Here is a 233,174-nt window from a genome sequence, read left to right as displayed (position 1 = left end):
TTGTAACAATTTAACCATATTAATGTAAGATCTTAATAATAGGGAAAACTACAAGCAGGTTATATGGAAACTCTCTCTACAATATTCTCAGTTTTTGTGCAAATGTAAAACTTCTAAAAAATATTTTTTAAAAGTACATTAAAAGAAATTTTCCGCCAGGCGCGGTGGCTCAAGCCTGTAATCCCAGCACTTTGGGAGGCCGAGGCGGGTGGATCACGAGGTCGAGAGATCGAGACCATCCTGGTCAACATGGTGAAACCCTGTCTCTACTAAAAATACAAAAAATTAGCTGCGCATGGTGGCATGTGCCTGTAATCCCAGCTACTCGGGAGGCTGAGGCAGGAGAAGTGCTTGAACCCAGGAGGCGGAGGTTGCAGTGAGCAAAGATCGTGCCATTGCACTCCAGCCTGGGTAACAAGAGCGAAACTCCGTCTCAAAAAAAAAAAAAAAAAAAAAAAAGAAGTTTTCCTCCTTCAACAAAATTCTGAGCTAGATGCTCTGCAACACCCTTCTGCTGTGCAACAACCAGATTCTGAAAAACAAAACAAAACAAAACAAAAACTTATCTATGCATTACTGAACTTGAAGGAAGTAGGAGAAATTTCCACGTGTCCTGCTGACATCTCATCCTCCAGATCTCTGCCCCACAAATAAATGAAACCTTGTGATAGTAAGCAATTAAGAAGAAAAAGGCCAGACATAGTGGCTCACACCTGTAATCTCGGAACTTTGGGAGGCTGAGGCAGGCAGTTCACAAGGTCAGGAGTTCAAGAACAGCCTAGCCAATATAGTAAAACCCCATCTCTACTAAAAATACAAAAATTAGCCAAGCATGGTGGTGGGTGCCTGTAGTCCCAGCTACTTGGGAGGCTGAGGCAGGAGAATCACTTGAACCCAGGAGTTAGAGGTAGCAGTGAGCCGAGACCATGCCACTGCACTTTAGCCTAGGCAACAGAGTGAGACTCTGTCTCAAAAAAAAAAAAAAAAAAAAAAAAAAAAGAAGAAGAAGAAATTTTTTTTTTTTTGAGACAAAGAATAAAAAGGTTAAGATGAGAAAATGCCCAGGGAATTGCATTCAGAAAATAAGGCTTATATCAACAGCAATATGGAAGAGCTAAATTTGAGACCTCTGTGTTAAGCTAAAAACTGAAAGAAGCTAAAAGTAGACTGGTAGCACCCCAACAGTCCTACCAGATTCCAACACAGATCTTCTTCAAGAGCAATTTCCTAGTTGAGCCCACTAGATTCCCAGGTTAAGATTAAGAAAATGTGAGTTCACCATCAAAAAATCACCAGATATAAAGGAAGCAACTCATCGTGAGTGTAAAATTAGAAGATACAACAAATATTTAGACCTCCAAGAAATTCAGATATTAAAATTTTATCAGCTGCAAAATATAGAAAATCTATTTAGAAAGAAATAGACATAGGGACAGAATCACAACAATGAGCCACCAACAAGTGACCTTCAGGAATGACCAGGCAAATGTGACAAATAATCAAATGAAGCTGTTAGATATTAAACACATGTTTGTTGAAATGAAAATATTCAATGAATAGGTCAAATGGCAGATTAGAAACAGATAATTAGTAAACTATGACGTATCTGAGAAAATTATTCAGAATGAACAGACAATGGTTAAACAGTACAGATGTTAGACTGAAAAGATCTGACATATCAAAAAACAGATTTCGAGAAGGATAGATTTGAAAAACTGAGAAGCAATATTTAAAAAGTTAATTCCTTAGAATTTGCCAGAATTTAGAAAAGATACAAATGTATAAGTTCAAGACGCACAGTGCATCACAAAGAGGATAAGTTTTTAAATATATTCCTAGAGCTGTCATATATGGCAAAACACCAAAGATAAAAGAGATCTTTAAAGCAGGCAAGAGAAAAAAAAAGACAGATAACCTACAAAGAAGCCATTAATGTAGGTGTTTTAATAGCTACAATGAAAGCCAATAAGACAGTGAATAATTGACAGAATTTGATGATAATAAACCCCATTATAATGAAAATTTGAATCCAGCATGCTTGGTTATTAATGACCAATTATACACTAATGATTGGCAGCCTTCTGTCTAGTTCTATTCTCAAACCGGGTGGGATAAACTTCTATCTTCTGAACGGATAGGGAAGAGGACATAGTAAGATTTGGAAGGAAAAGTAAGTACTCTCTCTCAGGAAACAGGGAGCCAGAGGATGACTCTTTTATTTCCAGTAGGATTCTTGCCCAATCTCTTTTGGTTAGACCTACTAAATGGGCCCCAGCTAAATATGAGATCACTACAATTGCTGCCACTGTTCTGTAAGTCCTAGCCAGTGAGACAGAATCCAGAACTGGCACTGTTTGACAATTATTTTGGAGCAGAAAGCCACCACCACAATCATGTGATGCCAAATCACAAGCAGGATGAACAAATATTTTAATTATACAGACAGACCACTGGAACTTCTAGTCAATCAGCTAGACAGGCCCAGGTAACTCTTGTCTTTGATTATTACAATCAGCACACTCTTCTTTTTACCAAGTTAAAAATATTCATCCTCAGTAATCTTATTACGAGGGGATTTTATTGTATCTTAAAAGTGATCAAATGAGGCCAGGCGCGGTGGCTCAAGCCTGTAATCCCAGCACTTTGGGAGGCCGAGGCAGGTGGATCACGAGGTCAAGAGATCGAGACCATCCTGGTCAACATGGTGAAACCCCGTCTCTACTAAAAACACAAAAAATTAGCTGGGCGTGGTGGTGCGTGCTTGTAATCTCAGCTACTCAGGAGGCTGAGGCAGGAGAATTGCCTGAACCCAGGAGGCGGAGGTTGCGGTGAGCCAAGATCGCGCCATTGCACTCCAGCCTGGGTAACAAGAGCGAAACTCCGTCTCAAAAAAAAAAAAAATGTGATCAAATGAAATAATTTCAGTTTAGAACTGTGCACTCAATCACCAATACTGTATTGCAAGATGAGGATGAAATAAAGATATCTTTAGAAAAATAAAACTTAAGAAATTTGGCACACACATAGGCCCACCAAAGACACTTCTAAAGGACATGCTTCAGGAAGAAAAAAAAATACTAGTGAATTATTTTGAAACACCAAAAGAATGGTGAGCAAACAAGATGATAAACATGCATGTAGGTCTAAATAAGTAATTTATCTGTGGGTTCACAGCCAAATACTACCAGACATGCAAAGAGAAGCTGGTACCATTCCTTCTGAAACTATTCCAAACAATCCAAAAAGAGGGAATCCTTCCCAAATCATTTTATGAGACCAACCTCATCCTGATACCAAAATCCGGCAGAGACTCAACAAGAAAAGAAAACTTCGAGCCAATATCCATGATGAACATAGATGCAAAAATATTCAATAAAATACTGGCAAACCGATTGCAACAGCACATCAAAAAGCTTATCCACCATGATCAAGTGGGCTTCATCCCAGGGATGCAAGGCTGGTTCACCATATGCAAATCTATAAACGTAATTCACCGCATCAACAAAACCAAAGACAAAAACCACATGATTATCTCAATTGATGCAGAGAAGGCCTTTCAGTGGTACCAACCTGAACCAGACGAAGCACAGGTATGGGCCACCTGGACCCTCCTGTGGAAGCGTCAGCCACCATGGTCCAGAGGAGCCCAGTGGGAAAAGTGGGACCAGAAAGATACCCTGCAGTAGACCAAGCAGAGCCACGGTAGGCATCACTCATTTTAAAGATTCCCCAGCTGTATTCAATGTGCATCTCAGGTGAGATCCATTACTCTGGGGCCAAAGGATAAGAGCCACAGAGGAATTGAGAATGCCAGTAAATCAGCCAGAGCCTCTCTCAAGAGCACCTTCCCCCCAACCCAGGTGGCCCCTCTCTAGACAGCTCCCCATCGCTTCTCTTCCTTACTCATATCTTCCTCCCGTCTGTCTTTTCCTCTCTCCCCAACCTTGCCTCCTTTTTCCACTTACTTTGCCAAAGCTTCCCGCCTAGAGCTGGTAGTTAGACTTTTAAAAAATGGCCTTTATTACATATTTATACAGATGATCTCCAACTCAACGATGGTTCGACTTAAAATTTTTTGACTTTCCGTTGGGTTTATTAGGATGTAACCCCATCGTAAGTCAAGAAGCATCTGTACTTTTTTTTCAGAACCAAGACCTAAATCTTTCTAAAGTAACTGGCTTTCTAACATAGTGAGTCCTTCACTGCTTAGTATTTCCTGTGCCTCAGCTTTCCTAACAGGAAAAACATCAGTCCCCAGCCCTCATCTCTAGTGGCAAACAGCCTCCCTGGCTCCCAGGACAGCCCCATACAGACTCCTGTATCCTGCATGGAGAAAATTCCAGGACTCCCTGCCATGTTTGTTGGGTGTCCCTGTGGATTTTTACAGAACAGAGGTGCTAGGGAAAAAGATTTCTGCAGGGTTATGCAGAGTGCCCTGCTTTTCTCCCCTGCAAGAATGGTTCCATCTGAAATGAAGGAAATTTCATTTAAACCCTCAGCTGATTACCACCACCAACTGAGCAATCTTAGCTGCATGGCCTGGGGTCAGAGAAGGTGGGGGTTACCCATGCCCACCAGCCACCTCCCAGTATCTGAGGCCCCTCTCCCAGTGCTGAATCATCCAAGGAATGGAAGGATACTTGCTTTACAGTTTTTATTTTCTGCAGGAGATTCTTGTGAATGCCCAGAGATGCACTGAAGCAGCCAGCGGGCCTGATACTACAACCAGCCTCTGTCCTCATCCTCAGTTGCAGCTGTGGTCCCAGGGCTGCTGGGTCACACAACCCCAACAGACAAATTCACATCTTCGGTTCATGTAAACAGCCTCACCTGATGTTGTGCAGTGTACAACCCGTGCAGCCGTATATGTCAGGCATGCGGCCCCCTTTTTCTTCCCTTGCTTCATGAGGAGCTCTGACAAGTTGATGAACGATGTCCCCGCTCCTGTGTTTCTCCCCAGCTTCAAGGGAAATCAAGCTTGTTCTTCTGGACAAATCCCTCCAACTCTGTCACCTTGAGGACCTTGAAGCTTATTTCTAGCCATCTTAGACAAGTGTTGGGAATAAGTTAAAGACTCAGATCCCTCCTCACTGAGGAGTAGGCATCAAACTGGCCGGGTTATCTTTGTTCCCTCCCCTGGCTCCTCATTCTGCGAGGCTCCCAGATTCAGTCCTGATGGTGCCTCCCCATCCCCAGCTGAGGTCCTCCCTGCACCTCTGGCCAATATCTGGGCCACAGCCTAGCCCAGCCTCCGGCTCCCTGCCGTCTCATCTTGTCCCGGTGTCCTCCCAAGCCTGATCTGAGCACAAATGCCATTGCCCTACACTTGTGTGTGAGAGAAGGTCCCCAACCATTCTGCACAAGCCCACGTTTGCCTCCTTTGCAAGCCTTGCTGCCCTGCGGGGACAGACAGTGGCCTCTACATTCCTGGGGTTGGGGATCACATAGCTGAAGCAGAGACCTTGTTGTAAGCAACTTGTCATGTGTGTGTGCCTTTTTCTTGGAAGAGGATCTGTGGTTTACATCAGCTTTTCAAAATGTCCAAAAGGGTTAAGAATCATGAAAGCACTGCACACTTTTTTGTGGTTGCTGAGTGATGATTCATCTGTTAGAATGCAGGTTCCTGCTGGGTGTGGTGGTTCATGCCTGTAATTCCAGCACTTTGGGAGGCCGAGGCGGGCAGATCAGAGGTTAGGAGTTCAAGTCCAGCCTGGCAAACATGGTGAAACCCCGTCTCTACTAAAAATACAGAAAATTAGCCAGACATGGTGATGTGTGCCTGGAATCCCTGTTAATTGGGAGGCTGAGGCAGGAGAATCGCTTGAACCCAGGGGGTGGAGGTGATTGAGCCATTGCACTCTAGCCTGGGTGACAGAGCAAGACTCCATCTTAAAAAAAAAAAAAAAAAAAAAGAATGTAAGTTCCCATTCATTTATCAAATATTTACTGAGCAGCTACCATGTATCAGCTGCTGCTTTGGGCACTGAGGATACAGCAATGAACAAAACAGATGAAAATCCTCATCATCAGTAGATTGACTTTCTAGGAGCCAGAGACAGCCTGAAACTCTATGAGGCACTGAAGAAACACAGCAGATTCTAAGTTATGAAGGCTGTGCAGTTCTAAGCTGTGAACCCTATGAACGTTCTACTAACAAGTTATTGATGATGGCAGTGCCCACAGCAGTGTTGATGATGATGGCCGCAGCAGGAGCCAGATCAACTCCCAGATAAACCCCTCACTGCTGAGCCCAGAGGAGGGGCCGTGGCCTGTGACAGGCAGCCGTAGTGAGGAGGCGGCAGGGAGGACTGAGATGCCCCCACCCCATGCCAGCCCAAAGCACTGCTCCCCCCGTCCTCACAGCTCATGCCAGCTGGATGCCTGTGAGTCCCAGGCCAGGCCAGGCCAAGACAGCGGCTGGGCTCTGGTCACCCTTCCCCCACCCAGAAGCCAGAACTAGCATCTTCTTCCCAGACTCAGGACAGTTGAGGCTTCCCAGCACTGCTGTCCCTGACTGAAGGGGGACTGTGGCTCTGGTCCCTGACAGCATGTTTGTGTGAGAGTGCAGAGAAGGTGGCACAGTGGGCAGAAGGAAAAATCTCTCAAGTGCTGCTGCAGGGTCCCAGGTGGCTTAGCACTGGGGCATATGCTGCAGAGGCCACGGCCAGATGGAGAGGGCCTGGCAGGAAAGGGATCTCCTCTTCACAGATCTTAGTGCTGCCCACAAGGGAGGTTCTAGATATTTGGAGAGTCCCTGGCAGGTCGGGGGAATGGGAAAGAGGGAGAGCAACAAACAAGACTTGCCCAGGCCAGTGATACATCTGGGAAAGAGGCAGGAGCCCAGGCGAGGCTCCCTGTGCCCCGCCCATGCCTTGCCACCAACCCACCCCCCTGGAACTAGCACACCCCCTGCCCCATATACAGATACACATCCACTCTCCCCTGATGAACAGATGCCCCTTCTGGACACACACATTTAGCTCCTGGGAATGGTGAGACTATATCTGCATAACGTGGCCACCACGCACATGACCAGAGACTGTGGCACACACTCAAGGGTTGAAGCATGGGTGATTAGCAGGGGGACATGTGCACATCTCCCACCTGGAGCACCCCACAGGCTTTAGGATGCTGGGAAGCAAAGGGTGATCTGGGAGGAGGCATGAGGAGGCCAGAAAGCAGGAGGAGGGTTAGGACAATGGAGTCACCCACCCAGCCCCTCGTTGTTCTTGATTCTTGAGAGCAGGGCATCCAGGAGCTTGAGGTGGGGTTGGGGCTTGGGCCATTCTGCAGGAAGTATGGGCGCATTCGTCTCTGTGTAAGGACGACAGCTGGCACCTCAGCACCCTCAGCCCCTGTTCTGTGTGGCTCTGAGGACCTGGGCCCTCTGAGGTCCTTCTGTGCCTGGGGTGGGCCCTGCGGTGTACCTGATTCTCTCCATACCCGGCTGTGAAATGAGTGTTGCTGTCTTCTGTCCTTGATTCCCCAAGATCCCCCGGAGAGATCTACTGCCCCATCTTCTCCAAGAAACACACAAGGAGACCACTGCTGCAAGTCCAAGCTGCAATTCTGCAAGAGCTTTCCAGGGCCTGGGGCCCCTTGAGGCAGGTGCTAGAGAGAAGGGCAGCAGACCCCGCACAGAGTTCCCATTGCTCCTCCCTCTACACACCCTGGCCTTGAGCAGGTGTCTCCTCTGGGTCACAGTCCTCCGTCTCCTGCCTTGGTCAGCCCCCAACCCTCTCCCGAGCCTTCTGCCGGTCCAGAGCCAGTTGGAGGGCGCACCTCAAGGTCTCCATGTTATTTAGAACATTGTACCGGCTCAGGGCCACCAGCCGATCAAAGTCCTGGGGCTCATAGGTGAAGTTCATCATGCCATAGGGGGTATCTGGCCTGTTGATGATAAAGTCCCCAAAGGCCTTCTCCTCAGCTGTTTGTCGCTCCACACCTGTGGATGGGGGAGACGGAGGAGAGGCCAGGCTGGAGCCCTCCATGGAACTGGCTGGTACAGCTGTCCTTGTGCAGGACACCTGGCTGGCTCCATGAGGGCCCTGCTTGAGCCTCATCTCAGCTCTCAGACCCACCAGGAGAGGCTGGCCCCATGTAAACGCTGAGACCCAGGCAGCAGAGGGATGTAGGGGCCAGCTCGCCCACCAGGAGGCATACTTAGGGACATTCTCCAGGGAACCCACGCTCAGAACAGTATCCCATCACCCACCCAGGGCTCTGTGGGTCATTCTCTGGCCTGGAGCTTCCCTTACCTGGGGCCAGGTGTGTGCGGAAGGTGCTGTTAACAAGGGGGAAGTGCAGCACGATGGGCGAGCGGGGGTCCTCGGCCTTGGTAAACAGGTAGCACTCACGGGCCTCCTCCATGTCCTCAGGGCCCACCTCGATGGTAGGGAAAGGGATTCCTCTGTCCAGGCAGTACTTCTCCGTCATCTTCAAGACCTGGGCAGGAGCAAGCCTCTGACCCCCACTCTCCTCCACCCTGTCCACCCCTTACTGCCCCAGACTCACACACACCCTTTTCTGTTTCTGACTAGCTGAGTGACTTCAGCCAGGTGACAGCTCCTTTCTGAGCTGGTTTCTCATGTGCAAAATAAAATATTTTAAACTCCCCTATCCAGTGGGTTTATTGTGAAGATTAACAACAGTCAGTAATGATCGACAATCATCTACTGCCTCAGTATCATTCCTCCTAAAACTACCATGGTCTTCCCTTCTGTCACCCCTCTCTGCTCCCTATTAGGGACTGATGTCAGTTTCACAAGATTGACACGCCACAGTTACAGAAGGTCCACGTCAGAAGAGGCTTTGCCAACCCCCAATCAATCCCAGGCTCTCACTGGACCCAGGACAAGTAGAAGACCAAAAAAGGGCTGCTCCAGCAGCACCGCCAGAACCCACAAGGGAATGAGGCCTCTGCCCACCACCCCACAGGGTTTGAGGGAGTTGCTGCAGGGCTCCAGCATCAGAGGGGACGCTGATGGCTCTGTTGTTACCATGGTAACAAAGGGGCCACAGACCCAGGTCAAACTGGAGCGGGGAGTTCTGTCATGAACAGGCAGAGTCTAGAACTGGGGGTCTTCTATAGATGAGGCTAGAAGATTCCTGGGGACCCTCTTTGGCCTCCTCTTCCCACTCCCACCATAATCTCAACAACTCTCCTCCTCCCATTGGAAGAACTGTGACACCAACAGCATTCACAAGGCACCCCCTCACACATGGCGTATAGAACCCAGGCTGTCCGCACACCCAGCCAGCCCCCCTCACTAGAGCCTTCTTCCCCTCCTCTCCTCCCTCACCCTCTGTTCACTCACTGCAGGTGCTCCCCACACCCCTGCCTCCCCAGCTCACCTCAAAAGGGGCTTCCAAGGAATAGTCGAAGGACAGGATGAGGTCCACCGCTCTCTGAGGCAGCAGAGCCAGTGGGAACGGGGAGTTGATGGCAAAGCCTCCGTCCACCAGGTACAGACAGTCCTGCATGGGAGTGAGCTGGTTGGGGAAGGCATCCGGGTGTGTGTCTGCAAGGAACGCATGTGTACGCATGGGGATGAATGCAGTTGCTCTTGTGAGCAACCCCTCTGTATTCGCATTCACATTCGGCTTCTCTCCGTAGAGTTCTCTCTGACAGTCATGGAGTCTCCCACCCGAAGCCCTAGGCCCTGCCTTCCCAATTCCAGCAGTAATGAGTCACTCTGCAGCAGCCCACAGGCAGCAGGAGACCACACCTCAACTCCCAGACCAAAGCCATCACTGGCCCCAGTGAGCCAGAGGCACAGGCAGGAGGGGGAGCCCCCCATCTCTCACCCAGGGCAGCACCCACCTTTCCAGGTCACGAACTCCCTGCCAGCCACATAGTCCTTGTGCAAGCAAAGGCCCCGGGTGAAGTTAAAGTTCTGGGCGGAAGTGAGGCGGGAGGTGAATATGTCCAGCACAGCCTGGGAGAAGGGCCCCTGGGGAGTGAGAAGCCTAGTTCGAAGCCTCGAGGGGTCGTGCAGCTGAAGCTTCTGGCAGTCGTCTAGACAGGGTGGGACAGCGAAACAGAGGGCGAAGTGGCGTCCTCCTTTGCCTGGTGGTCCTTATTTGAGCCCTCCCCACATCCTCCTCCTCCGTCTTCCTCCCAGGCCTCTGACCAATCCCTCATCGAACCACTTTGAAACGACTTTTTCTTTTGTATCCTCTATGTTTTGCAAACTGCCTATAACATTGTATTTATTAAATAATAATGTATCTTCCACCCTTTCAAAAATAAAGTTTGCATCTACAGCTTCCAATCAGGGCTTTGTCCATTAAACACTGACTGAGCAGTTACTATGCCTGGCACTGCACTAGTCATGCGGGCTGCAAAGGTGAATGGGGCCTGCCCTGCTCTTCCCAGGTGCACCGCCTACTTGTGGCGGAAAGGCACATAAAGAGGCAATAAATTATGACAATGCCCCAGGGTAAGGATGACAATAGGGATGTGTACATGTTCCTAGGGGACCACAGTGGTAAGACTCTCAGGCAGCCTGGAGGGTGGAGTGGAAGAGACATGTCTGACAAAATGACATCTGAGCTGATCTTAAAGAACAGAGCAAAAGCAATCTGCGGGAGAAAGTCGGGAAGGATGCCCTGAACAGTGCAGCTCCCACAGGCCATTTAAGGACCAGGCTGAAGAGGAGCTACTGACGATCGGTAGACAGAGTATCCACCAAATACCCAGTAGTCCTGCGCTGAATGGACCCAACTGGATCCCAGAACAAAGAACTCACAGGTGTGGCTTGATCATACCTCTGGGCATCTAGAGACCCTAAGCTAGATGTCATTTCCTCAGGACCTCCCTGAGTCCAGCAGGATAGCCAAGTCCTTCTCTGTCCCCTCCCTCATTCTTCATGTCTCCGCCAAGGCCCTATTGCTGGAATGTGGTGTGGGAGTGGTTCAGGGTCGCTACCCTCACCTGTGATATTCACACTGCCTCTGTACCACTCCAGGAAGCCGAGGCCTGAGCCGGCAGTCTTTAGGAAGATCTCATCCAGGCTGGCAGCAAAGGCACTGCCCCACACACCTAAGGAGACAGTCAGGGCCCCACCCCATGTCAGGACCTGGCCCTGGCACCTGCCTGTCCCTAGCCCTCCAGCCTCAACTTACCTTGCAGGTAGCAGATTCGGGGCTCGGGCTGGAGCTGCAGCAATCGTCCCATGAAGAACTCTGAGCCGAAGAGCTCGGTGGGAACATACGCCCCATACTTGGGGAAGCCGACCTCATAGGGGGTGAACTCACACCACTCTAGGGGCCCAAGTGAAGGGTAAGTCACCAGAGGCTGCCCCCATGGTGCTTGTAACCAAGCAGGAATCTTAGCCCTACCAGTGACAGGAAGCAGCAGCCCCATGTGCTCCAAGGTGTCCGTGTGCAACCACCTCCTATGGGTACCCTGACTGCCCTGGCTTCTCACACCCTCCCACCCACCACCTCCTTCCTTTGTGTTCACCCCCAGGCACCTGCAAAGTCTTCCCCACTGATGTTGGTTCGGACGTTGACACCGGCGTAAATGGGGTAAGGGTTCTGACCCTGGTGGACCGCCTCTTGTTGGTCAGACAGCTTGGCAGGGTTCTCCTGGGCAGGAAAGAAGGGAGGCAGCTTAGCCTTTTGGGAATTCCATTTCCCATCCCCGTGGCCTGGGGCTGGTACCCTGCAGGGTGTGGCATGCCAGCAAGAGACTTCGGGGTGGCCAAGGCCAGTGCTGTAAGGACAGCTCTCTGAGGGACGGGCTTCAAGCCGTGGCTGAGGGGAGCCCACTGTGGGTCTGTACGATACCAGGGACTATGGGAACACCCTCCCTCCTTCTTCACTGTTCAAAACAGTACATCAGAACACCAGGAGACAGGGTGACATTGTTAAGGGAATCTTTGAAAAGTCAGTTCAATTTCTTTAAAAAATAAATTACTGGAAAATGTAGATTATTTACTTAGAAATGAGAAATCACTTGTGATATCCACCCACAACTGATCACCACACATGGGTGCAAGGTTCTTTGAACTGGCTGCACCATAGGCCATACCACAAGTCCAGCCATGATGACCCCTGTGACCTACAAGTACACCTTTGGATTGCCTCCTGGAGCCAGAAAGTCTGACGTAGGAAGAATGGCTGCTCCTGCGAAGCCTAATTAACCGGCCTGGCAACATTGTGCCATTGTTCCTGCCTCAAATGTTCCCGCCTTAGCTGATAACCCAACCTTGTCACTCTGGACCTTATGACCACCCCCGCAACCGCCATCCCAGCAATACCCCCCGGCTTGCAAAAACTGCCCTGAAATTTAACTGTTATAACTTTCCACTGCCTACCCCAAACCCATAAAACCAACTCCTATCCCACCGCCCTCCACTGACTCTTTTCAGGCTCAGCCCACTTTCACTTGGGTGAACAAACAGCCTTGTTGCTCACACAAAGCCTGTTTAAGTGGTCTCTTCATTCAGAGCAGCAGTAGTGGGGAGCAGCTTTGAATCTTGTAGACTGTAACTGCAGCCAGGCTGAGTGAGTCATGGCCGGATTGGCCAAAAAAGGAGTAGGCATGGTGCTAGGTCTCACTTCCAGGTGTGGGCTGGAATTACTTTCAAAACATCCTGAGACCAACTAAAATCAGTATCTCTGGAAGGGGGGCCTAGGCATGGGAGTGTTTGAAAAGCTATGCCAGTGATTCTAATGTGCAGTCAGAGTTCAGCACTGCAGGTTGGGCTCTCCCCCAGCAGGGGTTAGGAGCTAGTGAGGTGAAGTGGTACCAGCCCACCCTGGAGTTTCACTCCTGGTCCCAGGGGAGCTGAGACCTCAGGAACAGCTTTGCAAATCAGATCTTAGCCGAGGGGTGAGGCAGAAGCAAGGGGCAGGTGGAAGGAGAGGGGAGGAGCCTGTGTATTTCCTTCCGGCTCTTCTCTCACCTCCTGGTACAGGAAATACTCCACGAGAAGGCCCCAGAGGTCGATGAGGGACACACTGTGGCCACTGCGCTCCCGGACTCCAAGTTCCTGAGTGTAGTACTGTAGCTGCTCCGTGGACAAAGCTCCTATCTTACTGCTGCAGACACGAACCTGGGCACGCTCAATGGGGCCCTGCAAGGCCACCTGGGACCAGACTGGGTCCCTGTAGAGTGTGGAGATGCACCTAGGGATGGGGGGTGTGCCTGAGTCAGGGGCAGGGGAGCGCAGCCACAGGAGGGAGGGGTGCGGAGTCTGTGAGTGGCCCCCCACCGCCATCACTTGCACCTGCTGCCCTGCAAGCAACCCCACTCAGAGGGGCCCTTGGGACTCAGCCTCTTCCTGCCCCTCCTTACCCCCATGACCCCAGCCCCTCAGGGACTCCTTTCGATCACCAGGTCACACCCCCACCCTTTGGGGAAGTCTCCTTTACCCTGTGCCCTGCCCCCATTCGCTTACCAGGTGGATCCAGAGACCCCACTCAGGTAGGTCACAGTGTCAAGGAGGCCGAGCTCCTGCAACCCTGCCAGGCTGCCATACAGAGAAGACATGGCTCGGGTTCCACCCCCGGAACCCAACACAGCCACTACAGGCACCTGGGTACAATAACAACCATGATAATGACTCCTGCTACCACTGTCAGTTACATGTTATTGCCTATACATGTCAGACATTATTCTAAGAGCCTTACATGTATTATCTCATTGAATCCTAACAGCAACCCATTGAGAACTCCATTTTCCAGATGAGGAAACCGAGGCATGAAAAGGTTAAGTAATGTGCCCAAGATCATACAGTTATTAAGTGATGAGCTCTCACACCTAAGCAGTATGGCTCCAGGGATAGCCCCTAAGCATTCTACCTGGAAGGTATAGGCTGGGAAGCTACATTTGATTCCCCAAAAAACAGCTAAAGCAGGTTCCTCTCAACTGTGGCACTCTTGATATTCTTGACCAGGTAGCTCTTTGCTGTGGGGACTGTCCTGTGTGTTGCAGGATGTTTAGCAGCATTTCTGGTTGCTTCTATCTGGTAGAAGGCAGCAGCCTCCCTCCACCTCTCCTCTCCCAGCAGCAACAGTGAAATAGATCTCTAGGCATGGACAAATGTCCCCAGAGGGTAGGAACTAAATTGCTCCCCATTGAGCTTCACTGAGCTAAACTGACAAAGGCCAGCAAGCAGCCTGGACCTGCCCCCCAGACACCAAAGTTGCCAGAGGTTTTAAGGTCTCCTCAGGATCGGAGGTGTCTGGGGGGTCAGAGTCAAAGCTTTTGCCTGCTCAGCTTTTCCACAAAGATTTGGCTCATTCGACCCTGGATTTTTGGCCCTTTTCTGTTCTCTTTTCTTCTCCTGTCTTGAAAAAATGCTCGCTGGCCACTGCTCACTGAAGGAGCTGTCGCTTCAGAGTGCTGGATGAGGCAGAGCAGACGCCTGGCACGGAGCTGGCATATGTACTGACCGAATGAACGATCTCCGCTCATCAGCACTGGGCCACAGTGACAGTGTCTCCTGAGGACACAGGCAGCCAGGAGGAAGACAGCAGCCTATTCCTGATCCCCTTTAAGTCCCTCTCTCAGCACTCCTTTCTTTCTGCCTCCCAGACACAGGCTGGTTGTCGCTATACCCAGAGGATCCCAGGGACCACTCCCCCCACCTCCACATCCCTTTTACCACATTACAGAACCAACTGTGTCCCCCTCCAAATTCCTGTGTTGAAGTCCTAACCTCCAATGTGACAGCATTTGCATACAGGGCCTACAAGGAGGTAATAAAGGTGAAGTGGGCCAGGCTTGGTGGTTCACTCCTTGAATCCCAGCACTTTGGGAGGCCAAGGCAGGCTGATCACAAGGTAAGGAGTTTGAGACCAGTCTAACCAACATGATGAAACCCCATCTTTACTAAAAATACAAAAATTAGCTGGGCATGGTGGCACATGCCTGTAATCCCAGCTACACAGGAGGCTGAGGCAGGAGAATCGCTTGAACCCCGGAGGTAGAGGGGGCAGTGAGCCAACATCATGCCAGTGCACTCCAGCCTGGGCAACAGAGCCAGACTCTATCTCAAAAAAAAAAAAAAAAAAGGTGAAGCGAGTCAGGGTAGGGCCTTCAACTTACAGGACTGGGGTCTTTAGAAGAGGAGGAGGAGCCACTAAGGGGCATGCTCTGCACACATGCACAGAGGAACGGCCCCACCAGGAAGAGGAGAGGGGCCCCAGCAGAAACCAACCCTGATGATGGCACCTGCATCTTGGACTTCCAGCCTCCAAAACGGAGCGAAAAGTCATTTTGTCATTTAAGCTACCTGGTGGGGTTTGGTTACAGCAGCCCACACAGCCCACACAGACCAAGACATCTAGCCCTGGCAGGGCTGATTGGCCCTAATCCCATATGGGGTCCTGGCTCTGTGGATGGCATCAGCTCAGGTGAACAGGCGAACCTCCTCTGCCCACAACCTTCCTCCGGGCTTCCCGTCCCCTCTTAGCTATGATGGTCCTCTCAGTGGAAGAGGCTCAATTTGGTCCTAGTGACTCTGTGGACCAGCTCCTCCTCCATTCTGTACCTGGCCACTGTCCGGCGCTTCACTCAATCGCAGCACCTGCTGCAGGGCCTTGGACACGACCTGCTTCCTCCTGTCCAGAAACTCCTGCTCCCCATCACAGAGGTCAAAGCCAAGGCGTAGGTCCAGGTCCGCCGAGCTGCACAAGTGGGCCAGGGGCGGGGTTCTGGGTGACTGTCCAGTGGACAAAAGCCTTGGGCCCAGCCCAGGTCTTTCACACAGCAGCAGCTCCAAGGGGGAGGGAAAGGTGTCATCCCCACCCCACGGCCTGAGCTTTGTGGGCAAGAGAGCTGAGCACTCTGGGGTATGTCCCCGCACTTCCAGCCCAGCCCTGAGAGGCCTTCTGCCTGGAGTCCCACTCACCTCATTTCCACCTTCACACTCAGAGCCACTTCCTGACCCTGAAAGACACAGGGGCCCCACCCCTGAGCTCTCTGAGCAGGAATCTCCCAGGGAAATGGCTCCCCTACCTGCAGCCCCCACAGCCCTGCTATCTCTGGCCTGATGTAGATATTGTGACTGAGCTCTGGGCTGGCCTCATCCAGTCACCGTCTTGGCTCCCTCATCCAGACCTCTTTTGGTGGTCACAAGAGCAGGCAGGGGTCCCTCTGGCACCCAGACAGAGCCTTACCTCCCCCAGGGCCACAGAACGCTGTTCCTCCCAGCCTAGGGGCAGAGAGGAGAGCAGGATGCCTCCCTCACCCAGCTTGCTGGTCTGAGTCTCCAGCTCCGCGCTGGGGCCACTCTGTGGAGAAGAAAACACCCAAGGAGCTCCCCAGCGAGGAAGAGAAGGTGCTTCCAATATGGCCTTGGAGCTACGGTCCTGCCCTTTGCCAGCGGCACACTCACCTGCACAGCTGCGAGCTGCTCTGTCAGCTCCACGTGCAGCCTGGAGCTCAGCACTGGGTTCACGTGGAAGGTGAAGGTGGGTGGGAGGCCTGGCTCTGCAGGAGGCTGCAGAGGCAAGAGCTGTGGCTTCTCATAGGCCCCAGGCACTGCCAGCTGAAGCTGCCTAGAGCCTGAGAGCAGAGAGCCCAGGTGAGCGCACAGGTGAGGGGTGGGTCTGTATCTGTGCGGCTTATGTTGGCAGTACCCCAGCAGCATCTCCTCCCTTCCCTTCCCCTAGGAAATGCCAACACCTATTGCCCTGCTCTCTCCAGCACTCTGCTCATAGAGGAAGCCTCCAGAAGGACTCTTGGGTCCTCTAGCCTGCCCTGGTCAGAGTTGGGACTTGGGGAAGGATGGGAAGCACACAAAGGCCTGGAGGGGAAGGCAGGGAGTGGGGAGGAAGAAGGGCTCTGCCCATAGCCTGTGGGGCTGACAATTTTGAGATGATTCTATATTTATTATAAGAATAAGCAGCTAGGCCGGGTGTGGTGGCTCAAGCCTGTTATCCCAGCACTTTGGGAGGCCGAGGCGGGTGGATCATGAGGTCAAGAGATCGAGACCATCCTGGTCAACACGGTGAAACCCCGTCTCTACTAAAAATACAAAAAATTAGCTGGGCATGGTGGTGCGTGCCTGTAATCCCAGCTACTCAGGAGGCTGAGGCAGGAGAATTGCCTGAACCCAGGAGGCGGAGGTTGCGGTGAGCCAAGATCGCGCCATTGCACTCCAGCCTGGGTAATAAGAGTGAAACTCCGTCCCCCCCCCTCCCCCGCCAAAAAAAAAAAAAGAATAAGCAGCTTTCAGGCAGTGGTTTCCTCTTCTCTTGCCCCACTTCAGGCTCTTTGCTCATTGGGCTGGGGGAGGTTTGTGGTCCAAGAGAAAACCAACGGGCTGCAAGTTGTTCTGGCCTTTGTTTCCAAAAGTGTCAGACATTGGGAGAGGAAGAAGGTTTGCAGAGGTGGGAAGAGGAAGAATGGGATGCGTGGGTACAGAGAGATGCACGTCCTGGAGAAGCAGCGGAGGCCGGCCCAGGCTGGAAGATGACACCCAGGCTGGGAGGCACGAGGGGGTGGGCTGGTGGGTTCCGGAGCTCCCTGCCCGGCTTCTCAGCAGCTTCCTGGGGAGGCGGCCAGACCCCAGAGAGAAATGGCTGCACAGGACATCCAGGCAGAGGGGGCCATAGACAGCCTCCCAGGAGTCCCAGCCCCTAACACAACATGGGAGTGACAAAGCCCCAAAGGATTCAAGGACAGCGGACACTGAGGGGTCAGAGGCCTGGAGGGGTCCCCGCCTTACAGCCCTCCTTGCACTAAATGAGGCCAGGAGACTCGACATGACCCAAGCATGGGAGGGAATTCAAGAAAATAAGGAAAGTGATATCTTATTCATGCCAAGGCCTATGGACTGAGATGGAGACGTGCTATTCATAAGAAGAAACCGTCTAATCCATGGTTGAGAGAACCGGCGTGTCGCAGACCTACTACTTCCTGGCTGTGTGCCCGTGAGCAAGTGTCTTCTTTGGGCCTTAGTCTCACGAATTAGACGATAATGATTGTGCCTGCTTTACGGGGTTGTTAGGAGGATTATGAGATAAGACGAATTAAGATGCTTAGCCCAGGGCCTGCTTCAGTGTGAGTGCTCCGTGTTCCCCGGGCAGGACTCATCCTGCAGGCTCAGACTGTCAGCACTGGAAGGGGCCTTTGCTGTCACACAGCCACCACTGCAATCTCACATTCCAACTCCCCGGCCTGGGTGGCTGCCCTCTGTGGCACTGGGTTTGACAACCCCAGTTCTTCATTTCCCCGGTATTTTCACTCTGCCATCTGACTTCAGCTCCTCCCACTAAAGAGGCCAACTACAGGCCAGGCGCGGTGGCTCACGCCTGTAATCCCAGCACTTTGGGAGGCTGAGGCAGGCAGATCATGAGGTGCGGAGTTCGAGATTAGCCTGACCAAATGGTGAAACCCCGTCTCTACTAAAAATACAAAAATTAGCCGGATGTGGTATCGCGTGCCTATAATCCCAGCTACTCAGGAGGCTGAGGCAGGAGAATCTCAAAAAAAAAAAAAAAAAAAGAGGCCAACTATGTTCCCTGCCCTCCAGCTTTGAGTGTAACCCTGTTTTGGCCAATAACATGTTAAGCAGTGGCCAGGATGTGACCAGGCTCAACAAGCATTTGCTAAGTTGGGCTTGCTCTCTTGGGTCTCTGCAGATGCCTTGAGAACATGCCTAGGCTAATGGGCTTGTCACAGGAGGCAGAGGAGGGACATCTGGCGCAGGGCTCCCTCCCCCCGCACTGTCCCCCACCACCACTGACCACCAGGTGTGTGAGCCGAATAAATGCTGCTTGTCTGCCACTGAGATCATGTGGGTGTTCCTTGTACAGCAATAGTTGGGTGGATACAACCTCTTTGCTCAAACACTTCCAGGGGCAGGTCATTCACTGCCTCCAGGGGCAATCCATCCCATGGTTTGGCTTTGAGCAGTGAAAACTTTAAGAACTTCCTGCCCTGGACCCACCTCCTTGACATCAGTAGTCCCAACTCCAGGAGAGAAGGCAAGACCCAACGCTGCGCAGCACTCACCGAACTCTTGACGTGGGGCTGTCCCATCTTGCTGGAGTGTGCCCTGGATTCTCAGACAGGGGTGAGCCTGAGGAAAGCAGAGCTCTGTGGGAGCCAGACCACCATGGGCCGTAGCCAGGATGGAGAGAGGGAGGAGGGCTTGGGCCAGGGTCTGGGGAACAGCCCTCCCAGGACCTGGGCCTCAAGGGTAGGAGTCTTCTGCAGCATCCCAAGGTCGTACCCAACCCCTCTCCCCAGACTCAGAGGAAGTAGGCACTTGTGGGAAAGGGGGAGGAGGTGAGGAGCCGTGAGAGTGGCTGCTCCGGTGATCTAAGCAGCCGGATGCCCAGTGAGTAATCTGCCACGTGCGAGGTGGGAGGCTGGGGTTCTGGGCTGTCCACCAAGTGCCGGGGAGCTTCTTGTCCTTCCCCTCTGGAAGTGCTTCCCGAGTATGTCTCCCCTCTGAGAAGGGCTTCAGAGGCAAGTGGGCCTGATGGGCTCCTACATGGGCTCCTCACTGTCCCCCAGTCCGGGATAGCACCAAGCTCGCCTTCCCCACTCACCACCAGAACCCCGTTGGTGATGACTTCAGACGCAGGTACCTGGCTGCAAAGGATGAGAAATATGTGGGACATCTGGCCCCATCGTGATGGCTGCTACAATCATAATGTGACTGAAGCAGCAGGCAGTCTGGGGAGCATGGCAGCATTTGGGGTGGGGTGAGGCTGTCATCCAACATGCAGTGGGTGTCAAGACCAGGCTGTCTCCTCCAGGCCAGGCCTGCAAGGCTAGTACAGGACATGGTGACTGGCCCCTAGGAGCTGCCGCGACTCAAATCTTGGAGTCTCTGAGGGAGTGGGATCTGCCAGAACTCACCTCTTCTCCAGAACGAATTCCACCTGCAGCTCTTGTAAATCCTACATGGAGGGGGAGGGAGCACCAATTGTTTAAAGGCTCCAAAAGCCCCCACAGCTGTTCTTGCCTGCCAGCCCTGCTCAGCTCCAGGGACCAGAAGGGGAAACTGACATTGTGGCTTGTCATGGACACAGAAGGGGCAGTGGTATCTCCATGGAAGGCTCATTCATTCCAAAATATGTGTCAGGCGCTGTTCTAGACACTGAGGATTCAGCTGTGAGACAGGCCACACACTGCCCGGAAGGAGCTCGGGGTTTGGTTCTACGCAAGGAGGATGTGTGAAAGCTTTATTGGGTTGGGGCTGTGGGATGGAGGAAGGTCTGTCTTGAAGGCTTGGCCTGTGCTGGCTGGAGCCCCCTCTTCGGTAGCCTGTGCTGGGCCTCCCTTCCTTCAGCTGGGCTCACCTCGTGGTCGAGTGGGAAGGTGTGTCTGTGGGGTTGACCACATTTGAGGCTCCTCAGGTCAAACAGGAGCTGGGAGAGCCGGTCACTGCCCACGATGTCCTTGTCATAAAGGGTGAACTCCAGGACATTCTGGGGACAGAGCAGGCAGGAGGTCAGAGCCTGCAGCAGGACAGGAGGGCAGCCACCTGAGGAGTCCCCTCCTTCAGCAGCCTGGCCCCTGGCCCTCACCTTCACAGCGCCATGGATCTGGTAATGGAAGGTCTCATTCCACTCGGGGTCACTGCAGTTGGCCACTATCCTAGTCTGGGCAGGGCTGGGGGATGCCGTGGGCAGCCACAGTTGCACGTAGCAGTCAGCTTTGGACACTGCAGGTAGGACAGGGGAGGGGTTTTGCTGGGGGAGGCTGGGGCAGAAGGGAAAGGAGCTAAGTGGGGAAGGGAAGCTGCCCATGTGGCATGGAGGGGTGAGAAGGGGGAAGGAGAGCTTTGATGTCTTTCGTTCCATCTTGATTCCACACACCTCCCATTCACCTAAACAGAAATCCTGCAGCAGCCAGTTGGAAAGATCCCTTGGCAGCACAGACCATTCATTCCACATACCGCCTGACTCAGGCAGTCAAATCCCCTCCCAGTGCGGGCACTGGCATGGAAAGCTCCCTGAGAGCACACACTGACTTGGAGCCACAGCAGGCCTCATGCTCTCACCCAGGGTGGGACTCACAGGCACGGGGAAGAGGTCAAGTGGGTACAGCTCTCCCCTCCAGCCCTGCCTGCCGTCACCTCCGTGGTCAGCACAGTCCCTCCACCTACTCCACACACGTTCTTGCACTCACACAGGCACACATGTATACACACACACTCTCTCACACTGGGACTCACACACATGTATACACACATTCACACACACAGGCACTCATGTATACATGCCCTCACACTCTTGCACACATATACATGCAACATGCACACACACGTACACTCATTCACACACCCACTCACGTTCACACCCTCGCACTCACATATACACTCACACTTGCACTCACTCGTACATGTGTATACACACACTGACACACTTGCATTGCATGCACATTTGCACTCATACATGCACACACTTGCACACATGTATACACACATTTGTGCTCCCACATACTCACGTATACATCTCACAATGTATACACATGCACTCACGCTTGAACACACACATACTTGCACTTACATGTGCACACATGGATACACACAAGTATACTCACGTGTATACACATACGCACACATGTATACACACATGCACTCTCACTTATAATCACACACATACACACACACACACACACACACACACTCTTTGCTGGCCTGAGCCAAGCTCTGAGGAGGCCACAGGGAAAGGACAGGGAGAAGGGTGGTGACAGGGTCACTCACGCAGGTCTGTGCCCCGGATGTTTGTGGCCCTCAGCACCTTCACCTGGAGGTCATAGTATGGGTGGGTTTCCCGCTGCAACAACAGAACTCCGGGGACTCAGTTGCTGGTGTGAGCCTGGTCGCTCACCCCATTGTTCCCCTCGGCCCATCATGGAGCAGCCTGGCACAGGGTCACTGATGTCTCTGTGCCGCGGAGCAGGGAGACCTTGGCAATGCCCAGGCACTGGGAGTTCAGCACCTTGGTGACGCATCTGGATCCTGGAACCCATCAGGGCTGGGTTCAAATCTATATCCAGCATGGACTCACTCAACTAATGGTGGCTGTCACACACCACACACCTGCAGCTCCCCACAGACCCCCGCACCACCACTCGAGCTTGGGAGCGGCTGGGATTGCTGCACTAATGTGCTCGAGGAGCAATTTTAAATCAATATTAAATTTAAAATCAGTATTAAAAGAGAAAATGGTGACACCCTCTCCCTGAATTTCTCCCTGACACGGGTTCAAAGACCACCTAGGAGGCAGGTGAGCAAGCAGGTGAGTGGATGCCAAGAGTCACCAGCCCGGCCTGTACCGGTCTGATGCGTCACCGAGGAGATTGCAGCTGAGCTCAGGAGAGATAACATCAGCATGCCACCTGCTGGGAGGGAAGCTCTCTCTTCACAACCTGGTCAGTCCAGGGCGGGGGTGGGAGGGGTGGGGTGGAGGGGGCCCTCTACAGTCTCGAGCTTCCTTGGCAAAAGCCAACCCACCAGAGACAAGTGTCAAGTGAACTAGCCCTCCATTTCCTAATTGGAGGGAGCTATTTTCCTTTTTTTTTTTCTTACAGCCACATTTAAGCTAAGAGGAAGCTATTTTCAAAAGCCACGGTGGTCTAATTTAAGCTCTGCCAGGTAATCTAGAATAAACAGGTCCCACCCCAACTCAAAACCCAGGGCTGGGGCTGGCCTGTCTCCACAGGGCACAGCAGCAGCTCCCAGCACTGCCCCAGTCCAGGTTTCCCAGGTCTTCCCAGGTACATTACCCAACAGTGCCTCCAAGGAGGGCCCCTCTTCTCGGTCTTCCGAAGCAGCACTGCCCCCAGGAGGGGCAACATCTTGCCTGCCAGCCACCTTGGCCAGAGTGCGCAGAGCATGGCTGGGCAGCCCAGGCCCCAGCATGGAGCCCTATCTGTGCTCCTCTGACTACACAAACTGCTGGCTCAGGTGTGACAGGTAGAGCTGAGCAGAGAGGGTGGAGCCACCTGCTCTGCAGAGGACTCAGGCTGTATGCCCTGCTGGAGGTGGGGTTTGACATGCTCCAGGAAGTGACTGGAACCTAATTTTCCCAGGCAGGAGGCAGCTCAGTCCCTCTCCAAAAGGCTCTCGGAGTCTCTGGTCAGCACTCTTGTTCACGAACCCCATTTATCACTGGGCTGTTTGTGAAAAATAGACACCGGAGCCATTTCCAACAAGAACTCCAGGTGAGGCTGGCACAGCCGGCCCAGAGATCAGCTGGCAAGTGCAAATCAGGGACTAGTCTCCTCCAGCTGTGGAAAAGGCCCCAAACTAGCTACCATTCAAGTCCCACCTTCCCGTGGATCTTGAGCAGAAGCCTAGAAATCTCTGGTTCAGTGTTTCATCGGGGCTCAAAGATGTTTCTAATCTCTGACAACCCTCATTAATTCTCCAAACATCAAGAGCCTGGTGGGTACCAGATCTGTGCTAGATCCAGGAATGCAAACGTGAGGCAGGCCCATCCACATCCTGGAGAAATTTAGTCTCGTGACTCCCTGTGGCTTCTGCCCAGGCCCGCTTCCTAGGTCAGTGAACGGGGTCCAGGTATAGACCGGCATAGGGGTCGGGAGTATAAGTAAAGACAGGCAAAAAAACAAGTCTGCCTGTCCTTCAGCGACTAGAGATACAGGCTTCATCGTGATCTTTGGCCATCGGAGGCCTTAGGCTGCAGATGGATATGATGTCGGCTCTTCTGTGCATCACAACCATCATGTGGCCAAGACAGGCACAGTCTGCAGGAATAGTGAGGATCTCTGGGGCCATGAACTGTGGGAGGTGAGAAAATTTCTGTCCCTCAACTAAAATTCAGTCACCTCCACTCTTCCCAAGGCTGAGTTGCAGGCTAAAAGATGCAACACCCAAAAAAGATATGACTCAACTCCAAAATGAACCAAATGGCCAAGGTCAGACCAGAAACTCCCCCCGAAAAGGGATGTGTGACGGCCGGTGACCAGGCCACAAAGAAGGGCCTGTGTGCTTAATTTGGATTGTGAAGCCAAGACCTGGCTAGGGTCTAAGAAATGAGAATCCGGCACCCCTGGTGATCCTTGTGAATGTGTGCAGGGGACCCGTGGATCCATACGAGAGAGGGCAGAGCTAGCCTAGGACAGAAACAGGCTGGGGCCCTGGCTCCCAACTAATGTGCTTTCTGGGCTGTCCCACCCTCTTCTGGAAGTCATCGGCCCAACTGCACAATAAAGTCATTGTCCCTAGTGCCAGATGTGACAGAGACAAGGACTACATTTTCTCTTCGGACCTGACCAAAAGGAACCAACACTTCTCCACTTCCCAAACACCCCTGCGTCCCTCCATCCCAATTCCTTCCAGTCATCATGGTCTGTAGGAAAAGGCCCTAGGCCCCACCACGTGACAGGGGAAGACCCTTGGATCTCCCGGAGCTCCAGTGTGTCCGGTAGAATTCTGCAATGACGGCAATGTTCTGTATCTGTGCTGTCAACTCATCAGCCATGACCACACTGGCTGTACCAGGTGGCATGGGGTGACGTTTGTAATGAAAGTGTTATATTCATTTTTTCTCAGTCACTAACTGGCTTATTCTTCTAGGTTCTTTGCTAAATTACTATCTTTTAATTATTATTTTCATCAAACTCCACAGGAGGGGAAAAAAAGAGACCGAGACAGGCTTGGTTTCTTGCTTTATTAGGTTTATTATGAGGAGCAGTGATGAGATCTTTATCAGTCCTCACTACAAAGCATTCATCTCCAGCCTTCTCCAGAACTCTGTGGAGGGCAGAGAGTTGAGGGAAGGAAGAATAGAGTTTGGGAGTATGGGGTCATGTATGTATGCCAGGAAAGAAAACACACATTCTTTATTCTATTGCTTCAAACACAGTTGGTGAGAATGGAAGATATAAGCAGAGCTGGCCAGGAAGGCAGGAATCATGGGGCAGGGCAAGTTCCTGCTCTCCATGGAGGCGGCCCAATGCTTCCTTGCTGCTCCTGGAGGAAGCAGAGTCCGAGCTGGCCCGGAAGAGGCCCCGGGCAGCACTGCTTCTGTGTGGGTATGGCCAGTTGGGAAGTGGCACCACACACTGCTGGCAGGACCACTGTCCCTGTGTGTCCTCAGCCTGCAGTGCCTGAAACTCCAGCCCCCACACATCCGTCAGGATCCCCGACATTGTTCCCCAGGTTTGGCGGTGAGTTATTTTTAAACAGCATGCTGCTGTTCCTGCCCCCACATCCTCTGCTATGCCTGTAACCTCTCAAGAACACTTGGCATCACACCATTGTCAGTTCTCGCTCCACTCATCCTCTGCACGTTGCTGGGACCCACCTTCCTGCACTATCCCAGCACAATCCTCCTACCACACTGCTGCCAAACAAAGCTGGGGCGCGACGGCCAGGACAGGCTGTGAGGCAAGTGAACGGAAACTGGCTGGAAAAAGAGAAAGGGCCCAGAGCACAAAGTCGCCACTTACAAAGACTAAGCCAGCCCGCCTGAGTGTCTGGTGAGCAAAGCTGGAGTAGGGACCACTGCGGGAACATGGGTCGAGGGATCACACATACCCCAGACAGGGCAGGCCCATCCTCAGGAGCTGCCATCACACTCAGCCTAGCCTGAGGAGAGGGATGCAGGGCCTTTCCTAGGCAGAGAATGGCCAAAGAGGATCTATTTACAACATACTCGACAATCAAATCTCACTGTATTCCAAGGAACTGAGACTTCCCCTAGCTTCTCATCTTACCTTGCTTAAATATCATTATTCCCAGAGTCGGGGAAGTGGGAGAGAAAGCCTGCGTAGGGCAGTGAGGGGAGTGATACATGGTGAGAAAGAAAAGTAGACTGAAAACTAACAGGGCATGGCTACCCTGGGGACATAATGCACTACACACAACGTGAGCCGTCGGGTCCATGTGGCCAGAAGTGTCAGCACTGTTCTCTCATGGAACTCTCCAGTGAGCCACGCTGAGGGGTCCTTGTGAAATCGTGCACTTATCTCAATAGAAAAGCCCTTGAAGAACAACACCATGGTTACGAACATTTTTGACAAGCTTCCTTTTGCAGGTGACTGGTATGCAAAGGCAAGACGGTGCACCTCCTCCTGTCCAAGCAGATACCGAATTCTCTGGAATTGCCCACAGCATAAAGGTATAAGGTATAACTAATCTCTTTTCCCATTAAAAAGCTGGCAATGCCAGACCATGAGTCTAATGAATTCAGAGTTGTTCCAGGGCACAAGACAGCCAGTAGTGTCCAAATCGGGAGCCCTGTGGTGGTGGCAGCCAGGATTCCTAAGGCCAGGCGCTCCTTCACCTCTCTGGGAGAGCCAAGCTGTCCATCTGCTGGATCCCCAGGATGCTGGGCTCAAGTGTCAGCTGGGTTTACCTCTTTGGAACAGAAGTAGTGCACGACCACTCCATTAGGGTATCTTGCAAATGCACTGCAGTGAAGAAAATGGCTTAGGAGTGAGGACTGCCTCTAAGTGACCACTTCTCTGGCAGTGGCACCTCTTAAAGACGAGGCACATTGCTGGAGGCCATCCCAGAAGCAGCCCACCCAGACCTCAAAGAACAGCCTGCCCTGAGTGGCTCTGGATTTCTGCAGCCATCATCTCTGTCAAATAACCCAACAGAGGATGAGGTGCACACAGTTAGAGTGCATGGGTTTTTTTATTATGCAAAACACATGGCATAATAAAGATAGGCAGTGCACCAGCCCAAAGCTCAGCAATGGTTCACTGAGAGCCAACAATGTTTATCGGAACAGGTTTCAGGCTAATTCTAAAAAGGACAGCGAGTTGTCTTTCTAAAGAAAAAGATTTTTCCAGCTACAAAAGAAAAGGGACAAATGATTCTCCTTTGAAGAAAAGGGGACTAATGAGAGTATATGTCTTAACACAGTATGAGGCTGGCTCAGGATCCTACTCAAGTCACAATGCAGTAGCTTGAAAGATCTTTTTCTTCCTTCACTGGCTCTTCTTTAAAATATAAGAACTGGCCGGGCGCGGTGGCTCAAGCCTGTAATCCCAGCACTTTGGGAGGCCGAGGCGGGTGGATCACGAGGTTAAGAGGTCGAGACCATCCTGGTCAACACGGTGAAACCCCGTCTCTACTAAAAATATAAAAAATTAGCTGGGCATGGTGGCACGTGCCTGTAATCCCAGCTACTCGGAAGGCTGAGGCAGGAGAATTGCCTGAACCCAGGAGGCGGAGGTTGCGGTGAGCCAAGATCGCGCCATTGCACTCCAGCCTGGGTAACAAGAGCAAAACTCCGTCGCCAAAAAAAAAAAAAAAAAAAAAAAAAATATATATATATATATATATATATATATATATATATATATATATAAGAACTTTCTGCTGACCTACGTCTCTCGGGCACCCACTGTATCAGTTTCTGGCTTCCAGAGGGGAAGAGCTTTTTGGACAAGAATCCAACAGCTCCATACCATACATTGCAGGACTTTACATTCTCAAAGCCCACCCCAATAGATGGCACAGGCTGCTCTCTGAAGGCTCAAGAACTAAAAGCTGTCAGGACAGCCAACGGCATGTTCTCCTCCCTGGTTAAAGGGCAGAAATCCAACCTGAGCATTGTCCACCCACCGGGGAACCCTCCACAGAGCCCAGTTGCTGCACAGCTGTGGAGGAGGCTCACCTGTTCCCAATTTTCTTCTTACACACCATGCACACCTTCTCCTCTGTGATGATGCACTTCACCTGCTGGTGTAAAATCCGCTCCTCCTGGACCTGGAAGAACAGGGGAACTGAGGAACAAGTTCCATGGTGTGGCACCCAGAAAGAGGAGGCAGAGGCCAGCACTGTTTCCTCTTACAGTCTTCACAGATTCTTCTGCTTAGAACAGTGGCAATTCAATGTCAAGCTGGCTACGGGATCAACTTGAGCTGCACTATACAGGCTCTGCCTTGGTCGGAAGGGAACATGTGGACACTGTCACATACTAAAAATTAAAAGCCCACCCTAGAGTTTGGAAGCCCATACCCTCAGGAACTCTGCATGGAGAAGGTTCTTGAGCACTTGATTGAACCGTTTCTTTTGTGCATTTTCTTCCAAGACCTTTTCCAGGAAGATGCGTATGTCATTGATCTGAGTGTTTGCTGGCAGAAGGTTGAGGGCCTAGGGACAGGAACGGAGATAGAGACTTCGTGAGGTGGAAGAGGAGTGAGAATGAAGAAATGTCTGCAGCCATGGAGCTCTTGGACCCTAGTCCCTTTCCGCATTTCCTCTTCTTATTTGGTGCTCCCTGTAAACACCCTTCACTTCCCTGGGAACAACTCCTGACCTTGGTGGTGTCCAGTTTGCTATGATGTAGCTCGAGGACCTGCAGGGCAGCCTGGAGGTTGGCCTTTGGCTCCAGCAGTTCCAGCTTGATTGGCCCCAGGCAGTGAATGCTGGGGGGCGACAGGTACATCCGAAGCAGGGACAGATATACCTTCTCAGAGAGACATGAGCCACATCAGGCTGGCAGCAGCCCTCCCAGAACCCCCAGCCCTGAGCACTCCTAAAGATTCGAGGGGCTCGCCTATCCCTGAGCATTTAAAACTTGTTGTTTTCACCTTTTAAAATTGGTAAGGTCAAACAGGCAACTGAAGATGTTAATTAAGGATTGCTTTTACCCTGAGAGAAAAAAACAAATGCCTTGTATTTGTTTACCATTATACCATTTACAAAATGCTATCACTATAAAATACTTCAAAAAGATTCCTCATTTCCTTTGGCTTTAAAAGCTGAGATCCCACGCCGGGCGCGGTGGCTCAAGCCTGTAATCCCAGCACTTTGGGAGGCCGAGGCGGGTGGATCACGAGGTCAAGAGATCGAGACCATCCCGGTCAACATAGTGAAACCCCGTCTCTACTAAAAATACAAAAAAAAATTAGCTGGGCATAGTGGCACGTGCCTGTAATCCCAGCTACTCAGGAGGCTGAGGCAGGAGAATTGCCTGAACCCAGGAGGCGGAGGTTGCGATGAGCCGAGATCGCGCCATTGCACTCCAGCCTGGGTAACAAGAGCAAAAACTCTGTCTCAAAAAAAAAAAAAAAAAAGCTGAGATCCTGTCCACATTTTTGCAGGTGAGGATAACCTCAGGTGAGATGCTGCATTTCCTACTGGCGCCAGTACCACAGGGTTTCTCAACCTCAATGCACATTCGGGGCTGGATGATTCTTGGTTTAGGGGCGGTCCTGTGCATTGATTAACAGCATCTTTGGCCTCTACCCCTGAATTCTGCCAGCACCCCTGCCCTCAGTCCCAACAATCAAAAACGTCTCTAGACATTGACAGGTAAATGTGTATTCGAGATATAGTAAGCACATCAGAACCACGACAGGTTCCTGCTCAACAGGTAGACCTTATCATTTATTATACAAATCAAGATTCCCGAGAGTAGAGACAGGAGAGCCATTCATAATGACGGACGGGCCGGGCATGGTGGCTCACGCCTATAATCCCAGCACTTTGGGAGGCGAAGGCGGGTAGATCACAAGGTCAAGAGATCGAGACCATCCTGGTCAACAGGGTGAAACCCTGTCTCTACTAAAAATACAAAAATCAGTTGGGCATGGTGGCATGCGCCTGCAGTCCCAGCTACTCAGGAGGCTGAGGCAGGAGAATTGCTTGAACCCAGGAGGCTGAGGTTGCAGTGAGCCGAGATCGCGCCATTGCACTCCAGCCTTTGTAACAAGAGTGAAACTCCATCTCAAACAAACAAACAAAAAACACAGGGATGACAACAAATGTGTGCCGGAACCACCCCAAGCACACCAGGATGAATGGTCCCCTGCTCTCCCTCAACACACACATGCAGGATCAATCAGCGCCCTGGCCCATGCCCTATCTTATTCTGCCACTCATATCAGTGCCCCCTCTGGTCAAACTCATGAGGTGAGGTATGCACACACATTTCCTGGGTCAGGGCCACTACTCACATCTTTGTTGCCATCTTTGTTTTGGTCATAGTGTTTGTGGCAGTACCTGGAAGGGAGAAAGTGATGAGCAGGTGGTGAGGGGCACATCTAGATGAGAGGCTGTCTGTGCATGCAGCCTGCTTGAGCAGCCTAACCACAGCCAAAACTGGGGGCTGGGACAGAGGAGATTCTTGCTCCTGCAGCAGAGGATAGGGAGATGGCCTTCTTAGCTCTCATCTCTCTGCAGGGCCTGCTTTTAGACTGGTTAGGAGGTGGGATGGCAGGGCAAACTTACTCCTCAGCCATCCTTGTATCCTTCAAGATGTGGACATAAATGAAAAGAGCTTGTTCATGTTTCCCCATGCGCCCCAACAGGAGAGCTCGTTCTTCTAAGAGGCCTAGGAAGAAAAGGAACATGAGGACCCACTGCCGCCATCACGCAAGCATACGGTGAGGGCTATGCTGTCAGAGGAATGGACACAGGGCAATATAAAAGGGATGAAGACAGGATTCTTATTGCTTGGGTTTTTCTTCAAGGAGAAAATGACTGAAGTTTAAAAAAGGGGTAGAGAGTACTTTATCCCATCTTTTTGGCGATCACATATGAACTGGGTAAGAATATTTATTCAGCAGCCAAGTACTTAACCACCTACAACATGCCAGGTAGTTCAGGTAAGATGAGCAAACGCTTGCTCTCAGCTCTCACAGAGCTTATACATCGGACAAATTATGCCAGATTACAAAACCGCTGAATGACGAACTTGGCCAAAAACATGTTCTGAAGCAAAAAAACAGGTTGCAACCTGGCTATCAATTAGCATGTGATTCATATCCAGGAAAGAGACTTTTCTTAGTCATGGTACAAAAGTGAGTCTTCAGAGAGGAAGAAACAGGAGCACTGGCCTAAACACCTGGTTTTTCCAGGCCCGACTTTTGCAGAGAGTTGAGGAATCATTAAAGGGGTGGATCAGTCTTTGTATAACCTTCAGCTAAAGTGGTTTCTGGCCCTAAGCCGGACACTCACCATCAAAGGGAAAATCACAGATGAGCCGGCCTGGATCATAGTAGCTGGAAATCTCCAAGAACATGAGGAGCTTTTGCCGGTATTCTCCCAGCTCACCCTCTTCCTCTCCAGCTGGGACTGGGGTTTTGCCTTTAAGGGAAACCAAGCTCAATATGAAAGGACGCTGCCAGGTGGCAATGTGGGGTCACCAAGAAAAATGAAGGGAATGGGGTTCAAGGATGTCACCACATGGCCAGAAAGGGCCTCCAGAGTGGCCTCCATACTAACTTCTTTTCATTCATAGTCTCTATGTGGCCCTAAAACATCAGCTTAAAGTTAAAAAAATAAGCTGAATAGAGATATACTCTGTGGGCAAACCTGTTTCTTATCAGTACAACTGTCACTTTGCACACAGATCTGTTCCTTCCACCCTCCCCCAGAGATGACTCTGAGACACTCAGAGATGCCAGGACCCAGACAAAAGCTCCTGAGTCTCGTGCAAGGCCTGTGTCACTTAGCTCCCCTGGCTCCTCTTCATAACTTCTGCTCTCCTGGGCAGAGAACAGGGTGGCCTGCTTACCCCTAACACATGTGGCACCTGGGTCTGTGCTCTCCTCTAAGGCCTGGGGCTGCTGGCTTCCTAAGAGAACTGGTACCTGCAGGGAAGGACAGGAGATACTCCTTCATCAGACCTTGCACCTTCTCACAGTACAGCTGGATCAGGCAGTTGTGGAACCGAGAGCCTGTCTCCTCCCAAACGTGGATGATGTGTTCCTGAGGCAAGATGTACGTTTTTGTCACTGGCATTCTCCAGGCTGTGACCTGGTCTCCCAGTCTCCCTCACATTTTTAAGGCCTAACAGGTCCTTTCTAGATTATCCCCTAATCAGGCTTCAAAGATTACAAAGAGGCAGCTAGTCTAAAACCACCGGGAAGTTTCACAATGCTACACAGTAATGTCAGGAACTGTCTTCTCAATTTCTAGTCTAAACTCCCTTGTATTAATTTCATCCCATAATCCTCCAAACTCTCACATCGACCCATGTAATTATGGTTAAATGTCTGCATCCTGGTACTTAAGCCTATTTGACTATCCTGTGGTCACTGTTGAGTTTGGTTGTACAAATGTGGCTTTGGAATTTTTTTCTCTAAAACATCATCTAGGTAAAAAAATCTCTGTATTTTACCTAGATTTGGTAGGTAGCATCAAAAGTAACATTTCCAGCTTGGTCTACTGGGATCATTTTCTTCAGAGGAAGCTGAAATAACTCTGATCTCTCCAATCCCTAACTGACATAAATCCCAAATCTGAACAGCCCAATAACTGAACCATGCAGTTCTGGATCCTAGATTTAAGGCTTTTTAGTGCAGACCAAAAAATACCTTACCAGATAAGGAATAGCCAGACCCTTAAAATTCTCTATTAAGAAGCCGAGGACTCGATCACGTGGCAGAGACTCCACCTCCGGGAGATCTTCAGTAAATATCTGTCAGAATGAACCTGAGTTCTAGCAGCAGAACCATCTGACTGCAGTCCCACCAAATACACGGGCATGTGAGCACAGGGATCAAACAGACTTTAGGAGGGGAAGGGGCACGAGAAGACATTTGCAGGTAGTCAGCATGTCAGATGAGGCGCAGGCCACCTCATGTCTGTGCAAGGCTCTTTCTACCAACTACAGCACTGCCTCATGCTTCCTAGTGCACCCTTTCAAACACCAAAGAGGACAAATGCATGAATCCACCCTCCTCTCCATCCACTGCTGTCCCGGGTGCAATCAGGACCAAGTGTGGTACCAGATCAATCCAAGAGACTCCCGTGGCTCACCTTCAGGCCATCTTCTGGGAAATCTCTCAGCACCCACACTGAGTAGGAGAAAATCAAATGCAGGTTTTCTGTGCCTAGAGGGAAAAGCAGAACTTGTCAGCAGTTGAGGCCCACCCTGCCAGTGGCACTGGGAAGGCAGGTAGGCAGGCTGCCCCAGAATTCATTTTCCTGAAAAGATAGCTCAAGCATGAGCCACTCAGGGCTGCTGGCCCTACCGGGTTGGCTGCATAGCAGGGGGCTCTCATAGGTCAACCACCGAAGGATTTTTATGCCATCCAGAGGAATGAAATTGAGTGAACACAAGGACGGGAGGGAGGGGAACAACCAACCAGAATCAGAAATAGAGGAAGACCAGATCATTTGAACAGGAGCCCTTTCCCATGCCTTTCAAAAGGTGGATTTACCCAGATGCTGCAGATACTGCACTGTCCTCTCGTGGCCTTTCAGAGGGGAGTTGGCTTTCTTGGACTGGTCCACAAGCACCTGCAGAGCTGGCCACCAAATCCAAGAACAAGGTCATGAACCTTTTCCTCACAGGATATTTGTCATATCCCAGCCGATTTCCCCTGCCATGTGTAACAGCCCCTCCCAGACCCAAGGAACCACCTCCATCCCACCTTTCTCGTGGAGCCCCTTCTTCTCATACAGAATGATCAGCTCACTGTACTTATGAGCCTTCTTCAGCACGTGCTCGCTCTCCTCGATGTGGCAGTGATTGTTCTCCAGGCGTAGCAAGGGGGCCACCAGGGCCACATTCGTCTGCAGAAAGAGTAGGACTTCAGTGGAAACTGCTTCCTAGGAAGCCCCATCCTTCCCTAGCGTAGGCCTGCTCCACCCTGAAAGGCCAGGATGTAGCACAAGCAAGAGAAAGCAGATAGCCCTCTTTCAGGACAGCAGGTGGTGGCTTTTAGCGCATTTATGACCCTTTGCACAATGTGTTTTAATGTTCTGTGGGGGAGAAGAGGGACAGAACTTCTTGAAGGAAATACTGTCCCAGCTGACTTTGTAGCACTAACTGCAATCTGACCAGGGAAGATGAACACACTGTACAATTTTGCATCAATATCTTGCCTAATTCCAAGAGACTCATAGGCATCAGGAGAAGTCTATATGGTTTCCAGAATCAATGACTTCACTCTTACTAGTGCCAGATCCCCCAGGGTCTAGCACTCCCTTTGACTTTCCCAGACTGTCAGGGTAGCTGGGAATTGTGGCACCCAACTGCTCAGGTAACTCACATGGAGATAGCACTTGAGCAGGGTGGTGTCGATGATTTGTAGCAGCTTCTTCTTGGATTTGATGGTGGGAGTGCCTTCCATGAGTGGGGAGGTGCTTGACTGGTGATCGGAGTCATTCAGCTTCTTTACCAGTTGACTTCGTTTCTACAAAGGTCAGGGGTTAAGGCCAGGACTAAGTCTTCTTTTGTCACCTGGGCTACTGGGTAATTCTGAATACCTCCAAATCAGCTCATGCCTATTGGCCTGATCTCGATTCGATTGTTAGCACTGCCAAACTGCCACAGAGACAACAATAATGATTTATTGAATATTTACTACAGACTAGGAACCATGCCAAGCACTTCATATATACCATCTTAAACCTAGAACAAATGCAGATAATATTATCCTTATTTTATAGGTGAGGAACCCAAGGCACAGATGTCAGCTGCTATATAAGGGGCAGGGCAGGATTGAAACTGGGGTCTGACTCCAAATCCCATGTTTTTTCATTTTTTAGGAAGTCAATCTTGGCCAGGCACAGTGGCTCACACCTGCAATCCCAGCACTTTGGGAGGCTGAGGCAGGCAGATCATGAGGTCAGGAGTTTGATACCAGCCCGACCAACATGATGAAACCCTGTCACTACTAAAAATGCAAAAATTAGCTTGGCATGGTGGCATGCACCTGTAATTCCAGCTACTCAGGAGGCTGAGGCAGGAGAATCACTTGAACCCAGGAGGCGGAGGTTGCAGTCAGCCGAGATCACGCTGCTCTAGCCTGGGCGACAGAGTGAGACTTCATCTCAAAAAAAAAATTACCTTATTGAGATGTAACTTACGAGAAAATATAACCTTTTAAATTGTACCATCAGATGCATTTTGACAGATGTGCACATGCATGTAACCACCACCTCAGTGAAGGAAGGTAACATTTCTTTCACTCCAGAAAGTTCCTTGTGCTGCTCCCAAACAATCCCATCCACCCATCTGCTTTTAATTCTTGGAAATGAGTTTCTGTCTATCCTAGAACTTCATCCAGTATGTATTCTCTTGAGTGTGGCAAAGCCCATGGTCTTGCTATGCCATCTCTCTGGCACAAGACTAGTGTCAGTTACTTCATGCATTCCCAGTGTCAGTGAAGAAGGCCAGGAAAGAGTGTGTGCTCACCTTCCTACAGCAAAGACATTGGCAGTGGAAGGCCTTCCATAATGCTGCAGGCTTTGGGAGATACTATTCCCAGGAATCGTTGTGCAGGGTATAGGCAATGGCAAGTTTGTGTGCTCCTTGCAGGCTGCCAGCCCTAGGAGGGTACTCCTGGAGCCCAATGTCAAGGAAGGACCAAGGCCACCCGTGCCTGATCAGACCTGCAGGCATTCACTGACCCAGAGGCAGAAAGTAGAAAGCGGCATGACAATTTTTCCAGCAATACTTTTTTTTTCAGACAGAGTCTTACTCTGTCACCAAGGCTGGAGTGCAGTGGCACAATCTCAGGTCACTGCAACCTCCATCTTCTAGGTTCAAGTGATTCTCCTGCCTCTGAGTAGCTGGGATTACAGGCGCAGGCTACCAGGCCCAGCCAATTTTTGTATTTTTAGTAGAGTCAGAGTTTTGCCATGTTGGCCAGGATGGTCTCGAACTCCTGACCTCAGGTGACTTCCTATCTTGGCCTCCCAAAGTGCTGGGATTACAGACATGAGTCACCGCACCCAGCCCACAGCAATATTTCTCAGTGCCTATGCTGGAGCACTCTGGAGACCCCGTAGAAAGGTGTGCAGAACACTTCAGAGGAAAAAATATCAGTAAGCCCTCTGATTCTGAATGGGTACACAGGAAGTAAACAATAGCCTTCTATGACAGAAATCTGGGGCTAAGAGGCTTTAATGGAGATGTTGGTTTTAGTGCTGACTTTAAAAAATTTAACTTACCTGTCTATAACCGTAAATCATAAAAAAATTTAAATCTAAATACCTCCCTAAAAAACATGTTATAGAAGAGTATGTATTGACAGGCTAGGCGCTGTGGCTCATGCCTGTAATCCCAGCACTTTGGGAGGCTGAGGCGGGTGGATCACGAGGTCAAGAGGTCGAGACCATCCTGGTCAACACGGTGAAACCCCGTCTCTACTAAAAATACAAGAAGAGTATGTATAGACAAGGAAGAACTTTCTCAGTATATGGCTAAATTTTTTTAAAGTAAGCTATAAAGCAATATCTAATTTGATATCCATTTGCAATAAATAAACCAAGAAGTAAATACACAAAAGCTAATTGATAGATATAAAAGTCTAGAAGGACAACGCTAAAATGTTAGTTTCTTATGTTCTGGTGGTAGAGTTATAGGAAATTTGTATTTCTGCTTTGTCCTTTTTTTGTGTGTTTTCCAAGTGGTTCCATATATAGGAGGCATTTTCCCTAAAACCATGTCTGTTACAGAAAGTTTGTTTTAAAAAAACTTGTACTCCTCTATCAATTAAAATTTACTTTTTAGTTCCTATAACAGATTAGTGTGAATTTACTATGAATTGGGTGTGTTTATTATCAAGATTTGGCAGAAAAACCTCACCTCAATGGTACTGTTAAGTTAGAAGTGGCAGAAGGAAACCTTACCCCAGGTAGACTTCCTAGAGCATTCATTTATGGAATATCTTGGCATTAGCTGCCATTGAGAAACAAGTAGTGACACTCCCAGGCAAACGCTTTCACACATTCTGTATTATACCTACCTGTGTCAGGTAGTCAATTAGAGCTAAGTGTGCCTTCTCCAGTTCAGCCCCCGAGAGCACAGGCAATGGGTTGGGATACTGCAACTGCTTCCTGTAGTCTGTGGGCAGCAGGTCAGGGTACAGGCCCATCACATGGGTGGGATCTATATGGAAGATAAACATGATTCTCTTGGAAAGGAGCCCAACAATTTACGGATAAAATAAAACAAGACTATTACTATAGCAAAATAAGTTCCAGACTGATTAAAAAAAAAAAGACTCAGTTCATAAACATTCAATGAACTGTAGACTTATGATTTGAGCACTTTTTATACATGTTAAAATTCACTAAAACAGCACAAAAATGGCATGACTCTATATTCAAATACAAAGACAAACAGAATTAGAATTGAATATTTATCAAGTCTCTAAAAGTAGAGAACAAAAAAATTTTTTTTTTGTTTTGAGACAGAGTCTTCGTCTGTTGCCCAAGCTGGAGTGTAGTGGCATGATCTCAGCTCACTGCAACCTTTGCCTCCTGGGTTCAGGCAATTCTCCTGCCTCAGTTTCCCAAGCACTGGGACTACAGGTGACCGCCACCATGCCTGGCTAATTTTTTGTATTTTTAATAGAGATGGGTTTTCACCATGTTAGCCAGGATGGTCTCAATCTCCTGACCTCGTGATTTGACTGCCTCTGCCTCCCAGAGTGCTAGGATTACAGGTGTGAGCCACCATGCCTGGCCGAGAATAAAACATTTCTAAGGGAAAATGCTAACATTGAAGTGGAAGAGATCAAGAAACTTAATACAAAATTTATATTTTAAAAATTACTAAAAAAAAAAAAAAAAACCCAGACAACAGTCTAGAGAATATATTTGTAGTATATACAGCAAGAGGCTAATTTGCTGATTACAAGACTGGACAGCATGGAGAGACCCATGTCTATAAAAATTTTTTTAAGTTAGCTGGGCATGGTAGCACGTGCCTTTAACCAGCCACTTGGGAGGCTGAGGGGGGAAGATTGCTTGAGCCCAGGAGGTCAAGAAGGCAGTGAGCTGTGATCGTGCCACTGTACTCCAGCTGGGCAAGAGTGAGACCCTGTCTCAAAATAATTTTTTTTTTTTTTGAGACAGAGTCTCACTCTGTCGCCAGGTGCTAGGCTGGAGTGCAGTGGCACAATCTCGGCTCACTGCAACCTCTGCCTCCCGGGTTCAAGCAGTTCTCCTGCCTCAGCCTCCCGAGTAGCTGGGACTACAGGCGCACGCCACCACACCCAGCTAATTTTTGTATTTTTAGTAGAGACGGTGTTTTACCATGTTGGCCAGGATGGTCTCGATATCTTGACCTCGTGATCTGCCTGCCTCGGCCTCCCAAAGTGCTGGGATTACAGGCTTGAGCCACCGCGCCCGGCCAAAATAATTTTTAAAAACAGGGTAATATGTTGATTAGATAAAACAAATGCACACAAATAGATAATAAAATGTAAGACTTCATTTGATAAATGATCAAAAGACAAGACCAACTGACAAGAGAATACAAAAAAGTGGGAAAATGTTCTGCTACATTAAGAATCAAAATGGTACACATTAAAAATGTCAGAGGTGACATTTTCCTTCTATCTTAGAATTTATTGTATTCTCACTGATGCATACAGAATTTTTTTTTTTTTTTTTTTTTGAGACAGTTTTGCTCTGTCTCCTAGGCTGGATATGGAGTGCAGTGGCACGATCTTGGCTTCTTGTAGTCTTGATCTCCTGGCTCAAGCAGTCCTCCTGCCTCAGCCTCCCAAGTAGCTGGGACTACAGGCATGCACCACCCTGCCAGCTAATTATTTTTAAATTTTTTGTAAAGACAAGGTTTCACTATGTTGCCCTAGGCTTGTCGCAAACTTCTGGACTCAAGCAGTCCTTTCTCTTTGGTCTCCCCAAAATACTGGGATTATAGGCATGAGCCACCTTACCTGCCCACTCCCAGATCGTAACAGCAAAAAGCTCTAAGTAGCCAACATATCCTCACTACCACTGAAGATTGGTTAACTGATTATATAATTTATAATACATCAGTACTGTGGAACACTATTGTTTATGTTCAATTGTCACTTAGCATCCATTTCTACTCCTTTCTATTTTCTTTTCTGCCCACAGGGACTATGAAACTAAAAACTACTTTTCTCAAACTCCCTAGCAGTCAGGTTTCTAAGTGAAAATCTGGTTCCACTCAGAAACAGGATATGAGATTTGGAAACTGATAGTGAGATGGAAGCCTCCCTCTTTCAACTCATGAGTGTGTGTAGCCAGACTCAGCATTTCCAGTGTCTGGTTATCAGCTCTGCCGTTCTACAGAGGCACCTGCCCGGATACAGCAGCCTGCACCCAGTCACCAGCTCTGTGGGAACTGAGGTTGCTGCAGGGCATAGGCAGCGGAAGTAGCAGCAACTTGCTGACCGCTGGATCACAGGGACATGCCAAGAAAATCAATACCCAGTAGCAGACCCGTCTTCTGCTCCTTCAACTCATCTAACAATCTGTGCGTCTATGTATGGTAAAATATACACGTCACAATATTTATCCTTTTAACCATTTGTAAGCATATGATTCAGTGGCATTAAATACATTCACACTATTGTGCAACCATCACTACCATCCATCTCCAGAACTTTTCTATCATCTCAAACTGAAACTCTGTATCCAATATTAAACAATTACTTCTTATTCTCCCTCCATTCCAGCCTCTGGAACCTCTGCTTTACTTGTGGTCTCCATGAATCTGCCTACTTTAGGTGCTTCATATAAGGAAGGGCAAGTTCTCTCTTCCAGACTATGTGGAATCTTGGTGGGAGGATAGCTCTAGGGACCTACCTTCGCGTTCAGAAGCAGAGGGGGACCAAACCTCTTTCTCCACCCCTGGTAGAGTCTAGGAGTCAGACCATGACCTAATCCTGGCTAAGCAGATTCCCCTGATCTGGAGGAAATCATGCAAAGATGACAAGCAGTGTGGTACACACCAACATATAGCATATATCCCATCCTATGTGCTTCTCTTAGGTAATATGACACACCTCCATCAAGAGGTGAAGTCTGAAGAGAAGATCCAAGATGGCCAATTAGACACAACTCTAGCATACAACACCCAGCGAGAGAGACACAGAACTCCAGAGATCTCCTAGCTCCAACTGAAGTACCAGGTGCATTTCAACGGGTCTGGTCCCATGGTGAGCAAAGCCCACTCAGGGCAGACCAAGGCGGGGAGGGTTGCTGCTTCACCCAGAAAGTGCATCTGACCGGCGAGTCGGAGGCCCCCACTCTGACACTCTGGTTCACATACAGTGCTTCCCCCAAAGCCTCAGCAATACACAGAACAGGGGATCTTTGCCAGTCAAGCACCAGGAATTATATGCGTGGAGTTGAATAAGAGCCTGAAGACTGAGCTATCGTCCCCTCCCCCTGCCCAAAGGGAGAGGGAGCTGTAAGCCAGGTAGATCCACAAAGATGGGAAAAAACCAGAGCAAAAAAGATGAAACCATCGAAGACCAGAACACCTCTTCTCCTTCAAGGGATCACAACTCCTGAACAATACAGGATCACAACTTGACCAAGGAATGCAACGAATTGACAGAAAGAGGCTTCAGAAGGTGGATAATAACAAACTTTTCTGAGCTAAAAGAACACGTTCTAACTCAATGCAAAGAAACTAAAACCTTGAAAAAAGGTTAGACAAAATGGTAACTACAATAACCAGCTTAGAGAAGAACATAAACGACTTGATGGAGTTGAAAAACATTGCATGAGAACTATGTGAAGTAAACACAAGTTTTGATAGCCAAATCAATCAAGCAGAAGAAAGGATATCAGAGATTGAAGATCAACTCAATGAAATAAAAAGAGAAGGCAAGATAAGAGAAAAAAGAGTGAAAAGAAATGAACAGAGCTTCCAAGAAATATGGGATTATGTGAAAAGACCTAATTTACACTTGATCAGTGTATCTGAATATGATGGAAAGAATGAATCCAAGCTGGAAAACACACTCCAGGATATTATCCCGGAGAACTTCCCAAGCCTAGCAAGGCAGTCCAAATTTCAAATTCAAGAAATACAGAGAACTCCACAAAAATATTCCTCAAGAAGAACAATCCCAAGGCACATAATGGTCAGATTCACCAGGGTTGAAATGAAGGAAAAACTGCTAAGGGCAGCCAGAGAGAAAGGTCAGGTCACCCACAGAGGGAAGCCAATGAGACTTACAGCAGATCTCTTGGCAGAAACCCTACAAGCCAGAAGAGAGTGGGGGCCAATATTCAACATCCTTAAAGAACTTTCAACCCAGAAAAATCCAGCCAAACTAAGCTTTGTAAGTGAAGGAGAAATAAAATCCTTTACAGACAAGCAATTATTGAGAGATTTTGTCACCACCAGACCTGCCTAAAAGAGCTCCTGAAAGAAACACTAAGCATGGAAATGAACAACTACCAGTCACTGCAAAAGCAAACCAGTTGGCAAAGACTAAAAATGCAATGAAGAAAACGAGTCAACTAATGGGAAAGAAAACCAACCAGTAACAAAATGCAGGATCAAATTCACATATAACAATATTAACATTGAATGTAAATGGCCTAAACACCCCAATCAAAAGACACAGAATGGCAAACTGAATAAAAAGTCAGAACCCATTGGTGTGCTGTATTCAGGAAACCCACCTCACATACAAAGACACACACGACTCAAAATAAAGGGACGGAAGATTTACCAAGCAAATGGAGAGAGAGAGAGAGAGGAAAAAAAAGGAGGGGTAGCAATTCTAGTTAGTCTCTGATAAAATGGACTTCAAACCAACAAAAATCAAAAGAGACAAAGGACACTATATAATGGTAAAAGGATCAATCCAACAGGAAGAGCTAACTATCCTAAATATATACACCCCAACACAGGAGCACCCAGATAAAGCAAGTTCTTAACGACCTAAAATGAGATTTAGACTCCCACACAATAAGAGTGGGAGGCTTCAACACTCCACTGTCAATATTAGACAGATCAAGATGAACGAGACAGAAAATTAACAAGGATATCCAGGACTTGAATGCAGAGATGGACCACCAAGTGGACCTAATAGACATATACAGAACGCTCCACCCCAAATCCACAGAATATACATTTTTCTCAGCACCACACTGCACTTACTCTAAAATTGACCACATAATTAGAAGCAAATCACTCCTCAGCAAATGCAAAAGAACAGAAATCCTAACAGTCTATCAGACCACAGAGCAATCAGACTAGAACTCAGGATCAAGAAACACACTCAAATCCGCACAACCACTTGGAAACTGAACAACTTGCTTCTGAGTGTCAACCAGATAAACAATGAAATGAAGGCAGAAATAAAGATGTTCTACGAAACCAACCAGAATGAAGACATAATTTACCAGAATCTCTGGGACACCTTTAAAACAGTGTCGATAGGGAAATTTATAGCAATAAATGCCCACCAGAGGAGAGAGGAAAGATTGAAGATCGACACTCTTCTTCAAAATTGAAAGAGCTAGAGGAGCAAGATCAAAAAAACCCTCAAAAGCTAGCAGAAGACAAGAAATAATTAAGATCAGAGCAGAACTGAAAGAGACAGAGACACAAAAAACCCTTCAAAAAATCAGTAAGTTCAGAAGCCGGTTTCTTAAAAAGATCAATAAAATAGACAAACTGCTAGCCAGATTAATAAAAAAGGGAGAAGAATCAAATAGATGCAATAAAAAACGATAAAGGGGATATCACCACCGATCCCAAAGAAATACAAACTACCATCAGAGATTGCTACAAACAGCTCTACTCACATAAACCAGCAAACCAGGAAGAAATGGATAAATTCCTAGACACTTGTACTCTACCAAGACTAAACCAAGAGGAAGTTGAAACCCTGATCAGACCAATAATGAGGGCTGAAGTAAAGGCGGCAATCAATAGCCTACCAACCAAAAAAAGTCCAGGTCCAGACGGGTTCACAGCCGAATTCTACCGGACGTACAAAGAGGAGCTGGTTCCATTCCTTCTGAAACTGTATCAAACAATACAGAAGGAGGAAATCCTCCCTAACTCATTTTATGAGACCAACGTCATCCTGATACCAAAACCAGGCACAGACTCAAATAAAAAAGAAAACTTCAGGCCACTATCCATGATGAACGATGCAAAAATCTTCAATAAAATACTGGCAAACAGATTGCAATAGGACATCAAGAAGCTTATCCATCAAAACCAAGTACGCTTCATCCCAGGGATGCAAGGCTGGTTCAACATACACAAATCCATAAATGTACTCCATCACATAAACAGAACTAAAGACAAAAACCACATGATTATCTCAAGAGATGCAGCAAAGGCCTTTGACAAAATTCAACAGCGCTTCATGCTAAAAACTCTCAATAAACTAGGTATTGACGGAACGTATCATAAAATGATAAAAGCTATGTATGACAAATCTACAGCCAATATCATAATGAATGGGCAAAAGCTAGAAGCATTCGCTTTGAAATCAGGTACTAGACAAGGATACCCTCTCTCACCACTCCTATTCAACATAGTATTGGAAGTTCTAGCCAAAGCGATCAGGCAAAAAAAAGAAATAAAGGGTATTCAAATAGGAAAGGAGGAAGTCAAACTGTCTCTATGTGCAGATGACATGATTGTATATCTAGAAGACCCCATTGTCTCAGCCCAAAATCTTCTCAAACTGATAAGCAACTTCAGCAAAGTCTCAGGACACAAAATCAATGTGCAGAAATCACAAGCATTCCTATACACCAATAACAGACAAACAGAGAGCCAAATCAAAAGGGAACTGCCATTCATAATTGCTACAAAGAGAATAAAATACCTCGGAATACAACTAACAAAGGATGTAAAGGACCTCTTCAAGAAGAACTACAAACCACTGCTCAATGAAATAAGAGAGGACACAAACAGATGGAGAAACATTCCATGCTTGTGGTTAGGAAGAATCAGTATCGTGAAAATGGTCATACTGCCCAAAGTAATCTATAGATTCAATGCTACCCCCATCAAGCTACCAATGACCTTCTTCACAGAACTGGAAAAAAAGTTTTAAACTTCATATGGAATCACAAAAGACACCACATAGCCAAGACAATCCTAAGCAAAAAGAACAAAGCAGGAGGCATCACACTGTCAGACTTCAAACTATACTACAAGGTTACAGTAATCAAAACACCATGATACTGGTACCAAAAAAGAGACATAGGCCAATGGAACAGAAGAGAGACCCCAGAAGAAACACCACACATCTACAACCATCTGATCTTTGACAAACCCAGCAAAAACAAGCAATGGGGAAATGACTCCATGTTTAATAAATGGTGTTGGGAAAACTGGCTAGCAATGTACAGAAAGCAGAAACTGGACACCTACCTGTCACCTTACACTAAAATTAACTCCAGATAGATCACATATTTAAACATAAAACCTAACACCATAAAAACACTAGAAGAAAATGTATGAAAAACCATCCAGGACACAGGCATAGGCAAGGACTTCATGACTCAAACACCAAAAGTAATGGCAATAAAAGCCAAGATGGACAAATGGGATCTAATTAAACTCCAGAGCTTCTGTACAGCAAAAGAAACCATGATCAGACAGAATCAGCAAGCAACAGAATGGGAAAAAAGTTTTGCAATCTACCCATCAGACAAAGGGCTAATATCCAGAATCTACAAAGAACTAAAACAGATATACAAGAAAAAAAACAACCCCATTCAAAAGTAGGCAAAGGATATGAACAGATACTTTTCAAAAAAAGACATATACAAGGCCGACAAACATGAAAAAATGTGCATCATCACTGGTCATTAGAGAAATGCAGATCAAAACCACACTGAGATATCATCTCACGCCAGTTAGAATGGCAATCATTAAAAAATCTGGAGACAACAGATGCTGGAGAGGATGTGGAGAAATAGGAACACTCTTACACAGTTGGTGGGAGTATAAATTAGTTCAACCAATGTGGAAGACAGTGTAGTGACTCCTCAAGGATCTAGAAATAGAAATTTCATTTGACCCAGCAATCCCATTACTGGGTATATACTCAAAGAACTATAAATCATTCTACTATAAAGACACATGCACATGTATGTTCATTGCAGCCCTGTGTACAATAGGAAAGACCTGGAACCAACCCAAATGCCCATCAACAATAGACTGGACAAAGAAAATGTGGTACATATATATCATGGAATACTATGCAGCCATAAAAAACGATGAGTTCGTGTCCTTTGTAGGGACTTGGATGAATCTGGAAGCCATCATTCTCGGCAAACTGACATAAGAACAGAAGGCCAAACACCGTATGTTCTCACTCATAGGTGGGTATTGAACAACGAGAACATGTGGACTCGAGGTGAGGAGCATCACATACTAGGGGCAGTTGGGGAAGGTAGGGGAGAGAGAGTCGGGGGTGGTGAGGGAGGGAAAGGTGGGGAGGGATAACATGGGGAGAAATGCCAGATATAGAATCCTAAAAGTAAAATAAATAAATTAAAAAAAAAAAAAGCCGGGTGTGGTGGTACGCACCTGTAATCCCAGCTACTTGGGAGGCTGAGGCAGGAGAATCTTGTGAACCCAAGAGGTGGAGGTTGCAGTGAGCCAAGATTGTACCACTGCACTCCAGCCTGGGTGACAGAGCAAGAGTCCGGAAGAAAAAAGAAGAAAAAAAAAAAAAAAAGAGGTGAAGTCTGAACTTCCTTGCCTTGAACCTGTCAGGACCCTTGTAAACCAACAGAATATAGCAGGAGTGAGACACAAAAAGCACTGAGGCTTCTGCCTAGGTCTCTTGGACACTTTCTAGAAAGAGCCAACTGTTATGCATGAAGACACTCAAGCAGCTCTGGAGACCCACTTGGACAAGAACTAAGGCCCCCAGCTCCAGCCAGTACCACCTTGTCAGCCATATGAGTGAGCCAGATTGGAAGTGGATCTTCTAGCCTGGTCCAGACTTCAAATGACAGTAGCCCAGTTGACATAAAACTGCAACTGCCTGAGAGACCTGAAGCAAGGACAGTACAGCTGACCCCTTCCCAAATTCCTGACCAACAAATACTAACAGAGACAGGTGATTACTGTGATTTTAAGCCATACAGTTTTGGGGAGATTTGTTAGATAGCATTAGATAGCAAATACACTAGTAGGGGGCAATTTTTATTAAGGATACAATAACAGGGGAAGTGGCAGAGGCAATGGCTAAGGAGGTGGCTATGCCAATGCAGGATGGCCCAGCCTGTCCTGGCTATAAACTGATCACTGTCTGGCTTCCTCTTTCCAGCTGGGAGGGCCTCCAGAGCTCCCTTCATTTCCATCTGTTCCCCAGCTTAACCTCCCATCAACTGCATGGGTTCTTCTAACTGTCATTACCCTAATATTCCATACACCCTGTTTAATTTATCCAGATTCTACTTAAAGAATCCAGAGTTGGTATCCATTGCTCACAACCAAGAATCTTAACTGATACAGGGAGTTACCACAGTTCATTACTGGCCAACGTTGAGGAATGGTGGAAAAAAGGCAAAGCAATGAAGAGGAGATACTAGTATGATAATAGGGTCAAACCAAGTACATATAGATTAGCAAAAATGGAATATACAGAAATGAAATTCAATACTAACAACATCAAATACAGGACACTTGTTAAGTGCCACACGCTGTTTGCAGCACTTCCTAGAATCCTTACAGCAACACTCTAAGGTAAGCAGTAATATGATCATTCTTTTTTTGCAGAGGAGAAAGCAGAAACACAGAGAGTAATTCTGCCAGACCTCAGGCAGACTCCAGGGTACCTGCTCCTTGCCACTACACTCCTGTCTAGAGGTTTCAGGACACTAAGAAAAGGAAGGGCTTCATGGCACTGCCCTGTGTTGGCTCTCAAAAATAATCAACAGTTTAATCCAAAGACTTTGGTCTAGAACAGTGTTCAATAAACACTAGCTGATCAAATACCCATTTGTTGAACTGAATGACTTTCTGTTTCCTTCCTCTAATGGTAAGGGCCTATCATACTGGAAAACTGGGAGTCCACATTTATTGAGAAGACCAAATTAACAGGATTGGGAGTACATACATGTAACCACTGTGGCCACCCCACAGGATCTTGCTAGGTATGAGGATCAATTTAGCTGAGCCCAAACTTTCTCCATTCTCAGAAGTCTGGGATCATTTCTCTCCATACTTTTCAGGTTCCCCTCTTCCATTAGTTCTTTTTTTTTTCTGTTTGAAAGGTCTCTTCATTCAAAGCGCGCATTTTTACAGCAGAGTCCAGTTAAACTTCCTAACTGAGTGGGTAGGGCCGTGGTGCTCCCGGGCTGAAGTTTACCCCCATCGTCATCTAGTAACCTTAATTCAGGACACCTTCATTCATCTAATGCCCAAGTAGTTAACGCACACGTGCATCCTTGCCCACCGTTGCTGCCTTGTAGTCAGGAACTGATGCACATTTCACTGGAGATTTTGTGGAAGCTCTTTTACCAACCATAGAATCTGGACTGTGTACGAGGTGTCTATGTTGTGCCCAGCTACAAATAAAATGAATTAGATTTCACAACTGCCCTATAATTTTTTTTTTTTTTTTTTTTGAGACGGGGTTTCGCTCTTGTTACCCAGGCTGGAGTGCAATGGCGCTATCTCGGCTCACCGCAACCTCCGCCTCCTGGGTTCAGGCAATTCTCCTGTCTCAGCCTCCTGAGTAGCTGGGATTACAGGCATGCACCACCATGCCCAGCTAACTTTTTGTATTTTTAGTAGAGACGGGGTTTCACCTTGTTGACCAGGATGGTCTCGATCTCTCGACCTCATGATCCACCCGCCTCGGCCTCCCAAAGTGCTGGGATTACAGGCTTGAGCCACCTCGCCCGGCCCTGCCCTATAATTTTGAGCTGTTTAGGCATGACAGATTGACCTGCCCATAGCTTTAGTCCCATGCTTGTCACATAGTACTCCTGTATGGTGATTATTTGTAAACAGGTCTATTACCCTTTAGCCAGGAGTTAACTCATGCAGTTCCACACCGAATCTGTTTCAAGTACACAGTGGCCCTGCAGACGCCATTCCACGCAACCTTCAACTAACTCTGCATGTCGGATGGCAGACACGACAGCTTGGGACTTACGACATTGGCACAGCACGCACCATGCACTCGGAGGGCTGGGCTGGGGAACGTATGGGAGCACAGAAGGGCACTCACTACGCAGCAGAGTCTGCGTATCTCCGTCAGCCACCACTCCCCTAACACGCCATTCCAGCCTTGGTATTACGGGATGAGGCCTGTCGTGGCAAACGCCTGGAAAACTTCCCAGCCTGGCAGCCAGGTTATTTATTGTAGCTTGTGGTCAAAAGGGCTGCCGGCGGGGGTGCCAGGTGGCCCCAGTTATGCGCAAGCACGTGCTCTGGTGCTGCAGATTGACCCATTAGTTCTTTATACTAAGGCCTCACCACTTGTTACCTGTGCCAAGTTTAGCAAAGACCTGCATGGACTCATCAAAACGCTTCTGGCAGAAGAGGTTGAAGGCATACAAGTTCTTGATGTGATGAATTTGCTGCTGCTTTTCACTGTCGGAATCATCTTTCATTTCCTATTAACACAGTAGAATAGGTAAGAGGTCCCACATTCAACAATATTTGTTCAGTATGTTCTTGATATTAGAGAAGTAGCTAGGAGCTACAGACACCAAAGTGTACAGGACAGCCACATGGTATTCACCTTGCAGACTGCCTTTACAGCCTACCTGTAAGACTGCTAAGTAACTAAGCAATTAAAACACAACAGGGTTTCTATGAGATGCCTAACCGGTAATCCTGAAAATTGTCATGGTCATTAAAAACAAGAAAAGATAAAATGTCACAGACAAGAGGCCACTAAGAACACATGACAATGAAATGCAACCTGATTTCTGGATTTGATTCTGGAACAGAAAAAAGGACAATAATAGAAAAACTGTCCAAATCTAAATAAAGTCTAGAATTTAAAAACAAAAATCATGTGGGAGGGGTTCCCAATCCAGTCTGAGTCGGGGAGTCCAGGATGGATTCCAAGAGGGACCTAAACTGAGACATAAAGGATGAGCTGGATCGGGCACAGTGGCTCACGCCTGTAATCCCAGCACTTTGGGAGACCGATGCGAGCAGATCACATGAGTTCAGGAGATCGAGACCAGCTTGGCCAACATTGTGAAACCCCGTCTCTACTAAAAATACAAAAATTAGCGAGGCGTGCTGGCACAAGCCTGTATGTAATCCCAGCTACTTTAGAGGCCAAGGAAGGAGAATCTCTGGAACCTGGGAGGCGGAGGTTGCAGTGAGCCGAGATCACGCCACTCAATTCCAGCACGGGTGATAAAGACCGAAACTCCGTTTCAAAAAACAAAAAAGGATGAGTTGGAGTTAGCTAAGCGCGGCTGGGCGGGTGACAGGGAGGGGAAGAGGAGCATGTAGTCCCCAGCAAGGGAGACAGCACATGTGCAAAGCCCTAAGACGGCAGAGAGAGCACAGTGTACTCGAGGAATGAAAGACATCTGGCACAGCTGGCACAGTTGGGAAAGGTCTATTCTCAGTAAAAGCTAAATAAATGGAGCTGCTATCAGCTTTGTTTCTTCCTCATAACCTATTTTCCCCTTATACCTCTTTACCCAATCTTTACAAAATCTAGATTTTCTTTCAAAATGTCTCTCGATTTCCTTCCTCCTTTTCTTTTCCTATTGCCGCCACCCTAGTCCAAGCCATCAACATGTGTGGCTGTCCCTGGTCTCAGCTCTCCTGCTTGGTGCTTCAAAGGCTTCCAAAACCAGCCTCCTCATCTAGCTGAGTCCCAAACACTTAGGCCACACCTTCTCCAATTAGGACAGGCTCCAAATGTGATAGACATCGGCCACATTTTTCACTTCCTTCACTTCCTCTCCATCTGTAATGCTCCATTTCCTGCTCTTGATCCTAATCTACCATATTCTTAAAGGGTCAACTCAAGTGTCCAACCTTAGGCTGCCTTTTCCAGCCCACAGTGAACTATCCCTCTCTGACACTTGACTCCAGGACTTAGCAATGCTGAAGTTTAGTATGTAATTTCCCTCTGAAAGTTCCATGTATGTTTGCTTTTCTATTTAAATAAAAGGTTACGGCCGGGTGTGGTGGTTCACACCTGTAATCCCAGCACTTTGGGAGGCTGAGGCAGGCGGATGACCTGAGGTGAGGAGTTCAAGACCAGCCTGGCCAACATAGTTAACCCAGTCTCTACTAAAAATAAAAAATTAGCTGAGTGTGATGGCATGCACCTGCAGTCCCAGCTACTCAGGAGGCTGAGGCAGGAAGATCACTCGAACCCGGGAGGCGGAGGTTGCAGTGAGCCAAGATCATGCCACTGCACTCCAGCCTGGGTGACAGAGTGAGACTCTGTCTCAAAAAAAAAAAAAAAAAGAGATAGCTTCCTCCCGGACTAAGATGATGTCAATCAACCTTTTTTGGTCATAAAAAGGGCAGAGCACAAAATAAGTATGAGCCTAGAAAAGAGAAGAAAAAATGGGAACCCACTTCCATTTTCTTTACCTGAGATTAAACAACCTGCACTAGGAAGATCATTGAAAAGAGAGACCTTCCTGCTAAGAGAAATAGACTAAGGAGTTTCATACCACATAACCTTTTTATAAAGTTCAAAAACTAAATATATTACTTCTTTTTTTTTTTTTTTTTTTGAGACAGAGTCTCACTCTGTCGCCAGGCGCTAGGCTGGAGTGCAGTGGCATAATCTCGGCTCACTGCAATCTCTGCCTCCCGAGTTCAAGCAATTCTCCTGCCTCAGCCTCCCGAGTAGCTGGGACTACAGGCGCATGCCACCACGCCCAGCCAATTTTTGTATTTTTAGTAGAGACGGGGTTTCACCATGTTGGCCAGAATGGTCTCGATATCTTGACCTCGTAATCCGCCCGCCTCAGCCTCCCAAAGTGCTGGGATTACAGGCTTGAGCCACCGCGCCCGGCCTGCATTACTTCTATATATTAAATACATGTAAAAAATTAAACATATATGTTTAATCATTAAATATCTGTATTTTTCTTTTTCCCCCTTGATCCTAGGACTTTATTACATATTTCAAATATATATTAAACAAATATTTATATATTAAATATATATTTTAAATATACATGTAAGAGTAAGGCCATGATAAATACAAAATTTAGGATAATGATTACATCTGGAGGAGAGGCAGAGAGATGAGATTGGAAGGATTATAACAAGTTATAAAAGATATGGCTGTTGGGTAGGATGGTAAGTACATGGGTATTCATTGTATTATTTTTTAAAATGAAAATAAAATAATAACAGGACAATGCATGACTACAAAAAAAAAAAAAAACACAATACGATGCTGAAATTCAGTGCTCCAAGAAAGCAATCATCTTTATGAAATATTAACTATGTCTATTAAAACTGGATTTTTAAGTCCAGAACATATACATCCAAAGTAAATGTTCTTCATGAGTAGCCACCATAGGTAACTAGAAGTATCTGCATTCTAAAAAACTGCTTTCCTTTCAGAAATAGTTTACAAGACACTCTAGAAATTCAGTTTCATTACTATTATCTTCATAAAAATCTCTACTTTAAAGCATCACTATCTGAGGCTGGGCATAGTGGCTCCCATCTATAATCCCAGCACTTTGGGAGGCTGAGACAGGAGGATCACTTGAGCTTAGGAGTTCAAGACTAGCCTGGGAAATGAAGTGAGACTCAATTTCTACAAAAAATAAAAAAATCAGCTGGGTGTGGTGGTATATGCTTGTGGTCCCAACAACACAGGAGGCTGAGATGCTGATCACTTGAGACCAGGAGGTTGAGGCTGCAGTGAGCCAAGACTGCATCACTGCACTCCAGTCTGGGTGACAGAGACCCTGTCTCAAAAAAAATACAAAAAACGAAAAAAAAAAAAACCCTCAAAAAACACAAAAAGTCATAAAGTAGGAATATCTGGCTTAACAACTAGGTTAGGCTCAGAATGACTTTTGGTTGTTTCCTAAAAGCAAATCCATCCCCTACAGGTGACAATAATCATCACTGAGGATGTTTAAAAGAACAAGACACAGACTCTGACGTCAATCTTCAAAATGAGAGCATCTTTGGAACATAGGGTGGTCACTGTTTTTGCTGTGAACAAGATCCCTTGCATACATTAGAGCAGGTGTCCCCAAACTTTTTATACAGGGGGCCAGTTCACTGGCCCTCAGACCGTTGGAGGGCCACCACATACTGTGCTCCTCTCACTGACCACCAATGAAAGAGGTGCCCCTTCCTGAAGTGCAGCGGGGGGCTGGATAAACGGCCTCAGGGGGCCGCATGCGGGCCGTTGTCTGGGGACGCCTGCATTAGAGTAAGCATCATAGATATAAGACTGCGGCCTGGCTGAATACAATAACTGGAATTAGTTTCAGAATATCAAAAGAAAGCCTACTTATCCAAACATAGGAGTCTACTCTTGAAAGGAATTTTGAGGGATTCTCTAGTTGTTGCATTAAACTTGACTGTAACAGCACATTTATGATGGTTACTTTACTTTAATGTCTGCATTACGTTTAATTTTTCAAGACCATACAATATATATTAAATTACTTTATTCTCCTATTCTTTTTTTTTTTTTTTTTTAAAAGGAGTCTTGCTATGTCATCCAGGCTGGAGTACAGTGGCATGATCTTGGCTCAATGCAACCTCCACCTCCCAGGTTCAAGCAATTCTCCTGTCTCAGCTTCCCAAGTAGCTAGGATTACAAGTGCCTGCCACTACACCCAGCTAATTTTTGTAGTTTTAATAGAGACAGCGTTTTGCCATGTTGGCCAAGCTGGTTTTGAACTCCTGACCTCAGGTGATCCGCCTGCGTTGGCCTCCCAAAGTGCTGGGATTACAGGCATAAGGCACTACTCCTGGCCTCTCACATTAATTCTATGCGGTACTATTACTATAATTGATATTCATTCTACATTTGACAGATAAAGTGAAAAAGTAAAATCATGTAGAGTTACATAGCTATTTCACGGTGGAATCAGACCCAGTATCCAAGGCCCCTAGCTTTCAGCTATGTCCTTATTCTACTAATCCAAAATAAATATGAACACTGAAACCCAAATCACCTACTTTCAATAACGATAAGGAAGGCAGACTAGTCAGGAACAAGACTTACTGCGAGCTGCAGAGCCAATTCAAATTGCTTGTCCTGGAGAAGCTGTTGGATTTGGGTTGCCATAGGGACAGGGATGAGTCTCCAAACAAAATGATTGCTGGCCACATAGATAATGTTTGATCTGGAGGTAAGAGTAAAATTATTAGCAAAAGATCATAGGCTTTGTGATGACACAGGTGACTTTACAACTTTGGGAAAATATGCAGCCACGGTAAAGAAAGAAATTCTTTACCCTCCTGAGGTAATGAAACGAGGCCTTTGCAATTCAATGCTTTGGACCAGAAGCCTTGGTTCAAATGTTCGGATCTCCACATATCGAGGCAACACTGCGATGATGTAGGGAGGCTGGTGCTCTGTGAAGGAGAACATATAAAACAGTTGTTCTGGTCTAAGGCTTTGGGTTTATGGAGTGTTTCAGCTGCTTATTCTAAGATGTATTTAAATGGATCAACAAAAAGTCCACTAGTCAAATATCAAGCTGGGATCTTACACTGTGATTCAGAAAGGAAAAAAATTGGTCTGTAATCCCAGCAACCTGGGAGGTTGAGGTGGGAAGATCGCGTAAACCTGGAGTTTGAGACCAGCCTAGGCAACTTAGTGAGACATTGCCTCAACAAAAACATTTTTAAAAAATTAGGTGTGGTGGCACACACCTGTAGTCCCAGCTGCTCAGAGGCTGAGGCGGGAAGATCCTTTGAGCCCAGGAGTTTGAGGCTGCAATGAGCCACAAATGCACCACTGCACTCCAGCATGGGTGACAGAGTGAGATCCTGATTCTAAAAAAAGAAAAAAAAATGTTTTGCTTGAGTTATGATAAGAGAATCTCTTGCACAAAAGAGATGCATCAGCTTTGCTGACAGTCGCCTGATCCCACTCCTGCCTTATTGCCCAAATAACTGGATAAAAGTTTTACTTGCTCTTTTTTCATCAGTCACAAAGCCACGCCAGACAAAAGCCAGTTGCAGCTGCCCCTACAGTGTATCAGTGGGAGAAACAGGTAACAGAGCCTCTTCTTTCATTCTCTTAGAAAGGGGGGGAAAAAGGTAAATTTCACTTTCTCTAAAATTACTCTAAGGGAAGAGTTCCACATTTCTAGCCAATGTTGGTTCTGCTAGAAATTTTCATGGAGAATAGGTGTGATGCTCCACCTGATGGCTGCAATGGTTTGATTGTTTTTATTCCCTTTCAAACTCATATGTTGGATACTTAATGATCCCCAGTGCAAAAGTGTTGGAAGGTGGGGCCTAATGGGAGGTGTTTAGGTCATGAGGCTCCACCCTCATCTATGGATTAATGCACTATAAAAAGGGCTTATGGGAGTAGGTTCTCTCTCTTCCACCAGGTGAGAACAAAGAGCTTATCTTTCTCTTACCCTTCTCCTTCCACCATGTGAAGGAGCATCAAGAAGGCCCTTACAAGACACCAGATGCTGGCACCCTGATCTGGGACTTCCAAGCCTCCAAACTGTGGGGAAACAAATTCTGTTTTTTATAAATTACCTAGTCTGTGGTATTCTATTGTAGCTGCACAAATGAACTAAGACAACGGCTTAATGGTAGAAGGTAGCTGGATGGACTTCTCAGTATAGGCATTTTCTATTCGATACTTGCTGTCAAGTCTTAAAATTGTTTTCCTCTATTATATACATCTAAAAAAAACCTTTCATTCATCTATCCATGACCCAAAATTTACCCTTGCTGACCCAGCACAAATTATGCGTTATACTCCTTTTCTTTATTCTTTCTCTCTCTTTTGGAAATAACTTTTAATATATCCACTATATTTTTCTGTACTTATTGACAGGCATGTGACAATCCAAAGCTTAAAATGCTGGATGAAGCACAACAATTCCACACAGTGCTAAAGAAGTCAGTATGTAAAAAGCAGAGCTGACAAAACCATAAAATCATTGCAAATCAAGTCTTCCGACATTTGAGAAGTTGTATGGTGAAGGAGATTTAACATAAACGGAAGGAATTTAGAAAATAAGCGACACAAAACACATCTTTAAAAACACAAAATCTCAGAACAAGATTGAATAAGGATCTGCTGTACCTTACAATGAACTGTAAAATAGTTTGTATACTACATTAAACATAATTTCACTAACTCAGAGACAATAGAAATATTTTCTATGACTATATTCCATACTATATCAAGAATTAGTAAAAAACCACAGTGAGATATCACTTTATACACCTTTAGGATGTCTACTATTTAAAAAAAGAAAGAAAGAAAAGAAAAGAACATGTGTTGAAGAGAATATGGAAAAACTGGAACCCTTGTGCACTGTTGGTGGGACTATAAAATGGTGCAGCTGCTATGGAACCAGTATGGTGGTTCCTCAGAAAATTAAAAATGGAATCACCACATGGTCCAGGAATCCCATTTCTGGGTATACATTCAAAACAACTGAAAATCAGGACTTCAAGGAGATATTTGCACACTCATGTTCATAAGCAGCATTACACACAGTGGCCCAAAGGTGAAAGCAACCCAAGCACCCAAGGACAGATGAATGGATAAACCAAATGTGGTGTATTAATACAGTGGAATATTATTCAGCCTTAAAAAGGAAGGCATGAACCTTGAGGACATTATGCTAAAGTAAATAAGGCAGTCACAGAAAGACAAATACTGTATGATTCCCCTTATATGAGGTATGCAGAAGTCATATTCACAGAAGCAGAAAGTAGAATGGCGGCTTCAGGGGCCGGAGGGAGAACTGAGGAGTTATAAATCGGTATAGAGTTTCCATTTTGCAACATAAAAAGTTTCTGAAGGTCTATTGTACAACAATGTTAACATACTTAATACTACTTTGTACTTAAAAATGGTTCAGGTGGTAAATTGTATGTTATGTATTTTTTACAACATTTAAAAATAAAAATTTTTTTAAAAGTAAAAACGCTAGTAAAAATCAAACCACTAGATGCATAATTACTACACAGAAATTTAACTTCAAAGAAAATATTCAAGAAAAGAAAATTACAGGCTAATATCCATGATGAACATAGATGCAAAAATCTTCAATAAAATACTGGCAAACCGACTGCAACAGCACATCAAAAAGCTCATCCACCATGATCAAGTAGGATTCATCCCGGGGATGCAAGGCTGGTTCAACATACACAAGTCCATAAACGTAATTCACCACATAAACAGAACCAAAGACAAAAACTACATGATTATCTCAATCGATGCAGAGAAGGCCTTTGACAAAATTTAACAGCCCTTTATGCTAAAAACTCTCAATAAACTAGGTATTGATGGAACGTATCTCAAAACAATAAAAGCTATTTACGACAAACCAACAGCCAATATCATACTGAATGGGCAAAAACTGGAAGCATTTCCTTTGAAATCTGGCACTAGACAAGGGTGCCCTCTCTCACCACTCCTATTCAATATAGTACTGGAAGTTCTAGCCAGAGCAATCAGGCAAGAAAAAGAAATAAAGGGTATTCAAATAGGAAAGGAGGAAATCAAATTGTCTCTATTTGCAGATGACATGATTGTATATCTAGAAGACCCCATCGACTCAGCCCAAAATCTCCTGAAACTGATAAACAACTTCAGCAAAGTCTCAGGATACAAAATCAACGTGCAAAAATCACAAGCATTCCTATACACCAGTAACAGACTTAGAGCCAAATCAAGAACGAACTGCCATTCACAATTGCTACAAAGAGAATAAAATACCTAGGAATACAACTAACAAGGAACGTAAAGGACCTCTTCAAGGAGAACTACAAGCCACTGCTCAACAAAGTAAGAGAGGACACAAACAGATGGAGAAACATTCCATGTTCATGGTTAGGAAGAATCAACATCGTGAAAATGGCCATACTGCCCAAAGTAATTTACAAATTCAACACTATTCCCATCGAGCTACCAATGACCTTCTTCACAGAACTGGAAAAAAAACACCTTAAACGTCATATGGAACCAAAAGAGAGCCCGCATAGCCGAGTCAATTCTAGGCAAAAAGAACAAAGCAGGAGGCATCACACTACCAGACTTCAAACTATACTACAAAGCTACAGTAATCAAAACAGCATGGTACTGGTACCAAAACAGAGATATAGACCAATGGAACAGAACAGAGGCCTCAGAGGAAACACAGCATACCCACGACCATCTGATCTTTGACAAACCTGACAAAAACAAGCAATGGGGAAAGGATTCCCTGTTTAACAAATGGTGTTGGGAAAACTGGCTAGCCATGTGCAGAAAGCAGAAACAGGTCCCCTTCCTGACACCTTACACCAAAATTAACTCCAGATGGATTAAACACTTAAACATCAGACCTAACACCATAAAAACCCTAGAAGAAAATCTAGGCAAAACCATTCAGGACATAGGCATAGGCAAGGACTTCATGACCAAAACACCAAAAGCAATGGCAACAAAAGCCAAAATAGACAAATGGGACCTAATCAAACTCCACAGCTTCTGCACGGCAAAAGAAACAGTCAGTAGAGTGAATCGGCAACCAACAGAATGGGAAAAAATTTTTGCAGTCTACCCATCTGACAAGGGGCTGATATCCAGAATTTACAAAGAACTAAAACAGATCTACAAGAAAAAAACAAACAAGCCCATTCAAAAATGGGCGAAGGATATGAACAGATACTTTACAAAAGTAGACATACAGGAGGCCAACAAACATTTGAAAAAATGCTCATCATCACTGGTCATCAGAGAAATGCAAATCAAAACCACATTGAGATACCATCTCACACCAGTTAGAATGGAGATCATTAAAAAATCTGGAAACAACAGATGCTGGAGAAGATGTGGAGAAATAGGAACACTTTTACACTGTTGGTGGGAGTGTAAATTAATTCAACCATTGTGGAAGACAGTGTGGCGATTCCTCAAGGACGTAAAAATAGAAATCCCATTTGACCCAGCAATCCCATTACTGGGTATATATCCAAAGGATTATAAATCATTCTACTATAAGGACACATGCACACGACTGTTCATTGCAGCACTTTTTACAATAGCAAAGACCTGGAACCAACCCAAATGCCCAACGATGATAGACTGGATAGGGAAAATGTGGTACATATACACCATGGAATATTATGCAGCCATCAAAAACGATGAGTTCACGTCCTTTGTAGGGACATGAATGAACCTGGAAACCATCATTCTCAGCAAACTGACACAAGAGCAGAAAATCAAACACCACATGTTCTCACTCATAGGTGGGTGTTGAACAGTGAGAACACATGGACACACAGGGAGGGGAGCACTACACACTGGGGTCCGTTGGGGAGAAATGGGGGAGGGATGGGGGGTGGGGAGGTGGGAAGAGATAGCATGGGGAGAAATGACAGATACAGGCAAGGGGACGGAAGGCAGAAAACCACACTGCCATGTGTGTACCTATGCAACAATCTTGCATGTTCTTCACATGTACCTCAAAACCCAAAATGCAATAAAAATAAATAAGTAAATAAATAAAAAATAAAAAAAGAAAATATTCATAAAAATAATTTACTAATGTGGCTAATCTGCTATGAATTTATATTCCTAATTATCCTTTTTTTTTTTTTTTTTTTTTGAGACAGGGTATCTCTATATAGGCCAGGCTGGAATGCAGTGAGTGGTATGATAGTGGCTTACTGCTGCCTCCATCTCTCCTAGACTCACGTAATCGTCCCACATCACTCACCCAGGTACCTGGGACTATATGCATGCAACACAATGCCCAGTTAATTTCTTAAATTTATTTTTTGTAGAGATGGGGTCTCACTATGTTGCCCAGGCTGGTCTCAAACTCCTCAGCTTAAGCAATCCTCCTGCCTCAGCCTCCCAATGTGCTGGGATTATAGGTATGAGCCACTATGCTGGTTTAATTATCCATTTTCTGATAAAAAGTTTTTCCTATTATAGTTGCAATTTATACTATCAATGAATAGGACGATAAAATTTCAAAGCTAAGAGGGAACTCAGAAATGAGTAACCTAAGAACTAAATCACATTTATATCATTTTGAATGCTACTGCTATTACGCTGATATTTTTCATCTTAAAAAAAAAAAATTAAAAGCATATTGTTTTATATTGAATTTTTTCTTTTCTTTTTATGCTTGCCTCATTTTGAAAAGTTAGTACAATGTTCTTTCGGGCAAACTTGTATAAAATATGTAAAATTTCTTTCTCCTTTTAAAATCCGGCCAACTCAAATATGTTCTCATTTAACTAAAAAGGTAATCTATAACAGTAACCCCTTTGGTTGTCATATCTTATGTTGACAATAGAGATGGTCTGGATCTCGTTGTGTCTCTAAAACTGGGAGACCGGTTGGTGTACAGCAGGCATATAAATAATGGCTGACAAAGATAATGATGCAATTGTTCAGCAAGCATTTCCTAAGATGCTCTGATGTTTCAGGCACTCTACTATGTAGTAAGGACTCAAAGTGGGTCAAGACATGTATCCAGGCCTCACAAAACTCCTACAGGAACAGAGGAGACAGACCAGTCACGTGTGAAAGGGTTATGGAAGCACAGAGGAGAAGTCACTAATCCTGCCAGCAGGTCAGAGAAGACCTCATAGGGCAAGTGCCTGAAAATGGACTTCAGCAGTAAGGCAGAAATATGGTTTTGAAAAGCACTGATAAAGGTCCCAGCCACTACCAAAGGTGGGAAAACGGGAACTCTCACATTGGGAAATCAGAAACACACTTGACTATTACATGCCTCTTAAATTCATCCACCAAGATTCCTCTTCTGAAGGGAAAACAAGGTCCCCTAGAATATCAGGAAGCCTCGTGTAAAGCCCTGTAAGTCCCTCAAACTTGTTACTATCCATAATCCTGGGCCTTCTAAAATACTGACCTTTTGATTTCTCTTCCTTCTGGTCTACTAATCTCTAACCACCACCAGAATAATCACCCTAGAACATGATGCTTTTATCAAGACATTCTACCATTCAGAAATCTACTGGCCTCCCAGATCAGAACACGGACATCTAACAAGCAGCCCTATTTCATTGCTCTAATTCAGACCACGTGTGTTATGTCAGGCTCTGTAACACCCTCTCCCAAATCACCATGTATTTCTTTGGACTTCTACTCATTTATCAAACTGCTTTCTGCCTAGACTGAATGGGAATTTTTCTTCAAGCCAGATTCCAAACTCCCTGCCCGATCTAGTCCAATTTTATCTATGTAACGAAACCTCTTCTGATTAATTAAACAACAAACTTCCCTTTCTCTGAACTACTGAATTTTAATTCATCCAATTTCACACCATGAGCAGTGCCTTGTTCTGTCTCTTTATGCAAGACTGTAACCCTTGTCTCCAGAGATAGGGGTCTTTAAAGACAGAAAGCATGTCAGTATGTCCCACTTCACAGCAGCAACTATTTTAGTAATGCTCACTCTTCTGACCGAAAATAAAATGCTGCAAGGGTGGTTATATTCTTCCAGGCAACTCCACTGTGGAAAGCTGGGAACCTCAGGCAAGCATAGGAACACAAGCACCTAATGTGTAGAATAGAGACTGACACCCAAATGTTGTCTGTGCCTCTAAGCTACAAAAAATATAGCAACAGTTAAAAAACCCTTCAACATGGAATTACTACTACATCAAAAACTCTTCAATATGGAGTCACTCATACTACAGGAATATACAAGGAATTTCCGCTAATCTCCAAATGTAATCTATTTGACAGAGGACACAATTAAAACTCTTAAAAAGGAAGAAGAAAAAAACTAAGAAATGAAAAATAGCAGGAGATAATCATTTCCTAAAATAAACATTTATGTTTATGTTTTCCCCCTCTGAAGTAAAATTCAGCTTCTTGCAATAACTAGACTCTTTTTTCAAGTGATTCTCCTGCCTCAGCCTCCCAAGTAGCTAGAATTACAGGCATGCACCACCATCACTGGCTAATTTTGTATTTTTAGTAGAAACAGAGTTTCTCCATGTTGGTTAGGCTGGTCTCGAACTCCCAACCTCGGTAATCTGCCCACCTCAGCCTCCTAAAGTGCAGGGATTACAGACGTGAGCCAAGTGCCCGGCTGACTATCCCATTTTTAATGACCCTAAAATGTCATCTACTAATAAGAAGGGGAGCTGAAAGTGAATGGCACAATGTAAACGAGTCTGCTAAAGCTATGAATAGGACTCCGTTCTGCAGGAATGGCAGACAACCCCAGCCCAAAGTGGGAATAGCAGCTACTGTTGGTCTCACCCATGGCCACTGGTATGTCCGTCCAGTTCAGGGCACATTTCTGTGTGCAGATCCCTTCCTCATTGAGTACCACGGTGAGATCATCCTGGCCCACAGCCACTTTTCCATCAGCCAGAGGTGCAACTAAGGGCTCCAGCTGTTTTCCTGTTGGAAAGAGCTCTTTGATGGACCCCTTTCCATCCACCTATAGGAAGACACAGAGTGAGTCACCTAGCATTTCCCAGCTAGAGGCACAAACACAGGCTGGAAAAATCCAGATAGAACCAAGATCCTGCCACTGCACTCCAGCCTTGGTGACAGAGGGAGACCGTCTCCAAAAAACAAAACAAAACAAAACAAGATAACAATAATGAAGAGCTCACCCAGTCAAAGCTAGAGAGAAAGGCTTCTAGAATTGCCATGTCTAAATTATGAGAGAGGTGTGAAGCTAAGAGATTTAGATTATTTAATGAAATGATTGGTGTATCAATCTTTTCTACATATAGTATGCATATTGGAGAAAAAACAATGCCATGGATATTAACAACTTATGTTAAGAGAAAACACAGGTTATAAAGCAATTTATAACATTTTATTTTTACAAATAGGATGGAAGCTCATGTACCAAAAAGTTGGTAGTGACTATTTCTGAGTGTGGGAGCTATGGTTGATTTGTACTTCCTTTATCTCCTTATCTATCTATATTTTCTGTAATAAACACATGTGGCTTTTGAAATTTAAAAAAATACTGAAAATCACTTTTAGAACAAATATATGAAAAGATTTGAGGGCAGGGGAGGAAACTCAAAGTCTTAAAAATACTTAAGCTTACACTAAAATTAGTTTATAATCGCTGAGCACTGAAGGCTTAAGGATAGCAGTCCATGATGATCCATTGGACAGAGGCAAGCAGCCTTCATAATGTGTCCCAAGAGTTAAATACACACTGTGGATCATCATTATGTAGAGAAACTGAGCATTGACTCTTGGACTGACAAGTGACAAAGACATCTTATTTGTGAAAAATTCTGGGCATGGGCAGGGTGCAGTGGCTCATGCCTGTAATCCCAGCACTTTGGGAGGCTGACGTGGGTGGATCACAAGGTCAAGAGATCGAGACCATCCTGGACAACAACCCGTCTCTACTAAAAATACAAAAATTAGCTGGGTCTGATGGTGTGCGCCTGTAGTCCCAGCTACTCGGGAGGCTGAGGCAGAATTGCTTGAAGCCGGGAGGCGGAGGTTGCAGTGAGCCGAGATCGGGCCACTGCACTCCAGCCTGGCGCCTGGTTAAAGAGCAAGATTCTGCCTCAAAAAAAAAAAAAAAAAAAATGCTGAGCATGAAAGATAACTACACATATAAATAACAAATCCTGTTATGCCAAAAGCTCTACTTAAAGTGGCCTCTTGACCTGGAGTTTAGAAGTACAAAATCATCTTCCCCAAGATAAACTAATGATATTTGTAAAATAATAAGGTTTTACCCTTATTAGGTAGTAGTCTCTCTTGAAACCCACACAAATAGAATTTTCACACCACGCCATGGACTTGGGCACATCTGGTACACTAAAGTCCCCCTGAAAAAAAACAGAAAGAGTCTGAATGAAATACATATATTTTTTTTAAATCATGACTTTCCTGTTATTCTTCAACCTCCATTCTGTAAAACAACCCTCACCTTCATCTGGCACAATTCTCCAGGCACAAGGCTAAGAAAACTACCCTTAATGAAAATACAAGTCCTTGAATTGGACAAAGTACATTTGGAAAAGGTGAAAACTCACTTTGAAACAAACATATCTATAGAAACACTGTAGAATCACATTACAGTGATTCGACATCAATAACCTCTCATGCACTTCATACCAGAGTATTCATCTGTTCAAAATGACAAGACTGGAGCCCGGAACTTCATTAAAACAGAACAAGAAGTCTTCCAAGCTGGCGGCCAACTACTGCAGCAGCTCCTACCCAACCCATGGACCAAGGAACAGTGGACTTACCTGCAATTCATGAAATTCCCTGTCCTTCCAGAAATAGAGCTGCAGCTTCTTTTTCACTGCCACACACAGCCGCAAAACCTCCTCACCAGTCTCTGTATGCTGGGAGAAGACACGCAGAGCAAACGAAAATACGATGACTCTCCCTAACTGAGTGATAACTAAATTAGACATTGTCTACCTTGAAATGGCTACTAATCTGAAAATTCCCTGTAACACAGTCATGCTGCCAGGAAAGCTGAGCAGAAGAACACCATTCTCTAAGTTGCGCTAAGAAACAAGTGACTGGGCAGCACTTCCTCCCCAAGCGCTGCCAGCCAAAGAGCACAGCACCAGCAAATCACATGGACATTCACAATTCAGAGGAGAAAATCCTGGGGCAGTCCTTCCCCTGTATAACTCCTCCCTCCTTTTGACTCTTAAATGTTTCTTGCTCATGGCTGTCAACACATGCTGGGTCTAGGGTAACCATGTGCCAGTGACATCAACCCTACCTTTAAGCCTTTAAAGAGCAAGGAAAAGAATATTCCTAAGTATAAAATGATGCAGTGTTAATGTAGAACATAATGCTAAAAGATGATGAGTTGAGTAGGGGGTGAGGCAGATTCTGAAGAACGCAAGAATGATAAGTTGGCAAAAATAAAGAGAGATGCCTTTTCTGAACAATGAAAAGTCCCTAATGACAAAGACCGCAGTGCTCCGTTTAGAACAAGAGTCCACTTAATGTCTTATCATTATCTTCATGATACTGTTACAGTTTTGCTTTCCCAATAACAGTTTGTCTAGGACAAGTGTTTTTGTCCTTGGTTAGCTGCATCTTGCCAATAGCAGTAGATTCTCATTAACCCACACACAGAGAACGCAAACACTTCAACTTCACACTGTGCACAAACAGAGAAATTTCTCTAATACAATTAAATATTCTCTTTGGGGCAGGCACAGTGGCTCACACCTGCAATCCTAACACTATGGGAGGCCAGGCAGGTGGATCACCTGAGGTGAGGAGTTTGAGACCAACCTGGCCAACATGGTAAAACCCCGTCTCTAACTTAAAAAATACAAAAAATAGTGGATGTGGTGGTACATGCCTTAAGTCCCAGCTACATGGGAGGCTAAGGCAAGAGAATCACGTGAACCCAAGAGGCAGAGGTTTGCAGTGAGCTGAGATCGTGCCACTATACTCTAGCCTGGGTGAAAGAACAAGACTCTATCTCAGAAAAAAAAAATTCTCTTTGGAGTCTCTGTTGGGTGTGGATCATCAGCGTCATTCTTCACATCTAATGGTAGGAATGACGTAGGAAAGACTGTATTGATTAAAGCATAAGGCCAAATTTCACCTTGGGTAAGCTTACCTGGAGGTCACATGTAAACAGTGATGCTCCTTTTGCCTTTGAAACCGTAGTGATTTGTTGAAATGTCAATAGGTCATGGACATAAATGTTATTTTCTGTTTGGGAGGAGGTAAAACATCACTATCAGTGTTCATAATTCTCTTGCATAGCCAAACAAAGTATATCGAGGAAAACAAAGTACCTGTGTTAACATCTAGAAAAAGCAAATGGTAGATGTTGGTTGAAGATGTCCCTTCAGTTTCACTAAGATGATTAATTCTGAGCTATCACCAGTACAAAACATTTAAGAGGTCATTTGATCTTCTAAACTTGGATATTTTCTTCCTTAAAAATTTGGGCATGGCCAGCCATGGTGGCTCACACCTGTCATCCCTGCACTTTGAGAGGCCGAGATGGGCGGATTACTTGAGGTCCGGAGTTCGAGACCAGCCTGGGCAACATGGTAAAACCCAGTCTCTACTAAAAATACTGGGCATGATGGTGGGTGCCTGTAATACCAGCTACTCAGAAGGCTGACGCAGGAGAATCCCTTGACCCCAGGGAAGAAGTTGCAGTGAGCTGACTGCACCACTGCACTCTAGCCTGGGAGACAGAGCGAGACTCTGTATCAAAAAAAAAAAAGTAAAGGCAATCTTTCACTTCCAAAGTACTCTTTCTTTTTCGAAGCAGGGTTTCACTCTGTTGCCCAGGATAGAGTTCATCAACAAAAAGGGCGTGATCTTGGCTCACTACAGCCTTGACTTCCTTGAGGTCCTCCTACTTCAGCCTCCTGAGTAGCTAGGACTACAGGCATGCACCACTACACCTGGCTAATTCTGTTTATTTTTTGTGGAGATGAAGTCTCCCTATGTTGCCCAGGCTAGCCTCAAACTCCTGGACTCAAGCAATCCTCCCACCTCAGCCTCCCAAAGTGGTGGGATTACTGGTATGAGCCACTTCGCCCTGTCCAAAGCACTCTTATACTCTGTCCATCTCAAGTCTGAAATTTTATGATGTAGTATTTGTACAAGAAATGGCTTTCAAAGCTATTTACATTAGGAGGCTATGCTTAGAAAAGGGAAATCCCCTGTGGATTTCGTACTAACCCATGGCAAGGATTTCTTTCCAAGCAAAGCAATCAAAATAATCATTTTACCCAGGCCTCATATCTAGTTTATTTAGTCACGAGGATTAGGTTACCTCAGATATACGACATTTAAAATGATTTTACTCTTTGGGCCCCAGGCTCAAAAGCACAGAGTATGAGGTCAGCTTCTAGTCCCCTGCCTGTCAAGAAAAGGCCTCACTGGCTGCCATCCATGAAACCACAGTTTTTCACATAAGGTCCTCAACAGGGTGGACCTGTTCTGTCTCTTAGCTGATATCCCGCCACTCTTCACTGTATGTCCTTAGTCTGGCCACAATCAACTATTTGCCACAAACTACCACATCTCAGGGCCTTTGTTCTAGTTATTCCCGTGTTTGTGATATGCTGCTGACCTCTCTTCCTACTGAAATTCTAGTTATCTACTAGACAATATAGACCCTCCCATTACCAAGATTCCACAACTCTTTTTATAAATTTTCACTGCAACTTAGCACATTGTATCGTAATGACTTTCTGACATTTAGTCTTCATAATCAGAATGTAAGTCTCAAAGATAGCAACCATATCTCATTGAATTTGGTATCCCCAATGTCTAGTCCAGACTTTGCATAGAATAGGCTCAATAAGTATTTGATCAATGAATGAATGAATGAATAAAGTGAGACTCCTTGGAGAGCAGAGTTCAAGTTTATGGGGGATGCTGCTGCCTTTATAACCCATGTACCCTGTTATACCAGGTTTGGAACATGTCAGTTTGTTGTTAAGTAACCACTATCGAATGAACCATGAAAGGGTTAACTAGGTCAGATCTTTTCTTTTTAGACGCATGAATACAAATGCAACTCCTTTTCTTACCTAACAAGCTGACCAAAATCTTGAACTGGGAAACCACATGGATCTGGAAAACAGCAAATCATTAGACCCAATTAAACATTTCTGACAAGGTTTAGCAACTGTTCATTCAATAACAGTATTAAAAAGGGACCACAGAGCCTATCCAGTTACGGGGATCTGACTTATTTTTCTGTGCATTATGGTTTCTGTGACTATAATTTCTTGTTGTAAGAGAGGATCTCAGGACCTTGATACATGGGCAGGTCAAAGAGAAGAAGATTCAAAGAGTTAATAAATGGAAGGTCAAAGAGAAGAGGATTCAAATAGTTAATAAATAACATTACCAAAATTCTGGTTTGATGGGATCTCATAGAAGTCAAATATTCTTATAAGGACTTCCATCACTGCTTACCTGCTGAATCTTTTTGGAGAAGTTCTTATTGGATTTCTCTAGTGTCACTTCAAACCTGTTGCAACCTATGGAAAAGAAAGAAACACTGGTAGTTCCAAATACACGGATACATATAAAAACCGCTACTAGAAAAATACTGCTCCATACTGTCTCCTACATAAATCTTCAGAAGTTCCTAAAAGACTAAAAATCAAGAGATCGAAATAGCCAGTTGTCTTACAAGCACTTTAAGACGCTTTCAACTCCAATTTTAGAGTAGAGCATTTCATGCATCTTCACTTGGCATCAGCAGAAAGGATCACACAAAGTTTACTGAAGCTACAAGGTACTTGTGAGTCTGAAGATCTTATCTTGCAAAATCAGTACCTTGGCAAAGTGTTCCACAAGGAAGGGTGTAAGAAGTAACAGTCAAATATTACAGCCCAAGCCATGAAACCCAGCCCAAAGCTTCCTTAGGTCTAGACCAACTAACTTCCAACAACTACCCTAAGTCCTGTATCATGGAGAGAAAGCAAACACTCGAACCCATCTCCAGAGCTAAAGCAATTTAATGCATCTACACACTTACTGCCACTTTCAGGTGATGCTACATCTGCTGGCACTGTTACAAAAAAAGGGGAAAAAGTTACATGCCATAAAAACACGTGAATTCAGCCTTGCTGGGGATGACAAAAATATTCAGCCTCAAAAGTCACCAAAGAGTCAAAAAGAGAATAATTCTCATCATCATCAGAGCAGCTATCATTAAGCAGTAACTACATGCTGAGTTCTGGGTTTACAACTTTATATTATTTTTTGTGTAAACTCACAACTACTCCCAAGAAGTAGGTATCATTATTCCAAGTTCCTATTGGAAGGGCCTCAGAGTTAGAGCAGTTAGGTAGCAGCCAGTGAGAGAGCCTCCAAGCAAACCCAGGCTGACTCTAAGCCTGTGCTCTGAGCCCACACTCTGCTACCTGCCTTCTATTTCATGGAAAGGATGCTCGCACTGCTGACCTGGGTTGCTACCCACAGCTAGCTCTGCCCTTGCCCTCTGGAAATCAGGGAGACTCTTGAAGGCAGCTGTAAGAACTCATGCCACCAAAGCTGCTCTTACTTCTTCCATGCACCCCTCAAACTTTTTTGTCTCAAAATCCGGATAATCTTAAAAATTTCTGAGGACCTCAAAGAACTTTTATATAGGTTATATACATGAATATTTACATATTAGAAATTTAAATACATACATATAAAAACATCTATGTATTTTAAAGTAACAATAATAACCCCATAAGTAAGATGCCACATCTGCTTCTGCATTGAATCTGTTTTGATAATTTAATTTGTTTTGGCTGAAGTACAAAAAAATCTGTCCTCATATAGATATATAGTTGAAAAGAGAAAAGATTAAATAGATTTTTCAGATAATGTGAATCTTCTTCTTCTTTTTTTTTTGGAGACGGAGTTTTACTCTGTCACCCAGGCTGGAGTGCAGTGGCTTGATCTTGGCTTACTTCAACCTCTGCCTCCCAGGTTCAAGAGATTCTCCTGCCTGAGCCTCCCAAACAGCTGGGACTACAGATGCCTGCCACCACACCCAGCTAATTTTTGTATTTCTAGTAGAGACGGGGTTTCACCATTTTGGCCAGGCTGGTGTCGAACTACTGACCTTGTGATCTGCCTGCCTTGGCCTCCCAAAGTGCTGGGATTACCAGTGTGAGCCACCAGGCCTAGCCTGGACCTTCTTCTTTGATATTACACCAACACTTGACAAATGTAGTTTCTTGTAAAGTAAAATCACACACCTATCAGTGAACTTTTCATATTCTGTCACGTCAAAATCCATTGGTCTACCTTACACTTTGAATGTATCCTCTACTCACACATGATTTTAAAACTTCATGCATTGGTCATCTGGAAATACTGGTTCACTGAGTTACGCAGATTTTCCAAATCTTGTTATATTTCATTACAGGATGTTAAAAAATGACACTATTATCACCCCCAATCTCATCAGAAAAAATCTTTAATTATGGAGAAGCTGTCACACTCAGGGGAGTGAACACAAGTTTTCCACAATTCTAATTTTTTTCTTGAAAGCTCTCACTTTATCATTCATAACAAATAGTGCCAGTTGTTTACCTTAAAGTAACAGACATCCTTTGCTCATTAAAAAAAAAAAAATCTGCCAAATATCCAAATGGTCTGAAAAACCCACAAGTTGTCAATCATTCTTTCAAGCACAAACAATACTCCATGAAAAAAGTAGCCAGTTTAGCTCATAACTCAATTACACAAGCACTTTTCCCTGGAGATAGCCATCAGACTTCACACCTTAGCACACAGCAAAAGCGCTTTGTATGTACTTCCCATTATATCACAAGAAATTACTAAAAAGATGTGCTGCCCAAAGTCAAAATACAATAAAACTAATAACTTTTACTGCCTAACCAAAGACATTCTTAAGTGAAACTAGCTTTAGAAAAACAAAAACCGGCCAGGTGCGCAGGGGCAGTGGTTTAAAGAAACAAAAACTGGTCAGGAGCAGAGGTTTGCACCTGTGATCCCAGCACTTTGGGAGGCCTAGAGGTGGGTGGATCATCTGAGGTCAGGAGTTTGAGACCAGCATGGCCAACATGGTGAAATCCTGTCTCTACTAAAAATACGCCGGGCGCGGTGGCTCACGCCTGTAATTCCAGCACTTTGGGAGGCCGAGGAGGGCGGATCACGAGGTCAAGAGATCGAGACCCTCCTGGTCAACATGGTGAAACCCCGTCTCTACTAAAAATACAAAAAATTAGCTGGGCATGGTGGTGCATGCGTGTAATCCCAGCTTCTCGGGAGGCTGAGGCAGGAGAATTGCTTGAACCCGGGAGGCGGAGGTTGCGGTGAGCTGAGATTGCACCATTGCACTCCAGCCTGGGTAACAAGAGTGAAACTCTGTCTCAAAAAAAACAAAAACAAAAACAAAAACAAAACCCACAGAATAAAAATACAAAAATTAGCCGGGTGTGGTGGAGGGTACCTGTAATCCGTTACTCAGGAGGCTAAGGCATAAGAACCGCTTGAACTCAGGATGTGGAGGTTGCAGTGAGTTGAGATCATGCCACTACACTCCATCTTAGACGAGACGAGTGAAACTCCATCTCAAAAAAAAAAAAAACCATCACTTGAGGAAAGGAGTTTGAGACCACCCTGGGCAGTGAGAGATACCTTGTCTTTACAAGAAGTAAAAAAATTATCTGGGCATACTGGCATATGCCTGTGGTCCTAGCTGCTTCATAGGCTGAGGTGGAAGGATGGCCTGTGCCCAGGAGTTGTAGGTTGCAGTGAGCCATGGCTGTACCACGGCACTACAGTCTGAGTGACAGAGTGAGACCACCTCAAAAAAAAAAAAAAAAAAAAAAAAAGCCCACTATAAGCACATGGTGAGAATATAACACAACAACTATCAGTGCAATTTGTTTTCTTTCTTTCTTTCTTTCTTTTTTAAACAAGTCTCTATTTGAAGTTAGGTACCACTATTCTAATTTGGGTTCAGTGGCTAACCAGTTTTAATTAACATTCCTTTTACACCATCATTGTAAATGTCAATACAGTGGAAAAAAACCAAAATGTTTTAGTGTTTCTGCAAACTTGGTTTTGTCCTTATAGGTCCTCTGAGGCCTTGGGGATCCCCAGGGGTCTAGAGACCACACTTTGAGGACACTGCTCTATGGTGACAGCACAACTGAAATAAACCTAGAGTGGTAAAGGCTTGATACATGAACTAATCTAACCACTCTCAGTTCAAGATAAGAGTTGACTGGGCTGGCCACAGTGACTCACACCTGTAATCCCAGCACTTTGGGAGGCTGAGGCGGGTGGATCACTTGAGGTCAGGAGTTCCAGACCAGCCTGGCCAACACTGTCAAATCCCGTCTCCAATAAAAATAAAAAAATTAGCTGGGCATGGTGCGATGCACCTGTAGTCCCAGAACTTTGGGAGGCTGAGGTGGGCAGATTACTTGAGCCTAGGAATTCAAGTCCAGCCTGGGCGATCTGGCGAAACCCCATCTCTATAAAAGATACAAAAATGGGTTGGGCACGGTGGTGTGTGCCTGTGGTCCCAGCTACTTGGGAGGCTGAGGTGGGAGGAGGCCGAGGCTGTAGTGAGCCAAGATAGTGCCACTGCACTCCAGCCTAGATGACAGAGTAAGACCCTGTCTCAAAAAATAAAGGAGAAGAATGAAGCCTAGAGATGTCTTTTGAGCTCCAGGGAAATGACTCAAATCACATCAGAGCCTATAATCCCTAGCCCTAATCTTTTATTGACCCTATTATCCCCTCCCATTCCTCAGAAAGATAGTCTACGCACAGACCAATTTAGGTTTCAAATATATCAAATCTAGAAACCAAATTAGCCCTAGAACTGATTCACACAGGTCCAGGTCTATTTCTGGCCACCACCAGGCCAGAGCTGAGCCAGAACTAGACTGTTCACCAAGAGTATAAGGAAAAATGACATTTCTTAAAGAGAAGTTTAAATCAGAGTTTGATTTCCTAACTGTCTATATTCAAGCTACCTACAGAGAAGCTGAAGCCCAGGAACATTAACTAATTTGTCAAAGTTGACATGATAAAATGATCACAGGCAAGGAATAGTCGCCACCAGGGTTCCAAGCCAGATGAACACTAATATTACCAGTTTAGGTCTATACTGTGTTCAAAGACTTCCTTTATAAAGTTTTGTTGTCAATTTCTGATCACCACTTACATCTGAAACCAAAGTAGTCAAAAAACATTTGTTGAATGCTGAATAAGCATTTAAAATTTTTAAATTAAAATGAGTTTAATTTTAAAATTTTAGACCAGGCAAATATCGCAGAATGCAAATATTCTGGCTCTGAGAACTAAAAAAAAATTTTTTTTTCAGACAAGGTCTGTTGCCGAGACTGGAGTGCGATGGTGTGATGATAGCTCACTGCAGCTTCAACCTCCTGGGCTCAAGTGATCCTCTTGCCTCAACCTCCAAAGCAGCTAGAAATATAAGCATGTGCCATCACATCCAGCTAATTTTTTGAAGAGAGGGTGTTGCTATGTAGCCAAGGCTGGTCTCGAACTCTTGGCCTCAATCATTCCTCCTACTTCAGTCTCCCGAAGTGCTGGGATTATGGAGATGAGCCACTTTGACTGATCGAGAATTAAAAATTTAAAACAAAGATCAAGAATGTACTACCCGAGGCCAAATTGAGGCCTATGCATGTTTTTGTAAATAAAGTTTTATTGGAATATAGCCACATCCATTCTCATTACATTGCCTACAACTGCTTTCATGTTACAATGGCAGAGTTAAGTAATTACACTGCAAAGCCTAAAATATTTATTCTTTGGACCTTTTCAGAACAAGTTTGCTGACCCCAGATTTAGAGGACAGTTGAAAACTCAGAAATGAAATAAATTTGCTATTTTGTTTTCTGGTTTCTTTTCTTACCCAGCTGCAGAAACTGACCAGGGAACCTTCCTCTTTCCCGAGTACACTGGTAAGGTACTTTTTCCCCCAATGTTACCCTTGCTCCAGGTTCCAAAAGAGGGCTCTATTTATCTTAAGCAATCTCTTAAGCTATTTACCAGAGAAATAAACATGAAAGGGTATGAAGGTAACTGCAGATTTCCGTAGAGTGGCTCCAGAGCATAATACCTAAACACATCTATTCCCCATAAAGAGAGCACAGAAACAAAAACAGGGAAGGGCAGTGACGTACTTTTTGCCCCAATAAAAAACACTCTTGGGCCAGGTATGGTGGCTCACACCTGTAATCCCAGCTTTGGGAGACCAAGGTGGGTGGATCACAAGGTCAGGAGATCAAGACCATCCTAGCCAACATGGTGAAACCCCGTCTCTCCTAAAAATACAAAAACTAGCTGGGTGTGGTGGTGGGCACCTGTAATCCCATCTACTGGGGTGGCTGGGGCGGCTGGGGCCAGAGAATCACTTGAACTAGGGAGTCAGAGGTTGCAGTGAACTGAGATTGCGCCACTGCACTTCAGCCTGGCAACAGAGTGAGACTCTGTCTCAAAAAAAAAAAAAAAAAACCAGAAACAAAACCATTCTTTAACAGAATAAATTTCAAATACTTTCATTATTACCCTACATTACTGACAGTCACATTTGTTTAGGACTTGAGTTTTCAGTTTCCTCAAGCCTATTAGCCTATTATTGTATTCCCCCCAACAACTTTGTGAGACAGTTTATTAAAAAACTGAAGTTGGAAAGAACCTGCTTACAGTCACATAGCCTTGGGAAGTGCACCTGAATGCAAACCCTGGTCCTCTTTTCCTGGTCTACCCCTCATAACCTAACAAGATCTTTTAAATCAATGTTTCCTAATTTTTTTCTACCACCACACCATGTATACAGGAATCTTACTCCTATTAGTATTATTTCTTATTACTGGTAGTGAATCTCTAAGAAAAGAGGAGGAAAACAACTGCCTCCTCTTTTCTTAGAGACTCACTACCAGTAATAAGTAATTCAGTAATAAGTAAAACAGTAATTCAGCCTCACCTCCCAGATGTAGGTAGGGTAATTCAGTCTCGAGGGGGAGACCCTATGCATTCTCACGTCTTCTCCCCATTTTCTCATCGTGCTCTCTATAACCTTTGATCTCTCTTTTAATGGTCTAGGAATCACTGATTTCACAGTTGTATGCTAGCTGACTATTAAAACTTATTTTTTGCATGAGCAACATGCACTTACCAACGTCCTTCCGAATCCTATAGAGAAGAAGATGTCCTTGTTTGGTTCCCACAAGAAGCCATTCCTCTGGAAAAGAAAACAGCTTTGAGAAAGGTCAATCGGCTTGAGTACAACCCTCTTTCTTCAGTTGGGGCTTGTAATCAGAAATCAATTTGTCAAGAAAATGAGTTGCTTTTGATAGTAGGTGTTTTGAAAGCTAAGGAATTTTCTTTTTTATTTTAGAAATGAAATGATTTTTTTAAAATCATACTTTAAGTTCTAGGGTACATGTGCAGATTGCGTAGAATTGTTACATTAAGTATACACATGACATAGTGGTTTGCTGTATCCAGCCCCGTGTCATCTACATTAGGTATTTCTCCTAATGTTATCTCTCCCCAATCCTCCCAGCCCCTGCTATCCTTCCACTACCCCCCACATCACCCAATAGACCCCAGTGTGTGATGTTCCTTCCCTGTGTCCATGTGTTCTCATTGTTCAACACCCACTTATGAGTGAGAACATGCAGTGTTTGGTTTTCTATTCTTGTGTCAGTTTAGTGAGAATGATGGCTTCCAGCTTCATCCATGTCCCCGCAAAGAACATAAACTCATCCTTTTTATGGCTGCATAGTATTCCATAGCGTATATGTGTCACATTTTCTTTATCCAGTCTATAATTGATAGGTATTTGGGTTGGTTCCAAGTCTTTGCTATTGTAAACAGTGCCGCAGTGAACATACATGTGCATGTGTCTTTATAAAAAAACAATTTCTAATCCTTTGGGTATAAACCCAGTAAAGGGATTGTTGGGTCACATGGTATTTCTTTTTCTGGATCCTTGAGGAATCGCCACACTGTCTTCCACAATGGCTGAAGTAATTTATACTCCCACCAATAGTGCAAAAGTGTTCCTATTTCTCCACATCCTCTCCAGCATCTGTTGTCTCCAGATTTTGTAATGATTGCCACTCTAACTGGCATGAGATGCTATCTTATTGTGGTTTTGATTTGCATTTCTCTAATGACAGTGATAATGAGCTTTTTTCATATGTTTGTTGGCTGCATAAATGTCTTCTTTTGAAAACTGTCTGTTCATATCCTTCGCCCACTTTTTGATGGGGTTGTTTTTTACTTGTAAATTTGTTTAACTTCTTTGCAGATTCTGGATATTAGCCCTTTGTCTGATGGGTAGATTGCAAAAATTTTTTCCCATTCTGTTGGTTGCTGGTTTACTCTCATCATAGTTTCTTTTGCTGTGCAGAAGCTCTTACATTTAATTGGATCCCATTTGTCTATTTTGATTTTTGTTGTCATTGCTTTTGGTGTTTACTCATGAAGTCCTTGTCCATGCCTATGTCCTGAATGGTATTGCCTAGGTTTTTTTCTAGGGTTTTTATGGTGTTTGGTCTTATGTTTAAATCTTAGTCCATCTGGAGTTAATTTTTGTATAAGGTGTAAGGAAGGGGTCTAGTTTCAACTTCCTGCACATGCCTAGCTGGTTTTCCCAACACCATTTATTAAACAGGGAATCCCTTCCCCATTGTTGGTTTTTGCCTGGTTTGTCAAAGATCAGATGGTTGTAGATGTGTGGTGTTACTTCAGAGGCCTCTGTTCTGTTCCATTGGTCTATATATCTGTTTTGGTACCAGTACCATGCTGTTTTGTTAACTGTAGCCTTGTTCCTTTTTTTCTTTCTTTTTTTTTTTAAAAAAAAAGATGGGGTTTCACCATGTTGGTCAGGCTGGTCTTGAACTCCCGACCTCAGGTGATCCACCTGCCTTGGCCTCCAAAGTGCTTGGATTACAGGTGTGAGCCACCACGCCGGGCCCCTATTTTTAATTTCTTTTTTTCTTTTTTTTTTCCTTGTAGCCTTGTAATACAGTTTGAAGTCAGGTAATGAAATGTCTCCAGCTTTGTTTTATTTTGCTTAGGATTGTCTTGGCTATGTGGGCTCTTTTTTTGGTTCCCTATGAAGTTTAAGGTGTTTTTTTTTCCCAGTTCTGTGAAGTAGGTCAAAGGTAGCTTGATGGGGATAGCACTGAATCTATATATCGTTTTGGGCAGTATGGCCATTTTCATGATATTGATTGTAACTAACCATGAGCGTGGAAGGTTTTTCCAGCAATTTGTGTCCTCTCATTTCCTTGAGCAGTGGTTTGTAGTTCTCGTTGAAGAGGTCCTTCACATCCCTTGTTAGTTGTATTCCTAGGTATTTTATTTTCTTTGTAGCAATTGTGAATGGGAGTTTGCTCATGATTTGGCTCTCTGTTATTAGTATATAGGAATGCTTGTGATTTTTAATTTGTTTATACCACCTTCTCATCTGTCTGTGAGACTGTGATTTTTGCACATTGATTTTGTATCCTGAGACCTTGTTGACGTTGCTTATCACCTTAACGAGACTTTGGGCTGAGATGATAGGGTCTTCTAAATATACAATCATGTTGTTTGCAAACAAAGACAATTTGACTTCCTCTTTTCCTAACTGTGGAAGAACTGCTTGAGCCCAGGAGTTCCAGGTTATAGCGAGCCAAGATCTGGCCAGAACTTGCTCTGGCCAGAACTTCCAATGTTATGTTGAATAGGAGTGGTGAGAGAGGGCACCCTTGTCTTGTGCCAGTTTTCAAAGGGAATGCTTCCAGGTTTTGCCCACTCAGTATGATATTGGCTGTGGGTTTATCATAAATAGTTTTTATTCATTCTTTAGATACATTCCACTGATACTTAGTTTACTGAGAGTTTTTAGCATAAAGGACTGTTGAATTTTGTCAAAAGCCTTTTCTGCATCTATTGAGATAATCGTGGTTTTTGTCTTTGGTTCTGTTTATGTGATAAGATTATGTTTATAGATTTGCATATGTTAAACCAGCCTTGCATCCCAAGGATGAAGCTGACTTGTGATGGATAAGCTCTTTAATGTGCTGTGGATTCGGTTTGCCAGTATTTTGCTGAAGATTTTCACATCAATGTTCATCATGGATATTGGCCTGAAATTTTCTTTTATAGTTGTGTCTCTGCCAGGTTTTGGTATCAGGATGACGTTGGTCTCATAAAATGAGTTAGGGAGGATTCTCTCTATTTGTACTGTTTGGAATAGTTTCAGAAGGAATAGTAACAGCTCCTCTTTATACCTCTGGTAGAATTCGGCTGTGAACTCGTAAGCTAAGAAATGTTTATATTCATGTTTGAGAATCAACCAGTTAAAAACACATTTATTGAATAAATACTAGGCTAGACATATCAGAGGATACAAATGTCCCTGGCTTTTTTTTTTTTTTTTTTTTTTTCCCAGTCTTCTCTAATTTTATTACAGGGCATGTTGGGGACAGGGGAGGGGAGTGGCAAAGGAGTGACAGAAGGGCAGCCTAGGCCCACTCTCACCCTGAGCCTTGAGGCCTGGTGGGGGAAACGAACTGCAGAGGCATCAGATGAGGCCTCAGAAAGCCCAGGCCATCAGCTCCTTCCATGGGACCAGGCATGTGAAGTTGCCTCTCCAGGAACAGCAGGAGAAAGGCTTGCATGAGCTACCCCCGCCATCTACACCTGACAGAATAGGGGAGACACGGAGAGAGTATCAGGCGCCCTCCCTTCCCATTAAGGGGCAAGGGTCATGGGAGCACTTCCTCCGAGGACACAGAGAGCCTAGCTGAGCTGGGTGGCTCACGCTCCTTCTGGTCTGGGGGTCAGAGGAGAATGAGATACTCTGGTTTGAAAGGCCTTCCTTTCTACCTCGGGGAAAACAGGTAGGGAGGTGAGAGTGCAGTGCCAAAAAACACCCCCAAAACTCCACCTGGCTGAGTGACCCTCAGCAAGTCACTTCACTTCCTGGAGACTCAAGTTTCAAGATGGGAACAATGAGCATTGCCTCACAGGTTTGTCATGAGGATTAAGCAAGAAAGTGTGTGTAATATTAGCGATGATTGGATGATACAAAATTGAGAACAAGGCTGGGCGCGGTTGGCACACGCCTGTAATCCCAACACTTTGGGAGGCTGAGGTGGGTGGATCACGGGGTCAGGAGTTCGAGACCAGCCTGACTAATACAGTGAAACCCTGTCTCTACTAAAAATACAAAAATTGGCCAGGCATGATGGCATATGCCTGTAATCCCAGCTACTAGGGAGGCTGAGGCAGGAGAATCACTTGAACCCAGAAGGCGGAGGTTGCAGTGAGCTGAGATTGTGCCATTGCACTCCAGCCTGGGTAACAGAGCAAGACTCTGTCTCAAAACAAAACAAAACAAAATTAAGAAGATGACTGGCTAGGGAAGGCTCAGTGGGAACGCCCAAGGCAAGCGGGGTAAGTCAGTGGACAGAAGGCCTGAGAGTGGCTGCAATGTAGCTTCCTTCTTCCTCTGCCAGGTTTAAGAATGAGCCCTAGGTGGGGTGAGGGGGTGGGGAGAAAATCAGAGTCCTGGGAGGGGGCAGCCTGACGTCAAGGCCTGAATGAGAGTGCATAGGTGCCCATGGGCTACGTGGAGGATGGGAGAGAACGGGGAGAACAGGAATCCTCTGAGGGCTGTTTTAAAAAGTTGAAGAGAAGGAAGAGACGACTATTTCTTTCCACAGGTGCAGCTGCAAAGACATCAAGCTGGACCCATCAAGGATTTCAGATCCAGCCATCATGGGATGGGGCTGCTGCTGGGGAAGCCAGTGCCCCTCCTTTCTCCTCAGCACCAGGGTTATAAAAAAATACCTACAAACCATGAGAAAGTTTGTGTAAAAACACTTTTCTGCATGTATTAAAAAAAGAGACTGGCCGTGGTCAGTGGCTCAGGACATGGACCAAAGTCCCAAAAGTGGCCAAGGGGAGTCCATGGCACCCCAGTGGTAGAAGAGGTAGCCCGGGGCACCCCTGTGGCCAGGACAGTGCTGGCTCTGGAGAAGGCTGTTCTTTGGCTGGGCTACGCTTCCGTGGATGTGAGGTCTGAGGGGCAGGAGGGATGGCAGGAGCCCTGGATAATGGCACAAATAGGTAAATTTTATTCAACATGTATTGTGTTCCAAGAAATGCTAAGCACATCTGTTATTTTACTAATCCTCACAACTATCCCTTGAAATAAGTCCTTTTTTCAAATCTCCATTTTGTAGTTGAGGAAGTTGAGGCCTAGGGGATATATAACTTTTCCAGAGTCACGCATGTGGTAAGTAGCAGAGTTGCGATCCCAACCCCAATTTGTCTGATTCCCAACCACATGCTGTGATGTACTTACTAAGGCACCCATGTCAAAAGAATGGGTGTCAGCCAAAGGTTGTCTGAAAGGCAGTAGTTACATTTATAAAAACAGGTCAGCATCTACATTCCTTATCCAGAAGATCAAGAGTATTTTTCCAGGATGATGTTCTTAGTCATCCAGAAAAAGACAGTGATTCCATTTTCTTTGATTTGGGGTCTTCAAGGAAAGGCAGGACACAAAAAGTAAGACACTGTGTGCTCTTAATAACGTAAGTCGAAATCAAGAAATAACAGCAGCTCTAATGACAATTGGAGATTATGCTGGGGCAGAATATGAAGAAATAAAATAATTCAGTTTGTAATGTTTGCTTTGTAAAAGACATTATATTTAGAACTTTATTTATAAATAACACAATATCGAGCAATTTGGCAATATTAAAGTTGGTTTTTAGGCCACTCACTGATATTTCAGATATAAGTAAAATAAAGTGGATTTTTAAAAAAATCCACTCATAATATACATAAAAATCTACAACCAAAAAGGCCAACATAATGTTTACCATCTTCCCCATCCTTCTCTCTCCACTTTGCATCTCAAATCCCCACCAGTTCCTGTTTTTCTTTATCTCTTTTTATTGCCTCAGCTTCCCCTGAGTTGGCCAACGTCTATCAATTTTACCTCTAATGGTACCTCTTGATAGCCTCCTCCTGTAGAGTCTCTCCAGGGACCCCTGTGACAGTTTCAACTGGTCTTGTTCACTCTGTGCACTCTCACATTTGCTGTCAGTTATCTTAAGAGTAGATCTCTGATGCTGTCACAATGGGGCTTAAAAAATCCTGTGAAGCTACACTATCAAAATAGAAGTCAAATTCCTAAACACGGCATTCAAGAGTCTATTTTCCATTTTTTATTGAAATGTTTGTCAATAGATATTTAAAAATTTATTTACTTTTTTTTCTTGTGAACCCAAACTAAACACACCAATACATTTAAAAAAATCAAATGTTTAGGGGCCAGGTGCAGCGGCTCATGCCTGTAATCCCAGCACTTTGGGAGGCTGAGGCAGATGAATCACCAGAGGGTCAGGAGTTTGAGACCAGCCTGGCCAACCTCATAAAACCCTGTGTTTACTAAAAAAAACACAAAAATTAGGCCAGGCATGGTAGCTCACACCTGTAATCCCAGCACTTTGGGAGGCTGAGGCAGGCAGATCATGAGGTCAGGAGATCGAGACCCTACTGGCTAACACAGTGAAATCCTGTTTCTACTAAAAATACAAAAAGTTAGCTGGGCATGGTAGCACATGCCTGTAATCCCAGCTAATTGGGAGGCCAAGGCAGAGAATCGCTTGAACCTGGGAGGTGGAGACTTTAGTGAGCCAAGATCACACAACTGCACTCCAGCCTGGGTGACAGAGGTGACAGAGTGAGACTCCATCTCAAAAAAAAAAAAAAAAAAATTAGCCAAGTGTGGTGGCAGGCACCTGTAATCCCAGCTACCCAGGAGGCTAAGGCAGAACTGCTTGAACCTGGGAGGCGGAGGTTGCAGTGAGCAGAGATTGCACCATTGCACTCCAGCCTGGGTGACAAGAGCAAAACTGTCTCACAAAAAAGAAAAATCAAATGTCTATTCTACTGGTCATCTGATAGATTAAATTCAATGAAAACTTTTTTTTTTTTTTTTTTTTTTTTTTTGAGACAGAGTCTTGCTCTGTCGCCAGGCGCCAGGCTGGAGTGCAGTGGCACAATCTTGGCTCACTGCAACCTCCACCTCCTGGGTTCATGCAATTCTCCTACCTCAGCCTCCCGAGTAGCTGGACCTACAGGCACATGCCACCATGCCCGGCTAATTTTTGTTTGTTTGTTTGTTTTTAGTAGAGACTGGGTTTCACCATGTTGGCCAGGATGGTCTCGATCTCTTGACCTTGTGATCCGCCTGCCTCGGCTGGGATTTCAGGCATGAGCTATGGCGCCCGGCCCACTGAAAACTTTTAAATCAATCTGATTGTTTAAATGTGCCATTAGGCAGAAGACCTGTTCCATATTGGATCCTTCACTCTCTAGGACACATTATTTAACACAGCTGTGCCCACACAACACAGAGAACGAGAAGCCTGCAGAGCAAGCGCAGCATAAGGTGGACAGTCCCTTCTGAGACTCAATACAGTAACACAACAGAAAGCGGGACATACTATGCAAACACATAACGGAGACATAAGCAAAGCAAGTATCAGCCCTGGAAAACTCCTGATGGCCTACCCGTGACCCACAAGGTTGGACTTAATTCCTCTTGGGAAGGAGGGTTAGGCCCTATTGCTCATAATTACCCTAATGAAGCTCCTTCCAACAGTGCAATACGGTCCAACTTCATGTAATAAATTCCATTTCTGGCCCAATGCTGACCACTGCAGGGAACACAGAGATGAATAAGATAGTAGTCACTTCCCTTCACTGGGTAACATGGCAAATAACAGTGCTTCTCATTTGAGCATAAGCCCCCAGTTAGCTGCATTTGAATCACCTGGACCTATTAAAAATGCACATTCCTGAACCCTGCACATGGAGATTCAGATTCAATGTCTTTCAGGTGGTACCCTGAAATCTACATTTTAAAATTTAATTTTGTTGGCTGGGCACTGTGGCTTATGCCTGTAATCCTAACCCTTTGGGAGGCCGAGGTGAACGGATCACTTGAGTTCAGGAGTTCGAGACCAGCCTGGCCAATTTGGTGAAACCCCATCTCTACTACACACATATGTTCACTGCAGCACTGTTTACAAAAGCAAAGACCTGGAACCAACCCATACGCCCATCAGTGATAGGCTGGACAAAGAAAATGTGGCACATATACACCATGGAATACTATGCAGCCATAAAATACAATGAGTTCATGTCCTTTGTAGGGACATGGACGAATCTGGAAACCATCATTTTCAGCAAACTGACACAAGAACAGGAAATCAAACATCACATGTTCTCACTCATAGGTGGGTGAACAATGAGAACACATGGATACAGGGAGGGGAGCATCACACACTGGGGTCTGTTGGGGGGAATAGGAGAGAGACAGCGGAGGTTAGGGAGGTCGGGGAGGGATAACATGGGGAGAAATGCCAGATATAGGTGATGGGGGGATGGAGGTAGCAAACCACATTGCCATGTATGTACCTGTGCAACAATCCTGCATGATCTGCACATGTACCCCAGAACCTAAAGTGCAATAAAATATATATATATATCTTAAAAAGAAATACAAAAATTAGCTGGGTGTGGTGGCATGCGCCTGTAATTGCAGCTACTCAGGAGGCTGAGGCACGAGAATGGCTTGTACCCAGGAGGCAGAGGTTGCAGTGAATCAAGATTATACCACTGCACTCCAGGCTGGGTGACAGAGCAAGACTCAGTCTCAAAAAATAAAAATTAAAAAAAACATAAAATAAAATAAAATTTTGTTATTTGTTTTTATGAAACATTTATGTCGTTCCAAAGCTAAAACAATGAAAAGTCTAGTTTCTATCATCACCCATTTTATCTTTTCCTCTCTCTTCTGCCATGGGCATCATTTTAGTAATTTTTTATTTATCTTACCATTGTTTCTCTGGAAAATATAATTACGTATTATATATACACATACAGATACACATGAAATCTGCATTTTTCACAGGCTTTGAATATACATTCAAGTTTAGGAACCAGGCTCTAGAATCAGACATGAGTTACAGGACATGTGACCTTGGAATAATTTGTTAAATTTTCTAAGCCTCAGATCCTTCTTCCATAAAATGGAATTTTTATTTTACAAAAGCCTAATACAGATTAGCATTCAACAACTGCAAGCTATTACTATATCAACATTATTCATTAAACACATATTTAATGAATACCCACTGAATCAGGAAACATTTTAGACACTGCAGATACAGCAATGTAGAAAACAAAGTTCCTGCCCTGAGGGAACTTACATTCTAATGTGGATGAGAGAGGCAATAATAATACATAAAATAACAGTAGATGGCGATCCAGGAATAGAAGATAAGGCTAAGAAAACAGCACATTGGTGGATATGTCAATTTCTTTTATATAGGATACGTAGGGAAGGTTTTGCTGATTTGGGTGACATTTCAGCAGAGAATTGAGTGGAATGAGGAACGAAACATATGCTGAGGCAACTGAGTGCCAGGCCGAGGAAAGAGCAAGTGCAAAGGCCCTGAGGTTGGTATGTACTTTGTGCATTGATAGAACAAGGAAGGCTGTGTGTGACTGGTGCCAGAAAGGAGTGAGAAGTGTACAGGAGACAGGGAAATAACCAGGGCCTGATCATGTCAGATGTTTCCAGACAAGGTAAAGACTTTGGAACTTATTCTAGTTGTGATGTGTTACGATGGGAGGGTTGTGAGCAGAGGACGGATAGAATCAGATTTAGGTTTTCAAAGTTTCACTCTAGCTCGTAGATAAAAACTGAAAATGGCATAAAGGCAAACACAGGGTGATCAATGAGAAGACTACTACAGTAATTCAAGTGACAGATGATGATGCCTTCAAGAGTAGTAATCATCAAGATAGAAATGGCTGGATTTCAGATTTATTCTAGGGATAGAACACGGATGATTTGCTAATAGATGGGATATAGTGTAAAATAGAATGAGAGAAGTCAAGAATGATTCCAAAGCTTTTGGCCTTAGTCAAAGAGGTAAGTAGAAACACCACTTGCTGAAAGGTAAGATACAGGAGAACAGGCATGTTTGAGGGGAGAGGAATCAAGAACTGTTTCTGCTATGCTCCTAGACATCCAAATGAAAATGCTGAAAAAGCAGCAGGATTATACAAGTTTGCAGTTTAGAAAGAAATCACCCTCATCATGTTCTCCTGATTTCTATTTCCTAGGAGACAGAGTATATTGTCTCTAAGACAGTTACACCTCAAATATTATTTTGCCCTGTGTGACCTGGCTCTGGAGGTTCCTGGATAAACTTTCCATCCAAAGGTAAAAGGGATAATGACTAGAAAGAGCAATAATTACTGCTGCACAAATCTGGAAATAAAGCACTTTTGAAGCAAGAGGCAGTAAATGGCCTCTTTTAACCCAGTATATACAAAAACACCTTAGGAAGCAAAGAGCATTTCTCCTGTTTGGTGGGTAATCAAAGAAGGCCAAAAGCTACCTATCGTTTCAAAACTGTGTTCCTGAAAAACCACAGGTGCAAGGAATCTTTACTGTGACAGTGGAGTTGGTGAGAGTCTAGGAGAACTATGTGCTAATGGTCCAACAGGAGATCAGAGTCAAGGATTCTGATGAGCTAAGTCAAGTGTGGCAACAGCTGCATTAATCTCTTTCAGAAACATATGTCCTTAGCTGAGTTGGGTACCCCCCACCATGTTGCAATAATATGCAACATCTTTCTCTAGTATCATAATCTGTTCACATGTCTTTGTCCCCCAATGTGTATCTTAGGGGCACAGGCATTGTCTCATGTTCATCACTGTATTACTGTCCCTTGCAGAGAGAAAGGCCCATGTAGGCACGTAATACACATATCTGATGAAGCACTGGGGGAATGAATCCCTTGATGCAGTGTCAGGTCTTTCACTTAAAAAAAATTTCTCCTCCTCTATTTAAATGTTTAATGAGAGCATTTAATGACAGAAATTGGTTTTCTTGAGATGTTTGGAGCAAGTAGGATTCTCCTCTTAACCGAAAGGACTAGAACAGCTTACTGTGGAGGAGTGATTTTAATGACACCTAGAGCTGGTGAAGGAGAAGGGGTGCACATTAACATGAAAATTCATTGTGAAAGAACCCTACTGAAGAAGTCATGAAGAACCCTGCAAGGATGATTGGGTGACACTGAACTGCTGACGAACGGGATATCAGACACCACCAAGATTCCATGAGGCCCATTATGGGTACCCATCTAGATCAATATAAGATCTGAGTAAGAGATGTGAGTCACATTTTTATGGTCCTTGATTTCTAGGACCTAAACATTAAGAGAAAAGTTAGAAATGATTTCCTTGGTCTTTGGGGGGCAGTTATCAGATCAGTCACTCATAGATAAGAGCACAATATTCATCCTTACCCCCGAAACCTTCATTTGTATTTCAGAGCACACAAGAGATGTCTGTCCCTACTTTCTGCACTAGTCAATCCCAAAAGGACTATGCAAGTTTTTATGGGTTAGGTTTCATGGTAATCTGGAAACTCTCCTACCTACAATTAGGTAACTTGGACGCTTTGGATACAAGGTAATCAACCACCTGGGTAGAGTCAAAGGTTGGCGTAACTGCATGAGTTTCCTACAGGAATGAGAAGTGAACGAGTGATTACTAAGGGAAAAATAAGCCATATGCTGTTAACCTGTTCAATGCCCCCAAAACCAGGGTTAACTTTCATCTAGAAAACCCCACAATCATCTGGACAACTTCAAGCCCCTAGCAGGCTAAGAACTTCTTACAGCTTTGGCCCTCTAAAATGAACACTTCTTGGGAATTAAAACGGGCCAAAGCTGAGCACAATTAAAAAGGAAAGCTCGTCCTCCCACTCTGCACAGGGAGCAAGGGCAAGTCGAACTCCCCTAAATGACTGGATCACTGGATCACTCAGGCCGCCTCATAGACATCGATGTCTATAGACGGTGGCCATCTCTCTGCCCGCCCTCATCCCAAGCCCCTCTCAGGTAGCATCCAACCGAAGCCCACACAGATGTACGCCCCCGGCCTCACAAGAGATCTGGGCCGCTCCTGCGCTGACCCCGCGCGGCCTCTCGGCTTACCCCAAGCAGCCAGACAGTCGATTTGCAGAGGCAGCTTTTCTAGGATCGGCACTGGCTCGAAAGCGTCGTGCATGGCGGCAAGGGGAGAGTCGCCGCCGCAGTCTCGCCCAGAGTGTGCCGGGCCGGTCTGGGGTCCGGAACGACGCTGGGCTAAGGGCAAATGCGGATCCGGCCAGGATTCGCCGCTACGGGCCGGTCAACAACACAGCCATCATCAACCCCGGACTTCCTGCAGGTTAGGCCCGCCCCTTCCGCAGCCGAAGTCCCGCCTCCTCCTTCCGATGCACTCTAGGAATTTACTGGTTTCTGAGTCGCCGTCGTCACTCTGGATTGAGAACTACTTAATCTCGAGTAGCCTTGGGTTTACCATAGAAAGAACAACCTCTTAATCTTAGAACTGTTTTAGGCAGTGAGCATGATGGTTAAAAATTCGGGCTTTGGCGTCAGACCTCAGACGGAGATCTACCAGTTAGCAAATTAGCTGGGATTTAGAAAATGTAGTACTTTGATGCCTTACTTTCCTAATCTACAAAATGGTTTGTATTAAGTACCTGTGACCTAGTGTCGTGAGCGCTTAGCAACACCTGACACAATCTCAGCTCTCAATAAATGGCAGCTTTAGTATTACCATTTTATCCCAATTAGTACAAGCACCTTACCTTTTTACCTTCAAGGTTGTTCTAGGCCAGTGGCTCTCAAAGTGGTTCTAAAGGAGCAGCAATAGCAGCATCAGCACCACCCGTGAACTTGTTAGAAATGCCAAGTTTCAGGCCCATTCCTGTTCTACTGAATCTGAAACTCTGGAGGGGAACATCAATCTATGTTTTAACAAACCCATGCACTTACAAGCTTGAGAACCACCAAGAGTCCGTGCACTTAAAAGCTTGAAAACCACAGTTTTAGGCTAGGGTTTCTCAGCGGTAGCACTACCCACAAATAGGGCAGGATAATTTCTTGTTGGGGGAGGGGGCGTGCTCTGTACAAAGTACGATGTTTTAACAGCATCCTTAACCTCCACACACCAGATGTGAGTAGTAACTTCCCCACAGAGGTATAACCAAAAATATCTCTTGGCCATATGTCCTCTGGGAGGCAAAATCACCGATTGAGAACCACCACTTGAGGCCAATGCTTTTCAAATTTAATGTGCATTCAAATCACGTAGAGACATTGTTGAAATGCATCTTTTGATTCAGAAGGACCAGAGTAAGACGCTCAACTGAGCACCAAAAATCTCCCAGATGTTGCTGGTCCCTGGACCACATTTTGAGTAGCAAGAGTTTAGGCAGCAAGAGATGATTCACTAACTCTTGGAAGTCAGTGAAATAAGCCTCCTTTTAATTTGATGGATCACATTCCTACCAATTCAACTTCCCCAAGCTCTGTCTTACACACTAATACTAATTTTAGGAAGGTGTTACGGCTCTTCTATAAGACCTGGGACCTGTACTGTCTGAGGTTACCCTAGTATTCCCCTTGAAGACTTAAAAATCAAAACTTAGTTTGGGCTCCAAGAATGATCTGTCTGGTAATTTCCTCCTAGGAAAACATCAGATTGGTCAAAAAATTAAGCATTTGGGTTTAAAGCAAAAATGTAAAGAAAAAGGGTAAGTCTATGATATGAAGTTAAAAAAAAAAAAAACTGGTCCTGGTCATTTTATTTTTACACAATGTCAGTTTCTTCATGTGTAAACTAGGAATATTTGTCCATCTTTACCAAATGCTATTCTGATAATCAAGTGAAAGTACACTTTCAAGTAATCAGAAACACAAAAATTGGTAAACAAATCCTGTTATAGCTGATTTTCACCACAGAAGCTGATTACCTGCTTGAAAATTAAAAATTACCAGCTGTTGTGCTGGAAGTTCTAGTACTTTTAGTTCAGGCCCAAAACCAAAATAAACAATATAAACCCTAATTTAACAGATCAGTGTAAAACTATAAATTCCTTCTGAACCTGTCCTAAGAAATGACACACCATATCCATTCCCAGCAATACAGAAGGTGATGAGCAGAATTATCAGGGCCCAGGCTATAGAATTTTTACTATATACTCCTGCTTAACACAATGGGTTTTTTTTCCTAGTCTCAAGAGAGTATCAAACCAGCCTCAAAAAATATTTCACCAACTATCCTGCTGCATTATAACTATTACTCATCTGCTAAGTTTTAATATGCAATAGCAGCATACAACAATACCACCACCCTTTGCCTAATGAGTTAGCATGAGAATCTAGTCAGTTGTTAGACTGCTGTTCCTCAGAGATACTTCCTAGGAAATTTTTAAAATTACCAGAGCAAAGAGCTGTAGAGAAACGATTTAAGGGTTAACAACTTTCACTGCAGTATAAGTTAGTGAAGATTGTGGTCATGTGGTCATTGGTTTTAACAGAAAGTAAGAATCTAGAATAAAAGTCATAGAAAATTTTTTTTCATGAGTTTGAGAAAAACAAAAAGTTTGGAAAAAAATAAAACAGATATTAATTTTTGTTAAAATTTTTTATATTAAAAAGTGGCATGAACTTTTTATGTAGAACAAAAATCTTGGGAAGGCAAAATTGGATAAAACCATTAAAACAGAAATAGAGTGCTTCAAATGAATCCCATCACCTCGTGACGTCCTTTATAAACAGCCTCTAACCCAATACCAGCTACCAGAATAGTCCATCCTAAAGAAAAAGCAGCAGTCCAGGGCCTCCAAGCTACTTCATGCAATAACTGTTTAAATTAAGCCAGCAGGACCTGTTTCCTTTGTATAAGCACCCACTTCTGAAGCATTACAGTTCCTCTAGCACGGTTCTCAATCACAGCACATGGAGCACCTCTCTGCAAAAAGGCAAACAAAACAATGTCTAGGACCCTGCAATGCCACCCTTGGAGGCTTACAAAACAGTAGTTAAAAGTTTCGGTCAGAGTGTGCACCACATTGCCAGCAATGGGATGTGTCACAATAGCAGATGTCAAAAGAGTTAAGCTAATATTTCTCTTTAAAGTACATCTGAAATAGAAAAATCTTTAATATACACCATTTGTAAACAAAATTGCACTTGATTTTGCTTTTTTAAATGATCTAAATCATACTGTAACAGGTTTTTTTTTCCCCTCTCTTTTGATTATTGATAGAACTATGGCTCCTTAACTCAGAAGGGCCCTTTTTTCTCAACAACCTCTGCAAGATGTAACCTTGACTTCCCAGGACATTAAAAGGTAGTTAACAATTACCCCCATCACCTATGTAACTCCCTAAATAAATAAAAATTACAGGCAGTTGCTCCTGGAGATTACATATTATGGTGTTGATGACAGTCCTTTAGAAGACGTTAAACTTTTTAGTTTGAAAGATTAAAAAAATGAAACATTACAGAAAGTTCAGGAACAACACACTTAAGTTGCATGAACATCCATGTCAGAGTCTGTGAGGAAAGGGGGCATCAGTGTTGTAAATAAGAAGCTTGTAGATTTTTCTCATTCAATGAACTTGTTTTCACTAAGATGTTCTCTTTGTTCTGACACCTCTTGCCAATTCCAATGCCCAAAGATCAAGGAACAGATCAGGATGTCATTGCCTCCTTTAATCCCATGGAGCAGTACAGAAGACTGACAGAGATACTGATCTCTTCCCTGATAGTAGCCATCTTCAACTGCAAATCTTCTCATTCCTTACTCCATTTTGGACCTTTCAAAGTGTGTGATCATTCGTTCCTGCAGAAAAAAATGTTTATTAGGTTAAAATGGTCTACATTCCAAATATCTTCCATACAGACTATCCAAGCAAACATTTTCCATAGTACTTGCTTATGTTAAATGTTTACGAAATAATTCCTAAACATTTATGAAGATTCTGAACATACAAATGTCCAGACCTTACCCAAGAACAACTAAATCAAAAGCTCTAGGCTTCTGGACAGCAAATCACCACTCAGAAGGAAATGCATAGAGTCAGTTAAGATGACTAAACAAATATTTGCATAAGATTAGGCTTTAATAAAAATGTATACCTCCTTTAATTCAGGTATTTAACTTGAAGAACCAGCGAAGGGCAAAGATCTAGTTATAACATTTAGCCTTGTAATAAATATTAGAAAGAATCCAGTGTCCAAAAATATAAGGCTGTAAAAACAAAGTAGGATATATCCTTACAATTAAATATTACATACTCATTAAAATTATATTGGATTTAAAAGTTCTAGAGACCTGTTCTACAACATGTGGGCATAGTTAACATTTTGCACTTTAGAATGGTTAGGAGGGCAGATTTGTTATGTCTTTTTTACAATTTTTTAAAATAATGTAAAAAATAAAATTACATTTAATTTAATAAAGTATTTACAGTATTCCATTTAAATTAAAATAATCCATGTACTACCCTTAGATTTCCCTTCTTTGGCAATTTTCTACCTTAGAGTTAATTTTTTGTCGTTTTTCTTTTGCTTCATTTGCTAAGTACCTCTCACTATTGTATCACAAACTGACAGAACTATAAATCATTTTTTAATATAATCAATCACATCAGAAAATCTATAGATGTTTCCCTTTTTCTTAGAAATATCCTTTCCGACGCTCTCTATTCTCCTACTCCATCCAAGCCTGTTGCCCAGCTGCCAACCGGAGAATTTCTTCCATCATACTGGGAATTTTTCTTGTCTCTGGGTGTTGGACCCTTTATTTCCTAGATCTCAAGTCTTTTTCTTAGTTTCCTCATTTTTGTGGAGAACATTTTCCACTACTTTCCTCAGAAAATGCATACAGGACATCGATTACTTTACTTCTTGTGTGACTGAAAACATCTTTATTTTACCCTTATAATGACAGTCGAGTACAGAATTCTAGGCTGAAAATAATTTTCCTCAGAATTCAGTGGCATTGTTCTGGCTTCCAAAGATGCTGCTGAAGAGCCTTATGCCATTTTGATTACTGGTCCATCATGTAAATTGTTTCTCCTATCATTCATTTAAGTTCTTTTTCAGTTTTAAGTGAAAAAAAAAGTCTTGGAGAAAATGATGTCAGCAAGATGACAGAACAGGAAGCCCTGGGCCCTCCTTCCCACTATAGACACATTGATTCAATAATACATGGAATAATTCCCTTTGTGAGAAATCCAGGAACCAGTTGAGGGTCTCCTGCACTATAGGAGAGCATGAAACCAGCTGTATCAAAGTCAGCAGAAAAATCTGAGGTATCCTCTTGCCATAATTCTTCCCCTCCCATGGACCCAGTACAGCACCACATGATAGGAAACCCTCAGCTCCCAGCTTCTTTTTGGAGAGGGAAGGAAATGACTGGAATGTCCATCCAACATTCTAACTTTTCTGGAACCTGCACAAGAGACTGTTTTCTGTCTTGCCTGAGTTTGAGGTCTAACAACAAAGGGCCCAGGTTGGCAGTTGCTGAAATCAAAAGTGGAAGTTTGGACTAGCAAGCATGAGCTCACAACAGCCCCTCCCCCAGTACAGTACAGAGTAAGCAGGTAGAATCCCCAACATCCCCAAATCCCAGCTTTTCCCTAGGGAAGGCAGTTGGACTGTGAAAATGTTCCAACTTTGCAAGAGGTTACCTGGAGAATGGTTTCTGTAGGAAACGGTTTGAAGCACAGATGGGACTAGCATACTTTAGGTGCCTGGGGGCCAGAGTGAACAAAAAAAAGAGCTGGGCTATGCCATGGGCTCCAGAAGACTCATGATACAGCACATAAACACAAAAGGGAGAAAGAGATTATAAATTCCTGGGCGGGGGAGAAGGAACCCAGCAAATCCCTCTGATTGGCAATATATATGCAGAAGTTCAGAAAAGACACATACAGAGTGGGTTAGAGAGGCCCTCGGAATCTCCAAGCAGGATGATTGGTGAGGGTGTTCTCCTGTACAATCCCAGTCCATGAACACTGGAAAATGTAGCTGTCTTTTCTAATGCACTGAAGCCAACACAAAGAATTAGGGAAAACGGAGAATCAGACAAACATGGGCCAAACAAAGGAGTAAGATAAATCTCTGGAAACCAACCCCAATGAAACAGAGGTATAGGAAATATTTGAAAGAGAATGCTAAATAACTATCATGAAGATGTTCAACAAACTCAGGAAAACAATACATGAACAAAGTGAGAATTTCAACAAAAATATAAAAAATCTTTCTAAAAATATTCTAACAAATTGGATAACCTAGAAAAAACATAATTCCTAGAAGCATACAACCTACCAAGACTGAATCATCAAAGGAAAGAAAATCTGGAAAAAGAAAAAAACAAAAAAAAAAACAAAAAACACACACACACACACACAACCTGATAAGACCCACAAGAAAGAAAATTCTATCAGTAATCAAAAATATCCCAACAAAAAAGTAACTGAGGACCAGAAGGCTTCTTTGACTGAGGCCTACGAAATTTTTAAAGACAAAGTAACAAGAATCCTTCTTAAACTTTTCCAAAACAATTGAAGAGGAAAAATTTATTTGGAAGGAACTTACAAACTTATTCTATGAGTCCACTATTACCCTAATGCCAAAGCCAAACAAAGACATAACAAGAAAAAACAACAGGCCAATATCTCTGACGAGCACAGATGCAAAATCTTCAACGAAATACCGGAAAACAGAATTCAATGGCATATTAAAAGAATCATACACTATGACCAAGTGGAACAAAATAGAAAGCCCAGAAATAAAAATACACATATATGGTCAACTGGTCTTCGAAAAGACAGACAACACTACACAGTGGGGAAACTGACAGTTTCCTCAACAAATGGTGCTGAAAAAAACTAAATATTTGCATGAGAAAGAATGAAAGTAACACATCTTCACTACATACAAAAATCAACTCAAAATAGATTAAAGACTTAAGACAACTCAAACAAATTAAAGAATTAGACATAAGATCTGAAATCACAAGAAATCATTGCCAAGGCCAATTTCAAGCTTACTTGAAACTTCCTAGAAGACAACATAAGCTTCTTGAAATTGGCCTTGGCAATGACTTCTTGGCTATGACACCAAAAGCAGAAAGCAACAAGAACAAAACAGACCAATGGGACTACATCAAACTAAAAAGCTTCTGCAGAGCAAGGGAAGCACGCAACAGACTGAAAGGCAACCTACAGAAGTGGAGAAAATATTTCCATACCACATACAGTCATGTATCAGTTAATGACAGGGATACATTCTGAGAAAGGTATCATTAGGCAATTTCACAGTTGTGTAAACTTCACAGAGTATACTTACACAAATCTAGATGTTATACACCCTACTATGGACCTTGGCCATATGGTATAAGCCTACTGCTCTAGGCAAAAAAAACCTGTACAGCATGTTACTGTACTGAATACCAAAGGCAACTGGAACACAATGGTAAGTATTTGGGTATCTAAAGATATCTAAACATTGAAAAAGTACAGTAAAAATACAGTATTTGCCGGGCGCGGTGGCTCAAGCCTGTAATACCAGCACTTTGGGAGGCCGAGGCGGGTGGATCACGAGGTCAAGAGATCGAGACCATCCTGGTCCACATGGTGAAACCCCGTCTCTACTAAAAATACAAAAAACTAGCTGGGCGTGGTGGCGCGTGCCTGTAATCCCAGCTACTCAGGAGGCTGAGGCAGGAGAATTGCCTGAACCCAGGAGGCGGAGGTTGCGGTGAGCTGAGATCGTGCCATTGCACTCCAGCCTGGGTAACAAGAGCGAAACTCCGTCTCAAAAAAAAAAAAAAAAAAAAAAAAAAATACAGTATTATTATCTTTTGGGACCACTGTCATATATGTGGTCTGCTGCCGACGGAAATGTGGCATATGACAATATCTGATAAGGGTTAATACCCAAAATACGTAAGAAACCCCTACAATTCAACAGCAAAAATATCAACTAACCTGATTAAAAACTGGGCCGGGGACCGGAATAGACGTTTCTCATAAGAGGGCATCCAAATGGTTGACAGGTATATTAAAAAATGCTCATCATCACTAATCATCAATGAAATGCAAACCAAAACCACAAGGTATCATCTCACACCTGTTAGGATGGCCCTTATCAAAAATCAAAAAGTAACAAATGTTGGCAAATAAAGAAATTCGAACCCCTGTGCATTGCTGGTGGAAATGTAAAATATGTAGTGCAACCACTACAGAAAAAAAGCACCAAAGTGCCTCAAAATTTAAACAACTACTACCATATAATCCAGTAATCCCACTTTATATATATACATAAAAGAAATCAAGCAGGATCTCAAAGAAAAATGTGTACTCCCAAGTTCACTGCAACACGACTCACAATAGCCTAGATACAGAAATAAGGCAAGTGGTCACTGACAGATAAATGGACGAAGACAACATGTTACATATATACAATGGAATACTAGTCAGCCTTAAAAAGGAAGGAAATTTTGACACATGCTACAACTTAACTAAATTTTGAAGACATTATGCTAAGTGAAATAAGCAAGCCACAGGAGGACAAATACTGCATGATTCTACTGATAAAAGTTATCTAAAATAGAACTCACAAGAGGAAAGTAGAATGGTAAATACCAGGGGCTGGGGGAGAGGAAAAGGAAAAGTTGCTATCAACAGGTATAAAATTTCAGTTAAACAAGATGAAAATGTTCTAGAGATCTGCTGTATAATATGTGCTTATACATAACAATAATGTAATGTACACTGAAGCAATTAGGAGGGTAGATTTCATTGTTATGTTTCCTTACACAAAAACGCCTTATGTATACTTTAAAAATCTTGCAGTTTTTTCAGAGGAAAATATAACAGATGGCTGCATTCAGTGCCACCAAACTACTATAGTAAACTTGCATTCCTATGAAGGGCACAATCAGGTTTCGCTTAAGCAGCCCTCTCTGGTTATAGCAGCTCATGAAGAGCTGAAGTCAAAGGGAAGCCCTAAAGGTGAATAATTAGCAGAGGAAGACCTCAAGAGGGAGATGTGGCAACAGTAGAATATACCACCGAAAGCAAAGTGTTATGTAGTTAGGTTCAAATCTGAATGGTAGAGTTTTCAATTATTTCAATGCATAGAACAGCTAAGGAATTTTGATACTGTATATGATGTGTCAAATATCATGTCAGTGGGAAATGAACAAATCAATTTTAGCAGCCAATTCAACACAATGAATCAGAATCAGGCAAAAGGCTTCTTGAAATTTAAAAAAAAAAAAAAAAAAAAAATTCTAGAATGACCTAATATTCAGAACATGTCCAGAACTAGTTTCCATGAACTCAGGCCACAATTCCCCTCCTTTTTTTTTTTTGAAATGGGTTCTCACTCTTTCACCCAGGCTGGAGTGGCATGATCTTGGCTCACTGCAACCTCCACCTTCAGGGCTCAAGCGATCCTCCTAGGTCAGCCTTCCAAGTAGCCAGACTACAGGTGTGCACCACCATGTCCCACTAATTTAGTACATTTTGTAGAGAGAGGGTTTCACCATGTTGCCCAGGTTGGTCTCAAACTTCTGATCTCAAGTGTTCCTCCTGTCTCAGCCTCCTGAGGTGCTGGGATTACAGGCATGAGCTACTGCACCTGGCCCACAATTCTAATGTAAGACTTCATGTGAAGTCTTCTAGATTAACTGTATGGAGGCAAAGTAAAAGATTAAAAACATAAATATTAGAGGTACTATTATAATCCTTACTATCTGAAGAAGGTAGTGACATAGATAATATTAAATAACAGGTAACAATTTATATTTTGTTTTGGTCCACTATATTTCTTTCTCAGTATTTTTCCTTATTATTTTTGCTACCATCAGATTAAGGTTAAATTTGCATTTCTTGCAGACAAAAGTACTAGATGGTGAAGGGTACTGTATTTACTACCAAATTTAAACAAAAATATTGTGAAGTCTGACCATGTAACTTAAAAAAGTGGAACATATATAGACAGATGCAAAAAAGGAAAGATTCTTCAATGTTTGAAATCTATTAGTATTTCTATTCTTATCTTTTTAAACTATATAAACTTTAGTTTTCAGGCCATTACTGAGTCAATAAGTAGAATCTCTCTGAACAGATGATTCATGACTTTTTATTTAGTTACTAGATAAACAATTTATGCACATGATTTGAATACTAACCTCATCTGAATCGAGAAGGGCTGGAAGTGCTCTGCAGAGAGAGAAAAATACTCAATTGAACAATGTAAAACAACGCCATAAATGGTTCATAAAAAAACACTGGAATAATTAATGCAATTTTAAAGCTTTTTTACAATTATCTAAGATTTTCATTTTATTAATGGCCCTTTTAGGGAAAAAAAAAAAGCAAATACAATAACCAACAGCTACAGAAACTGTATAGGAAAAAAAACACGTTTTGCAATGTGACAGGACCAATATGTCATTAAAATTATGGCCTTGGAAAGGAACTAAAAATTTTCAAAAGGATTATCCCATTCATTTTAAGATCTACTACATAGCCAAATCTTTCTGAGCAGACATGTCATCTGAATGAATAAACCCAATTATTTTTGTTTGCAGATTATTACTATTCTTTTAATTATTTTTCAGTATCGTGTATTCTCATGAGTATGCTCTTTAACTTGCTCATTTAAAATAACAAAGTGGTACTAACTTTGAAATAGGATTCTTGTGGTAATCATTCAAAAACTTACACATGTGTCACAGATACTAACTTTGAAATAGGATTCTTGTGGTAATCATTCAAAAACTTACACATCTGTCACAGAAGAAGGAACATTCTCTTCTACCCACTTCAAATCATCTTCCTGCTGGGAACATACAAATTTTAGCTACTTGTTACTAAAATGCACTATGCAACACATTTCAAGTAAGGACATAAAGGTCTTAAATCTTGTCTTTCGTAAATCTGTAGTAGTACATTCACAAATGGGACTGCTGATAGAAAAGTCAAATATTTTAATTTTTAAAAACTTTAAAAAAAATCCCTTTGACCAACATCTCCCCAATTCTCTCACAGCCCTTGGTAACCACCACTCAACACTCTGGTTCTAGGATTTCAACTTTTTTGGATTTGACATAAGTGAGATCATGTGGTATTTGTCTTTATGTGCCTGGCTTACTTTGCTTAACACAGTATCTTCTAGGCTTCTTCGCACTGTCGTGAATGACAAGATTTCCTTCTCTTCTGTGTCTAAATAGTATTCCACAGTATATCTAAATACACCACATTTTCCTTATCCATTCATCTATTGATGGACATGCAGGTTGATTCTGTATCTTGGCTACTGTGAATAATGCTGCAATGAACATGAGAGTGGAGTGCAAGTTATCCGTGACATAGTGATTTCATTTCCTTCAGATATATACCCAATAACGTAAATGCTGAATCATAAGGTAGTTCTATTTTTAATTTTGAGGAACCTCCATAATATTTTCCATAATGGCTATACAAACTTACATTCCTATTAACAGTGTACAAGGGTTCCCTTTTTTTACATAACCTTGCCAACACTTGTTATTTCTTCTTTTTGATAAATGCCATTCAGGGCCAGGAGCAGTGACTCACGCCTGTAATCCCAGAACTTTGGGAGGCCGAGGCGGGAGGATCACGAGATCAAGAGATCGAGATCATCCTGGCCAACATGGAGAAACCCCGTCTCTACTAAAAAAAACCACAAAAATTAGCTGGGCGTGATGGCACATGTCTATTATCCCAGCTACTCAGGAGGCTGAGGCAGGAGAATTGCTTGAAACTGGGAGGCGTAGGTTGCAGTAAGCCAAGATTGTGTCACTGCACTCCAGCCTGGCGCCTGGCAACAGAGCAAGACTCTGTCTCAAAAAACAAACAAACAAACAAACAAATGCCATTCACACAGGTGTGAGGTGTTTTAATTTGCATTTCCCTATTAGTAATGACGAAAATTTTTTCATATACTTATTGATCATTTGTAGGTCATATGTTAAGAAATGTATATTCAGGTTCTTTGCCCATTTTTAAACTGAGCTATTTGTTTTCTTGCTATTGAGTTGAGTTCCTTATATAAATTCGATATTAACTCCTTAACAGACGCAATGTTTGCAAATGTTTTCTCCCATTCTGTAGGTTGTTTTTTCACTCTGTTAATTGTTTCCTTTGCTGTGCAGAAGCTTTATAGTTTGATGTACTCTCACTTCTCTATTTTTGCTTTGTTCCCTTTGCTTTTGGGGTCATATACAAAAAAAATCACTGCCAAGACCAATGTCATGGAGCTTTCCTCCTATTTTCTTCTAATAGTTCTACTGAGGGCTGGAAGATGAAGCAAAGAACACAGAATAATGGAAAAGTCATACTTACTGCTTTGCTAACTTTACTATTTCCATTGGGTTCTTGTTTGGTACTTCTCATTTTCATTCCTTCTGTAGAAAATAAATGTACACTGGTTAACTTTGTGAATAGACCAACAACGACTGCAAAATGGATCCAGAACTTTTTTTTTCTTTTTCAAAATTAAAAGCCCCGAGGTTACATATTTATCAGTTTTATTTTAGGCTTGCTAACACTTGTGAAGTATACAACAGATGTTTCTCCATCTTTACATGTATGCTAGAAAGTTCAAAGCAAAAATTTTAGCTCACTTCCAGCAAGTAAAATAGATACTTAATATGCAATTACTTACTAAACTTACCATGGCTTCATCTTAAGATTCACACCCTTATTTTCTTTACCCTAACTTCATCCCACACTAAATATGGGAACAATACAGTTATAAAATAAGTAACGTACTTATATAAAAAGATATTTAAAGTACTAATCAAAGGTGAATTTTATCACTACCAAAGCTTTCTTTCAGCATAGGTTCCTTTTGTTCATCCTCTTCCTCTTCCTCAGACAATGGTGAAAAGGCAAACCTAACAGAACCAAAGTAGAACAGAAGGAAAAAAATTAGTGAACTTCAAAAACTGCCATCCTATTTGCATTTTACAAAACTAATTATTGACACTGCAATTATAGTAATTAATTAAATCAGTTTAATAATAAAATTTCTTCCCCATTTGAAAGCTTTTAATTGCCTATATTAGCAAGAGAGAAGCAGGACAGTATTATTGTATTTATGAGTGCACACTGAGCTAGAACACTACCTTTGACGTTAGACTAGTTACTTAATCTGTCTGTACCTAGTTCCCTAATCTGTAAATAAGGGGGTAATAAAACATTACTCATAAGGGTGTTTTGTAAAAGTAAGTCATTATAAATAAGGTGCTTAGAACAATACCTGTTACATTTAGCAGGCATTTAACAAATGTTCATTCTTACGTATCAAACAGAGTTAGGCAAATTCTCATTTAATTTAAAATCACAGCCTTCAAACTGGGTGTTAAGAGAAGGGAGGCCTATTCCAGGTAATTAAAAATTTCAGTTTACAAGTGGGGAACTCAGAAGACGAAGGCCTGATCTGGTGTATCTCAGATGCCTTTCCTTAACAACTTCCAAGAGATTCAGCAAAGCAGACAGGTAATTCCTAGAATGCTTTAGCTTTGACCTCACTCTATACTTCCCATTTTATTGTTACCTACTATTTTCATTCTACCTTGTTTTTAAATTTCCCTTACATGATCAAAATTCTTAATAAACTAGGAATAGAAGGGAACATCTATAAATCATTAAAAGGTAACAAATTCTATGGTAAATATCATAGTTGATGATATATGAGAAGCATTTGATGTCAGAGTAAAGATGAGAAGGCCCATTGTCATTGACTCTATTCACTATTATACATGAGGGCTTGGCCAAACTAGTAACGTATGAATCAAACAGACGCAGGAAGATTATATGGCAAGAAAGGAAAACATAATCATTACTTTAGACAAAAACCTATCTGAAGAGAAAATGTGGAAATTATCAGAACAATATAGCAACAGGAAGGTTGCTGGGCATAATATACATTAAAAAGGCTGGGGCTGGGTGCAGTGGCTCATGCCTGTAATCCCAGCACTTTGGGAGGCCGAGGTGGGTGGATCACGCGGTCAAGAGACCAAGACCACCCTGGCCAACATGGTGAAACCCTGTCTCTACTAAAAATACGAAAAATTAGCCGGACGTGGTGGCACATGCCTGTAATCCCAGCTACTTGGGAGGCTGAGACATGAGAATTGCTTGAACCCAGGAGGTGGAGGTTGCGGTGAGCCGAGAATGCGCCACTGCACTCCAGCCTGGGCAGTAAGAAACTCCGTCTCAATTTAAAAAAAAAAAAAAAAAAAAAAAAAAAAAAAAAGCTGGGCGTGGTAGCTCATGCCTGTAACCCCAGCACTTTGGGAGGCTGAGGAGGGCAGATCACTTGAGGTCAGGAGTTTGAGACCAGCCTGGCCAACATGGTGAAATCCTATCTCTACTAAAGATACAAAAAAATCAGCTAGGCATGATGGCGGGCACCTATAATCTCAGCTACTTGGGAGGCGGAGGCAGAAGAATCGCTTGAACCTCAGAAGTGGAAGTTGCAGTGAGCCAAGATCACGCCACTGTACTCCAGCTTGAGTGACAGAGCAAGACTCCGTCTCAAAAAAAAAAAAAAAAAAGTGTAAAAAATCAAAAGACAATTAACTGTCAGGAAATACATGCAATACTTACAACAAACAACATACTGGCACACAATAGAAATTCCTACAAATTGGGCCTGGCATGGTGGTTCATGCCTGTAATCCCAGCAACCTGGGAGGCCGAGGGAAGCAGATCGCTTGAACTCAGAAGTTCAAAACCAGCCTGGGCAACACAGTGAAACCCTGTCTCTACAAAAAAATATAAAGATTAGCCCAGTGTGGTGGTGCACACCTCTGATCCCAGCTACTCAGGAACCTGAAGTGGGAGGATCATTTGAGCCCAGGAGATGGAGGGTGTAGGGAGCCGAGATTACACCATTATACTCTAGCCTTGGCTTCAGAGCAAGACCCCATCTCAAAATAAACAAATTCCTACAAATCAATACATAAGTGATTGTTATGGTCTGAATGTTTGTCCCTTCCAAAACTCATGTTGAAACCTAATTCCCAATGTGACAATGTTGGGAGTTGGGCCTAACGGAAGGCTTTTAGGTCATGAGGGCTCCACCCTCATGAATGAATTAATGCTATTATATACAGGTATTGATCGACTTACGACCTATGCAACTTACGACCATTCGACTTTACAACCACAATAGCTAGCCATGACTGCTCCGCCTCTGGCAGCTCAAACGTGGCCCAGCTGGGCGTACGACAGTGAGGACCAGCCTCTGGCAGCACTACCATCTCCGCGTGCACCATTTCAACTGTTATCCCAGACTCGGTACAGCAATTTGTGTTTTGTACATGTTTATACATTCTGATATGTTTTGCAATTGGGAAAATGTTTCCTATGGTATTTTTTACACCTGTATTTTGTATTTTTATATGCACCTGTATTTTGTAATTTTGTATGTTTTGCAAATATTAAATCAGTTGTACTGGTAATGCAGTGTTTTACTTAAACCTGACGAATGTAAAAATAAGAAACAAAATGGTGTAGAGATGATACAAATAGCATAAAATGAACAAAGAAAATTATGATATATAACAATAATGAATGAAAATTATGATAAAATGTGACTTAAAGATTTTTATAACATCATTTCACAGTACTGTACATATAGCCTACTCAACTTACGACCAAATCGTGTTATGACCGGTCTGTCGGAACGCATCGTGGTCGTAAGTCGAGCACTAGCTGTAAAGGGTTTTCTGGAGTGGGTTCTCCCTCTTGCCTTTCCACCTTCTGTCATGTGATGACCCAGTAAGAAAGCCCTCACCAGATGCTGACACTATGAGCCAACAAATTTCTGTTCATTATAAACAAGCTAGTCTGTGGTATTTTGCATAGCAGCACAAAATGGATGGAGACAATGATCAATAAGCCAATTAAAAAATAAGCTAAAGTTACAACCCTTATATGCAAAAAGTAGCAATAGTAATTCTCATCCACCAAATCTGCCAAAATTAAATAAAATGATACGAAATAAAATGAGGGAAGAAGAAAAAAATCCCTCCCATACCACTGTTGTTAAATACGCAATTTCTTTCAGGTTTCTTTTGGAAACATAATCTGGAAATATTTTAAAAATTAAAAATACACATACCCTTTAACCTAACAAATCCAAGCCTACTCATTAAATATGTCTTGAGCACGTACAAGTGTGTAGTGAGAAATTAACTTTCATTAACTAATGTGAGGTAATCTCTATGCCCATAAAATGTCCTGTCTTTATTTGCCTGGGGACTTTGGCTGACAGTCTAACAGTATGGTTTAAGATAAGGACATTGGATCATGCTATTTCAGCTCTGACCTCCAAAAGAAATGGTATTAACCTGACTGCCAGGAGGGGTTGGAAACTAAAACAGCAACAGAGACAGTATGTGATTGAGTCCCAGTAAAAAATTTGGACACTGAAGATGCAAATGGGTTTCCCTCATTGGCAATAGTCTGTGCATACTGTCACATATTAACATTGCCCTAAAAATCTTGAGTGCTGAGCATTAATCAGGCTTCCTGGACAGAAACAATGTGTTACATTTTTGGTGCTGGGGAAAAGAGTGACTTAATGTACTTCTGCAGAACAGGGATAGAACATAAGAAAGAAAATACAGATTTCTCCAGACTCTTACCTGGTATTACCATTTTGTTGTAATAAATCTTAACTGTAAGTATAACTATATGCTGTATCCCATGAGACCTTCTAGTAAATATCTGAACATCAGGGTGGTCTTGAGGACCCTGACACACCTCAATTGGAAATATCCCAAATGCCCATTAATAAGAGAACATATTAATTTAACTGAACTACATATGTCCGGTGTTTATGCTATCCATGAAAATGAATGAGTTGAATTAAATCTGTTACACTGAATCTCCGCAATGTACTGTTACAAGAGTAAAGGAAGATTCCATACATGAACAGGGAAAAGGCACATTATAATACACAGTTAACACTGAAGTCATGGAGAATGGGGGCAATGTTTTAAAAGAAAAGGGAAAAAAGGAAGAGGGAAGGTAATGAAGAACATTTTTTAATGACTGAGGAAGGGAAAATATTTAAACACAAATATAGCTAGTAAGAAAATCAACAGGCTAATATAAAAGAAGGGTGTCCAGAATGTAATGTTCTTTCTAAACAGAGTGATTTCAGATCTCATTTCTTTTGTGACTTTTCTCTATTCTTTGACTTTTTTTGATAAACACATATAAAGTGCATAGTTTGAAATGACAACAAGGTCATTTTCATGGAGTAAAAGGATTTCACCTATTTTCTATCTTAATCTTTCATTGATAAGTCTGTTTATAAAATTAACTATTTAGTTATACCATCTTATCCTTTTCCTTCTTTGGTGGTATGGGGGTTTAATATAGGCTCTTGGCCAGGCGCGGTGGCTCAAGCCTGTAATCCCAGCACTTTGGGAGGCTGAGGCGGGTGGATCATGAGGTCGAGAGATCGAGACCATCCCGGTCAACATGGTGAAACCCCGTCTCTACTAAAAATACAAAAAATTAGCTGGGCACGGTGGCGCGTGCCTGTAATCCCAGCTACTCAGGAAGCTGAGGCAGGAGAACTGCCTGAACCCAGGAGGCGGAGGTTGCGATGAGCCGAGATCGCGCCATTGCACTCCTGCCTGGGTAACAAGAGCGAAACTCCGTCTAAAAAAAAAAAAAAAATATATATATATATATATATAGGCTCTTAACGTTTAAATGCAAATGAGGGGGGAAAAGGCAGGGGGAAGGCATAAATATTCACAAAATAAAGATAGGCAGTTCCTAAATGACTGAAATGTGCCTATAGTTGGACAAATCAAATTCACATGGATTTTTAATTTCAAAGTTACGTAGGTTTTAATTTTACGCTTTCTATCATTACAAAGTGAGCTGGGCTACTGGTTACGGAATTTTTCCTTCTAGACACTAGACAGGAGAAACTCGCTATAAGTGACACAATTTTATCTTTTTTTCTTTGAGACAGAGTCTTGCTCTGTTACCCAGGGTGGAAGGCAGTAGCACTATCTTGGCTCATTGCAACCTCCACCTCTGGGATCAAGTGATTCTCATGCCTCAGCCTCTGGAGTAGCTGGGATTACATGTGTGCACCACTATGCTCAGCTAATTTTTGCATTTTTAGAAGAGACAAAGAGGTTTTGTCATGTCAGCCAGGCTGGTCTCAAACTCCTGGGCTCCTGTGATCTGCCCACATTGGCTTCCCAAAGCGCTGGGATTATAGGTATGAGCCACTGTGCCTGGTTAACACAACATATTATATATCTATCTCCTTTGTTTATTATACAAATACTTACAAGCATACTTGGTTTTATGGTGCCTCATTCTATTGTGCTTCCCAGATTTTGTGGCAACTCTGTGTCAAGGAAGTCTATTGGTACCAATTTTCAACAGTAATGTGCTCACTTTGTGTGTCAGCATTTTTTTTTCAGATGTAGTTTAACTAGGCTGGGGTGCCGTGGCACGATCTGGGCTCACTGCAACCTCTGCCTTCCAGGTTCAAGCAATTCTCCTGCCTCAGCCTCCCAAGTAGCTGAGATTACAGGAGTCCACCACCATACCTGGCTAATTTTTGTATTTTTGGTATTTCATCATGGTGGTCAGGCTGGTCTCAAACTCCTGACCTCAGGTGATCCAACTGCCTCGGCCTCCTAAAGTGCTGGGATTATAGGCCACTGGGATTATGAGCCACTGTGCCCAACCCCTAGGTCAGCATTTTTTTTAAGCAATTAAGTGTTTTTAAATTAAGGTATGTACATTTTTTAGACATAATGCTATTGCACACATAGTAGGCTACAGAACAGTGTAAACACAACTTTAATATGCACTGGAAAAACCAAAGAACGTACATGACTCATGTTATTGAAGCATTTGTTTTACCATGATGATATGAACCCAGACTTGCAATTTATCTCCACAGTATGCCTGTATATTTATCACAAAATGTCAGAGATGAACGGAACCTCATGTCACTTGGTTTAACCCCCCTTCACTACATAGAAAGGAAACTAAGGCCAGAGAGGTGCAGAGGCCACATGCCAAAAATCATGAAGTAAGTTAAGAGAGCTGAGATAGGAACCCAGTTTGTCTGATTCTGGGCCCAGTGTTCCTTCCACTATATGACACAGCCCAGATACTGTCCCTCAGTGTACCACCCCTAATTGATGACATGGTCATCTCATGTTAGCAGAATAAACAGAAGAGTCCGAGAACCTCTGGTTGTTTGCAGATGGTCGCCAGAGAACCATGATGACAAAGAGGATCATGGAGAACAGCAAGCGCCAGATGGCATCATCTACCCACAGCTCTCGCCAGTCCTACAAAACGGGGAGAAGTACATTTATACACATTATCTAAACCCTTTGTTCATAAAGCCTTTGGCATAGAACAAAAGTCACTTATTTGTCCATTCAAGTTATATTTACTAAGAGCCTGCTATTTGCTTAGTACTGTGGTAAGTGTGGGAAAACAAAGTGCACGAATGTAGTTTTTGCCCTTGTAGTTCTTACCGTTTAAAAAAAAAAAAAAAGGCATCAATGGAACAGAGTATTTGTGAAAGCTCTGTCATCAGCCTGAGAAGCTTTAAGGGTTTTATGCAGGGTTAGAGAAAGTTACATCAGGTTGGTATAAGTTATAATTTTCATTTTCATTTATTTATTTATTTTTAACAAAATAGAGGCTTAGCTGCTTCTAAAGAAATCCTATTGGCCACAGTCTTTGAGCTCAGATCTTAAGGACATAGTTTCTATTCAGATTAGTATTATTTATACAAATGGTACTTAATATTTAGTATTCTGGACTTCTTAAAATTTTTAGTTAGGACTGGGTTACAGCATACTACAGTTATAACTTACAAAATTCTCTCCCAATATTGGGAGAATACAGTCAGATTAAACAAACAAAAAACTACTATAATACCAAGCACCATGATAGTACAGAATACTTAGGAGTAGGGAAGCATTATGACTCTCAGAGTAGAGAACTAGGCCTAATTTTTCATAAGGTATATATAACTTAAAAGAACCTTACCACTGTCACCAACATCATCAGTTGTTTATAAGACAGTACATTATTCATAAATGTGCTTAAAACTCACCGACTGACATGTCACTATTCTGAACTTCATGGTTGTCCAGATGATAAACACAATAGATGCTAACAGTAAATGAAAAACCAGGTCAGAGGATGAATGCTAGTTTACATCCCCAATTACATTCCCCCATTTCTGGTTAAGTGGAATCCCACACACCCCAAATCCCCAAATACATCACAATTCTATCAGTTATTTTAACAAACGTATTCAATACAAATTTACTATATACCTATTATCAGCAAGGCTCATGATACATACTCTGGTCAATCCTTTCTGTATTTAAAGAATAATTTGGTAATGATTTTATTTGCCATCTGGCTATATCAGTAACCATCGTGGCTGGAAAATAAGGTATTGGAAATATAGCTATTTCCGGCATTACCAATATAATTTTTTTCCTTTTATCCTTAGTATAGTAATGCTAATTTTTCTTTGGGTGGTCAGATGAAAAAAAAAAGATTGCCAAAATGACTGTAATATAAACAGAAGAGCTAGTTCCAATCAGAGATCAGATCTCACTATTCCTGGTACAAGGGCCATGAGGTAGGCAAATTAGCCTAGTTAGGTTATAGTCCACCTAATGTTAATTTTTCACATATGCTTGCTGACATATATAATGCACCATAATAGCAATGTACTCTACTCTAAAATTCTACAACTATTTAATAAAACTAAATAAACATGTGGTAATGTCTTCTAAAAGACGCACTCTCCGGCACTTAAGCTAACTAACCTCAAGAAAAAGAATGCCTCAAAAAAGAATGCGAATAGAAGAGGGATAAATGAAGAGCTGAAATACGAGGTTCAGGTACTGTACGCAAAACAAATGGTTCTTAACTTTTTAAAAACCATAGATCCTTCTGAGAATCTGACAAGAGCTAAGAACCCTTTCCCCAAGTGAAATATACAAAACTTTCTATGCCCACCCATGGTCTTTCAGGTTAAGAATCTCCATTCTAAACAGATCACATCTGAACTCCAAGAAGAAAAGTCGTAGACTTACCTGCCACTGCCAAGATAAGCGTGTTGGTGAAATGCCGATACAAAGAGAGTTTTACAATGTTCCTCCGAAGTTTTAACAGCTTCATTGTTTGAGTCAGGCTAATAAATATGTGTTTGCAGGTCAAGGAATTCAACAATCAGGGAAAAAACAGTAAGCTAGTCAATTAGTCTTCAGGTTTCTTTGAGGATCTGGGGTCATCCTAATAAACTTACAGATCTCTCAGAGGCCTTACAGCTCTCTTATTCTCACTTAATCTCACAAAGACCTCACAATTAATAAGAAAATCATCACTTTCTTTACTTTTCCTTTTTTTAATTTTTTTTTTATTTTGTTTAAAACAGGGTCTTGCTGTGTTGCCCGGACTGGAGTTCAGTGGCATAATCACGGCTCACTGCAGCCTTGACCACCAAGCCTGAAGTGATCCTCCTACTTCAGCCTCATAAGCAACTGGAACTACAGGCATGCGCCACCATGCCTGGCTAATTTTTAAATTTTTTTGTAGAGATGGGGTCTCACTATGTTGCTCAGCCTGGACTTGAACTCCTGGCCCCAACTGATTCTCCTGCTTTCACCTCCCAAAGCACTGGCATTACAGTCGTGAGTCACCATGCCTGGCCGAAAGTCATCATTTTCAGTAAGACATTAAAGAGAAGACAGAACCAGGACAAAGTTAGAAGGTACACAATCACAAGATAAAAAATATATTAAAAAGAGAAAGGAAGGGGCTTTCTAGATAAACAAAAAAGACAGAAAATAAACAGAAAGGGAAATGGTAGAAGATAAAAGTGAATAGGAGTAATAGCCAAGGAACAAAGAGTTAGCATTATCTTCTCTCTCCTTTTAAGGTGGGTAGCTCTGTTCTCATCTAACCAGCGAATCTAGTTCAGGGTCATAATTAACACTTGTGCCTATAATCTCCCAGAGATCTACACTCAGTCCCCTCATGAGATCTTAAGGAATCTGCCAGCAGTTGCCTACACTATCCTGAATTAAGAGGACCTTACAACTGGTTGAGAAGCCCATATGGTTCGATTCCAAAAAGAATGACTCTCCATTTCCAGAATATTATTCTCACATAGAAGTTGCTAGAGAAAAACAGGTCAGGAATTGATGGCTACAAAAATGGTTATCTGCTCTCACGTTCAATTTTCTTTTTTTCTTTTTGAGACAGGGTCTTACCGTCACCCAGGCTGGAGTACAGAGGCACAATCTTGGCTCACTACAACTTCCACTTCCAGGGCTCAAGTGATTCTCCTGCCTCAGTCTCCTGAGTAGCTGGGACCAAAAGCACAGGCCACCATACCTGACTAATTTTTGTATTTTTTGTAAAGATGGGGCTTTGCCATGTTGCCCAAGCTCATCTCAAACTCCTGAGCTTGAAGCAATCTGCCCACCTCAGCCTCCTAAAGTGCTGAAATTACAGGCATGAGCCACCGTGCCTGGCTCAATTTTTAGAATGAGGAGTATATATAAAAATAAGGGATTAGGCACTTGATCTGCCCTTATAGCTGTTACCTAGTCATTCCCACCTCTCTCTTTACTTCTCTCAATGCTTGTAGAGGTTCACAAAACACTTGGAAAGATACTAATCTAGAAAAGCTTTGGCCATTTAGACCGAGGACACTTTAACTGAAAACTCTTATATGGCAACCCACTCAAGTCTCAATTTATCAAGTCAGTAATAACTGAAAACTGCAAATAGGATCAAATATATAAAAAACCAAAACAAATACGAAATAAGGTAAAGTCCAAAAACTTGTATCCTTTAGCCATCAGGCCAAGTCCCTAATAAATACATTTAATTTTAAAGAGCAGGAGAAAAAGATTACTCAAATAGAAGCCTGTTTGTTATCTGCTGGTTGACTCTGCCTGTAAATGAATCAATTATTTATTCTTAAGGGTAGAAGTCTTAAAACCATTTCAGGTCAGCTTCTGAATGAGGGAACAAAACACTCACCCCATAAGGGTTAAAACCTGTGAAATCTGGGCCGGGCGCAGTGGCTCATGCCTGTAATCCTAGCACTATGGGAGGCCCAGAAAGGCAGATCATGAAGTCAGGAGATCAACATCATTCTGGCTAACACAGTGAAAACCCATCTCTACTAAAAATGCAAAAAATTAACCAGGCATGGCAGCATGCACCTATACTCCCAGCTACTCGGGAGGCTGAGGTAGGAGAATCGCTTGAACCCAGGAGGTGGAGGCTGCAGTAAGCCGAGACTGCACCACTGCACTCCAGCTTGGGTGACAGAGTGAGACTCCGTCTCAAAAAAAAAAAAAAAAAAAAGAAAAAAAGAAAAAAATCTGCTGAACCTACACAGAGTTTCAGAAGAATCAAAGCACCTTATGTAGTTCCTGAAATCAAATTTTAAAGACCAAAATCTCTTGATAAGTTTCAAAGCATTTAATAACTGCTCGAGGCTAAAAGGAAGACCAGGACCAGCACAGCCAGTGATTCTAACACTAAATGATTAGGTATACAACCAAAATCAAGGTGAAGTGCTCATTTAAAAGAAAAAAGCTAAAAGATTTTATCTTGAGCTCTGTCCACAGTCACCAATTTCCAATTTGGTTTTAAAAAAAAAAAAAAAGAAAAAAAAAAAAAAACACAAAAAAACAAAAAACAAAAAAAAAGCCCTGCTTACCTGAACCCTCAGGTTGTTAAGACTTAGGATGCACTATTTCCCACACTAAGGAGTAATCAACAAAACTGATAAACACTCTTGGCAGAAAGATCAATGGAAACCCATCTCCAAGGGGAGAAAATGGATCATCATCAAACAAGCCAACGAGAAGGATATCCACCAGCACAAGGCAGTGTCTAGGAAAGCCAAGGGGATAAAGGCCAAGGAAGCAAGATCAGTCTGGGCCTGCAGACAAAGAAAAAGAAGAGGTGAAAAACAGATGTCTAGAGAGGCACAGAGAAGAAACCACCGCATGATTTTGCATTTACAGAATCACTGGAATGTTTTTACATTGAACTGAAAGAAAATAAAAAGAACACTTGGCACTTAATTATTCTTCTCTTCTTATAAACCATCACATAGACTATACAGCTATAAGCATTTCACATAAATTGCCAGTTACAATCTCAAAACAATGAAACATACTGCTAACTATCATAGAGTTTTTCACATATAAAGATCCATGTTAAGTGACCATATTCCACAAAAGTTTTAATGTTTATAAGCTCCATCCTAATCTATCATTTCCTATTATTGTGGTTTTACCTACAAGTCTAAAAAGACTTTTCTCAAATTTTAAAAAAATTACTGCATCATATACAAAGAATTATTAATTTCCAAAACTGTAATATAATAAGAGTTTACAAATAAGAGCTCACCCCAAAATAAAATGTAAGGCAATTACCTGTCTCAAAAACTATGCTGCATGTTTCCAGAAGTTTAAATACAAGATGTTTTTTATATAACCCTAATTACTCAATCAATAGGCATTATTGAAAGGATATCCATAAAATTACACAGGCATCAATTGCTGAGAGGGCCAGGTTTACTATCAGAATCAAGGAATCAGAAAAATTCTACAGCAGCAGCAGAAGAAAGAAAATGAAATTGACAGAAGGTTAAAGTTGCTAAAAGTCTAAGAAAATTACATACAGAGGACAGTGTGATTTGAAAAGCAAATTTACATCCACAAAGTGTTTTATTTAAGAGGCAATTTATTGCAAAACACGTTGAGCCCAGTTTTCTTGTGGGCAAAGCCAAGTTTACAGCATTTACAATCTTGAATCTAATAGGTTACTGTGGAGTCTGATTTATTTTTTGAAAAAAGAAAATAATTGAAATGGCCTAGAGAAGCCTACTTCTTCATATTAATCCAGTGCTAAAAGAAATTTCTTTTCTTCTCTTTTTAAAGGAAGAGGTATCACTCTGTTGCCGGAGTGTAACGGCATAATCATGGCTCACTGCAGCCTGAGCTCTATCAATCCTTCCATCTGAGCCTCCTTCCACCTGTAGCTAGGACTACAGGTGCACACCACTGTTCCCAGACATAAATTTCTTTATCACTCAGATACCAGTGCTTTGGTTTCCTTCCGTGGCAAATAGAATAATTATACAATTCTCAAAAATGGTGTGAAACTTCACTAGCTGCCTTTTAAAGAAGTCTTGAAACTCAAATGTTGACTAAGAAATAAGTTACTTTAGATTAGATTAACTAGTAAGTGCATGACTCCAAAGTCTACCACTTATACAAGAATTCCAGTCTGTAATCCATCAATTAGAAAAAGAAGAAAAACAAAATGTAAGTCCACTGCTTAGGAGGAAGAACTAAAATGATTACCCATCTGGAGACAGGTGGAATAGCATTCACTCCGGACACACATTAAATTTACAAAGCTCTAATACGAAGATTAAAAAGAAAACATGAACTATACATACATTTTGAAAATCAGATCCCAAAAGTGACTTATAGCAAACAGTAAAGAAGCCCACAGACATTTCCGATTCACACTGTCAAGATGTAAGCAATACAATTGAAGTGACCACAGAAAATGAGATTAAGCAGTACTAACCCCAGTAACTCTGAGGACCCCTTCCATGCCAGAGAACAAAAGATAGAGGGCTCCTGCTACTACAACCTTATGAAGCGTGACTCCAAGACGTGGCCTAAAGAGGAAGCAAAGAGATACTTGAGTCCACATGGAACAAAGTCTAAAACAAGTTAAGTAACAGCAACTCGTGTGAATTAATACAGGCCAACAATTTAAAGCAATAAAGAACACGCTCTTGATTCACCTAAGAGAAAAAAACTTGTAAGACCATATGATCTTAAAACAAGATAGGAAACACTATAACTTAAGATCTGTTGCCCAGCTACCGCATTTTTAAAAAACTTTCCTTAGAGAATTTTGAAACATATTCACATATAATGCGCCCTTATAAACCTTACACCAAGGCCCAAAAACTATCAACTTGTGGCCAATTCTGTCCCATGCACACCTCTTACAGTTTTCTCCCTTTCATATTCTCTTGATGTAAATCCTAGACAGCATTATCTTTGACATATTTCAGTAATGTTTTCAATAAATGAGGACTTTATTTTTCTTTAGTATTTCAATGGCTACAAAAGAACCTTTCTTCCCCCCCCGCCCCGCCCCAAAGAAACAGGGTCTCACTTTGTCGCCCAGGCTAAGTGCAGTGGCCCAGTCACAGCTCACTGCAGCCTTGAACTCCTGGGCTCAAGCGACTCTCCCACTTCAGCCTCCTGAGTAGCTGGTGACTATAGGCATGTCCCACTATACCAGGCTATTTTTTTTAATGTTTTATAGAGACAAGGTCTCACTATGCTGTCTAGGCTGGTCTAGAACTCCTAGGCTCAAGCGATCCTCTTGCCTTGGCCTCCCCAAGGGCAGGAATTACAGCATGAGCCCCTGTGCCCAGCCCACAAATGAAACTTTAAAAAAAATACCCAAAATACCATGATCAAATCTAAACATTCTAACAATTCCTTAATATAATCAAATATCCTATTGTAGTATTTGCAAGCTCAAACCCTAACATTTGAAAAGTCTTCTGAGCAACTTCTGTTTGAAGGAGAAATGCCTTAGATCCTTGAGATTCAAAATTCTACACAACCAGAATTCACATTTTAACAAAATCCTTAGGTGATTCCTTAGTGTAGTTTAAGATAGGCTGCCTTAAATCATGTCTGCATAGGGCTTACCAATATTTGTTCTTATATTTTTTGTTATACACTGGGAAAAACTCCATATGAGCAGGGAATTTTCTCCCCATTCATCTTGGAAACCTAGAGTATTTCCTGGCATATAGGAGGCACTCAAATAATTGTTAAATAAATATGTTTTAAGAATTAAAATTCCCACTCGGTGAGGTGGCTCACACCTGTAATCCCAGCACTTTGGGAGGCCAAGGGGGGTGGATCACGTGAAACCTAGTCTCTACTAAAAATACAAAAATCAGCTGGGTGTGGTGGCGGACACCTGTAATCACACTAACGCCAGCTACTGGGGAGGCTGAGGCAGGAAAATCACTTGAACCCGGGAGGCAGAGGTTGCTGTGAGCCCAGACCACACCATTGCACTCCATTGTGGGCAACAGAGTGAGACTCTGTGTCAAAAAAAAAAAAAAAAAGAATTAAAATTCCCCATACCTCTAATCCCATTTAAAGCAAAACTCCTTTAAATGAATAAACAACTAAACTTAATGCTACTTAAAGCACTTAAAGCACCACTTAATCCCACTTAAAGCAAAAATCCTTGAAACAACTCTCTATACAATTATTCTAATTCCTCTCCTCCTATTCTCTGTGGAACTCTCCTTAATTGGGCTTTTGCCCCTATCACTTCACCAAAACTATTCCTGTGATGGTCACTATGACCCTCCATGTAGTTAAGACTCAATGGTCAATTCTCACTTGATCTATCAGGATCACCTGACACAATCATTTCCTCCTTGAAACACATTGTTCAGTTTCATACTCACCTCACTGGTCACTCCTTAATTTTCTGGGCTAACTCTACATCATCTTACAGACTTCCAAATATTAAATATTCAAGGGCCTAGTCCTTGGACCTCTTCTCTATATATATTCACCTCCTTGGTGACCAAATCCAATCTCATGACTTTATTTTATTTATTTATTTACTTTTTGAAGACAGAGTCTCTGTCACCCAGGCTAGGGTGCAGTAGGGTGATCTCGGCTCACTGCAACCTTCCACCTCACAGGTTCAAACAATTCTCCTGCCTCAGCCTCCTGAGTAGCTGAGACTACAGGCACACACCACCATACCTTGCTAATTTTTTGTATTTTAGTAGATATGGGGTTTCACTGTGTTGTCCAGGCTGGTCCTAAACTCCAGACCTCAGGAGATCTGTCCACCTCAGCCTCCCAAAGTGCTAGGATTGTAGGCATGAGCCACCGCGCCCAGCCCTCACCATTGTAAATAATATCTGCATCTTCATGACTCCCAAACTTTTATCTCTGTTCCAACATCTTCCTTTTGTTTTCCCTACTCAGTTATCTAACTGAACTCCAATCTTGCCCCTGCTCCACATTTAAGTCACCTAAGGTCTTCCGGAACTCAGTAAGTTTTCATTTCTAACCTGCCATTTGATCAGACCAAAACAGTTGGGATCATCTTTAATTACTCTTCTCTTTCACATCACACATCTGATCCATTAGCAAATTCCACTGGTTTCACCTTCAAAGTACACATAGGATCTGATCTCAGCTCAGCACCTCTTCCCTTGGCTATACATAAGTTCCCTCACCTCCTTCAAGCCTCTGCTTAAATGTCATTCAGTGAAGCCCTCCTTGATTACCCTATATACAACTGCAAGCTCTAGCTCCTGCACTACCTACTCCACTGCACTTTTCACTGACATATTAAAATATTTTACTCACTTATTTCAATTTTCTCTTTGTCCCCTCCCTCCACAAACGTAAACTCAAAGTCTGCTGTTTACTTGCTATATCCTCAGGGCCTGGAACTATGCCTTGAAGAATGCCTATAGAAGACACTCGATAAAAATAAAATTTTTTGGATAGAAAAATATTTTCAGACAGTAACTGCAAGGATGTGTTTCCCATAAAAAATCTGATTTGCAAAAAATATTATGGAAGTATAAAGTCTCTAAGTTTACTACAAAAGTTTGGTGTTCCAATCCCATTTGTTATAAGTTTTCCTACAGATGCTCCTCCTAGGAAGTGAAATGAAACACTAACAGTTTCCCAACATTTACAACACTACAAAATTTCAGATACCTTTCTTGTTTCAGAATTATTTATTTTATCAACTCTTTCAGAAACACTACACCGGGAACATGCAATACTGTTTTAATCAGCACTTGAATTTGCTCTTCCATACAGGAAGTTAACACTTACTTGACAATGCCATATCCCAGACTGACTATGATGACCAGGGTTCGAGCCAATGAGCGTTTCACTGCTGAAAGCAGCTCTGCAAGGATCAAAGCACCTTGGACTATGAAAAAAAGAAGAGAAATGGCACCATAATGTAGATTTGGCAACAGGCAAGATGCCAATACCAGACTGCTGATTTCTACACACTTCAGAATAAGCACTGGTATTAGTCCTAATAAAGTAGAATAATACCTCTTCTGCAGTTTTTACAGTATACAAGTTGATACCACTTACGATCTCACTCATGAGTGGTATCAGCTTGTATACTGTATTACAACCTGGGTGTGCTCAACTCAGCTCCCTCCCCAACTTGCCCCCAAATTCACTAAAACTTTAACAGAATACCTAATCCTTTATAAATAGTTTGTAGCATCAAAACAATTTCCTCCATTTTTAAAAACTGTGAAATACAGCTACACATAGAAAGGCAAAAACCACACTCATGTACACACCTGATGACATGTATAGTTTAACTCATTTTCAAGACCTTTCAAAGACCAGGGAAAATCTAATCCATTTATCTCACAATAATATTTATAACTAAATTAAATGGTCTGACAAGAAGAAAAAATGAAGCAATCACAAAAAACTACAGTATAAAACAACTTCTGTCAGTACCAGTTCACCTAATTAAACCATAAGCACTTTCCTATTTTCTTGATATGACAATACTTTATCAATTAGATGCAATTTCCCACCATATTTTGAGATCTTTGAAATCAAGGTGTGTCTTACAATCAATGACATCTTACAATTAAATTGGCATGGTTTACTTTCTTTCTTAGATGTATGATAGTGCCTTAGAAATCAATGGAAATTGAGATTTGATGATGTTAATTAAGAATCACTCCCAATAAGGCCACTACTTTTGTGACTCTTGTGAGCATATTTCAGCAAAATTAGTCTTACATCACTGAACTCAAAAGATTAAAAAAAAAAGTCAGACTCAGTGATTTTGCTTAAGTTACTGTAACAATTAAGTAACTGAAAACTTAGACCTATTTAGTGACTGCTGACCTTAGGAATATTTTCACACATCTCACCTTCCAACCACAAACATTTTTTGGTTACTTACCAGATTCTCCTTTGTATCGGATATTCTGAAATTCTGCATAGAAGACAGCTTTCTCAAGCATTCCCAGAAAGATGACAGCACCAATCCAAAACTGAATTCTCAGGAGATCTCTCCAGTAGCAGGCAGACCATGCCAGCCACAGAACACCAAACAGGACATACACAATACACATCACCATGAAAAACTGTTATAAAATTGGATGAAAGATAAAAAGGAGGATTAGGGCAAGAGCCAAGTCTGTAGATTTAGAATCAATACATACTCTATTTTTTTTTTTTTAAAGAGATGGAGTCTTGCTCTGTTGTCCAGGATGGTCTTGAACTTCTGGGCTCAAGGAATCCTCCCACCTCTGTTCCCCAAAGTGTTGGGGTTACAAGTGTTAAGCCACCGTACCTGTCCTGAATCAATATATACAGTCTTAACAAGTCACAAAAATATATATTCTACTTTCTAGTTAAAAAATAATTATTCCGGCCAGGTGTGGTTGATCACACCTGTAATCCCAGCACTGTGGGATGCTGAGGCCAGCGGATCACCTGAGGTCAAGACTTCAAGACTAGCCTGACCAACATGGATATACCCCGCTTCTACTGAAAACACAACATTTGCCAGACTTGGTGGCCATGCTTGTAATCCCAGCTACTTGGGAGGCTGAGGCAGGAAAACTGCTTGAACCTGGGGGGTGGAGGTTGTGGTGAGCAGAGATGGTGCCACTGCACTCCAGCCTGGGCAACAAGAGCAAAACTCCATCTCAAAAAAATAAATTAATTAAAATAATTATTCCTTTGGACTTTAATGCAAATATGAAAGAACTATCTTGAATAGAGGAACAACATATGAACTTGTCCTCAAGAGCGAATGTTCTCATATATATATGTGTAACATAGGCATACCATATAAAAGGTGCTCTCTATAATACATACACACACATATATACCATATATATATACAGAGCACCCAGCCTGCTGTCCTATATTAAAAGAGCTTTTTCTGGTCAAGCGTGGTAATTCATGCCTGTAATAGTGCTTTGGGAAGCTGAGGCAGGAGGACTGCTTGAGGTCAGGAGTTCAAGGCCAGTCTGGGCAACATTAGCAAGACCCTGACTCTACAAAAAATAATAATTAGCCCAGGTATGGTGGCTCACACCTGTAATTCCAGCACTTTGGGAGGCAGAGGTGGGCAGATTACTTGAGGTCAGGAGTTCATGATCAGCCTGGTCAACATAGTGAAATACCATCTCTACTAAAAATACAAAAATTAGCTGGGTGTGGTGGCGTGCACCTGTAGTCCCAGCTACTCAGGAGGCTGAGACAGGAGAATTACTTGAACCCCGGAAGTGAAGATTGCAGTGAGCCAAGATCTCACCATTACACTCCAGCCTGAGTGACAGAGTGAGACTCTGTCTCAAAAAATAAAAACCAAAAAAAATAAAATAAAATAAAATAAAAATTAACCAGGCGTAGTGGTACATGCCTGTTGTCCTAGCTGCTCAGGAGGCTGAGACAGAGGACAGGTTGAGCCTGGAGTTTAAGGCTGCAGTGAGCCATTATCATGCCAATGCACTCTAGCCTGGGAGACAGAGTGAGACTCTCTCTCTTTTTTTTTTTTTTTGAGATGGAATCTTGCTCTGTCGCCCAGACTGGAGGGCGACAGCGCGATCTAGGCTCATTGCAACCTCTGCCTCCCAGGTTCAAGCGATTCTCCTGCTTTAGCCTCCAAAGTGGCTGGGATTACAGATGCGTGCCACCATGCCCAGCTAATTTTTGTATTTTTAGTAGAGACGGGATTTCACCACGTTGGCCAGGATGGTCTTGATGTCCTGACCTCATGATCTATCCACCTCAGCCTCCCAAAGTACTGGGAATACAGGTGTGAGTCACCGCACCGAGCCACCTTTTTTTTTTTTTTAAAGAAGGAGCTATTTCAGCTCACAATCTAAAATTAAATAGATGAAGACAACGCTGAAGAAGAAGAATGGCATGAACATTAGGATACATCTAGAGGCAAGGAAACACAACAAAATAGCAAAACTATTAAAAGGGAAAGGAAGAAGAGAATATGAACAAAGGAAATCGAAAATACATTAAGGATATTATTCTCAGACACAGATGTATGCACACATACACGTACACACACACATACGCACGTGCGCGCACACACACACACCCCAAAGAGAAGGGAGCTTCACCATTTAGTTAATTTTTTGTTGTTGTGACAGTTTCACTCTGTTGCCTAGGCTAATATGCAGTGGCACGATCTCAGGTCACTGTAACCACCGTCTTCCAAGTTCAAGCAATTTTCCAGCTTCAGCCTTCCGAACAGCTGGGTCTACAGGTGTGTGCCACCACATCCAGCTAATTTTTGTATTTTTAGTAGTGACAAGGTTTCACCATGTTGGCCAGGCTGGTCTAGAACTCCTGACCTCAAGTGATCCGCAGGCCTCAGCTTCCCAAAGCGCTGGGATTAAAGGCGTGAACCACAGCACCCAGCCTCATTTAGTTAATGAAAGTGGGATCAGAAATGATAGAGTTGTAGTAAAAAGTAGCCTGTTATGGGTTCTAGAGAGAATGTGAGATGATCTTTGAGGTATTTCCAGGTCATTATACCCCTTCATCATACAGATAAGAAAATGAGGCATATAAAGGTATACTGACTCTCTCAAAGTCCCAGTCTAAAAAGAAAGAATTCCACAACCACAAGCAACGTTTTCTGAATTGCACAGAAACAATTTGTTAAAAAAGAATACTGCCACAAAACATGGGACAACCTTTCAAGCTAAAATCATTTAATACTGAGGTTAAAGAACATAAAATCACTTACAATCATCAAGGGATAGTCTTCAAGCGTGAGGTATTCATAGGGACCTTTCACTTCAACAGTCACTGCCAAACACAGTCCTCAGAATTAATTTATAGGATGCAGAAATTAAACAACAACATTGCCTAATATTTGTATAATAAAATTAATAAGAATTTCCTTGGTTAATTTCAATCCTGGTCAATATTACATTATATTTGTACAGCATTTGGAAAGTCATTAAGTGTTCTCATAGTTCATGCTGTGTCCTGCACAGGTTTCCATGCCTCCACTCTAGTCTGAAGTGGGAAAGCTCTTTTGTTTCCACACTCACATCCTTTAAAGACTAGATTGAATATTTCCTCCACACAGCCTTCTCTGGCTGCCCATCTGGAACAACTCCACACATGCTCTAAATTCTAAACATATTTCATATATACTTTTCCTTACAACACATCACTAAAATATGCTTTACAGGACTTTCTTTTTACATACTGCCGCCTTTGTTTTCTATCCTTCCTCATCTGTATTTTCCTATTGCTTTAGTATTTTTTCATGGACTTCAATTTTATGTGATCTTAATACATTCATGTATCACTTTCAGAATGAAAGCACTGGGAAAAAAAACTTAAAAATTTAAATTAACTCACATAAAAAAAGATGCTGTCCCTGATAAAGTAGGGTTGAAATACAGCTTCACAATCATGTACCCTAGATCCTCATTCCAAAATAAAAATAACTCAGAAGTTCAGATGGAAGCAAAGCAACATCCAATAAACACAGAATTGAACTTCCCCAAAACCTGCTAGTTAAGATTTTTCAAATAATTTGTTAATAAAAACAAGGTGTTTAATAAGGCAGAAAAAGTAACAGTAACAACATAAATCTGAAAGACATATTTTCCTTACTATTGACTAATTTTAGGATTATCTGTAATTTAAAAAACTATTTTAAGATGGACTATTTTATTATTGTATTGATAAAATGATTTAGATAAATTCTAGGTATGATTAATAAATTAACTCTGACTCATTTGAGCAGGGATCATCCCTAGAGGCAGACTAGTAACTGCTGCCTCTGCACCACCATCGCAGAGTTGCGTAATTACAATAGAGAAAATGTTTACTATCTGGCTCTTTAAGAAAAAAATCTGCTAGCCCCCACTCTATGTTAAAATATACATTTACTAAGCACCTACTATTTGACAGGCCTATGGAAAACATAGCAGATAGAAATATGAGTACGATGTTTTCTGCCGTTGAATGGGTAACCACCTTGCAAGGGAGAGGGAGTTGAAAAGCTACATAGAAAACTATTCCTCTCAGCCAGAATCAGAAGGATAAGTATGTATTTTCCAGAACAAAGTAAAAAGCCTTCTACATAGAGGAAATAACATGAACAAAACAGCTGTGAAAGTGTGTGGTATATCTAAAGAACAAATATAGCCGGGCGTGGTGGCTCAAGCCTGTAATCCCAGCACTTTGGGAGGCTGAGGCAGGTGGATCACAAGGTCAAGAGATCGAGACCATCCTGGTCAACATGGTGAAACCCCGTCTCTACTAAAAATACAAAAAATTAGCTGGGCATGGTGGCTCGTGCCTGTAATCCCAGCTACTCAGGAGGCTGAGGCAGGAGAATTGCCTGAACCCAGGAGGCGGAGGTTGCGGTGAGCCGAGATCACGCCATTGCACTCCAGCCTGGGTAACAAGAGCGAAACTCCGTCTCAAAAAAAATAAATAAATAAATAAATAAATAAGAACAAATATAGTCTCAGACTGCACATAATACCATATGGTATTAGTGTTTTGACATAAGGCAGCAAAAGATAAACTGGGACAAGTTGTAAAGAGTTTTATAAACCTTGTGGCAAAATGTAGACATTTCAATGAAGGGAAGAAAAATGATAAAATTGTATTAGAGCTTCTCCATTCCAAACAAAAGTTGGGTAAGATATTTTTTAAATGAGAAAACAAGGTCAGGTGTGGTGACTCATGCCTATAATCCCAGCACTTTGGGAGGCTAAGGAGGGCAGATCACTTTAAGTCAGGAGTTCAAGACCAGCCTGGCCAACATGGTGAAACTAAAAATACAATCTACTAAATAAAAATTTAGTAGATTTAATAATTTAGTAGATAAATACAAATTCAGTAGATTATAAAAATGCAATCTACTAAAAATACAAAAATTAGCTGGGCGTGATGGTGCAGGCCTATAATACCAGCTACTTGGGAGGCTGAGGCAGGAGAATCACTTGAACCCAGGAGGCAGAGGTTACAGTGAGCTGAGATCACACCACTGCACTCCAGCCTGGGTGACAGAGTGAGACTCTATTTTTTAAAAAAAAAAAGGCCGGGCACGGTGGCTCAAGCCTGTAATTCCAGCACTTTGGAAGGCCGAGGCGGGTGGATCACAAGGTCAAGAGATTGAGACCATCCTGGTCAACATGGTGAAACCCCGTCTCTACTAAAAATACAAAAATTAGCTGGGCATGGTAGCGCATGCCTGTAATCCCAGCTACTCAGGAGGTTGAGGCAGGAGAATTGCCTGAACCCAGGAGGCGGAGGTTGCAGTGAGCCGAGATTGCGCCATTGCACTCCAGCCTGGGTAACAAGAGCGAAACTCTATCTCAAAAAAAAAAAAAAAAACAACAAAGAAAACGAAAAAAGGATACAAGCTCAAAAACAAGACAGACAGTTCCAAGAATCAAAACAGAAACTAAGAACAGTGCATGAGGCTGACTCCATGATCATGTTGGGCTCCTGTGCCAAAAGCAGGCTATGTTAGCTGGATATGCAGTTCCTATGGGATCACTGAAGCTAGTAGATTTCAAAGAAAAATTAGAGGGACCAGAGCCAGGTTAGATGCATGAAGAAGCTGAAGTAGGATGGAATACAGCTTCTTCTCTAACCTTGTCAAAGAAAGAAGGTTGAAAATGAACACTGGTAACTGTGCCTTGATACTATGATCCATTAGAAAGTCATGGGCCTAAAGAGACAGGAGGATACACATGTATGAGTAAGTGGGGGAGGAGTGGGAAGGGAGGGGTGGGAAGGAAGAGTGGGAGAGGGAGAGAGAGAGAGAGAAGGGGGGAGGGGGGAGGGAGAGAGGGAGAGGGAGAGAGGGGGGGAGAGGGAGAGAGAGAGAGAGAGCGAGAGAGAGAGTGTGTGTGTGTGTGTGTGTGTGTGTGTGTGTGTGTGAAAGCCAAGTAGTGGTATCCCAGAAGTTCAACAATGATTTAATATTAAACAACCAGTTAATTTAAAGTATGATATAAACTTATTAAAAGAGAAAGCCCTTATAATCATTTAAATCAATATAATTAAACTATTTAAATCAGTTTAATTAAACTCTTTGATAAAGCTGAGTATTCATTCTTAACCTTTTTTTTTTAAAAAAAGGAAACTACTCTCATTAAACTAGGAACAGGAAAGAACATTCTTAATCAAATAAAGAATATTTCATAAGTTCTACAGTAAACATAGTACTTAATGGTGAAATATACCAATACAGCCAGTAAAGTCAGAAGCGAGGTTAACGATGGCTGCCATCATTGTTTTCATTGGATATTCTGCTTAAGAAAGCAGGGTAGGAAAGGAAATTGCAAAGTACAAAGAAACGAAGGGGAAGCCACAGGAAATAAGACCAGTTAGAAAGTTCCTGCAAATTCGAGTTAAGAGAATCTGAACTCTATGAACTAGGCAGCAACCCTGGAAAGGAGAACACTTAAATTCTTGAGACATTAAAAACCACCAATGTTAATTAATTTAAAATTTCCTGATTTTTGGCTTGCTGACCAAGTTTTGATAATTCTACTTCAGAATACTGAAAACATGACACGAATTAAAAATTTTTGAAGCAGGAGTATCAAATGAAGGAAAATAAAAACTGATACCTATAATAATAAAAAAGCATCTGTAAAGTGCAAGAATGACATAACCAGATAATAACATAACCATTACAAAAAAGCCCAAACTGAACTTACTGGTAAAAAGACTACGCAGTGAATTTTCTTTTGATGATTCCTTTGAGGATGAAATGCCAATATGTACAATAAAAATGTATGGCGCATCTTGCCAAGTTTGTAATGGTTCATGCATTGCCTAGAGAGGGAAAAGGATATTATATCTGCAAATCTTATGAATTAAGAACACAAATCGATAATAAAATATGAAAATTTCGCCCCACAATGTGCCCAGAAACATGGTAAAGTCCTTCTCTTCCATTCATTCAAACAACAGGCACAAGAAACCAAACAAGCCTAGCACATAAAGTAGGCTAGACTATGAATTACTAAAAGACAAGATACTGCATATCTTATACATAAAAATCACATTTAACATATTTTTTTAATGAGGAAAACCGCAACTAAAATTACTAAATTTAATCTCTGTTTAAGCTACACTAGGATACCAGTTTGTGTTTTATGTAGACATCACAAAGGAATTTAAACAAATAATTATTTAAATCACCTTACACAAAAATTAATAATGGTACCAATAAAATGAATGAAAATCACCAATTCCTGAATCAAATTCCCTTTGTTCAATATGCTTCCCAAGAATATAAGATTTTCTGCTAACATGGTGTCACACTGATATCAAAAATTTCACCTGGGGCTAGTCTATGCAGAAAGCAAGAGTCATTAGTCAAGGAAGACAAATTAACAGTCTCCAAATCCTTGACTTTGAGGGGTAGTGACTTTGCTTTCCACATAGACTACAGTCTTCACAAATGCAAGACTAAGATACAATGATAAAGATTAACACAGAAAATAACTGGTTTCTTCCTTGGAATTATAACTTGTCTTATAAGGAGAAATGTTTATCCGGAGATCTCTGGGTAAGCTTCTATGATCTTTGAACCCCTCAAAATGAATAACTGATACCGTGTATTTATGCATTCTCCTATGGAGCACAGTTCTTCTCAAATGGTTAAAATGTTCTACAATCAAGAAAAGGCTAACATAGTTCAAAAATTGTATTTCATAATAAAAATCCATGTCAAACAAAGCAGAACAAACAATTCTCCAGGTATCCATTTACTAGGTTATCTTAGTAACTTAAGAACACAAATTCCTTCCTAATCATATATTGATTTATCTCTGCCAATACTCTCTGATGAAACTCAGGGGCAATTTGTGAGAAAACTTTACAGCTTCAAAGTTATGGGTAATCCATGTCCAATGAATCTGAACATACTCATAAACCTATAAAATGCTGGTGTAATTAGCTGCTTTATTATCACATATGTCTTAAAACCAACTCTTACAAATTCCAAAATAAACCAATCAATTCTCATATTCCAGGATTTGAGAAAGTTTAAATTTAACTCTGGAATGCAGAGATTCTGACCCTTAAAAATAACATTTATATGCCAGATACTCTGTTAAGCATATGACATTTATTACTTTTTTTTTTTTGGAGACAGTGTCTCGCTGCATCGCCTAAGCTGGAGTGCAGCTGCACCATCTCGGCTCACTGCAACCTCTGCCTCCCAGGTTCAGGCAATTCTCCTGCCTCAGCCCCCTAAGTAGCTGGGATTACAAGTACATGCCACCATACCCAGCTAATTTTTTTTTTTTTTGTATGTTTTGTAGAGCTGGGGTTTTGCCACATTGGCCAGCCTGGTTTCGAAGTCCTGATCCACCTGCGTTGGCTTCCCAAAGTGCTGGGATTACGGCTATGTACATATTATTAATTCCTTTGTAAACTAAGGTAAATTTCACAGAACATAAAATTCACAATTTTAATGCATATAAATCAATGGTATGTGGTCCAAGCACAACGATGTGCAAATATTACCTCTATGTAGTTCTAAAACATTTTCATCATCCTAAGAAGACACTGTACTCATTAAGCAGCAGCTCCCCATTTCGCCTTCCTCTCACCATTCGCTTCTCTCACTTAACATAATGTTTTCAGAGTTCATCTATATTGCTGGATGTGTAAGTACTTCATTTTTAGAGATGAATGACATTCCATTTTATGGACATACAACATTTTACTTTTTCATTCCTGCTTGTAATTTGAGATTTGTAAGCTTCTCAAGCTTTCTGAAATTCATGCTTCCATCAAATATGGAAGCTTCTGGTAATTATTCCTTCAAATCAAATATTCTTTCCATACCTTTCTGTCTCTCTTCTCCCTCTGATGAATTCCTATTATGTGGATGTTGATATACTTGAGGGTGTCCCATAGGTCTCTTCAGGCTCATCTTAATTCTTTTTATCATTTTTATTTCTATGTTCTCCTGGTTTCCTTTAGGTTCTTCACCCATGTTTTTTTTTTTTTTTTTTTTTTTTTTTAAATTTTTAGCTTTTTGAGTAATTTAAGAGTTCATTTAATATCTCTGGTCTAGTAAGTCTAATGCTGAGGCTTCCTCAGAAGCATTTTTTTTTTTTTTTTTTTGAGACGGAGTTTCACTCTTGTTACCCAGGCTGGAGTGCAATGGCGCAATCTCGGCTCACCGCAACCTCCGCCTTCCGGGTTCAGGCAATTCTCCTGCCTCAGCCTCCTGAGTAGCTGGGATTACAGGCACGTGCCACCATGCCCAGCTAATTTTTTGTATTTTTAGTATTTTTAGTAGAGACGGGGTTTCACCATGTCGACCAGGATGGTCTCGATCTCTTGACCTTGTGATCCACCCGCCTCGGCCTCCCAAAGTGCTGGGATTACAGGCTTGAGCCACCGCGCCTGGCCTCAGAAGCATTTTTTTTAAACCTGTAAATATGTCATACTTTCTTGTTTCTGTGCATGCCTCGTAATTTTTCACTGAAAACTGAATGTTATAAACTGGCAATTCTGGCAACCAGAATCTGCCCCCTCCTTGGGGTTTGTTAGCTGCTAATAATAATATGGATTATGGCTCTTTTGCTTAGTGACTTTTGTAAACCATTTTTGAAAAGTCTGTATTCTTTGATCTGTGTGGCTACTGGAATCTATCTTCCTTCAGTGGTTAGCTAGTGTTTTGACAAAGATTTCTTGAACACCAGGAGCCAAAGTCGAAAAAGAACAGAGTATTCGCCTAGTCCTTGCACCCCGAGGCAATCCTTCAATACTTAACTGGGCCAATTAAAGCCCTTCCTTAGTCTTCACTTTCTGCTTGTACAGAGCCCAAGGTCAGCCAGAATGAAAGCTTAGGGTCATCTCTGATCACATGTCCAGTCCTGAGAATGTATATGGGTTTCTTCATACTTCAATATATACAGAAGCTTTAAAAATCCTGTTCTCTCACAAATCCCCTTTCTGGACCTTTTCCTTCTCATGCTTGACAATCTCTCTACTGCTTATCCCCCCTGTTATCCCCTTCCATATGCAGACAATACTTTTGCCTTCAAATGCTTTTGGGAAACACAACCCAGCAAGCCACTCCAGCCCCTGGAACACTAAGTTGGGCAAAAGGAAGGCAGAGGAACTCGCACAGGTCCTTCAGGCAGTCTCCAGACAGATGAAAACACACAACAGCAAGTCTTTAAGAAAAAGGTCTATATTAGTTCCCCTGGCACTAGCAACCTGCACCATGACCGCAGGTTGCCATCCTCCTACTTCTGAACTGGGAAGGGGGGAATGGTAAACAAGTTAAAACATCACAGCACTTTCTTAATGTAATATAGTGCTTCCTCCTTTGTTGAACTTTTTCCTTAAGTTTTGTCTAGATTTCAAAGTTCTGTGAAAGTTGAATGTGACAGTTTTTGTCAGCTTACTAGTTGCTTTTGTGGAGGTATGGAGACCTGGACTTCACTACTCCACAATTCTTAGTAATATCATTCCTATTACCTCCATTTTATTATGTAAGAAACAGACAAAATATTTCCCTGAGTCAAAGGAAATATTAAGTTGTGAAGTTGGGATTTCAAAATCTAGAACATCTGACCCGAGGGCCTACCACCTCAACTATTAATTATTTCCTTCCCGATAACAGAACTTTCTTTTTTCCTTTTTGTCCCCGCTTTTCAAGGTCTACTGTGAGCCTGTGAACAGAATTATTATTATTATTATTGTTATTATTATTTTTTTTTTGAGACTGAGTTTCGCTCTTGTTACCCAGGCTGGAGTGCAACGGCGCAATCTCAGCTCACCACAACCTCTGCCTCCTGGGTTCAGGCAATTCTCCTGCCTCAGTCTCCTGAGTAGCTGGGATTACAGGCACGCGCCACCACGCCCAGCTAGTTTTTGGTATTTTTAGTAGAGACGGGGTTTCACCATGTTGACCAGGATGGTCTCGATCTCTCAACCTCGTGATCCACCCGCCTCGGCCTCCCAAAGTGCTGGGATTACAGGCTTGAGCCACCGCGCCCAGCCCAGCTGAGTCTGTGAACAGAATTATTTTTAAAGCACTGTCTTCATGGTATCATCTCAAAATTGTTAAGTCCCCTTCAACAGAACTTTTAAATCCATGAGTAAGATGGCTACAAGTCACAATCCATTTACTGATGCTCTCAGAGAGACATACAACAAGAGTAGTTTTGTTCTCAATACATTCTATTTTTGTTTAAGCACTGCATTGTCAAAATTGCAATGGTTACAAAATTAAACATACTCTTAACATACAATCTAACAATAATGCTCCTTGATAGCTACCCAAAGGAGTTGAAAACTTATGTCCACATAGAAGCCTGGACATAAATGTTTGCAACAGCTTTATTTATAATTATTATAACCTGAAAGCAATCAAGACATTCTTCAATAGATGAATGGATAAATTGATATATCCAAACAATGGAATATGATTCCGCACTAAAAAGAAATGAACTATTAAGCCACCAGAAGACATGGAGGAACCTTAAATGCATACTACTAAGTGAAAGAAGCCAATCTGAACAGGCGACATTGTTTTTAAATTTTTTTAATTTTAATTTTCTTTTTTTTTCTTTTTACTTCTAGTAACACGACTGTGATTATATAGGCCATGTATTTTCACAATTCCAAATTAGATGACATTCTGGAAAAGGCAAAACTATGGAGACAGTAAAAAGATCAGTGATTGCCAGGAGTTTAGAGGGAAGCAAGAGATGAAAAGGCAGAGCCCAGAGGTCTTTTAGCCACCAAAACTATTCTGTATAAAACTATAAAGGTGAAGATGTCTTTATACATTTATCAAAACTCATATAATGCACAACACAGAGTGAACCTTAATGTAAACTACAGACTGGCTGATAATGCCATGTCAATGTGGTTCATCAGTTGTAACACTATACCACAGTGGTACAGTATGTTGATAACTGGGGGGCTAAGTGTACAGGCATAGAGGGGGCATGTTGAAACAGAGTCTTGCTCTATTGCTTCGGCTGGAGTACAGTGGCATGATCATGACTTACTGCAACCTTGATCTCCTCGGCTCAAGTGATCCTTCCAATTCAGCCTCCCCTGAAGCTGTGACCATAGGCATGTACAACCACGCTGGGTAACTTGGGTAACTTTTGTTTTTTGCTTTTTTTTTTTTTCCGAAACAAGTTTCACTCTTGTTGCCCAGACTGGAGTGCAATGGCACGATCTCAGCTCACCACAACTTCCACCGCCTGGGTTCAAGCCATTCTCCTGCCTCAGCCTCCCGAGTAGCTGGGATTTATAGGCATGAGCCACCACACCCGGGTAATTTCGTATTTTTGGTAAAGACAGGGTTTCTTCATGTTGGTCAGGCTAGTCTCAAACACTCAACTTTGGGTGATCTGCCCACCTCGGCCTCCCAATGTGCTAGGATTACAGGTATGAGCCACTGCACCCAGCCAACTTTTGGTTTTCGTAGACATAGGGTCTCAATATGTATTCCAGGCTGCTCTTGAACTCCTGGGTTGAAATGATCCTAACACATTGGCCTCCCAAAGTGCTGGAATTATACGTACAAGCCACTGTACTGGCCGGCCTCTCTGAATTTTTTTACTCAATTTTGTTGTGAATATAAAATTGCTCTTAAAAATAAAGTCTATTAAGTTTTTAAAATTGTAATTATAAATATATCACATTACTGCCTAATACAAAAAACTGAGTCAATCAAAATATTATTCTCTTTTATCAATCTTTCCTTTGGAGAAGGGACATACAGAGGTCCTTTCTTCCATAAACACATGTTTTTGTTTTGAGTCTTGCCCAGGCTGGAGTGCAGTGGCACAATCTTGGCTCAATGTAATCTCTGCCTCAATTCTCCCACCTCAGCCTCCTGAGTAGCTGGGATTTCACACATGCGCCACCATGCCTGGCTGAGAGAGAGAGAGAGAGAGAGAGAGAGAGAGAGAGAGAGAGAGAGTGTGTGTGGGTGTGTCTGTATTTTTAGTAGTGCTAGGATCATCACAGGTATGAGCCATCACACCCAGCCAATAAAATGTTTAATCAGAACTTTAATGAAATAGGATGGAGGTACTGAGTTTCTGAGTATCCTTTTTTTTGAGACAGAGTCTCTCTTTGGCACCCAGGCTGGAGTGCAGTGGTGCAATCACGGCTCACTGCAACCTCTGCCTTTCGGATTCAAGCGATTCTCGGGCCTCAGGCACTCAAGCAGATGGGATTACAGATATACACCACCACACCAAGCTAGTTTTTGTACTTTTATAAAGAAAGGGTTTTGCCATGTTGACCAGGATGGTCTCAAACCATGGCCTCAAGTGATCTAGCCACCACGGGCCTGAAAAAGTGCCGAGATTACTGCTGCACCTAGTCTGTGAATATCTTTAAATGAGATTATAAGATATTTGCCCTAGACCCAGTTTTCAGGAAGAAATATCAAAAGATAGATAATTCCTTTATTTCTTTTGACAGTATTTTGACTAAGTATTCCTAAATATTACTTGTGGTATTCAACAGGATCACCTTTCAGCCAGGTTTAATCACTGGAACAAGACTTAAGCCTTGAGTAAAACTCAAAGTATGCTGTGCACAGAAGACAACTGAAGAAAGTACAACAGCCAATATGTAAATAAATCAATGTTCACATTCATAATTTTTTTATTGTTTTTGAGACAAGGTATGGCTCTATTGCCCAGGCTGGAGTGAAGTGGTGTGATCGTGGCTCACTGCAACCTCTGCCTTCCAGGCTCAAGCCATCCTCCTACCTCATTCTCCCAAGTAGCTGGGACTACAGGTGTGCACCACTGTCTGGATAATTTTTCAATTTTTTGCAGTGATGAGATTTCACCATATTACCCAGGCTGGTCTCAAACTCGTGAGCTCAAGCGATCTACCTGCTATGGCCTCCTGAAGTGCTGGAGTTACAACATGAGCCACAGTGCCCAGGTTAACAATAATTGTTTAAATACAATTTACAATAAATTATTGCTTAACTAGACAAACTGCATAAAATCTATTTTAAATGATGACAGGCATTGTTTTTGTGAGGAAAGATGGAAACTCATTGCTATGGCTTGGATATCTGTCCTCCCAGATTTCATGCTGAAATTTGATCCCCAATGTTGGAGGTGGGGTCTAGAGAGAGGTGTTTGAGTCATGGGAGCCAATCCCTAATGAATGCCTTGGTGCAAGTGCCCTTTAGGTAATGAGTGAGTTCTCCCTCTATTGGTTCCTGCAATTAGTAAAAAAGAGCCTGCTACCTCCCCTCCTCCTCCCTCTCTCCCTCTCTCCCTCTCTTGCCACGTGATCTGCACACACAGGCTCCCCTTCTCCTTCCACCACGAGTGGAACTAGCCTGAAGCCCTCACGAGAAGCAGATGCTGGCACCATGCTTCTTGTATAGCCCACAGAACAGTGAGCCAAATAACCCCCTTTTCTTTATAAATTACCCAGCTCTAGGTATCCTTCTGCAGCAACACAAATGAACTAAGACACTCACTCTCACTTTCTTGGGGCCACAAATTGCTATGAAAAAGAACTTTTAAACTGTGCATACATGTGGATCTAGCAATTCTACCTCCAGGAAGTTAGCCTAAAGATTATAAATGTACACAGAGATATAACTAGACATTATGAACATGACTTTATCCATAATAGTGAAAATCTGGGAACAATCCAACATTCATCAATTGGGAGTTAATTATTAAAATCATAATAAAATGGAACACTAAGCAGCCATGAAAAAGTACAGTAGTGTTCAATGTATCAATTTGGTAGTAAAAAGAAAATATTATACAGTGGTATATAATTGGTTACTATGAATGTGCTCTGTGCAATCACAACAAACTGCTAAAACTATTAGAAAATAAAATTATAAAGGAATTTTAAGTTACAGAATTAAAAACTTACCCCAATATGCAATTATTCTGAGATCAGAAAATAAAGATTTGAACAAATTGCAATGTATTCATACAATAAGACACTCTACAAGCATTTAAGTAACGATGCAATACATTTACCAAACTGAAGAGATGTCCATGTTATATTGCTAAGCTACAAAAAATGTTATATAATATATACTGTAAGATTCCCTTCTTAAAATGAATTATCAACATGCCAATATACAAAAGACTAGGAAGATAAACGTATCACTGCATGGAATTACAGATTACTATTTTCTTTTTATTTATGTATATCTTCTCTATTTTGACAGTGAATATATACCTATTAGTAAAATAAAAGAATATCTCTTTTTTTTTTTTTTTTTTTTTTTTTTTTTTTTTTTTTTTTGTGAGATAGAGGCTCACTTGTTGCAAAGGCTGGAGTGTAGTGGCACAATCTCAGCTCACTGCAACCTCCACCTCCCAGGTTCAAGTGACTGTACTGCCTCAGGCTCCCGAGTAGCTGGGATTACAGGTGTCCGCCACCACAACAACAAAAATACAAAACTGATTTTTGTATTTTTTAGTAGAGACAAAGTTTCACCACATTGGCCAGGCTGGTCTCTAACTCCCAACCTCAAGTCCGCCTACCTTGACCTCTCAAAGTGCTTGCATTATAGGCATGAGCCACTACATCCAGTCCTAATGACTATCTTTTGTTTAAAAAAATTAACAAAGATTGTCATGCCTAATCTACTTTTAGTTAAAATTCTATACAAATAAAACTGGTGTTTGGGAAGTAGGAACACTTTCAGAACGGTAGAATAAGAAACTCTGAAAATCTACTCATCCATAAAAGCAACAAAAGCACTGGCAAAAACTATCAAAATCAACTTTTGGAACTTTGGAAATCAATTAAATTCTTTCAGCAATCCAAGAAGTGTTTCTTCAAGAAAGGCAAACGAATCTAGGAAAGAAAAGCAAGCTTGAGATGTCTGTGTTCACCCTAATCCCATCCCTCTCTCTCAAGTTCCTTAAAACCAAAGTCCCTGAAACTATTAACAGCTGTGAAAAACAACAGCTTAGTAGCCACTGAGCAAGGGGGTGGGTCCAGACTGCAGCACAATAGTGTGATCTTGGCTCATTGCAGCCTCTACCTCCTAGGTTCAAGTGATTCTTTGCTTCAGCCTCCCAAGCAGCTGGAATTACAGGTGTGCACCACCATGACTGGCTAAGTTTCGTATTTTTAGTAGAAACGTGGTTTCACCATGTTGGCCAGGCTGATCTCAAACTCCTGGCCTCAAGCGATCTGCCCACCTAGGCCTCCCAAAGGACAAAATACATTTGGAGGTCTGTTAAAGACTGATCACCTAAGCTGTCTGGCAAATTGCTGAAATGCTCCATTCTCAGGGCTTGTCTTTATCTGACCTGACTCAGAGATCACCCAGTGTCAACAACCCTGTATTCAAAGCATTTCTCAAAAACACTGAACAGCAATCCTTCCAGATCACAGCTACCTGAGGTGACATTATCAACTAGGGCTATAAAGAGGCTGATTGGAAACTTAAAAAAAAACGGAGAATGAGATGTCCATAGGGACTTTGGAAAGCTCCAAAATATTCCTGGAAATCTAGAAAGCCGTATGTGCAGGACTGAGCCATGCACAGGTCCAGGAGAAATCTGGGAAGGCTCTAATCACTCGCTGGCTGATTTTAAGGCTCTGCGGAAGCAGGAAGCGATAGTCAAGACAGACTGTAAACTGTGAAAGATGCCAGAAACTAGGCAATGGGCCACGTATTATATAATTCCTCTTGTGAGGTGGTCACAATTCCAGAAAAAGCAAATACAGAGAGACAGAAAATAGATTACTGATTGTCAGAGGTTGCGGGCAGGAGAAATGGGGAGTGACTGATAATGAGTATAGGGTTACATTTAGGGATGATTAAGAATTCTGGAATTAGATAGCAACTGGTAGTTGCACAACTTAAGAATACTAAAACCCACTAAATTACATGCTTTAAAAAAGTAACTTTTAGGCTGGGCGCAGTGGCTTATGCCTATAATCCTAGGACTTTGGGAGGCTGAAGTGAGATGATTACTTGACCCCAGGAGTTTTACACCAGCCTGGGCAACATGGTGAGACCCAATCGCTATAAAAAGTTTTTAAAAATTAGGCAGGCATGGTGGTATGTGTCTGTGGTCCCAGCTACTTGGGAGTTTTGAGCCCAGGAAGTCAAGGCTGCAGAGAAACATGTTCACACCACTGTTCTCCAGCATAGGTAAGAGTGAGACCTTGCCTTAAAAAACAAAACGAAATAACTTTTGTAATATGTATATTATACCAAAATAAAGTCATAAAATTAAAATCTTTAATCTGCTTTGTAAAAACCATAACCCAACATGGATGGATAACTATCATCTTTCCTCTAAATTTTTTACTGGCAATGTTCTGAGGAATTAGTCATTACGAATTTGAAAATGAAATAAGTATCCATACAATGTATATTTATGAAAACGTAAGGAATATTTATAGCTTTAGATCGTATTTCAATTTTCTAAGTTCTCTTTCAATTACATTTTATCACAGATAATTTTAGATGAAGTTTAAAGGTTCTTATTTTTAATAAGTTTCTTCCTGTTCACAAATATTTATGGGCGGACAATTATAAAAGCAATACAGGTGTACAGCAGAAGATACAGAAATAGAGAAAACACAAAGAAAAAACTAAAAATCACTCATATCACCATCCAGAAACCCAACCGTTTTTAACATTTTGGTCTAAAGCTTCCAGACTTAACTTTCTTTTCAAATGTTAACATAGTATAGAAGAACAATTTAAAAATACATGAATATAAGAAAACTAAAACATGTGTTCAATGCCTCAAATCCCCAAATGTTACTTACAGTTTTATCTCCAATAAAGGTAAGGTTTGTTCCATTCTCCTTAGCCTTTAAACAATAAAAAAAAAAAATTAATTAATTCAGAACTTCTAGTTTTTAGCTGCCCAAGTTTCTGTAGCGGCTGCCTGAGCCTGCTCCCCAGGTGCAGCAGTCCCTCCCTGGAGATGCAGCAAGCAAGGGCGGCTCCTGCAGCACCAAAGTTTTATTGTACTCTCAGAAATATATAATGAAAACAATTACCTCCTGTTTTTCTCCTAAAAGAGGCAGTCGATGCATAAAATCTCCAGAAAAGCTCTATAAAAGAAACACAAAACTAAAAAATTAAAGGTGTGTAAATACTAGAAGTAAACTGTAGCTCAAAACACAAAGAAATGGTTTAAACAAAACACTATACCCTAAGTAGTAAATATAACAACATAGCATCAGTAGACAAAACATTTCCAATGAACCACAAACAAGTGAATAAAACCCTGCTGGGAACTAGAAAACAGTATCAAACCAAAATGGCCATTCAGTTTTTCTATGAAAATAATAAACATTTAAGAATGACAAAGCCTTAGATATAGGATGTATGCTTATGATAGAAGAATCTTAGATCATTTCCCCTCATTCTACAGATAAGTAAAATGTGGCTCAAAAGTACAAAATTTTATACAAAGAAACAGAATTTAAACCTAAGACTCTTGACGCTTAGGTCTGCTGTCCCTTCTACCACACTACATTTCATGTCTGTAATAAACTACACTAATTATTTTTCTTACCAGTTATCAGTAGATGAGGCATTCTCCTTCCTAATAAGATTGTGTAATTCAACGCTGTTATATTAGACTGGAGGAGAGGAAATCTTACCAACAAGCCAGACCCTGGAAAAATTACAGCACTTCTCAAAGTAGTGAGCCTCAGGCATCTAGATTTAACAGGTAGCTTCCCATAATCAAATCCAACAAAGACCAATCAATCTTCCTAGTCTAACGTATAAATTTGGCAAACCAACAGAAAACATACATACTACAGATCGTTACATTGGTTCTAGCTTTCTCTTTCTACCATTCTGTCACCATTTTAAAGCTATTTTCTTTTCCCTCCAAGACCATAAAACCTAAGTTATATTAAGAGCTGAACTCTTCCTTCAATTACTGATTACTTCATCTGCTTATCAATTACCAATTTTTTTTCTTTGAGACTGAGTTTCACTCTTGTCTCCCAGGCTGGAATGAAGTGGCATGATCTCAGCTCACTACAACCTCCACCTCTTGGGTTCAAGTGATTCTCATACCTCAGCCTCCTGAGTAGCTGGGATTATACGTACTCGCCACCACACTCGGCTAATTTTTTTGTATTTTTAGTAGAGATGCGGTTTCACCATGTTGGCCAGGCTGGTCTCAAACTCCTGACCTCCGGTGATCCACCTGCCTTGGCCTCCCAAAGTGCTGGGAGGCAGAGGTTGTAGTGAGGCAAGATCGTTCCATTGCACTCCAGCCTGGGCAACGAGAGCAAAACTCCATCTCAAAAAAAAAAAAAAAAAAAAAAAAGGAAGGACAAGTAAAGATGATAAAGATGATAACTACTATAAATATTTTCAACACATATAAAATGTTTCTATCAAAAAATTGGTATTAGATTACTATTTCTAAGACAATAGAATTTCGTATCCAAATCTCCACTTACCTGAGGTAAGCATGAAAAATATAATTATTCACATCTTCCTCTTTCCACAAAATTAAGGTGTGAAATTGAACCCTAAGACAGTGACGATACATACCCTTCTGATTTCAGATCTATGGCAGTAAAACGTAAAAATCCTGATTTTTCTGGGAACATATGAATTAGATGAGGTGACCAGAGAATTTAAAATGTGAGGTTTTAAATGTCTATCAACAGATAAATGGAAACACAGTATGTGGAGATACATACAACAGAATATCATTCAGCCTTAAAAAGGAATGAAATTCTGATAATGCTACAACATGGATGAACCTTAAAAACATTATGCTAAGTCAAAGAAGTCACACAAAAAAGAACAAAAGTTGTATGATTCTACTTATATGAGGTATCTAAAATAGTCAAATTCATAGAAAGTAGAAGAGTGGTTCCTATGGACTTGGGGTTGGAGAATGGGCAATTATTATTTAATAGATATGAAGTCTGAGTTTGGGATGATAAAAGTACTAGAGATGGGGCTCGGCCTGTGGGCTCACGCCTGTAATCTCAGCACTTTGGGAGGCCAAAGTGGGTGGATCACTCAAGGTCAGGAGTTCAAGATCAGCCTAACCAACGTGGTGAAAACACAGAAAGAATTAGTCCAGCATAATGGTGTACACCTGTAGCCCCAGCCACTTGGAAGGCTGAGGCGGGAGAATTGCTTGGACCCAGGAGGTGGACGTTACAGTGAGCTGAGATAAAGCCACTGCACTCCAGCCTGAAGAACAGAACAAGACTCGACCTGAGCGGGGCGGAAAAAAAGTACTGGAGATGGGTTGATAGCTGCACAGCAATGTGAATATACTTAATGCCAGGGTATTACACACTTTAAAATGGTAAATTTTATGTAGTGTATATTTTGCCACAGTAAAAAAAATTGGGGGTTTGCTTTTTACACACAAAGGAAAGTACAACCTCTCTTTGATGAGATGAATATAAGTGGCTGACTATGTACCTATCAGAAGATGCTTCTAATTACTTCTACCAAAAGAAATACTTGAGGAGTGGGAAGTGGATATAGCCAAAAATATAGACATTCCATTTTTTACTTACTCTATTTTCCTCCAACCTTTTAGATTACCTGTGTTTTAAAGAGTTCACTGCAGTTCTGGAACAATTTTGATGATGTTTGATATTTCCCAGACAAGCCTCTTTTTTCCTTAAGTTTCTCCAAATATGACTCTACTTCTTCTGCCTGGAAAAAGAGAGAACACAGAGCAGTTAATTCACCTTTCAAAAATAAGATACTAAGAGCACAACAAATAGATCACCTATAGTACAAATACAATTTTGAGTTTGCTATTTCAAAAATGAGCAGCATCAGATAACAGCTCTACATAAAAGTATGTAAGAATCTAACATTATTAGACTCGTGTGTAATTCTAGTCTTTGGCTCACAAGACACAGTTCTACTAAAAATCCTGAGAAGACTGGGAAACTGCCAGCATCTAGAGGACTTTGTCACATTAAACATACTTAAAGAGTTTACCTGACTAAATTACCAACATCAGCAAAAAGATATTCACGCTCATAAGCTAAGATAGAACACAAAACTGTTGTAAGAATAGGACAATCTTTTAAAAAGTACAAACAGGGCCAGGCGTGGTGGCTCATGCCTGTAATCCCAGCACTTTGGGAGGCAGAGGTGGGAGGATCACGAGGTCAAGAGATCGAGACCATCACGGCCAACATGGTGAAGCTCCCATCTCTACTAAAACATACAAAAATTGGCTGGGCATGGTGGAGCATGCCTGTAGTCCCAGCTACTCAGGAGGCTGAGGCAGGAGAATTGCTTGAACCCAGGAGGCAGAGATTGCAGTGAGCTGAGATTGCACCACTGCACTCCAGCCTCGCGCATGGTGACAGAGCAAGACTCTGTCTCCAAAAAAAAAAAAAAAAGAAAAGAAAAGAAAAAAAGCAAATAGGGAGACGGAAACAGAATGGGAAAGGTCTGAAAAATTCAACTTGGAACTGCATTTTTTTTTTTTAACTTTTATTTAGGTTCAGGTATACTTTGTTATATAGGTAAACTCAACTCACAGGGGATTGTTGTACAGATTGTTTCATCACCCAGATACTGCCTAGTATCCTACAGTTATTTTTTCTGATCGTCTCCCTCCTCCCAACCTCCACCCTCAAGTAGGCCCAGTATCTGTTGTTCTCCTCTTTGTGACCATGTGTTCTCAACATGTGATGTATCGCTTTCTGTTCCTGTGTTAGTTTGCTAAGGATAAAGTCTTCCAGCTCCTTCTATGTTCTTGCAAATAAATCTCATTCTTTTCTATGACTGCATAGTCTGGCTGCATATGTACCACATTCTTTTTTATGGCTGCATATATACCACTTTTCATTTATCCAGTTAACCACTGATGGGCATTTAGGTAGATTCCATGTCTTTGCTATTGTGAATAGTGCTGCAGTGAACATATGTGTGCATGTGTCTTTATGGTAGAATAAGTTATATCACTTTGGATACATATCCAGTAATGGGACTGCTGGGTCAAATGGTAATTCTATTTTTAGCTCTTTGAGGAATTGCCACACTACTTTCCACTGTGGTTGAAATAATTTACACTCCCACTAACAACGTATAAGAATTCCCTTTTCTCTACAATCTTGCCAGCATTTGTTATTCTTCGATTTTTTAGTAATCGCCATTCTGTTTTGTTTGTTTGTCTGTTTGTTTTTCCAGACAGAGTTTCACTCTTGTTACCCAGGCTGGAGTGCAATGGCGCAATCTCGGCTTACGGTCGTTGAAGCCTTTCACAAGATCTAGGCAGTCAAAACTATTTTCATGGCCGCATGCAGTGGCTCATACCTGTAATTCCAGCATTTTGGGAGGCTAAGGTGGGTGGATCACCTGTGGTCAGGAGTTTGAGACCAGCCTGGCCAACATGGCAAAACCCCGTCTCTACTAAAAACACAGAAATTAGCCAGATGTGGTGGTGGACACCTGTAATCCCAGCTACTGGGGAGGCTGAGGCAGGAACCCAGGAGGCAGAGGTTGTGGTGAGTCGAGATTGTGCCATTGCACTCCAGCCTGGGTGAACAGTGAGACGCCGTCTGAAACAAAACAAAACAAAAACTATTTTCATAGGTCGGCATGGTGGTTGACGTCTGTAATCCCATCACTTTGGGAGGCTGAGGCAGGCGGATCACGAGGTCAGGAGTTCAAGACCAGAATGGCCAACATGGTAAAACCCTGTCTCTACTAAAAACTATAAAAATTAGCTGGGCATGGTGGCTCGTGCCTGTAATCCCAGCTACTTGGGAGACTGAGGTAGGAGAATTGCTTGAACTAGGACCAGGGAGGCATAGGTTGCAGTGAGCCAAGATCATGCCAATGCATTCCAGCCTGGGCTACACAGCGAGACTCTATCTCAAAAAAAACCCATTTAACAGTAATAATAGTATGCTATTTGACTTGGAATGATATTATGAAAGAAATGGTGGGTAAAACTGCTGCCTCTTATCATGAACTAAGGCAGTGGCACTTAATTGTACCAGCAGTCATATTCTTCATAGACATAAACTGGCAATTTTTTAAAATGCCAGGGGCTACATTAACTATAAACTACCATTATGTTACTATATTACTATAAACTACTATTACTCAGACTTGGTTATTTTAGAGATATTTCTCTGGAAACAGGCAATGGAGGGTGTCACCTCCAGGAAGATAACTGACATTATTCATTGCCAAAATAAAATTTGAGATTTCTAGCAAAAACTGGAATTTTGAATAACTTGGATCTGCTACATTGAATTTAATGACTTCTAAAACATAAGAACCTAATGGTGAGATGAAGAGGGCAGGGGATAGTTATGCACAATGTAATTTTTAGCTAAATGTAAAATGAGTTAATATTTAGAAAACGTATATAATTCAGTCAACCACTATTTTCTAAATAACCAATAAATGATGCTACAAGATCACTCATGGGTAAAAGACACATTCATGGACAGGTACGGTGGCCCACACTTGTAATCCCAGCACTTTGGGAGGCTGAGGTGGGTGGAGCATGAGGTCAGGAGTTTGAGACCAGCCTGGCCAAGATGGTGAAACCCTGTGTCTACTAAAAATACAAAAATCAGCCAGGCATGGTGGCATACGCCTGCAATCTCAGCTACTCAGGAGGCTGAGGCAGAAGACTCAGGACCCGGGAGGTGGAGGTTGCAGTGAGCCAAAAGTGTGCCACTGCACTCCAGCCTGGGTGACAAAGCAAGACTCTGTATATAAAAAAAAAAAAAAAAAAAGACACGTTCATACCAGTGGATTTTTTATTAGAGTTCATCAATATTTCAGATTCCACATTGCAACTAACCTTTAAAAACTCCCACTTGTTAAATTTTGGCATAGAATCAAAAAAGAATACTCTCAGTTATCTGAAAAGGCCATTAAAATACCATTCCTTTTCCCAACCATGTATCTGTATTAGGTTACATTTTCTACATGTACTTCAATCAAATTATTGCAGCAGACTGAGTGAAGGAGGGGATATAAGAATCCAGTGCTCTTCTGTTATGCCACATAGTAAACAAATTTACAAAAATGCAAAACAATGCTATTCTATGTGGGTTTTTTTGAAAACTATATTAACATGTAAGTTTATTATTGCTACTTTAAAATTAATTAATAAATATTTTTATATTTTCTCGGTTGTAATTTCTAAAAGCATAACCTACATGCTCAAAGGCTTTCTTTTTTTTTTTTGAGACAGAGTCTTACTCTCTCGCCAGGCTCCAGGCTGGGGTGCAGTGGGGCTATCTCAGCTCACTGTAACCTCCACCTCCCGGGTTCAAGCAATTCTCCTGCCTCAGCCTCCCGAGTAGCTGGGACTACAGGTGCATGCCACCACACCCAGCTAATTTTTTTATTTTTAGTAGGGACGCGGTTTCACCATGTTGGCCAGGATGGTCTCAATCTCTTGACCCCATGATCCGCCCACCTCGGTCTCTCAAAGTACTGGGATTACAGGCATGAGCCACTAAGCCCGGCCAAGGCTTTCTGGAGTCTGCAATAATTTTCACAAATACAAAAGTTCTGAAACCAAAAAGTTGGAGAATTGATGGTGTGAAAATTGGGAAGTATGCATTCTCGTTTTAGCTCTCCTCCTCTATAGCTACACAATACTCTTTCCTCTAGAAAATTAAGAGACTGGAATTAGATAACCACTAAGGTCCAAGAAAAGTCTGTAATTTTATGTTCCTTACCTTGAAGTTATAGATTTCATTGTAACAATCAGCACTTTTCAGATACCAGGTTATATTCAAAGACAGTTCACAAGGTTCTCCATCAACTATAAAAGAAGAAATCTTTGTGAACAAAAGATAATTCCTCAACAAAACAGTTTTCCTAAACTGTTAACCTGCATCCTATTTATTTCCTATCCTAAACGGAGATACTCAAAGACCATCCTTTCTCCAAACATAAGGTATTGAAATCATACATGCAAGAAAGAACTGGATATTCAGATAAAAGTATTGTTGTTCATAGAAAAACAGCAGGTAAGCAAAGCAGTTTTTAATTTCTTGAAACTATGGATCTATTTTTATGCCATAAAGTCATAACTTTTGGATCTCTACTGGGAAAAACCTCAGCGTGATAAAGCAGTCCTAAATTAAAGCCAGTATATTATCAGTTAAGTTTTTATTGAGCAGGCTGGGTACGACAGCTCACAACTATAACCCCAAAACTTTGGGATGCCAAGGCAAGGTGATTGCTTGAGCCCAGGAGTTCAAGACCACCCTAGGCAACATAGTGAGAACTCATCTTTACAAAAAATGCTTAAAAAGCTAGGCGTGGTGGCACATGCTTGTAGTCCCAGCTACTCAGGGGAGGGAAACAGGAGGATCACTTGAGCCCAGGAGGTCAAGTCTGTAGTGAGCTATATAATCCCACTGTACTCTAGCCTGGGCGACAAAGCACGACCCTGTCTCAAAAAATATAAATAAATAAATACTGAGTAGAGCACAAGTATACAAAGGTATAATGGCACACTGTTAGGCCAGATAAACAAGTAGAAACAAATTATTAAAAACCAAAATGCTGGACGTGGTGGCTCACACCTGTAATCCCAGCACTTTGGGATGCTGAGGCAGACAGATAACAAGGTCAGGAGTTCAAGACCAGCCTGAGCAACATGGTGAAACCCCATCTCTACTAAAAATACAAAAATTAGCCAGGCGTGGTAGTATGTGCTTGTAATCCCATCTACTCAGGAGGCTGAGGCAGGAGAATCACTTCAGCCCGGTAGGCAGAGGTTATAGTGAGCCAGGATTGTGCCACTGCACTCCAGACCGGGCAACAGAGCAAGACTCCATCTCAAAAAAAAAAAAAAAAAAAAAAAAAATCCCTTCAAAAGGCTAGTTGGAGAGATAAAGAATAACATTAGAAATGCATGATACAGGGCAATATTCACAAATGTTGAATGGTGTTAAATGATGATATACATAATAGTTCCACTGACAGCAAAATTCATATCTTGGACCTTGAAAGACACCAAGATAGAACAGAAAGAACAATGAACGAAAAGTAAACATGGCTGCGGAAGGTAGAAATGGCAAAAGCAAAGGTAAGAGTATCAGAATTTTTTTTCAAAGCCTACCTTAAAAGAGGCTTCAAGGAACCTCATGTTATCATGGAAGCATCATAAAACTCAATAAACACAGTTTGGAACACAGCAGTGTAATGGATCAAGACATTATTCTGAAGACTTGGGAAGGTAAATCTGACTATACAACTGATTAGCTGGAGCAGTCAGTATTCACTTTTATCTCTGATTCTAGCTATGGAATAGCTACTTTATACAAATGTAACAAAAATAAACATGACTGCGTTTAGGAATCTACTTTTGGTTCACAACAAAAGAAACAACCTAATTATAAACTTCCTTTTTTCTTTCTTTTAAACTGTTTTCTCAAACTAATTTTTAAATGACCAACACATTTTCAAAGGACTCTATTAGAATGTTAAAAAAATCTGACCCATCATCAGAGTAATGCAAAGCAAAAAAAAAAAAGAAAACTGAGCCCAATTCTACCCGTTGGATAGAATTTATGGAAATGATAAAAAGGATATGAAAATTGGGCTATGAACTATTCAGAAGAATCCATACAGAGACAAGATTAACTAATTAAAAGCCAGTAAGAACACAACCCCCAAACAGGAGACTTGTCAGGAAATATGGCTGCAAAAATACTGCTGTTTACGTTAAAAGACAACATTTAGAACTTTAAATGAAAGGCCCTAAGAGACAATAAAAATGGTCCCAGCTATTCCATGGGAAACTATATACCATCACCAAAAAAGTACAAAATCAAAGACAACTGCTAAATATGAGAAAGCACAGAAGTAACAAAGAAAAACAGAATGTAAATTTTAAAGTGCCTCAGGCCGGGCACGGTGGCTCACACCTGTAATCCCAGAAATTTGGGAGGCCCAGACAGGTACATAAATTGAGGTTCAAAAGTTCAAGACCAGCCTGGCCAATATGGTGAAACCCCACCTCTACTAAAAATACAAAAATTAGCCAGGCATGGTGGCACACGCCTATAGTCCCAGCCACTCTGGAGGCTGAAGCAGGAGAATTGCTTGAACCTGGGAGGCGAAGGTTGCAGTGACCCAAGATTACGCCACTATACTCTAGCAGCAAGACTCCCCCAGAAAACAACAACAACAAAAAAATGAAGTGCCTCAAATCCTTCAAAAACAATGAAATATAAACACTTCAGAATAGGCAGCTGGGGCCAGGGAAGGCGGCTCAAGCCTGTAATCTCAGCTACTCGGGAGGCTGAGGCAGTAGAATCACTGGAACCTGGGAGGCGAAGGTTGCACTGAGCCAAGATTGCACCACTGCATTCTAGCCTGGGTGACAGAGAGAAACTCCCATCTCAAAAAACATAAATAAATAAAATAAAATGCAGTTGGTTTAATTTGACAAAACACTGTTAGATCAAACAACAAGTGAAAAAAAGACTGGACCTAATAAAAGAATAGAACAGCAAACAGGCTGTCATGCTATTCCAAAAGATAATGGTTACGAGGTTACCTAGGTTACCTATTAAACCAATCTCACAAGGCCACTGTCAGAGTAGATTTGATCCAATCAAATGTAAGCCATTGGTCAGGAGATTATATATTCATGGACATAGCATATTCTTCAGAGAAATTCTACCAGCTGCTTTCACTCCCACTAGAATGCAAACTCAATGAGGAAAGAACATTTTTCTATCACTTCCCTGCTGTCTATGTAATAAATAATTAATAATCACTTACTTGAAACAATTGAAAGAAAATAATCCAACTATGACTTATTATTTCGCAATTTCATGAAGAGTATGCATAGTATCACACGTTGAACATCAACATTTTTATCCCTCATCTAGAAATAAAGCTGTCCATGAGTGATCATTCTCTAAATTAAAGCCAGTTTCAGAACTAAAAGGAGAACTAAAAAGAAGCTTTTATTTAACAGACGATGGGATACTTTAGATTCAGACACAGTCATTTTTCCACTAGACAAACTAGTTTTGTTCTACATAATCCCTGTTTACTGATAATATCTGAGCTTCCTCCTCTGAGGCAGTAAAATATTCCTTTTGTAAATATAAAATCTACTAAATAATCACTTCACAGCCAATGGCCTGACAAAGCTAGGTCATGTTTTCAGTAAACATTTAACAAGCACACAAAAGTAAAACCTCTTTAGTCTACACAGAACAGAGTAAAACAACCATGCAGAGAATCACCCAACATAATCACAGTCACGCACTGCGTAACATTTCGGTACATGAAAGACTACATATACAATGGTAGTCCTATAGAACTGTAATATCGTATTTGTACTCTACTTTTCTACATCTATAAATATGTATATCTACGTTTTAGATACACAAAACTTACCATTGTTTTACAAGCGCCTCCAGTATTCAGTAGAGTAACATGTTATACAGGTCTGTAGCCTAGGAGCAACAGGCTGTACCAGGGTAGTACCACCCAGTTTTTACTCTATGATGTTTGCACAATGACAAAATCACCTAAGGATGCTTTTCACAGAATGTATCCATTGTAAATGTAATTCAACTGAGACGTGATTGTATCAATTGTAAATGTAATTCAACTGAGACGTGATTCAATGTAATATATACAGGATATATGCTAATATATACATTACATGTTTTCATTTACTGAATATATATTATATATAACATATATATGCTAATATATAATGTATACATAGTGTATATGTACGCAGTGTAAACACCAGAAAAACAAGAGAAGAAAATAAAGTTCACACGAGTATTTTGAAGATGATTTGGTGAAAGGGCTTTTTAGTTATACTAAAAATATTTATACCTAGATAATGCCATACTATTAGATTTCAGAACTAAGGAAATGAAAAAATTTAGGTAATTTAAAACTTTTGGTAATTTAAAAATTTGCCTATAAATTTTTAAAATTCAAATTAAAACTTCATGAAATTCAAAAACTCACATTTCAGGAAGATAGTGGTATTTCTGAAGAGGATCTTTCCAAAACTAAAATAATTTTTCCCCTGCAAAGATACAGGAAACATAATTAGCCTCAGATGGCTTCAATTCCCAAGGCATAATTTAACTATCTAAGGCTGCTAGAAATCCTAACTTAACTTAAATGTTTATGGGATGTAACCCTTAATCAGTTCATTCTTTTTACTCAACAATCACTGCCCAGAATAACCAACCATTTTTTCAAATGAACTATGTGCAGATAACCAATTTTATTTTCAAATCTATAAAGACTAAATTATTAACCATTTTAGTGACAAGTAAAAACCTAATTGAAAATATGAAAAATCTTCGCCAATGAACTAAAGGTATGTCTGCCATATATAAAAGTCCAAACACGATTTGGACATTACAATCAGTGAGACAGCAGAATGAAACAAAAAGGCCAATGTAGGTTTAATGGAAGTAACGCTTTTCAGCATTTCGTCACTGCTTCTGGTTTTTGCCTGCTCGCAGGACTATACCTGTTACTGAAATAAGATTTAAAATGGGTACGGGGCAGAAAGGTTCAACCCATATAGCTAATTGTCCAAATAAAAGACTAGCCTTACCACATTAAATTTTAAGTGCCATTTCTTGCGTTTTAACCACTCCCATGTTAAACACACTTTAAAAATCTCTATGGTTTCTAGTCACACAGTAAAGCTTAGAATAGCCATTGCAAAAGTTGAAGCGAAGTCGAACGATCTCTCAAGTAGAATTAATCAGGGACCAAAGAAGTGCAGAGGAAAAAAAGAAAGAAATGAATACTCCTATTTACATATCTCTCTTATCCAACCCGGGATTACAGGATTCTGATACAGGATTCTGTGAAACAATCCGAAAGACAAACCACTCTCCGTCTGTACATCTAGTTTACATTTCAAGGCAGGCACTGAAAGTTCTGCTTTTCTGAGGAGAAACCGTTCCACCACTCCTTTCTGTTACTGAGATAGCCCTGATATTCCCCTCCAGCCTAACCACAAAAGTGCGCGGCTTTCCGCTCCAGGTAGGTGAGTCCCAGTGGGCCAATGACACAGACCTTCCCGGCAACCCCACCCCTTTTGAAAAGACTTTTGCGGAACATTCATGGACCCCTTGGGCCGCCGTAGCCCCACCCCTTACTCCTCTAGGTTCAGACGCCAGTGAAGTGAATACTCACCGACGGTATCGGAATGTGCCATTTGGACCGGTCGGCAGCAGCCACCGGTGCCGGTCCCGCACTGAAAAGCGACAGTGGGGACGGCTGAGCTCCCAGAAGCAGAAGGATGACAGGGAACACCTGAAGGCACGCAGCCGCCGCCATCTTCACAGCCGTTGAGTGCCTACCGAAAGCATTTCACCTTCTTCCGGTTCGTCCCGCCTTCTTCCGGCTCTGCTCTCAGGGCGGGATCATCCGGGTCCTGGAAACCTCGCGGTTTTTGTTTGCCGTGTGAACTAGCGACCCCTCCCTCACACAGTCGTCTGTGCGCCTCGAGACTTTGGACCTACAGCGCAGGCGTCGTCCCGTTGGAACCTGGTCAGCTGGGTTAGGGAGATCACCAGATGCCATCCTGTCCTGGGTCTTTTCTCTCTCCCGACCCTTAGAGGGTTGGGGGACCAGGCAGACACCCCGTGCGGGAGTTGTGTCTCTACTTCTCCCGCTCCGCCCCAGCTCCTCATCCCTTCTAAGTCTGTCAGACTTTGGGGCCAGAAAGTCTAGAAAAGCCCTAAATCTGGCTACCTAATTGGCATCTAGTAGTGAGTTCTCCGGTGTGGGTGGTATTTAAGCAAAGGCTGGAATTCGGCGGTGGTGGAGTACACGCGATTCCTGGACTGGGTGGTGTACATTCGAAGACACCTTGTAGTCCTGAGGAGTACGATGCTGCAGTAGAATCTGGCCGGTGACCTAAACTCCAGCACAGACTGGGCCGACACTTCCCACTCTTCACCGAAAACTGGTACAGAGAGGGTCCCGTGGCGTGACCCCGCCACTGAGGTAGACCTGCAGATGCTTCGTCCCGACCAGGGGCCGTTTCGGCATTTTCTGGTTCTCACGCTCTTGATTTTTACCCTCTACGGTTTATTGCTTACCCTCCCTCACCACCGCACTGACAGTTTCGGTTCCTAACAAAAGCACTTTCCTCCTCAGCCACCCATAATCAAGACAAATTTGCCAAATAAATCTTGTAGAAACGCCAGTTTGGGCCTGAAAAATTCCAGGAGCAAGACTTAAGGTCTGTCACTCCATGGGGATCTGGAGGGGGACTCCCTTCCCGGAAACTTGAAGGTGAAGTGCTGGATGTAATTTTAGAAGGACAGCTAATTGGCTTTTTAAAAAGATCGCCCAGGGCCTTGGCCTAAGAGCTGGAAGCTGTTCGGAGTGATAGAGAAGCCATGGAAGCAGCTGAGAAGGAGGAAATCAGGTAAAGGCCAAGTGCTCCTGCAGTGACTGACCCCAGGGTCCCCAGAAACGGGGTAGTACCTGAAAACATTTTGGCTTTGAAGATTTCATTGATTTTTTTTAAATTGCACTTCTTATTTGCATGTTTGGTATTTGCTCACCTTTATCTTTTCTCTCAGTTTGCAGGGAGTTAGTCGATATTAATAGCCTCTCGTAAAATACTTTCAGGATGGTTAAATAGGCCAGGTGCAGTGGCTTACGCAAGTAATCCCACAGCATTTTGGGAGGCCAAGGCGGGAGAATCACTTGAGTCCAGGAGTTCGAGACCAACCTGGGCAATCTAGGGAGAACCCCACCACCACCACCGGCCCTCCCCTCCAACTCCTGTCTCTGCAAAAACAACAACAACAACAACAAAAATGCTGGGACTGGTGGCACACACCTGTAGTCCCAGCTACTTAGGAGACCAGTGGAGGATCCCTTGAGACCAGGAGTGAGCTGTGATCTTGCCACTGCACTCCAGCTTGGGCAATAAAGTGAGACCCTGTCTCCAAAAAAAGAGGATGGTTAAATAACATTAACAGTGGAAACGTTGCAATGTGAACTCGTAACACGTGAATTTCAGGCATGTTGCTTTCCAAGTTCAGCTACAACCACCTCTTTCTATATCATCCCAGAGTTAACTCTTCAAAGCTGGAAAGAGGAAACAGAAGATTCTCCAATCTTTGTGCACTTGATTAACATAAACTGGGCCGAGTTGCTCATACCTGTAATCCCAGCACTTTGGGAAGCCTAGGTGGGCAGATTGCTTGAGCCCGGGAGTTCAAGACCAGCCTGGGGCAACATGGTGAATCCCTGTCTCTACAAAAAAAAGTTTTTAATTAGCCAGATGTGGTGATGTGGCCCTGTAGTCCCAGCTACTTAGGAGGCTGAGGCTGTAGGATAGCTTGAGCCCAGGAGGTGGAGGTTGCAGTGAGCTGAGATCACGCCACTTTTCTTCAACCTAGGCGGCAAAGCAAGATCCTGTCTCAAAAATACTTTTAAAATAAACTGACAAAGACTGAGTTCAATGAAGGATAAACAGTTTTTTAGTATGGCCAAGTGTATCTGCCTAGGCTTGTTTTTTTCGTCTGTTGTGTTCAGTCATAGCTTTCTACATAATCAAGAACATGCTGACTACAGATGCGGTCACAGCAGTGCCTGAAAACCAGTGTTATTTTTTTCTGCTTATAATCTGTAGTTGTTTTAATCAGATGGAAGGTAGTTTAAATATGTGTACTCAAACTACAATATACGTACATCTTGTTCATGTTTTATTCCAGATATAGCTCTTTTGGAAACTTGGTTTTAAAAAACTTTGGACCTTAGATTGTCACCTTATCCTTAAAAAAAAGAGATTTCCCCTCTGCATCTGTTCTGTTCTTATTCTAGCACCTTGCACCTCTGTTAAAGCATTTGTCAGCTTGTATTGTTATTGCTGGTAAAACACTCGAACACTGTCCGTATCTTCCCCAGAGCCTATAACCCAGGAAGAATATTCTGAAAATATATTTTTTTAATAAATCAGTCAGTGGGTTGTGGTTGTTAGTTTGTCTGGTTGGTTGATTTTGGTTTGGCTCCCTCAGGTTTTACTTTTGCAGTCATAACCTTCAGTACTATTTCCAAAAAATATGTCCTCATAAGTGACAGTGCTCTTTTCCCATTACTTTCAGAGTAATCCCAGAACTTGATGTTTTGTCGTTTACCTCAGAGGATTTACGAAAGGTTATTATTCCTGAAGCATAATGTGCTATTATGATATACTATGGCCGTGAGACAGTTTTGCTTTGCAGAATAGACTCCAAAGGTTTATTTCGCATGTTCATACTATAGTTAGAGAAGGTACAAAAATTGGACTCACAAACCCTGTGTAAAATAAATCTCTCAAAATATCTTTTTATTTAGTGTCAAAGATGAAGCTGTGGATAAAAACATTTTCAGAGACTGCAACAGGATCGCATTTTACAGGTAAGGAAAATAAATATAGTACCTACATGAAATATTACTGACAATATTTCAAAATTGATGCTTAGTAAATTTTCGAAAACTGATAGACTTTCCAAAGAAAGGATAATTAAATAATTAAGGAAATCATCAGATGGCTCACTTTTTTTTTTTTTTTTTTTTTGAGACGGAGTTTCGCTCTTGTTACCCAGGCTGGAGTGCAATGGCGCGATCTCGGCTCACCGCAACCTCCACCTCCTGGGCTCAGGCAATTCTCCTGCCTCAGCCTCCCGAGTAGCTGGGATTACAGGCACGCGCCACCACGCCCAGCTAGTTTTTTGTATTTTTAGTAGAGAAGGGGTTTCACCATGTTGACCAGGATGGTCTCGATCTCTCGACCTCGTGATCCACCCGCCTCGGCCTCCCAAAGTGCTGGGATTACAGGCTTGAGCCACCGCGCCCGGCCTAGATGGCTCACTTTTAACCTTATACATTTACTCCTGAAGTATTTAAATTTTTCAGTAAACAGCTATTTTATTTTAAAAGCCAAAATAGTTTTAAACTAGTTTTTAAATGTTAATGCTTTGAATAGATAACACTTTTACATGGTTCAAAAATAATATCAAGATATATACATTGAAAAATGTTACTTCCACTCAGTCCTCATCTTGTTCCAAGTAATCAAATTTCTTCATTTTTTGTTTATGCTTCTAGTATTTTTTTGTGAATATATGTATTTTTATATTATTCCGTCTTTTTTTTTATCACCCCTTTCTTATACCAAATAGGTTTTTTTTTTTCCTGCTGTATAGTTTGTTCTGAGGAGCAATTCGTATGAGTACATGGAGATTGTTTCCTCTTTTTACAGCTGCATAATATTCCATTGGGTAGATGTACTATTAATATAATTTATTCAATCTGTCTCTTATTGCTAGGCCCCTGGGTTATTTTTAATCTATTGCTAAAATAACACTACCGCAATGAAGAGCTATACATAGGTCATTTTCTACACATGGAGGTGTATTTATAGGATACATTTCTAGAAGTGGGATTACTGGGTCAAAGAGTAAATGCATTTGAAATGTGTTAACTATTACCAGATTTCCCTTTATGGGAATTATACCATTTGTATTCCTATCACCATTATATAAGATTGCCTGGCCGGGTGCGGTGGCTCACGCATGTAATCCCAGCACTTTGGGAGGCTGAGACAGGCGGATTATCTGAGGTCGGAAGTTTGAGACCAGCCCGACCAACATGGGGAAATTGCATCTCTACTAAAAGTACAAAATTAACCAGGCACAGTGGCCCAAGCCTATAATCCCAGCTACTCAGGACACCGAGGCAGGAGAATTGCTTGAACCTGGGAGGTGGAGGTTGCAGTGAGCTGAGATGGCACCATTGCACTCCAGCCTGGGCAGCAAGAGTGAAACTGCATCTCAAAAAAAAAAAAAAAAAAATTGCCTGTTTCTCCAGGGCTGCAAAAAATACATCTTTAAAATCTTCATTTTAAAAAAATATCTTCTTTTTTTTTTTTTTTTTTTTGAGACGGAGTTTCGCTCTTGTTACCCAGGCTGGAGTGCAATGGCGCGATCTCGGCTCACCGCAACCTCCGCCTCCTGGGTTCAGGCAACTCTCCTGCCTCAGCCTCCTGAGTAGCTGGGATTACAGGCATGCGCCACCATGCCCAGCTAATTTTTTGTATTTTAGTAGAGACGGGGTTTCACCATGTTGACCTGGATGGTCTCGATCTCTTGACCTCGTGATCCACCCGCTTCGGCCTCCCAAAGTGCTGGGATTACAGGCTTGAGCCACCGCGCCCGGCTTAAAATGTCTTCTTTTATGTGATCTTGAAAGTGAAATCATCAAAAATTATCTAGTGTAGCTTTCTTTTTTTTTTTTTTTTTTTTTTTGAGACAGAGTTTTGCTCTTGTTGCCCAGGCTGGAGTGCAATGGTGCAATCTCAACTCACTGCAACCTCCTCCTCCCGAGTCCAAGTGATTCTCCTGCCTCAGCCTCCCAAGTAGGTGGTATTACAGGCATGCACCACCACACCTGGCTAATTTTGTATTTTTAGTAGAGACAGGTTTCTTCATGTTGGTCAGGATAGACTCAAACTCCCAACCTCAGGTGATCTGCCCACCTCTGCCTCCCAAAGTGCTGGTATTACAGGTATGAGCCGCTGCACCCAGCTAGTATAGCTTTCTAATGTATTCACTCTCTGTTCTATAGGAAGAAAAGCATATTATTTTAATTCTGAACAGATATCTAGAGAGAAGTCTACAGTGAATGCCTGGTGACCTTGTTAAACTACTAGATTATATTGAATTCCCACTGCAAATTGTTGAGTACTATTAAAGTCCATTAAAGTGGAAAGAGGGAAGGAAATTAGCAAGCTCACAAATGTCATCTATGAAAATTGCCCAACCTTCTCAATAAAGGATACAAGATGTCATCCTTTGAGCAATGTTATATTAATCACTTTTATTAGTTTTCTTACTAATACTCATCTTAATAGCACTCTAATAATAAAGTTTCTGATTAGTACTTTATTGTAGTACCAGTATGGTTTGTGCCCTGAAATTCACTGAATATCAGAGTGAATTTTAATGACTTCCACATATCAGTCTGTTAGATATTGACAATCACAAATAATTATCAAACATCTGTTTACTATGTATCTATAGGCGTCAGAAACAGTGGCTTTCCAAGAAGTCCACCTATCAGGTATTACTAGACTCAGTCACAACAGTTGAAGACAGCACCAGGTTCCAAATCATCAATGAAGCAAGTAAGGTGAGATGGAAGTATTTTCTACAGAGAATAATTTGTGTCTGTATTTATTGGGGCTGAATGAAGTAAATTTCCACAAAAGCCAATTAAAGCCATGTGTGCTTCAAAAATAAACCTAATTAGAAAAGGAATATTGGCCTTTTAGTGATTAGTGGCTCACACCTGTAATCCCAGCACTCTTGGAGGCAGTGTCGAGCAGCTTGCTTGAGCCCAGGAGTTTGAGAACAGCCTGGGCAACATGGCAAAACCCATCTCTACAAAAAGTACAAAAAATTAGCCAGGCACAGTGGTGCATGCCTGTAGTCCCAGCTACTCGGGAGGCAGAAGTGGGTGAATCTCTTGAGTCAGGGTGGTCAAGGCTGCAGTGAGCCGTGATAGTGCCACTGCACTCCAGCCTGGGTGACAAAGTGAGACCCTCTCTCAAAAAGGAAAAGGAAAGAAAATGAATGTCATCTTTTTATATCTATACTAATAATACTATAATAGACATATGAATATCAGTTTACATTGCCTGTGTATCAGATGTTTTCCTAAATGTTTGACAAACGCTATTTCCTTTAAATTAGTCTTCATAACACATCTAAGAGGTACATTATGTTGTCCCCAATTTTCAGATAAGAAAAATGAAGTCTAGAAAATTACTTGCCCTAAGTCTCATATTTAGTAACCCAAATTTTCTCCTGCATCTGTCAGACACTACCCACATGCTTTCTAACACTATTACACAGTGCACATGCAGCCTGAGCAAGGTACAAATTCAGTGTATGTCCAAATCTCAAAGTGCAGGTGAGCTGGGGGAACAGGACAGGCAAAGGGACTATGCAATTGAAAGCCTAAGTAACAGTGTTCTGTCACCTGAGCTACTTCACTAGTAGGTTACCTAGTTAATGCCTTCTGAGAGGGTTACAGAAGTATATCTTAAGTGCTTTATCTCACCAGTGAAGTTGTCATGTTACTTTAGATGGGCCAGTCATAGAAGAAGCACTATGGGCTGTGCTAGGAAGTGTGACTGTGCACCACTACCTGATGCCCTCAACCTGACCCTCACTTCCAGATCCTCCCTGCATTCTAAAGGCATCCTAAGTTTCTAAGGCCTTTCAGACCAATCTGACTTAACTGGTGGTTCATATCACTGAAAGACAGTTAAGGCCATCAGGTCTGGGTCCCCTAGCTGCTTGGATAATAACTGCACCACCTCACTAACAAGTCCTGGGTCTGGGAAGCTGACGTTTATAGCAAAGCTGTGAACAGTGTGACTACCATAGTTTCTGCCCTGCAGCGCTGTACTCAGGAAACACATCAGAGAATACAGAACAAAAACTGCCCTAGATTAGTGGGTTCTCCATAATATTTGTAAGGCCTTTAATGTAGAAATGGGTCCCAACTTTATTCCCAGACAGAAAGAGCAACTGTACAGTGAGGAAAACTACCTTCGTTATGGAGTTATAGAGATTTTAGTCATATGGAGTCCTCTTCCATAACTTTCTTGCCCAAATTTAAAATATGAGCTAGAATCATATCAACAGTTCTGTGTTCTCTATCCCCAGCCTCTGTCCTCAACTTCTACAACATGGTTATTATGACAGTGCACTTAGTTCATCTCTCTTAGCTGCACAGATGAGGCAGTTAGCCTTCTCCAAAACCTAGTGCTGATTCTTACACCACCCATTTTTCTGGAGGTATTTGCCCTCTTGCCTAATATCTTTGTTACATTTGAGTTCTCAGCTCATGTTACCCCCAAAGCCATAGGTTCTCTGATCTCTAATGCTGATTCAGGCCTTCCTTTATATCCATATATATGGATATCTCACTTTATATCCATATTATAATACATACATGTATATATATGTGTATATATATATATATATGTATACACACACACACACACACACACACACACACACATTTGTTACACAGTTATACATGCCACGATGGTGTGCTGCATCCATCACCCCATCATCTACATTAGTATTTCTCCTAATACTTTCCCTCCCCTAGCCTTGCACCCCCTGACAGGCCCCATGTGTGATATTCCCTTCCCTGTGTCCATGTATTTTCATTGTTCATCTCCCACTTATGAGTGAGAATATGTGGCATTTGGTTTTCTGTTCTTGTGTTAGTTTGCTGAGAATGATGGTTTCTAGCTTCATCCATGTCCCTGCAAAGGATATGAATTCATCCTTTTTATGGCTGCATAGTATTCCATGGTATGTATGTGCCACATTTTCTTTATCCAGTCTATCACTGATGGTCATTTGGGTTGGTTCCAAGTTTATAATGTTTTTAATATATCCTTTTGTAGCCTAGTTTGATAGCTGTTCATGGAAAAAATGGGCAGCACTAATTTCCTTCTGGAGAGCCAACCACTGTTTGCATGTAGTCTCATAGCCTGACATCCAGTCAAACCCCTGTTTTCAGGGTCATCAGAAACAATTGGCTCTAGGAAATGCATTAAGTCCACCAGAGGCCTTCTAGGAGTCTTTAGGCCTTGACCAAATGTCAGGAATCTTCATGTCTCATTTTTCTTGTCATTCTCTTATTTTCCTTCTTGTTTCCGTGGCGTCTAACCTGAGAGACTTGTAGTTGTCCATGATCAGGGCAAGAATCCCTGCCCATCCTTGAGGAAGCCTAGTATGTTGAGCACCTGGTCGTGAAGACATGTCCTGAGGCAAAGTAAATAAGGCAGAATCACCCTGAATATCAGTGGTGAGCGAAAATGAAAATTCTCAACACAGTGTGATACCAGTTTGTGGTGAACACCCATATATGCTATTTTACATTACTGTAGATCAGTTTCTCTTTTTGGATCCTGAAAATGTAAGAGACAGTACTGTTCTGGTGAGGTGCCAGGACCAGAGCCCAGAAACTGGATGTCTTCAAAGGCAAAGAAACCACAGTCCAGGAGGAACCACAGGATCTCAGCACAAGACAGCCCCTGACTTAGAAGGAAGCTGAGGAAACTGATAAACAAGGACAAATTATCTGGAACATCAGCAACATAGCTCCCAAGAGTGAGAACTTTGAGGACCTCTTGGAACAGACTTCATGCTCAGGTGTTAGAAGTATTGAAACCACATAGGGAATCTGCATGCATCTCAGGCAAATGTATGCAAATATATATTTTGGGAGATCACCCTGAAATTCTGGACTGAACTTCATTTTAATGTCCTCCTTGTCATGTGGTGTTGAGATGACTAGTAGGTACATAAGGTTTCATGCCCTCTGTCAGTCTGATAGGGACAACAGAGATGATGGTGATTGCTAACTTTGCCTGCATCTTGTATGCAGCTCACTGCATAGTGAAAGAGTCTCTATTAGGTTGGCCGTGGTGGCTCACACCTATAATTCCAGCACTTTAGGAGGCCAAAGAAGGCAGATCACTTGAGGCCAAGAGTTCGAGACCAACCATGGCCAACATGTAAAACCCTGTCTCTACTAAAAATAAAAATTACCTGGGCATGCCTGTAATCCCAGCTGCTCCAAAGGCTGAGACATGAGAATCGCTTGACCCTGGGAGGCAGAGGTTGCAATGAGCCAAGATTGTGCCACTTAACTGCAGCCTGGGCAACACAGTAAGACATTGTCCAAAAAAACTTGACCTAAAATATGGCAAAGACAGCAAGGAAAAAGAAAATTACAGAATAACTTATGAACATAAATGTAAAAATAATGAAGGCTATACTAATATAATAAAGTGAATCCTTCACGGTAGTAGGATATTATAGCCAAGAGGTTATACGTATGCATTGATTCAATTGCCAAACTGCAAAAGTCTTGAGAAACAGACTCTTTTAAATTCCCGTTTAGGCAGGTACAGTGGCTCATGCCTACAGTCCCAGCATTTTGGGAGGCCAAGGCAGATGGATCACCTGAGGTCAGGGGCTTGAGACCAGGTTGGTCAACATGGTGAAACCCCGTCTCGACTAAAATACAAAAATTAGGCCAAGTGCAGTGGCTCACGCCTGTAATTCCAGCACTTTGGGAGACCGTGGTGGGCGGATCACAGGGTCAGGAGTTCAAGACCAGCCTGACCAACATAGTATAACCCCATCTCTACTAAAAATAAAATTAGCCATGCATGGTAGCATATACCTGTAGTCCCAGCTACTCTGGAGGCTAAGGCAGGAGAATCTCTTGAACCCAAGAGGCAGAGGTTGCAGTGAGCTGAGATCGCGCCACTGCATTCCAGCCTGGGTGACAGAGAATTGCTTGAACTTGGAAATCAGAGGTTGCAGTGAGCCAAGATTGTGCCACTGAACTGCAGCCTGGGCAACTCAGTGAGACTCTGCCTCAAAATTCTTTTTTTTTAAATAACAAAGAACGTCTATTAAAAATGGTTTCTGGGATGAGATGGGTGTAGACTGCACATCAAGGTATGATTTGAGTGTGATCTGAAGTTTTAAAATAAACTGCATACATACACTTATTCAGAATGATAGCTTTTTATTTCAGGTTGAGAAGGACAGCTCACGGTCTAGGAGGATCATGTTCAGCTCACAGCTACAGTTCTCAAATTGCACTGATCATGCAGATTCTGACAAATCCAATACTCTTGGTGCCTGCCTGCCTGTACATCTTTACAACCCTTAAATCAGTAATTCAGAGTTGTCAAGATTTGTTAATTTTTGAATTTCTTCCTCCCAATTTCCTTCCCCAATCTGCTCCTTAATAAACAACCAGGAAGCAGAACCAAGCTTCATTTTACATTGTGTTAGGCTGCCATAATCAAGTACCACAGGCTGGGCAGCTTAAACAACAGATACTTATTTCTCTCAGTTCCAAAGGCTGCAGATTCCAAGATCAAGATACCAGCAGCTTCACTGACTAGTGAGGGCACTCTTGCTGGTGTGTAGATGGTTGCCTTCTTTTGCCCTCACATAGTGGAGAGAGTGTGCACAAGCTCTCTCATCTTTTTTTTTTTTTTTTTTTTTTTTGAGACAAGAGTTCTGCTCTTGTCACCCAGGCTGGAGTGCAATGGCGAGATCTAGGCTCACTTGAAACCTCCACTTCCCGGGTTCAAGCAGTTCTCCGGCCTCATCCTCTCAAGTAGCTGGGATTACAGGCGTGTACCACCACACCCAGCTAATTTTTGTGTTTTTAGTAGAGCTGGAGTTTCACCATGTTAGCCAGGCTGAACTTGAACTCCTGACCTCAATTGATCCGCCCACTTTGGCCTCCCAAAGTGCTGGGATGAGAGGCGTGAGCCACTGTACCCTAGCCCTACCTCTGGTCTTTTTTTTTTTTTTTTTTTGAGATTGAGTCTTGCTCGGTCACCCAGGTTGGAGTGCAGTGGCGGGATCTCAGCACACTGCAACCTCCGCCTCCTGGGCTCAAGCAATTCTCTTCTCTAAGCCTCCTGAGTAGCTGGAATTACAGGCATGTGCCAGCATGCCCTGCTAATTTTTTTGTATTTTTAGTGGAGACAGGGGTTTCACCATATTGGTTGGGCTGGTTTCAAACTCCTGACCTTGTGATCTGCCTGCCTTGGCCTCCCAAAGTGCTGGGTGGGATTGCAGTCGTGAACCACTGCACCTGGCCTGGTCTTTTCTTATAAAGGCATTAATCCATTCCTGAGGACTTGCTCAACCTAGTGACCTAATCTAAACCTCATTACCTCCCAAGGGCTTCGTCTATGAATACCATCATATAGTGGGTTAGAGCTTTCATAGCAAATTTTGGGAAGACACCATTCAGTCCATAGCAAACATGATGTTCCTAGGACATAGATCTGTTACAAAACAAGCTGGTATGTTGTTGCCAGGTCAGAACATCCAGGCTTTGGAGGAAAGCCAGTTGCAGGTTCAGATGCTTAAGTTTTCTCACGTAGGGTCCTAATATAGTGTCGTGCTTATTTCTGATGACAGAATGCTCAGGTAGATATTTAGTAAAGTGGCTTCCAGAAAAAATCTGAAAAGAAAAGTGATCAGGAAGGTGTTGACTGCTTTTTTAGAACTCAATAGTTCTGTTTTTTTCCCTGCTACTGTCAGTTTTCTATCTTCAGTAAAAGTTTGATCTGGATTGAGGAAAAGAGATCTAGTCTTGTTATTTAGGCAAAGAAAAATGTATGCTGTCTTCTGAGTCTGGCTTCAATAGCACTGCTAGCGAAGATGTCTTGAGCAATCTACTTTATATTGCTAATTATGATGCTTTCTCATTATATAGGTGACCATTTGGCAACACTCTTATTTTCTTTTGCAGCCTGTTTGTAAAATTTCACCAGAGACAACACTTCCAGCAGCATCTCCAAGGATGCAGGAATATCTCTGAACACCTCTGTGAAGTTACCCCTTGCTTCTTCATCTAAGCCTAATGAAAATGTGGCTTTGCCCAACCAGCCACCTTCTCAGCAGAGGAGGCACAACTACCACTTGTTAGCCAGTACTGTGTCTGCAGAAATGGCCAGAAACGGGCAGCTAATTTGGGAATTGGCCAAAATTTCAGAAGGGCTAATTGTCCTTGGGGAACAGGTCAATGCCCAGCCAAAGGTTGCCAATATTCTTTCTTTTTTTTTTTGAAGACACAGTCTAGCTCTGTCAACCAGGCTGGAGTCCAGTGGCGTGATCTTGGCTCACTGCAACTTCCACCTCCCGAGTTCAAGCAATTCTCCCACCTCAGCCTCCAGAGTAGCTGGGATTACAGGTGCCTGCCACCACACCCAGCTAATTTTTGTATTTTTAGTAGAGATGGGGTTTCACTGTGTTGGCCAGGCTGATCACAAACTCCTGACCTCATGGTCTGCCCGCCTCGGCCTCCCAAAGTGCTGGGATTACAAGTGGGAGCCACTGCACCCGGCCGAGGTTGCCAGTATTCTTTGTAGAAAATCAGTGCTTGCAATAAACCAACTGGCTACAAATGTGGAAGGGATAATTAGTACCCTACAGCAATTTAGTGAACTATTCATTCCCTGGATCCTGGGAGGTCTTGCTCACAGCTGAGAGGTGGTCACTCATGTTCTAGGCCCTTTAGGTTACAATTCTTTATGTAATAGTGAAGAGTCCTTGTGCTTCAGGAAAAGCAAGATCAACCTATCTAGGAAGGTGTTGACCGAGTCATAATTTTCCTACTTAACACCCACTGCAAATTTAAATATGTGTTCTACGGCTGTTCTGTTAACTCTGTTATGGTCTTTATGAGTAGTGATTCCAAGTTCTGATGAATAAAAAGTTTTTGTTTTAATGTGTTTATGATCAGCCCTATGCTTGAAGACATAGACAAAGCTATTGCTAACAAACACCATGATGTTTATAAAATATTTGATATTTTTGCCTATGTGACCATAAAAAAGACTGGACTGTGGATAACAAACCACCAAGTTTTAATTGCTTTTATTTAGTAGGGGAGAAATAAGACAGGAAAAGAGAATTTTTTCCCAGCCTGTGAGAGGTGGGCTTCTGAGTAAAGGTATATGAAAAACTGAGTAGAGGCTTATAGTACTAAAATGAACCTCCAAAATGTATTATTTTCTTTGAGGATTTATGTCAGCTTCTCTGTGTATATGGACATTAACAAACCTTATTTTTCAGAGATGGGGTCTCACTTTGTTGCTTAGGCTGGAGGGCAGTGGTGCACCTCACGGGTGCAGTCATGGTGCTCTGTAACCTTAAACTACTAGGCTCAAGCAATTCTCTTGCCTCAGCCCCACTGAGTAGCTGGGGCTCTATGCATGCATTACCCATTGCACGTCTAAAATATTTCTAAGAGCAAAAGCCATGCTCTCTTACCTCATTTTAACTATCCGTTTAAAGTTATTAGATGTATGTTCATTTATTTTACATAAATTGATCTGGCTGCAATTTGAGTGACTACTTATATTATCTAAGAATTAATACTAAATTTAAGAGTCCAACATCTGTAATTCTTAATGTATTTTTTCATTGTCATTTCCAATCATCACTAATAGGAGGAAGAAATTTGGTAGTTTATATTATTTTATTTATAAATATCTAGCAAGTCCCAGCAAATAAAAAAGGAATATCTACAAATTCTTACTATTTTAGGTAGAAGAATATAACAGTCATGTCCAGACTTTTTGAAAGAGCAAGGATGTAGTAGAAGGATTGGGAAAGAACTGGCAGTTAAGCCCCAGGGAGGTGGCTTTTGAACTGTCATCACCAAGCCCTGAGGTTTCCACAGAGGTGCCTCAGGACTCAATACAGGAAAGGCAGGGGACTCTAAGGTAGGACACTGAGCAATTCCCCATTGTCTTTAACCCAGGTGGCTTTACTTACTAGATTTCTGGGAGTCTGCTGATATTTAAAAAAAAAAAAAAAAAAAAAAGGCTAATAAGAAAAAAAACCACGTAAGCCCAGATCATAGGAGCAAATGCATAGTAAAGTCTAAGGAAAGTAGTGCCTGGACCAAGAAAGCTATGTTGGTAATAATAAGAGATAAGAATGAATCTGTTCATTGATTAAGGATTAAAAAAAAAAAAATCTGGGCATGGTGGCTCACACCTCTAATCCCAGCACTTTGGGAGGCTGAGCCATGAGGATCACTTGATGTCAGGAGTTTGAGACCAGCCTGGTCAACATGGTGAAACCCCATCTCTATTAAAAATACGAAAATTAGGCCGGGCGCGGTGGCTCAAGCCTGTAATCCCAGCACTTTGGGAGGCCGAGGCGGGTGGATCACAAGGTCAAGAGATCGAGACCAACCTGGTCAACATGGTGAAACCCCATCTCTACTAAAAAAAATACAAAAAATTAGCTGGGCATGGTGGCTCGTGCCTGTAATTCCAGCTACTCAGGAGGCTGAGGCAGGAGAATTGCCTGAACCCAGGAGGCGGAGGTTGCGGTGAGCCGAGATCGCGCCATTGCACTCCAGCCTGGGTAACAAGAGCAAAACTCCGTCTCAAAAAAAAAAAAACGAAAATTAGCCTGGCATGGTAGCACACACCTGTAATTCCAGCAACTCAGGAGTTTCAGGCACAAGAATCGCTTGAACCCAGGAGTCAGAGGTTACAGTGAATTGAGATTGTGCCTTTGCACTCCAGCCTGCTTGCAGAGCAAGACTCCATTTCAAAATAAGACTCCTTTTGATGGAGCAAGACTCCATTTCAAAATAAATATATAAATAGATAGATAAATTTAAAGAAAGAATGACTCAATATTGCTAAATTTCAGAGCAATTTTTGCTAACATAAGTTTGCTAAATTGAATTAAAATTGAAATGGGATTTAGCTCAGATCTATACATGAAGTCATTATGGTGAAAGCAGGGTTATTGCTCCCTCTTCTTTCCACCTGGGCTGCAGCCTGAGGAACAGAATATACAGGTCAGTCTTTGATTTAAACAAAAATTGGTGGTTTTTTTTTTTTTTTTTTTTTTTTTTTTTTTTTTTTTTTCAGAGAAAGCTATTTTACTGAAAATGGAACAATCTCTGAGTGAATAACTAGATGCAATTTGTTAATCATATATGGGCAGACAACCTATGTCCCCCTGCTTAAAACGTTCTTGCCCATTTTTGCCTACTCAAAGTCCTACTATTCCTGTGGCCCTTTACTCCTCCAGAGAACGTCCAGGACTCTTCGCCCTACAGTTGTCATTAATAACCCCCTTTCTTAATCTCTTGCCTTTCTACTTTAGCACTTATCACAGAATGCTCTGTGTTAGCTTTACATCTCTTTTATCTGTGAATTGTAGCATCCCCAAAAGTTTAGTCTTTGCAATAATAGATGCCAAATAAATGTTAACTGAATTGAATTTGAGAGAGCAATGAAAATGTATGTTTAGCTGGGCGCGGTGGCTCAAGCCTGTAATCCCAGCACTTTGGGAGGCCGAGGCGGGTGGATCACGAGGTCAAGAGATCGAGACCATCCTGGTCAACATGGTGAAACCCCGTCTCTACTAAAAATACAAAAATTAGCTGGGCGTGGTGGCGCGTGCCTGTAATCCCAGCTACTCAGGAGGCTGAGGCAGGAGAATTGCCTGAACCCAGGAGGCGGAGGTTGCGGTGAGCCGAGATCGCGCCATTGCACTCCAGCCTGGGTAACAAGAGCGAAACTCCGTCTCAAAAAAAAAAAAAAAGAAAAAAAAGAAAATATATGTTTAGTGAGAGAATACATAAACAGAATTTGAGCTTTATTTTGACTTGGACATATTTCCAAATATTAAAATTCTGATAGTATAATAAAAGTAGTTTAAATATATAAAAGAACATTAAACATGTAAGCAGTAATTACAGTATGATAACTATTGCATCATATCCCTGTCTTAGAATATCTAGAAAAGGATCCACAGCCATAGCACTGTTTACTTGGTCACTGTTCAGTATCACGTTACAGTTTAACTGCCCTGATTGCTTCCTTGTATTCACAAGAGGCAAAGTTCCAGTAACATCACTTTTCTGGTTCTGGCTTGATAGTCTCCGTACTTCTTATCTTTTACTTGCACCACATTGTACCCATTCTATGCTATGTCACACAACTTACCCAGCTTAGCCGTCATTTAACAGACATAATGGTAACAACTCAGGCACCAGTAATAACCAAAACTTGGCATCATACTTCATGAAGAATTTGCAATTGACTAGTGTGGTATAGCCTACCAGTTGAAAACCATGGTCTTAAAATATTTTTCTGATCTAGTTGCCTCATTTTGTAGCCTGAATCCAGTCATTTCTATTATCCTAGAACTTGTTGTTCTGTGTCTCATTTTTCAAATTCTGTATTATCTTCATGGTTCTTACATTGTTTCCATGTCCCATCATAGGCAGAATTTTACCTACATTCCCCAGCCTCTTGTAAAAGTTCCCCAGGCCTATTCCCAGCTGTAAATGAATCAATTTCAGTTTGATTTTAGTCATTCACTGTAATTATTAATAGAGACTCCTTTCACTCTAAAGATCCTGGTTTGGACAATTGTATGTTGACCTAGCCACAGAACACATATAGAGATATTTCTTGTTGCTACCACAGCTATAGCGAAGCAAGTACCTACATAGACTGGGGAGCTTTTCTGAAAAAAAAAAAAAAAAAAAAAAAAAAAAAAAAAAAATGCCAGTGTCCTCCAATTTGCTTGGCCTATCATAATTTAAACAAATACTTTTCTAAGTATTGTAATTTGTACAAAATTGGCCATCAGTTGGATAACCTGTTCAAGCTAATGTCTTGTCTGTTTCCAGGTTCCTCTCCTGGCTGAAATTTATGGTATAGAAGGAAACATTTTCAGGCTTAAGATTAATGAAGAGAGTCCTCTAAAACCCAGGTATGAAGTTCCTGATGTCCTCACAAGCAAGCCAAGCACTGTAAGGTAAGCCAAGGAGCGAGGTATCTTAAAGACACACCCGATATGTTCTTTTTTCGTATCTTGAGTAGTAAATTTTGTTATGTGCACCTCCTGCTTTGGCTATTTAAAACTGCAGTCATTTGCAGAGTTACAGGTTGGTGCAAAAGTAATTGTGTTTTTTGCTATACTTTTAATGCGTTCAGTTATTTGGGGATCAACTTATCTGTTTTCCTTATTATCCATTCTGTTTATTCCTCATCCACCATTTGATTTGTCAGGACTTATTTAAAGGGGAGAAGCAGAACGTTGATCCCTGCTCTCCTTCTCACAAAGAAAGTGGTTTTATTAGCCAGACTATTGGAGCAAGTAGAAGGAAAGCTACTTACTTTACTCACTCAGATTAACAGCAGGGCTCCAGAGCTCTAATATGCAAGCCAAACTCCCATGCTTACAGTAATTTACACAGTTAGACAGACTCACTTTTAATTAAAAGTGAGTCTCAGAAGTCTGACATGTAATTTTAGTTAGAGTCAAGATAAATTAATAATGTCTACGTGAAAAACAATCTTTGGGGACTAAAGCATTTTCAAGTACTTGCAAAACCTTCATCTGTTCTCATAACACTTTCCAGTGATGTTTGAACTCAGTTTTACTGGTTGGTTTTCATTATGTTTTCATATTATTTCACTAAAGGAATATAAGATTATACCAGATGCTTTAATTTTCACTGTATCATTACCACAGTTTTATGTAGTTTATTTTTTCCATGAAAATCTTATAAAAGGTCAATAGATTATAAGGAGAAATTAATTCAGTTATTATAGAATCATCAAAAGTTTAAAATATATCTATTCACTGTGCTACACTATATGCCAATAAATGAGTAAAATTTAATTTTATTCTTTTAATAGAGACAGTCTTGCTGTGTTGTCCAGGCTAGTTTCAAACTCCTGGCCTCAAATAATTCTCCCTCCTGTTCCTCCAAAAGTGTTGGGATTATAGGCATGAGCCACCACACCTGCCCTAAATAAGAATTTAAAAGAGACTGTTTCTCAAGGCTTTTGTACTTTGGCAATTGAATCAATCCATACATATAACCCCTTGGCCACAATATATTATTTTCTACTATCCTGAAGGATTTATTTTATTAGTACAGCCTTCACAATTTTTTTTTATTGCATTTTAGGTTTTGGGGTACATGTGAAGAACATGCAAAATTGTTGCATAGGTACACACATGGCAGTGTGATTTGCTGCCTTCCTCCCCTTCACCTATATCTGGCATTTCTCCGCATGCTATCTCTCCCCAACTCCCCACCCTCCACTATCCCTCCCCCATTTCCCCCCAACTGACTCCAGTGTGTAGTGCTCCCCTCCCTGTGTCCATGTGTTCTCATTGTTCAACACCCGCCTGTGAGTGAGAACGTGTGGTGTTTGATTTTCTGCTCTTGTGTCAGAATGATGGTTTCCAGGTTCATCCATGTCCCTACAAAGGACACGAACTAATCATTTTTGATGGCTTCATAATATTCCATGGTGTATATGTGCCACATTTTCCCTGTCTAGTCTATCATCGATGGGCATTTGGGTTGGTTCCAGGTCTTTGCTATTGTAAACTGTGCTGCAGTGAACATTCGTGTGCATGTGTCCTTAGAGTAGAATGATTTATAATCCTTTTGATATATACCCAGTAATGGGATTGCTGGGTCAAATGGAATTTCTATTTCTAGGTTCTTAAGGAATTGCCACACTGTCTTCCACAATGGTTGAACTAATTTACACTCCCATCAACAGTGTAAAAGTGTTCCTATTTCTCCACATCCTCTCCAGCATCTGTTGTCTCTAGATTTTTTAATGATCGCCATTCTAACTGGTGTGAGATGGTATCTCAATGTAGTTTTAATTTGCATTTCTCTAATGACCAGTGATGATGAGCATTTTTTTGTATGTTTGTTGGCCTCATGTTTGTCTTCTTTTGTAAAGTGTCTGTTCATATCCTTCGCCCACTTTTGAATGGGCTTGTTTGTTTTTTCTTTGTAAATTTATTTTAGTTCTTTGTAAATTCCGGATATCAGCCCTTTGTGAAATGGGTAGACTGCAAAAATTTTTTCCCATTCTGTTGGTTGCCAACTCACTCTAATGACTGTTTCTTTTGCCCTGCAGAAGTTGTGGAGTTTGATTAGGTCCCATTTGTCTATTTTGGCTTTTGTTGCTAATACTTTTGGTGTTTTGGTCATGAAGTCCTTGCCTACACCTATGTCCTGAATGGTTTTGCCTAGATTTTCTTCTAGGGTTTTTATGGTGTTAGGTCTGATGTTTAAGTCTTTAATCCATCTGGAGTTAATTTTAGTGTAGGGTGTCAGGAAGAAATCCAGTTTCTGCACATGGCTAGCCAGTTTTCCCCAACACCATTTATTAAACAGGAAATCCTTTCCCCATTGCTTGTTTTTGTCAGGTTTGTCAAAGATCAGATGTTTGTAGATATGTTGTGTTGCCCCTGAGGCCTCTGTTCTGTTCCATTGGTCTATATCTCTGTTTTGGTACCAGTACCATGCTGTTTTGATTACTGTAGCCTTGTAGTATAGTTTGAAGTCTGGTAGTGTGATGCCTCCCGCTTTGTTCTTTTTCTTAGAATTGACTTGGTTATGTGGGCTCTCTTGATTCCATATGAAGTTTAAGGTGTTTTTTTACAGTTCTGTGAAGAAGGTCATTGGTAGCTTGATGGGGATAGCGTTGAATCTGTAAATTACTTTGGGCAGTATGGCCATTTTCACGATATTGATTCTTCCTAACCATGAACATGGAATGTTTCTCCATCTGTTTGTGTCCTCTCTTATTTCATTGAGCAGTGGTTTGTAGTTCTCCTTGAAGAGGTCCTTTATGTTCCTTGTTAGTTGTATTCCTAGGTATTTTATTCTCTTTGTAGCAATTGTGAATGGCAGTTTGTTCTTGATTTGGCTCTCTTTAAGTCTGTTACTGGTGTAGAGGAATGCTTGTGATTTTTGCACATTGATTTTGTATCCTGAGACTTTGCTGAGCCTTCACAATTTTTACACTGTGTTCGTAGGTAAGTTAATCTGTAATTTTCTTTTTCCAGGCTGTCTTTGCCATGTTTTAGGGTCCAGGTGATAATTGACTTAGTATGGTAAATGTGATATTCTACTTCTGTTCTGACTTCTTTCCAGAGGGCCTTTGGCTACTGTAGTAAATGGAAAGCTAAAACCTACATTTCTTCATGTCCCAGACTCCTCTGTAGCTACAGTTTCTGATGTAATTAGTTTCCACTGATCAGATGCACTTAAAAAAACTTTGATTTCAGCACTGAGTTCCGCATTTTGCTTATATGGATTTGGCACCTCTAGAGTGAGTATCCAGCCATTAGGTAGGGCCATGATTTATTCACCTCTGAATTATAGTTAAGGTGGCATGATCCTAGAGCCCAGCAGTTGTCATAGTGACTTCTAATAATCCAGCTTCTTGATTCTAGCTAAGATAGAAGGTCAGTTGGCCATACAGTTATGCAATATTGTACTAGGGGTCATTCCTGGACATGCAGCCTAGAACCTACTACCTCAACCCTTCCTGTGAGGTTGTAAGCAACAAATTATTCATATGAAGTCATTTATTTTCTGCTTAAAATAGCCAGAGTTGTTTTTGTTTTCTACAATTGAGCCTTGGTCAATATAGTAGTTGGTATTAGAAATGAGTATAAGCAACAGTCCCTTAAGGATGGGAATATGAGATTGGCTGGCTGACCTAGTTGGATTTGGAGGCAGTGAGGATGTATTTACTAATAGAGGATGGGATACTGTTGTTACAGGCTGAATTGTGTCCCCTCAAAATTCAGGTGTGGAGCCCTAACCTCTGGTACCTCAGAATGTGACTATACTTTGAGATAGGGCCTTTAAAACAGTAAATAAGTTAAAATGGGGTCATGAGGGTAGGCTGTAATCCATTATACCTAGTGCCCTTGTAAGAAGAGATTAGGACACAGACACAGGCACAGAGGGACAACCATGTGAAGACACAGTGAGAAGGCAGCCATCTGCAAGCCCAGGAAATAGGCCTCACAAGAAACCCAACTTTCTGACACCTTGATCTAGGACTTCTAGCCTCCAGAATTATGAGAAAATAAATTTCTGTTGTTCAAGCTACCCAGTTCGTAATATTTTCTTATGGCAGCCCTGCCAAACTAATACAACTAATAATAGAGTACAAAATTCTGTGGCAGTGCTACTTAAATGACTACTGGTAGACAACTAAAATAAAGCAACCTATTGAAAGCCAGCAAAGGGGTAGGGCCATACTGCATTATTATTATCAAGCAGAATTCAGAGCTCTGAGGTGGTTTGGCTGCTTCAACTTCACTGAAGAGTTTAAATAAAGAAAACAATGGTCTCAGGGTTTTAGATTCTTAGCTCAAGGTATTGTCAGAAGATTGATAGTTTTCTGTGACAATCCTAAAAGTCCTCCTATCTCCTGTAGCTGCAGTTACATGTAACTGAAAATCAGATGCAGAGTTTGATATTGCAGATCACTGAATCAGGCCATAATTTGAATTCACAGCCTCATCAGGTCTGTGAATTTCAGGCATTAACTGGGAAAATGTAGGACTTCTCAAAATTGAACAGTAGGCTGAGTGCAGTGGCTCACACCTGTAATTCCAGTACTTTAGGAGGTCCAGGCAGGAGGATTGCTTGAAGTCAAGGGATATAGACCAGAGTGGACAACAAAGTGAGACTTTGTCTCTACAAAAAAAATTTTTTTTTTTTTCGCTCTTGTTACCCAGGCTAGAGTGCAATGGCACGATCTCGGCTCACCGCAACCTCTGCCTCCTGGGTTCAGGCAATTCTCCTGCCTCAGCCTCCTGAGTAACTGGGATTACAGGCACACGCCACCATGCCCAGCTAATTTTTTGTATTTTTAGTAGAGACAAGGTTTCACCTTGTTGACCAGGATGGTCTCATCTCCTGAACTCGTGATCCACCCACCTCAGCCTCCCAAGGTGCTGGGATTACAGGCTTGAGCCACCGCGCCCGGCTTACAAAAATTTAAAAAATTAACTGGGTATGGTAGCACACACCTGCAGTCTTAGCTACTCGGGAGGCTGACGTGGAAGGATCGCTTCAGCCCAGTAATTCAAGGCTGCAGTGAACTAGTCACACCACTGCACTCCAGCCTGGGTAGCAGAGCAAGATCCTGTCTCTAACAAAATTAACAATTTTTTAAAAATTGAATAACAACATTTGGGAGGAGTTGGATAATTCTAAATAGTCAAACCTCAGAACTTTACTGGCTCTGCCATTTCAGCAGAAACAACTCCTCCTACAAGGGCAGGTGAAAGTTGATCCTGCCTTGCTTGGATACCCTGTATTGACCTCACCTAAAATATACAGGCACGGGATTCCATTGCTCCTTGTGCCCAACCCCTACCATCCTTCACTGCCTCCAAACCCATCATCAGAGTCAGATCCCAGCGTGCCCAGAGAGCCAATTACAGTCAAACCCAGGAGGAGAAGGCTTACATGCCTGAATAACTATAAGACTATATGATGGCAAAAAACTGGGAAATATGCATGGAAATGGTTTCTGAGGAATTTCTAGACCAGAAAGAAGGGACTTAATTCTAGATAAGGCTAATTTTATTGACATAGGTACATGTACCAGAGAATGTAGATTTGATATGCTAGCTTGGGCAGCTGAGAATGGCTCAAATTGATGGCTTAGTTGTTTAATTATACTCTGAACTCAGCTATGGATTCTGCTGAATGAAGCTGAGATATCAGGAATTCCTTGGCACAGTATAGAGGAAATGATCTATAGACTTAGAGAGAAAGAAATGTTGAAGTGGATTCATCTCATGCAGCCAGCTCATCTAGGCCCTCTGGATTCTGTTCCCCACTAGAATCCAGAACATACCCCCTTCACTGAGAAACTGATGAGAGAGCACTTGGAAAGCATTGTAGTGAACATCTTCCTCTTGTGGGCTGGAGATAATGGTGGAAAATGATGCCATTAAAATGGTCTCCCTGATTTCAGTGGAGATGATGAGACTCCAGGTAGCAGAGGCGGAGTAGAAACACTTAGTTGTCAGAGACAGGGTGAACATAATTACATTATATGTGGTAGGGCCCATGTAGTACTCAAATGGTTTAATGCTTGGGGCAGTAAGCAATTTATGGTGGGGCGCAGTAGACTGAAATGTATGGACTAAAGTCCTGCTTAATGGAATAATCAAAAGAACTCTGTCTAGGTTCAATGAAGAGTGAGACACAGCCTCTCAGCCAACTCCAGAGTTAGTATCTTGCTTGAAGAGGAGGACTACAATCCATGGAGAAGGACTGAAAAGACATAATAAGAACATAAACTGTCTCATTTTACCTTCCTTAAAGAGTCCTGGGAACATTTACTAGGGACACTGTGCTCTGGAGAAAGGGAAATATCTAGCTTTGAGGGGATTTTAAGTGTTGTGTCTGAGCTTACACAATTCTTGTAGATCTAAAACGTCCTAAGAGTGTATCTGGGAAGTTAGAGGCTGGTGAGAATCAGGGAATAAATAAGTTAATTTGACCTGGTTCCATCTCACTGTGGACTCAATCTGCATTGTTTCCTCAGTTTCTGAGTATGTGGTTGGAATGAGAAAGAAAAACAATATTTATTTTACGCACCAAATCTAGAAAGTTACTAGACTTTCCAGACCAGGTGATGACGATAATGATAGCTAACATTATTGAGTGTTTTTTTAAAATGTGTCTGGCACTGTGTCAAGAGCTTTACACATGTGGATCTCATTTAATTCTCTCCAAAAACTTTGTTGTTTGTTTTGTTATTTTCACTTTACAGATAAGGAAACCAAGACCTAGAAAGGTTGGATAACTGTGTTATACAAAGTTATGAAGTATATGGTAGAGTTATGCTCAATTTAAGCTCTTTGACACCAAAGCCAGTGCTCTCATTTACATTTCTTTATTGCCTTATATATGGCTATGTCACATGAATATTGATTTACTAATTATTTGTAAGTGCAAATCACATAGGGTCATGTAAACCTGTAGCAGCTTATTTTTCTCTTCCTGCTTTGTTTTCTAGACTGATTCCATCCTTAGGGGATACAGGCAGTCTGATATTGGCAAATGAAAAAGGAGACCTCAGGTGTCATATCACAGCAAATCCATTCAAGATAGACTTGGTGTCTGAAGAAGAGGTTGTGATGAGCATAAATTCCCTGGGCCAATTATACTTTGAGCATCTACAGATTCTTCACAAACAAAGGTATTTTTATACATTACTTGACACATAAAGACCTTAAGATAACCTGATTATGAATATCAGTTGCCTATATAGATAACATATCACCATAGAAAATTGGTTTGCCTTATTTGCTCTAGTATCGTTCTGAGAAATTTTATCTTTTCACCTGGGAAGGTGAATACAGGCTTTATGACAATAATAAATCCCAAACTTTTGTAAATGTTACACTCTTAACATGTCCTGTGTGTGACTGATGGTGTTCTCTACCCTGTATACCCTTCCATTAAAGCACTCTGTTGACCCAACAAATGTTAATGTGAACTAGCATACCTTCATAATTTCACTTCACTGCCTTATAATAACACAAATTACCCTAGACTTGAATACTTGTCCAGGAATTTTCTGGTACCATCTGCTTGATCAAAGCTGTTTGTGTGGGCTGCTCACATGAATTAGGAAGTGTTGGTAAGGAGGAGATTCTTTTCCATTCTTACCAATACTGTTTTAAATAAATCTTTTAGTCTGTAGTTCTTTCTATTGTTATCACAATAATGAACATATTATATATGATCTGCAGAAATCATCCAACTTCCATTATTTAAACATAGTTTTTTTTTCTGGGTTTCAACTCATTTCCATTTTAAAATTTTGATATTAAAAATATCTTATTTGCTCATCTTAGAACTAATACTTGTTCATCATAGGCAAATTAGGAAACATTGAAAAGAAGAAAATTTAAACTCCCTATAATCTCTCCACCTACTGTGTTAGTGCCTTATCAATATTAAGTACTTGTTTAACTGAAAAATACTGATAATAGCGTAACAAATATCTGTGTACCCACTCCCCATGTTCTTTATATTTAAAACCTTTTTTTCTAGCTAGTCACAGTGGCTCACTCCTGTAATCATAACACTTTGGGAGGTTGAAGTGGGCAAATCAGTTGAACTCTGGAATTTGAGGGCAGCCTGGGCAACATGATGAAACCTTGTCTCTACAAAAAATACAAAAAAATTAGCCAAGTATAATGGCACTTGCCTATGATCCCAGCTACTTGGCAGGCTGAGGTGGAAGGATCACTTGAGCCCAGGAGGTCAAGACTGCAGTGAGCTGTGATCATGCCTCTGTACTCCAACCTGAGCAACAGAGCAAGATTCTGTCTCAAAACAAACACTACCCCCCCAAAAAAAAAACACGTTTTTTCTTTTGTAAACCCTCATTATTTTGTTTTCTTTTAAAGGTTGCTTTTTCTTTCCTAAGTTGATTTTTTTTATTATGTAGAAGAGGTACATGGTACAAAGGAGTATATGTTAATTTACATTTCTGTATAGTAAAGAGTCTCCTTTACCCTTTGTCCTCTAGCTGCTCACTTCCCATCCTTGAAAGTACTGTAATCCCAGCACTTTGGGAGGCCGAGGCGGGTGGATCACCTGAGGTCAGGAGTTCAAGACCAGCCTGGCCAACATGCTGAAACCCTGTCTCTACTAAAAATACAAAAATTAGCCAGGTGTAGTGGCGCATGCCTGTAGTCCCAGTTACTTGGGAGGCTGAGTCAGGAGAATCACTTGAACACAGGAGGCAGTTGCAGTGAGCTGAGATCATGCCACTGCACTCCAGCCTGGGTGAAAGAGCAAGACTTGTCTAAAATAATAATAATAATAATAATAATAATAATAATGTGTTTCCAGTGCTTTGTGTATCCTTTCAGAAACAATTTATATATGTATATTTTATATATATTCTTTGACTTTTCCTTTCCTGACACAATGACACCACCTTTACACATTATTTTACACCTTGCTTTCTTTCTCTTAACAATGTGATAATTCTTAATTTCTTTAAAGCAGCTATGTAATTTCTGTTAAATGACTGTCTCATAATTCACTGAGTAAATTCTCTATTGAGGAATTTAAAGTTGTTTCTAATTTTGTTTTACAACTAATTAGTTTACTAATAACCTTGAATATGTGTCATTGTGCATATATACAGGTATATTTGTAGTATAGAGTCATAAAAGTATAGTTGTTGATCAAATGGTTTGTGCATTTGTAGTTTTGATAGGTATTGCCAAATTGCCTTTCATAGAGGTTATACTGCTTTATATTTCCATTATTTACATTTATAATTATATTTGTGTTAGGAAAATTAGATGATCTAACTGGAAAATTTTTATGTTAGATTCTAACCTCACAACATTAACAAAAATAAACTGCAGATGAATAAAAATTAAACATAACAAGACATAGAAGTAGAGGAAAGTATAGAACAATATTTTTGTAATTGTGGTAGTGTGACATAAACTGAAGAGCATAAGGAAAAGATTGATACATTTGGTTACTTACACCTTTTAAGCTTTGATTCTACTCAGAAAGCAACAAAAGAAAAAAATAAGCTTTAATATAGACACACACACACACACACACACACACACACACACACACCCCCTGAACAAAATTAAAGTTGAGGACTTCCAGTTTCCCATCTGGCATGTAAGGAGCTTAGAAGTCACTACCCCATCCTAACAATGACTAAAAAGCTTAGCAAATTAATTTTTGCCTTATATTGTTTGATGCTCTGTTAGGTACATATACACATTAAGGATTGCTATATTGGGCTGGGTGCAGTGGCTCATGGCTATAATCCCAGCACTTTGGGAGACCAAGGCAGGTCAATCATATGAGGTCAAGAGTTTGAGACCAGCCTGTCCAAACATGGTGAAACCCCGTCTCTACTAAAACTATAAAAAATCTAGCTGGCCATGGTGGCATGCGCCTGTAGTTCCAGCTACTTGGGAAGCTGAGGCAGGAGAATCGCTTGAACCCAGGTTGCAGTGAGACAAGATTGCGCCATTGCACTTCAACCTGGGCAACAAGAGTGAAACTCCATCGCAAAAAAAAAAAAAAAAGGATTGTTATGTCTGCTTAGAGTATTGATCCCTTTATCATTTTGTAATATCCCTCTTTATCCCCCCAGATTTTCCTTGCTCTGAAATCTGTTCTGTCTGAAATTGATATAGTTACTCCCATTTTCTTTTGATTGGTGTTAGCATAGTATAACTTATGGTCAGAGGTAACCAGTTTAGTAAATTTTGTGTTAATCACTTCCTTGTGTTTGGGGGTTTGTTTTGTTTTAAGACAGAGTTTCGCTCTTGTTGCCCAGGCTGGAGTGTAGTGGTGCAATCTCAGGTTACTGCAACCTCTGCCTCCCATGTTCCAGCAATTCTCCTGCCTCAGCCTCCCAAGTAGCTGGGATTATGGGTGCTCGCCACCACATCCAGCTAATTTTTGTCTTTTTAATAGAGACAGGGTTTCACCATGTTGACCAGGCTGGTCTCGAACTCCTCATCTCAGGTGATCCACTTGCATCAGCCTCCCAAAGTGCTGGGATTACAGGTGTAATCCCTTCTTGGGGTTTTTAATAGCATTCCCACATATTATCAATTCCCAAACAATATATTATTTGGGTTTGTCTTTTCTAAAACAACTTTTATGTAACAAAAGTATACTGTATACATTCTTTTGTAATGTATTTTTCACTAAATTTTTTTTCTTTTTCCTTTTTTTTGGAGAGACAGGATTGCACTCTGTTGCTCGTTAAATGTATAAAAGTTAGCCTATGTCGTTCATGCTCATCAAAATACAAATTGAATCACATTTAATTTTTCTACAATTTTAGACTGGCAAAGACTGAAAGATTGATAAGGTCCAGCATTGTTAAGAATGTAGGGAAATGAGCACTCATACAACTGTGGGTGGAAGAATAAATTGTCACAATCATTCCAAAAGACTGTACATTATGGTGCTGTGTTCCAGGAGTGAGGAGAGTCACACTAAGTGAGGGGAGCTATGTTCTATTTTGCTTACGGTTTTGTTGAAATATTATAAGCATGTATAACCTTCATAATAAAAAATGGTAAAAGTATTTTTAACAGGGTTAACAAGAAAATTCAAGTACTTCTACATTTTTTAAGAAATCAAGCTATTAGATTAATGTTCATCATTACTGTGCAATTTTATAAACTGATTTTTAAATGTTTTTTTATTTTTTAAAAATGAGATCTCACCATGTTACCCAGGCTGTCATTGAACTCCTGGGCTCAAGTGACCCTCTAATCTCAGCTTCCCAAGTAGCTGGGATTGCAGGCAGGCACCACTGTGCCTGGCTTCATTTTTATTTTATTTTTTTGGTTTTTTTTTTTGAGACGGAGTTTCGCTCTTGTTACCCAGGCTGGAGTGCAATGGTGCCATCTCAGCTCACCGCAACCTCCGCCTCCTGGGTTCAGGCAATTCTCTTGCCTCAGCCTCCTGAGTAGCTGGGATTACAGGCACGCACCACCATGCCCAGCTAATTTTTTTTTTTTTTTTTTTTTTGTATTTTTAGTAGAGACGGGGTTTCACCATGTTGACCAGGATGGCCTCGATCCCTTGACCTCGTGATCCACCTGCCTCAGCCTCCCAAAGTGCTGGGATTACAGGCGTGAGCCACTGCGCCTGGCCCATTTTAATTTTTCTAATTATGTTGTATTTAATATGTTGAAGGATATAATTTATGGGGTCCCAGAAGTTGTAAATGAAAATCTTTATCATTGAACAAAATTTTTCAGTCTTGCCATTGAGTGAAACAACTTTATTTATGTTAAAACAGAACTGCTAAAGAAAACGAGGAGGAGGCATCAGTGGACACCTCTCAGGTAATCTAGATTGATCCATTTGTTGTTATCTTTTTCACCATCATCATAATGTTGGGGCATATACGGAATTCTCTTTCTTCCTTCTGCAGAAGGGTGCTTGTTAAATGGTCTACTGCATATAAATAGGACCACCCATTTCTTTGGCTCACCTTGTAATCTCATTGATTCATTCATTCATTTCTTCATTCATTCATTCATAAAAACAAATGCTTCCTGAGCGCCTGCTTTTTGCCAGGCACAATTGCTAGGGAAGGATAGTCAGCCTTGAATAAAATAAATCCCAAACATGTTCTCATAGAAATTAGAATCTATTGGCAAAGATAGACATTGAGTAAGTAATTATAAGCATGAAGATTGTTACAAAATGGTGCTATAGAGAAATATGACAGACCTGGCCAAAATGAGGGTCAGGAAAGATGTTTTGAGGGAAATAATGTTAAAGCTGAAACTGATGTATTAGTATACATGAGTAAAAACGTTGGGAAAGAACATTCCAGGTAAAGGAAACTCCATATTCAAAGATCTGGAGGTAGGACAGAGCACATTTGAAGAAATGGAATATGTATGCAATATATATTTATTTTAGCTAGAAGAAGGAAAGGAAAGGGGAGGGTGGTTATGTAATGAGGCTAGAGAGATAGGCAGGGCAGTTCTGTGGAGAGATTTGTAATAATTCTTTTTTCCTACAATTATTTGTTAAGTACCTCCTATATCCCAGGCATTGTTCATGGAATTGGTGAGACATCATTGAAAAATCTAAGTCCCCCATTTATCATGGAGCTTACTTTCTTCCAAGCCATGTTAACCTTTCTAAGTTTGTCCTAAGAGCAAAGGAAAACTCTGGAAAGATTCTCAGTAGCAAAGATACATGTTCTTATTTCTATTTTTAAAAGATTATTTTGCTGAATTGTGAAGAATGGACACTACCCAGAAATCTTCCCTGTCTTCATCCACAGTCACATGTACCTTCAAAAGAGCACTTTTCACAATATTGATTCTTCCTATCCATGAGGATGGAATGTTTTTCTATTTGTGTCCTGTCTTATTTCCTTGAGCAGTGGTTTGTAATTCTCCTTGAAGAGGTGCTTCACATCCCTTGTTAGGTGTATTCCTATGTATTTTATCAGTTTGTAGCAAATTCATGATTTGACTCTCTGTCTATTATGGATGTAAAGGAATGCTTGTGATTTTTGCACATTGATTTTGTATCCTGAGACTTTGCTGATGTTGTGTATCAGTTTAAGAATTTCCTGGGCTGAGATGATGGGGTTTTCTAAATATAGAATCATGTTATCTGCAAACAGAGACAATTTGACTTCCTCTCTTCCTATTTGAGTATGCTTTATGTCTTCCTCTTGCCTGATTGCCCTGACCAGAACTTCCAATACTATGTTGAGTAGCACTGGTGAGAAAGGGCATCCTTGTCTTGTAACAGTTTTCAAAGGGAGTGTTTCCATCTTTTGCCCATTCAATATGATACTTGCTGTGGGTCTGTCATAAGTAGCTCTTATTATTTTGAGATATGTTCTATCAATATGTTGTTTATTGAGAGTTTTTAACATGAAGGGATATAGAATTTTATCAAAGGCCTTTTCTGCATCTATTGAGATAATCATGTGGTTTTTGTCTTTGGTTCTGTTTATGTGACAGATTATGTTTATTGATTTGCATATGTTGAACCAGCCTTGCCCCAAAGATGAATCTGACTTGATCATGGTGGATAAATTTTTTGATGTGCTGCTGGATTCACTTTGCCAGTATTTTATTGAGGATTTTTGTACTAATGTTAATCAGGGATACTGGCTAGAAGTTTTCTTACTGCCCAAGGTAATTTAGAGATTCAATGCTATTCCCATTAAACTACCATTGACATTTTTCACTGAATTAGAAAAAACTGCTTTAAATTTCACATGCAATCAAAGAAGACCTTGTGTAGCCAAGACAGTCCTAAACAAAAAGAACAAATCTGGAGGCATCATATTACCTGACTTTATACTACAAGGCTGCATTAACCAAAACAGCATAGTACTGGTACCAAAACAGACATATAGACCAGTAGAACAAAGCAGAGACCTCAGAAATAATACCACATATCTACAACCATCTGCTAGAAAACCTAGGCAATACCATTTAGGACATAGGCATGGACAAAGAGTTCATGACTAAAACACAAAAAGTAATGGCAACAAAAGCCAAAATTGACAGATAGGAGCTAACTAAATTAAAGAGCTTCTGCATAGCAAAAGAAGCTATTGATTTCAAATATTGGCCAAGAGGGCCAAATAGAAACAGCTCCAGAGAGCAGTTCCCAGCAAAAGCAGCACAGAGGGAGAGTGATCACCACATTTCCAACCGAGGTACCAGGTACATCTCAGTGGGACTGGTTGGACAGTCGGTGTATCCCCAGGAGGGTGACCCAAGGCAGGGTGGGGCAGTGCCTCACCTGGGAAGAGCAGCAGACTGGAGGACCACCCCCACCACCACCACTTACTCAATGGAGGCCATTGGGGGCTTTTCTGGACACTCCAGCACTCCGGTTTAGATACTGCACTTCTCCCAGGGTCTTTACAGCCCACAGACCAGGAGATTCCCGCCAGCCAACAAACACTGCGGGTTTCCAGCACAAAAACCGGCACAAATCTGGGCAGCTGTTTTAACTGGTGCCTGGAACGCCTGCAAGACAGAATTTCAATAGCTGAATTGATCAAGAAGAAGAAAGGATGTCAGAGATTGAAAACCAACTCAATGAAAGAAAACGAGAAGGCAAGATTAGAGGAAAAAGAGTAAAAAGAAATGAACAAAGCCTCTAAGAAATGTGGGATTATGTGGAAAGACCTAATCTACGTTTGATTGGTGTGCCTGAATGTGACAGGGAGAATGAATCCAAGCTGGAAAACACTCTTAAGGATATTATCCGGGAGAACCTCCCCAGCCTAGCAAGGCAGCCTAACATTCAAATCCATAAAATACAGAGAACACCACAAAGATACTCCTCAAGAAGAGCAACCCGAAGGCACATAATCTTCAGATTCATAAGGGTCAGAATGAAGGAAAATATGCTAAGGGCAGCCAGAAAGAAAGGTCAGGTTACTCACAAAGGGAAGGCCATAGGACTCACAGTGGATCTCTCTGCAGAAACCCTGCAAGCCAGAAGAGAGTGGGGGCCAATATTCAACATCCTTAAAAAAAAGAACTTTTAACCCAGAATTTCATATCCAGCCAAACTAAGCTTCATAAGTGAAGGAGAAATAAAATTCTTTACAGACAAGCAATTGCTGACAGATTTTATCACCACCAGGACTCCTGAAGGAGCACTAAACATGGAAAGGAACAACCAATACCAGTTCCTGCAAAAACATTCCAAATGATAAAGACCATTGACACAATGAAGAAACTACATCAACTAATGGGCAAAACAACCAGCTAGCATCAAAACAGTGGGAACAAATTTACACATAGCAATATTAACCTTAAATGTAAATGGGCTAAATGCCCCAATCAAAACACAAAGACTGGCAAATTGGATAAAAAGTCAAAACCCATCACTGTGCTGTGTTCTGGAGACCCATCTCACGTGGAAAAAGACACACATAGACTCAAAATAAAGGTATTGAGGAAGATTTACTAAGCAAATGGAGAGCAAAAAAAGCAGGAGTTGCAATCCTAGTCTGCCATAAAACAGATGTCAAACCAACAAAGATCAAAAGAGACAAAGAAGGGCATTACATAATGGTAAAAGGATCAATGCAACAAGAAAAGCTAACTATCCTAAATATATATGCACCCAATACAGGAGCACTCAGATACATAAAGTGAGTTCTCAAGGACCTCCAAAAAGACTTAGACCCCCGCACAATAATAGTGGGAGATTTTAACACTCCACTGTCAATGTTAGATCAATGAGACAGAAATTAACATAGATATCAAGGACTTGAACACGGATCTGGACCAAGCAGACCTATAGACATCTACAGAACCATCCACCCCAAATCCACAGAATATACATTCTTCTCAGCAGCATGCCACACTTACTCTAAAATTGACCACATAATTGGAAGTAAATAATTCCTCAGCGAAGGCAAAAACAGAAATCATAACAACCACTCTCTCAGACCACAGTGCAATCAAATTAGAACTCAGGATTAAGAAAATCACTCAAAACTGCACAACGACATTGGAAACTGAACAAGCTTCTCCTGAATGACTACTGGATAAGTAATGAAATGAAGGCAGAAATAAAGATGTTCTTTGAAACCCATGAGAACGAAGTCACAATTTAAAGCAGTGCCTAGAGGGAAATTTACAGCACTCAATGCCTATATGAGAAGTGAGGAAAGATCTAAAATTAACAACCTATCATCAAAATTAAAAGAGCTAGAGGAGCAAGGTCAAACAAATTCAAAAGCTAGCAGAAGACAAGAAATAATTGAGATCAGAGCAGAACTGAAGGAGATAGAGACACAAAAAAGCCTTCAAAAAAATCGATAAATACAGGAGCTGGTTTTTTGAAAAGATCAACAAAATAGATAGACCACTAGCCAGACTAATAAAAAAGAGAGAAGAATCAAACATATGCAATAAAAAATGATAAAGGGGATATCACCACCTATTCCACAAAAATACAAACTACTTTCAGAGATTACTACAAACAACTCTGTACGTAAACCAGTAAATCTAGAAGAAATGGATAAATTCCTGGACACTTACATGCTCCCAAGACTAAGCCAGGAAGAAGTTGAATCCCCAAATAGACCAATAACAAGGTCTGAAGTAGAGGCAGCAATATATAACCTACCAACCAAAAAAAGTCCAGGTCCAGATGGATTCACAGCCAAATTCTACCAGATGTGCAAAGAGGAACTGGTACCATTCCTTCCGAAATTGTTTCAAACAATGCAAAAAGAGAGTCCTCCCTAACTCATTTTATGAGACCAACATCATCCTGATACCAAAACCTGGCAGAGATACAACTAAAAAAGAAAATTTCAGGCCAACGTCTATGAACAACGTCGATGCAAAAATCTTCAATAAAATAATGGCAAGCCAAATGCAACAGCACATCAAAAAGCTTATCTATCATGATCAGGTAGACTTCATCCTGGGAATACAAGGCTGGTTCAACATATGCAAATCTATAAAAGTAATCCATCACATAAACAGAACCAAAGATAAAAACCACATGATTATTTCAATAGATGCAGAGAAGGCCTTCAACAAAATTCAACAGCCCTTTATGCTAAAAACTCTTAATAAAGTAGGTATTGATGGAATGTATCTCAAAGTAATAAAAGCTATTTATGATGAACCCACAGCTGATATCATACTGAATGGGCAAAACCTGGAAGCATTCCCTTTGAAAACTGTCACTAGACAAGGATGCTCTCTCTCACCGTTCATATTCAACATAGTATTGCTAATTCTGGCCGAACAATCAGGCAAGAAAAAGAAATAAAGGGTATTCATTTAGGAAAAGAGGAAGTCAAATTGTCTCTATTTGCAGACGACATGATTGTGTATTTAGAAGACCCCTTCGTCTCAGCCCCAAACCTCCTTAAGATGATAAGCAAATTCAGCCAAGTCTCAGGATACAAAATCAATGTGCAAAAATGAAAAGCATTCTTAGGCTGGGCGCGGTGGCTCACGCCTGTAATCCCAGCACTTTGGGAGGCCGAGGCAGGTGGATCATGAGGTCAGGAGATCGAGACCATCCTGGTCAACATAGTGAAACCCCGTCTCTACTAAAAATACAAAAAAATTAGCTGGGCATGGTGGCGTGTGCCTGTAATCCCAGCCACTCAGGAGGCTGAGGCAGGAGAATTGCCTGAACCCAGGAGGCGGAGGTTGCGGTGAGCCGAGACCGCGCCATTGCACTCCAGCCTGGGTAACAAGAGCGAAGCTCCATCTCAAAAAAAAAAAAAAAAAAAGAAAAGCATTCTTATAAACCAATCACAAAGAGCCAAATCATCAGCAAACTCACCTTCAAAATTGCTACAAAGAGAATAAAATACCTAGGAATACAACTCACGAAAGACATGAAGGACCTCTTCAAGGAGAACTATAAACCACTGCTCAAGGAAATAAAAGATGACACAAACAGATGGAAAAATGTTCCATGCTCATGGTTAGGGAGAACCAAAATTGTGAAAATGCCATACTGCCCAAAGTAATGTATAGATTCAGTGCTGTCTCCATCAAACTACCATTGACCTTCTTCACAGAACTGTAAAAAAAAATCTTAAACTTCATTTGGAACCAGAAGAGAGCCCCCGTAGCCAAGACAATCGTAGGCAAAAAGAGCAAAGCTGGAGGCATTAGGATACCTGACTTCAAACTATACTACAAGGCTACAGTAATCAAAACAGCATAGTACTGATACCAAAACAGAGATATAGACCAATGGTACAGAACAGAGGCCTTGAAAGTAACACCACACATCTACAACCATCTGATCTTTGACAAACCAGACAAAAACAAGCAATGGGGAAAGGATTTCCTGTTTAATAAATGGTGTTGGGAAAACTGGTTACTCATATGCAGAAAGCTGAAACGGGACCCCTTCCTTACACCTTATACAAAAATTAACTCTAGATGGATTAAAGATTTAAACATAAGACCGAACACCATAAAAACCCTAGAAGAAAACCTAGGCAGTACCACTTAGGACATAGTGCATAGGCAGGGACTTCATGGCTAAAACACCAAAAGCAATGGCAACAAAAGCCAAAATAGACAAATGGGATCTAATTAAACATAAGAGCTTCTGCACAGCAAAAGAAACAATCATTAGAGTGAACCGGCAACAAACAGAATGGGAAAAAATTTTTTGCAATCTACCCATCTGACAAAGGGCTAATATCCAGAATCTATAAAGAAGTGTAACAACTATACAAGAAAAAAACACCACCATCAAAAAGTGAGTGAAAGATATGAACTTTTCAAAAGAAGACATTTATGTGTCCAACAAACATGAAAAAATGCTCATCATCACTGGTCATTAGAGAAATCCAAATCAAAACCACATTAAGATACCATCTCACGCCAGGTAGAATGGTGTTCATTTAAAAAATCTGGAGACAACAGATGCTGGAGAGGATGTGGAGAAATAGGAATGCTTTTACACTGTTGGTCGAAGCATAAATTAGTTTAGCCATTGTGGAAGGCAGTGTGGCAATTCCCCAAGGATCTAGAAATAGAGATTCCATCTGACCCAGCAATCCCATTACTGGGTGTATACCCAAAGGATTATAAATCAATATTTTATAAAGACACATGTACACGTATGTTCATTGCATCACTGTTTACAATAGCAAAGACTTGGAACCAGCCCAAATGGCCATCAGTGATAGACTGGATAAAGAAAATGTGGCATATATACATCATGGAATACTATGTAGCCACAAAAATTAAGAGTTCATGTTCTTTGCAGGGACGTGGATGTAGCTGGAAACCATCATTCTCAGCAAACCAACCCAGGAACAGAAAGCCCAACACTGCATGTTCTCACTCATAAGTGGGAGTTGAACAGTGAGAACACATAGACACAGAGAGGGGAATATCACACACTGGGGCCTCTTGTAGGGTGGAGGATTAAGTGAGGGATAGCATTAGGAGTAATACCTAATGTAGATGACAGGTTGATGGGTGCAGCAAACCACCATGACATATGTATGCCTATGTAACAAACCTGCACATTCTGCACATGTATCTCAGAACTTAAAATATAATGAAATAAATAATAAAAATCAACATAAAATCAATAAAACCCACTGTTTGGAGCTTAAAGAAAAAAAAGAAAATATGGTACATATACACCATGGAATACTATGCAGCCATAAAAAGGAATAAGATCATGTCCTTTGCAGGAACATGGGTGAAGCTGGAAACCATCATCCTCAGCAAACTAACACAGGAACAGAAAACTAAATACTGCATGTTCTCACTTAGAAGTGGGAGTTGAATAAGGAGAACACATGGACACAAGGAGGGGAACAACACACACCAGGGCCTGTTTGGGGGTGGAGGGGGTGGGGAGGGAACTTAGAGGATGAGTCATTGGTTGCAGCAAACCACCATGGCACATGTGTACTTGTGTAACAAACCTGAATGTTCTATATGTGTATCTTGTTTTTCTGGGTTTTTTAAATTTTGTTTTTGTTTTTTTGAGAAGAAATAAAAACAGAGAGCCCTGACAGTACATAGATTAGGTAGTGGTTTTTTTTTTTTTTTTTTTTTTTTTTTTTTTGAGATGGAGTTTCGCTCTTGTTACCCAGGCTGGAGTGCAATGGCACGATCCCGGCTCACCGCAACCTCCGCCTCCTGGGTTCAGGCAATTCTCCTGCCTCAGCCTCCTGAGTAGCTGGGATTACAGGCACGCACCACCATGCCCAGCTAATTTTCTTTGTATTTTTAGTAGAGACGGGGTTTCACCATGTTGACCAGGATGGTCTCGATCTCTTGACCTTGTGATCCACCCGCCTCGGCCTCCCAAAGTGCTGGGATTACAGGCTTGAGCCACCGCGCCCGGTTAGGTAGTGGTTTTGAGTCACAGACCCTTTTGCAAAAATGTGATGGAAACTATGAATTATCTGTGTAGAAAAATTAAAATTGTTCATACTGTTTAAGAGAGTTAATGAACTCTAAAGCCCATCCAGGGAATAGTAGCCCCTACATTATGCATTCAGGTGTTGTTGTTGTTATTTTAATAACATACAGCTGGCTGAGTGTGGTGGCTCATACCTGTAATCCCAACAGTTAGGGAGGCAAAAGAAGGAGATTGCTTGAGCCCAGGAGTTCAAGACCAGACAAGGGAACATAGTGAGATTTGTCTCTACGAAAAATAGAAAGAAAAAAATTAACCAGGCTTGGTGATACGCACCAGTAGTCTCAGCGACATGCGCCAGTAGTCTCAGCTACTCGAAAGTCTGAGGCGGAATAATTACTTAAGCCCAGGAGGTCAAGGCTGCAGTGATCATGCCACTGTACTCTAGCTTGGGTGACAGAGCAAGACCTTGTCTGAAAAAAAAAAAAAAAAGCACAGATTTGCTTTACAGAAGCTTTAATTATGAAGAAACAACCTAGAAGTGGGCAAAGAGCCATTTAAAGAAATACACATTTCACACAATTTTTTTAAAGTTTTTAAGAAGACCTTTATAAAGGTAAGAAAGTTTATACCTTTGCTTCAAAAGATTATGGACCTGAGCAGTCATTGCCATCCCAGTTGACCTGACTTCTCAAACTAGCACAAGAATGTAGCCAGTAGTTTGGCTGATTGAAGCAGAGGGGTAAAGTGCCCCTCTCAGCAAAAACAAATCTCTGCATAGGATCTCTCAAAACAGACCTAAGTTACTTGGTTCTAAATGTTTTTGCTTCACATATTTACAAGAAAAAAAGTTTTTAAATTCTTACATACGTAAAGACTACATTTTTCAAAGTGTGTTCACATTTTGGTTCCTGTAAAGATATTCATGTAAGAATTATGGCAGTTTCTCAAAAAATTAAACAGAATCACAATATGATCCAGCAATTGGATCATATTGAGTTCCCAACAGGAACTCAAATAGATATTGGTATGCCCATGTTCATAGCAGCCTTACTCACAATAGCCAAAAGGTGGAGGTAACCCAAGTCTCCACTGATGGACCAAAGAAAGTGTGGTAAATACATACAATGGAATATTATTTAGTCTTAAAAAGGATGGAAATTCTGATACATACTGAAACATGGGTGAAACTTGAAGGTGTTATCCTAAGTGAAGTAAGCTAGTTACAGAAGGACAAATTATACATCATTTGACTTGTAGGAGATACCTAGAGTAGTCAAATTCATAGAGATAAAGTAAAACAGTGACTGCCAGGGACTGGTATCGGGGGAAATGGGGAGTTGCTATTTAATGGGCAAGGAGAATCAGTTTGAGATGATGAAAAAGTTCTGCAGATGGGCAGTGCTCAGGGGCCTCCACAGAGACCCCACCCACCCCACCCCACCCCTGGGCACTTCTTGGAAAATAAAAACAAATTTTAAAAAAAGGTTCTGGAGGCCAAGTGTGGTGGCTCCTGCCTATAATCCCAGCTCTTTGGGAGTCTGAGGCGGGTGGATCATGAAGTCAAGAGATCAAGACCATCCTGGCCAATATAGTGAAACCCCATCTCTTCTAAAAATACAAAAATTAGCTGGGAATGGTGGTGTGCGCCTATAATCCCAGCTACTTGAGTAGCTGAGGCAGGAGAATCCCTTGAACCCAGCAGTCGGAGGTGGCAGGGAGCCGAGATCACACCACTGCACTCTAGCCTGGTGACATGACAGAGCAAGACTCTGTCTAAAAAAAAAAAAAAGTTCTGGAGATGGATGGTAGTAATGTTATTGAGCAAAAGGGCTCACTCCCTGATGCACTAGAAGCCAATACTATGACACCAGGTTTTTGAGAACAGAAAAGGTTTTTATTGCAGGTTGACCAACAAGGAGATAGGAATCCAGCTGAAATCTGTCTCTGTGCTGACTTTTAAGGCAGTAATTTTATTAGAAAGCTTTAGGGAGTAGATTTCTGGGATTACATTATAGCGGGTGGTTGGTGGAAGGAAAGAGAGGTCTGAAAAGTCTTCGGATGTGTGCAGTTATCTCTTCATGTTTTCTCATGGGTCACATGCAAATTCAGATGGAATTATTATGAAATATGTGGTGGCAATTCAGGCTGTGTTGCCAGCAAGCTTGTTCTAGTTGGCCGTATTGGTTCCAACTGATTTCAGCCAGTTTTTTAATCTCACAAGCAGAGGGTTTTACCATTTCAGCAACTTGTTTATTTTCTTTTCTGCTATCCTATAAGCTCAAGAATTTCTTTTAATCACTGGCTTATTTAACTGTTTAAGGTACAGTCAATTGTTGTGCAGCAGTGTGAATGTACTTAATGCCACTGAACCTGAACTTTATACTTGAAAATAATTAAAATAGTAAATTTTATGTTGTGTGTATTTTACCACAATAAAAAAAATTCATGTCAGCTAGGATTCATAAAGATGATTGTTGACATGTATATAGAACACAGATTTGATTTGTTCAATATACTGACATCACACATCGGTCTTCTAGAAGATGAACTCACTTTCTTGTTCTTTTTAAAAAAATCCAAATAAAATGTGCTATTGTGGTAAACACATTTGTTGCAACTTGTAAGCTCAGTTTGCTCCCTTTTTTTGTATCAACAGGAAAATCAAGAGGATCTGGGCCTTTGGGAAGAGAAATTTGGAAAATTTGTGGATATCAAAGCTAATGGTAAAATTGAAACTGGTATAATATTAAAACGGATCAGTCCAAAAAAGGCTGCATAATTTGATCTAAAAGCCCCTTGATCTTTGGCACCTAAAACAGGTGACTTTAACAGAAGAACAGAAATCCCAGATTGGATTCACTATCTTTCAATAAGGCATTGCAACAGAGAAATAGCAATTATATGCCTTTTGTGGGAAGCATAAAAGAAGTATCAGCCACATGGAGCTTATGGTCTCATGGAGTGGCCTAGATCAGCACACTGCTTGCACTGTCCATTAGGTAAGGCAGCTACAAATTCCACATTCAACTTTTAAGAGAGTGAAGTGATGAGAAACCCAACTTGTAGAGCTCCTCATTTGCAACATTTCAAGCCAGTGGTTCTCAACCTTCTCCAGGCCTTCCCATCATTCTCATGGGTCTCACATGCCCATCTGTCACATTTCTCACCAAGGTTAGTGATGGAATTGGGGTAGGGGGTGAGTTTGTCTCTTTAGGAGATGCCTTTCAGATACTTGGAGCTTATGCAGTTAGAAAAGTACTCACTTTCCTCTTTCCTCCTCCCTGCCCTGTTGAATAACAAACCCTCTCTAATTTCCATCCTAGCCATCATTACCTACGGCATTGTATAATGATCAGGGCTGACAGAATGCCCCAAATTAAAAGCAGGGGCGTAGGTTTTTAGGCTCTCCATTCTGTAACATCATAATTTTTTTAATTTTTTAAAATTATTTTATTTTATTTTAGTTTTAGTTTTTTACTTTTTTTCTTGAGCCAAGGTTTCGCTCTGTCACCCAGGCTGGAGTGCAGTGCTTACTGGATCGTGACTTACTGCACTGTTGAACTCCCGGCCTCAAGTGATGCACCTGCCTTGGCTTTCCGAAGTGCTGGGTTTACAGGTGTGAGCCACCATATCTGGCCATGTCATCTTCATTTTTACTTTCTCTGTAGCATTTCTTTTCTGTCACAAGCTCCTACAAATAAGGACCGTTTGATGTCAGATACTTTAATCTAAGCATAAATTAAAATCCACTTTATACCTCCCAGTCATTTGCATTTTCCCATATCTGTAAAATAATTGTTAAATAAAGGAATTTGTCTTTGGTTAAAGGAAACTTACATAACTGCAATCACAGAGGAGGTTAAAGGAAATTTATATAACTACAATCACAGAGGAGGAGTATTTGTGAGCAACCAGTTATGGCCCTCCTGGTGCCATTGACATTTGCATTCCTGGTAGGCAGTCACAGACGAGGCTGGCAGTAAGAATAAGTGATCAGGCAGAAGACATTCTGTCATTTCATCTAGTGAAGACTGAAGCAATATTCTTGGCTTCCTAAAGCAAAGAAATAGTGATAAGGAAGATTTCAATTAGGAAAAAATCTAAAACTTATGTTTTACAGAGAGAAAAGAGATTTACTGTAAAGAGGACACAGAGAGCTTCATCACACAGCTAAGGCAACAGAACTAATATGTAACCAGAACTTTGCCTTATACGTTTTTGTATCCCCACAACACCTGAATATAGTATCTTACAGATGGTCAGTACACAGCATTTGCTGATTGATCTAGATGAGCTCAGGTCTCTCAGCCTCTAGTTTGGTCATCTCTGTGCACTCAGAATTAACTGAATCTCCTTAAGTAAGTGTGCTTTTGAGAAGCAAAACTCAGTATCTTGGTCTCTACAGGCCCTTCTTCCATTGGTTTGGATTTCTCCTTGCATGAATTTGAGCATCTGTATGGTATCCCACAACATGCAGAATCACACCAACTTAAAAATACTGGGTAAGTGAAAACAAGAATTCTTACGGGAGGCTCTAGTTTCTGTATTGAGATGATTTGAAAGGAATCAACTGTGAGCTGTCTGAGCCAATGCTAATATGTGCCAGGCCTTTTCCTCCTTGATATTCCTTGTGAATCTTTAAGAACCTTCCTTGAATGATCACCCAGAGCAGTGGTTTCCCTTTTTTTTTTTTTTTTTTTTTTTTTTTTTTTTTTTTTTTTTGAGATGGAGTCTTGCTCTATCTCCCAGGCTGGAATGCAGTGGCGCAATCTTGGCTCACTGCAACTTCTGCCTCCCGGGTTCAAGGGATTCTCCTACCTCAACCTCCCAAGTAGCTGGGACTACAGGTGCCCATGACCATGCTGGGCTAATTTTTTTTTTTTTTTTTGTATTTTTAGTAGAGTCAGGGTTTCACCATATTGGCCAGGCTGGTCTCGAACTCCTGGCCTTGTGATCCACCCACCTCTGCCTTCCAAAGTGCTGGGATTACAGGCATGAGCCACCATGCCCAGCCAGTTTTCCATTTTTATTTTTAATGGTCAAATTAGATAACTGTAAAAACTATAATAGTGAACCTAGAGATATAGAGAAAGTAAAATTACGGAGCTGCTGTGATCAGTGTAAAGGGAAGATCTTTATCCCTGGGTTTCACTTTTACCTCTTAAGGCCTTTTATGGAACCCTGGGAGAATATATCATGAAAAAATCGCTGACCCAGAAAAAGGCTTTACCAAAATGGGACAGTGAGCCAGAGAATGGAATAATGTGGCATCTCATATCACCTGTAATTCCCTCAGGACTATCATGTCAGGCTAACACTATTGACAAAGAGGCCAGAGGCATCCAGACTAAGAGGAAATTAAACTAGAGAGAAACAGGTTGCCAGGTTCAGGTGCTGTTTACTTTCAGGTAGGCATTCTGATAAGCCCAGGAGAAACTGTGCTGCTCTCCCACTGGTCAGAGCTCTGTGCTCCCATGCCCAATTCAGTTCCCTGTCTTCCTCTGCTAAGTACTGTGGAAGCCTCTTGGACACAATTATTTTAACTGCAGAGAAGTGCTCACAGAATTCATCAGTGGATGCTTACTGTGTGCTTCCCTTTGTGGAGGATTCACAGGAGAGAGTCCTCCACTCAAAGGGTATTTAGGCCAGGCGCAGTGGCTCATACCTGTAATCTCAGCACTTTGGGAGGCCAAGGTGGGTAAATCACTTGAGGTCAGGAGTTTGAGACCAGCCTAGTCAACATGGTGAAACCTCATCTTTACCAAAAAATACAAAAATTAGCTTGTATAGTGGTGCACACCCGCAGTCCCAGCTACTCGGGAGGCTGAGTTGGGAGAATTGCTGAACTCAGGAGGTGGAGGTCACAGTGAGCCAAAATCGCACCATTGCACCCCAGTCTGGGTAAAGAGTAAGACCCTGTTTGAAAAAAAAGGAGATACTTGGAAAAGGTGTCTGAGATGTGGTTGTGTTAATGTTACAGGAAGTGGTGCCAAAGGAGTCAAGAGAAGAGGACCACATTCACCCAAATTGTGTCAGGAAATCTTTAGGGAAGTGGCAAGCGTTGAGCCTTCAAAGATGATTGGGACCTAAGTGTTTTCAGAAAAGAATGGAGCTATTCTATTTATTAATATTAATAAATTTGTGATGGTAATTGATGATAATCTTTGTGTTTCAGGGATGGAGATGCTTACCGTCTTTATAACCTGGATGTCTATGGATACCAAATACATGATAAAATGGGCATTTATGGTTCAGTACCTTATCTCCTGGCTCACAAACTGGGCAGAACTATAGGTATTTTCTGGCTAAATGCCTCAGAAACACTGGTGGAGATCAATACAGAGCCTGCAGTAGAGGTGAGCTACTGAGCATAGCTACATGCCATACTTAAAGAAGAAACAAAACCACTGCAGTAGAGTCAAAGGTCTTATCTTTGTACTGGCACTTCTCTGCCACCAAAAGCTTTACAGTGTAATCCATGAATATCAGTAGTATCTACTAAAGAAACAGACCGTTACTTACATATGGCTGGATGTTGCAGGTTAAAGGGAAATTTCTCAAATTTTTATTCCATTCTTTTTCCAGTACACACTGACCCAGATGGGCCCAGTTGCTGCTAAACAAAAGGTCAGATCTCGAACTCATGTGCACTGGATGTCAGAAAGTGGAATCATTGATGTTTTTCTGCTGACAGGACCTACACCTTCTGATGTCTTCAGACAGTACTCACACCTTACAGGTATTTGCATGGAGAAGTGCCAGTTTCTTGTTCTGTTATATATCCTATGTCTCATGTATCATCGTTGTAAGTTAATATTTGTTGCACACTATGTGGAATTTATAAACATCTTGGCCGGGTGCGGTGGCTCACGCCTGTAATCCCAGCACTTTGGGAGGCTGAGGCGGGTGGATCACAAGGTCAGGAGATCGAGACCATCCTGGTCAACATGGTGAAACCCTGTCTCTACTAAAAATACAAAAAATTAGCTGGGCATGGTGGTGTGTGCCTGTAATCCCAGCTACTCAGGAGGCTGAGGCAGGAGAATTGCCTGAACCCAGGAGGCGGAGGTTGCGGTGAGCCGAGATCGCGCCATTGCATTCCAGCTTGGGTAACGAGAGCGAAACTCCATCTCAAAAAAAAAAAAAAAAAAAAAATCTTAAATATTTTAATTAGCGAGCATTCCTGTTCCCACCCTCATCCCATTCAGTTTAGTAAAACATTGCACTGGATCTAGAATGTTCTACTGTCTAATTCCTAATACTTGCCATCTACTTTCCTGGGAGCTTTTAGCCCCTGGGCTGGCTCTGCCTTTATCTCAGATGACCAGTATCCCAACTTCAACTTTTTTATGTTTTTTTTCTCCATTAAAACATGCAGCTGTCAGGCTGGGGTCAGTTAATAGTAAAAATGGCCCAGACTTGATAGCCTCCCCCATCCACACACACACACACAAAATACATATATACACACACATATATATATATATGTATATATATATATATGTATGTGTATATATATATATATGTGTGTGTGTATATATATATATATATATATATACACATACATACATATATGTGTGTATATATAGCAACTGGCTTTAGCATCAGAACATTTTATCTTTAAAAGAATGCAAGCTTTTCTCTAAGATCAGAAACAAGGCAAGGCATTGCATTTTCCCTGCTATAATTGTACATTGTACTGGAATTTCTAGCCATAGAAATGAGGTAAGAAAAAGAAATAAAAGACATCCAAATTGGAAAATAATACATAAGATTATAGGAGATGATATGATCCTATATATAGAAATCCACACTAGAATCCACACTAGAGGCAGTAAATTCAGCAAAGTTACAGGGTACAAGATTAATATATTAATCTGTTCTCACACTGCTATGAAGAAATACTGGAAACTGGGTAATTTATAAAGAAAATAAGTTTTTGGGAGGCCAAGGCGGGTGGATCACGAGGTCGAGAGATCGAGACCATCCTGGTCAACATGGTGAAACCCCGTCTCTACTAAAAATACAAAAAAAAAAAAGACTAGCTGGGCGTGGTGGCACGTGCCTGTAATCCCAGCTACTTAGGAGGCTGAGGCAGGAGAATTGCCTGAGCCCGGGAGGCGGAGGTTGCGGTGAGCCAAGATCACGCCATTGCACTCCAGCCTGGGCAACAAGAGTGAAACTCCGTCTCGGAAAAAAAAAAAAAAAAAAAAAAAAAAAAAAAAAAAAAAAAGAAAATAAGTTTAATTAACTCATGGTTCTGCAGGCTGTATAGGAAGCATGGCCGGGGAGGCCTCAGGAAACTTAACAATTACGGTGGAAGGTAAAGGGGAAGCAAGCACATCTTACCTGGCTGGAGCAGGAGGAAGAGAGAGAGGAAGGAGGTGCCATACACTTTTTTTTTTTTTTTTTTTTTTTTGAGACGGCGTTTCACTCTTGTTACCCAGGCTGGAGTGCAATGGCGCGATCTCGGCTCACCGCAACCTCCGCCTCCTGGGCTCAGGCAATTCTCCTGCCTCAGCCTCCCGAGTAGCTGGGATTACAGGCACGCGCCACCATGCCCAGCTAATTTTTTGTATTTTTAGTAGAGACGGGGTTTCACCATGTTGACCGGGATGGTCTCAATCTCTTGACCTCGTGATCCACCCGCCTCGGCCTCCCAAAGTGCTGGGATTACAGGCGTGAGCCACCGCGCCCGGCCCTGCCATACACTTTTAAACAACCAGATCTTGTGAGAAATCACTGTCACAGAACAGCTAGGGAGGAAATCTACCCCCATGATCCAATCGCCCCCTCACCAGGCCCATCTTCCAACATTGTGGATTACAATTTGACCTGAGATTTGGGTAGGACACAAATCCAAACCGTATCAATCAGTAACAAAAAAAAGTTAGTTTTGTTTCTATATACCCACAATGAACAATCCAAAAAAAATTAACAATCCCGTTTAAGACAAAAAAAAAGAAAACAATTCCATTTATAATATCCAAAATATAAAATACCTAGGAATACACTTAATGAAGGAAGTAAAAAACCTGTACACTGAAAACTATAAAACATTCCTGAAAGAAATTAAAGAAAGCCTAAATAAATGGAAAGACATCCCATGTTCATAGGTTGGAAGGCAATGTTAAGATGGCAATAAAACAGAAAGTGACTTACAGATTCACTACAATCCCTATCAAAATTCCAATGGCTTCTTTTGCAGAAATGGAAAAGCTGATCTTTCATAGAATTGCAAAGGGACCTGAATAGCCAAAACAATCTTAAAAAAGAGAAACAAAGTTGGGAAAATTATACTTCTGATAGGGTGCTGTATCCCCATTCAGATCTCATCATGAATTCCCACGTGTTGTGGGAGAGACCTGGTAGGAGGTAATTGAATCATGGGGCAGGTCTTTGTCATACTGTTCTCATGCTAGTGAATATCTCTCACGAGAGATCTGATGGTTTTAAAAGGGGGAGTTTCCCTGTACAAGCGCTCCTGTCTTTGCCTGCCGCCATTCACGTAAGATGTAACTTGCTCCTCCTTGCCTTCAGCCATGATCATGAGGCCTTCCCAACCACATGGAACTGTAAGTCCAATTAAACTTCTTTCTTTTGTAAATTGCCCAGTCTCAGGTATGTCTTAAGCAGTGTGAAAATGTACTAATACAACTTTTCAATTTCAAACTTACTTCAAAGATATGGCAATCAAAAGAACATGCTACTGGCCAGGCACGGTGGCTCCTGCCTGTAATCCCAGCACTTTGGGAGGCCAAGGCGGGCGGATCATGAAGTCAGGAGTTTGAGACCAGCTTGGCCAACAGAGTGAAACCTCATCTCTACTAAAAATTAACTGGGCATGGTGGCATGTGCCTGTAGTCTCAGCTACTCAGGAGGCTGAGGCTGGAGAATTGCTTGATCCCAGGAGGCAGAGGTTGCAGTGAGCTGAGATCACACCAGTGCACTCCAGCCTGGGTAACAAGAGTGAAACTCCATCTCAAAAAAAAAAAAAAAAGAATTGGGAATCTAGAAATAAACCCATACATTTATGGCCACCCAAAACACTGGGATTACAGGCACAAGCCACAGTGCTGTGTCCATGTCACTGTTATAATTTCAATAAAGGTTCATGACCATTCCATGAAGAAGAAATCGTCTCTTGGGCATATGGTGTGAGATAGTTGGATATCTACTTTCAAAAGAATGAAGTTGGACTCCCGTATTCAAAAATATGTTATATGTATTTCATATACAAAAAATAACTCAGAATGGATCTATTATATAAGAGCTAAAACCATAAAACTCTTAGAAGAAAACAGGGGTAAATATTCATGAACTTGGATTTGGCAATGGATTCTTAGATATGACAACAAAATCATAAGCAACAACAACAACAAATACATGTTAGAATTCACTAACATTAAAAACTTTTGTGCATCAGAAGAAAGTGAAAAAGCAGCCTACAAAATGGTAGAAAACGTCTGTAGATTATGTGTCTGATATGGGTTACTTATCCGGAATATATGAAGAATGTTCTACAACTCAACAACAAAAAGACAAACTGAGCCCTAGGCCCATATCCGTGATGCTCGCCTGCTAGACTGTCTACCACTGAGGGCACATACAGCCCCTAGACCACAGCCAAGCAGTGACCCAGACTGCTGTAGCCACCCTCTGGCACCATATTGCAGAGCAGGATCCCCAGGCTGCAGAGAGAGAACTTGCAGGGCTCCAGGGTAGAACGGCACTTTAGCAATGATAGAATCCATTTCTGTTTATAATGGTGACATGGACTGGGCACAGTGGCTCACACCTGTAATCCCAGTGCTTTGGGAAGCCTCCAAAGTGCTTCCACACCTGGCCTCCATTCATATTTTATGGTGAGGCTCTATGTGCCTGGAGGAGTCTTCCACTCTAGTTTTGAGGGTGGGCATATCTGCTAGTGTTTGGGAGTGGAGTAAGCTTTTCATCAATATCTTCCTCAATAGCACTCTGGAGAGAGCTTTCCTGACTTTCCTCAACAGTTACCACCCCTCCCCTGCCTGCCACCTGCCACATTTTTGATGAGATTATTCCATTCTCGTTCTCTTTATTTTTATGGCTTTCTTCATTTGTTTCTTTTCTTTACTCAGATTTTAGTGTGAATTTAGGAGGGGAAGGAGACACATGCAAGTGGTTAACCAGAAGTCCTTCACGTTATCAGTAAACATTTTGATAATAATTTACTGAAACTTTTTCCCAAGTTCAGTCTCTTTCCCTTCAGCTGAGTCCTTTTTTTTTTTTTTTTTTTTTTAATTTAATTTTATTTTATTTTATTGCATTTTAGGTTTCGGGGTACATGTGATGAACATGCAAGATTGTTGCATAGGTACACACATGGCAGTGTGGTTTGCTGCCTTCCGTCCCCTCACCTGTATCTGTCATTTCTCCCCATGCTATCTCTTCCCACTTCCCCACCCCCTGCCCCTCCCCCATTTCCCCCCAACGGACCCCAGTGTGTAGTGCTCCCCTCCCTGTGTCCTTGTGTTCTCATTGTTCAACACCCGCCTATGAGTGAGAATATACGGTGTTTGATTTTCTGCTCTTGTGTCAGTTTGCTGAGAATGATGGTTTCCAGGTTCATCCATGTCCCTACAAAGGACGTGAACTCATCGTTTTTGATGGCTGTGTAATATTCCATGGTGTATATGTACCACATTTTCCCTATCCAGTCTATCATCGTTGGGCATTTGGGTTGGTTCCAGGTCTTTGCTATTGTAAACAGTGCTGCAATGAACATTCGTGTGCACGTGTCCTTGTAGTAGAATGATTTATAATCCTTTGGATATATACCCAGTAATGGGATTGCTGGGTCAAATGGGATTTCTATTTTTAGGTCCTTGAGGAATCGCCACACTGTCTTCCACAATGGTTGAACTAATTTACATTCCCACCAACAGTGTAGAAGTGTTCCTATTTCTCCACATCCTCTCCAGCATCTGTTGTTTCCCGATTTTTTAATGATCGCCATTCTAACTGGTGTGAGATGGTATCTCAATGTGGTTTTGATTTGCATTTCTCTGATGACCAGTGATGATGAGCATTTTTTCATATGTTTGTTGGCCTCCTGTATGTCTTCTTTTGTAAAGTATCTGTTCATGTCCTTTGCCCATTTTTGAATGGGCTTGTTTGTTTTTTTCTTGTAGATCTGCCCCTTCAGCTGAGTCCTAATGCTGCACCCTGACTTAATTTTTTCTAAAATATAGGTCTGCTAAGATTAAATCTTGCCAAACTTTTGATGACTTCTCGTAAGATAAGATTCAGAGTTCCTAACCTCAATTTATAGGGCCCTTGACAATCTAACCCTATTCATTGTCGTCTTCTACTGGTCTCTCTCATACTGTGATACCCTGGAATATTTGTTTTTCTCTAAGCCTGTCATGTACTTCTCTGCCTGTGTTTTTCTATTCCCTGCGTCTAGAATGCTCTTATCTATTCTCCCTGTCTGATATATTCCTACTTAGTCTACAAGGTCTAAACCAGGTGTTATCTCCTCTTTAAAGCCTTTCAAGGTCCCATACTTCACCTCAGGCAGAATTTGTTAACCTCTCTGTGTTCTGGTAGCACTAGACTGATAAGTTAACCTGGAAGTTATACCTCAGGACAGGACAGTTTATTTACACTCCTGCCTCATTAGCCAGGTTGTTACTTCCTTGAAGGCAAAGACTATGCTTTCTTCTCCTTGATATTCTAAGTATGAACTCAGTACTGAATACTCTGTAGACATTCCGGCAATGTTTAGCAAATGAATAATGGTCATTGTGGTGGCAGTTGACTCAGTTGTCATCTTCTTCTTTTAGGTACACAAGCTATGCCCCCTCTTTTCTCTTTGGGTTACCACCAGTGCCGCTGGAATTACGAAGATGAGCAGGATGTAAAAGCAGTGGATGCAGGGTTTGATGAGCATGACATTCCTTATGATGCCATGTGGCTGGACATAGAGCACACTGAGGGCAAGAGGTACTTCACCTGGGACAAAAAAAGATTCGCAAACCCCAAGAAGATGCAAGAGCTGCTCAGGAGCAAAAAACGTAAGGTAAAATAAGCCAACATTTCCGAACCTTTTAATTACAGAGCTTTAAAAAATGTTTTAGACTTGCCTTGGCATATCAGTGGTGGAGAAACATCTGATTTTTTAAAAAATGGCTATGAAAATAGTAGATTCGAATGTAATTGTCACTGTGATAAGAGAGAAAATGAATGGTGAAAAGGCGGTGACTCCATCCATTCCTGGCTTAGTTATCTAGGTCCCCATAATGAGGAAGGGGTCTAGCATTTTCAGTTCCATTTGTTGTGGCTACCTGGTGTTAATATGATCCCCCTCACTCAAAATTTGATTTCCGTGTCTCGATGACACCACACATGCACCAAGAGTATATTTAAAAGTTTATTACTCATATAATGAGGCTTTCTGGGGAGAGCAGTGCTGGCTCCCAAGCTGGTTTCAAAATGGATTGAGAGAACTGGGAAAGGAGATTGGCTCAGTTTTTATGGTGGTTAGTGGGTGGGGACAGGGCAAGGGCTCTTGCACACAGGCTGAGGCTTAGATAGTTTGAACCCCTGGCTGGCACCAAAAGAGGGAGCACTAGAGCTTTCTTTGTCAGCTTGTCCAGATATGGCCAGAAAGGTAAGTGGGGAGTGGCAGGGCTTGAAAACCCTTAACAGTCAAATACCAAATATGGTATCAAATTCTTTATTACACCATTTTTCCTGCATACTTCACTGATGGACTCCACCTGTCAATCTGGCCAAGAAAAGAACAGAAATAGAAAATGGGAAGGCAGAGAAGCCACTGGAACATGCATAATGCTGCTTTCCAATTCCAAGAGTGTTAGTGGTGGTAATAGCAATAATGAAAAGATGTGGTCTTAGGGTGACTGAGGAAAAGACAAGTATCCAACCACAATACAGGGAAGTAACATGAGAGCCAAAGAAAGGACAGGGTAGGGGACAGGCCAAGAAAGAGAAGATCATATCCTCAAGACTTAAGCAGGGCTTGGTTCCAGAGGTACACTTTATTTTATTTATTTATTTGTTTTTTCCAAGATGGAGTCTCACTCTGTTGCCCAGGCTGGAGTGCTGTAGCACAATCTTGGCTCACTGTATCCTCTGCTTCATGGGTTCATACAGTTCTCCTGCCTCAGCCACCTGAGTAGCTAGAATTACAGGCAGGCACCACCATACCCAGCCAATTTTTATATTTTTAGTAGAGATAAAGTTTCACCATGTTGGCTGGGCCGGTCTTGAACTCCTTACCACAAGTGATCCATCCAACTCAGCCCTCCAGAGTGCTGGGGTTACAGGCGTGAGCCTCCATGCCTGGCCTAGAAATGCATTTTAGATGAGCCCTAAAGGATATCCCTAACTAATGGGTAAGCTGGGAGAGAGAAGAGGACAGTGCAGCCAGAGGAAGGAGCATTAGGGGTGTTTGGAAAGCAGTATACAGGCAAGTTTGACAGGAGAGCAAGGCATATGTGGGTTCTAGTAGTGGAGGATCTGACCAGAAAGGTTGGAACCTTTTTGTAATCTGCTTTGTATACATTTGAAGACATTACAAGTTTTTGAATTAGAGGTTACTAATCCAGAATACATGATAGACTCCTACAACTTAGCAACAAAAAACCAGAGAATGGGCAAAGAACTTGAATGGATATCTCTCCAAATAAGATAAACAAATAGCTAACGAGCAAAAGAAAAGATGCTCAATGCCACCAATCATTAAGGAAATGCAAATGAAGACCACAGTGAAATACCGTTTTACATCATTAAGATGATGGCTACTAAAAAAAAAAAACACACAGGTGTTGGCAAGGATGTAGAGAAATTGCAATCCTTGTGTACTGTTGGTAGGAAGGCAAAATGGTGCAGCTGTTACAGAAAACAATATGACAGTTCCTCAAAAATTTTAAAATGGAATTACTATATGATCCAGCAGTTCCACTTAATATACCCAAAGGAATTGGAAGCAAGAACCGCAACAGATATTTATACACTCATGTTTATAGCAGCATTAGTCACAGTAGCCAAAAGGTCAAAGCAACCCAAGTTGCTTGGGTTGCAACTCTGTTAAAAGATGAATATGTAAACAAAATGTGATGTATACATTCAACAGAATGTTATTCAGCCTTTAAAGGGAAGGAAATTCTAATAGATACTACAGCATGGATGAACCTTGATGATATATGCTAAGTGAAATAAGCCAGTTACAAAAAGACAAACACTGTATGATTCCACTAATTTAAAGTAATTAGAGTAGTTATATGCATAAAGACAGAAAGTATTATAGAATAGTGTTTGCTGGGGCTAGGAGGAGGGAATGAGAAATCATTATTTAATGGGTATAGAGGTTTAGTGTTAGTTTTGCAACATGAGAGAGTTCTGGAGATTGAGTACAACATTGTTAATGTACATACTTAACAGTACTAAACTGCACACTTAAAAATGGCTAAGATGGTAAATTTTTTGTCATGTGTATTTTACCACAGTTTAAAAATTTAGGCTGGGCATGGTGGTTCATGCCTGTAATCCCAGCACTTTGGGAGGCCAGGGCTGGGGGATCACCTGAGGTCAGGTGTTCAAACTCAGCCTGGCCAACATGGTGAAACCCCATCTCCACTAAAAATACACACAAAAAAATTAGCTGGGCATGGTGGTGGGCACCTATAATCCCTTCTACTGAGGAGGCTGAGGCAGGAGAAACACTTGAACCCGGGAGGCAGAGGTTGCAGTGATCTGAGATTGCACCACTACACTCCAGCCTGGGCGACAGAGTGAGACTGTCTCAAAAAAACAAACAAACAAAAATTTTAGAAAATTTTTCCTGTAATCCCAGCACTCTGGGAGGCCGAGGCGGGTGGATCACGAGGTCAAGAGATCGAGACCATCCTGGTCAACATGGTGAAACCCTGTCCCTACTAAAAATACAAAAAATTAGCTGGGCATGGTGGTGCGTGCCTGTAATCCCAGCTACTCGGGAGGCTGAGGCAGGAGAATTGCCTGAACCCAGGAGGCGGAGGTTGCTGTGAGCTGAGGTCGCGCCATTGCACTCCAGCCTGGGTAACAAGAGCGAAACTCTGTCTCAAAACAGAAAAAAAAAAAGAAAGAAAATTTTTGAGCCATGAAGAATTAAACTTTAATATTGAGGACAGATCAGAATAGAGATGAGTGCTCTAGCCAAATAAAGTGTTTTTGAGGGCCTAGACTGGTGGAAGTATGAGTATGTATGTATGTATGTATGGTATTAGAAAGGCAGGGAGAGATGCTAGAGTTTCAACGCTGTGGCTTACAGCTTTTCTCAAATCTCCTTCCTAATATGCCTCCACCACTGGGTTGGGGACTTTGTTTTTAATGTGTTATTCTCTTGGTTTCTTTAATGTTTATTTATATCAATGTTACCTGAGCGTCTAAATGTCCAGGGAGCAGGTACCCTGCCAACTTAGTTCTCTATGTATAATATCCAGCACCCAGCATCATGGATAGATAGAGACTTAATCAATGCTATTTAAAGAACATGTATTGGTTAGGCAGCAATAATTTTAAAAGAACATTGGCCTGTTTTGTTTTTGTTTTTTTCTTTCTTAGAGATGGGGTCTTGCTCTGTCACCCAGGTTAGACTGCAGTGACATGATCACAGTTCACCGCAGCAGTGACCTCCCTGGCTCAAACAATCCTCCCGCCTCAGCCTCCTGAGTAGCTGGATCCACAGGTGGATACCACCACACCCAGCTAATTTTTAAATTTTTTTATGGAGGTGGGTTTCCACTATGTTGCCCAGGCTGGTCTCAAACTCCTGGCCTTAAGCAATCCCCCTACCTTGGCCTCCCAATGTGCTGGGATTACAGGTGTGAGCTCCTGCACCTGGCCAACATTGGCTTGGTTTTGATATTAATTGAACCTCTCATAAGCACATGAAGGGTTATAGGGTTTTACTGGTATCTGAAATATTTTTCTTTTTTGTTTTTATTTTTGTGTCTGAAATATTTCAATACTAGTAGTAGTTGTTTATAAAAATTGAATCCCCAAACTATGGTGAAAACATACAATTTAACACTTGTCTTACCTAAAACTGATGAGACCTCTAAACCTTTATGTCCTGACAGCTTGTGGTCATCAGTGATCCCCACATCAAGATTGATCCTGACTACTCAGTATATGTGAAGGCCAAAGATCAGGGCTTCTTTGTGAGGAATCAGGAAGGGGAAGACTTTGAAGGGGTGTGCTGGCCTGGTATGAAATCACTTTCTACACTTATTATTTCTGCTTGTTGAATCCCAATTAAGAAGGGTGCATGATCATGTATCTGCTCCCTTGTAGATGTCTCTTGCTCCTCTAGCTACATTTTAAGCATCTAATTTAAGGAAGAGACAGTATTGCCTTCTTTTGCATCTTTCATAATATACTGGTACTGTAATTTTATGTATTTATCAATAATTGAATGAGTGGATGAAAAATAAACAACCAAACCTCAGTGGCATGCTTTTTTTGTAACCAAATAGAGATAAAAATTTGGAGAATGAGAAAAGAGGAGGAGGAAGGAGAAAGAAAAAAAGGGGATCCTGCAAGCTCTCTCCTTGTGATTGCTCTTCACCCTTTTAACCCATAGTTTTGACTTCCAAGCCTTACATGAGTGACCTCAGCCACCCTGGTGACTATGGATTCTTTATTTCAAAAGTTATTAAAAATTATTAATTTAAAGCCTTGGTAGAAAGTCTCCAAGGACAAAAGGAAAATCACCACATATCATAGCACTCTATTATAAATCCATGTACTGTAGAGAAACTCTGTGCCTTTCTTTTTTTCTCTTATACCACTTGAACACACTTCTGTGTTCTCTTTAAGAATCAAGAGATCGGCCAGGCTCAGTGGCTTATGCCTGTAATCCTAGCATTTTGGGAGGCCGAGGTGGGTGGATCACTTGAGGTCAGGAGTTCAAGACCAGCCTGGCCATCATGGTGAAACCCCATCTTTAAAAAAAAAAAAAAGAATCAAAAGATTACTGCATAATATTTGCCATCCTTACTTACTTGGGCTATCTTAGGCCATCATTGAGGGACAGACCCCATTGTGATGCTTGTACATTCCCCTGGGCCTCTGGTGTTGAAAGGTCTAGTGATTGTCACTGGAGCCCAGCATTGCCTTTATGTACTTCTCAACAGACCACTCCTCTGTCAGCCAACTTTTATGTTTATGTAAGGTGCCTATTGCCCAGCTCTCACATCTGATATCTACTTTATAACACATATTACTGTGAGGGTCACTGTTCCTAACAGGCTGCCTATTGTTCTGCCTCCACAGGTCTCTCCTCTTACCTGGATTTCACCAATCCCAAGGTCAGAGAGTGGTATTCAAGTCTTTTTGCTTTCCCTGTGTATCAGGTTAGTTTTTATTCCTTTGCTCTTTTCTAGTTACTTGAAGGAGTGAAAGAAGCAGAAAAAGTGATTGCATAGAACCATTCATTTTCATTCAGTAGCTTTGATATATAATGCTTGTATTAAAAGGAAAGTATGGCCACCATATTGCAGACTCTGGGGGTGCTGGGAGGGGTGCCATATGCATTACCAAATGCACAAAAGCTGTGATTTAACCTCTATTATTATAGACTGTATGATATATCAAAGTACTTTATAGCAGAGGTTTATTATATTTTCAAATTGCTGTATATATTTTTATATAAAATTATATTCCATAACTTATTTAAATATGATGATACGTGTGAAAATATCTTACAACATATTTGTCATTAAAAGTGAGGTACAATTTTTAAACAAGCTCATAAGAATCACGGGGAAAACCGGAGAGGCCATATCTGGAGAACTGTTTTCAGCCAATTATGGTGATATTGATGATGGCAGTGATGATGATGATATCTAATGCAAATTGAATACTTGCTACGTGCCAAGCACTGTACTAAGGACTTCGTGTGCATCAAACCATTTGTCTTTATAATAACCCTCTGAAATTGGAACTATTAACTAAAAATCTAACCTCATAGATTAAGAAATTGAGACAGAAAAGTTTAAAAACTTGCCAAGGTCACACATCTAGTTAATGATGGAACCAAATTTTGAACTCAGATCTGTTTGTCTCTCAAGCCCAGCTTTTAAACACTAAACTTTAGTTTCTGGGCATCAAGTATTAGGGCACTAGTAAACAACTTAGTGCAGGGCCATGGGCCAAATCTGGCCATGCCTGTTCATTTCCCTGTTATTTGTGGCTGCTTTCGTACTACTATGGCAGAGATGAATAATCGAAAAAGAGACCTCATGGCCTGCAAAGTTGAAAATATTTAGTATCTGGACCTTTACCAAAAATGTTTCCCAATCCCTGCCCTAGATGATACTAACGGAAAGATAAGGTAGTTAAATATTTGGAAATAATACACCCTTGTTCATAAAGTATACATTTTAGAAATCGAGAAGAAAGAGTCAAAAGAAGACAAGTAAGCCTCCTCCAGGGATTTGAAAGACTTTGATGTGAGCAAGGTGACAGATGTATTCCATGGAGTCCCAGAAGGCAAGCTAGGTAGGCTCTGCGAGGGGAGTGTTACAAGGAGCAGGACTTCTGGAAAATAGTGGAATGAGCTGCCTGAGGGACTCCCTGTCTTTTTAGCTATTCAGTCAAATGCTGAAAGATCAGGGATTCTAGAAAAGACCAGGGATTCTGCAACGCCGTGTTAACTAGATGATTCAACTGTCCCTTCCGACTCTTAAACTGAACAATTCTGTGTAGAATACAAACTATAGATCATGTTAACAAACAGGTATATTGGCTGTCAAGTCTTTCAAAGTATTAGAGAGAAAATAGAATCTTGTCATGTTCAGCTATAGTTGCCCTTAGTTAAGAGTCGTGGCATATGATGCATGAGAATGAGCCTAAGTGTGAACATTCACAACCTTTCCCGTAGGGGTCCTGCTGGGAGGTCTTGGAATGAACTTGCCAGGCAATATATATTTCACAGACAACACAGGGCAGCATTCTTTATTCATCAGCAAATATTTGTTGAGATCTTTCTATGGACCAGGTGCTATTCTATCCTAGATGTTTGGGATTTATTAATGAACAAAACAGACAAAATGTCATGCCTTGTGGAACTTATACTCTAGCAGTGAAGCAGAGGACAGAGCATAGATAATAATTTTAAAAATGAGGTAGGAAAGTGGAATGGTGACAGCTACTATATAGATATCATCAATGTAGGAGTGTCATTATGACCAAGGTTTACTTCCTAGGGATCTACAGATATCCTCTTCCTTTGGAATGATATGAATGAGCCCTCTGTCTTTAGAGGGCCAGAACAAACCATGCAGAAGAATGCCATTCATCATGGCAATTGGGAGCACAGAGAACTCCACAACATCTACGGCTTTTATCACGTAAGACACCCAGAAAGAACTGGGCTCATGTGACCTGCCTTATGGCTGAAAGTCATTTGCTTTGTAAAATCATAGCTGTGCTCTACTGTTCGTTTCTCTTTGTGTGTCTTTTCTGACAACTGCAATGAGTCTTAGGTAGTAGCCAATACAAGATTTTTTATTATTTCTTCCTTTGCTTTTTTTCTTTGCATGATGAACTGGATGAACTTTTAAATATTATGAAATTAATTATAATATAAAAACCACTGCCTTGATAGTAGCCATTAATAAGAGGCACTCACTGGCTCAAACTTTTATTGATGCAAGCAGCGTATAAATATGTGAATGAAGGTAATTAAAACAAGTGTTTTAAGATTTCACAAATATCTAAATACAGCAAGTCTTATAGTCATACTAGAGGAGCAAGATTTAGAACATATATAATTTCAATAAGTATACTTTAAAAATGTGAAGCCTTCCTTAAGTACTTAGTTTTCTCAATAAAGGTGATAAAATTACCTTTCATTTACCAACTGCATCCTAAAGACTCGGCAGACACTTGCTGTCTTATATACCCATGGTTCTTTGTTATTTTCAAATTCTGACCATATTCCTGTGGCCCTCTTGCCTATTGGTATTTTCCAATGGGAGCTCCTGGCTAAATATAAGCACAGTTTTCAGATAGTAATGTGTTTGCATCTTTAACAGCCTGTTGCAATAACTAGAGACTACTTTAGTTAGTGAGCTTTCTTATTTAGGTCAGGAACAGTCATTTATCCTCTCTGAATCTCAGTTTTTCCTACCAATTAAAACCATCTGTCTCAGAGGTTGTTATGTAGACTATATGAGAAAATTGTATTAAGTGCCTAGCAATAGTAAGCACCAAAGAAATGCTAGCTGATTGTTTGTTATTGTTTCATTGCTATTGTTAACCAAAGAAAATTTTCCATTCTTTTAATAAGAGAATTTGGAGTAGTCTCATTACGCCACCAAAACTATTTTATGGATTTATTTTAATATTTTACATTTCACACTCCTGCCTGCTATTTGCTTTTTGTATTTTAGATAGCTTATTGGGGATGTCTGTACAAATCCAATCATCTCTTTGAAATTTGTCTTGTTTGGTGTTACAGCAAATGGCTACTGCAGAAGGACTGATACAGCGATCTAAAGGGAAGGAAAGACCCTTTGTTCTTACACGTTCTTTCTTTGCTGGATCACAGAAGTATGGTAAGGAATGGGAATGGCTCATATTAGACTTAAAAACATGTTAGCAACTTGGGTTTTTTTTTTAACCTTTTTTTTTTTTTTGAGACGGAGTTTCGCTCTCGTTACCCAGGCTGGAGTGCAATGGCGCGATCTCGGCTCACCGCACCCTCCGCCTCCTGGGCTCAGGCAGTTCTCCTGCCTCAGCCTCCTAAGTAGCTGGGATTACAGGCACGCGCCACCACGCCCAGCTAGTTTTTTGTATTTTTAGTAGAGACAGGGTTTCACCATGTTGACCAGGATGGTCTTGATCTCTCGACCTCGTGATCCACCCGCCTCGGCCTCCCAAGGTGCTGGGATTACAGGCTTGAGCCACTGCGCCCGGCCTTTAACCTTTTATAGAATGTAATGTTACTGTGTTAATGCCTTCATTTTCATTCCTTTTTTTTTTTTTTTTTCATTTGTTTGTCTGAGACAGAGTCTCACTTTGTTGCCCAGGCTGGAGTGCAGTGGTGCAGTCATGGCTCACTGCAGCATCAACCACCTGGGCTCAAGCACTCCTCCCACCTGTGCCTCATGAGTAGCTGGGATTACAGGTGCACACCACCATGCCCAGCTAATTTATATATGTATATGTATTTTTTGGTAGAGACAGCGTTTCACCATGTTGCCCAGGCTGGTCTCAAACTCTTGCATTCAAGCAATCTGCCTGCCTCAGCCTCCCAAGGTGTTGAGATTACAGGTGTTAGCCACCACACTCAGCTGATACCTTCCTTTTCAATAGCCATTGGCCAGGCCTTTGATTGTAGACCATGGTGTGCCTTGAAGTATGCATTTTGTCCTATAAGACAGAGTAAACAAATTTTAATCATTTGATTCTTGTTTCCCACTAAAGAAGTGGCCACTTAGTTGTTGGGAGAGTGACTTCAAAGTATTCAGATTGCTGGGATCGTCATCTTTGATCCTATCTCTCTGATTTATCAAATCCAAGGAGATAACACCTCTAACACATTCCATTAACCACCTGTTCCACTTAGTAATATGGCTTAAAATAGACCTGGCTGTTGTGTGTGGTCAGGGTCATTTATAACTGCATGCACTTTACCAGCTAATGCAGATCTGGTTCAGCTTCACCACCCTTGGCAGGAAGGCTATTTTAAGTCCCCTGACCTTGCATAAACAACTGAGAGCCCTTAACATACTGTGGACATTATTAAGCCTCCCATTCCAACCCTGAAAACCAGGCCCTGTGGCATTCTGGAAAAGGCAGTCTTAGGCAAAGATTCATGTACAGAGGTATTCAACACAGCAGTAGTCCTTGAAACAAAAGTAAGAAAGAAAATCTAAATATATAACAGTAAGGGTATAGTTATAAAAGTATGGTATAGTAATACGATAGATTATCGTGAGGCTATTTATGTTTTTAAATTTTTTTTCTTTTTTCTTTTCATTAGGCTATTTTAAATAGTAGTTTTAATTGCATGAGAAAATGTATGTGATATCATGATAAATAAAAAAGGAATGCCTGTTTATAATATTATCCTATTTTTTTAATTGATGTGTATCAGAGGCACATATTTTCAGGGTATGTGTGATAATTTGATATATTCATGTAATCAGAGTAATTGGGATATCTGTCACCTTAAATACGTATATTTTCTTTATGGTAGGAACATTTAAATTAATTCTCTTAATTTTTTTGAAGTGCACAATCAGTTAAGGCTAACTGTAGTCACCTTACTGATCTGTCAGACATCAAGTCTTATTTCTTATTATCTCAGTTGTATAAAAAATAAATGTAAGGTAGTAATTTAAATCAGTAAGTGGGTAGATAGATAGGCAGATGGTTAAATATAAGAAAATATAATACCTTGGTGATTATGAGTGATTTTCATTTTATTCTTTTACTTATCTTTATTTTATAATATGTCTGCAAGTATCATTTTTAATCACAAAAAAGTATTTTTAATTAAAACATTTACCATCAACAGTTTAAAAAAAAATAACAGAATATTTGGATATTAGGTTATTGTTGATCTCTTATGTTGATCCACTGCTTAACCTGTAGTACTCTGTGTGAAACTATCAGCTTTGCTTCACTGTGTAGTAAAACATTATAGGAAACACTACTTTGTTAAGTCATATGCTACGACCAATAGCCATAGAGAGCTTCTGACCAAACAACAGTATGAGACATGAAAATATCTGCATGTTAATGTGAGCTTTGTTTCTTGATGAGAATGTCTTCATAAGGGTTTCAAAATTATGATGTAGCTATGTATATATCTCACTTGAAGTCAAAGAAAAATTAGAATACTTTTTTAAAAGAACAATCCCTCAAAAATATTTTTTTTTGGGACAGGCTCAGTGGCTCACACCTGTAATCTCAGCACTTTGGAAGGCCGAGGCAGGTGGATCACCTAAGGTCAGGAGTTCAAGACCAGCCTGACCAACATGGTGAAATCCCATTTCTACTAAAAATACAAAAAACAAACAAACAAAAAAAAGCTGGGCATGGTAGCTCGCACCTGTAATCCCAGCTACTAGGGAAACTGAGGCCGGAAATCACTTGAACCCGTGAGTCAGAGGTTGCAGTGAGCCAAGATTGTGCCATTGCACTTCAGCCTGGGCAAAAAGAGTGAAACTTTGTATCAAAAAAAAAAAAAAAAAGGAAAAAATATATATATATATATATATTTTTTTAATTTTTTTTTTCCTTTTCTTTATTTTTTTTTTTCGGTGGCCAGGAGCAGTGGCTCATGCCTGTAATCCCAGCACTTTGGGAAGCCGAGGCAGGTGGGCAGTTTACTCAAGATTAGGAGTTCAAAACCAGCCTGGGCAACATGGTAAAACCTCATCTCTGCTAAAAATACGAAAATAAGCCAGGCATAGTGGCATGTTCCTGTAGTCAGCTACTCAGGAGGCTGAGGCAGGAGAATTGCTTGAACCTGGGAGACGGAAATTGCTGTGAGCGAAGATTATACCACTGCACTCCAGCCTGGGCCACAGAGTGAAAGAACGTCTCAAAAAAAAAAAAAAAAAAAGAATTTTTTTCTTTGGTCATAGGGCATCCTAAAATTTCTATGAAAGATTAAAGCAAAAATAGCTACCAAAATTATTTCGGTAGAAGATAGACAAAAATGCTTCAGGAGTAGTATATGTGTATGTGTATATATACATAAATATATATTTTTTGAGATGGAGTCTCACGCTGTTATCCAGGCTGTAGTGCAGTGGAGCGATCTCGGCTTACTGCAATCTCTGCCTCCTGGGTTCAAGCAATTCTCCTGCCTCAGCCTCCTGAGTAGCTGGGACTACAGGCATGCTCCACCATACCCAGCTAATTTTTTTGTATTTTTAGTAGAGACGGGGTTTCACCATGTTGGCCAGGATGGTCTTGATCTCCTGACCTCATAATCCACCCCCCTAAGCCTCCCAAAATGCTAGGATTACAGGCATGAGCCACTGCACCTGGCCGGGAGTGGTATATATTTAGGAAAATAAGATTTTCCCTTTTATGGCTCTTTGGTGAGTTACAATCTCTCATCATAAACCCTCCGCAACTATGCAGTAAACAAGAACAAGAACACTGTCTTCGTCAGAGTGCCTGGGCTCAAATCCTGACTATACCACTTAATAACTGTGTAACTGTGGGTAGAGTATGTATCCACTTCTTACTATACTTCTGTCATCTGTAAAATGGAGTTTATAATAGTGTTTATCTGATAGGATTGTTGTGATTAAGTAGGATAATACTAGCAAACTATTCAGCATAACACCTGGTTCAGTACGGGTTCAATAAATGTTAACTATTGTTATTGCTACTGTTTTTATGTCTCTCCTATATGGACTATAACTCTTCTCTCAAATTTTACAGGGTTTTCTTTGGGGAGCAGGAGGTGGTGGAGGTGGGAGGAAATAGGTATACAGATCAATGGAATAGAGTAGAAAATCCAGTATATCTAACACATATGTGATTAACTGCTTTGCAACAAAGTTTCCAAGGCAATTTAATGGAAAAATTATAATTTTTTTTCAGTAAATAGTTGTGAAACAACTGGATATCTGTGTAGGGAAAAAAATGAAACTACACCCCTACCTCATACCATATTCAAAATTAAACTCAAAAATTAACTCATTTTAAAAGCTAAAAATACAAGCAATTAAATGTCTGGAAAAAAACCATAGAATAAAATCTTTTTTTTTTCTTATTGAGATGGAGTCTTGCTCTGTTATCCAGGCTGGAATGCAGTGGCGCCATCTTGGCTCACTGCAGCCTCCACCTCCCAGATTGAAGCAATTCTCTTGCCTCAGCCTCCTGAGTAGCTGGATTACAGGTGCCCACCACCATGCCCGGCTAACTTTTGTATTTTTAGTATGGGTTTTCACCAGATTGGTCAGGCTGGTCTTGAACTCCCAACCTTAGGTGATCCACCCACCTTGGCCTCCAAAGTGCTTGGATTACAGGTGTGAGCTACCGCACCCAGCCCCCAGGCTGGTCTTGAACTCTTGTGATCCACCTGCCTTGGCTTCCCAAAGTGCTGGAATTACAGGTGTGAGCTACTGTACCTGGCCAGGAGAAAATCTTTATGGCTTTGAAATATACAAAGATTTTTTAGATAGAACACAAAAAGCATGAATCATTAAAGAAAAAAATGACAAGTTAGACTTCGTCGGAATTTTAAAATGTCTGCCCTTTCAAAGACATTGGTAAGAAAATGAAATGGCAAGTCACAGACTGAGGAAAAAAATATTTGAAATATACATACAGATCTGTTAAAAATACTTGTGTCCAGAATATGTAAAGAACTTTTACAACTCAAGAAGAAGAGAGACAACCTACTTTAAAAAACAACCTACTTTAAGAGTTGGTTTTCTGAAAAAGAAAATTAACAAAATAGATAGACTTCTAGCTAGATAATAAAGAAGAAAAGAGAGGAGATGCAAATAAACATCATTAGAAATTGCAAAGGAGATAATCTAAGAGAAATGGATAAATTCCTGGACATATACATCCTCCTAAGACTGAACCAAGAAGAAATTGAATCCCTGAAAAGATGAATAACAAGCTGCAAAATTGAATCAGTAATAAATAGCCTACCAGCTAAAAAGACCCCAGACAGATTCACAGCCAGATTCTATCAGATGTACAAAGGATAGCTGATAGCATTTCTACAGAGACTATTTCAAAAAACTGAGGAGGAGGGACTTCTCCTAACTCACTCTATGATGCCAGTATCATCCTGATGCCAAAACCTGACAGTGACACAAAAAAAGAGAAAATTTCAAGCCAATATCCTGGATGAATATTGATGGAAAAATCCTCAACAAAATACTGGCAGACTGAATTCAGCAACACATCAAAAAGCTTATCCACCATAATCAAGAAGGCTTTATCCCTGGAATGCAAGGTTGGTTTAACATACCCAAGTCAATAAATGTGATCCATCACCTAAACAGAACTAAAGACAAAAACCACATGATCATCTCAATAGATGCAGAAAAAGCTGTCAATAAAATTCATCTCATCCCTTCATGTTAAAAACTCTCAACAAAGTAGGTATTGAAGGAACATACCTCAAAATAATTAGAGCCATATTTGACAAACTCAGAGCCCACATCATACCGAATGGGCAATAACTGGAAGCATTCCCCTTGAAAACCGGCACAATACAAGGATGTCCTCCCTTACCCCTCCTATTCAGAATAACATGGTATTGGAAGTCCTGGCCAGAGCAATCAAGGCAAGAGAAAGAAATAAAGGGCATCCAGATAGGAAGAGAGGAAATCAAACTATTTCTATTTGTAGATGATGTGACTCTGTATCTAGAAAACACCGTAGTCTCAGCCCAAAAGCTCCTTAAGCTAATAACTTCAGCAAAGTCTCAGGATACAAAATCATGCATAAAAATCATTAACATTTCTATACACCAACAACAGTCAAGCCCAGAGCCAAATCAGGAACATAGTCCCATTCATAATTGCCACAAAAAGCATAAAATACCTCAGAATACAGCTAACCAGAGAGGTAAAAGATCTCTACAATGAGAACTACAAAACACTGCTCAAAGAAATTAGAAATGACACAAACAAATGGAAAAACATTCCATGCTCATGGATAGGAAAAATCAATATTTGTTAAAATGGCCATACTGCCCAATTTATAGATTCAGTGCTATTCCTGTCAAACTACCAATGACATTCTTCACAGAACTAAAACAAAAGTATTTTAACATTCGTATAGAACCAAAAAACAAAAACAAAAACAAAAAAACAAAGCCTGAATAGCCAAGGCAATCCTAAGCAAAAAGAACAAAGCAGGAGGCCGCAGTAACCAAAACAGTATGGCACTGGCACAAAAACAGGCATGTAGACCAATGGCACAGAATAGAGAGCCCAGAAATAAGGTTGCACACCTACAAGCATCTGATCTTTGACACAGCTGACAAAAACAAGCAATGGGGAAAGGACTCCCTATTCAATAAATGGTGCTGGGACAACTGGCAAGCCATATGCAGAAGATTAAAACTGGACTCACTTTGTATGCAGTATACAAAATTAACTGAAGATGGGTTAAAGACTTAAATGTAAAACCCAAAACTTTACAAAAACCCTGGACGACAACCTAGGCAGTCCCATTCTGGACATGAGATTAGGCAAAGATTTCACGACTAGGACACCAAAAACAATTGTAACAAAAGCAAAAATTGACAAATGGGATTTAATTAAAGAGCTTCTGCACAGCAAAAGAAACTATCAATAGAGTAAACAGACAACCTACAGAATGGGAGAAAATATTTACAAACTATGCATCTGCCCAAGGTCTAATATCCAGCATCTATAAGGAACTTAAGCAAATTTATGAGAAAAAAACAAATAGCCCCATTAAAAAGTGGACAAAGAACATGAAAAGATACTTTTCAAAAGAAGGCATACATGTGGCCAGCAACCATATGAGAAAAAGCTCAATATCACTGATCAATAGAGAAAAGCATATCAGAACCACAATGAAATACTCTCTGACACCAGTCAGAATGGCTATTACTAAAAAGTCAAAAGATAACAGATGCTGGCAAGGTTGCAGAGAAAGGAGAATGCTTATACACTGCTGGTAGAAGTGTAAATTAGTTCAGCCATTTGGAATGCAGTGTGGTGATTCCCCAAAGAACTAAAAACAGAACTACCATTTGACCCAGTTATCCCATTACTAGATGTATACCCAAAAGAATACAAATTGTTCTGTCATAAATACATATGCATGTGTTTGCTCACTGTAGCACTATTCGCAATAGCAAAGACATGGAATCAACTTAAATGCCTATCAGTGGTAAACTGGATAAAGAAAATGTGGTACATATACACCATGGAATACTTTTATCTGGCCATAAAAAAGAACGAGATATCTGGCCTGCAATCTGATCTTTGATCTTTTTTTCTTTTTTATTAAAAGTATATATATATGGATGAGATTATGCCCTTTACAGGAACATGGATGGAGCTGGAGGCCATTATCCTTAGCAAACTAATGCAAAAGAAACAGAAAACCAAATACCACATCTCTCACTTATAAATGGGAGCTCAATGATGAGAACATGTGGACACCTAGAGGGAACAACAGACACTGAGGCCTACCTGTGAATAGAGGGCGAGAGGAGGAAGAGGATCAGGAAAAATAACTAATAGGTATTAGGCTTAACATCAGGGTGACAAAATGACACAATAATCTATACCACAAACTCTTGTGACACATGAGTTTATTTGTATAACAAACCTGTGCATGTACCCCTGAACTTCAATATTTTCTTAAAATGAGCAGAAGATTTCTATAGACACTTTACAAAAGAAGGCACATGAAGAGGCTGGGCATGGTGGCTCATGCCTGTTATTCTAGTATTTTGGTCAGTCGAGGCAAGTGGATCACTTAAGGCTAGGAATTCAAGACCAGCCTGGCTAACATGGTGAAACCCCATCTCTATAAAAATGCAAAAATTGGCTGGGCGCGGTGGCTCACGCCTGTAATCCTAGCAGTTTGGGAGGCCAAGGTGGGTGGATCACCTAAGGTCAAGAGTTCAAGACCAGCCTGACCATTATGGTGAAACCCCATCTTTTAAAAAAAAATTTTTTTTGAAAAAAAAAAAAAAAGGCAAAAATTAGCCAAGCATGATGCGCACCTGTAATACTAGCTACTCAGGAGGCTGAGGCAGGAGAATCACTTGAACCCTGGGAGGCAGAGGTTGCAGTGAGCTGAGATGGAAGCACTGTACTCCAGCCTGGGCGAGTGAGAACAAGACTGTCTTAAAAAAAAAAAAAAAAAAAGCACATGTATTATATGCAAATTATATCTAAAAGTTGATTTTTCAAAGGGTTCCTCTATCAGACCTAAACTGTACTTCAAAAATAAGTGCAGTTTCAGAATATTTTCCTAGAATGCTTGTTTTCTAGATTTTAATAACTTTTCACATTAGGAAATTAATACTGTTCATTGTAGAAAATTTGAATTTATTTATTTTAAGGCAAGAAATCTGTTTTCATTAAGTTATCTTTTACAAATAAGGAATCTACATAGGAAATTGAAAACAATGATTGATTTGTGATTTTAATACATTGTTACTGGTGACCAAAGGTGCCGTGTGGACAGGTGACAACACAGCAGAATGGAGCTACCTGAAAATTTCTATCCCAATGTTACTCACTCTCAGCATTACTGGGATCTCTTTTTGTGGAGGTAAGATGAGTCCTTACCTGAGGCTTGAAGTGCAAGAAAATTAAAAGTGAGGGTGTTTTCATCAAAGTTGGTCACAAATTCCTTCTCATTAGCTGTTGTGGGCAGACAAATGTGGGAAAGAGAAAATGTGAGAAAGTGAAGAGGGGCGGATTAGAAAGCTGAGTGAAAGGCATGCCTCAGAGCTGTTTCTGTCTGGTCTGTGTTGAGGACATGAAATCAAGTTGTCAGAAAGGGATCCAGAGTGCTTCATGCCCTCATCCTCTTATCTCTTTCTTCCTAGATGCTCTTGATAATTAAGTTTCTCTTCCTGACAACTATCTTTTCTTCTTGAAAGTAAGAAAAATAAAATTACAAGGAATTTAGCAAATTGGAAAGTCAGTCTTACAGAAATTCTTTCTACTCAGCAGATTTAAAATTCTGTGGTGTAGTTTAACCATGCTAAAACAAAAAGATATGCTCTTGAGAAAGATAAATTTAGTTAAAATAAGATTTCCCAATAGGCTGTCTTCCCTCCATCCTAAGAATTCTCTGGAGATGAGAGATCTCAATATGGAAGGTGCTCAGGTTGGCTGCAGTTCCAGCTGCTCCTTGTTTCTGGTAGGAGTAGAGGCAAATTAAGGTCATTCTTCTGATGCATGTGGTTTTATGGCATTGGTCCATGTACAATACAAGGAATATGTCTTGTATCCCACTCAATGGCTTAACATGGAATTCTATTCTGCAGAACATCTAATTCTGATTATCTGCTTCTCTCCAGTTCTGTTTTTATCTTAGTTCAGCTGTTGCTTCCAAAGGAAATCAGTTGCCAACTGCCCCCCTCCAAAACACACACACACATACACACACACACACAGTTATTTAATCAGGCATACCTTTTTCAGTGTCTGGGTTATCTGGTTTGGGGAACATACAGGAATATTGATATTGAAGTAAAGCCTCTGACCTTTTAACAAGAAAGTAATATTCTGAAAGCCTATTGTCAGATCCCCAAACATGCTGAGTTATATAGTAAAAGGTCCCCTGTTTGAGACCACAGCTTTATCCTGTCATTTGGAGTGCATATATCGTGCTTTTCTCCTGTCAGTCTTCAAACCTTAATTTCCCTGTGTGCGTCATTTATTCAAAGCTTGGTTGCCTCACTTGGCCTTCCTTTGCTTCCAGCTGACATAGGTGGGTTCATTGGGAATCCAGAGACAGAGCTGCTAGTGCGTTGGTACCAGGCTGGAGCCTACCAGCCTTTCTTCCGTGGCCATGCTACCATGAACACCAAGCGGCGGGAGCCCTGGCTCTTTGGGGAGGAACACACCCGGCTCATCCGAGAAGCCATCAGAGAGCGCTATGGCCTCCTGCCATATTGGTATTCTCTGTTCTACCATGCACACGTGGCTTCCCAACCTGTTATGAGGTAAAAAAGCTTTATCCATTCAGGGACCCCAGCAACCAATCTGTAATAGAAGATCTCAGTGACTAAAGAATGCAGTGATTACAGTGATTTCAAGAGAAAGATGAAGAAAATCTACATGTTTAATCAAATTTCAGTCAGCTTATTGAGCAGCCATAGTAAACAGGGTGCTGGCTGTTGGGGACACAGAAGACAAAAACTAGATCCTCGGACTGGGTGCGGTGGCTCAAGCCTGTAATCCCAGCACTTTGGGAGGCCGAGGCGGGTGGATCACGAGGTCAAGAGATCGAGACCATCCTGGTCAACATGGTGAAACCCCGTCTCTACTAAAAAATTAGCTGGGCATGGTGGCACGTGCCTGTAATCCCAGCTACTCAGGAGGCTGAGGCAGGAGAATTGCCTGAACCCAGGAGGCGGAGGTTGCGGTGAGCCGAGATCGCGCCATTGCACTCCAGCCTGGGTAACAAGAGCGAAACCCCGTCTCAAAAAAAAAAAAAAAAAAAAACTAGATCCCCTACTGCTTTATGACTAAAGTGTGAATATTTGATATTTGATAGGAGACAGAATAGAGATACTTCAAAGAAAAAGGAAGTGGCTTTGTAACAAAATTCATTCAGAATTTAACCGATAAATATCTTCTCATGAAGAGTAACTTATTTTGCCAGGCTTAGGCTTGAATCATATGAAAAAGAATATTGGCTCTTTGGCACTTTCCCATTTCCTTTGAACAGTTATAAAACTAAAAATAGGCAAGGCGTGGTTGCTCACACCTGTAATCCCAGCACTTTGGGAGGCCGAGGTGGGCAGGTCACCTGAGGTCAGGAGTTCGAGACTAGCCTGTTCAACATGGTGAAACCCTGTCTCTAAAAACACAAAAATTTGCCAGTTATGTGGTGTGTGCCTGTTATCCCAGCTACTTGGGATTAGAAGATCTATAATAGAAGACCTCTAATCCCTTGGGAGGCTGAAGCAGGAGAATTGGTTGAACCCAGGAGGTGGAGTCTGCAGTGAGCCCAGATCACACCACTGCACTCTAGCTTCGGTGACAGAGCGAGATCCATCTCAAAACAAAACAAAACAAAACAAGACAAAACAAAACAAAACAAAACAAAACAAAAAACCCTTAAAGTATAAGTGATTGATTGCAGTAAGACATCTGTAATGTTAAAACAAGAATTTTTTTTATTTCCCAAGGCCTCTGTGGGTAGAGTTCCCCAATGAACTAAAGACTTTTGATATGGAAGATGAATACATGCTGGGTGAGCATTTTTGATTAATTATAGTCATGATGAAAACTGTAATTATGTTTTTATTATTAATATTTTCTAATATAGGAACACTCAAAAAATCCCTAGAAAGCCAAAAAATAAAAATAAAGGAAACACCTTCACCAAGATTTCTAATTGCATTATTAGTAGGATCATACCTCCATTCAGTTATGATGTAGCATTTATTATAATATTGTTCTTGCTAACATCCAATAAATCTATCCTATTTGTGGATGTCATTTAGGATTCTTGTTCTGGATTCACTCCTCTAAGCCTGAGATTACTATGGGGAAGGGAAGTAGATAAAACAGCCCAAGTGGTGATAGTAAAGAACCAGATGTAATAGTAGAGTTTTTATTTGGTTAACCTCTTCTTTAACAAAGATTAACTATCAAATCCAGAATATGGAAGTTTATCAACTTAGTAATGGAGCTCAAGAAGCCAGGCTAAGTGTACTGTTCCCCAAATGGTAAATCTCGTTTCTGAGTATTTAGTAGAGATGGGATTTCGCCTTGCTGCCCAAGCTGATCTCAAACTCCTGAGCTCAGGGGATCCACCCACCTCGTCCTCCCAAATTGCTGGGATTACAGGATTGAGCTACTGTGCCAAGCTCCATTTCTGAGTTCTTTAAGTCTCCACTCATCATTAGGTCTCAGTTTAATAGTCACTGCCTTGGAGATACTTCCCTGACCACTCCTTGTTTCCTTATACCTATTTCTACCTAGTCAACATTAGTCCCTCTTATGTAACTTTCATTCTGTTTTGTGATTTTTGCCTCTTTTGGTATTTGTCTTAATTCTAATTAATTTGCAGGTTTTTTTTAAATATATGTTTTCACTAGCTGTAAACTCCATAAGGTCAGGAACCATCCTTATCTTATTGGCCACTATATCCCCAGAGCCTACCATGGTGCCTGGTATGCAGTAGGCACTCAAAATAAGTATTTATTGAATAAAAGAGCAAATTAGGCCAGGCGCGGTGGCTCAAGCCTGTAATCCCAGCACTTTGGGAGGCCGAGGCGGGTGGATCACGAGGTCAAGAGTTCGAGACCATCCTGGTCAACATGGTGAAACCCTGTCTCTACTAAAGGTGGAAAAAATTAGCTGGACATGGTGGCGCGTGCCTGTAATCCCAGCTACTCAGGAGGGTGAGGCAGGAGAATTGCCTGAACCCAGGAGGCGGAGGTTGCGGTGAGCCGAGATCGCGCCATTGCACTCCAGCCTGGGTAACAAGAGCGAAACGCTGTCTCAAAAAAAAAAAAAAAAAAAAAAAAAAAAAAAGAGCAAATTAGTAAATGGGTGAATTTTACCTATGTGTTGCTCCAAGGTCAAATCAAAGTTGATAATCCAGATTGCCTTTAAGAAAACTAGAGGCCAGGCATGGTGGCTGATGCCTGTAATCCCAACACTGCGGGAGGCTGAGTACAAGAAGATTGCTTAAAGTTAGGAGTTTGAGGCTAGCTTGTACAATATAGCAAGACCCTGTCTCTACAAAAAAATTAAAAATTATCATGGTGGGCGTGTACCTATAGTCCTAGCTACTCAAAGGCTGAGGCTGGAGGATTACTTGAGCCCAGGAATTAGAGGCTGCAGTAAGCTATGATTGTACTGCTGCACTGCTGCCTGGGCAACAGAGTAAGACCCTGTCTCCTGTCTCTAAAAAAAAAAAAAGAAAGAAAACAACAGCCTTTCTGATTATACCTGTCAAAGCAAGAGATTCTGAGCATCCACACTAACCACACTTCTGGATAATAGTTGTGGGCTCCCCAACATCAGCATCACTCACAGCAAACAATGAAGCACTTGGAAAGGAGCAATGATACTTTGACTATTGACACACTAGCAGATAGATACAAAATGAGACCAATGAACTGTGTCAGAGTCCTTTTCTATAGTCTCAGTATACCCAAAGTACAGTAATGACGGGTGATGACCTTTTTGAGCTTACCTCTTTGAGTGCCTGCCCTCTCTTTGTCATTGCATCTCTGACAAATCATTGGTTCAACTCAGTCTCTGCCTCTCTGAAGTTCATAGTTGGGTGTTCCATAACACCATGATAGCTAGCACTCAACTAAAGGGAAAGGAAATTTTTAGACCTGTAATAATGATACTCAACTTTATTTCCTCTCCATTGCTTAGGGAGTGCATTGTTGATTCATCCAGTCACAGAACCAAAAGCCACCATAGTTGATGTGTTTCTGCCAGGATCGAATGAGGTAAGAGTAATAACAAACAGCCACATATCTGATATGTCTCGTATCTCTCATCCCTTCATTTCTCTTAGGAAAGAGATGTGTTTGTGAACACACCCCAAATAATTGTAGCAAGTAATGATTATAATAAGTCGTCATGACCACTGTCCTCAGAGGTCAAGAAACTTAATGGAGGAGAAGAGAGAGAAAAATGAATTGATGAGGATTCTAAGGAGGATCAAAATGATTTTTAATCTTCACACTTTGATTAGTAAAAGTGAGTCCTGATAAACACATCAAGGCTTGGCGTAGGAAGAAATCTTCAGTATGCTATGAGGTATCAAACTGGGGGAAAGCAGGTATGAAGAGACTTTGCTCTTTCGTATGGGCCTATCAAAAGCCTGAATTTTTGATACCAAAAGCTGGTCTCAGTGTACTCACCAAAGTGGGTAGAAAGTAACAATAGTGACTCCCCTCCCAGATTCCTCTGCTCTGTTATTATTGTCACTAATTACTGTCCCAGGCATAAAATATCATTTTGGACCTGCTGGAGTCCAGTGCATTGAACCCAGGAAGGGCACAGGGGAGAGGAGGGAATACTGGTGGTCTGCAGGTAGAGAGCCATGGGTAATATGAGCAGCCTCCAAAGACAGGCCACAGATAGATCTAGAGGGGCCAGAAGAAGAGCTGGAGCAAAACTCAGGGCACCAGACTAAGGGAAGAGGGTGTGGAAGGGAGAGCAGGAAGGAGACATAACCCTAGAGAGCATCCTTGAGCACCATAGCATGCCACAGGCTCCAGCAGTCAGGGAAAGAGATACGCGGGTATGGAGCTGGCATCGGACTGCTACACCACATAGTCATGGGCTGTCAAGGCAAGTGGCAAGGTAGCTAAGCCAGACCGCACTCACTGCTCAGTACTGTCACACACTGGGCTGGCAACTCCACGAAACCACACTCAGCGCCATGTTCTCCTTCAACCTAGCTTTGGTTGTTCTTTAGTTTCTTGAGGCTTCTGTAACAAATTACCACAAACCTAATGGCTTAAAACAAAACTTTATTCTCTCACAATTCTGGAGGCTTGAAGTCTGAAATCAAGATGTTGTCAGAGTCAGTTTCTTTTAGAGGCTCTGAGGGAGAATCTGTTCATGCCTCCATCCCAGCTTCCAGAGGGGCTTCCTGGATTTGTAGCCACATCACTGCAGTCTCACCTGTCTTCACGTTGCCTTTTCCTCCGTGTGTCTCTGTCTGTCTCTTAAGGACGCTTATGGTCACATTGAAGGCCCACCTGGATAATCTGGGATAACCTTCTTATCTCAGGATCTTTAACTTAATCAAGCATGTGACCGTAGAAGGTAATATTCATTCATTCCTTCCATGGATTGTGACGTGAATACATCTTTTTGAAGGGCCACAGTTCCACCTACTATGCTTGTCATTTTTGACAGAACAATAACCAGGCTTCTCTCCAGAATGTTCATTAACTATTATCTGTCCTCTTGGCTTCTCCAGTTATTTGGAGTTCTGAAGTTGAGGGCACTTTCCTAAGGTTCCCCTGCCAAGTAGAAACTTGAGGAAACGGTTAAATCCAGCAACTGCTGAATAAATGCCCTGCCTGATATTTCTGCTGAGAATTTCTCAAGTTGATTTCCAGCAAAGTGGGGGGTTCCCATTAAGAAGAACTAGTCCCTTTCCAACTTACTCACAGATTTTTACTCATAATCTATCATCATTCCAAACACTTCATTGTGAGTGTGTATTATGTTCCTTCAGTGCTATTTCCTGGGCTGTTTTGTGATTATCTTGCTTCACATAACTGCCATCTAAATGATGTGGTAATTCCAGGAGGTTGCAAAATAGACTCCAGGGCCGCCAGAAAGTGTCTCAGCTAAAAGAAAGAAAAAGATGTTTGTTTTAATTCTGCTTCTGATGATATTTTAAGAATTTATCCCATAAAATTACTTTATGAGACCTTATTGGTACTTCAGCATCTAAACCCCCTTGAAGAACCTTATTCTTCAATTGTACTTAAAAAAAAAAAAAAGGTACTGTAGTAGTAATTCACGTTTCCATTTGTTTTCCTCCCAGGTGTGTTTCCTTCTCTGATGCTTCCTTTTCTTCTGCTTCTTTTGTAATTTATTTGCCTGCAATGTGCTTGTCTTCTTTGTTTTTTTTTTTTTCCTCTTCTTCATCACTTCTTTCATACTAGAAGCATTAAGTTTTTATAAGCCAAGTGGACTTTAAAATTCATGAGGATGGCTGGGTGCAGTGGCTCACGCCTGTAATTCCAGCACTTTGGGAGGCCAAGGCGGGTGGATCACTTGAGGTCAGGAGTTTGATACCAGCCTGGCCAACGTGGCGAAACCTCATCTCTACTAAAAATACAAAAATTAGCAGGGCATGGTGGTGGGCACCTGTAATCCCAGCTACTTGAAAAGCTGAGGCGGGGAGAATCGCTTGAACCCAGGATGTGGAGGTTGCAGTGAGCTGAGATCATGCCAGCCTGGGCAACAGAGAGAGAGACTATGTCTCGAAAGTAAAATAAAATAAAAATTCATGAGGACCGGAACTATGTCTTTTCTGTTCAGTCATAAATACTCAGCACCTGGCACAGTGCTGGGCACATAGAGGATTGTTCAATAAGTAGCTTTTGGATGAATAGAGAAACAAATGGCCTTTTAGTTAAATTAATCAGTCACAGTCCTTTGATATCTTTTTAAAAGCACATGTTCTTCCTAACTTCTACCTAATGTATTTTCTAAGTTACACTTATTTCAGCTTTCTGGTTATTTGAAATCCAGGTAAGTGGATGCTTCACTGAGTATTGAAATGGTGAGCAGAGTTGTTGATGTACTCTTTTTTACTGGGCCCCCTTACTTTCTAGGTCTGGTATGACTGTAAGACATTTGCTTGTTGGGAAGGAGGGTGTACTGTAAAGATTCCAGTAGCCCTGGACACTGTAAGTTATTTTCAGACTACTGTTTTTACCTATTCTGCTCTATTGGTCAGCTAGGGCTGCCATGACAAAATACCACAGACTGGGTGATTTTACACAACAGAAGCTGCTTTTCTCAAAGTTTCGGAAGCTGGAAGTTCCAAATCAAGGTGCCAGCTGAATCTTTTCCTGGTGAGGGACTTTACCTGGCCTATAGACTGCTACCTTCTTGCTGTGCCCCCACATGACAGAGAGAGATAAAGAGAGGGCGCTATCTCAGTTCTCTTCTTACAAGGACACTGTGCCTGTCATTTCAGGAACCCACCCTTATGACCACATTTTTCACCTTAGTTAACATGATAAAGGCCCAATCTATAAATATCTGGGGCTTGGGCATTCAGCATTTGAATTTGGAGATACAAACATTAAGTCCATAATGTGTTCCTCTATAGAAAAAAACAAGGATGCTAGCGTTCTGTAGACTAGCACACAGAGAAACAGAAGGTAGGTTCAGGGATGCCTAGTGCTGGGGCAGAGGGTTAGGGAGTCATGGGGAATGACTGTTAACTGGTCCAGGGTTTCTTTTTGGGGTGATGAAAATGCTTTAAAAATGATTGTGGTGATGGTTGCATGGCTCTGAATGTGCTAAAAATTGTTTAACTGTACACTTTAAGTTGGTGATTTATATGGTATATTAATTCTGACAAAGCTGTAAAATGCGAGGAAGAAAATAGTTAAAAATCACATCTACTCTGATTTCACAGAGTGAGACATCAGGGACAAACACAGCTCTTCCCTGTATGTTTACATTTGTGTGTCTAAAAAGAACAAACACACTAAAAACATAGAAAACATGGTAGTCACCACATGTGCCATCTGGAATGTCATTCTACAGGACTAAAGCAAAAAATGGGAGTTTTCAGTTGTAACCCTGGGCCCAAGGAAATGCATCAATTATGGAGTTAAAATCAAAGTGGTCCATCCAGGCTGTCTTGAGTTTCTAAAGGGAACTTCCTTCCTATATCTGAATCACAACCACTGCCACACTACCACAGTGTGAAGATTGATAAGTAGATACTGATATTATTTTGTAAACTATCAGCAGCAATATGAACCCCATTATTTAAAAAAAATAATTTCAGCTATCAACTTTCAGATCTAGAAGAGAACTTTAACAATCATCTACTATAATCCCTCACACAGATAAAGAATAAACCTGAGATTCAGAGAAGTTAATTATTTGACCAGGGGACACAGCAAACTTGTGGCAGAACTGAGACAAACCCCCAAGTGCATTTCCTTGGGCTGGACTCCCATTCTAGAGCCCATTTCACTCTAACTTATGGCCTTGTTCTTTGGGAAAAAAAAAGAAAAAAGAAATGTGTGGGGAGATGGAAGTGCTTTACTTCTCGCTGCAAAGGCGAGGTAAGCAGAGATTGGACATCTGAGCTACTCTGTCCTCAATCTCAACTTCATGTGTGTTCTTGTACTCTCCTGCATGCTCCTTCTTGAATCAAGGCAAAGCAGAAACCCTCCTATGACACAGGCAGCTTCCTTACAGGAGGCGGGAAACCTACCCAGGCGTTGCTGCCTAGAGTGCCATTTCAGAAGACCCATGGTTATGGGCCTGTTGTTAGGGTCTCTTAAAGTGCCCTTGGTGATCTATAATATAACAGAAACAGTTTCACAGATTTACCCTCAGAATGGAATCAGTCATCCAGGTGAGCCATAGAAACAGGGAGCGAGAAGGGGACAGGCTGCAGTGAGTGAGGACAAAAGGCATCTGCCCAAACCAAAAATCCACCATCAGTTATACATGCACACATACAAACAGACTTCTGGGCCCACTTGCAAAGACAGAAAACTTCGTTCTTTAGCAGGGCTCTAGAAATAAGCATGTATACTATACTGATAGAAAATTTAAAATACAAAATAGGAAAGGCCATTTATAGGATAGGCAGAAAAGAATTCATCGCTTAAGAGGAAAAAACAGCAAAGGCAGATGTAGAGAACAAACCAGTGAAGGGTGGGAACTTTCCCTAATAAGTAAAAAATGGACCATTCTTCAGTGTTAGTGCTGTTTCCTTTTAATACCAGGACCCCCATATTTGCCATCTCCATTCCCTAAAATTTATTTTGCCTATGAATCTGTACTTGTAAAGAGTGTGAAACTTTTAAAATGAAGTATTTTTAAATTCTACCTTGAAATTTTCTTATATGAATACTGCTTCCCTGAGCATGCTGCTGTGTTATAGATACCAGTGTTTCAGCGAGGTGGAAGTGTGGTACCAATAAAGACAACCATAGGAAAATCCACAGGCTGGATGACTGAATCTTCCTATGGACTCCGGGTTGCTCTAAGCACAAAGGTATTTGGAAAATCTGTTACCCTTTTTGTTTCTACTCTCTCTTTCCAGTGGTAGCCTTTTGAGTGTGGGATACCACCTAAAAGTGGTGAGCTCCATCTATGAGATAGGTGCTCCTGACATTTATCTAGAAATCAAGGTTTTGAATCATTTCTGTTCTGAATCATTGTTCAGCTTGTGTGCTTTTCCTGGAATTGTTCTTAAGGGAACTCTGAGATCTAGGAATGACAGAATGTTCCTCTTGGGCACTTGACTGTTGGTGCTCTTGAGCTTAACACTGATTACTACTAGAATGAATGCTTTTTGGGCCATAGGCAGCCTTCTCACATAGATAGCCCAAAAACCCAGTCTCCATTAAATGGTACCCATATCTTTGCACCATTTCAGAGACCTCAGTCCCACCCAGTGATTTCTCATCAGGTAGCTCCAACAACTAAAACCAAAGCCTGGGAGGATCTAGAAATGATGTGTCATTTTGAGAAGATTTTTGAGCCTAGTGAGGCCTGTAGCAGATTCTTCTTCTGTCGGTCTATTCAAATATAATATGGGGCCAAACACACACCAAACCTTACTCTTAACTATATTAATACTTATTTGCATTGATATCAGTATTATAAAATGATTCACTTACACATTTTTTTCTTCCTTTTTACTTAGGCATGTCTTCTTGGGCCAAACTGTGGGCCCCAGACCCATGTGAGGCTCCAGAATAAATACAAAAGACTAGAGATTCATAGCATATCGAGTATTGTCAATAATAAATTGCCACATGGAGTGCTGTGACATTGTTTGACATGTAATAGGGGTCCCCCTACTAAGAAAAAAAAAAAGAACCAGATACCATTCTCTAAGTGGAGGGTCTTCTAAAGACAGTTGATCTCATCTATTATATATTAATTTTTTTTTTAACATCAGTATCATTCTGTGAACTTTCTTGGCCTTGTCATCACATTCTGGTGGAGTATTTTTCAGGGAATTCACTTATACAACTGAACATATATTATAGTTTAAATTCTTTCAACAAAGCCTAACTCTTTGTGCTCCTCTTACGTGACTTTCCTATTGTTTTACTATCTACTCAGGAATGATTGGCTATTGAATATATTAAATATTTGTACGACTACCTCATATAGCTTGAATTTTTCACAAACTTTTTACTCTGTTGTAACCCTTTAGGAGCTGACATTCTTTTCCGGTAAAGCTATTGTATAAGCACATTTTGTCTCTGTGATTCATTCTCCAGGGTTCTTCAGTGGGTGAGTTATATCTTGATGATGGCCATTCATTCCAGTACCTCCACCAGCAGCAATTTTTGCACAGGAAGTTTTCATTCTGTTCCAGTGTTTTGATCAATAGGTAATGGCAGCTAAAGAAATTGTTTGTTTTCTTAAATAAGTCACACTATCTGTTTGATATCCTCAAATCCACAGGTGATGTTTTAAGATACTATTTAAAGAAACGAATGAAGGCCATTTCTGGAGTTTTTTTGTTTGTTTTTTTGTTTTTTTTCTTTGAGACAGAGTCTTGCTCTGTCGCCCAGGCTGGAGTGCAGTGGCAGGATCTTGGCTCACTTCAACCTCTGTCTCCCAGGTTCAAGCAGTTCTCCTCTCTCAGCCTTCTGAGTGGCTGAGACTACAGACCTGTGCCACCACACCCGGCTAATTTTTGTATTTTTAATAGAGATGGGGTTTCACCATGTTGGCCAGGCTGGTCTTGGAACTACTGACCTCAGGTGATCCACCCACCTCAGCCTCCCAAAGTGCTGGGATTACGGGTGTGAACCACTGCACTTGGCCCATTTCTGGAGTGTTTTTCAACCACTCTGCCATAAATGATCCTCCCTTATTGTCTCTACCTTCCTTTCCTCTACTTTCTAAAAAATAAAAAAGGACTTAATTTAAGCTCCCACTAATTCCATTCATTCATTCATTCACCAATTCACTAAATATCTGATTTATTTTATTTTATTTTTTTATTGCATTTTAGGTTTGGGGGTACATGTGAAGAACATGCTATGATTTATTATAATTTAATTATAACATTCAGTCACATTTGTAACTTTTGTGTTCTTCAGTGATTTTTCTTCAAATACTTGTGAAAGAGAGCCTAATTTGGCACCAGTTAGCTGTTCCTTGGTACATAGAGTGGTCTTTTTTTAAGTTTTTCTGGGATGGCGTCTAATTCTGTCACCCAGGCTGGCATGTAGTGGTGTGATCTCAGCTTACTGCAACCTCCACCTGACAAGTTCAGGGGATTCACGTATCTCAGCCTCCCAAGTAGCTGGGACTACAGGCACGCACCACCACTCCTGGCTAATTTTTATTTTTTTGGTAGAGCCAGGAGTTTGCCATGTTGCCTAGACTGGTCTTGAACTCCTGACCTCAAGTGATCTGCCTGCCTTGGCCTCTCAAAGTGCTGGGATTACAGGCATGAATCACCGTGCCTGGCCAAGTCATCTTTTATTATCTCTTCATCCTAATAAATATGACTCCTATATGGATCATGCCTCCAGGGGACAGCTGGGAGAGGAAATCACAAGGCTGGAGATGTTGAGCTGGCAGCCACTTCAAACCCGTCACTGTCCTTTTAATACTGTTTGTATCTATTCCAGTTCTGCCGACCAGAGGGGTCATTATCCCAGCAAGTGTGTGGTGGAGCAAATCTTGGTCTTAGGCCTCAGGAAGGAGCCATCTTCTGTGATTACCCACTCATCCGGTGAGAAAGCAGTCCATTCTGACCTTACCATTTGTTTTTATAAACAGAATTATCTGGAATGAAGAGATGATTAGTCCCCAAACCGACATAATATGCTTAGTCTGAGTGGACTGTTTGCTTCAGGTAGAGGTGAAATATACTAGTCTCTAGAATAAATGATGCCATCTTGCTTCTCTTCTTTAGTTGATTTTTCTGCTCACTTTTAGTGTTTTTCTAAGGAAACTTATTTGGGGCTTGAAATAGTATTGTAGCTTCTCTGAATATTTGTTTAAACTATAGCTATCTGAAGACCTGCAGAATCCTACCCATGTGTTTGGAGTTTATAAAAGGGCAGGATGGGACTTAAATCCTTCCTTGCTTCCTGAAGTTCTTAGACAAATTTATTTGTTCCTTATGGTTTCTTTTCAACCAATCTTGTGCTCAAAACAATGAAGTTTTCCATGTTTCTAAAACTTCACGGAAGTGCATGGGTAAAGTGCTATTAAATTGGAGTGGGGTATAAGATTTTGTACTCGAGTGAGAAAACATTTCAGATTTGAAGAAAATATTTTTCCCTTCTAGAGATTCATCAAAATTTCCCTCTTTTATCGTCTTGCTGTTTAGATGGTAAAGATCAGCCTGTGGCTTTTATGTATTGTGCCAAAACATCCACCCTGAGCCTGAAGAATCTCTCACTCAACATTGCCACTGACTGGGAGGTCCACATCATATGACAAAGAACTGCCCTTGGTGACATGAGCAGGGACCTGCCTGCCCTTTTCAACCTTTCCCCTTGCCTTTTGTGAGATTTGTGCTGCAATCTGCTTGCCTTCCCTGAGTCAAAATAATCTTTCATTCATCGCCATTATGCCAATGAACAATAGATTTCATGTTTTAAAATTTCCGATTTTACATGTTAAGATGTAGTAGCAGTATTCCTTGTGTCAGACATCACTTTTTTTCCTGGACACATACCCCTGAGACATATATAGTGTTCAGGAGTCTTCCTTTGCTTCCATTCCTTGAGCAGGGCTGCATGGGTCTGTTTTAATCTGGGCCAAGCCTACCTGGGCAGCCCATTTGCCAGGGCTTGCCTCAGGCCATGTGACATTGGTGCTTTGGCTGCAGCAGCTGAGTTGCTCAAGGCCAGTCTCCAAGTGGACAGCAGCCTCTGGTACTCCCCAGTTATCTTTCACCTACATGGGCTGGACAAAGCAGCCCTCTTGGGTTTGTACTGCATGCTCTGCAGCAGTGGGAATTATTCTTCCCTAAAGATCAACTTGGCAGCACAAAGGATTCTTTTTCCTTTTGTGCTTCTCAGGCTAATCTTAAAATCCATGTCTTTTAAGCTGTTTTTTAATTAAGTGCTATCTACTAACCAAAGAATATTTGTAATATGAGTAAGCTATAATTAATAACAGTGAAATAAATATCCATGTCTACTTCTACTGAACTTCAGAAGTAGAATTCATGGCTGGCTGGGATGAGGCAAGTGAGGCCCTGGTCTTGGGCGCAAAATTTAAGGGATACCAAAAAATACAGTAATCAAAATAAGTAATATTTCAGTGCACTATTTTTAAAAATCAGAATTAATGCAACAAATACCCATGATGAACAAAATATCAAAATTTAAAATAAAAACAGGATTCATATTGCTGAGTTTTCCTTTTGTCCCAGGCTTTAATATGGCTTGCCATGAGGCAAAACATTACAACGTACCAGTCATGTTATGATGCCCATGGATCTACAGACCCCAGTGGCTCCCTGCTGCCTGCTGCACCATCTGTTTTGGCAGCCTCAACTCTTTAGCACTGTTTAGCATACACCTCTTCTCATCAGGCTTCCTCCACTTAGCAACTTGCCAACAGCCCCCTCTGCACCTTCTGATCCCTGGGCAGCAATATCTCCCCCAACCCTTACCATCCTTCTAGGCCCAACTCAAATCCCACTTTCCCGTGAAGCCTAACTACCCCAACACTCCTATCCCCACACCCATTAGCAGTGATTTTGCCCTTCCCTGAAATGCTGTCCCACTTATAACTGTGCTCTACTTAGCATTCTCAGGGATCATGTCTTAATATTTCCAGTATGTCTCTGCTTTCCTACTAGATTGTATATTCCTCCAGAGCATGTTCTATTTCTCTTCTGTCTTACAGAGCACCATTATACCTGACTTTCAGTAACTGTTCGGCTATGATTGCTTAGCTGGTGGATTTAATTGATTAAAAAATTATAATTGAATGTTTTTCCATGTGATTTACTTTTCTGACACAAGACTTTTCCCAAAGGCAATCAATATTGTGTATTTCCGCATGGACACATTTCATTGTATGAGTTGAGATTTGAGCTCTGCACCATATGTAAGCTCACAGAGACCCACACAGATTCTTTGCTCGTATTTCTGTAAGTTTTGCAGTTGAGAAGAAAGGAGCAATCTTGTATTAGCTGAAGCCATAGTTCCTGTCTTCAGATGTCTCTTGCCAACCTAAAATAAAACTTAGCCAGAAGACTGGGTCCTCTTCCCTAAAATAAATGATAGTTTTTAATAGCATTTAAAGTTCAATAAGAACTATCTTTAGGTCAACGTTTATAACATGTCTATTCTTCCATTTAAAATATCGTTGGGGGAATGGAACAGTAACTAGTAGAGTAAGTTAATGAGGAACCGCTCTGTTTTGACCCAAATCTATATTGAAACATTTGACTACAGACAAATGGACAGAAAGAAAGTCTGGGTGTTTTTGATGGTTTTCTGCTCTTACTGCTTCTCACACTTTACCTACCTCCCATTGCTGAATTTGTGTGCTAGAGAGCAATATGGGGCTGAGTTGTCCTACAAGCATTAAATTACTTTGTTGTGGTTAATTCTTAATATGATTTCACGGGAAGCTGGATTTTATATAAGGAATTTTATTCATTTCAACAGGGTTCCTAAAAAAGCTCTAAAATGAATACGTAGTATGTATTTCCTTCAAGATGTAAATGTCAAGGAATGAGTTGACAAATCAGTTTAAAAACGGAAACTACCCAACAGAAAAATGTAAGTATAATCTTTCAGGATGGCAATCTGGCAACAATATCAAAAACCTTTTAGCTTGTTTGGGCTCAGGCTAGTCTTGAACTCCTGGGCCCCAACGATCCTCCTACCTTGGCCTCCTAAAGTGCTGGGATTATAGGCATGAGCCACTGCTCCCAGTCTTACCTTCTCTTTTGGAACAGTTGGCAACATTGAAATGGGATCTTTTGATTACATGGTAATTTTTTTACTTTTAAGCGTTGTGTTAGGATCACATAGAACAATTTTCTTTGTTTTAAGGAAAATACAATTCTGGAGTTTGGTCTGTGTGCAGAATTCCTTCACTTTGTCACCTACCTTTCACTATCAAGGCATCGTAATGATAAGCAGCAGAAACAGTCAAAGCACATCAGCATTGGGAGCTGAATGGTTTTCACCTAATTAACCACTCTGCCTAATAAGCCTGAGTAATGAGATTCCTCTGACAATATCAAGCATTCCACTCTGCTTTTAGGATTTCCACCTACCAAACCCTCAGAGAGCTACTCTAGACTAAAAAAACTTCTCAGGCCAGGAGATAGAAAGCCATCAGCAGCTCCACTGGAAACAGGCTATCATATTAGCCACTGACCACAGAGGCCATATAGCTAGCATTCTAGGAGAAATAACAGAGACATTGGCATCTAATATCAGATCTGCTTGTCTCATGACCAGCCTTGCTAAAAGCTCTAGTGCCACAGCAAGACTTGCCAGAATTAGACAGCTGCTGCTTTATTTTTTTCAAGACAGAGTCTCACTCTGTCACCCAGGCTGGAATGCAGTGGCATGATCTCGGCTCACTACAACTACAACCTCTACCTCCTGGGTTCAAGCAATTCTCCTGCCTCAGCCTCCCAAATTGCTGGGATTACAGGTATGTACCACCAGGCCTGGCTAATTTGTATTTTTAGTAAAGATGGAGTTTCACTATGTTGGCCAGCCTGGTCTCAAACTGCTGACCTCATGTGATCCACCCACTTTGGCCACCCAAAGTGAAGCAGCTGCTTCTTGACAGTTGTTTCCAGCCAGGCCAATGGTATTAGACTGCCGTCTAGTCAGAGCCAGGAGAAGAGGAGCCCAGCTACTTATATGCAAGGCTATGCCGATCTCATGCCTAATTCACATCAGTTAAATCTTATTCATACATTTACTTCGATGGAAATCAAGAGACCTGGAGTCTACTTTGGTTCTACAGTGAACTGGCTGAGTGATCTTGGCCATGGAATTTAACCTCTCTGTGCTTTGTTAAAGGGAAGATCTCTAGGCCTGGTTCAGTGGTTCACGCCTGTAATCCCAGCACTTTGGGAGGCCGAGGCGGGTGGTTCACTTGAGGTCAGGAGTTTGAGACCAGCCTGGACAAACTTTTTAGTAGAGATGATGAAACCCCATCTCTACTAAAAATACAAAATTAGCCAGGCCTGGTGGTGCACACCTATAATCCCAGCTACTGGGGAGGCTGAGGCAGGAGAATCACTTGAACCTGGGTGGCAGAGGTTGTAGTTGTAGTGAGCAGAGATCATACCACTGCACTTCAGCTGGCAACAGAGCGAAACTGTCTAAAAAAAAGAAAGAAAAAAAGAAAAGAGATAATCTCTAAAATTCTGTGAGTTTTCCAATACTTAACTGTAAAAATACAGCAGATATTTCAAGTTTCCTTAGTTGTAAAATGGAATTAGTCAAACTTGCAGAGTTGTTCTACAGATTTAAAATATTTTATGTGTACAGAAAGGGAAAAACAGTAACATTAGCAGGGAGAAACCTGGTAAACATCACTTTAGGCAAGTGATCAAAGTTGACATCACCTGTTATAAAACCTATCAATAACATGTACCCGCAAATACAGTTTGAGGAGATGGCCATGTCACATCTGTGATAGTCTTCCCCCAAATCATAACCTCAGTTTAATCATGTGAAAAATATCAGAGAAATCCAAATTTAGGGTCATTCTACGAAACAGCTGACAAGTACTCTTCAAAAGTGTCAAGGTCACGAGAGACAAACACTGTGGAATTATCAGAGACTAGAGGACACTGAGGAGTTCTATCTTTGCAACTCTTCTGTAAGTCTAAAATTATTTTAAAATAAAAAGTTTTTTGAAGGTCTCTGTGAAGTGGCTAGCTCCCAGTAAGCACTTAATTAATGAGAGGTATTATAATTATAAGCAAAGACATTATTTCCAATGGTGTTAAAAATCCAAGAAATGTTTCTTGGTGGCAAAGACAGAGTCATTAGTTGGCAATGCTGTGCAACGGAAATCATTCTAGCCACAGAGATTACATGACCGTGGGTGAAGTGTGTTATAAAAACTAATTATCCTTGAAGGGGCTTCTGGGAAGTAAAATGTGCCGCTGTTTGTATACTCTGCCCATCTGCCCTTTGTTCATGGGCTCAAGTTGAATTTCTTCCTGATAGCATTGGTTTCCACAGCTGTGCCATCGAATAAACTTTGAGTTTGGACCTATTCATCTGAGAGAATGTTTTATCCACAAAAACTAATGGAGCAAAACGAATGGCACCTTGCCCTTTCTGTTTGATATACCACCTGCTCTGACAAGCTACTACCTGCACTGTCACACGCTACTGTTAGTTACTCACAGATGGTGCTGGCTGAGACAGCTGAGGAAAGAAAACTCAGTGGATGTGTGGCCCAGAACAGCTCCTCCGCCTGGGGCAGATCAGCCGAGACTCTGATTGCATTGGCAAAGCCAAAAGTGTAAGAAATTTCTCTTTGTGTAGGAAAATTTCATTTACCAGATGTATAACACATATTTATTAAGGGCCTTCTATATGCCTAAATCTGAGAGGGAAATGGGAACCCAGTTCCCAGCTTCATGGTCTTATGGGCAAACAGGAAGTTAAATAAACAGAAACAATAAAATGTGGATCCATGCTGTGAATTTCAGGGTGGGATAGAATGCTGGTTTGGGACCCAAACTTACAACAGTGGGGGAAGGAAACCCTACCTTTGCTGTCTGTGCCATTGGTGACTTTGAAGGTGGAGGTCCATCTTTTTAGTGCAGGAAGATAGGCCAGCCTCTGATTGGAGATGCTGTATACTACATGAGCCTGGGCAGATTATACCTATTTCTTTGCTGTCCACATGCAGATACTCAGTTAATGCCCATTGAGTGAATGCTGATTTGTGTCAGCAAATGAATGTATCATTTAACCTGATCTAACTCCAAAGTAATATTAAATTCAGGTTTTCTCTAACAACACCATTTATTGAGTGCCTAAGACAATCCTGGCACTATGTTAAATGCACTACGTAAATTATTTTATCATTACAGAAACCTAATAACAGAATGACTGTAATTGTACCGATTTTATAGGTGAGAAATCTGAGACAGAATGGAAGAAATAACTCAGCTAAAGTTACACAGGTACAGCTAGTAAGGGGCCAACCTAGACTTTGAACCGAGGTGGTCAGCCTCCAGAGACCACTGTCCTCTATTCTGCCTCCCCAGTTAAAGAGCCCTGGGCATTTTCTTGGAGGGACAGAAGGCTAGTCTGATGGTCCTGCAAGCCCAGACATAGAGTTCTTCAAAACTGCAACCCCAGGGATCAGGAAGCTGATAGTACTCACTATTTTACCTGTCACTTCCTACCTTCTTCCATAGCCGCTAACTTGGGATCACTGAGACAGGTTGCGTG

The 233,174-nt window shown here is 41.7% G+C and overlaps 4 protein-coding genes and 1 non-coding gene across 21 annotated transcripts; 1 reads left to right on the top strand and 4 right to left on the bottom strand.

Moving 5' to 3' along the window:
- Positions 1–7,423: 7,423 nt before the first annotated feature.
- On the bottom strand, positions 7,424–22,885 carry PLA2G4F (phospholipase A2 group IVF). The gene is made up of 20 exons (XM_003928967.4): positions 22,709–22,885; positions 21,684–21,756; positions 20,503–20,639; positions 20,275–20,403; positions 19,832–19,872; positions 19,519–19,561; positions 18,977–19,043; positions 16,353–16,522; positions 16,135–16,248; positions 15,867–15,904; positions 15,507–15,642; positions 13,410–13,546; positions 12,915–13,137; positions 11,478–11,592; positions 11,128–11,265; positions 10,937–11,044; positions 9,824–10,018; positions 9,355–9,521; positions 8,259–8,445; positions 7,424–7,945 (listed from the first exon to the last, which is right to left on the bottom strand). Exons 1-20 carry the CDS (start codon positions 22,817–22,819, stop codon positions 7,725–7,727), a joined length of 2,550 nt encoding a protein of 849 aa, XP_003929016.1. The 5' UTR covers positions 22,820–22,885; the 3' UTR covers positions 7,424–7,724.
- A 1,719-nt stretch (positions 22,886–24,604) lies between these two features.
- On the bottom strand, positions 24,605–86,898 carry VPS39 (VPS39 subunit of HOPS complex). Its single transcript, XM_003928958.4, has 25 exons — positions 85,332–86,898; positions 73,406–73,471; positions 66,688–66,752; positions 66,297–66,339; positions 64,355–64,449; positions 63,006–63,104; positions 62,487–62,579; positions 61,024–61,207; positions 53,043–53,163; positions 52,811–52,931; positions 48,095–48,224; positions 36,617–36,759; positions 33,914–34,057; positions 33,293–33,434; positions 33,080–33,166; positions 32,676–32,749; positions 32,236–32,334; positions 31,505–31,622; positions 30,870–30,998; positions 30,141–30,243; positions 29,867–29,912; positions 28,225–28,374; positions 27,924–28,058; positions 27,580–27,671; positions 24,605–26,362 (listed from the first exon to the last, which is right to left on the bottom strand). Exons 1-25 carry the CDS (start codon positions 85,402–85,404, stop codon positions 26,287–26,289), a joined length of 2,628 nt encoding a protein of 875 aa, XP_003929007.1. The 5' UTR covers positions 85,405–86,898; the 3' UTR covers positions 24,605–26,286.
- On the bottom strand, positions 47,967–48,084 carry LOC120364177 (small nucleolar RNA SNORA76). Its single transcript, XR_005579519.1, has one exon. It is a non-coding gene; the product is annotated as a small nucleolar RNA SNORA76 (small nucleolar RNA).
- A 914-nt stretch (positions 86,899–87,812) lies between the features above and the next one.
- Positions 87,813–145,744, bottom strand: TMEM87A (transmembrane protein 87A). 11 transcript variants are annotated; one of them, XM_010339588.3, is made up of 20 exons: positions 145,601–145,744; positions 144,407–144,467; positions 140,125–140,210; positions 135,992–136,105; positions 133,450–133,503; positions 133,213–133,257; positions 122,130–122,247; positions 118,172–118,233; positions 115,352–115,535; positions 114,238–114,337; positions 110,906–110,999; positions 109,841–109,912; positions 106,372–106,480; positions 105,372–105,430; positions 104,489–104,592; positions 98,060–98,133; positions 97,580–97,641; positions 95,998–96,053; positions 95,401–95,431; positions 87,813–89,034 (listed from the first exon to the last, which is right to left on the bottom strand). In XM_010339588.3, exons 1-20 carry the CDS (start codon positions 145,742–145,744, stop codon positions 88,993–88,995), a joined length of 1,671 nt encoding a protein of 556 aa, XP_010337890.1. In that variant the 3' UTR covers positions 87,813–88,992. The 11 variants fall into 11 exon arrangements, with proteins under 11 accessions (XP_010337890.1, XP_074249913.1, XP_074249912.1 ...); XM_074393812.1 differs by having other exon boundaries at positions 95,998–96,050; XM_074393811.1 differs by lacking the exon at positions 109,841–109,912 and adding an exon at positions 109,162–109,241 and having other exon boundaries at positions 106,372–106,469.
- A 149-nt stretch (positions 145,745–145,893) lies between these two features.
- GANC (glucosidase alpha, neutral C) lies at positions 145,894–229,481 on the top strand. 7 transcript variants are annotated; one of them, XM_074393804.1, is made up of 25 exons: positions 145,894–146,843; positions 148,766–148,828; positions 151,492–151,600; positions 162,719–162,846; positions 169,911–170,093; positions 174,717–174,762; positions 185,961–186,027; positions 187,710–187,806; positions 189,480–189,660; positions 189,890–190,043; positions 196,129–196,364; positions 200,428–200,554; positions 201,623–201,702; positions 203,557–203,700; positions 204,813–204,909; positions 213,509–213,610; positions 214,772–215,015; positions 216,207–216,271; positions 218,419–218,495; positions 221,355–221,429; positions 223,661–223,774; positions 225,015–225,127; positions 226,383–226,486; positions 227,090–227,215; positions 229,392–229,481. In XM_074393804.1, exons 1-24 carry the CDS (start codon positions 146,815–146,817, stop codon positions 227,197–227,199), a joined length of 2,745 nt encoding a protein of 914 aa, XP_074249905.1. In that variant the 5' UTR covers positions 145,894–146,814; the 3' UTR covers positions 227,200–227,215; positions 229,392–229,481. The 7 variants fall into 7 exon arrangements, with proteins under 7 accessions (XP_074249905.1, XP_010337893.1, XP_003929013.1 ...); XM_010339591.3 differs by lacking the exon at positions 227,090–227,215 and having other exon boundaries at positions 229,392–229,480; XM_003928964.3 differs by lacking the exon at positions 229,392–229,481 and having other exon boundaries at positions 227,090–228,710.
- The last annotated feature ends 3,693 nt before the right edge of the window (positions 229,482–233,174 follow it).

Source organism: Saimiri boliviensis, chromosome 2, assembly GCF_048565385.1.
Source record: "Saimiri boliviensis isolate mSaiBol1 chromosome 2, mSaiBol1.pri, whole genome shotgun sequence".
NCBI classification, from domain to species: domain Eukaryota; kingdom Metazoa; phylum Chordata; class Mammalia; order Primates; family Cebidae; genus Saimiri; species Saimiri boliviensis.
The sequence above is the reverse complement of the archived record's forward strand: the minus strand, read 5'-3'. Positions and strand labels throughout refer to the sequence as shown.

Coding starts and splice junctions, on each gene's coding strand:
- GANC (XM_074393804.1), top strand. CDS start 146,815: ATGGAAGCAGCTGAGAAGGAGGAAATCAG. Junction 196,365..200,427: donor TCAGGAGCAAAAAACGTAAG/GTAAAATAAGCC, acceptor ATGTCCTGACAG/CTTGTGGTCATCAGTGATCC. Junction 218,496..221,354: donor TTCTGCCAGGATCGAATGAG/GTAAGAGTAATA, acceptor CTTACTTTCTAG/GTCTGGTATGACTGTAAGAC.
- TMEM87A (XM_010339588.3), bottom strand. CDS start 145,744: ATGGCGGCGGCTGCGTGCCTTCAGGTGTTCCCTGTCATCCTTCTGCTT. Junction 111,000..114,237: donor CTGGGATATGGCATTGTCAA/GTAAGTGTTAAC, acceptor CTTCCTCTTTAG/GCCACGTCTTGGAGTCACGC. Junction 95,432..95,997: donor CCTTCTTCTGTGACAGATGT/GTAAGTTTTTGA, acceptor CTCTCTCTGCAG/AGCACTTCCAGCCCTTCTCG.
- VPS39 (XM_003928958.4), bottom strand. CDS start 85,404: ATGCACGACGCTTTCGAGCCAGTGCCGATCCTAGAAAAGCTGCCTCTG. Junction 63,105..64,354: donor TGTTTACATGTGACCTCCAG/GTAAGCTTACCC, acceptor GTCTTCTCCCAG/CATACAGAGACTGGTGAGGA. Junction 62,580..63,005: donor GGGAATTTCATGAATTGCAG/GTAAGTCCACTG, acceptor GTTTTTTTTCAG/GGGGACTTTAGTGTACCAGA.
- PLA2G4F (XM_003928967.4), bottom strand. CDS start 22,819: ATGCTCTGCGCACTCTGGCCAAGGTGGCTGGCAGGCAAGATGTTGCCC. Junction 15,905..16,134: donor GTTCTGTGGCCCTGGGGGAG/GTAAGGCTCTGT, acceptor TGTGTCTTTCAG/GGTCAGGAAGTGGCTCTGAG. Junction 13,547..15,506: donor AAGCGCCGGACAGTGGCCAG/GTACAGAATGGA, acceptor TATTGTACCCAG/GTGCCTGTAGTGGCTGTGTT.